The sequence below is a fragment of the Arvicanthis niloticus genome, chromosome 2 (genome assembly GCF_011762505.2).
Source record: "Arvicanthis niloticus isolate mArvNil1 chromosome 2, mArvNil1.pat.X, whole genome shotgun sequence".
Lineage (NCBI taxonomy): Eukaryota > Metazoa > Chordata > Mammalia > Rodentia > Muridae > Arvicanthis > Arvicanthis niloticus.
This window is the reverse complement of record NC_047659.1, coordinates 123,856,134-124,143,368: the sequence shown is the minus strand read 5'-3', so window position 1 is coordinate 124,143,368 and position 287,235 is coordinate 123,856,134. Positions and strand designations below refer to the sequence as shown.

At 45.3% G+C, this 287,235-nt stretch overlaps 8 protein-coding genes and 1 pseudogene across 17 annotated transcripts; 4 read left to right on the top strand and 5 right to left on the bottom strand.

The window, feature by feature from the left end:
* Positions 1-7,612: 7,612 nt before the first annotated feature.
* Positions 7,613-47,910, bottom strand: Chmp4b (charged multivesicular body protein 4B). Its single transcript, XM_034496175.1, has 5 exons — positions 47,575-47,910; positions 12,239-12,416; positions 10,604-10,718; positions 9,434-9,560; positions 7,613-8,457 (listed from the first exon to the last, which is right to left on the bottom strand). Exons 1-5 carry the CDS (start codon positions 47,762-47,764, stop codon positions 8,393-8,395), a joined length of 675 nt encoding a protein of 224 aa, XP_034352066.1. The 5' UTR covers positions 47,765-47,910; the 3' UTR covers positions 7,613-8,392.
* Positions 47,911-57,876: 9,966 nt separating this feature from the next.
* Znf341 (zinc finger protein 341) lies at positions 57,877-93,111 on the bottom strand. The gene is made up of 15 exons (XM_034493757.2): positions 93,011-93,111; positions 83,572-83,682; positions 80,331-80,527; positions 78,340-78,489; positions 77,359-77,604; positions 76,580-76,775; positions 75,297-75,387; positions 71,516-71,706; positions 69,729-69,919; positions 66,421-66,629; positions 63,714-63,810; positions 63,189-63,321; positions 61,542-61,653; positions 61,253-61,323; positions 57,877-59,056 (listed from the first exon to the last, which is right to left on the bottom strand). Exons 1-15 carry the CDS (start codon positions 93,039-93,041, stop codon positions 58,542-58,544), a joined length of 2,541 nt encoding a protein of 846 aa, XP_034349648.1. The 5' UTR covers positions 93,042-93,111; the 3' UTR covers positions 57,877-58,541.
* A 9,466-nt stretch (positions 93,112-102,577) lies between these two features.
* Positions 102,578-119,184, top strand: Pxmp4 (peroxisomal membrane protein 4). The gene is made up of 4 exons (XM_034493753.2): positions 102,578-102,765; positions 108,738-108,800; positions 112,372-112,570; positions 117,991-119,184. The coding sequence occupies exons 1-4, from the start codon at positions 102,653-102,655 to the stop codon at positions 118,252-118,254; spliced, it is 639 nt and encodes a 212-aa protein (XP_034349644.1). The 5' UTR covers positions 102,578-102,652; the 3' UTR covers positions 118,255-119,184.
* Positions 119,185-136,620: 17,436 nt separating this feature from the next.
* Positions 136,621-147,236, top strand: E2f1 (E2F transcription factor 1). Its single transcript, XM_034493762.2, has 7 exons — positions 136,621-137,029; positions 141,965-142,055; positions 142,379-142,598; positions 143,394-143,546; positions 145,250-145,364; positions 145,458-145,677; positions 145,771-147,236. The coding sequence occupies exons 1-7, from the start codon at positions 136,763-136,765 to the stop codon at positions 146,016-146,018; spliced, it is 1,314 nt and encodes a 437-aa protein (XP_034349653.1). The 5' UTR covers positions 136,621-136,762; the 3' UTR covers positions 146,019-147,236.
* A 140-nt stretch (positions 147,237-147,376) lies between these two features.
* On the top strand, positions 147,377-162,607 carry Necab3 (N-terminal EF-hand calcium binding protein 3). The gene is made up of 13 exons (XM_034496771.2): positions 147,377-147,922; positions 149,538-149,562; positions 151,005-151,113; positions 151,860-151,885; positions 152,051-152,148; positions 159,378-159,514; positions 159,781-159,896; positions 160,053-160,132; positions 160,235-160,288; positions 160,619-160,731; positions 160,895-160,972; positions 161,667-161,758; positions 161,844-162,607. Exons 1-13 carry the CDS (start codon positions 147,821-147,823, stop codon positions 161,870-161,872), a joined length of 1,059 nt encoding a protein of 352 aa, XP_034352662.1. The 5' UTR covers positions 147,377-147,820; the 3' UTR covers positions 161,873-162,607.
* Actl10 (actin like 10) lies at positions 152,527-156,534 on the bottom strand. Its single transcript, XM_034496774.2, has one exon. The coding sequence runs from the start codon at positions 154,558-154,560 to the stop codon at positions 153,556-153,558; it is 1,005 nt and encodes a 334-aa protein (XP_034352665.1). The 5' UTR covers positions 154,561-156,534; the 3' UTR covers positions 152,527-153,555.
* C2H20orf144 (chromosome 2 C20orf144 homolog) lies at positions 156,665-158,924 on the bottom strand. Of its 2 annotated transcripts, XM_076930052.1 has the most exons (3): positions 157,606-158,921; positions 157,285-157,383; positions 156,665-157,127 (listed from the first exon to the last, which is right to left on the bottom strand). In XM_076930052.1, exons 1-3 carry the CDS (start codon positions 157,729-157,731, stop codon positions 156,720-156,722), a joined length of 633 nt encoding a protein of 210 aa, XP_076786167.1. In that variant the 5' UTR covers positions 157,732-158,921; the 3' UTR covers positions 156,665-156,719. The 2 variants fall into 2 exon arrangements, with proteins under 2 accessions (XP_076786167.1, XP_076786168.1); XM_076930053.1 differs by lacking the exon at positions 157,285-157,383 and having other exon boundaries at positions 157,606-158,924.
* A 6,038-nt stretch (positions 162,608-168,645) lies between the features above and the next one.
* Cbfa2t2 (CBFA2/RUNX1 partner transcriptional co-repressor 2) lies at positions 168,646-262,752 on the bottom strand. Of its 9 annotated transcripts, none has more exons than XM_076930049.1 (12): positions 262,575-262,746; positions 250,468-250,579; positions 205,824-205,967; positions 201,147-201,388; positions 196,953-197,042; positions 191,715-191,896; positions 189,569-189,822; positions 187,360-187,445; positions 184,206-184,401; positions 179,768-179,836; positions 177,479-177,666; positions 168,646-172,950 (listed from the first exon to the last, which is right to left on the bottom strand). In XM_076930049.1, the coding sequence occupies exons 3-12, from the start codon at positions 205,939-205,941 to the stop codon at positions 172,654-172,656; spliced, it is 1,722 nt and encodes a 573-aa protein (XP_076786164.1). In that variant the 5' UTR covers positions 205,942-205,967; positions 250,468-250,579; positions 262,575-262,746; the 3' UTR covers positions 168,646-172,653. The 9 variants fall into 9 exon arrangements, with proteins under 9 accessions (XP_076786164.1, XP_076786162.1, XP_034350363.1 ...); XM_076930047.1 differs by lacking the exon at positions 250,468-250,579 and adding an exon at positions 215,718-215,836 and having other exon boundaries at positions 177,479-177,669; XM_034494472.2 differs by lacking the exon at positions 250,468-250,579 and adding an exon at positions 212,474-212,576 and having other exon boundaries at positions 177,479-177,669; positions 262,575-262,738.
* On the top strand, positions 197,514-198,742 carry LOC117702760 (zinc finger FYVE domain-containing protein 21 pseudogene; annotated as a pseudogene).
* Positions 262,753-287,235: the final 24,483 nt, after the last annotated feature.

The window sequence follows — 287,235 nt, the reverse complement described above, 5'->3', positions numbered from 1 at the left end:
CTTCAAGCAGCTATGTGTATATTGCTATACAATCCAGCACAGTGGTATATATAGAATTTATAAATACAGACTATGGTATATATTCAAAAATAACCTTTTAATATGGGTTCAGAGATCAGATGAATTAATTTATACCTGGAATATACTGAACACTATGTAAAAAGCTGGGGGTATAGCTCAATGGTAGAGTATTTAGCACTGACAAGACCCAGGGACACACACACACAATCTGTTCTACAACCCAGGGACACACACACACACACACACAATCTGTAAGCTGTCATAGATTGTTTCGGGGTCGGGGTGGGGGAGCCCAGTGACATTTCCTGCCCTCCATGCTCTTGAAGAACTAGCCATGTCCTTGTCAGAGCCGGTCTCTAATTCCTTACCTCCTGAACTTGGGTGAGTTTACAAGCCAGTGTCTGTGTGTCATCCAAGACTGAGTCACAAGTGTGCTGCTCTCTGCTGGCAGGGACAGTCACTCAGAGATCTGTGCTCCTACCAACAGCTCCAGCGAGTCCCAGTAAGGCATGGGTTACTTCACAGCCCAAGACTGAAGGAGATGCAGGATCCTGCAGCCTGGGCACGGTTACTATGTGGATCAGATAGAATCAATCTACTGGGGCCTTCTGAATTTTCACTCTCAGGCTCTGAGTATAATGACTGCTTTTCAAGACTTAAGCTTCCGGCTTGGTAGATAAGTGTTTGCCACACAAGCATATAAACTTGGATTTGAATCCCCAGAACCCAGGTAAAAAGTTAGGCATGGCACCACACCCAATGCTACTACTGGGAGATGGGAGGTTGAGACAGGAGAATCTCCAGAAGCTCATGGGCCAGCTAGCCTGGCATAGGCAACAGCAAACAACATGGAAGGCAAGGGTCGGCATGCAAAGTCGTCCTGCCCTCCACGCACGAATCACAAACCATGGCAAGTAGGCATCTTGTGCACGGGCACACGAACCCTGTGCACACAACTTTCTGGTGGCTTTTTTTTTTTTTTTTTTTTTTTCATCAATAGAGAAGCAGATCAGCTTCTTATAAACCTTGGTGGTTTTATCCACTCTTCCTGTGGCCAGTCAAGCTGAAGAGGGAGAGGAGGAAGCATCAGTGTCCAGGGAGAAAAGAGAAAAGATCTCAGGTTGTGGGAGGGTCCCTGACCTAGGCTCCCCATCTTGTCGGTTGTTATGGAAGGACACTGGGGCCCGATACTGTATGGCTCTGATCCCTCTGCTCCATTTCATGGCTCTCTAGATCTCAACCTTCTTAATGCTTCATCCCTTTAATACAATTTCTTGCATTGTGGCGACCCCCAACCATAAAATTATTTCACTGCTACTTCATAATTGTAATTTTGCTGGTATAAATCATGAAGTAGATATCTGATATGCAGGATATCTAATATGGGACTCCTGTGAGAGGGTTGACCCATAGGTTGATGACCTTTTTGGCTCTTGGCAGCAAGCAGAAATAAGAGGGGAGAACCTTCTCTTTGGACCTGGCACTTGGTCACATTCAGGGTTGGCACCTTTTGAGACACTCTGTATGTGCCTCTGCCTCACCATGGTGACAGGGAAGAGTATGGGGAAAGGGGTTGGTTCTTGTGCCTTCTTGCTAGATGCTCAACCAGAGACCTCTTTAACCCTTCTGTGCCTGGGCTCCTTGCACGGTAAAACAAGCAGCAATAGCTCTGCCCCAGATGGTCTGTGTGGGTTGAGAGAACGATGGCTTTGCACTGTTCTGAGGTCCTTTGGAGCTGCTGTTCCCTCTGAAAACCAAGTGTTCCAGCCTGTGATGTTCAGAGCCAGAGAAGACACTTCTGCTGGAAAGAGAACCAGTGAGGCCAGTATGTAACTCAGAGGTGGGGCTTTCTCTTCCCAATGTGTTTCATCACACCAGAAGGGACTGTGATGACAACCACCTTTCTCAACCTCCTGTCAGACCATGGTTTCATGAGTGACGGCAGAGACACTCAAAATAATACACTTTTAAGGTTGGGCTTATAGTGGACAAGAAAGGTGCTGGGTTCTGATCTCAGCAACACACACACACACACACACACACACACACACACACACACACGTTCTGGGAATTCTGGGTAACAGGCTGTGTGATGAGTGGGACCAGGTCATGGAGTGGCCACATATGCTTTTCTGGGGACATGTCTCCTGGCTTTAAGGGTAGGCCCCTAGAGTTACCAAGAACTTTGTTAAACTGGATCCTCAGATTTCCACTCTGTTTTGGGATTTTTGTGGGTTTTGACAGGGTCTCTCACTCTCTGGCCTGGAACTCTGTAGACATGAGTGGCCTGGCCTCACACTGACAGAGATCCCTCCACCTCTGCCTCCTAAGATTAAATGCCCAGCTATCCTGGGGCTTTCAAAGAAGAGAATGTAGAGATTGACAACTTTACAAGTGTTTAGATTCTATTTATTTTGAGGGGCTTAGGGGCTAAGTGTACAGGTCGCTCTTCCAGAGGATTAAGGTTGGATTCCCAGCACCCACTCACAGTCCACAACCATTTGTAACTCCAGTTCCATGGTCTCGGACACCTCCTTTGCCCTTCTCAGGCACATGGTGTACAGATATACACACAGATCAAACACTCATACCCATAAAATAATCTTTAAAACATTTAAATCCACAGCATTATTAGTGGTGGACCCTGCTGCTGCTGCTGCTGCTGCTGCTGCTACTTGCTCAACAATCAGTCCTTTCTTCCTGGTACCAGACTCCCAGTTCTGTCTATACAGACAGGCAGGCTGGTCTGCCTCTCAGCACTGAGATAAAAACGATGTGTGCCACTTTGCCCTAGCTTGGCTAGGCTTCAAAGTGGGACACTGTCTTAGTTAGGGCTTTACTGCTGTGAACAGACGCCATGACCAAGGCAAATCTTGTTAGGACAACATTTAATTGGGACTGGCTTACAGGTTCAGAGGTTCAGTCCATTATCATGAAGGCAGGAGCACGGCAGCACCCAGGCAGGTATGGCGCTGGAGGTCTACATTTTCATCTGAAGGCCTCTAAGAGAAGACTGGCTTCCAGGCAGCTAGGATGAGGGTATTAAAGTCCATGCCCACAGTGCCACAGTCAATGCCACACCTCCTGATAGTGCTACTCCCTAGCCCAACCATATACAAACCATCGTATTTCACTTCCTGGCTCCCATAGGTTTGTTCAAACATATGAGTCTAGGGGGCCATACCTAAACATAGCATAATGCAAAATACATTTAGTCTAACTTCCAAAATCCCCATCATCCACAGCAGTCTCAACTATGTTAAAAGTCCAGATTTCAAGGTCTCTTCTGAGATTCATCCAATCACTTAACTGTAATCCCCAAAGCAAGAAAGGAAACCAGCTGGGCAAACTCCAAACTCTGCATCTCTACGTCTGATGTCAAAGCACTCTTCAGATCTCCAACTCCTTTTTCATCTTTGTTGACTGGAACAAACTTCTTTCTCCTGGGCTGGTTCCACTCCCTGTTAGCAGCTTTCCTCAGCAGATAGCCCACGGCTCTGGCATCTCCAACATCTTGGGGTATCCAAGGCAACTTCAATGTTACAGCTTCTTGTTTCAATGTCTGGGATCCACACATGATCTTCTGGGCTCCTCCAAAGGACTAGCATCACTTCTCCAGCTCTGCCCTCCGTAGCACTCTAAGCTCAGGTTGATCCACTCCATTGCTGTTCTTGGTGATCACTCCATGGTACTGGCATCTCCAATACGCTGGGGTCTTTCGATGCAACCAGGCTTCACCAATAGCCTCTCACAGGCTCTCTTCATGGTGCCAAGCCTCAACTTCTTTGCATGACCCCTTCAGTCCTGGGCCGTCAACTGCAACTGAGACTGCACCTTCTCCAGTGGCCTTCCATGGCCTTTCACAGTGCCAAGCCTTAGCTGCAGTTCATGGCACCTTTATGCCCTCAAAAACAGTATCACCTGGGTGACTCTTACATATTACCAAGTACAGCTGCAGCACGAGGTACAACCTTGACTATCTCTGGAACACAGCTTCTTTGTGCTCTCAGAAAACACTTTTCAGATTTCACTCACTGATGCTGGTCTCTTCTTAATCACTGCTAATCTCTTAGCTCCAGCTAACCAGCATCAATTGTCCCCTCTATCTTTCACTCTAAAGCCAGAGACACATGGCTGAAGCTGCCAAGTTCTGTTGCTTGCTGGCTGTGGCTGGAACATGGACCCCTTGTTCTACTACATTATAACCAGCTTTCTGTTTTCCAACTCCTTCACTGCCTAAACTTGGCTGTCCTGGATCTTGCTCTGTAGATTGACCTTGAACTCAAGAGATCTGCATGAGTCTGTCTCCTGTAATGGTGGTGTTAAAGGCATGTACCACCATGCCTAGACTTAAATTTTTCCACCTAGAACCTGTTCTGTTTAAGGCTGGCCTTGAACTCAGAGATCTGCTTGCCTTTGCTTCCCGGGATTAAAGGCTTATACTGCCAAACCTGGACCTAAATTTAGTTGGGTGGGATCTTGCCCCAAGGTTACCACTCCCTTAATCAATTTAATATCCTTGAACACAGGATTCAGGTCCATTTCATTTTCTGGTGTCCCTTTAATACTCGAACCATATATTTTGTATTTTTCCTTTCTAAGTGTGCTATGCTTGCACAAAATGCTCTTTATGAGACTTAACCAGAGAACAAAGTCTGTTGGGCTTTTTTGAGACTTCCTTTGTCAATGCAATTAATATACATCTCTTTACCTGAGCTTGAGGTAGACTCTCAGACAAGGTCAAAAAGCAGCCACACTCTTCACCAAAATACCACAAAAACATTCTCTATGCCACAAACTGAAATTCTTCTCCTCTGAAACCTCTTGGGCCAAGTCTGTACAGTTAAAAATTCCTCTCAGTAACAAAGTCTTCCATATTCCTACTAGGACAGCCCATTAAGCCCCACTTAAAGGATTCCAAATCCGAAGTCCCAAAAAACACATTTTGCAAAACAAAAGCATGGTCAGGCCTATCACAGCAATACTCCAGTCCCTGGTATCAACTTCTGTCTTAGGGTTTTACTGCTGTGAACAGACATCATGACCAAGGCAACTCTTACAAGGACAACATTTAATTGGGGCTGGCTTACAGGTTCAAAGGTTCAGTCCATTATCATGAAGGCAGGAGCATGGCAGCATCCAGGCAGGCATGGTGTGGCAGGAGCTAAGAGTTCTGCATCTTTATCTGCAGGCCTCTAAGAAAAGACTCACTTCCAGGAAGCTACGATGAGGGTATTAAAGTCCATGCCCACAGTGACACACCTACTCCAACAAGGCCACACCTCCTAATAGTGCCACTCCCTGGGCCAAGTTTATACAAACCATCTCAGATACTCTGGGACAGTAAAGCCTATCTGCAGCCTTAGCAGGAAATCCTAATAGACTCCTTCGTCTACATCCTGTCTCCCAGACTCCCTTGCAGTAGGAATGAGCCATGTTAAGTCACAACCCATGAGACACAGTAATAATATGTGTGTAATCTTATGGGCTCTGTTAACACAGGCAGAGGTGAAAGCAAGGCCAGATGTCAATCTTCCCACTGTTTCTCTGGAGCAGAGTGTGACCTAGGGTAGCTCATGGACCAGAGGCAGCAGTCTAAGGAAAAGGCCCATGTGCCTAGGAAGAGCAGGAGGCAAAGCATTTTTTTGTTTTGTTTTGAAGCAGGGTCTCTCTATGCAGCCCTGGATGTCCTAGAACTGTCTACATAGGTCAGGCTGGCCTCAAACTCACAGAGATCCTCCTCCCTCTACTTCCTGAGTGCTGGGATTAAAGGCATGTGCCACACCTGGCTGTTCTTGTTGTATTTGAGATAGTCTCACTACTACACACACAACAAGCTAGCCTTGAGCTTGTCTTCCTACTGCTGGAATTAGTTATGTGCCACCACAACGGCAAGAGCTTTGTTCCTAAGAACACAGCTGAGCCAATGAACCCTAACACTTCATCAAGACTTCCTGTTCTGAGATCAACCTGTAAGATCCTTCAAGGGCAGGTGCTCTGTTGCATGTAAACCCAAGTTCCTACACAGAGTAGATGCTCAAAAAAAAAAAAAAATACCTGAACACATTTAAAATAAGTGTCATTGTTCTGTGCTGGCTGTCTTCTGTTGCTTGTACCCAAAGTATCTAGTACAATAACATCTTTTCAGGCCTGAGAACTTCCTAAGCACAAAAAACTTCTAGACACTGGTGAGCACTATGCCCCACAGACCCAGGCACAAGGTATATGTGTCATAGAAATAAACACCTTTTTCTTGGAGGAAGTCCAGACACTGCCCTGGACTAGTCTCTGAGCCTGTCAGAGCTGAGAGGTGTCTAGAAGCTCCATTCACTCAGACCTAGGGAGAGAAGTCCTAGGCAGCTGGAAAGACTCAAGAAAGGCTGTTCTGGTTTCCCCACATCAAAGGATGCTTGGGAGCCCCGGTCCAGTTGGCAGAGAGACCCTGGCAAGCAGAGCTTGTGACATTAGCCAAACCCAATCTCTCCCAAACCAGGAAATTTCAACTCAGCCATCAAGTCTCAATTCTGAGTCTGACAACCAGGAAGGTAAGAAGCAGGGTATGATCTGTTTCATACAAAGGACATGAGACCTAGGGAACTGTGGGGTTTGGACGAGAATGGCTCCCTTCAGTTCTTCCCTAGGTTTGAATGCTTAGTCCCTAGTTGGAAGAAGTGCCTGGGGAAAGATCAGGAGATGCAGCCTTGTTGAAGGAAGTATCCCACTGGGGTCAGGCTCTGAGGTTTCAAAAGCCCATGCTGGGCCCAATCTCTCTGCCTCTAAATTGTAGATTAGATGTGAGCTCTCAGCCACTGCTCTACCACCAGCCTGCCTGCCTGCTGCCACGCCCCCCACCATGACAGTCATGGACTCAAGTTCTGAAACTGTAAGCAAGTCCCCAGTCAAATGTTTAAAAGTTGACATGTGTCTCTTCAAAGCAAATAGAACACCGACTAAGACAGGAGAGTGGGTAGCTTGACCCAGGAACACTGAAAATAATATTCCACGGTGAACTCAAGACTGGTTTTAATCTTAGGACACTGAGAAGCTAGGGGAGTAGGGGTGACATCTCAACCCTGAACTTGACATCCAGGAAGAAGGAACGGGTGATCTACTTGGCTGGAGGAGAACGTCCGAAGCATCTGTCAGTTTCTCATGAGGGACAAGAATAAAGAAAAATGCAGAGTGGAAGGGTTGGGCCAAAGACACACAGTGACTCAGAGACCCAAATGGAGCCTCAGTGCATCAGTCCTTGGTCACCGCCCAACACACTTTCCTGCTCTGGGGACACACCACTGATGGGGCCATGGTTTCCAGCAGACATGGGCTCCCACAGGCATCGTCCTAGGTGCTGCTGGCAGACCAGGAGGGAAGGTTCTGGGGCTGCACAAGAACCAACTCTCCGAGAGTAGACCTAGACAGTCCCAGGCTAAGTGGGGCCACAGCTGTGGCCTCCAGGGTCTTGAGGTTTCTAGAAGAAAGATCTGCCTTTCATAAGCCCTTCAGGTTTCCCCACACGACCCTGGACTAGTGCTGGCCTGGAAATGGTCAGCTCCCAAGGAAGGTGAGAGATTGACTGAACACAACAGCAATATGAAAATTAAATCAAGATATTTAATAGACAGTGCAAACCATAATCTCATCTGAATATAAATGTATGCACATGTTTCCAATGAGTTATGTATCAATTATCACAAACAGCAACGAGGACCTTAGAGCCAGGTTAGAAAACCGGAAGCTGGAGTTTAACTCTAACCATCTTATTTGCACACAAGAGAACACATCCATTTTAGATCCGTGTCACAAACTCCAAAAGACCAGGGGGCCAGGAGTGACAAGGGCCAAGGTGGTAGACAAGGGGCCAGTACACAGGTGACAAACAGAAGCACAGCTCTTGAGGGAGCCGAAACCAGATGTGTCATTACAGCTGAGAACAAGGAAAAGCCTATCTATGGCTTTTAAAAAACAACTTTTCTGCCAGTACCGTACACGTCTTACAGAGAGATGTGACAAGTCAGCTGACTTAAAGGACACGGATCGTTTCAACTGCAAATGGTCGACCCTCTCCACAGAGGACTCAGCAGTGGGGTTAGCGTAGTCCAGAAGCTCAGTGTTGGATTTGCAAATACAGTTTATTTTACAGAAATTCAACATTATAAACAGCAGGCACCTCCCACCCGCCCACCCCTCCCCCACCCACCCCTGGGCACAGACCATGCTATGCGAGAGTGAGCAGTGATGCGGCCTACTGCTTTGGGTGAGAGCTGAGCGATGGAGGTCACCTGCACCGCGTCCTGCCTGCCCTGCGCACGCACATGCCTGCCCGATGCACAGGCCACCAGAGTCCGTCTGGGCCCAGCCTCTGCTGGAACAGTTACATGGATCCGGCCCAGTTCTCCAATTCCTTCATGTCGTCGTCTTCCTCTTCCTTCTTCTTGGCTGTAGATACAGAAAAGATGCTTTCTGAAGCCTGGCTGGGAACTGGAGGCATGCCCCACTATGTACACACACACACACACACACACCCCTACAGCAGCTGGTCAGCAGGGTAACCACAGCAGGTGGGACTGTTTTATACTGAGGGTCCCTCCCAAGAGGTGCCATCCTTGCCAAGCTGACTCCACTTGGAGTTGCTGGAGCCATGCTCTGCTAGACTGCCTCTGACAGCAGAATAGGGGCTAAAGAGCCACTGAAGAGCCAGGGAGCTTTCCTCTTTACCATGGCAGAGGGGAGGAGGAGGGGGAGGGAGAGGGAAATGCCCTGTTCACACTCTGCTGACAGGCCCTTTGTTCCACTCTCGATTGGCAGTTCTGACTTTCTGGGAGCTCTGTGTGGAGCACTTCTGTGTGGAGTGAACACTTGGGGAGGGCAAGAGGGAGGAAATACAGGCAGGGAAATGAGGGTTTTACAGAAGCAGGTCTCCGACCAGCTAGAGCTGCTTCCTTCCCTGAGGCAAACAGCATGGGCTCCTAGCTGGGGCAAGACTTAAGTTCTCACAGCAGTGCACAGTGCCCAGAACGTTCCTGTATTTTGGTGGTAAGAAAAACCATTCTAGAATAGAGGCTCCTTTTTATTCTTTTCCAAACTTTTTAAAATTAAAAAACAATTACATCGGTTCCCTCATTCCTCCTCCCAAGCCCACATGGGACATGTAATGCCTGGAGACACGGTAGCTGATACACCTCTGTGTGGCGGTGACTGCTACTGGCATCTGGTGGGAAGTCAGCCCCACTGCCACCCCAGAATGATCTGGCTATGTCACCATGTTGAGGTCAGGGAATCCTGTTCTAGAGACACCAGCAAAAGACATACGACACCGGCACTGTGGCCATCACAACCCAGACTGAAATCAACTGACCATGAGATCACCCCCTTCACATGCGCCAGGGTGTGTCTTGACTGTGGGCACACTCACCGGGTTTGGATGGTAGGGCTACAGAGGGGACATTTGGTAGAGGGACTGTTTCGGGCCCACTGATCTCCAACAAATTCTTATCCAGCTCTTCTTGTTCAAGTTCCTCCAGTTCTGCCATGAGCTCATCCTGCAAAGGGAAGGAAGGAAGTGTGCTGAGACTCCCTGCAGCCACGCCTCCCCTTGATGCCCAGTGAGCCTTCTGAGGGGATCACTGGTGTGCACACACATCTGGGGTCCCATCTATGAGCTTCTTGGGAAGGACTGTATCTTTTCTTTCATTCCTTTTCAAGAGAAGTATCAGGTGCTGAACCCAGGACCACACATATGCTAGGTAAGTGTTTTACCACTGAGCTATGTACTCAGCCTTGTCTACCTTTTGAAATTTTGGGACAGGTTCTGTAACTGCCCAAGCTCTGTGGTTCAGGCTTGCTGTCCTCCCATCCCAGATTCCTGAGCTGCTAGATCAGAAGGCTGGACCTGATGAACCATTAGCCCAGGGCTGCTCCTCTCCGTTTTGTTTGTTAGTTTTTAAGTGTCTGGGTGCTTTGCTGGCATTTGTGTCTGTATGCTGTGTGCATGCAGTGCCCCCAACAGAAGGCATGGATCCCCTAGGGCTGGAGTCACAGAGAGCTGCTGGCTACAAAGTGGGTACCCACAACCCCTTCTAGCCTCCAGGGCATGCAAATCATGTACAGATATACATGCAGGCAAAACATCCAAAAACATAAAATAAAATATGTTTTCTTTCTTCTTCTTTTTTTAAGACAGGAGCTCACTGTCACTGTGAAAGCCCTGGAACTCTCTATGTAGACCACTTTGGCCTCTGCCTCCTGAGTGCTATGATTAAACGCATGTGCCACTATGCCAAGCATAAAATACATTAAAAAAAATTTTTTTTATTTTAAAGTCCAGAATCCAGCCAGATGGTGGTGGCATATGCCTTTAGTCCCTAGCACTTGGGAGGCAGAAGCAGGCAGGTATCTGTGACTTAGAGGCCAGCCTGGTCTACAGAGTGAGTTCTAGGATAGCCAGGGCTACACAGAGAAACCTTGGATCAAAAACCTAAACAAACAAATCCAGAACCCAAGGATGTACACACTGTGCCCTGTTGGTATCTGAGCCTGAAGTCTGTCACCCAGAGACACAGGTGACTTTCCTGGAGCCACTCACCTCGTCAAACTCTTCTCCAAAGCCCACAGGTTTGGAGATGGCTGTGGAAATCTCCTCTGCGAGTTCTTGCTGGTCAGCAATGTCCTGCATCAACTCGTCCACTTTATCAATGTCCCTTAAAATGAAGTGAACACGTTAGCATATACCTAGGACTGCTCTGAGCCCAGAGCGGACCCTCTACATACCACCTGCTTCTCAGCACACAGTAGCAAGTCTCCTCTAGAAAACGGCCCATTATTACTACCTTCCTCCTTCCCTTTAAAGTTGGGACTCAAGAGCTGGTGAGACAGCTCAGTCAGTTATGTGCCTGCTGGGCAAGCATGGTCATCAGCTCTTACTCCAGAGCCCACATAAAGGTGGAAGGAAAGAGCTGACTCTACAAAGTTGTCCTCTGACCACCCCTCCCCCACACCCACACCGGTGTAGGCACACACACTCAAAATAAATGTAAAATTGAGAATCAAAGAATCAAGCAGATGGAAGTGTCCTTAGCCATCACTTAGTCCAACACCCAAGGAAACGAGGCTTAGCAGACAGGTGGAGTCAAAGTCACCTCCCCCCACAAACACACATCAGAATTTGTACACATATCAGGTAAGATCCACTCAAGCTCCAAATAGGGTGACAACCACAGGACTTTAACTCCTGCACCAAGACCTCTTCTTCAATGCCCAAAGCAACTCTGAACAGGAGGGCAAACCAGAAAACATAGCCGAGTCACCTGAATAGCTCCTCTTCACACACGGTGTCACACACAGTTATCCAGGATGGTCTGTATACACTCTTACTATCCTTGGTTAAAGACATGAGGCCGTGGCCTGAGCAGCACCTCCCCCACCTCACTTATGGAGGCAATGCTCCTGCACCTCCTGTCTCTAGAGCAAAGAGCTTCAAGTTTTTCCAGCCCACTAACAAATATTTTAACGTGGTTCATAGAGACTGTTAATACTCGACTCCGCTTTAGAGCAGAGCAGCTCCAGGAGTGCGTAGAGGGGAATTGCTATGGGCAGGCCAGAAGCTGCACTCTGCAGATCCCTGTGCTAGCACATGGCTGAGCAGTCAAAGCAGCAAGGGCTCCAAGTCCCCCTCTGGGACAGCTCAAGTGTCAAAAGACTAAAAAAGGTGCAGTTTGTTCTTAGAAAGACCCTGCCATTTACAAGCAGAACCAGGCTGGTCTTGAGTCCGCAGGCCAGCTGCATGAGAAGTAACTGCCCTCATGGAAGGAAGGACTGCGTAGTGCAGGGACAGCACAGCCATAGCCTGAGAGAAGGGAGAGGCAAAAACCATCCCAGAGTGGACTCAGAACAGGTTCAAAGCCCTGGGAGGAAGCACAGATGCCAGGGCCCAGTCCTGTTCACACTCAGAATGCAGCAGCACAAGTGCTTTCCCTCGCTGGGACACAGGCTTCTCCAGTCTGATGAACAAAGGTGGCTGAGAAGACCTTCTCAGGACATTCCCAATTTGAAACTTTGCCTGTCACAATAACCTAGAACCAGGTGAAACAAGAAGACAACTCTCCTGTTCTTTCCTAAGCTCTATGTGGAACTAAAGGTGGCACAATCCACTCAAGCTCCAACAAGGGTGACACCATGGCAACCTTCCCCTGCAGACACCGCTCCCCGCAGTGGCACATACATGTTGTCGTGGGCAGCCTTCATGGCCTTGGCGGCGTAGCCCATGTTCTTGAGCACCTCCGTGTTGGTGTTGGCATTCTCTAGAGCCTCCCGCTGGAACTCGATGGTTGACAGGGTGCCATCAATCTGTGCCAGCTGCTTCTCATACCTCTTCTTGCGCTTCAGAGCCTGCAGGGCCGCTAGAGGGAAGAAAGTAAACTTGAGGGCATGGCCTGGTATGATGTAAGAGAGGACACAGAGCCCTTCTTCTCCCAAGAGTCCACGCCTCAGCTGTAGCCTCCTCTGTAAGACGGCTAATAACATCTACCCAGGAGCACATTCAACTTTGTAAGAAAACACGCAAAGTTCAAAGACAAATTCAAAGTTCAAAGACAAATTTAAATTCTCTGGCAACCACATCTGCTGCAAAAATCAAAGTATGGACAGGCCCTCAGAGTAAGAACATGTTTCAGGGTCAAACTACAGCTCACAGGCAGAGGTTAAAAGGCTTAGTTTCCCCGCTACATTCACTGTGAGGAGTGAATAGGGCCTAGCATACAGAGCAGCCTAGCACAGAGTGGCTTAGCATACAGAGTGGCTAGCACACAAAGCTGCCTAGCATATTAGTAAAGCAGGTATCACATCCAAAAAACCCTAGATCTAATTATTATAAAGCACCATTCCATACCAACTAAATGACAAAAATAACAATTGACTGTAGCAAATACTAGATGAGTTTGGGTTAAAATGTTATGCCATACAAAAGCCAACAATCCTGTAAACTGTTCTACTCTGAAAGTAAGACAGCAGCAGAGCAGAGCATACAGCACAGTGCTCTGACCAGTAATTTCTGTCTGGAAGTTAAATGAACAGAACTTGAGAGCCACATGCCTAGAGATGGCCAGTGCTCCATTCTCTAATAAGAAACACACAACACAACTTCAGATGGGCCTCCTGCCATGGACAAATCTGGAAGGAGTTTGACCATTTGGTCAGATCGATGACCTCTGCTTTCTTAGCTCTCAGTCTGTATAGAAATAGATCATTTTGTCTGAGGTCCAGTCAAGACAAGCGATTCAATAAGGCAAATCTATCTATGGCAGAGCTAGGACCAAACTGCATCTCCCCACTGAAACCCAGACTCCTTCCCCTTACAGTCTGGAAAAGCAGCCCAGCAGGCTCTAGCAGAAGGAGCGGCTGGACTGGGCTGCATCAAGGGAAGCTGCACTTTTGTGCACCCTTGTAAGCTTGCACGCTTGTAAGCATGCTCCCTCGTACAGGAGAGGGGCACCAATGCCATCTCACAGGCTGCAGCTCACAATCACTTGCTCTACACAAGTGGTTTCTCTGTATGTCACACAAGGTAACATATTCTTTCCACTTCCAGTGTGTACCTTACAGCCTGCATGACGCATGCTTCATAGGATAGCTATAAACACCAAGACATAACTGTGAAGTTACTTGAAACACTGTAAGATTATTTTATTTATTTATTTATTTATTTATTTATTTATTTATAACTCTGTTGTGCACTTCTCCACTGAGATCTTTGTAGATAACAGCACTGTGTCCAAATGGCTGGAGGCTGAAGACACATGACTGTCAGCCCAGGCATCTGTCCTAAGAACCACTTGCCAAGAACAATGGTTTGGCCTCCTCAAAAAAAAAAAAAAAAAAAAAAAAAATTTTGTTTTTTGAGATGGTTTTTCTCTGTGCAGCCCTGGCTGCCCTTGAACTTACTCTGTAAACTGGGCTGGCCTCGAACCCAAAAATCTAACTGTAACTCTGCCTCCTGAGTGCTGGAATTAAAGGTGTATGCCATCATGCCAGGCATGATTAGAACATTTAAATTGATTAAGACTGAGGGCATAATCCAATGGCAGGGCATGCATGGGCCTGGGCTCAACCCCTAGCACTGCAGTTAATCCAATGGCAGGGCATGCATGGTGCCCCAGGCTCAACCCCTAGCACTGCAGTAAAGCCAACTCCCTCAGAGAGAGGAACAGAATGGTGGTTTTCAACCTGTCATGTAGCAGACATTTACATTACAATTCATAACAGTAGCAAAATATGTTATGAAGCAGCCTCAAAAAATGTTATGGTTGGAGATCACCACAGCATGAGGAACTGCACTAAAGGGCCACAGCATTAGGAAGGCTGAGAACCTGAAACAAACAAGAAGAGCAACGCACTGCCCCTCATTAAAGTTTGAAAAGCTACTGGATCCGCTTAGAATAACTGAAAGGGCCAACCCGGCACTTTGTTGAACATCCTCACATGTGCGCTGTGTCAGTGCCTCAGAACAGCAACCTTACAAAGTTTCAGCAGATGAGGAAACTGAAGTTCAGAGCAGTTCTGCTCCTCAGCCCAGGATCTCCAGTAAGGAACTTACACAGGGTGTGGGATCCAAAGCCAACACTGTGCCACTCTGTTCAGCCTCCCACTTCATCAAAACAGAAGGCTCCTGCCCTGGAGGGAGTCACCCTGCCCAGTAACAAGTGTCCAAGGAGAATAAATCCAATCACTTCTGTTTTAAAACTTTCCATAGCTCTCTCTGTCCACACTACAGCTTCTATCTGCCCTCAGGGTCCTGCCTAGGCAAGGGATGGATTTCCTCCATAAGTGTAGTCCTGGGGACCCTAGTCCCTGGCTGGACCTGCCATCTTCAACAACCATGGCAACAGGAAGTTATCCTGAGAGAGGCCCTTAGGTCAGCTATGCCTAGGGCTACTTCACTTGTGACAGAAACCCCATCCCTCATCCAGTGAGGTCTTGTCTGAGAAGGCCTGACCTCTCACAGCTGCTCCTTTCTCAGATCCTACCTCCTAGCCATCCCAAGGCCTCAGGGATCGAACGAGAATAGAACTCATCTACAAAAGAATCAGGAATGTAGCTCCATGGCTGAGTACCTGTTTAAGCTCTAGTACCAAGGGACAGGGATACACACACACACACACACACACACACACACACACACACACACACACACACACAGAGCTACAGAACATTCTGGCATCTAAGAGGCTGTCTGTGTGGTAGTCATTTCCTTATGTCAATCAATCCTCCAGCACCCTGCCTGTCATGGTATAGAAACTCCAGATCCCAGCCTAACAGGAAGACCTGGGCGCCAAAAAAGGGAAACACTGTCCAGGGACATCTTCTGTTATGTGCACAGGGGACAGCTAAGCCACTCCCAACTCTTGCCTACTGTTTGCCAATACCACAAACTCAAAAGTGACTTCAAGTAATTCCTAAATGGTTCTATCCATCTTTGTAGACCAACAACTAATACTGGACTAGTATGCAGTTAGTTAATATATACCAAGTTGAATCTTTAATTTCATGTATTTTATTGTGTTTGCATATACGAACGGTCCTATCCTAACACCTACATAAGGTAGTTATGTAAGGTGTACTAAATTCACTTTTTATTTAATGATACTGTCCACTTACAATGAGCTTATCAGTGTAACTGGAGGGACATATATGTTTTTATACAGGAGTCTTCCAGTGGGGTATACCTCTCCCTGTCTTCTTGGTTCATACAACAGGATCTCTTGCAAGCCCCTCATTATAAGGTAAGTATGCAAAAACTAAGGAACAGTCCCCAGCAAACACCCTAGCCTCCAGGGTCATCCTCCTTCTGCAGACTCAAAAGGCTTAGCTTAGAAGGCAGTGGCTCCCCCAGGCTGGTGTGTGGCAGGGACTGTGGATTGTTTTTCTCTCCTACCCCATCTAACGTCTGCATTCTTCAACTACTTGACAGCTACCGAAGAAAGGTTACACTCAGAGAAACCCCCCAAATATGTTTCGCAAATAAAGCAACCCATTTGGTCAGCACTGGCCCACAAGAACACCTGCAAACACAGGCATCATCCACTTCATTTCCTACACCTCACAGACGTGGGAGCTTAGTGGAGGGGACCCAGGGAACCTGGTGTTCCATGGCCCAGTGACACACTTCTTTCTGAACACTGTCAAGAAAAACTCCCTTCATTCCACCTGGATAGCTATTTAAGGTAGGGAGTTTGAGACAACTTATACTATAGTTTAGGCTGGCTTGGAATTCACTGAATAGTCCAGTTTGGCCCTGAACTCTCAGCAATCACCCTGTCTCAGCCTCTCACGTGCTGACAGGATTATAGGTATGAGCCACTATACCCAGCTCTAACCAGATTTCCAACCAGACTTGCTTTTCTACATAGCCAAAGTCCATAGAGCCCAAGCCCAGTATTTACATAAATAAATACAAACTGGCTTGTAATGGCTTGCCAGCCTCCCCAAATTCTGGATGGCTGGATTAAAGAAACAAGTTGGAGGCTAAGGAACAGTTGTTCATCAAAGACAAGTCTTCAGAGAGGAAGCGTTTAAGAAGTCCATCTTCTGCTCCAGAGCTGAGGGTCATATGTAAACACACTGGCTCTAATAGCCTAAATTTAACCATACTAACAGAAGTTTAAGAAGCTTTTAGATGAGAAAAAGTCTGTGAAATCTCCATATTTAATTATGCCTTTGCCAGTTCCAACAGAGTAATTACAGCAGCAATTACAGAATCTAATAACCAGCTTTATTGGCTCTGAAAGCTGAAGCAAAAGCAACTGCAACCATGTTGAAATAAACATTGGTCTCCAGACAGTTGCTTCATTAGACCTCCTAACAGCTATTTAAAAGACAGCATGCAAGAGATGCCCTAAGATGCAGAGCGACTGGTAGAGAAGCATTCACTCAGGACTAGAAACCTCTTCTACAAGGCATTCGGCAATGACCACATTGGACTGTGTCAGTTCAGTTCAACTAGAGAGGATTTCCCTTCTTCTAGGCCAAGGTCAACTAGATTCTCCTAGAAGAGAGGTCTGCCTGCTCTGATGACTCTACATTCAGTATAGGTGAGACAGCCCAAAGCTTCTCACTAGATGTGGAGAAAGCATGCCTACACACTCCCTATGGGCTGAGAGCCTCAGCATGGAAAAGGGGGTGTTCAGGAACCAGCTCTCATATAATGAATGGCAGGCAGTGTCTGCAGTCCTTCTAAAAGTTAGGATCTACACCCAGGGAAGTAAGATACGGTGGGGGGAGGGGTGTGTGCACTGCTTTCCCAATCAGCACAAATCACAAAGCAAACAACAGCACACTCCAGAGGGTATTTCCCCAGAAACGCAGCGAGCCACAGGCAGCTCAGGAGGCTTGCTTCATCGACTCTAGCCATCTTTGAAGGGTTCTTGCCTCACTGTGCTGCAAATGAAGACTTTCTGAGAACCCTGAGCTAGGAGACCACAACTAGGTATCAAAGCACTGGCTGTTTTACTGAAAGCAGGGCAGGGGCTCATCTGTCATCTGTCCTATGTATGAAAGCAAGACAAAGCATGAAAGTCAAACATCACAATTATCCAAAGCCCAACACCCTCTTCTATTAGCTATCTAGAAGCGAGTGTTGGATCCCCTGGAGCTAGAGACAAGGTGGTGATCGGCCCAGTGTGAGTCAGTGCTGGGACTTGAGCTCTAGTCCCTGGCAAGAACAGTCCTTACCTGTGGAACCATCCCCAGCTCCCCTCACCTCGGCTCTAAATTCTGCCCTTTGCAAATCTTATTTAAGATTTCTGCTGACCCGTAGAAGAACTGAAAACTAACTTGCTTTCCTAAGTCCTCAGAAGAAGAAGAGGCCAGTCACGGTGGATTACATATGTACTCCCATGCTGGCCTGGGTAACAGAATAAGGCCCTGTTTGAAGAAAACAAATCAGAAAAAACCACAGAGTTATCATTTGACTAAGGTCAGGGGTATTTTGTCTGAGTAGGTGCTACAATCCTGTCAGACTGGGTCACTTCTCATTCTCCTACCCTGCATAGAGGCAGCAGGACCAGCTTGGGCTTTAAGTGAACAAAAAACTCCTCAGAAGCCAGGTCCAGTGACAATGGGATTGGTCAGCAGGCAACAGCCTGGCGATCTGAGTTAGATCGAGAGGATCCACAAGGTGGAAAGACAGAAATCCTTTCCTACAAGTTGACCTCCCTCTCTAACAAATGTAACTTTTTTTTTTTTTTTAAATTTCAGAAGCCAAAATATACCTTTAAAGCCCAGACAGGCTGCTTTGTTTCAGACTCACACCAGCCATGGGATGATATCCTGACATTGCTGTATTTATTCCCACAGCTGGGGAGTTCAGGCCAGAAGCACAGGCATGTGCTTCCAAGCAGCCTCATTCTCGTGATGTACCTCCCTGCTCCCCTAAATGCTCTCTATGGCCTGGAGCTAATGCACACCATTGAGAGATGGTAAAGTAAGTACTTGCATATGACCAGGAAATGGGAGTCCAAAACCCTGCTGACTTCATCAGCAAACACACAGCGAGTACAGTACTCTCTGCAACGGAGATTCTAGAGGGGAAAAAAAAGCCTCTTATCCGTTTAACACAGACAAAGAGGAAAGAAATAAGCCTCACAATTAACAACCTTACAGAATGCTGAACCACCCAGAGGCATTGAAATGGCACACTGTGTGCTCTGTGTAAAACTGGATGAGACACCAGCATGGTCTAGCAAGCAGGATCTGCCGGCTTACAGCATGTTAAAACAATGGTCTAGGGGTCCAGGGGCCAGCTTCCTGGTCCAGCCTCACCATTATCACAATGAGCCAATTGCTTGACCTCACTAATCCTCATGGTGACAACACCAATCTCAAGAGGTTATTGTGCTGGTCAAAATTAGACACGTATGTGACATGCTGAACATAGAGTCTGACATGCAGTAAGTGCTCAGAAAATGTCTGTCATTGGTGTGTGTGACTGCAGAACTTTCTGGTCAGAGCCTGTTTTAACAGGAAAATATAATCATCAGCCCCAAGATAAAAACAAAACAAAACAAAACAAAACAGTGTACATGTGCACACACAGACACAGACACGTCAATACCTGTAAATAGTATACATGTGCACACACAGACATAGACACGTCAGTCAATACCTGTAAACATAGCTTGGACCTGAGGAGTGGTGGCGCACGCCTTTAACCCCAGTACTTGGGAAGCAGAGGCAAGTGAATCTGAGTTCAAGGCCAGCCTGGTCTACACAGTGAGTTCCAGGACAGCCAGAGCTACATAGAGAAACCCTGTTTTGAAAAACAAAACCCAGGGGCTGGAGAGATGGCTCAGTGGTTAAGAGCACTGACTGCTCTTCCAGAGGTCCTGAGTTCAATTCCCAGCAACCACATGGTGGCTCACAACCATCTGCAATTAGATCTGACGTCCTTTTCTGGCTTGCTTGCCTGAAGACAACTGCAGTGTACTCATATATGTAAAATAAATAAGTAAAATCTTTAAAAAGAAAAAAAAAAGAAAAACAAAACCCAGACAAACCTTACAGCTTGGGAATAAACAAGTTCTTTCTGCATAAGCATGAGTAGCTGGGCTCTGACCCCAGCAAGCACATAAAACTCCAGATGCGTGCACCTGTAGCCTGGTGCTGCAGAGATGAAGGGTGGTGGATCCTTGGAGATCATGGCCAGGTAGCCTAGCTAAATCAGTCAACACTAGGTTCAGAGAGGATCCTGCCTCAAAAACTAAGGTGGAACTTAACTAAGGAAGAAACCTGACACCGACCTCTGGCCTCCACATCCTGTGCACACACACCAGCACACACCAGCACACATCCACACCCACGCCCACACACGCAGCACATACAAAAGCATCTTATCACTGGTGCCAATACCAGCATAAGCTCTCCAAACCCTTAGCTAAGTTAATTAGCACTAGGACATAAAGGGATCATGGGGCTTGCTACTACCAAAAGGATTCTGGCCCTGATGCTGAGCAAGAGACAGGCCACGTTACTAATAGACCACTCTGAATGTGAGAGTGGCACTAACACTTTCATGGTCAAAGAGAAAGATAATCTCTAAGAGAATACTGGATACAAGGGGCATTCACTCCATACTGCTTACTTCTTTCTCTTCTCCCTCTTTCCTGGCCTTACCCAACATACTCTCCAGGATGACAGGTGTCATGATTGGCAATTTACATGCTTATTGGTACTTTTGGGGAGGGGGAGAAGCAGTTGTTGGTCATCTACTATCCTCCCAGTGACCCCGTAGGTAGGCATTATTATTGTCTTAATAGATTAGGATACTGAGGCACAAAGAGTCCAAGGCACACACAGAGGCAGGGATACAGCTCACAGCCTAGTGTACACCATGCCCCGGGTTCTATCCCCGGAAGCCCAGAAACCAGGTGTAGTGGTGCAGGCCTATAATCCGAGCCAGAGGCAGGAGGATGGAAGTTCAAGGTCATCCTTGGCTACACAGCTAGTTGAGGTTTCCTGGGATACGGTGACACTTCATCTAAAAAAGGGAGGGAGGGGCTAGTGAGATGACAACACGAAAGATGCTTACTACCAAGCCTGATGACAGGAGTTCAGTCTCTGAGACCCAGATGGTAAAAGGAGAACCAATTCATACAGGTTGTCCGGACCTCTACCAGCACACTGGCATGTGAGTGCCCATGTGCATATACACACAAATCAGTGTAATATTACAAAAAAAAAAGTAGCAGGCAGAGAATCAAAACAGGCTGCCTATCTCCCTCCATGGAGAGAGACAGGCAGCTGGCCTGCTTCTGCTTCTGCTTCAGCCATCGCTTTGCCTTCTGCACCCAGACTCTGAAAGCTAGTTGTCTGGCACCAAGACGTCAGGGGAGGCTCAGTCTGCCCAGAAACAACCATCTGGCAACCCAAGACAGCAAGCAGTAAAATTCTCTGACTAGACAAAAAAATTACTTCCCAGTAGGTTGGTTTAAAAAAAAAAAATCATATGCTAAAGCCCAGTGCATTAACATCTCTCTCTCCGCATAGGTCAGTGCCTGAGCCGGCTAACAAGGGGAAATGAAGGTGTGCTCCTCTAGCCTCCCCACAGGCAGAGCCCACTTTTCTGTGTGACATGGAGGCAGTAGATGCCCAGGTAGGCTGGGTCTCATCCTTGCCTGTCAATCACTACCCTCAGTCCTCTTACCCTTCCCAAGGGTCTAAACTGACCTCTGCTCTGGGAGGCCAGAGCTCTGCTCTGGGGAAGAGCTTTGTTCTCAAACTGCCACATGCCCACACTTCTCTCTCCATGTCACTTCTCACTGGGATTCCTTCAACTCTGAAACCACAAGGTCCAGTGGTAAGGGACAGTGGGCCTGGCCATCCTGTGACTACACCTGGAGGGAGGTGGCAGAGACTGTAGAAGGAGACTGCTCTAGACTGTGATAAGCAATGGCCAAAGACACAAGGAAGGAGAGGCAGAGGGAAATCACCCACCAAAAGAAAGGGTTCAGAGGCCAGTGTGGCCGACAATCTACTACTCATAATAGAATAGGGTGGCTAATGTTTTCACACGGCTCTGCTGCATCAGGGTTCTGTCTGGGCAGGAAGAAGTAGGGCTTTTTGTTGTTGGTTTTGAGTTTAGGGACATGTGTGTGCTAGACAAGTGCTCTCCACTGAGCCACATATACCTGACCCAAAGGAGGTTCACTTCCCAAACATAGCAGGCAACCAGGAAGTAGCCTTGGTGATAACTCAGGACAGAACAGAGAACTAAGATCTTAGAAAGAACGTAGCCTAACCCTGACTACTGAGGATCTACCTAAAGCCAAGGTCCTTTCCTTTACTGCACTGAATTCCACTTAAACAACGCTCAGACGTTTAAACTGAGAACCTGTATAGCCCATGCATAGGTCCTGGATATTCCATGCCTTAATTAAAATGTGTCAAAGCCAGATGCTGTTCTCCCAGCACTCCTAAGTCTGAGGAAGGAAAATTTTGACTTGAAGGCCAGTGTGAATTTCAAAAATGAGACCCAGCCTCAAGGAAGGAAAACAAATTCATAAAAATCAACCGACGAATGCTTGCTATACAACTCACACCTGTAATCTCCACACTTGGGAGGCAGAAACAGTAAGACCAAGTTCAAGGTCATCCTCAGCTACACGGTAGGCTTAGTATCAGCTAGCTTACATGAGACCCTGTCTTAAAAAAAATAAAATAAAAAACAGACAAAAGGTCTTAATAAGTAAATTTACATTTATGTATTTTACCCCAAAATTCACATTTGGCACTTCCTCTGCAAATGCTATATATCTGGCAACATAGAGCCCACTCTGCAGCCTGGCACCAATCTGTTAGAGTGAAGTAGCAGCCAGCACTTACTTTTCCATCTATCTCTTGATTGTTTTGCGACATGGCCTCACTACATATAAGTTTCTGGCCTTGAATTCTTGATCCCCCTTGCCTCACAGTCTTTTAAACACTGGGGTTACAGGTGTGCACTATTCATGCCCAGCTTTAAAAGAGGCATGTACTTTCCCAGTTCACTACAGCCCGTCCACTCCCTGACAATTCTGAACATTTCGCTTACCTCTGGAGGAAGCAGCCTGCCTTCAGGCAGTTAAGGCTACATACAACTGAAAACAAGCTCAAGACCTTGCTAGAAGTCACAGCATTAAAGGTAACAGACAGGAAGAATCTAGGTACAATGTTTTGAATGGAAAACACTCTCTGACCTCTGAGGGACACTTGGCTCCCGAGAGCACCTGCAACACACACCCTGCGGTCCTGTATGTGGCATCTGGCTCTGACTGTGCCTTGGCCTCCCCAGGGAAGGCATGGGAGTGGAGAACAGATATTCTCTCCCGAGTCTTCCTCCAACTTAATCGATATAGGAGCTCACAAAGTTTTGAGATTTCCACTAATGAACTAAAACAAACACAAAGATAAAACTCTCCTGATAGATGTGTACCACCCTGAAATGTAATTAACACCCTCACACTCCACTTCCTGATATATCACATAATCACATGTGAGGTATAAGTCTTGACTGGTTTCACAACCTGTGTCTGGAAAGATCAGAGTCTTCAGCTGGGCAGAGGAAGTCAGCACACAGATTTAGTGCTGGCCACAACTGACACTAGGAGTGAGGTGAGACAGACCCCTCCTGCCGACTCCTCACACTTCCAGCACTGAGGGGTCCTCCAGCCACAGCTTTCTTTGCTCTTTTTCCCTTCTCCATGTACTAGTAACTGAACCTAGTGCCTCATACATGTTCTAGCACCAAGCTATATCCCCTCCCTAGCCATTTCTTTTCAAGTTTAAGGGGTTCTCAAATAGCCCAGAAGTACCTTGAGCTCCCCTTCTGCGTAACCTGAGTGCTGGATTACAGCCACACAAATACCCACTGTGGGGTTTTTAAGATAAGCCCTCAACATGGAGTTCAGGCTGGCCACACTCATAAGCCTTACACCTCAGAATCCTGAATACTGGCATTTGCTCAGCCTTCCTAACATACCTTAAAAGGACAAAGAGTTCCCAAGAAAAAACTTCTACAGGAATACAGAAATATGGTATTGAACAAGGAAAAGTTTACATTTACGATTCAACCAAAAGTTTCTGATTATGTACAAAAGATGGGGTAATAACCATAATGTACAGGAAAACCTTAGCAAATTACAAAGTAATCTAGCATAAGCACAGACACCAGAACTGGAAGAGACTTTTGTTTTGACAGTGGGTATTTTTTTATTTTTCGTTATTTATTTGTTTTATTTTTATGTATTTATGTATGTACTTAAATGTGTGTTTGTCTGTGTATGTGCACCCCATGCATGCAGGAACCTGCAAAGGTCAGAAGAGCATCAGATCCCTTAGAATTAGAGTTACAGACAGGTATGAGCTGCCATATGGGTGCTGAGAATCGAACCTGGGTCCTAGGCCAAAGTGTTTTTTTTTTTTTTTTGGTTTTTCGAGACAGGGTTTCTCTGTGTAGTCCTGGCTATCCTGGAACTCACTCTGTAGACCAGGCTGGCCTCGAACTCAGAAATCCGCCTGCCTCTGCCTCCCAAGTGCTGGGATTAAAGGCGTGCGCCACCACCGCCCGGCGGCCAAACTGTTCTTGATCGCTGCTGAGTCATCTCTCCAGCCTCTGGGTCTTAGATAGCCCGGGCTACCCTCAAACTCACTAGATAGCTAAGGATGACCTTGAACTTCTGCTCTTCCTGCAGCTATGTTCTGTGTACTAAGATTACAGGTGGATTATAGGCAGAACCACTATATCTAGTTTACATAATTCTGAGGTAATAACCCAGTCTTCCTGCATTTGAGGCAATCACCCTAACTACCAAGGATATCCACAGCCTCAGCCAGGACACTAAGATAATTATAACTGTTACAACCCAGCCATACCTATAATCCTAGCACTTGAGAAGCTGAGACAGGAGGATTGCTTCAAGTTTAAGTAGACTGTGCTATATCATAAAGTACCAGTCCAGTAAACAGTTTAGACAACAAGACTCTGTCTCAACAACAACAACAACAACAAAACTAGGTTTACCTATGCTCTATATTCAAATATTACAGTGACAGAAAGTACTTCGTAACCAAACTGAGCAACTAGAGACTTAAATTATTAGACAGTACTACATGAGGATTCATACTGCAGGGAGAGATACACAACAGCAAAAACTGTCTGAAAAGAAACAAACCTGGTACTAGGTGAAAAAAACTTTCAAAAAATAATGCATACACACGTGACCACACACCCCCCATCTCAAAACATATAAAAATACAAGTGCTCACAACAAAGATAAGAAAGAAAAAAAAAAAGAAGAAGAAGAAAAGCCAGAAGAAAAAACATAATTATGACACAAATTCCTCACAGAAAACAAGTTACAGGTAAGAGGATTTAAAGTAATTGTCATCTTTGTTCTGACTGCAGTGATCAAACACCACCACAGCAAGGCAAGGCTAAGAAAATGCTTTTAAAAAGAGTGTGGTGGCTGGGCCAGGTGGCACACAACTTTAATTGCAATACTTGGAAGGCAGAGCCAGGTGGAGCTCTGTGAGTTCGAGGCCAGCCTGGTCTACAGAGTAAATTCCAGGACAGTCAGGGCTACAGAGAAACTAACTAACTAACTAACTCTCTCTTCTCTCTGTCTCTCTGTCTCTCTCTCTCGCTCTCTCTCAAAAAAAAAAAAAAAAAGAAAGAAAGAAAGAAGGAAAGAAAAGAAAAGAAAAGAAAAGAAAAGAGAAAACCATAAAAGACATAAAGGACAGGAAAGAAGGAAGCCAGCAAGCATGTGCTCTTCTTACAAGTAAGCCTCGGTGACTAGCCTGGACTGGGACAGAAACAAACTACCGCCCATGGCTTCCGTTCCCAGGCTGGGATGTACTGTTTCTCTTCCAACTGGCTTCTCTTCCTCTGCTTCCAGCTAAATCCATGCCAACAGAAGCCCCCTTCTGCCTGAGCAAGCATGAGAGCGCCCTGGAAACTGAGATAACAACAGAGCCTTGGGGGCTGGGAACGCTTGTGTGGAAGTAGGGAAAGAGGAATGTCGGCAGAAAACCCTTCCAGTGTGTACAACTGTTAGAAGAGTGGAGCAAGATATCAAACTAGCTCGTTACCCAGTCACAGGGAGAGGACAGACACATTCCCCTGTGCAAACAGCAGCAGGCGAAGCAGGGGGCCGGGGATGGGGTGGGAGTGGGGACTTTTTCCTGGGAAGGCAGCCTGAGCTTGCTTGGTCCATACAAAAATAGGGCAAAACCTCCTGATGCTTGTCTTCCTTTTACTCTGCATGCAGCTTAACTAGAATATATATATAGAATATATAGAATATATAGCCTGCGGGGCAGGCAATGTCCCACTTCCTCAGGGTCCCTGGTACACAGCAAGTGCTCAGAGACATACACTCATGCATAGGAAGTTGAAGCCCTGGGCTCAAAGCGCAGATCGGGACTGGTAACCACTGAAGGAGGGGGCCTAAGAGCAGAACCCGGGTCTCCTGCCTTCCCTACAAGCCCTGCTTGAGCTAGGAGAGAACACCTGAGCAGGGCAATATGCCGGATCTGGAAACAGGAGAAATGAGACGGACAACAGTTTCCTATGAACTTAAAGCCCTTAAAGCCCCAGTCTTTGCAAACAGACCGCTTCCCTATCACAGGGTGGGGTAGGCCTGTTATCCACAGACTTCACAAGCTTACAAGCTTCGGTTTGTAGTGACTGGCTAGTCATGAACACATGAACCCAGCAGCCAATCAGAATCCTCCTTGAGTTTTCTTTTTTCTTTTCTTTTTTTTTTTTTTTTTTGGTTTTTCGAGACAGGGTTTCTCTGTGTAGTCCTGGCTGTCCTGGAACTCACTCTGTAGACCAGGCTGGCCTCGAACTCAGAAATCCACCTGCCTCTGCCTCCCAGGTGCTGGGATTAAAGGCGTGCGCCACCACTGCCCGGCCCTCCTTGAGTTTTCTAACTGCAATGGGAGATTAAGAAGTAGGAGGAATTTCCAGGAACAAAACTATAAAGCATACTGGCCAGCTAGACAATGAGAAGACTTACAAGGGAGTCAAGAGAATGGTGGTAACTGGCAGAAGAGAGCCCAGCCCCACCTGCCCTTTCCTACAGCCATGCGAGTCAGTAAACCCTTTTGCTGAGGAGTAACCAATGCCAGCACCTGTAACAAGAGTAGCGGCGGCTCTGCTTGTAGTCCCCATACTCAGGAGGTGGAAGCAGAAGACTGATTCAAGACCATCCTCGGGAAGTTCCAAGTCTGCCTGGGGTAAAGAGCCCCTATGTCAAGGGAAAACCAAAACAACTGCGCTTAGCCAGTGATGGTGCCAGAACTGCAGCTCAGTTCCTCTGACTCCAGAACCTTCCACTACTGCATCCCATTTTGAAAAGCAACTCATCTTAAAAACAGGAAGGCCTCCAGCAGAAGAGCAGTGTTACTTAAGAATAAACACAGAGGGCTGGAGAGACGGCTCCTCTTCCAGCGTAATGGGTTCAGTTCTCAGCATCTACATGGTCCTGACATCAATCTGTAATTACAATTCCAGAGGACCTAGCGCCCTCTTTTGGTCGGCCTGGTCACCAGGCATACACATGGCACACATGCACGCAAGAAGACAAACTATTCATATACATAAAATAAAGTAAAAATCTTAAAATTAAAAAAAAAAAAAAAAGAGTAAACACAGGAATTGGAGAGATGGCTCAGCAGTTAAAAGCACTGACTGCACTCCCAGAGGACACACATCCAATTCCCAGGACCCATACAGCAGTTCACAATTGTCTGGAACTCCAGTTCTAGAGGACCTGACACCCTCACACAGACATACATGCAGGCAAAATGCCAAACACATAAGTTTTAAAAAATAAAAAGAGTAAACAGAACAGTCTAACAGTGTAAGTGTACTCAATGTCACAGAGCTGTACATTTACTACCTGCTAAAATGATGAGTTTTATCTTCTGTGTTATATACATTTTTACCACAACCATCTCCGGTGGCTGGAGATGTAGCTCAGTCGACAGACGAGCCATGAAAACCTCCAACCATTTAGACTCTTTAGTTTCAGATGGTGTGCCCATGGCTCCCTGGCCTGCCTCTCAGATAACTGACAGGCTTCCTTGCCTGCCCTACCGCCTCAGCACTTGGCTATTCCTGGAAGTAGAGGTGTAGAGGTTTGTATATGTTTGGCCCACAGAGTGGCACTAATTGAAGGTGTAGCCTTGGAGTAGGTGTGTCACTGTGGGGATGAGCTTTAAGACCCTCATTCTTGCGAAAGATGAGTGTACAAGATGTTTCCACATGACTCTGGCTGAATTATAGGTTGGGACTTTTTGGGACTTTTTACTGTTTTTATGTTTCCTTGGTTACCCCTTCACCACCCCCCACCCCCATTCGTGGGTTTCCCTATATAAGACCACCCCAACCAGGCTGTCTTGTCAATTCCTCTGCTCCTACTAGAGTTATGAGTTGACCATCAGCGGGTTGATCCCGAAATATACCTCTTGCTGATTGCATTTAAAAAAAAAAAAAAAAAAAAAGACCCTCTTCCTAGCTTCCTGAAAGCTAGTCTCCCTGTTTGCCATTGGATGAAGATGCAGAACTCTCAGCTCCTGCTGCACCGTGCCTGCCTGAACACTGCTATGCTCCTGCCCTGATGATAACGGACTGAACCTCTAAACCTGTAAGCCAGTCCCAATTAAATGTTGTTTTTATAAAATTTGCCTTGGTCTCAGTGTCTGTTCACAGCACTAAAACCCTAAGACAGGAGGGCTACACCTGCCATGATATCCACCCAACTCCTCGATACCACTCTCTCCCAATTCATGACTTCTGGCTCTGGCCACAAGTCTTAGTTCTCTTGTCTGTAAAATGGAATGATCCCTGGTCTTTTTATTTCTAAGAGTTGGGGACTCATTAGAACTTGAGTAACGTTCAGCCAGATGGAGCCATTACCCCTCTTCTCTATCTACCGCCTACACGTGTGCCTAGATAAGGCTGCAGCTTTTGGACAGCCCAGGCTGCTGCCTCTCGCACTGACTCCACCTCAGGAGCCTTTTATAACATGGGCCACCAGGAACTCTAGTTGCCTTCTTTACTCCCACTGACCACAGAGACACACACCCTGTCAGCAGTTAAAACTTCCACTGTATTTCAAAAAACTGAATCTTCTGACCCAAGTTGCTCTTGGGTCTTTTTTTACTCAAGAAAAAAGAAAACTTTGTTTTCAAGTATGGAAAAAAAGCAGAGACATTCATGCCAAAATTATCTCAGATGTATGGTCTCTCAGCCCTTCTGGATTCCTCCATTGGACTGTAATCACAACCCACAGGCTAGAAGTCTAAGACAACAGCAGTAATCATTTCTGATCTCCCTACAACACCTAGCACCCTGCACTGCAAGAGTTTGAGAAACACCTGTGTGTCTCCTCCCAAGTCCTAAGTGGCTGGCTAGGAGATCAAGACAGCTTAAAGCGGGGAAGGAGTTTACTCTTTGGTTTCATCTGCTTGCGCGCGTGTGTGCACGTGCGCACACACACACACACACACACACACACACACACACACACGGTTGGAAAGATGAGATGGTTCATAGAGGACCTGGGTTCAAATTCACAGCACCCACATGGCAGCTCACAACTGCACAACTGTCTGGTAACTCCAGTTCCAGGAGATCCATGACGCTCATACAAACACACATGCTGGCAAAATCAATGCACATGAAATTTAAAAAAATTGATCATTTTTAAAAATTAAAAAAAAAAAAGAAAACGACTATATACGCTATGCCAACTTTTTTCTTAGGTCTCTAAATCCTCCCAATCAAGAGTTAAAAGAAAGAGTTCTTCTGATCCTCTGCACGGGAGGGCGTGTGCCAGAGGGAAAGCCAGTGCCTCCTCAGCCTTGTCCCAAAGTAGAGATGGAGGACCACACAGCCCCTGGTTGTGCCAGTCCACCAACCCACCCACAGTCACAACTCCAAAGAAAATAAACCCCCAAATAGCAACTGTTCATTGCATCTCTTCTGTCAGCTGGCTTTCTGCAGCAACTTTGTTTTGAAAACTATCCTGGCAGGGTAGGGAACACAGTGCCACAGTGCTAGTCTGTCTGTCAGAAAACATCAAGGCAGGAGAACTCACTGGAACAACAAGAGGCACCATGGGTTCCATTGCTAGTGTGTCTGCAGTGAGCTGTCACTGTTAACAAGTCACTGAGCTTCTTAGGCCTGGGATATTCTAGGGTATGACAAGAAGAGTTGGAGTTCTCTGACTTTCCAAAGCTTCTTAGAAGACAGGAATGTACTGTTCAGGTTGATAAAGAGAAGCTGCTAGAACAGACACTACTTGGGACTTGAGGTTTTAGGGTCCCAATTTAGAAGCAGAGGGTAAACGTTTTCCATATTAAGAGGCTGAGCTGCTCATGGTGGTGGCTAGGACTTACACTGAACACCAAGGCCTTTGGAGAAAAGCTTGCGTCTCTTCCCAGCATCCCCGGTAGAGGTGGTATCTCAATCACCACTCTATATTAGAGTACATTTAATTAAAAACACCCAAGGCAGGCAAATCTTTAACAACTGGTCCCTTTTTCTGTTACCCGTACACAGGAGACAAATCCTCTATACCTGCTGACCCAACAGGAGGGTCAGTGAGAAGTAAAATCCTGTCAAGAGATGCATCCATAGCACTAAACTGATCATTGCTGGCTTTTTGTTCAGTAAGGCCTGAGGCTGCTCAGACCAGATGGAACTCTGTGTTTGATTTACCAAATGGCTAGCCTGTTACAGATTCAAGAAAGTCTGGGAGCCAGGAGAAATGCCCTCCCAAATCTGTGCTGTTGCCTGGATCCAGGCTCAGGGGAGCAGCTCTAGCCTTTAAATCAGAGAATCAAAATGGAAGAGGCTCAGCACCTGCCACAAAACAGGCTGTGGCTGCCCTCGACTTTCCAATGTGCAGGGCTGTACTGACTCAACTGTCAGCCGACAAGATGAAGGCTGAGTTACTTCATCTTTTCACAAGGCCAAGCAGCTTGGAGCAAATCCTGGCTCTCTGGAGGTTACACTAATGTGGCTCTTTGCTGAGTCTGAGAATGGTAGAGCATGAAGGAGCCTCAGCACTCATTTAATCTATCTCCCTTTACTGAGAAAATAAAGGCCCCAAGGTGAGAAGGCACTTACCCAAAGATACCTGGTATTAGAACCAGAACCTGAGTGCACAGTAGCTTGAGGCTCCAAGGCTCTGACCTTAGTGAGTGATACAGGGAGTACTCAGGGGCTGGAAACATAGAAAGCTAGTATCCAGATATTTTTGTGAATGAGATAAAAGTCTGTAGTGAACTGAAAATGTAGAGTTTCAGAAATAGAGGTTATTTCATCTAAGAGAAGCAACTACCTCGTCTTGGATCAAAAATAAATGTACAAGAAAAATTAAGTAATTTTTAAAGGGTTAGAAGGATAGCTTATGGTTAAGTGTACTTGCTGCTCCTGAAGCAGATGCAGACTCAGCACCCACACAGCAGCTCACACCCTCCTGTAACACCAATTCCAGAGGATCCAACACCTGTTGGCTTCAATGACTGGCAGGCACACACACAATCCACACAGTTAAATACACACATGTAGACAACACACATTAAAAATAAGATATATACTTTTGTTTGTTTCTTTGAGACAAGGTTTCTCCATATAACCATGGTTGTCCTGTCGTGATACTCGCTCTATAGACCAGGCTAGCCTCAAGCTCAGAGATCCACTTGCCCTGTTGGAATTAAAGGCGTCATCAGTCACTATCCCAGGTCTATTTTTTTTATTTATTTATTTATTTTATTTATTTATTTATTTATTTATTTATTTATTTATTTTTGGTTTTTTCGAGACAGGGTTTCTCTGTATAGCCTTGGCTGTCCTGGAGCTCACTCTGTAGACCAGGCTGGCCTCGAACTCAGAAATCCGCCTGCCTCTGCCTCCCAAGTGCTGGGATTAAAGGCGTGCACCACCACCGCCCGGCGTCTATTTTTTTAATTTACTTACTTATTTAGTGACAGGATTTCTCCATGTACCCTGGCTGCCCTAAACTTCCTATGTAAATCAGGCTAGCTTCAAAATCACAGATCTGCCTGCCTCTGCTTCTCAAGTGTTGAGATTGTGTGTGTGTGTGTGTGTGTGTGTGTGTGTGTGTGTGTGTACATTGATGCAGGTGACAGAAATATTAGATCCCCTGGAGCTGAAGTTACAGGAGATTGTGAGCTACCAAGTACTGGGAACTAGGTTTGGATTAACTTGAACACCACCAAATGCTCTTAAACACTAAGTGATTTCACTGGTGGTGGTGCACACTTTTAATCCCTGTGCTCAGGAGGCAGAAGCTAGTAGATCTCCAAGTTGAGGCCAGTCTGGTCTACAGAGTTCCAGGATAGCTAGGGCTATACAGAAAAACACTATTTTGGGAAAAAAACAACCACCACCATCACCACTACCACCACCAAACCACTAAGTGATTTCCGAGCCCATAATTAAATAATTCTGAGGATCACAATGAACTGGATGAATGAGCCATGTAGCTGAAAATGAGCCACACAACATAGCAGGAAGCCATGAGCCTGGTAGCTAATGAGGGTGCATCAAGGCAGTTTAAGCAGCAAGGATTAGCCTGCTTACTTTGCCATGTCACCTGAAATAGCTTCAGAGTAGCGGGGGAAGCTACTCTGCCTCTGTTTAACTGCCCAGGATGTGCTGGGCACAAAACCAGGGCAAAGTCAGGAGAGAATGGAAATGGCTGGGACTTCCCTTCAAGAAAGCAAGCAGCTCCCAGCCTAGCTATCCTCACAGGCAATGATGGATAAAAAGCTACCGAGAGATAACTGTGGTCTCCACACACTCTCTGGGTATAGAAAGTCCCTTCAGTATGTAATTGACACAAATCCAATAACAATTCAGGTTCTTTGACTTAGCACCTAGAACTTTGTGAGGCAGACTGTGGCCTGCCTTTCCAGGCTGTAACTCTCATCATCCTACAGACATCTTCCAGGGGAACACATGGCAGGCACCTGTTGATCCCCGCACTCTGCTTCCACATCTATCTCTACCTGGAATGGTCCTACTCTTTCATTCTTCTACAACCCATTCATCTACCAAGACCCAGCTCAGAAACACCCCACAAACGCATACTCCCTGGGATCGTCTGACTCCCAGTTTGAAGTCCTCCTGCCATACTCTGACTGTGACTGAATGCCAATGGCAGTGTGCCTTATTTGAGAGATAGCTGGACGCTTCTAGAGAATAACAACTGTGTCCCAGATGGCCCCGTGCAGACAGTTTCACAGTGTGCTCAAAATGTTTGCAGAGCTGGGTGGAACTTTAAACCGCCAGCCTCTTTTCTTTGCCATAATCGTCCGACAGAAACAAACAGCCCACCCTGGGATGCCATCCAGGAGCCCCTGTCCTAGTAATGGCTGGCTCTTTTTCTGAGATGATTTGTGTGACCTGGCCTCTCTGCTTCTTACCTCTGAACTAAGAATAATGGTTCTTGTCAGAGAAGCTGAGTGTTTTGAGACGAACAGCCCTCGAATCAGAATCTCAAGTTCAAGGCCATTATTTCAACCCCCTTTTAGATTTGTGTACCATTTACCAACTAACGCTAGGAACTTGAAGCCTATTTCCAGCCAAGGGCCTCTTCTTTCATCACAAACACCCTAGTGTACAGCAGTTGAAAGAGCTGCACTGAGGACTCTTGGGTAGCCTGTTGACTTTGTATTCCAGAGTGTAGAGATTTCCATTTCAAGTGTGGAGACAGTTCATGGTTTCAGGACCGCTGTGCTCTCCCAGTCTCTGGGTACAAATTACTTGAGCCCACAGGGTTGGTTCAGTCAGGACTCCAGTGATCTCACTGTGCTCACAATCACTGCCTACACTGATAACTGAGTCACCTCTACACAAGCATCTGCCTGCCCACTCCCCACTGTTAGGTCAGACACATCCCAAGGGGTGCTCGCTGGGTACGGGCTGGGAAATTCTGTGCCTGCATTTACTTAGTATCTGTCGGTACTAAAAGTACAACTATTATCACTTGGCTATTCCTGATCATTTTAATTTTTAATTTAGAAATGGGTCATCCAACTTTTTAAAGGGTCCCAGCTGGGGCTGGAGAGACAGCTCAGTGATTAAGAGTATTACCTGAGACAGTTTCTTCTTCTTCTTCTGCACAATCAGGATAAAAATCACAACCTAGGCTTGGCATAATGGTGTATAGCTTTAATCCCAGTACTCAGGAGGCAGAGGCAAGCAGGTCTCTGTGAGTTCAAGGCTAGCCTGGTCTACACGGCAGTTTTAAGCCACCCCAGTGATATTATACAGTGAGACTCTGTCCCAACAAATATATATAAATAGACAGACAGATAAAATAAAATCACACCCTGATGGCTCAGTAGGATAGCATTTGCCTAACGTGCAAGGCTCTGGGCTCAATACCCTGGGTTTGATCTGTTCTATTTACCTTACATATATGACATACATTTACCTTACATATATTACATATACTTTGGATGCTATAAAACCCAGTATTGCTTGTAGGTGCTCATGCTGTGAAGGGACTATTATAAAAAATTCATTCCCAATTATATGATATGATATGTTCAAGGAGATAAAGTTCTAGTCTTATGAAAATATCAAATATACCAGAGCCTCTGTGATGCAGTCTACTTCAGAATGCCCAAGCCAGGCAGGCCTGAGTCAGTAGCAGTAGTTTATATAATCCAAGTCTCAGCTTTCTCATCTCTAAAATGGGAGACACTGTGCAATGTATGGAGCTGTTGAAAAGGCCAAAACAGTGATCAAATCTGCACAGCACAAGCTGTTTTCCCAGGAGCAACAAACTGAACAGCAGGTGGGCAAATAACTCCTTCCTCAGAGAGGCCTCAGAAGCAGCACTGTAATTTGATGCCTAGACCACTGAACTCCATCCAGACTTGCCACCCAATCGGTGGCAATGTGCTATTTGTATGCAAATTCCAATGGGAGAAATGCTCCAGAGTCAAAGGATCCACCTGAGAAAATAATTAAGAATTAAGCACTCTCGAGGGTCCCTCTGCGTGCTCTCTCTCTCTGACCTGTGAGTTCGAATCCCGCTCGCATGAGTCTTCTCCCGAGTCTCGTGGGAAAAAAAAAAAGAATTAAGCACTTGGCTGAAGAGATGGCTCAGAGGTTAACAGCACTGATTGCTCTTCCAGAGGTCCTGAGTTCAATTCCCAGCAACCACATGGTGGCTCACAACCATCTGTAATGGGATCTGATGCCCTCTTCTGGTGTGTCTGAATACAGCCACAGTCTACACATACATAAAATAAACAAATAAAATACATTATATGTATGACATTATGTAATATATATTATGTACATGTATGATATTATGTACATGTAGGAAAATGTCATGAGAGCCATTGTCTCCTTTAAAAAAAAAAAAAAAAAAGAATCCTAGTACTCCAGAGGCAGAGGCCAGCCTGGTCTAGTTAGTTCTAGGACTTATGTAGAGAGACACTGCATAAAAAAAGGAAAGGAGGGGAGGGGAGGGGAGGGGAGGGGAGGGGAGGGGAGGGGAGGGGAGGGGAGGGGAGGGGAGGGGAGGGAAGGGGGAAAGAGAAAGGAAGAAAGGAAAAAAAATAAATTAGCAATCATTTAGCTTTTAAATGTCAGCCTTGGGGTGGAGAGATGCTCAATGGTTAAGGACATTTTCTGCTCTAACAGAAAAATTTAGTTCCTAGCACCTGTGTCAGGTAGATCACAATTGCCTGAAACTCCTTCTCCAGGGTATCTGACTCCCTCTTCTGGCCTCTAGACATACACACACACAAGCACACTAGCAACCAGGCAGGCAGGCAGGCAGGCAGGCCCGTGCACATACGCACAGAGCAATGTTGTCCGTCTGGGTTTTGTTGTTGTTGTTGTTGTTGTTGTTTTTAATATCAGCTTTGCCCAAGTCATTATCCCCAAGTCCTATGAGTCCTGGGACACCAAGATGATGAAATGCCTCACTTTAGTATGGAAATCTCAAGCAAACATCTGTCAGGTAGCCTTGTCTAAAGAGCCCTCCATCACTGGGTCTGAAAAGGGAAAAGCAGCAGGGCTATATAGAGGCAAGTCCTGTTTTTGTGTTTACAACTATTGGATCTTATTAGAATCACAAAGAATCCACAGTTCTTGCTTATGCAGAGAGTAAAGAATCCATTCCTATGGTTCTTAAATTCTACTTCCTTTTGCAGGATGCAAAAGAACTGTTATTAATTGATCTAACTGAATTAAAAAAGCAAATTCACCATTAGAACAAACAATGCCTTAAAATAGATCCCAATGTTAATTATTTTATTACTAAACAGAGTTAAACATCAATCCATTCTTACAACATCTATCACTGGAGCATCTGATTAAGACACAGCTTTTAAAAAAGCACAGCATACATTACCATGTCTTTTTTATTATTATTATTATTTAAAGAATTACTTATTTATTTTATGTATACAAGTACACTGTTCTCTCTTTGGACACTCCAGAAGAGGGGATCAAACCCCATTACAGATGGTTGTGAGCCTCTATGTGGTTGCTGGGAATTGAACTCAGGACCTCTGGAAGAGCAGTCAGTGCTCTTAACCACTAAGCCATCTCTCCAGCCACCATGTCTGTCTGTCTAAAAAAATTTTTTTTCTACTGGGGCTGGAGAGATGATCCAGTAGTTGCAGAGGACCTAGGTTCAGTTCCCACTACCCACATAACAGCTCATAACCATTTGAAACTCTGGTTCTAAAAGATCTAACAGCCTCTTCCAGCATCCATGGACACTGCACACATGCACAGACATATATGCAATAAAAACCTCCAGACATATGAAATAAAAATAAGTATATATTTAAAAGTATATATAAAAAATTCTATTAACTCAAGGATAATTCAAGAACTTAAATGTTCCTTTCTGATTAAAACCCCATCAGTCTCCGTATCTATTTAATAAGACATAAATTAGACAGTTCTCCCCTCCCTTCTAGCTCCTACCCCTGTATACCAAGTACTTCTGAAGATGCTTCTAGAAGAGTATACTGCGCCCTGGCTATCTGTTTATCACTTCAAGGAGACTTTGAGTTCCTTAGGAGCCATGTGACCTGCTGTTGCCTGCACTCTACCTAGCAACTAAGATAGTATCTAACACACCTCTCCAACTAAAACATGCTTATTCATCAAGTATAGGGATGGAGCCAGTTCTGGGCTGCTTTCTTTTTAATGAACACCTGAACAGAACCTGGTGGTGCAGACCTGTAATCCCAGGGAGTCTGAGGCAGGAGGATCACAACTTTATGCATAGCCTAGACAACGAAGCTAAACCCTATTTTAGATAGCTGATAAGGTTAGAGATGTAGTTCCTCAGAGGGCTCTCACCTCCCATGTGAGACACTGAGTTTAATGCATAGCACTGAAGGAGAAAAGGGAGGGAGGGAGGGAGGGAGGGAGGGAGGGAGGGAGGGAGGGAAGGAGGGAAGGAGGGAGGGAAGGGAGAAGGAAGGGAGAAAGGAAGGAAGACAAGACCTTTTGGGTTAGGCATGTAGCGTGCTTGAGTAATGTACAAGGCCCTTGGTTTGATCCTCATCGCCCATAAACCAGGTGTACGTCATCCCAACACCCCAGAAACAGAGGCAGAAAGACCAAGAGTTCAAAAACAAACAAGGCTAAGGGTGTAGCTCAGGGGTGGGGTGCTTGGCTAACATACATAAGGTATAAGAGTCGGTTGTTAGTACTTAAAATAGACAGAGCTCTTGAAATTAAACACAAATGTCTAGCTATGAAGTATTCATACCAAAAAGATTTGGAGTATCACTGGGCACGGTGGTATATGCCTGTAATCCTGGGGTGTGGGAAGCAGAAGCAAAGACCAGGCGTTCAGGTCAGCTGAGCAGCAAGAGTGCAGTCTCAAAAGGAAACAGCAACATCAAAGTGCCCCAAGATGTATGATAAATTGGTTTTGAAACCCCTCAAACTTTCCAGACTTAATGGCGAAAATCAGTAATCCCAGGACTTGGGAGGCTAAGGCAGAAGAATTTCCAGTTTAAGGTCAGCCTATGCTACTAAATGAGACTGTCTCAAAATCAAACAACAACAAAAACCCCACAAAGCAAGCAAAATAGTTCGTGAGTAAGAAGTGCTCGCCATGCAAGTCCAGCAACTTCAGTTCCAATCCCTAGGACTCACATAAAAAGCCAGATGTGGTAGTAAACATCTGTAATCTCATAGCAGGTAAAGACAACACACAAGCCAGAAGCTCACAAGCCTGCTAGCCTGCAGTATGCAAGTACACAGAGCAGCACAGAAACAGAGATGGAGCCCAATGAGAAGAGTGAGAGATGACTCCCCAAAGCTGTCCTCTAACCTCCACACAAGCACCATAGTGTGTACATGTGCGCACCTCAAACTTCAAGGAGCATATGAACTACATAGGAAGGCAGCCTCCAAGGCTGCATTTCCTAGTCTCCCAGATGTTCCCATAGACTATGTCGAATACCAAGAATGTATAGAAATACTGTATTCTGAATTTTGTAGCTGAAAAAGCCAATGCTCATAAAGATGAGAAAATTACAGCAGGATCCCAGACTACCAAGAGGCAGAGGCAGACTGTGAACTCAAGTCTTCTGACCCAAAACCCAGCACCTTTGCTACTAACTCATATCACCAACCTTTTGATCTAAACATCACAACCAAAGAGATGTACAGCTTTCCTTTTCCCTGTAAGGAAGATGGAGGAGGTAGAGCTGGGAATTCCAGCTACAGAAGAGTCAAACCAGTCAGGTGTTTATGTTAATTTCAATCCTTTAGCTAAGACTCCTTAAAGGGCTGGAAGGCGGCTAGGAATTTAACTCAACATATGCTCAACACACAAGGCTCTGGGTTCTAGTCCCGGGGTGTGTGTGTGTGTGTGTGTGTGTGTGTGTGTAAATTCTTTCTCCCTCCCTCTCTCTCTCAAATGCATACACACAAAAACAAATACAAATAAACAAACATAATTGTTTATTGAGAGAAGGAAGATCTGGCTTGGTGATAAGGGAATTATCTGGACCAAGAGTTTGTACTAAGTTCCTAAACAAATGGTATGACCCTGCAAGCTCTGGACTATGCTGCTCCAACCTCTGCTGGAACACTCAGTGGCATCCACCACTGACTGGGTGATCGTCCACAGAGGGTAACAGGGAAGGAACAGAAACATGTGTCTGTTCTAGAGAAGTGCAGACTTGAAACATAAACACCACTGTTCTCCATCAGCCATGCTAATGAGATCAGATCTGCCCTCTGTGGCCTGATCGAGGATGGCAAACCTGCACCTGTCGTCTGGTATTAGACCCCAAGCTTTGTGACTTCAGCCCAGGCTGCTTCCCTACAGGAATACCATCCAACCTGATCCAACAATGTAGGCCCTTTAGGAAGACAACTCTCAGCCAGGTAATCTCCCAGGCAGAGTTATCCAAGACACACTAGACCATACTACAGGCCAGAGCTCCTAACACAAATCCTGTTAACAGAAGGTTAACCATTTGGCAGGAATTCTGCAAAGGGAATCTGGGCACTGGATGGGTGGATGGGTGAAATGAACCAGCCAAGCCCAGAGAAGACTCATCTCTCCTGCTGTTTTCCTCTAAGATCTCATCTGTATACTTACTATGGTTCGCCTTTCATCATGATTCCTTGTAGCTGAGTGTACTGCTCATGCCCAGTTATGAATACCCACAGGAGGGAGACAGCAGAACCTTTTTACCTTTACACCCTTACTGAAGTCTATGAGTGGAAAGCCATGGAAGGAAACACATCCCTTGCATGTGCTGGCCCTTCTGCTAGGAACAGCATATTGCTGATGACTTCTACAAAGAGCCCCATGAAGGAAGCACAGCATCCCCTTTAAAGGGAAATGAGACTCAGTGAGTAGGCGTCAAGGCACTGCTGGTCAGAGGGAGGCTGCATGCAAACACGGGACTGTCCACCTCCACCACTATGCTAACTCCCTCCTTTATAAGAAGCACAATAAATGCCTGCTGACTTGAGCACACTACATTAGAAGCTGGCCAGTACCATACCCAGCTAAGACTGCTGCTTCCTCTTGCTGTGCTCAGATTTCCCTTCCAAACATAATCACTCGTGCTCGATAACTAACCTATACAATCGCCCATCCTCAATGACTAACCTATACAATCACCTACCCTCAATAACTAACCAATACAATCACCTACCCTCAATAACTAACCAATACAATCACCTACCCTCAATGACTAACCTATACAATCACCTACCCTCAATAACTAACCAATACAATCACCTACCCTCAATGACTAACCAATACAATCACCTACCCTCAATGACTAACCTATACAATCACCCATCCTCAATAACTAACCAATACAATCACCCATCCTCAATGACTAACCTATACAATCACCTACCCTCAATGACTAACCAATACAATCACCTACCCTCAATGACTAACCTATACAATCATCCATCCTCAATGACTAACCTATACAATCGCCCATCCTCAATGACTAACCTATACAATCACCCATCCTCAATGACTAACCTATACAATCACCCATCCTCAATGACTAACCTATACAATCACCCATCCTCAATGACTAAACCTATACAATCACCTACCCTCAATAACTAACCAATACAATCACCTACCCTCAATGACTAACCTATACAATCACCTACCCTCAATAACTAACCAATACAATCACCTACCCTCAATGACTAACCTATACAATCACCCATCCTCAATAACTAACCAATACAATCACCCATCCTCAATGACTAACCAATACAATCACCCATCCTCAATAACTAACCAATACAATCACCCATCCTCAATAACTAACCAATACAATCACCCATCCTCAATAACTAACCAATACAATCACCCATCCTCAATGACTAACCAATAAAATCACCCATCCTCAATAACTAACCTATACAATCACCTATCGTCAATGACTAACCTAAAGCAGCTGTTGGTTTTTGGTTTTGTTTTTTTAAGACAGGACTTTACTATGTAGTCCAGGATGGTCTGGAACTAGCTATGTAGCCCAGGTTGCCTTCAAACTCATGGAAATCCTCCAGTTTCAGCCGCCTGAGTGCTGGGATCAAACACATGCACTAGCATGCACATACATGCATGCATGCACACAAACACACACACAGGGCACTAAAGTTGCTTTTGAATATTCTCTCTGACGTTTTTTGTTTGTTTTTAAAATAGCGTCTCGCTAAAGCCAGCTGGGAACCTCTTCTGCCTTCACCTCCCAAGTGCTGGGATTACAGGTAGAGGCCATTATATTCCACTCTTTCACTCTTTTACAAACAGTACACGGTGGCACACACCTATAATATCAGCACTCAGGAGGCAGAGGTAGACAGCTGTCTTGTGAGTTCAGCCCCCAGCCCCTATGTCAGCCTGGAAAGATCATGCATAAGGACCTGACTTAGATTCCCAGCACCCATCACAACCAAAGCTGGAAGTGGGGAAGCATATTTGTTAAGTTCCATCACTGGAGAGGTGGAAAGAAAAGTATCCTTGAGGCTTACAGGCCTGGCTGGCCCAAGTGAAAGACCCTGTCTCATGAAACCAAATAAACAGCTCCTGAGGAGTGACACTCAAAGTTGACCTCTGGCCTCCACATATCCAAATGTATGCACACATATGCACACAATCTTCTTAACAAAAAGGGATTTTTGTCATTTGAATCAAAGACACCAGTATGTTTGAACAGTTAACACAGGGTCTTCTGACACTCCATCTGTCTTAAGAAATAAATAAAACTACGTCTTCAAACAAGAAGATAAAGTGTCACTAAGGGGAATTCCACTGCTCAGTTGCTTGGGTGGGTTTCAAGTTTTCCACCAAAGGGCCTCTGGGATGGACAGTCCAACAGGTACATTCATTATTAAAATACTGTGGCTTTGAACCTTCTATCTTGATATCGAGGACCAAAAGGACACATTCACTATCCAGTTAATTTAGTGCGGTGCCTTCCCATATGCTAATGACCTAGAGTGACTTTACTAACTATGAGGGTGGCACCTTTGTCCCAGCAATGGGCAGAGCTTAATGAAGACAGATTCACACACGCTCCTGGCCACTGCGCTGCACATTCTCAGCGGAACTTAACAATAAGTGATTTGCCTCCATGAAGCTAAAGAAATAGACACAGGGGGTAACCACCAGTCTCCACTGTATAATTGGGTGTAACTAAAATAAGGCCCTTTCTAAAAACGTTTTTCTTCTTTATTAAAGTAAGAAAAAAGAAAATCTGAATGACCTGAGGTAGATGCTTCCTTAATTAGCTCCCATGCCATAAAAAGAAACTGGGCCAGTAAGATGGCTCCACAGGTAAAAGAGCACTTGCCTGGAAGCCTGATACCCCAAGTTCAATCCCCCAGCCCTACTCACATGGAGGAGAGAACCAACTCTATCAAGCTGTCCTTTGTGTGTATGTGAATGCTCACACACACGCACACAAACATACACACTAAAAACTAAAAATGTCATGATGCCCATCTGTAACTCAGAATCCCTGTACTCAGGAGGCTGAGGCAAATGGCCACAAGTTCAAGGGTAGCCTGGGCTATACAAAGCAAGGCCCACCCTTGCACTGCTCATACTCACTCTTAAAAAAAATAAAACAAGGAGCTGCAAGATGGCTCAGCAGGCAAGGAGCTTGCTATACAAGCCTGACGACCAGAGTTTGAGATCCGGAACCCACAGAAAAGTAGAGGCAGAGAACAACCTCTAAAGGTGGTCTTCTGACTCCTTACACAAATGCTGTGCCATGAGTGTCCTGATGATGATGATGATAATAATAATTATAATACAATTTAATTTTTTTTGGGGGGGGGGTTTTCGAGACAGGGTTTTTCTGTATAGCCCTGGCTGTCCTGGAACTCACTCTGTAGACCAGGCTGGCCTCGAACTCAGAAATCCACCTGCCTCTGCCTCCCAAGTGCTGGGATTAAAGGCGTGCGCCACCACCGCCCGGCTACAATTTAATTTTTAATGAAGAAGCTAGAGAGATAACTCAGTGGTAACGGTGCTTGCTGCTCTTACTGAGGACCTACATATGATTCCTAACACCCACATTAGGCAGCTCACAACTGCCTATAACTCCAGTTCCAAGTGATCTAGTGCCCTCCCAGTGTTCCAGAGCACATGCACACATGTGGTGCACATAAACACACAAAGGTATACATACATACATACATACATACATACATACACATAAACAATTAGTAATAAATCTCTTTCTTTAAAATGGTTGGGAAAATGGGGGAGGAGACAAGAGACCCTTAGACATCTGAACGTCTTTCTTAGGAAACTAACAGAGAGTACTGACTGTATGGGTGCTCAGACAGTCAGCTCTTGTCTGTGGGCTGTAACAAGGAGACAACATAAATGTGATCAGCAGTGACTGTATCAGACACGTGCCCTGTGTCCCGTTCTGTCATGTATGTCTTAGGTAATCCTCACCTCAGCCATCTCAAATGAGGATAAACTTCTGGATGGCAAGGTCCATATCCTGGTCATGTCTGATCTTAGCTCTGAGCAGGGGACTACAACCAGAGAACAGAAGAATGAATACATAGCTTAAAGGTAAAGGAACTTGGAAAAAGCATGTGACCCAAACTTTGCTCTCCTCATCTTACTGGAGCTACTACCTGGGACATACTGCAAATAATCCAATCTGGCTTCCACGTTGTCCTTTCAGGGGGCAGTGTACCACCTTTGTAATGTGTATACCACCAAGATAGCTTCTGGATTCGGATACATATTCTGATGGCTAGAGTATGGTGCTGACTCAATTTTTCCCTTCTCAGCCCCACACCTTGCATTCATGGGGTATGTACTGACTAGAGGGACAATGTCAGCCATGATGATGCCCGTGGCAATCACAGAAGTAAGCAGCACACATGCTGTCTCTGGTCACTTGATCAACCAGTCTCTGAGTTGAGACACATCACTTCCTAAGCCTCGTTTTCCTTCCCCTGCACTGGGATAAACAGATATAACTAACATACTTTTTGTGCATGCCTGTGTACAGTTGTGTGAAATCATATATGCACATGTATATAAATGCTAGGTCAATGCTGAAAGGTCAAAGTTGAATAGCTTCTATAATCACTTTATTTTCAGAGACAGGATCACTCACTGAATCTGGAGCTCTAACATTCAGAAAAGCTGAGTGGCCACTAATCTAAAGGATCTGCCTGTCTCTGCCTTACCCCAGCTGGATCACAGCTGGATACACTGCTACCCCTTCTCATGGGTGCTGGAGATCTGAACTCGGATCCTCATGCTTGTGTACTTTACCAGCTGAGCCATCCCTCCAGCCCCGAGATGGTGTTAGTCATACAATACCCATCCGTAGCTAAACACCTACTGAGCATTAACTGTAATCCAGACACCGCTGGGGACACAGCTATGAGCAGGTCTGTAAAATCCCACCTCATGGAGCCACAGTCACTCTGGATGCTGTAATACTCATGAGAAAGCACTTTACAGACTTCAAAGGATTATCCTAGGATGACATGCAGACTTGATCCGTGCATCACCACACACCCAGCTGCCCCGGCTAAAAGCCGGGTAATGATCTTCCTCCTGTCTCCGTCCAGCTCACTCCAATAATCCCAAGAAATCACCAAGTCTCTTCTAACTCTCCTTTAGGAGTCTGGGGTATGTATTTCTTTTTTTGTTTGTTTGTTTTGTTTTTCGAGACAGGGTTTCTCTGTGTAGCCCTGGCTGTCCTAGAACTTACTCTGTAGACCAGGCTGGCCTCGAACTCAGAAATCCGCCTGCCTCTGCCTCCCAAGTGCTGGGATTAAAGGCATGTGCCACCACTGCCCGACTGGGTATGTATTTCTTTGTCCATTTTTCTTGTGTCTGTGTTGGGTCTTTATTCCCATCTGCTAGTACCTGTGTAATGATAATGTCAAGCAAGTACTGATCCTTTACCATATGGCAAGCTCTGTGCTAAGAACTTTGCATGCACTGCATACCTGACCCTGTACTGCTGATGCTAGGACTTATAGAGAAGCAGAAGGCACAGAATAACCTGCCCAAGCACTCAGCTAGTCAGCAAGGAAGCTACAGCTCAAACCCGGGTCTGTAAGAGTCTGTCTTTATGTTACTGAATTCCGGCCTCCATCCCTCCCTGGTCAGTTTACGAAGCTTAGCTTATACTGCTTCTGGAATGTTCTTTAAAAACCCAAATAGATAAGATCTTCTACTATAAAAGAAGCACCAAAGGCTCTTCAACATGTCCAGGGTAAGATCCGAAGGCTACCAGCCAGTCTCCAAGGTAACTTAGAGCCTGTCCTGTCCCAGACTCCAGCTGGGTGGCATTCGAGCTGCTCCGGAACACACTAAACCCTCTGACCGACACCAATCTCCTCCCACTACAGAGCCTCCCTCCCTTCCTCCCCTCCAAACAAGAACCTCCCCCTGTAACCTCAACTGTCTAAACACACTTCACCACTGACTTCTAAAATTACTCCTGGCCCTTCCCACCCCCACATTCCCAATCCTGACATCTCCCAGGAAGTCAAGCAAAGTTTTCTCATCTCTGACACTCAGAGTCCCAGACAGCAGTAGGTCAGGAAATGAATGGTATGCACGTGGTGGTGGTAATACCTCACAGCACCGTCTGAGGAAGTGGTTAGGTCCTAGGACAAGAATACAACTATCAGCCTTCAAGACAGTAAAAAGAAGGGACGCTTGCAGCAGCTCCTGTCCTCACAGGCAAACTCAAAAAGACAGAGAAGTTTGAACAATTTTTTTTTTTTTACAACTAAAGTCACTTCTCTACAGTGTGTCAGCTGTCTCTCTACAGCATCTGGAAAAGCAGTTCAGTCACCTCCACAACTACAGAAACTAAGCTAGACAGAGACTTGAGTTACTGATATCTTACTATACAGCGGACAATGTGCTTGGAGTCTGTGAGGCGGGAGAGGATGCACAGTGAGCCCCTCCTCTATTCCACGGTGAAAAAACAAGCTTCCAAAATGCAGACTGGCAAAACCCATGGCTCTAATTACCACTGGTGAAAAGAGGGTCCTGATTAAGGCAGAGCTGTCAGAAAAAAGGGCTGATTAGTGAACTGTTCTCCACAGCTCTAACTGGTGTCCAGTTCACAGATGGACGCCTGCAACTTCCCAGACAGCAGCCAGATGCTTAAAACTCTTACCAATAATTAGGACTTGCTTCAGAATACCCTTCAAAAGCTTTCCATCTACTTAGAATCCAAACTCTGTTAGCATTCAAGGTCCACCCCTCCCTCCACTTCCCCCACTCTCCGTCAACCACTAGAAAGATACAGAGATCTTTCAACCTCTTAAATCTTGCCAACTTTCCAGCCATTCCCATGCTATTCTCCTAGCCAAGAAAGAACCCCCCCCCCCCAAAAAAAAAAAACTGGGTCCTTCAAAAGGCCTCAGTTCAAACTTTAACTTTCCAAAGATGTTACCCTAACCATCTGACCAAGCCAGCAGCCTACTGCTCACTGTGAACCAACTATTTACTTCTAATTAGTGCCCATCACTAACATGGCCCAAACGGTTAGTTTCTTCATTCAGTGTCTGCCTGCCTGCACCATCTCTCTTTTTGAGACAATGTCTCTCTGGCTGGCAAGGCTGACCTTGAAATTGCTCTGTAAACAAGGATGACCTTGCCCCTCCTACCTCTACCTCCCAGTCTGGGCTCACAGGCCTTCAGGACATACACAGCTATTACCTTTTCTTTAAAGTGGACACTGTTTGGTATCCCTCTATGAATAAAACTGGATGCCCTGGGTGCTCAGGATTTCCAGAATGTTTCCAGAATATTGGTAAGGGCGCATCCTCAAGACAGGCTATCATATTATGAGACAAAATCAAGCAAATGTTCACCATGTTAGTTAAGCCCCTACTATCTACTGGATATTATAAACACCCTCAGGAGGGTAAATCCATTAGAATTTACAATCCCAGAACAAATGTCGCTGGTAACCTTCTGGGTTAAATACTTGTTTGTGTGATTCCTAACCGGCCCCTCCCCCCCAACTTCTTTCTCACCTTTGGCCCACTCTCAAGGGATGGACTGTCATTCGATGATTCATACTCACATTACTGTGACAAAAACACACAGAGCATTTGACTTTCTTTACAGTCACTCGCATTTTCACATTCATCTCACTTAGGGAAACTACAAGGCACTTCCTAGACAGCCTCGAAACAGGAAGCAAAGAAGCCTGCAAGTACCAATCAACAACTGCACTGGGCCAACGGAGGCAGAGTCCTCATCATTTCTGGTTCAGGAGGAACAGGGAAGTGGTGAGTCACAAGGGGGTTAGGCTTACAACACAACACGGAAGCTCTGGAAATCACAGAGCTATCGACATCTTAGGTCTCCCAGAGGCCAGATCCTAGCTGGTGGATGTGGAACTTAAACTTGTTCAAGTACACTCAACAAGTGAACAGAGCGAGCAGGGACCAGAGGGTCTCCTCACTCCCCAATTCTCTTTTCTCTCCATAAAGGAGGCTTTTCAAGAAGACTGCTAAGTCAGAGGCAGAAGGCAGCTCAGACGTCACCAAGGGCTCAGGAGAGGGCAGAGGTGGACCAAGAAACACATAAATGATAGGGTGGGGCAAAGAAACGAACCAAGGTGGGGGTGGAGGCAGTGGCTGGGAAGATGGCTGAGGCCAAAGAGAAAAGAATACAATGGAATGGAGTGGAACAGGCTGAGCACAGAGTTTAAGTGCTGTGAGATCTGGGTCAGAAGAGGCCTGACAGGGTAGGGAGAGTTTGAAGGGAGTCTGATGATGGAAGTGAACCAGCTCAAGGAGACCCACAAGGAGTCAGATGGAAAGGGATCCCTGGTTCGGATAGGCAACGAAAGAAGTCTGGCCGGAGAGTTCCAGAGTCGAAAGAGACCCTGAAACGAGTTAGACAAAGTGGAGTCCGGGCCTGGGAAGCCTTAGGAGAACCAGTGGAGAGTCTGATGGGGCCCGGGTCGCCTCACCGCGCTTATTTTTGGTGCCGTGTTTCTTGGCAGCCGTCAGCTCCTGTTCGATCTTCTTCTCCAAGAACTCCTGCTTCTTGCTTAGCATCTCCTCCGTGTCCCGAAGCCGCTGTATGGCCTCCTGGGGGGTCGGGCCGCCCTTGCCCGCCTTACCCCCTCCAGCCCCGAACAGCTTCCCGAACACCGACATGGTTGCTGCTCGCCGCGCCGGCCTCCGGCGCCCACTCCGGCTCGGCTCGGCTCAGCTCGGCTCCCGCGCCTACTCCCGGCCTGCCGCTCCCCGCAGCCGCAGGCCTCGCCTCCACCTCCGCCCCGCAGCTGGGCCCGGCCGCGCCACCTCCCACAGGCCCCCACGCCCGGGCCCAGCCGGCGTCAGGGCAACGCGCCGCTGACTACAGCTCCCAGAGCACCACGCGCCCGCAGCCCCTCGAGTCTAAGGGAGGACCGCGCGCTGCATGCCGGGAGTCTGAGTTTTCCGGCTCCTGGCTTACAGTGGCGCACCTTTTTAGTCTCGCAGAGGTCAAAGGGCGATGTGGCATGCTGGAAAATGTAGTCTTTTTGGAATGTGTTCTGTAGCGGCGAAAGGACAGGAGGAGAAATAACTATTACAAAAAGAGGAATTCGTTATGATGTTCGATGATAGAGCCCTGGGCCTAATTCCCAGCACCCGAAGCAATAGTGATAATAACATCGCTCATATTCTAGGCTCTCTAGAACATCGTGCTTTACATGCATAATCACATTTGATTCTCATCAGCAGTTTATGACAGATAATGTTCCTATTTTGTGTGTCTGTTTTGGAGCCAGACTTTCTTGTATGCTAGGCTGGCCTTGAACTTCCTAAGAAGCAGAGGGTGTCCTGTCTCTGCTTCTGAAGAATTGGGTCTATGCTGTTCCTGGTTTATATGTAAGTGAATCAAATCAAGCCCAGGAAGCTGGCTGCCTAACTAGCTTACTTTACCAGCCCCAGACGGTTCTGTCTACTTGGATGAGCTGCCATTCTCTTTATTCACCTAAGAGGCCTTCTGAAACCTAAAATAGACTAACCACCTTGACAGTGGAATTTAACAGCAAAGCTTCAAAATGAGCCTCGAATATTCATTTGGACAGTTACTTCCTCTTAGTTTCCAAAGCTGTAAATTTGAAATTGTCACACAGGTCCTCTTAAAAACATTTGTGAGTGAGAAATATAAAGGGTGAGTGCCCGGCAGGCTGTGGGCACCCAAACGAAGATGTGAATTTTAAACAGGGCTTGGCAATTCTTGCCTGTAATCTCAGATCTTGACAGGCTGTGATAAGAGAACTTCCAGGGGTTTGAGTCCTACCTAGACCACAGAGTGAGTTCCAGGTCAGCTTAGGCTAGACATTAGTCATCAGGAAAAAAAAAATCACTCATAAACACTTTTAGGAGAACCTATGCCAATTTCGATTTTGTTGAAAGACAAGATCTTCTTCCTCTTCCTCCTCTTCCTCTTCAGATTTATTTATTTTATGTATATCAGTACACTTCAGCTGTCTTCAGACACACCAGAAGAGGGCATCAGATCCCATTACAGATGGTTGTGAGCTACCATATGGTTGCTGGGAATTGAACTCAGGACCCCTGGAAGAGCAGACAGTTCTCTTAACCACTGAGCCATCTCTCCAGCCCAAGACAAGGTCTTCTTATATAGCCCTGGCTAGCCTCAAACATATCCTCTGTCTGCCTCAGACTCTGGAGTCTTCTGGAGAGCTGGGATGGGGATAAGACAGACCCGACCCAGCAGAACCTGAGGGGTGAGAGGAAGATATGTGCTGGAGGGGACCTCTTCTTGAAGCAATGGTGGGTTCAACTGAGTCTCTGTAAACCACGTGACAGCACAGTGGATGGGCCCACAGGCTTCATTAGATGGCCTTTGCCTAGAGACACCCATCCGCTCCCCACTACAGAGGATGGGAGGAAAGGCCCATATTCAACCCCTTAGAACCTTCTATGGGCTCAGCCCCTAAAGTAATCCAGATCCATCCCCACCGCTTGTCACACTCTTCACTGCTGTCACTGCACACCGGGTCACTATCACCTCTTGCTTGGCCCTTAAAGTGTGTCCCACAATAACTTTCTAAAGATACCTATCTCCAGAATGTTCTCTAAAGGTTTTGAGAGGAGTGGTATTCCGGATTATCCAGTTAGACACGGTGTGATTACAGGGAGGATCGGAATGCAGGACGCTCCTCCTGACTTTGAAGATGAAGCCAGGTCAAGCCAAGAAATGCTGACTTTAAGAATCCAGAAAAACTCAGGTGGTGGTGACACGTCTTTAATCTCAGCACTCAGGAGGCAGGAGCAGGCAGATTTCTGTGAGTTCAAGGATAGCCTGGTCTACAGAGTGAGTTCCAGGACAGCCATGGCTACACAGAGAAACCCTCCTTTCTTGTAAAAAAAAAAAAAAAAAAAAAAAAAGGAATTAATTGATGTGCTGGCTCAGTAGGTAAAGTCATTTGTGGCGAAGCCAGAGGACCTGAGTCCATACCCACACACATAAATAAAATGCAATTTTTGCTTTAAGACAGAAAAGCAATGGATAGATTTTCCTCCCCTAAAGTCCCTGGTATTAACGCAGCCTTGACTTTAACAAGATGTATTATGAGCTTCTGACCTCCAAAAATGTTACATTGCTGAAGCCACTCTGTTTGTTGTCAATTGTTAAGGTACCACAGGAACTTGATGCCCCTCCCCACAGGCTGTCCTCTCTCCATCCTTACTCCCTGCCATTCTGTACACGGTAACCAAGGAAGGCTCAAAAAGAAATTCGAAACAAAAACTGAGTAGAGTGATGTATATCTCTAATCCCAGCACTCAGGAGGCCAAGGCAGGAAGATCAGGTTTTCAAACCTACTCTTGTCCATATCAAGTTCAAGGCCAGCTTGGGCTGCATGAGACCCCATCTCAAAACCAGACCGCTTTTGAGGTTGGGGTGTGGCTCAGTGGAAGGCTCATTGTCTAACATGCCCAAGGTCCTGGACTGAATCCCCAGTGAAGCAAGAACTCCTAAAAGGGGCTGGAGAGATGGCTCAGAGGTTAGAACATCTGCTGTTCTTGCAAAAGAGTTCAGTTCCCAACACCCATGTTCACCATGTGAACAGAGGGTTACAACCAGTGGTAATTGCAGTTCCTAGGGATATGAGGCCCTCTCCGGTCCTCCACAGGCACATAGACACAAATATATAAACAAACCTTTTTCTATATATGGTATATATCTCTCTAGGCTGCACTAGAGACTCAGGCGCTCTCTCTCTCTCTCTCTCTCTCTCTCTCTCTCTCTCTCTCTCTCTCTCTCTCTCTCAGACAGACACACACACACACACACACACACACACACACACCTTCCCTGGCTGACTGGATGATCTCCCTGCCTTTCCCCCTCCCACTCCAGGCACCTCCCTCCACACACTCCCCTTTTTATTCTGTTCTTCTTTACAACAAACCACACAACTGATGTATTTACCGTGTTCATTTTTTATCTCCACAAAGGATCATACAGATCATTGTGTTTCTGACTTATCTGCAAAAGCTAGGGTTAAAGAAAGGACAGAGGTAACAACAATCTGGGCCCAGTGAGATTTTGGAAGAGACCCCCTTCCTTCTCAGGCACAGCACAGTCTCTGTGACTGGACAAAGGACAAAAGCTTCAGTTGCCTGTAAGACAACTTAAGGGTTTGAGCCTTTAAACGTACCCCAAACACCCCCAGAGAATGTCAGACCCTTAACTCTGAGTGCAGACCCTGCCCTCCTCTATGAACCTCTTAAGGCCCTGAGAACAAGAGCAAGCTTGAAGCTGTGGGGGGTTGGGAGCACCCATATTGGAGGCCTTCACTCCTCCTTCCCTGGGGCAGGCAAAACTGGCCCGACCTGTTCTCCTAGGCCACCCAGACCTGGTCTGTGAACTGGAACTTGTAAGCTATTGCTTCAGTCATTTTCCCAGACAATCTCTGCTCCACTTTTAGGTAATTGAAGTTTCCTTTCTCAGCCGATGTCTAAGCCCACATAGCACAGTCTACCTGGGGAAAGTCTCTTAGCTGTCCTGTGGTAAGAGCAGACGACAGGCAGCTTGGGTCTTGTTCTTTTAAAGTGTGTTGTTCATTCCACAGTTATTGACTGAAGGATTCTTGGGCAGTTCTAGGCACTGTAGATATGTCTATGAGCAAAAGTCTTTGACTGGGATTGATGGAGGATGTTGTTTTATAAAAAGAAGCCAGGCTGGGCAGTGGTGGCGCACGCCTTTAATCCCAACGCTTGGGAGGCAGAGGCAGGTAGATTTCTGAGTTCAAGGCCAGCCTGGTCTACAGAGTGAGTTCCAGGACAGCCAGGGCTATACAGAGAAACCCTGTCTGGGGGTGGGAGGGAGCCAGGATATGTTTTGTAGCGCATGGAGAGGTGGGAGGGGTGCCTTGGCAGGCCCATGCTGAGGCATTACTGAGGTAAAGGGGTATAGAGTAGAATAGAGTTTATTTAGGGACATGGGAAGGGGAGTTGAGAGGAAGTAGAGGCAGAGAAAGTCAGAGAGAGAGAGAGAGAGAGAGAGAGAGAGAGAGAGAGAGAGAGAGAAGAGGAGAAGCAGGCCAGGAACACATGGAGGGGTGGGGGAAGGGGAGAGAGGGAGAAAGGGGTCAGGGAGAGAGAAGGGTCAGAGAGAGCAAGGAGGGACCAAACAACCCCTTTATAGTAAGCCAGGCCAATCTGGCTGTTGCCAGGTGGGCAGAGCCTAGAAGGAATGCTAACAGAGGAGACCTCCTACACATGCTTGTTCTTAGCCAGAACAACTGGCATAGTAGTGTAAGTTTGAGGCCAGCCTGATCTACATAGTGAGATCTAGGAAAACCAGAGCTATGCAGAAAGACCCTGTCTTAAAATAACAAAAGGTTTATATTTAAAAAGATTTTATGTGTATGAGTGTCAGAATGTGCGTATGTGAACCATGTGTGTGTGTGTGTGTGTCTGGTGTTCACAGACACCACAAGAGGGTGTTAGAGCCCCTAGAACTGGAACTAGTTCTGCAAGCTCCTAGAACTGGAATTAGTTGTGATAGATGTAGCTGCTGAGAGCAAACTGAAGTTCTCTGCTAAAGCGGTAGTGCAGGCTGGCTTTGTCCATTGGCCTGGCTTGGTTTCAGGCCCCAGCACAAGGTGCAGAGGTGCATATTTCACATACCAAAGCACACTTGACCTCCAGGTTCTCCCAGCATTCCCCAGACCCTACCTGGCATACCCTTCTCCCAACCATGAACTTTCCATCCCAGGGGCTGGACTGCCCTTGCCCCAGAGGCTCCTTCCTACATAATCCAGACATTTTGGTCTTCTCCAACTCTCTTTTCCTTATCATCTCTCTCTGTGCACACATTCTCTCTCTTACTCCTACCCCCTCCTCTCTCCTTTCCATGACGACTTCGATGGTTCTTGAGCAGGTGAACCCACCCAAGAGCAGCTTCCCAATAAACCTGAACTTATTATAATATAATATAATCTAGCTTGAATTGGCTCATTGCACAGGGGAGAGAAATAGCTTACCAGACTTGACACAAGCTCAAGCCATCAGAGAGGGAGGAGTCTCAGTTGAGGAAATGCCTCCAGAGATACAGCTGTAAGTAGTTTTCTCAGTTAGTTATCAATGGAGAAGGCTACCAAAGGAGACATTGTGGCCAGAGGGGCTCCGACTGCTCTTTCTGGATCCCCTTCACATCCCCCCCCCCTTTTTTTAAAAAATTCTGTCCCTTTTGAGACCTTCTATATAGTACTTCTATATAGTAAATCACAGTAAAATAGTAAAATATAGTAATATAGTAATATAGTAAAAATACTTCTATATAGTAAATCACAGCTAACATTCCATTGGAATGCCAGGGACACAGCAGGGAATAGCAGGGTCAAGGGTCATTTGCATTTACATACCATGTGTTCAGGTACATGCCGCCACTGTCAGATAACCCAATCCCGATACCCTAGAAACCCAGATTTCTAAGTGAAATGCCCACATTTAAAATTTATTTTGTCTTTCTTTTTGTCTTGTTTGTTTGCTTGGTTGTTTTTCTGAGACAGGGCTTCTCTGTGTAGCCAGGCCAGTCTAGATCGGAGCCTGCCTCTACCCCGCCAAGTGCTGGAATTAAAGGTGTCCATCACCACCACCTGTCGAAAACTGCATTTTAAATCTCTACTGAAGAACAGAATGTATGTATCCGTCTCATTGTTTCGGGATTACATTACCCTTTCTAGCCTTGGAGCATTTCTTTCTCGGTTCACATTTACTTACGTGTGTGCGCATGCATGAGGACTGCAAATGTGTGGTTGTCAGGAGGTGGTTCCCTCCTTTTACCACATGGCAGGTGCTGAGTCCCCTCACAGCCCCTTATGCATCTTTTTCCTGCAGCATTGCTCTAGCCTCCGGTATCCTGCTGTGGTCGCGCTAAAATGAACCCTTGCCTCTTTCCTGGCATCGTGTTTGCCCATTGTAGTACATTTTTACCATCATTTTTGTTTTATTTGTAGTTTATTCTAATTTCATAATTTTGACATTTATTATTTGGAGACGGGGTCTCGTGTATCCCAGGCTGGCCTCCATCTCAATGTACTCAAACCTTCACTACCCACATTGGGATTACACGTGTGCGCCACCACTTGGTTTAATGTGGTACTGGGGATTGGATCCGGAGCTTCATTTGTTAAGTAAGCACTCCCAGTCCTTCCTCCTTCCCTTCCTTTCTTTCCCCTCTCTTCCTCCTCTTTTTCTTCCTCCTCCTCTTCCTCCTTTCTTCTTTGAGGCAGATGCTCACAAATATAGCACTGGCTGGACTCACTATGTAGATCGGGCTGGCCTCGAACTCACAAAGATTCACTTGCCTCTGCCTCCCAAGTGCTAAAATTAAAGGTATGAGCTACCACACCAGGATACTAGTAATACTTGTAGGTTTGGTTTTTTGTTGTTGTTGTTTTGTTTTGTTTTAAAAAACTATGTCTGCCTATATAGCCCTGGCTGGCTTTAGGCTGGTTGAATGCTAGGATTAAAGCATATGCCGTTGCAGGACGGTGGTGGCACGTTCTTTTAATCCCAGCACTTGAAAAACAGATGTCTATGAGTTTGACAGCTCTGTCTTTAGCACCAGCTCCAGGACAGCCAGGGCTACACAGAGAAACCCTGTTTCGAAAAACAAACAAACAAAAGCATCCACATCAAGCCTGTCCGGAACACGGTCTTGCTATATAGCTCAGATTGGAGTAGTATTACTCAGTAGCCCAAGGTTAACCTCAAATTTGCGATCTTCCTGCCTCAGGCTCCAGAGTGCTAGTATTATAGCTAGGCACCATCCCTGGGTGAGTATTTACTAATTTATTTACCTTTCTTTGGCAGTGGTAAGGATTGAACCTGGGACCCTATGTGGGGAGCCGACAGAAGGCGGCTATCATCCTTATAGCCATCTTGAGCCATATACCCTGACAAGAGACTTGTTTACAACGGCCTACAACAGCTGAGCACACTCTGATAACAGCTTGTTTTAGATACTCAGAATCTACCCTTGGGTGTGTGAGACTTAAAGGTGTGATTTAGAGATAAGACTTATTTAATCCCAGCACTTGGGAAGCAGAGGCAGGTGGATTTCTGAGTTCGAGGCCAGCCTGGTCTACAGAGTGAGTTCCAGGACAGCCAGGGCTACACAGAGAAACCCTGTCTCGAAAAAAACAAACAAACAAACAAAAGGCGTGACTTAAAGGCGTGACTTAAGAAGTGAGACTTATAAAAGGCAAAACGCAGACAGAAGAAAGTATTTCGAGTAGACTCAAGACAGGCAACTAGGAACTAGATACTTGGACTAGACAACTGGGATTAAGACTTGGTGCCGAAACCCAGGGCTTGAGACTTGGAGGCTCTAGGGACTAGGAACTCCAGACTTGGGAGTTGGACTAGGAACAAGAGACTTGGAGAGAAGAAGAGAGACTGAAGAATAAACAGGATTGAATCACACTCTGTCTGGTCTCCATTCTTCACGTCCTCACTTTCTTTCTCTTGCTGAACCCCGATCTGCAGACTGGAGCAGCTTGGGGCAGTGCGGGCTCTAACAATTTAGCCCCCAAGGCCTTTGGCAGTACGGGTTCCAACACTGACAGAGTGGTCCACGACATTTTGGCCCTCAAACGTGGGGTAGTGCGGTTCTCAACATGTGAGACAAATGGTCTACCACTAGCCATATCTTCTGTCTTTTTTCTCTAACATGGTGAATGTCTGTTTGTTAACTGGATTCATCCCACCACTTGCCAATTTGTGCTCTCCAGCTTACCTATGTTATTCCCCTGATTTATGGCATCAACCCCATCAAGTAGGACACTGTTCTTTCCATTAACTGGGGAAGCTGAGATTCAGAAGCATTCTCCACAGTCCAGAAGGGGCAGAGCCAGGATTCAAACACAGCCCCCAGTCTGATGCCAGTCTGTGGTCTTTCTGGATTAGGGTGGGACCTGGATGCTCAGCCTCTTGACGCTACACTGTCCAGCAACCTGGGACTCTTCCAAGCCGTGTTGGATCCCCTGACATCAATTCTCTGTGATGCTTGAAGAACGACTTTTCTTTCTCCAGAGCTCAGTCTCCTATTGGCTAGCCTAGGAGTATGCGTGCCAGTCAGACTCCAACGCTGTCCAGCCCCACCCCCCCAGTCCTATTGCCTTATTCTGTGACCTGCCTCTGCCACTGTCTGCCACATGGTTTTGGCCTGATAACCCTTGATACCCCCATTGCCCTTATCTCAACCGCAAAACTGGATTAGAAGCAGTTCCTAACTTGAGTGCTTGGAACAACACCAAGCTTATGGCCAAGTATGTGACTTCCCACGATTGCCAGCAAATGTACACTGGAGAGTGCACATCCAGTGGGAACAGAACTCTAGTGGTGTGTGGATACGGAGGTGTTAACATGTCCAAGCTTCAGTCTAAAGCCAGGTTTTCTGCCTCCTATGACTCCTTGGTATGTAGAGAATGAAAGACAAATTCCTTAAGACCCAAGGTCCTCTTTCACTCACCACCAACCCATACTTCAGTAGCACAGCACGGCTCGGAGCGTGTGCAGACAGGCCATGCCGGCTGACTCCGGATGTGCAACTTACTGGCTCTGTGAGCTTGGCCAAAGAGCTCTGCCTTTCTGTGCCTCTGTTTCCTCAGCTGCACACTCAGGAAAGCAACAGCACTCACCTGACAGACTGAGACTACGTGACATGAGCCGCTTAGTCGTGTCATCTCATGAAGGCTTAAAGAACCAGCCATGTCATCTTCCACAATGTTTAGTCACCCTGGGCCAAGCCCCAGACTTCATACCTGCCTCCTCAATCTCACACTTGGGAGGTTTTGACAAGATGACTTTCAGGAGTTTGAAGCCAGGCTGGGCTATATAGTTAGTTCCAGGCTAGCCTGAGATACAGAGTGGAGCCTTGTCTCAGAAAGTCAGCCCTCCATCCATCCATCTATCCAGCCAGCCAGCCAGCCAGCCAAGTAAACCAAAGGCTCAAATGTCCTCTCCTTCAAGAATTCCTGTCCCCACCACTCCTCTGGCTCTTTTGCAAACAGGGACACATTGACTTTGTCCCTCTTACAACCCCCTTACCCCCCACCCCCCAAGCACGTGGGAAGTCAGGCATGGCTTCAAGCTCCAGACTTAGGACTTAACACAGAGGTCTGAGGATCTTGACAGGCTTCTAGGAAACTCAGCCATCAAATAGTCAACTCTACTGTGCCCTGCCCTGGTCCTTCTGGGCCTCAGTTTCTCCTATAACGGAAACAAAGTGGCCCAGAAGATGGCTGTAAAGAGAAACGGGGAAACACGAATTTAGGACCCTTTCTCCTCTTGCCTCTCATGGCCTGGCTTGCCTCTCACCTGGACCAGCTGGGCTGGAGGGGACCACTGGAGGTAGCAGGGCCATGGGAAGAGGGACTTCTATCTAGAGAATCCACAGCATGTGGGGAAGGCCCAGGAGTCTAAAGTTCCACCCTCAAGTATAAACCTCTTCCCCAGGCCATTTGCTATGCTATGTGATAAGCACCTGGGGAGCTCCAGGCCTGCACCCATGGGAAAGAGGGTGTCAGCAGCCTGTTACCCAGGCTGACCTGAAACTCAAAATCCTCCTGCCTCAGCTTCCTGAGTGCTGCAGACTGCTGGAGTTACGACTGATCAGAGCAAGCCTGCTGATTCTCCTTGGTCAGCACGAGGATTACAAGGCATCTTAGCCTGTAGCTTTAGAGGGAGTGGTAGGAACTTCTGAGGCTCAGGCCCGAGCGGTTTGGACACGTGTCATTGGTAAAAACATTTACTGAGATTTTATTGAGTACTTTCCGGGCCATGGGTACTGTGGCCAGGCCAGCCGTTTGCACATTTTAGCATACTATGTCCTCAGGACACTCTAGGAGGTAGTGCTATAGGAAGTCCTGTTGCACAGGTGAGGAACATGGAGCACAGAGAGGTGACGTGCCTTGCTCAGGTCACACTGGTGAATCCAAAGCAAGGGCTGGCAGGTAGCTACAGTCTAAGCCCCAGGCTAAGTGCCCCTTACATACTTACCTCAGACAGTCCTCTGGGGATTCCCTCATCAGGAAGGGTTTAACACACAAAGACTCCAGCCACATCCAGCTAGTTTCCTAATGAGCAGCAAAACCTGAGGCCACCCAGGGAACCTCGATAGGTGGGTGGGATTACCTTCTCTTGGAGGATGCCGAAGTACCAGCCTCCGTCAGCCAGGCCGTGGGCACTTCATGTTCTGGCCATCTTTCTTGCCACTGCTATGCCCTGGAGCTACAGTGCCTGCCTCAGACCTTCTGAGTACTGCAGGCTTCCCCCAGATAATCGCGGGGCATAGGAGGACAGCGGTGGGACAAGGTTGATACAGTAACTTCCAAAAGGGATTGTGCCAATGCACCCTCCCCCACCCCCAACACACACACCTCTAGGAGGTCCAGCCTGGTTACTCTGAGGCCTGGATGTAAACTGGGACAGCGAGCATGGCACACCCTCCCTCGGTCCCAGCCTGGAGCTCGGCAAGTGCCAGGTTGGAGCCCAGACCTTCTGTGTGTCCAGGCACCACCAGCTCCGGGTCCCCACCCACCACAATGGATAACACAGCGTCCTGCTCAAAGGGTGGCTTGCCAGGGGCAGCCTCAGGAGAGGGCCCTGCGGCCTTCAGCTCCTCCAGCCCCAGCGGGTCCGGCATGGGGTTCTCCTCCTTGTGCACGCTGGTGATGCTGACGCCACCACGCGCTGTTGCCCTCCTCCGGGGAGGCCGCCGGGTTTGCAGGTCCTTGTCCTTTGTAGGGCCCAGGCGGCAGCGGTGATCCTTGAGGTATTTGTGTCGAGAGAAACCCTTGGCACAGCCTGCGCAGCGGAACTTGTAGTTGCCCGTGTGCGCGCGTTGGTGCTCTGCCAGGTGGGCTCGGCGGCTGAAGGACTTGCTGCACAGCCCACACTTGTGGAGCTTCAGGCCTGGGAAATGAGGAGCCATCAGGGAGAGGCTTAAGCCATCAGAGAGTGGCGTGACTCCTCCCCCTGCACCTGTTGCACCACACCGGGGAATGACTGCAGGCTCAGGCCCTATAAGCATCTGTGGGTTGGTCCTCAGCTGACCCCATTGCTACTTCTCATCTTTTCCCTGCCACTCACTCCACCACTGTGAGGCTCCCTGCCCCTGGGTCTTTGTACTTGCTGTACCCGTGTCTGAAGTAATCGGCTAAACCCCTAAGCCTTGGGGAACTGTGCAGGTCACACCACCTCTCACCTGGATGACCAGGCACAGCCATCTGCACGCCTCACCTGTGCCCCTCAGAGCATCACCAGTGGGAGAGAGAGAGACATCTTTTGTAAGGCACAAAAGAGTAGAAGGCTTGATGCCTAAACCCTGCTCTGAGGGCTCTGAGCCGGTGCAGTGTGCTGAGCTCCTCCCCAACCCTTTGCCCTGTCGTAGGCCCCTCCCTCCCTCCGATCTTTCCTTATCCAAGGGGACTGTACCGCTGTTCTCTCTTCCAGAAAGATTTCCTAATCTCTCTCTTCAGGCCTAAGCTCTGTGGAGCCCTTCCCAGATCCCCACACTCAACCTGCTGGGCCAGGCTCCTCCTGTAAATACCTTTAGCCTTCAGCCTCCTGGGGCTGGGGTTCAAAAAGGGGCAGCCACTTGCCTGAGACCTACCCAGCAGGGAGCTGGGAGCACCAAGGTTCAAAGTCAAGCTGTCAAAGGCCTTGATCTACTCTCCCCCATGTCCCATTTAAAAAGGAGGGGGAGGTGTCATGTAGCTAAAGATGGCTTTTTTGCTTTGTTTGAGCCAGGGTTCCACTCTCTCATAACCCTGGCTATCCTGGAACTCTGTAGAGCAGGCTGGCCTAAGACTCAGAACTGTGACTGCCTCTGCTTGCCACTTGGCTCCAGGCTGGCTTAGAACCTGCACTCCTGATCTTCTTGCTGCCATCCTCCAAGCGCTGGAACGACAGTTGTTTGCTACCATGCTCAGTCTATGTGTTGCTGGGATCAAACCATGGGCTCTATGGATGCTCGGCAAGTGCTGTACCCACTGAGCCACACTCCCAGTTTACTCTCCCATTTTCAAGCTTTTAACAGGCACAACTTCATCTCCAAGGGAACTTTTGGAGACAATTTTGGTTGTTTCTATGGGGAGGATGCTACACTGACTTACCGTGGATATGGAGGTGGGTGTGGACAGTGGATGTAAGTGGGTGTAGACAGTGGATGTGGGTGTGAACAGTGGACGTGAGTGAGCATGGACAGTGGATGTGAGTGGGTGTAGACAGTGGATGTGAACAGTGGACGTGAGTGAGCATGGACAGTGGGTGTGGGTGTGGACAGTGGATGTGAGTGGGTGTGGACAGTGGATGTGGGCATGGACAGTGGATGTGAGTGGGTGTGGACAGTGGATGTGGGCATGGACAGTGGATGTGAGTGGATGTGGACAGTGGATGTGAGTGGGCATGAACAGTGGATGTGGGTGTGAACAGTGGATGTGAGTGAGCATGGACAGTGGGTGTGGGGGTGGACAGTGGGGTGAGGGTGGACAGTGGATGTGGGCGTGGACAGTGGATATGAGTGGGCATGGCAGTGAATGTGAGTGGGGGTGGACAGTGGATATGAGTGTGGGGATGGACAGTGGATGTGAGTGGACATGGACTGTGGATATGAGTGGGCGTGGACAGTAGATGTGAGAGGGTGTGGACAGTGGGTGTAGGTATGGACAGTGGATGTGAGTGGGAGTGGGCTGAGGATGTGCAGGTGGGGATGGACAATGGATAATGGTGGGCGTGGACAGAGGATATGGCCATGGGAATGGGCAGAGGATGTGGTGCTGATAAATACTTTGTTTCCCCTGGGAAGGTGACTTGGAGATCTCTGTCCTGCCTTCCCGGCTACCCACTGGCCATGTCTTGGATGGCACCAACACAGACCTCTGTGTCACTGCACACAGTCCAGTTCAGCAGCCTATTCTCCAAGTACTTCCTCTGGGACTGGGGTTGCATCTCACTCACCTCTGCTACCCCAAGTCCCCAACACAGATCTGGCTTCTAGCTCTCAGGATCGAATGAGTAGAAACCCACAATATGTCTCACACAGGTGTCCGCTTTTCCTTCTGGTGGTTCTAACTCAGAATCATCTTATCCAGTCCCTAAGCCTCTTACCAGCGTGGGAGAGGATGTGGGCTTTCAGCTTGTCCTGCCGGTTGAACTCCTTACTGCAGCCTGTGTGCATCCTGGAACCCAAAGCCATCCGTTACTCCAGTGAAGAAGCAAGAGTCCTCTCACCGGTCCCTGCACCAGCCTTTGTCAATCAAAAGGCTAAGCAGGGTGGGGAGTGAGGTAGGCAGGGCCCGAACAAGACACGTGAAGAACAGCCCTCAGTCCAGCCCTCCATATTGACTCCTCTAAAGTAATCTAACCCCAGCTCCACAAATAAGGCACCCCTACTTACGAGAAGGGACACTTGTACTTCTTGAAGGGCTCGTGGATCAGCATATGTCTCTTCAGCTTGTCTTTGCGGTTGAATGCAGACTCACACACTGAGCATTTGTAGGGCTTCTCACCTATAGAGACATGGGAACACCACATGGGTCCCATGAGGAGGAAGCTGAATTTAGGACCGAGCTCCACCCCCAACTGGCTTTTCTTATTCTTCCTGACTTGGCACAAACAAATTTGGAGGGGTTTTGTTTGGGTTTTGAGACAAGTTTTCACTGTGTAGCCATGCTGGATTGGAGTGCCCAATCCTCCTGCCTCAGCCTTTCCAAGTGCTAGGATTACAGTAATATGTCACCATGGAACTTAAGGCTTGATGCTCGCCAGGAAAGTTCCACACCACTGTTGGGCAGCTCACAACTGCTTGTAGCGCCCTCTTCTGATCTCATCAGGTACTGCATGCACATGACATACACTCACACAAACACAGATATATAAATAATTTTTTTCCGAATCTGTTCAACTATAGTTACCCAATATAGACAGTAACTGCAGTTACTGGGGAGGGAGTTGGGAGTACTTTATATGACCTGCAGGTCCTAGCTTGCAGGGATTTGTTTTTGTCTGGGTACTGTGTTGAAAGAGAGACTCACTTTATTGCCCAGGCTTATCTCAAACCCCTGGGTCCTCCCATCTCAGCCTCCAGAGTAGCCAGGACTACAGGTGTACACCACACCCAGCCAGTACTTATTTTAAAGATAGAATTTAATTCTAGGATCGGCATGGCTCCATGGATAAATGTTTGCTACACAAGTGTGAGAGCCCACGTCCAACTCTCCAGAACTCCCATAAAGGCGGGAGGGCCACATCTATAATCCTGTACTGCTAAAGGGAGAAGAGAGGTGGAGGCAGGAGAATCGCCAGGCACAGAAGGGTAAAAGCCGGCCTGGTGCACACAGCGAGCCCATGTACACACACACACACACACACACACACACACACACACACACACTAAACAACAACAACTGAATCCTGTGGCACAGACCCATAATCCTAGCACCAGTTAGAGGCAGGAAGATCAGGAATGCAAGGTTAGCTTTGTCTGTGTTTGGTATGTCTCTCCTTCCCCCAAGAAAGTTTAATGATTAAAAAAACATTTTACTATACCTCAAGCTGGAAACCTAGGAGAGGGGGTAGGAATTTGCCAGAGGATGGTCACCGTATACCCATGAGGTAATCCAGCAAGGCTGGCACCCAGAGGGCAGAGCCAAAGTCCCTCACTTGCCTCTGGGGTTCACCAATAATCTCAAGGTGGTGGGAACCCGTGTCCACAGGTGAGGAGGTGGGAACCCGTGCCCACAGGCAAGGTGGTGGGAACCCGTGTCCACAGTCGAGGAGGTGGGAACCCCATGCCCACAGGCAAGGTGGTGGGAACCCGTGTCCACAGGTGAGGAGGTGGGAACCCGGTGTTCACAGGTGAGGAGGTGGGAACCCCGTGTCCACAGGTAAGGTGTTGGGAACCCCGTGTCTGCAGGTGAGGAGGTGGGAACCGGGTGTTCACAGGTGAGAACAGGTGAGTGGCAATCAGTGTGGAGAGCAGGAAGAGGGATTCAGAGAAGAGCCAGTAGGATGGAAAATCGACAGAGGGGTGGGCGGGACCCACCTGAGTGGATGTGGGCGTGCAGCTTGAGGTAGTGCTCCTTACGGAAGAACTTCTTACAGATCTGGCACCTGAACCGGCCCCCACTGCCGTGGGTGGGCAAGTGACGCCGAAGGTAGCGTTCACAAGGGAAGACCTAGAGGAAGACCTTGGTAGATCAGCTCAAGGACCCCTCCCCCAATTTCCACCGACAAGTTTTGGGACCCTGGTTTCTAGCTTCTTGGAAACATTATCCTATCTGTCCATGGCAGCTGGAGGCCAGAGTGTCAGCCCTAACCCTCCAGACACTCGCTCTCTAAGCACTTGTGAGCCCAGTCCAAGTCAAAGCAAACACCCTCCGTGTTACCACCCAGGCTATTCTTCCAAGGGACTTTTTTGGGGGAGTATAAACTCCTATTCATCCTTTAAGACCCAAGTCAGGTGCCAATGCCTCTGTGAAGACTTCTTTACTGCCTGGTGACATGCTAGACTAAGTCAGCTCACTGTCCCTCTTAGGGCCTTCTCTGAGGGAAAGGCTGTGACACCTACCTTCTGGCAGTGTGGGCAGGGGAAGCTATGAGTGGCCGTCTGTACGTGGTGCTCCAAGGCCTCGGGAGTGGAGTATTTGTTGACACACTTGACACACCTAAGTGGGAAAGGAGAGGAGAGCTCTAGCAAGTTCCCCGTGTTCCCCAAAACCAACTTCAGGAGGCAAAATTCCAAGTGCCATTCATTCTCAGTGTGTCTACGCTTCTCTGACACTCTCCACCGGCAGCTGAGCGGATGAGATTGTGCAGGAGCCTCTCTGGCTTCCCTGCCTCATCCTCACTCCTGAAGTCCCTTATCTCCCAGAGAAGCCAGATGACACCTTTAAAAATAAAAACCAGGGCCCAGTGATTAAGAACACTGGCTGCTCTCCCAGAGGACCTGGGTTCAATTCCTAGCACCCACAATCAATGGCAGCTCCCAACTTTTTGTATCTCTAGTTTCAGGGGACTCAATGCCTTCTTCATGTTTCCATGGATAAACAACAACATTTTAAAAAATTTAAAGAAATAAAAATCTCAGGGAAATAGGCCATACCTATTATCCCAGTAGCTCGGGTGAGAGACAGGAAGAGCAGGCATTCAGGTTATCTGTCCTTGACTACATTCTTTTTTGTTTGTTTGTTTGTTTGTTTGTTTGTTTTGAGACAGGGTTTCTCTGTGTAGTCCTGGCTGCCCTGGAACTCTGTAGACCAGGCGGCCTCGAACTCAGAAATCCACCTGCCTCTGCCTCCCAAGTGCTGGGATTAAAGGCGTGCGCCACCACTGCCCGGCCTTGACTACATTCTTAAAAAAAAAAAAAAAAAAAAAAAAAAGCCGGGCGGTGGTGGCGCACGCCTTTAATCCCAGCACTTGGGAGGCAGAGACAGGCGGATTTCTGAGTTCGAGGCCAGCCTGGTCTACCAAGTGAGTTCCAGGACAGCCAAGGCTATATAGAGAAACCCTGTCTCGAAAAAACCAAAAAAAAAAAAAAAAAATCCTTTCTTTGTACTTAACAAGAATGCCTTTTTGTAACAAGGGAGAAAATACTATCAATAATTTTTTTTGAGTTGTTTTCAAACTTCTATGTCAATGAGGCCTTGAATTCCTGCCTCCAGTTCCCAAATGCTGGGGCTATGTGCTGTGACATCAGGCAATAAATCATATTTTCAAAAGGAGAAAAAAAAAAAAAAGAGAGAGAGAGAGAGAGACAAGGGGTGGGGGAGGGCGGCAGGGGGGATCCTAGGTGTAATAAGATCCAGCACTTGGGAAACTTTGAGGGTTGCTGTGAATTAAGGCTAGCCATGCTCCAGCCAGTCAGGGCTACGCAGCAACACCCTGACTCAAACAACAAAAAAAGAAGAAGAAAAACCAAAAAACAAAATACAAAGAACCAAATGCTGTGAGTGGCAGGTGTGAGAGTCACTTCAGTGGCTTGGGGACATTCATTCCATAGGTAGGCCAAGTTGAGTTAACTCTGAGGACACACAGTGACCAACTGCCAAAGCCACCACAAAAGCTTAATCTACAGATCAAAAGAGGCAAATCACCGGGCGTGGTGGCGCACGCCTTGAATCCCAGCACTTGGGAGGCAGAGGCAGGTGGATTTCTGAGTTCGAGGCCAGCCTGGTCTACAGAGTGAGTTCCAGGACAGCCAGGGCTACACAGAGAAACCCTGTCTCGGAAAACAAACAAACAAACAAAAAAGAGGCAAGTCTTTAAGTTGTTGTCACTTTGGGTTCCTGCGCACAGCTGAACAATTCAGCAGAAAGGACTGTAACAATCTCTTACTGAGCACCTACTGTGTTCCAAGTACCATGCTTGATAGAGTCTTCTTTTACTTACTAAGAGTCCAGACAGATACCTGTCCCCACCTTTTCCCACAGACTCAGGACTGTTCGCAAAACACCCGCTTCTAACCAGCAGCCAGCAAATGGGCAGGAAATACCCAAAGGGCAAAATTGTGACGTGTGTGTCTGCAGAATGCATCTTCTATAAAGGAGGCCCAGAAAACGTAGGGAGGAGTGAAGACAAGCCTGACAGTACCAGGAACTAAGAGTTGAAGATCTACATGGCAATCTCATTTCAAGTCAGAACACCAGTTTTCAAGACTGTTGTCTGTGTATGCCGGCCTGAGTTTATAGGCACCTTGTGCCTGCAGGAGCCCACAGAGACCAGAAGAGGGCGCCAGATCCCTCTTCTGTTAAAGGCGGCTCTGAACCACCACGTAGGCACTGGGAACTGAACCCAGGTCTTCTGCAAATACCCTTACTCACTGAACTATCTCTCCGGCCCTAAACATTTTTTCCCTTCTCATTTGTAGTTATTTATTTATTTATTTATTTATTTTGTGTGTGTGTGTGTGTGTGTGTGTGTGTGTGTGTGTACTTGGCAGAGGGGATGAGAGGACAACTTTGTGAAAGTGAGTTCTTTCCCTCATTTGTGTTGGGGATCAAACCTAGGTCGTGAAGCTTGGTAGCAAGCACTTTTACTCACTGAGCCATCTTTCTGGCCCCTAGTTACACTGTTCTTTGGTAAATGACTGGCAAACACAGAATGGTCTAAGAAGAGTCAGTATCATTTTTTCTATTTGTACCAACACTGAAACACTCCAGGCAGGACCCCGGCTTTCAGCCTCTGACTCCCCTCGAGATGTGTCATTTAACCTGAGCAGTCTGGGCCCAGGACTTCCCGCCCTCTAATCCAGCATGGCTGGTGGCATGGGTACATACTTGTACACGGTGCTGTCCTTCTTGGGGCTGTGCTGCGGCAGGAGGCTGTGGGAGTACTGGTGTACGCCCAGGTCATACAGTGAGGGGAAGTCCTTGCTACAGAGATGGCAGCGATAGCTCAGCTCCTCCTGGTGGCTTCTGATGTGCTCCAGAAAGGTGTCCAGCTTGGGGAACATCTGGGCACAGCTTTTGACCACGCACTTGTACACCTTGAGGGGAGACACTGGAAGGTGAGAAAGGTGGAAAGGTGGGGTCGCCTCTACTGCTGCCACTGCCCTGTGACCGAGGATGAGGCTATATACACACAGTGTTGTGGACAACCTACCAACTGCAGATGAAACCAGAGCCTCCCAACTGCTGGGCAAGCAGGCTACCATTGAGTTTATCTCTTAGCCCTCCTTTTAGTTCACTAAATTTGCCCAGGCTGGCTTTGAACTCACTCCTTAGCTCAGTCCCTGGCTTCGCTGTGATTACAGGGCTTTCCTCTTTTGTCCAGTTATTCTCTCTTAGGCTTTGTGAAGCTTGAAAGTATCCATAAAAATTACCCAAGAAATACAGCAAAGGGATGACACTGTGCCTTTTTAATGTCACACGGAATCATGTCGTGACTCTCAGAACAAGTGGACATTGCTAGCTGAGGGCAGTGGTGCCCACCTGTGATCCCAGCACTTGGGAGGAAAAGGCAGGAAGGTCTGGAGCCCAAGATCACGATCAGCAGGGGCTGGAGTGACGGCTCAACCATTGGAGTCATTAGGAGCATCTTTGCTGCTCTTGCAGAAGAGCCAGGTGCAATTACCAGTACCCACTCAGTCCACAAGTGCCCACAACTCTGACTGCAGGGGGTCCAGTGCCTCTTTCTGACCTCCAGAGCACTGGGCATACACATAGTACAGTATGCACACACACACACACAAGCAAATATTCACACACACATATAGAGTAAATAAGTCTTTAAAAAAAAGTTGAGAGAGAGAGAGAGAGAGAGAGAGAGAGATCATCTTTAGCTACATGGTGAGTTTGCAGCTAGCCTGAACTACATGAGGCTCCATAAAAAGAAAAGAAAAAGAAAAGAAAAATTTGAGAGGCACCTCTACCAGGATCTCTGACCTGGCAGATGCTGTGGCCCAAATACATTACTCTCTGTGCCATCTCAGAGAGTACTAGCCCAGGGACCACCTTTAGAGCCACTCCCCAACAAACTTCCCTAGAGTCCTCTCGCTCCCTGGGGACATGGCTGGTCTTGACTATTTATTATTATTGACTTAGGACCCAGACTCTCAAGTTCAATGTTAATTTGTTAAAAAAAAAAAAAATACTCTGATATAACTGATTTTTCTGAGTACGGGTGTGATGCTACAGACGTAACTCATGTACATGTCCCTCTAATGAGAGAGGCTTTGTCAGCTAGAAGAGCTAACTCCAAAGGCTCTAGATGAGACATTAACAGAATTTGCATCTAGCTTAGCAGTCTGACGTGGGACAGTCAAATGGAGAGGCAGGTGTCATAAACTCTTGTGAACTGTATTGCCATCTCCACCTCTCCTTTCATGAACTATGTGACATTCTGACGTGTCTGATGCCAAGTCTATGACAAATATGCTTTCAATATTTTGAAAATTCTAGAAGTCATCCGAATTCCTCAGGTGCCCACACAATTGTCGAGCTCTCTTTATTCTCAATTAGATCGACTCCAATTTGCCCCAGGGTAGCAACAGACTGGGTAAAAACCTTTCACCTTCTTGACAGCCTTGCATCTAGTGCCAGCCAAGTGGCTCCTTCCTTGGCAATGATATCCAAGCAACGATCTCTGGGGACACCATCCCTCCCAAAACAAAATGGCAAAAGCCTGCTGGCGGGAACCCCTATTTTTAATCCTACCTCTATTTTTTTGTACTTATCTTGACTGGCATACAAATGTGACAGATGGAGACATAGCAACTGTTCTGCAGCTCTGAGAGGGAAAACCACAAGCCAAAGACTCTAGAGCAGAGACAGAAGCCTGGCCCACGATGACACACCTAGCCAGCTATCCGAGGCAAACACTACTCACTTCGGGCCTGTTTTGAGAGGAGAGAAATAAAGCCCAAACCATTGGCCAGTCTCCTATTACCATACACATCCTAATAGTCTCCCACTTGATGAGAGAAGCATGTTAATAGTGATAAGAGCAAGGGCTCTGGAGCTGGGGACACCACCACTCACTTGGCTCAGTCGGTAGCAGGTTTACTTACCATGCACGAAGCCCTCTAACACCTCATAGACGGGCACACATACTTATAATCTCAGTGTTTAGAAGGTCAATTCCACGTCAGTCTCAGCACACACATGTGCATGCACAAGCCAGTATAGGTGCCCTCAGAGGCTGGAAAAGGGTGCCATCCCGTGGAGCTGGAGTTACAGGCGGTTGTGAGCCACCTGACGTGGATGCTAGGGACTGAATTCCGCACTTAACCACTGAGCCACGGCCTTGTTTTAAGAGCTCTTGTCTTTCAACAAAAACAAAACAAAACTATCTCTGATCCATAAAAGACACAGGGAATTCAGCTAGGGAAGGTTTCTTCTTCCCATGAGACATACTGTGACTGGATTTTCTATGAAGAGTGACCCTGACAGGGGCAGCGAGGTGGCTCAGCAGGTAAAGCATGTGCCACTGAAGCTGACAACCTGACTTCAACTTCTGAAACCACCATGGTGAAAGGAGAGAACCAACTCCCAGTAGCTGTCTTCTGACCTTCACAGGCTCTACAAGCGCGTGCACACACGCGCGCGCACACACACACACACACACACACACACACACACACACACGTACACGTACACATTAAATAAACAAAGGTCAGAAACAGAGTGCAGGGCACGGTGATGCTTTTTAACCCCAGCACTCAGGAGGCAGAAGCAGGCAGACCTTTGCAAATTTGAGGCTGGCCTGGTCTACATAGCCAGTTCCGGTCAGCCTGGGCTGGGCTACACCACAGTCATAACCTGTCTCCGGGGAAAATAAAAGACAGTAAACATAAGGGAAGCCACAAAGTAGGACAAGGCCACACCTTATTATCGATAGCAGCCACCCTCCCTCGATGCTGAGCTGAGTGCTTGCCTTGGCTCAGCCTCCTGTTATGTCAGATAACAGAGTCCCCAGCCATTTAAACCAGCTAACTCAAAGGTCTCTATGATCTAACCTAACTGGGTATCACTGTTCCCTTCTGCCAGAAATCTACCCTCAGGACAGAGAGCCATGGAAAAGGCTGGGCTAATCCCTGTCCCTTTCCAGGTAGCAGGGGTGACCCCAGTGTCATCAAACTTATCACCTGCTCCTTCTTGTGCTGGATCATGTGGGACTTGAGCTGGAAGTAGGTGCTGAACTTGCTGGGGCAGAACTGACACAGGTAGGAGCTGTCGATGAGAACCACCTGCTTGGCCTCTGGCTTGTCACCTTCGTCCTCACCCGCCGTGGCCAAGGCCTGGGGCTGCGAGGTGCTGGACAGGGACTGACCCAATCCTATGCAGAGAGAGAAAAAAGTCACAGGGAAGGGTTTGAGTGAGGCAGGACAAGAGCCACATCACACGGGAAAGCTCCTGGGACGCCTCCTGCAGACTTGCTGCCAGACGCTATGTTCAAGGCCGCACTCGGGCTCAGCATGTGTGTTCCAGTACAGACAGACAAGAGGCTAAAACACTAACATATTTTTTCCCCAGACAGGGTCCATGTTGTCCAGGTTGGCCTCAAATATGCTATGTAGCTAAAAGTGACCTTGAACGTCTGTTTTTTTTTAATTAATTAATTAATTAACTGATTGATTGATTTTATGTATGTATGTGAGTACACTGTCGCTCTCTTCAGACATACCAGAAGAGGGCGTTGGATCCCACTACAGATGGTCGTGAGCCACCATGTGGTTGCTGGGAATTAAACCTCTGGAAGAGCAGTCAGTGCTCTTAACTGCAGAGACATCTCTTCAGCTCCAACCTTGAACTTCTAATCCTCCTCCACTATCTCCCAACTGCTACCCTGATCAGTTTATATACCACTGGGGGCTGAACCCAGCGCATGCTGCGTGGAGGTAAACACTCTACCCTGAGCTACAGCCACAGTCCTTGAAATACATTCTGACTGAGAGACAGCTAGTGACCTCCGTTCCTCTCCCTCCCTTGGCTTAGATACTGCCCTCTCCATGGTCATTAGACACTGAAGACTCCTACGCATACTCAGACTATGCATATCCCAGGCCTTTCTAACCAGGACACTCATCTTTGCTCCATTATTCTTTGCTAACGAGGCCATCCCACACTCTCCCTGACATCAAGAGCCTTGAACAAACGATGCCCTGGGTTTAGCCTCTGGCACTACATAGAACTGGGTGAAGTATGAAGGTCTGTAACCGTGGCACTCAGGAGGTAAAGGCAGGAAAATCAGGTGTTCAAGGTCATTCTCAGCTATATAGCAAGTTCTAAGCCAGTCCAGGCTACATGAGATCCAGGGGAAGGGGAGGGTACACTGAGAGGGAGGAAAGAAGAAAGGAAAGAAGGAAAGAGGGAAGGAAGGAAGGAAGGAAGGAAGGAAGGAAGGAAGGAAGGAAGGAAAGATGGACATAGACTCTAACATGGGATTCAGACTCAGCCAGAAAGAAAGAGATACAGTAATTAATTAGTGAGTGATGTCTTCGTCTGCCCTGGACACAGTATTAGAGGAAGGGCACATATATTATATACTTGGCATCCTTCCTTTCACCTGGTGCTCCCTCTTTTAGATAGGCTGCCATATACCACAGACTGGACTCATACTCGCTTTGTAGCAGAGACGGGGACTGCCAACTCCTGCTCCTCCCATCTTAGCTTCACCAAGGCTGGGATGATACATGTATACCACACCCAAGTCTCTAGGTCCCATTTCATAGAGAAAGTAGGCTAAAGTCCAGAGAAGTCACAGAGGCCACCCAACTAGCAACAAAACCTATGAGGCTGGACTGGCCATGTATCACCGAGATAGAGCTCTCCACTGGAATACAAGAGACCCTGGGTTTGGTTCCCACATCAGACAGCACTCTGAAGCTTCAGAGGGGATGAGTGTGGAGAGCGGCTCTCCCAGTCCACTCACCTGTATCTTCCTCTTCTTGCCTGTTGGGGTTCAAAGCCATGACTTGCACTGTCACAGAGTTTCGGGAAACTGTGCCACCACTTCGCCCTGGAGGCCACACCTTATGAGTTTGCATGTGCTTCTTGACATTAGACTTCTGGGCAAAGGCACGGCCACAGGCAATGCACTGAAAGGGCTTTTCCCCCGTGTGGCTGTAGGAACAAGGTTAGTCAGCACTCTTGTATACAAACAGGGACATGGCCTCCACCCAAGAGCTCACAGTCACCAGGAGGGCCCAGAGATGCCACTGGCCATCATTCTGATACCATGAAGACCTGTTCTCCCAGTGTGGCAGCTATCTTGAGCTCTTGATGAGCAGACCCTCTCCTGGCTATCTCACCTCTGAGATACCAGATTTCCTAACTGTTAAAGCAAAGTATCAAGGAGGAAACGTGTGTGTATGTGTGTGTGTGTGTGTGTGTGTGTGTGTGTGCATAAATGTGCCACAGCATATTCGTAAAGGTTAAAGAATATCTTGTGGGGTTCTCTTTTTCTATTTTCTACCACATGGATTCCCAGAAACTGAAGCCAGGTTGTTGGCCTTGGCAGCAAATCCCTTTACCTACTGAGCCATCTCCTTGGCCCAAGTACTGCCTCAACTCAGTGGTTGCTGAATTTGTTTATTAGTTATTAATTAACTGGCATTTGTTCTTTTGGGGTAGCCTGCTTGTTTTGCCCTCAGGGGGACTGGACCACAAACCTACATGCTAACGCCCTGCGCTAAGTCCTAACCTCCGGCTTTGGGAGGAAACATTTTTTTCTTTAAGATTTATTTTTATTTTATGTGTATGGATGTTTTGATTGTATACATGTCTGTGTGTCACATGTGTGCCTGGTGCCTACAGAGGTCAGAAGAGAGCACTGGGCCCTGCCGGGAGCCAACCCCCTCGCCCCCGGCTTGGGGGTGAGAGGGGGAGAGAGAAACGCAGCTGGTTCTTCTTTCTTCTCCTCCTCCCACCATCCGGTTCTTCTTGAGGCAGCCCCTATGCTACTGTAGCTGACCTGCAGTCAACATCCTGGCCCTAAGACCAGCAAGGTGTTAAGTAAATAGCCTTGTACTATCCTAAAAACTTCTGAGGGTAAGAGACTGCAGGCTTAGGTGATTAACACCTGTAGCCTAACAGCAGAGGATTAGGCAACATGACCTTTGTTCTATCTCAGCAGGAACCGCTGGGCTCTAACTTGCAGGAAGAAAAGACACTTTAGAAAAGTTACTATAGAGTTTATTAAGTGTAAAAGGTATCCTATGAAAGCTATCTGAGGGAAAACGTGGAAAGGTCCTGAGTGGGGAAGAAGAAAAGATTCTAACAAAGTAAAAAACCTAAGGGAGAAAAATTCTAGGCAGGGGGAAAGGAAAGGGCGATGGGGTCTAACTAACTGACTAGTCTAACTCACCATTCTAAGACACCATTCTAACTGCTCATTCTAACTGAACTCTCATCTCTTTGTCCTCAGAACTTATACATCTTTCAGAGTACATGGTCACATGTTACAAGGTTCATCACAAGTTCACACCAAATTTCAAGTCATAAATTGAAATAGAAGTTTACAACACAGAATGTTTACATGAATATCCATTAGGAGTAATTATCTAACTAGACATTCATCACCTGTCTAGCTCCACAGGTTCGCAGAAAGTTTGCAACTATAACTTAAGAAATTAGTGAAGTTTTGTATAGATAAACCCAGGCAATATTTTCTCTTCTGTCCTGGTACCTATAATAAATTGTGGATTCCCTCTAGTAACCTAGGCTAATTGTTTTATGACCTCTTGGAATGTGCTCTGGGCAGGAGAAGGTCCAGTTACTATCTCTCTTGGGGCAATTAACTGATAACACTCAGGAGACTGGCAGAGTTCTCATTGCAGTTTGACTATGCCTAAGGGACTTAATAGCAGTCCTGATATAAAAGAACTTAATAATCACTGATATAATTTTAGGAATTCTTATAGGATCACCATTAAGACTTAAGAAGTCATCTGTTTGTCTGTATAGTATCACTACAAGACAGTACATCTTCGTGGATCTGCAGAGATCTGCTACAAAGGGGTGTGCTATTGCTTAGTGATAGTTGTATATGTTTAATAATAATACTAATGGGAAAAGCATATTAATAGCAGGAATCTTTCCTAAAATCACGTCGACCACAGCCTTGCTAATGGGGCACACTCGTCGCAGATTATATAATAATCCGAGGCAAGCATTTCAGGATGATCATCTGCTCATTATTAGCTTGTCCCATTATGGCTCCCGACAGGGCCCTCTGGACCTGGAGTCACAGATGGTGCTGGGAACCGAATCTTGGTCCTCTGAAAGAGCAGCCAGTGCCCATAACCTCAGAGCTACCTCTTTAGCCCCCGAAAAAATATTCATGTACTACTTACTATTCTAACACATTCTTCAAATACTTATTATATGAAACGAAGGCTCGCGTAGCCCAGGTCACCCTAGGACTCACTATATAGCTAAGGATAACCTTGAATACAATCAAAGATAGCCTTGAATTTCTGATCTTCTTTTATATTCCAAGTACCAGGATTACAAGAGTGTATTACCACATCCAGCTGGGGACTGAACCCAGGGTCCTGTATACACTGGGCAAGTGCTGGGCCACTAAATCCTCTCAATACACTTTTTCAAAACTTAAAGAAAAAAATTTTTGAGACAGAATCTCACCATATAATCCTGGCTAGCCTGGCGCTCACTAGGTAGACCACACTAGTCTCAGACTCACAGAGATCCACCTACCTGTGTCTCCTGAGTGCTGGGATTAAAGGCGTGCACCCCCACACCCAGCTTTCAAAATAATTTAAAAAAGTGAAGTGTCCCCATTGTTTATCATTGAATATGAAAACCCAGTTCTTATGAGTACCTATGTACTGAAAATGTAGTAATAAAAAATGCAGGGGCCGGGCGGTGGTGGCACATGCCTTTAATCCCAGCACTTAGGAGGCAGACGCAGGTGGATTTTTGAGTTTGAGGACAGCCTGGTCTACAGAGTGAGTTCCAGGACAGCCAGGGCTACACAGAGAAACCCTGTCTTGAAAAAAAAAAAACAAAAAACAAAAAAACCAACAACAACAACAACAACAAAAAAATGCAGGGACTATAATGACAATGTCATTTAAGATTCAAAGGGGCACATGCAATAAGGTAGATGCTAGCTGTTTGGGGCCAGTCACACCTGGCTTCATTAGGGCGAAATTTAAAGTTCTGATGATTCTCAGCTGCACTAGCCAGGCTCTAACAGCCAGGCAAGGTTACCAGTGTCAATTTGGACACTTCCAGTGTTGCTGAATGTTCTGATGAGATCTAGTTTACTTTCAGCAACAGTTGGAAATGCTTGGAAACCTGTGTGTGTGTGTGTGTGTGTGTGTGTGTGTGTGTGTGTGTGTGTGTAAAGATGTTTGCTGTTGAAGAGTGCCTGCTCACACAGACCTGCCAATCTTCCTGACTCAGTGAGTGTGCTCAGGTCCCTGGATCCGAGAATGTAGGAAACCCTCCTCCCCCTCCTCTGTACTGCAGGCCCTCAGATGGGCAGAGGGCCTGAGAAGAGCTCCTCACTTCTGGGCCCTGTGCCGAGACCCTTGCCCCCAGGGCTACCTTCAGAGACCCCTGCCCCCAGGGCTACCTTCTGAGACCCCTGCCCCCAGGGCTACCTTCTGAGACCCCTGCCCTCAGAGCTACCTTCAGAGACCCCTGCCCCCGGGGCTACCTTCTGAGACCCCTGCCCCCGGGGCTACCTTCGGATGTGCTGCTGAAGATCAAAGTTTTTGGTGAAGGACTTGTCACAGTAGGAGCACTTGAGTTTCTGAGCCTTTGGCTTCCCGGCAGCTGAAAGGCAATGAAAGAGAGGACTGGTTAGGCTAAGGGCCCAGCAGAGGGAACCCGGGAAGCCTCCAACTGCTTCTCCTCTGTCCCTGGGGTCAGATAGAGCATGCACCTTGGAGACATCTCTATCTATGTGTAGACAGTGTAAGAGGGAAAGTCCAAGCCTTGCTCTGAAGGGAACAGACAAACTCTCTCAAAGGATTCCTCTGCCACCCCCTCTGCCATGGCCTTCAGTGCTCCACATCCTCTGCCTCTGCCAACATCAGTATTCCCTCCATCTTGCAAAGGACTCCTTGCTACTCTTGATGCCCACACACATGGTCTCACCTCGGGACTTTGTACCTGTTCATTCCCCTGCCTGGAAAGCTTGCCCCCAGGTACCATCATGACTACTTTCTTTCCTCCAGAAAGGTAAGTGTGTCCTTTTCTGCCTGCCCGGCTCTCCATTAAACTGTAAGTGACTGATAACAGAGGAGACCTGGACCTAAACCCCCAGAAGGTAATGCGCATGTGTGGAAAGACGGGATGGGGAAGGCTGACAGGACGATCTTAAGAAATTCCCGGCTCCTTCCCTACCACATCCGCTCCCTGGTTCTGCCTCCACTGCTCTGATGCCACACTTAGCATCTCTGGGAGGGGGAAGATCACACACGTGTAACTGATAGCCAGTTCTGCCTCCTCCTACTATCTTCAAATATCCCCTATGTCAAAGGATAGTCAGGGTTCCCGGCTAAGTCAAATATTTCCTAAGTTTCTTCGCAGCTATGCATGGCTACATGACTACATAAGCAGAAAGTGCCATCTAGAACTTCTGGGAGCTGGGAGACAGCTCTTCTCTTCCTCCTCTCTCTTACTATCTGGAATATGAAACTGATAACTGGCATTTCGGCAACCTTCCTAGGTAACAAGGCACCCTGATAAACCATGTCCCTAGAAGCCATGCTCCAGGGATAGCGAGACAGAATAATGAAAGTAAAGTGGGTACTCAGTGATGGTGCTTGGTGACTTCCCAGACTTCCTGCTTCTGGTCTAAGGAAAGAAAACCCTCACCGTTCTGAAGTCACTGCTATTTTGTCTTTTCCAGTACATGCCACCAAATTCAACCTTAACCATTTTAACAGCAAAGACCAGAACCAAACAACCCGTGGGGAGGCCAATGCCAGAAAAAGATGCCCCAATCAGATGGGTGGCCAACCTTCTGGGAGTCCACTGGCACCTTTAGCACGTCTGGTCTTCAACGTTGATGTGGAGTCAAAGGTAGCCACTGTGCTCCCGGTTGCACTGGTTATGGGGGCAGTGGAACTGGGTCCTTTGGGTTTGAATTCCTGCTTGCCAGGGCTGTACACCGGGGGTGTGGGGTACACTGGAGCCTCCACACACTGGTTTGGCACCTAGAAGGACAGCACTGTGACAGGGGAGAGCCTTTGAAGGGACAGGATAGCTTCCCAGCCATGGACCCTCACTATGGCCCTAGCCGCTTTCACCCACTGCCCTTCCATCACTGCTAAAGCTTGCCCCTGGCTCACTCAGGCCTAGTACTCCCAAGGCCCCTTAGAACTTCATGAAGTGGGCCAGTAAGATGACTCAGTGGGTAAAGGCCTTTTGCTGCCAAGACTCATGCCCTGAGTTTGATCCCTAGAACCTACAGGGTAGGAGAGGATAAACTCTCACAAGCTGTCTTCTGACTTCCACACACATGCCTCCATCCACTAAGTAAAAGAAAGAAAGGGGGTGGGGACTTCATGAAGTAGCGTTGGAGCTGGGTTGTCTGGGTTTACACCCAGATTCTGCTCCTTGGCCCTAAGCAGCCTCACACGGCTTGCATGCTCCATCCGTAGATGGCATGCTTTGACTACAGCCCTCCTGTCCCCAACACAGGCACTCGTGAGAAGAGGGTTGGGTCTGCTTCTATTCCCTGTGGTGACCCTGCCCAGTTTCCCTGATGGCCCCCACCACACCACTGCCTCTGCTCACCTCCAGGGGTGGGTACGGCTGCATCCCCAGGGCCTGAATCTCCACTGTTCCGTTCCCCGCCATGGGAGCTGCAGCGTTGTATACCTCCACCACACTGTTCCCAACAGGGTTGGAACGCCCAGAAGGGCCCAGGGTCTGGGGTGGGGGAGGGGGAGGCTGAGGGGGTGGGGGCAGGGGTGGAGGAGGTGGAGGAGGGGGTGGAGGCTGGGTGAGGTAATTGGGCACAGGATGCATGTTCAAGCTGTTCTGCAATCAGAAGAGAAAATGGCAGCATTGAAGTGTCCCGTTGACCAGCTTGAGAGGCTTTAGCCGGCATGTGGAAAGGACACCAAGCCACTGGGCAGCTCAGAGGACAGCACTGAGACAGGGAAGGAAACAAAGACCTGGGAGGATTTCAAGGGACATCAGCTGAGGGCTGTGACCCCTCTTCTCTATGAAGGTTGGCTCGGCTGGCCTGCCTTGGGTATACACAGGTCAATAGAGGAGGCCTAACAAGGGTATTGCAAACAAACAAAATACAACAAAACCAACGTTCACAAAGCAGGACTGGCTCTTGACTGATGACTCAAGACTGACTTTGGGACATTTCCCAGGACCCTGACCACTAAGCAGCTGCTTACTAGAACATACCAGAAACAGACCTTCTGAGAGCCTGGTCACCTACATACACTGGAAAATCTCAGGGATCCACTATATTTCCCCCTTTTTTTTAATGAACCAAGAGTAAAAACAGGACTTAAAATAGCTGGAGGGTAGTTGCCAAGGCTCCATTGCTCTGCGGGGCTGGCCAGAGAAGGCAGATAGTCCTTTCATGTGGGGAGCTGGGACTAAGGCCATTTTCTTCTACAATATTATGATTTCACAGGAGTTAGTTTTCAGGCCTGGAATTAAGCTCGTGAGAAATGTACAAGGCCCTGGGGTCACTCCTCAGCATTGCAAGAAGAAAAAATAGAACCCCATGAGAAATCCCCACTTCCTTACCTGCACAGGTGGCGGCCCTTGAGGCATTGGCTGGTCCAGCGATGTGAAGGCAGACATGGCAGACATGAGCACGTCATCGCTTACCAAGATGTTCCCTTGCACCAGGGTCTGGATCAGTGGGGATGGGGGCACTGTGATGTATGTGGAGATCTGAGGAAGAGAGGAGGGAGCATGTCTGAGGCTCTATAAGGAAGCTGGGGGTTAATATAAAAGGCCTAAATTTGACAAGCAGTGGTGGTGCATACCTTTAATCCCAGCTCTCAGAGGCAAAGACAGAGGAGTCTCTGGGTTCAAGGCCAACCTGGTCTACAGAGTGAGTTCTAGAATATTCAGGGCTACACAGAGAAACACTGCCTCGACAACAACAACAACAACAAACAAAAGAAAAAAAACAAAACAAAAAAATCCAAAGTTCAAACCACACATAGGGGTCTATATCTAAAATCCTACCTGGGAGGCCAGAGGGTATCTGGGAGTTTGAAGCTAACTTATTATACAATAAGTTTTAGACCAAACTGTGCTGTATAGAAAGACTGTCTCAAAAACTAAAGCAAGGGACTGAAGAGATGGCTCAGCAGTTAAGAGCACTGGCTGCTCTTTTAGAGGACCCAGGTTCAATTCTCAGCACCCACATGGTAGTTCCCAACCATCTGTAACTCTAGCTCCAGGGGACCTGATGTCCTCTTCTGTTCTCCAGGGGTATCAAGCATATATACAGGCAGACAAAGCACTCACATACAAAATACAATGAGTAAAGTTAAAACACAAACAAACAAACAAACAAACAAAAGCAAAACAACAACAACAACAAACCCATTAACAAGAGACACTGAGAGAAAGACCCAGGTTCTGGAGTCTTCCTGACTCTGTTGCTCCTCGTCACTGGACACTTGGCAACCACTGTACATCTGGGAGCCTCCAATTAGTCACTATCAATGAGGAGGGGTTATGTCACATTTCTTGGAAAGGCAGACTTTTGGTCCAGCAACAACAGTCCTGGCTTCTGTTCTGGGGAAGCACAATGTCCACAGAGCAGTCCACATGGGTAAAGTGTGGGTCTGTCTATGACCCTCTTCTTAAGCCTCTCCAGTGGCTCCTCCATCTAAGTAAACACCCACAGTGCCCAGATTCTGACCCTCGTCACTTACTCAGCCCAGCCTCGCTGCCATCCTTGTGGCTCCACTTCTACCTCAGAGCCACTGCACCTGCCGGCAATGGGACACCTTTATATGTGTAAGCCTGTTCTCTAGCCTGTTAAATGTCACTTCTTCAAAGTTCTTCTCCAAATATCATCTATAATATAATACGGCAAAATCCCCCACCCCGTCTCAGCATCCAAGAGACTGAGAAAAGTATAACTTATTTATTTATTTAGAAATCTTATTTTGGAAGCTCAAGGACAATTTAATAGTATTTAAAAGAAAAACCCTCAGGGCAGACACACAGTAACTTTCAGCCATTGGCTAAAGGAAGAAAATGGAGGGAAGAAAGGCAAAACAACACAACACACTACACACCACTTAAAACAACACGACACACTACACACCACTTAAAACAACACAACACACTACACAGCACTCACGCCATGTCAGCATAGAGATCAGACACACTGCAGGTGAGCAGCCACACAGTGGGGAACTAAGCTTCAGGCCAAGAGTAAGGAACTCCAAAGAAGGAAGAAGAGAAGTTATGCTGGTCCAAATAATCTAGAACAGTGGGCGGACTTAGGGACATACGTTGCTGCCACCTGGCAAGAGGCAGCCCAGTGTGGCCTTGAACTCTTGATTTTCCTGCCCCAGATTCCTGGGTGTCAGAATTACAGATATACACCACTCTGCCCAGCAAAACACTTGTGCCCTATCCATCCATCCAACTCCACAGCAGTCGATTCTTCATCTGTCCTGTTCAGCATCACTCCTCCAGGACTCAGCACAGTGTGTGTGGAAACAGACCTGCTGTAGGAATCACCAGGCAAAGGAAGGAATGACTACCTGGCGGTTGGCAGGAGGCGGGGCCTGCTGGACAGCAGCAGGTGCTGCCGAAGGTGTGTAGATGCTGTTGGTAGCCAGCGAGACTGTGGCCAGGGCCGGGGCATTCCCCTGGCACTGTTCACGCTTGTGTGTCATGAAGGCTGGCAGAGAGTTGAACTGCTTCTTACACTTCCCGCAGAGAAAGACATCCTCGTCATCTGGGTCAGGGCAGAAGTTGAAGAGGCCACACATGAAGTGGAGTAACGAAAAAAGCAAGAATGAGTCAGGGGGATCACAGTGAAGACCAGAAAGTCACAACTCTCAGAGCAGCAAGTCTGAAAACATTGTGTGACTTGCTATGCAAGTCTCAAGTGTCAAGCATGTGCTTCCTAGAAACGTTCAGAGCCCAACAGTGGCCTTCAGGAAAAGCCAGCCATGTGCAGCCAGGTATCAAATAATTTAAAATATGGAAACAGTACACTGACTTCACTTTCAAGTTGACAATACACTCTATTCTGACTGAATTGACTCTCCAATGTGCCATGTAGCCACTTCCTCATGTCTCTGCATCCACTAATCCACTATTCCCCTACCTTAGTAGATCTCAGATCAACTCACTCTACAAGGCTCCTCAGCTTTCAGAAGTCTTCTTTATAAAGATTTATTTATATTTTTGAAATTATGTTTATCTGTGGATTTGTGTGTCTGTGCATACAAGTGCAGTGTCCTCAGAGGCCAGAAGAGGGCACTAGATATCCTGGAGGTGAAGTTATAAGCAGTGGTGAGTCATCTTAAATATGTGCTGGGAATGGAACTCAGGTCCTCGGCAAAAATTAACTGCCAAGTCATGTCCTGCACTTATAGCCAGGGTCACAATTCCTGATTCTGAGCTGGCCTCACAAAAAACAATTTTCTCACTACCACCACCTTGCCTGTTTCTCTAAGGAAAAGAAGCATGCTTTATTTATCAGCATGCCTATGATATGTCCTGGGTACCTAAAAGGTCCTCAAAGGATATGTGCTGAATAAAAGAAAAACCACTCAAAGGATGGAAATAGCTAACTACAGAAACATACTGTGTCTTAAAGCACATTGCAACTCTAATGTCTAATTCATTACTCAATTTTTATGTCTAGTATTGGTTATAAAACCCAAGGCCATTGAGATATAACCCAAAACCTGGCATAAATTTTCATTGTATTCTTCTTACAGACTAGAACAGTGGGAAATATGACTTCCTACTTTTTTTTTTTGTTTGTTTGTTTTTTAGAGACGTTATTTCTCTGTGTATCCCTGGCTGTCCTGGAACTTACTCTGTTCCAGGACAGGCTGGCTTTGAATTCAGAAATCTGTCTGCCTCTGCCTTCTAAGTGCTGGAATTAAAGACACATGTCATCACTACCTAGTATGACTACCTACTTAAAGTATATGTTTCCCAGTTTGCTTTGGGAATATCACATAACTATTTTCTGACCAATGAGATAAGGGCAGAAGTGAAATATTTATGCAAATTTCTCTTAAAAAGAAAAGTATAGCTGGATGTGGTGGCATACACCGACAATCACATCCCCCAGGAGGTTAAAGGCAGGAGGGTCTGGAGTTCTAGACCAGCCTGGGCTACATATGAAGCTCTAACCTCAAAACCCAACACAAACAAAATAGAAAAGGAATGGGTATGACTTCCACTTCCTTTTTTCTTCCCCTTCACATTGGCCAGAAGATGGAAATCATAGCAGGAGCTGGGGAGCCAATCTGGATAACTGCATAAACACAGTCAGAACATATCTACCGATGGTCAGTCAGGGCTTCAGGGAAGAGAAAAGGTAGCTTCATCCATTCCTTTCTTCTTTTAGATTAGGTGTTTGTTTTTCTTTTTTGAGACAAAGTCTCAACATGCAGCCCTGGCTGGTCTGGAACTCACCATGTAGACCAGACTGGCCTCGAACTTGACTTCACTGAGATCCTACTTGTCTCTGCTTCTGGGATTAAAGGTGGTAGTGACTGCTTCCTCTTTCTCTTTCTTCTCCTCCTCCTCTTCTTCCTCGTTCTCCTCTTCTTCAACATTTATTTTAGTGGGTAAGTGTATAATTGTATATTTAAAAGTGTATTTAGTGGGTAAGTGCATATGGAGGTTAGAGGACAGCACGCAGGTGTGAGCTCTCTCCTTCTACCATGTGAGTTCCAGGGATCAAACTCAGATCATCAGACTTGGCAGCTAGCGCCTTTACACACTGAACCCTCTTGCTGACCTCAGAAACTTCCATTTCTTTTTTTGTTTTGTTTTGTTTTGTTTTTTGTTTGTTTGTTTGTTTTGTTCTGTTTTTTTGAGACAGGGTTTCTCTGTATATCCCTGGCTGTCCTGGAACTCACTCTGTAGACCAGGCTGGCCTCAAACTCAGAAATCCACCTCTGCCTCCCAAGTGCTGGGATTAAAGGTGTGTGCCACCACTGGCCATAAGTTTCTTATGAGGTAGGACAATTACTCCTGGTCTACCAATGCTGAAACTGAGTTAGCCTGCCTACTTCAGACAAGCCAGAAACTATGGGACTAAGAACCTAAACCTTACCAAGACAGGCAGGCAGATCCCGGTGAGTTCAAGGTCAGCCTCATCTACATACCAAGGCCAGACAGAGCTACCTAGGGAGACCCTGTCTCCAAAAAAAAATACTATTATTATAATTTAAATCCATGTGCTCTGTGTACCTAGAGTGATTCTCAAGTCCTCAGAACTGTTTGTGGCTGCATGGTAGAGCAAACCCAGCCTCGGGAAGCAGAAGTATGAGAATCAGGAGTTTAAGGCCATCATCTTTAAATAGAAAGTTTGAGGTCAGCCTAGGCTTTATGAGACTTGGTCTCAAAAGTATTAGAAAAAAAAGTTACAAAAAAATTAATAAAGACTCATCTGGGACTTCCAGAGAAGTCCTTTACTCTCTCTAGGTGCCAGGGGCTTAACTCATAAACTGGAAAAATCTATGTTCTCTCTTTACAAGAAGGGAAGCTGAGCCATGACTTTCAAGGCAAAGGTCTCAAAGCATCAGGGCTCCTGGACATTCCCAAATGATGATGCCCACTACCCACGTTCTCTAAGCAGTAGACAGAGAAAGCCATGAGCTGGAAGGAAGGTTCAGGCAGGAGGGAAAGAATTCAGACACCAGAGGTCAGTCTGAGGCCACAAAGGCAGTTCCCTCCCATGCTCTGTGAACCTCACATTCTGCATGAGGAGCCACCTGCCCTCTGCTGATGAACAGGGCAGATACTCACCCAGTGGCTGGATGGCAGCCGGAGCACTGACGCTTTGTCCTGTGGGATCAGGGACTGCTCCTGGGCCATCTAACAAGGACTGGACGGCCAGAACAGTTTGATTGTCCATTCCTGAAACAGAAAATGCAACCTGTGAGGAAGGGGGCCCCGCTTCTACCCAACTTCACCCTCCCAAGCCAGAGCTACCAAAACAATCCAAGATATGTTCTATTACACTGTAAGGGATTTCAGGACGTGAGTCTGGAAACATGGTCTCGGAGTAGATGACATTCCTAGCCTCTCTCATAGCTAGGAAGGAGTACGTGCTGTCAAGGAAGCAGAAGCTTTGTATAAAAAGTTCCCCAAACCGAGTATAGAAGTGCACGCCTTTAATTCCAGCACTCAGGAGGCAGAGGCAGGTGGATCTCTGTGAGTCAGTGTGGTCTACAGTGCACCAGTTAGGGCTAAATCAGTGCTTCTCTACATAGTGCTCACGGTTCTTTAATACAGTTCTTCATGCTGTGATGACCCCAACCATAAAAAGTATTTTTGCTGCTACTTCATGATTATATTTTTGCTACTGTTATGAATTATAATGTAAATATCAATGTTTTCTGATGGTCTTAGGCAACCCTTTGAAAGGTCATTTGACCCCTAAAGGAGTCATGACCAACAGGTTGAGAACTGTTGGGCCAAATAGAAAGAGTTTGTCTCAAAAAGAAAGAAAGAGAGAAAGAAAAAAAGAAAGAAAGAGAGAGAGAGAAAGAAAGAAAGAAAGAAAGAAAGAAAGAAAGAAAGAAAGCCTTTAAAATGAAATCGTCTTGCTGGGCAGTGGTGTCTTGTCTTTAATCCCAGCACTCGGGAGGCAGATGCAGAGGTAGGCATGAGTTCACAGAGGTGTAAATCTCTGAATTCAAGGCTAGCCTGGTCTATAAATCGAGTTCCAGGACAACCTGGGCTACACAGAGAAACCCTGTCTCAAAAAAGAAACAAACAAACAAACAAACAAACAGGAAAATAAAGCTTCTTGAAAGATCACCTACCTATTTTTTTTTTTTTTTTTGAGATGGGATGTCACTCTAATAGCCCAAGCTGGCCTTGAACTTATTATGAAGCATTAAGTTGGCCTTGAGTCTTGAGTTCAAGGTGATCTTCCTGCCTCATCCTCCAAGTGTGCATTTCCACAACCAGTTTTAAGTGGTTCTGTGTGGTGTTGGTGACTGAACCCAGGGCTTTGTGCATGCCTGGCAGGGACTCTACCACCTGAACTGCATCCTCAAACCAAGAGACTTCTGTGCACCACAGTACATGTGGAGCTTAGAGACAATTCTATCAAGTTAGTTCTCTTTTTGTCTTTATGTGGCTTTCAGAGATCCAACTTAGACCCTAAGGGTGGCATGGGCCTTTACCTGCTGAGCCATCTTGCTAGCCCCCAAGATGACTTATGAGCTGCCTATTACATAGTGCCTGTTTGTTTGTTTGTTGAGACAGGGTTTCTATGTATAGATTTTGGCTGAGGGGAGGGGAAAAAAGATTTTGGCTGTCCTGGAACTCAATCAGGCTGGCCTCGAACTCACAGAGATCCGTCAGCCTCTGCCACCACCCCATCCCATCGGAGTCCCTTCTTTATATATCATCCTCAACTCTGCTTCCTGGAATAAGGACGTGGAAGTCCACACACCACTCCTGATCATGAGGGTAAGCTCTAGGGATTGGAACATGAAAAAACCAGAAAGAAGAGCTGAGAGCATAGCCCACAGATGAGCAAATGCTTCACACGTACAGAGGTCTAGGCAGGTACAAACGGCTGGTGACTACCCCAACCCTGGGGAAAAAGTGAGAATGTGTGAGAAGCTTGGACACAGCCAACTCACCCCCCAGACCACCTTTCTTTGTACTTTTTATAAACCAACCATTTTGTAATGTTCTCAGAGCACAGCTGCATCCTAAGTCACAGAGCCCTTTGGAAATCCCAGTGCCTGATCTACCTCACCCACACGTCTCCCAAGTCTCCTCGCGTTCCCTGTTCTCGTTTCTGTCCACTTAGAATCAGAGCCCATGTAGCAGAAATGGGGTCTGTTCTTATGCCTTTTGAGGATGGAAGGAGAACACTTACAGCAAGAGCCTGAGCCAGGTAGGAGTCAGGGAAGAGGGTGAAGAATAGGTTGTGCCTAGTGCCAAACCCTTAACATCAATACCCTTTGATGTTACCTCAGGTCTCAAGTGAGAAAGCCTGTTTGCAATGTCCCAGTACAGAGCCTATCAGTACCTGGGGGAACAGGGGAGGGGAAGGGTGGGGGACTGCTGTGAAGCACTGACTACATTCTTTTTTTTTTTTTTTTTTTGTAACTTTTAGTGTTCGTGTGTGTGTGTGTGTGTGTGTGTGTGTGTCTGTACTTGAGGAGGTCAGAGGGGTGCCAGTTCCTCCTGGAAGCTGGACTTACAGATAGGTGTACTCTCCCCCCATGAGCAGGACTGAGACCTTGGTTGCCACAGCAAGGTCAAGTGACGGGATCTAGGTGGAGTTACCCACCTTGGCTGCCCAGAACACAACAGAACTGCCCCTGGGCTTGCCCTGAGACATCTCCGGCCGTGACCTGGAATGGACTATGGATTATCCCACCCATCTGAAACCAGGAGGGGTTGTGGGTTGGGTCCTCCCCTTTAAATTGAGAGCTGAACATTAAAGCTTTGGGCCTTGATCAGAGAACTTTGTCTTGGCCTCATCTCTTCTCTCCCTCCTTCCCCCTTCATTCCCAGCCCCCCTTTCAGGTGAATCCAGTTGACTTGTGGCCGCGGGCGGCTACAGATAGGCATAAGCAAGTATCCCCAAACCACTAAACTAGACCATTCCATAGGTAGAAACAGTTTATTGGGGGAACAAACTGCTGGACTGCATGAGGGAGTGGAGGGCTGCAGCCTGGAGGGGAGGCAGGTGGATTTTATGGTACTCAGCAGGGTGGAGGTCCTTGAGCTGATGCAGGCTGTTTGGGTTAGGTGGGAATTAGATGCACTTTGCCCCCGTCAGGTGACCATCAGAGGCGGAGAAGGTAAGTATTGGCTTTCCTGACAAACAGAAACAAACATAAAGAATACTGTGTTTAGATTTGTTTACCCAATAATAATCCTTCTATTTGGGCTGGTGAGATGGCTCAGCAGTTAAGAGCACTGACTGCTCTTCCAGAGGTCATGAGTTCAATTCCCAACAACCACATGATGGCTGACAACCATCTGTAATGAGATCTGATGTCCTCTTATGGCCTGTCTGAGGACGGCTACAGTGTACTTACATATAATAAATAAATAAAAACCTTTGGGCCAGAGTAAGCTGGGCCAGGTTGGAGCAAGAGGGAGAAGGGAAGGGGGGCCTTCCTTCTATTCTAAGAATCCTTCTATTTAGCTCAAAGCCAGCCTGGGTTGGGCCTGGGCTATCATCTTAGGACATAGTCAGCAGCACTGCCATTTTGGGGGCCTGCTTTGTGACCTAATAACAGGCAGTTGCTGCCTGATACAGGTGCTGAGAATCAAACTCAGGTCCTTTGCAAAAACAAAAAGCACTCTTAACTATACTTGCTAAGTTCTACCATTACATTCTTTTTTTTAAAAAAAGATGTATTTATTCATTTAATGTATAGGAGTACATTATTGCTGTCTTTAGACATACCAGAAGGATCAGATCACTGAATCCATTGCAGATGGTTGTGAGCCACCATGTGGTTGCTGGGAATTGAACTCAGGACCTCTGGAAGAGCAGTCAGTGCTCTTAACTGCTGAGCCATCTCTCCAGCCCCTACCATTACATTCTCATAGTCATCTTATATAACTCATGTTCTTGTGTCTTGATGCAAGTCTGGTGCAAATAGATTTTGAACTCATAGAGTTCTTTTTAAAAGATTTATTTCTTTTATTCTATGTATATGAGTGTTTTGTTTGCACGGATATATGTGTACTGAGTGTGTGCCTAATATTTTGGGAAGCCAGAAGAGGGTTCAGGATCTCCTGGAACTGGAGATAAAAAGTCAGTCAGCCACTGTGTGGGTGTTGTGAACCCAGGCCCTCCACAAGTGCTCTCTAGCCCCAGTGTTTTTATTTATTTATTTAGTTTTTTTTGAGACAGGGTTTCTCTTTGTAGTCCTGGCTGTTCTGGAACTCACTCTGTAGACCAGGCTGGCCTCGAACTCAGAAATCCGCCTGCCTCTGCCTCCCAAGTGCTGGGATTAAAGGCATGCGCCACCACTGCCCGGCTAGCCCCAATGTTTTTATCCATAACTGTAAAACTAGAAACAGTTCAGTAAAGCTGGGGATAGGACTCAGTTGTTAGTGAGCTTTCGAGCATAAATAAAGCCCTGGGTGTGGTCCACAGTGCCGCATACACCAATATAGAAGTGCATACCTTTCATCTCAAAGCTCAGAAAGTGGAGGCTGGAGGATCGGAAGTTATGGTTACTCTTCCCTACACAGTGAATTTGAGGCTAGCCTGGCATGCATAAGACACTGTTTCAAATAAAAGGAGGGGGAGAAGAAGAAAAAAGAAAAGAAAAAAAGAACGGCTTAGAAAGCCTTCAGTGCAACTGGAGCATCCACACTGTCAAATCCTCAGTAATAAAAAGAGCAAATACTTGGAAAAGAAATGATAATTTGCCCTAAGTCAATTTCATATTTCTATCTGAAACTCATACATTAAAAAAAAAAAAAAAAGACAAAAAAAAAAAAACCCAAGGGGCTGGAGAGATGGCCCAGTGTTTAAAAGCACTGACTGCTCTTCCAGAGGTCCTGAGTTCAATTCCCAATGACCACATGGTGGCTCACAACCATCCGTAATAGGATCTGATGCCCTCTTCTGGTGTGTCTGAAGACAGTAACAGTGTATTCACACACATAAAATAAAAAAAACTTAAAAAAAAAAAAAAAAAAAAAAAACAGATATTCAACTCTACAAAGGGACATTTTAGAAATAATATCAGGCATTGTTTATGGTTGCAACAATGTTTGAAAGTTGTTCCTTTTTCACATTATTTTAAAAGTTTCCATACAATGTATTTTGATCATCTTTCTCCCAATATAATATTTTTTATTAAGTTATTTACTTTACATCCTGATAGTAGCTTCCCCTTCCCTCTTCTCCTCCTCCCCCCCCCCCCCATCCTCCACTTTCCCCCCTCTACTTAGAAAATGGGATATTCCAGGGCTGGAGAGATGGCTCAGTGGTTAAGAGCACTGACTGCTCTTCCAGAGGTCCTGAGTTCAATTCCCAGCAACTACATGGTGGCTCACAACCATCTGTAATGGGATCCGGCACACTCTTCTGGTATGTCTGAAGACAGCTACAGTATACTCATATACATAAAAATAAATAAATATTAAAAATAAAAAAAAAAGAAAATGGGTCTCCCATGGATATCAAACAGCCTTTACATATCAAGTTGTAGTAAGATTAGGCCCATCTTCTACTGAGGCTAAGACAAGACAGCCAGCCCAGTTCGGGGAGAGGGATGCAAAGGCAGTCAATGCAGTCAGAGACAGCCCCTGCTCCCGCTTTAGTTGTCCCACATGTGGGCCCAGCTGCACACCTCTTACACATGTGCAGAGAGCCTAGGTCTAGCCCATGCATGCTCTCTGGCTGGCAGTTTAGTCTCTATGAGCCCTCATGTGCCAGTTAGTTGATTCTGGAGGTTTTCTTGTGGTGTCCTTGACCCCTCTGGCTTATTCCTCCCCCTCTTCCACAGGATTCCCCAAGCTCTGCCTAATGATTGGCTGTGGGTCTCTGCATCAGTCTCCATCAGTTGCTGGGTGATGATGATGGTTATGCTAGGCTCCTGTCTGTAAGTATAGCAGAATACCATTAACAGTGTCTGGGGTTGGCTACCTCTCATGGCATGGGTCTCAAGTTGGGCCAGTCATTGGTTAACCCTTCCTTCAAATTCTGCTCCATTTTTACCCCTGCACATCTTGTAGGCATAGAGGAATTGTGGGTCTCAGGTTCTGTGGCTGGGTTGGTGTTCAGTTCCCTCCACTGGAAGTCTGACTGGTTACAGGTGATGGCTGTTTCCAACTCCATCCCCCATTGCTACTCATCTTAACTAGGGACACCATTATCATTTGTACTGCCTAGGTTTCTAGTTCATTCCAGAGATCCTCCACCCCACCCCCCCATCCAGTTGTCTCTCCCACTATTCTCTCCCTCCATCCCCCATTTCTTTTCCAGGAAAAATGAATAAATTTAGTGAGGCAATAAATCATTAAATATGACTAACATACCAGGTCAGGTCTTGAATGTACTACACTGAACTGACATAATTCAAACCTAAAGAGGATTCGAATTTATCAAAATTCTGACGTCTAAAATCCTTAGAATTGTGCAACTATTTAATCCACTGGATTGTCTTTAGGTGGAGTCCGTATTACGACGTTTCTGCACAAGAATTCCACTATTCTGCACCTCATCACCCAATCATGCAGTCCTCAGTATTCTATAAAACCTAATGACTTCATCATCATTTCATATATTTTCAAATTACACAGGCTACAAGATTGACACTGCTTGCTACATATTTGTCCATGACATCAAAATCGCAAATGAAAAGTTGGACCCATCTTTCTTGGCCAGTTCCATTCACTTTTCCTGTGTAGTTCAGATCTGTAACTCAGTACTTTCCTCACATTTCTTCCCTTGCTCTGTTGAGTGCAGATGTCTTTATGATTCAATAAATAAATTTCTTCTACTAGTGAGAGAAACACAGAGAGAGAGAGAGAGAGAGAGAGAGAGAGAGAGAGAGAGCACAAATACCAGCACATACAACCTAGAGGCATCTTGAGGAAACTGACATGTCTCAAGGACAAGATGCTCTAGCAATCCACTTACATAACAGTCTTGCGATGACGACATTTCATAGGTGAGGAATAGATAAGTCAGGAGTCAGGGAGGATGGGAGAAGGGAGGGGTGTGGCTTGAAAAACCCACAGCTGGTAGTGATATAATTCTTCTGAACTGTTGGGTAGTGAGAGTCAATAACATAAAGGAGACAAGCTGTTATCATCGGGAGAAATCGGGGTCTTGGGATCATTCTGTCTCTTAAAACTTCAGGAGAAAAACACAAATTTTTTTTTTTTCAAGATAAAATTTTGGGCCTGTGAGACGGGTTTACACAGTGGGTAAAGGCATTTGGCAAGTTGAGTTTGGGTTCTAGGACCCACTGACTCCTGCAAGTTGTTCTCTGACCTCCACATACATGTTGTGACCTAAGTATGCACTCATACATACCATACATATAAATAAAAGGGAAAAACAAAGCCCCAAATTAAAAGTTCAACCCTCTGCTCCTTTGCCTTCTGATAATGCCCATCAATACAAGTAGGGTGTCCAGTCACACTGCTCTTCCTTCCAACCAAGGCCCCTGGTGCGCCCAGAAAATCTTCCCTCACTCCACTGCTTCCTTCCCAACATTTCTACACTTTTGGCAAATATAACCTATTTTGCTTCCCAAATATATCTGAAATCCACTCTCTCCATCTCCTCGGCTGCCTGGCCTAGCTCCTCACCCACCCCCTGCTGCCCTTCAGCCCCCTCCAGTCCATTCCCCAGAAGCCAGGGTGAACTTTATAAAACATACATCAGATGATGTGGCTCCCCTGATGAAAACCTTTCTTTAGCACCACACTGATGCCAAGATAAAGTTCAGACGCTTCATCACATCAGTGGAGGGCTTCTCTCCAGCTGCTCCTCCACGCTCAACTGGGAGTTATGAGAAATCTTGTTCTCCCCAGGGTTTTTCAAACCCGGCTTCCACCACCTGGTCCTTCAGATGCCCTTATATTTGGATCACCACACACCTGCTGTTCTCTCACTCAGAAATTTTATTTATGCTTTTGGTCCTGGGCACCTTCCAAGGCCAGTGAAGCTACACTTCTCGAATTCTTTTTAATTTTTTTTTTCTTTAGCTAATACACAAATGTCTAAACAACACCATGACCCCACTGACTTCCGAAAGGGAACGAACACCAACGACCCTGACTGCCCAGATTCACACCATCCCGGTATTTTCTTCACAGAACCCATCACCTTTCTAGTCTTCTTTTCGGAGGGTTCTTGTTGTTTTGTTTTCTCTACAATGATATTTTTTTTTAATATTTTTTTATTATTTTTGAGATTATAGTTTGACTTCAACATTCCTCCTTCTAACCCCCCCTCCCATATAAACCTCTCTACTCTCAAAGTCATGACCTTAAAAAAGTTGTTATTGTATGTACACATATATACCTAATTGTTTTCTGAAAGCCTAATGGAGCCGGGCAGCAGTGGTGCACGCCTTTAATCCCAGCACTTGGGAGGCAGAGGCGGGCGGATTTGAGTTCGAGGCCAACCTGGTCTACAAAATGAGTTCCAGGACAGCCAGGGCTATACAGAGAAACCCTGTCTCAGAAAAACAAAACAAACAAACAAACAAAAAGAAAGTCTAATGGTGCCAAAGCTGGCCTCAAAATCCTTATGTAGCCGAGGCTAACGATTTTCCTGCCTGTCTTCCAACCGCTGGAATTATGAGCATGCATGCACTGCCACACCTGAGATTTCCTTCTTTTACTATTCTTTCCCACAATTCTGACGGCAGGGGTGGGGTAGTAATGAGGGATGATGGGAACAACTGAATCTGGCTTAGTAAGAATTACTGAAACTAGTACATAAGAAAAGGCATTCCATCGTGCCATGTGAGAGCTCATCCTCCAAGAAGCTAGACAACTACAACTCGGCTTCCTTCTGCCGGTCCGGCCCACAAATTTCCACTCCGGCTGTTCACTCCACCCTCCACTCACAAGGCGACTACTGTGCTCTACTAGCCATCCTTTGTCGCTAAACTCCAGCAGGTGCACATGGTGGCGCTCAGAGCTCCTTTCCTCCAGAGCCTGAGGCCCATCCACCACTGTGATCTTGGAGATCACAGGATCGGAGACCGAATCAGCGTAGCCCAGGCAGGCACACGCGAGCAGGGCTCAGATCGTAGCACCGTAGGAGGCCTATGTTTACTGGTTTGTGCCTGTGGTCCTTCCCAGACTCCACTGTGCACACAGGCGGCGCCTCCTTCCCTGCTCTGGACTTAGTAGGACTACACCCTAGACCGAAGGGCACAGTGGATCTCGGGAAGTTAGGGCGCCCGATTAGGCTGCCGGGCCGCTCACTCTCCCGCCCCGCGGTCTCTCCAGGCCCCAGCCCCCGGCTGTTTCCTCCGCGTGCACCCTCCCGCGCGGGCGGCCTCGACTGCCGCGCTGTTCCGGTCCCGAGGCCCCCTCCCCGCAGAGCCGGCGCTCCCCGGCTGTTCCCGCCCCCTCCCGCCCCGCGGCTGTTCCGGCCCGGACGCCCTCCGCCCTCCGCCCCGCGGCCTCCACGCGCCCTGTACCCGGCGCTGCGAGGGCGCGGCGGGAGGGGGCGCCACGCGGAACAGCCGCTGCCCCGGCCCGGCGCGCTCACCCTCCAGGGCCTCGAAGATCGCCTGCGCCATCTTGGAGCTGCCGCCGCCCGGGGTGTCGGAGCGGGGCTACGCAAGCATTGTGAGAATCGTGGCGGGGTCGGAGCCGCCAGGGGGCGCCCGGGAGCCGACGCCGAACCCCCTGCCCCGGAAACAGCTTTCCCCGCCGTCCGGCCGGAGACCCAGTCCCCTCGTAGTTCCAATTCTACACAGACACACGTCCGGCGCTTGCACATCATCTCCCAACGCTGACACCGACCCCAGTTCTGCAACACACACCCCATTATCGCTGCACACAGGATTCCCCAACGTTGCAACAAACATCAACCCACCTCACCGGGATTGCCTGTTACTAGGACATCCAATACCTTGCAACTGTGCCACGCAGGTTAGAAGGCACCCTTCTCGAACGACTCCCATCCCTGCTTGGTCTTAATTCATTCCTCAGTATATGTTAAATTCCCTCAGAGCTCTTCTAAACCCCAATTTCCAGCTTTGGAGGGACTTCCATTCCCACTCACACACCTCTCGACCGTGATTCTCTGAGACCCCATTTCTTTCACGATCATTTTCCCGTCTCAGCCATTCCTAGCCCAAGCTCGTAGGTATCCACCCCTCAAATTCATGTCCTCTTTTTTTTTTTTACACTTATTATTAATTTTGTTTTATGTATATATGGACACATGGCATGTATTTACACACAGGCACACAACAAAACACGTGTGAAGATCAGAGGACAGCGTTCAGGAATCGATTCTCTCCATCATGTGAGACCCTGGGTCTGAACTCTGTCCCTGTAGCAAGTACTTTTACTAGCTGAGCCATCTCTAAGGGCTCTCATTTTGTTTACAATTCACGAAGTCCAATTTGAACTGCCGGTATATTATATTGATTGGTGTGGGGACATCCACTGGAACATGGTCTATCAGGGACTACATATACCCTTAGAGGAAACTGACTTTCCCTCCCAAGACAGCCCTCAGTGGGGATTTGTGAGCTCCCCGCCCATGCATTCTGGGGTGATGGCTGGATTTTTGTTCCTGTGCAGGTGGACAAAGCTACAGCTGGTCTGAGTTTGTACACGCCGTGCCGTAGTCCTGTAATTTCCGAGACACTATTTCATCCCAGGCCTCCCCAACGTCTGGCTCTTCTATTATCTTTCCACCCCATCATTCATAACGATGCCTGAGTCTTGGAAAGAGGAAAGGATGAGACAGAGGTCCTACTGAGGCTAGGCACTCTACTGACACTAAGTGAGTTAAACTTAACTGACTTAAGTTTCTGACTTAACTGCTGTCCATTGCACAAAGAAAGCGCTGTAATGCTGGCTGAGAGCCCCACTAATGTGTGGGTAGAGAGATAGGAAATTAGAGGGCAGTTTGGAATTATGGACATTCAGTCTTTAAAAATATTTAACTACAGTGTGGAACAGTGAGTTCAGTCTGTTGCCCTTGGGCAATCAGAAAGAGTTGGAAGCCCACACAGAGAACAGGGAATCAGAGAGATGTCATCCACAGTGGATGGCTTCCAGGATCATAACCACGCCGTCCTAAGACTGCACTACCAGGAATTTGACTCCAAATGTCCTCCTTGTTTCACTGAAAATACCCATTTAGGCCTCAGCCAGAGGAATAATCAATACAAACCACGACTTTCCCGTCCCTCACTAAACTCTTAAAATTAGAAAATAGATGTGCAAGAGCTCCCCTCTGTTGGAACGCTGCCACTGTGTCCTACTGATGCCTCCTCGGCCACCTGTATGTCCATACTCTCAAAGCCTTTTTCTACCCATGGACTTCTCAGCCTGCCCTAAATATCAAACATTTCCCATCCTCAAAGCACTAAGCAAATCTCCCCTACAAAACCCCACTCCTTTGCTGGCTGTGTTGGCAACTTTTTGTTTTTGTTTTTCTGAAGCAGGGGTTTCTCCACGTAGCCCTGGCTGTCTGGAACTAACTCGGTGGCAGGTTGACCTTGAACTTTAGAGGTCCACCTGCCTGAGACCTCTGGATGTTAGGATTAAAGGCCTGTGCCACCACTATCCTGTTCTTGTTGGCAAACTTTAATCCTACCACTCCCAAGGAGTAGGGAGATCTCTGTGAATTTGAGGCTAACCTGGTCTACATAGCAAGTTCCAAGCCAGCCTGGACTACATACTGAGACCCTGTCTCAAAAACAAAACTAAAACTACCACCACCACCACAACAACAAAAACACTCCTCACAGACTTCACGAACCAGTCAGTCCTTTTCCCGGGACTTCTGCAGACCCAGAACCCACTCTAAATCCTACAGCCTCTTTCCCATCTCCTTTCCAGGAGTGAGACCAGAATTTCTTCTTTTCTATCTTTAACATCGACATTGACCCATTACATCAGATTTTGATTTCTTCCCTAAAATTTTGCTTGGCATAGCTTTTATCTTTATTATTACCATTCTAATATATGTGATTATTTAACTATTAATCATTGGGGCTGGAGAATGGTCTAGTCGTTTAGAGCATTTGTTCATGCAGAAGACCCAGGTTCCATTCCAAGCACCCATTTGGTGGCTCACAACCTTCCATCACTCCAGTTCCAGGGGATCCAACATCTTCTGGTCTCCAGGGCACTGCATGCATGTGGCACACAGCTATACATGCACAAAGAACACCCGCACACAAAATAATAAAAGTGAAGATATAAATTTTTTTTTAATGTATTTGTTAGCCACAGGTATTGTTCTAGAGTCTAGAAACATAGCGAAGACCAAAGGAAAAAAATGTCTTCGGTCATAATCCATCAGGAAAGATGGGCCATAGACAGGAGGTAAATGAGGGATCGAGGAGACAGAGGAGCCATGGCTTCAAATAATTTTTGTTCTGGTACAAAGAGATGTTAATCGGGGCGGTTGGCCAGGAAGAACCTCTCTGGGGAGATAGATGCTCTAAGAAACAGTGGTGTCGGCTGTTGGAAAGGGTAATGGAAGCTGGGGAGAATAGCAAGTTCAAAAACTCCGAGGTCAAAATTAAAGGCCAAAGGTGGAGATGGAGCTCAAAGTAGATGACCAGCTTAGCTTTCATTCGCCAGGCTCTGTATGCAGCCCCGCCCACCAGCTTAGCTTTCATTCGCCAGGCTCCCCACACACTCAAGGCCAAGAATTGTAAAAAGGCAGCTGAGACTATTAAGTGAGATTTTAGGCTTTGTTCTGAGAGTGACAGACAGAGAAAGGCTCCATGGACACTAGGCAACACTGCCACGGCAGCTCTCCAATACTTCTCTTCACGCACGGGTGCGTGTACATCTGTTCTGCATGCTGTTCTGTGAACTGCCCCTAAAAGGGCAGTTTTTCTATCCTCCCTGGAACAGCAGGAGCCTGTCTTCTTGCCTCCCCTGAGAAATGTTCCGTGACCTCCCAGGACGGAACAGAACAGAACCTGGCCTCGCCATTCTAAATGCTCACAGTACCTGGCACCACCCCCATCGTGTGACCATGTCCTGCTCTTAGCAGTCATCTCTCTTTTTCTCACCCATCAAGCGGGGCAGGTATTGCATCCATTCTGGCTGGACCTCAACGCTTGACCCAGAGGCCACCAGGGAGATGCTCGCCTGATGGACTGTTGGATGGGACAGATCGATAAGGCTTCCGGGATGCCAAGCTCTAACACGGATGGATCCCCCAGGCAGCATGCCCTGTACAAGCCTTCCACTCTCTGTCCCTTCCTCTATCACAATCCCTATCAGTCCCTTGTCCTAGTCCCTCTGGGCTACCTGGTTGGCACTGAACTTCTTAAACAACTGACGTAATAACTGCAGGCACAGGGCCAACTAGGGAAAAGGAAATGATTGAGAAGCTTCCAACGACGAACTTGACGGTGAGCACTCCAGTTACCAGCAGAATGTTAACAACGCTGACAGAACTTAATACTGGATCCCAGGTTAAGGGCAGAAAAGCAAGGCTACATCTTTACATTTTGGTGTCTGTAGGAGGTAGCAAGGCATGGCCATTGTTACAGACAGAATTGAGAATTCACCTTCACCCCCGACCCTCCAGCCCATGATACCCAGAGGGCCTCGACCTAGTAGTCAGAATGTTTCTGTATGTGGGGGCTGAGGATGTAGTCGAATTGGTGCTTGCTTGGCAGACAGGAAGCTCCAGGTGGATCCTCAGCACTGTATAAACAAATGGTCATGGTGGTGTGCCTGTAGTTTCAGCAGTCGGCAGGTGGATGCAGAAAAATCATAGCTTCAAGTCATTCTCAGCCACAGAGTCGGTTTGAGGGTAGCCTGAGATAGAGACCTCTGCTGGAGAGGACAGGGGTGAGGCTGACAGGATGGCTCAGCAAGTGAAGAAGAGACTTGCCACATGGTGGGAAGAAGAGAGCTGGTTCTTGCCAGCTGTCCTCTCACTTCATGGGCACTGTGGTGCGTGTGTACATACACACACTAAAAAAATAGATGTGATTTAAAAACACATTAAAAACAAAATTGGAGCAAGTGAAATGGCTCAGTGGTTAAGAGCACTGGATACTCTCCAGAAGACTTGGTTTTGATTCCCAGCACCCACATGACCACTCACAATGGGTCAGGAACTTCAGTTCTGCTGAATCTGATGCTCTCTTCTGGACTCTGTGGGCACCAGGCACAGAAATGGTTTACAGACATATTTGCTGGCAAAACACCCATACACATAACACACAGACACACAGACACACAGACATGCAGACACAGACACCACAGACACACACAGACACACACACACAGACACGCAGACACACAGACACACAGACACACAACATATATATATATATGGCTTAGTGATTAAAGGGGTCTGCCTCTAAGCCTAAGGACTGGAGTTTGATGCCCTGGACCCATGTGTTGGAAGATAGAACTAACTCCTAGTTGTCCTATGATCTCCAGAGGCATTTGGTGGCGCACATACATGTCTCTTGCAGGTGAATCAATAAATATATTTTTTAAAAGAATTTTTTGGAGGCAGGGTCTTATTATGTAGTTCTGGCTGGCCTGGAACTGAAACCCAGAGATCCTCCTGCCTCTCTGTCTCTCCAGTGCTCAGATTAAAGGTATATACCACAACTGGATAAGAATCTCTCTTTTTTAAATGGGGTGACCATGTGAGAACTCACCTTAAAGGCACTTTCTTTTAAAACAAGGGAGAAGGGTCTCCAGAGAATTGAAATTGACCAAGAACACTTTGTTCTTTAACCTCCATTTTCCAGAATTCTGATACAGTAGACTTCTGTTGGCGAGGCTTTGTGATACTCTGTCAGGGCAATTCTAACAAACTATATGGGAAAGTGCACTGGCTGCTCTTCCAGAGGTCCTGAGTTCAATTCTCAGCAACCACATGGTGGCTCACAACCATCTGTAATGGGATCCGATGCCTTCTTCTGGTGTGTCTGAAGACAGCTACAGTGTACTTATATACATAAAATAAATAAATAAATCTTTAAAACAAAACAAAAAAATCACAGACTTTAGAGACAAGCCAGGAGACCTGAATTAAAATCCCTCCTCTAGCCTTTATCAGGGCAAGTTATTAAATTATCTCAGGCAAGTTAATTTGCCTCTGTATACCTCTGCTTCCCATAAGTTAGCTGATGTTCTTTATAGTACTTAACTCACAGTTTTTCTATAAAAATGGGACAGGTAACAAATTCTTTAAGGTCTGTGGGTGTAGTTCCATGGCAGGACACTCAGTCTGCATGAGGCCCAGAGGTTGACAGGCAGCACCGTACACACGAAGGTGTTTAGGAAGCCAGTATACAGTTAGTACTCTATAGATGCACACTTAGCACATTTTATTTTTCTGGGCAAAAATAAATAAACAGATCTTCCCTGAGGAGCTTAGAGTTGTGCAAAATGAAACTAGGTCACTAGATAATACTTGTTCGTACTGTGGCAACATTTTTTCCCTTTAGCACCATGGGAGGCTTAGAAAGAGAAACCTATTCATCCACCTGAGAAGGAGCTTACCAGGAGATAGCATACAGGAAGACTTGCCAAATCAAAGTGTTTCCAAACACCTGTTCCCAGTGCTGGGCCACATGTAACACTCTCTCTCTCTCTCTCTCTCTCTCTCTCTCTCTCTCTCTCTCTCTCTCACACACACACACACACACACACACACACACACACACACATACACACACATACACAGTTGGGAGATTGTGACAGGGTCCCCTGTAGCCTTGACAGCTTCAAACTTACTAGGAAGCCGAGTATAACCTTGAACTCCTGGCCCTCCAGCGTCCACCTCCCAAGCGCTAGGATGACCTAATTTGATATGTTAAAAATTACTCCTGGGGTAGGCGGTGGTAGCATGCACCTTTAATACCAGTAATCTGGAGGCAGAGGCAAGAGAATCTCTGAGTTTGAGGCGAGTCTTCTTGACAGATGGAGTTCTGGGTCAGCCAGGGTTACACAGAGAAAATCCTGGGGCTGGGTAGATAGATGGCTGTTGCAGAGGACCCAAGTTCAGTTCCCAGCACCCACCCACATCAGAAGCCTCACAAAGACTTGTTACTCCTGCTCCAAGGGAATGGGATTCTCTGGCCTCCCAGAGTACCTGCACTCACATGCACATACCACACGCAGGTACATGCAATTAATTACACATAATTAAGTGATAGCTTTCAATTTTGTGTTCAACATTATTATTATTATTATTATTATTATTATTATTATTATTATTATTATTATTTTGGTTTTTCGAGACAGGGTTTCTCTGTGTAGCCCTGGCTGTCTTGGAACTTACTCTGTAGACCAGGCTGGCCTCAAACTCAGAAATTCACCTGCCTCTGCCTCCCAAGTGCTGGGATTAAAGGTGTGCTCCACCACTGCCTGGCTTCAACATTATTTTTAAGAAGCCTGTGTCTCAGGGCTGGAGAGAAGACTCAGAGGTTAAGAATACTGGCTCCTCTTTCAGAGCTCCTGAGTTCAATTCCCAGCAAATACATGGTGACTCACAACTACCTATAATGTAATCTGATGCCCTTTTCTGGCATACAGATATACATGCAGACAGGGTGTGTGTGTGTGTGTGGTAAATAAATTAATTTTTAAAAATGTCTGTGCCTGAATTACAATCTTTATAATCTGTGTTGATCTACTGATTTTTTAGGATCTCATAGGAACCCGATTATCTTTGATGACAGGCTGGTCATCTACCTGTGAATTTTATTTTAGTGTCCCTGGATCCCAAAGCAGATGTGCTGTTCTTCACTTTGTTTTGAGACAAGGTGTCATTATGTAGTCTTGGCTAGCCTGGAGTTCCTCCTCCTGACTGCTTCCATTGACGGTGAGCATTGGGCTGCCACACCCCCCAGATGAGAACTTTTATGGGGTTCTAGGGAACCCCAACTCAGGCCCTCAAGCTGGCAAGGTAAACACTATCACCTTAGATAAATCCTCACCCCTAAGTCTGAACTCTACAAGGGTGTCTCCCATTCATGGCTTAAGGGGTCTTCCTTGTTTTTATATTGAGGAAAAGATTTTCAGGGATGGAGAAGATCAATGGCTCAGCAGTAAATATCATGTACTGCTCTTGCTCAGGACCTAAGTCTGGTTCTCAGTATCCATGTTGGGTGGCTCACAAATTCCTCCATCATCCCAGATCACCAACACTCAAACATACACACTTAACAACAGTGAAAATAAAATTTTAAAAAAGAATAAGGTAGGCGTAGTGAAAAATGCCCTGCCTGGGTAGGGTCTTACAGGATAGCCCAGGCTGGACTAAAAAGTCCATGATCTGCCTCTGCCTTACCAGGACTGAGATTACAGATGTGCACCACCACAGCTGGCACAGCAGCTGGCATAGCTTGAGTTGTTTTTTTTGTTGTTGTTTGTTTTTTTTTTGTTTGTTTGTTTTTTTGTTTTTTTTTTTGTTTTTTGTTTTGGTTTTTTGAGACAGGGTTTCTCTGTAACCCTGGCTGTCTTGGAACTCACTCTGTAGACCAGGCTGGCCTCGAACTCAGAAATCCGCCTGCCTCTGCCTCCCAAGTGCTGGGATTAAAGGCGGGCACCACCACTGCCCGGCAGCTTGAGATTTCTTTATGTACTGATCCCCACTCCCTGGGGTGTAGAAAGACTCATCAGTCATGTGGTCCAAAAAAAAAAGTTTTAAAACAAGAATCCTCCTTTCCTTTTTTTTTTTTTTTTTTCAACTGTTGTGTCTGGCTCTGAAGCAGCCTTTTCTGGGGTTGCTTGGGACTAATGTTACACAATGATTTCTGTCGCATCAGCCTCAGAGGTGAAGTCCTTTTGGTTGTTGTTTCCCTACGAGGCCATCTCAGATTGACTCAGTAGGGTCTCTAAGCCTGACTTTGAGCAGGCCCTGAACTTTCACTTTGTATCTCATGCTTTGTATGGTTGACAAATTGAAATTCACAGGGTCAACATTTGTCAAGGCTCTCATGTCATGAGTGGCTTTGGTATCCAGTATCTGAGTCCTCTTGTTAATTATCTAGTTACCAGTATCTGAGTCCTCCTGTTAACTATCTAGTTACCAATTTTCACTCAGTAATTGGCCTGGACATTCCTTATACTGTGAAGCATCTCTGTGTTTATAAGAGGATTATATAAACAAACAGATGGGCTTATTAGCTATCTACTAACAGAAATCCCTAAAAATTTACCCATGCTATGACCATAATGGACAGTGCTCTTGATGTGTGGGCCTTGGATATACAAACGCCAGAACAGACGCACTACTGTATGGGCCTCAGTCTTCAGGTGTCCCAGGTCTCCACAGAACTTGATGTGCAGACACTTGGCCAAGCCTGGCTCGATTCTTTCTGCCCATCTTCCTTGTGTTCAAATCAGGGACTCATTCTAGTATAGATTCTGCATGGTTGTGATCATATGTACAAAGACTATGTACTTCAAAAAGGGAAATATCGGGTGCAACTCCTTTGAAGCAGAAGGGTTCTTGGCCTACTCAAGGAATGAAAACTGAGCCAGTAGGCTGGAGAGAAGAGAGGATGTGAAATGAGAGGCAAAGGCTGGCAATCACGTAAATAAGTCTGCTCCTGGGAGCCCTGGGAAAGAGTTTGTATTTTCAAAATAAGTAGAAATATGTACGACAGCACAGGCCTGCAACCCCAGCATATGGTTGGTAGAGGCAGGGGGATCATAGTTTAAGGCCAGTCTGGGCTACAAGAGATCCTGTCTCAAAGAACCAAGCAACAAGAATGACATGTAATTTATGTCCTGAGCAGTTAGCTGTGATACTCGCTAGGCAATCGAAAGTGTCAACTGTGATGACAAGCCCAACGTCACCTTCCAAGCACCACCCATTCCAACTCGCGACAAACCCCTCGTAAACCCACAATGAAACAAACTTCTCTTTAAGAAAACTGACTTCCCATTGGGCAAATCCCTGCGTGAGACCTTCCGAGTCACGGTGATTGGTTACCAACTCTCCTTTCTCTTCCAATCAGGCAGGTATTCCGAAGAGTACGCTTGTCTCAGCCCCTTGCAGACAAATGCGCTCTATGACTGGCTCTCTTGTATGATTGACAGCAGACTCAGCCTATGGATACAACGGCCGGGAGGTGCTCTCCAATGCAGTGAGCTGGGCAGCCAGCGCCTAGGGCTGTCAGTACTTGGCCAGTCGGGTCCTTTGACCGTGCTCTCCGGTGCTATGGCCGCCCCACCGCAGCTACGGGCTCTTCTACAGGCTGTCAACAAGCTGCTGCGCCAGCGCCGCTACCACGCTGCGCTGGCCGTGATAAAGGGCTTCCGGAACGGGGCTGTGTGAGTAGGGCCGCGGAGGTTGGTCAGGGCTGAGGGACAGGCTTACCTGGGGTCGCGAGTTCGAGGCCCGGGGCCACTGTGCTGTACGTTCCCTAGGAGGCCTCTGTATATTTCGGTGCCCTGTTGGTGCAGCAGGCGTAGGTTTTTGGGTTCCAGTCACCTTACCAGTCCTGAGCTGGGGCTTCCTCTGTCCTGCATCTAGGTCCTCTGTCCTTTTCAACCTGGCACTCTTGGTTTAGTTGCCTTCTGTGCCAGCACTTGTATCCTCTCGTTGGGCCTAATTCATCTCATCTTGCCTTGTGCCTTTTGGCCTACTTGGCTTCTATGGCTCTGTATGCACAAAAGAAACTGGACTCTGTCCATTAGCAAACAGGCGGTCACCTACTGCCTTATAGGTTCCCCCAGTTAAGTTGCCAATGGGTTCACATCTATATGCGACTTCACCTCATCCTTCATTTTCACTGGGGACTCGTGAGAAGTGATAGTGAATGTGTGTAAGAGAAAGTAGCTGATATTTGCTGAGTAAATTGATCTCTCTCCCTCATAGGTAGGAGAGGAGATCTTGGGTTCGTTTTGCTTGACTGGTGCCTGGAGGGGAGCTCCTGCTTCTTTAAACCTCATGCCTCAGAGAAGAAGCCAAAGTCTCCTAAAGTTGGCATCTTGGTAGCTGTGTGTGGCATGACGGCAAGTGTGTCAATTGCCAGGATTTAAAACCTGGTGTCAGCTTCCATGACCAGATCATTTAGGTTTTCTGGGTCTCACTTTCTAGAAAATAGGTACCCCCAGAGTACCTCTGTACTGTTTGAGGACTGAGTCGGTGTGTGAAATGCTCTCACTGTCCCTGGTTTGTGCCTGTACTGACAGATGCTGGTAGAGGTATGCTGTCTACCTGGCTCCTGAACCCTTTTAAGATCCCTGCTTCCTGTCCCTTACCCTCTTTCTCTACAGTACATGTCATCAGACACTGAATAATCTTTTTCCTAATCCATGTCTCTCAATAGAAACTGCTTCATCAGCCTGGGGTGGTGTACGTACCCATCATCCCAACACTTGGGAGGCTGGAACCATCATATTTGTGCAAAATAATGAGCCCCAGGTCATCCTGGGCTACAGTGTGAGACCCTGTCTCAACAACAGGAACAAAAGAGCTTCACAAGGTGACTTATAGACATTCAAACTTTCCTTTATGGGTATTTGAAAACTAGGAATTACTCTTGTCTCTGCCTCGCAGATGGGTAGACTGTGATTAAGGGAGGTCTGTCGATCATTCCCCGATCACAGCATGTCGGTGTTACTGTTGGGATTCAAACTCAGAATGGATACAGAGTCAGGTAGAAATTAGGTCCAACTGAATCTGGCCAGATCATATCGGACACTCTTTGACCAGGATGGGATGAACCCTGAGGTAACCAGGTATGCACTCTACAAAGCAGGAGCTGGCCCCTGTGCCAGCCACCATTGCCCAATATGGTCTTTGTACAGCTGACACGACACCACCTCTCTCCGTGTCCTCCTCAGTGCACTTTCCCAGACAGCACAGACACTTTCTAGGGTTTTCAGGTACTTGGGCTCTAATCTCAACACTTTGTTCTAAAAACTGAACAATTTGTTGTCTTTTCTGATCTTAGTGTCCTCCTCTGTAAAATTAAAGCTATAAACTCAGCCAGTCCTGAGTCCTCAAGGCAAGTGCTGTGTTTGTAAAGAGATGTGGTCAGTTTCGAGGGGTCAGCATGGATGACTGAGATGTTTGAACTTTGCGAACACTTCACTTACCCCTGACTAGTTCACAAGTGTGACTTGCCCTTGTGCACAGCATGCCTGCACAGGTGGAGGTGCAAGGACTACCTCGATGTCATTTCTATCACTTCTTGTTTGAGAAATGGTTTCACTGGCCTGGAATGTCACCAGATGACTAGTTGGCCATCAACATCTAAGAATCTCCATCTCTTTCCTTACCGTTTCTTTGGATACAGTTGCTCATCACTAAGCCTTGCTTTGGACGTGGGTTTTAGGGTTTCCAAATTCAGGTCCTTGCACTTATAAGGCAAACACTTTACAAACCAAGACATCATTCTAGCCTCTACCTTAATTAAAAACTAAAACCAAAACCAACCTACCTAACAAACAAAACCCAGGGTATCACTGTGTAGCTTAGGTTAACCTCAAAGTCAAGGTCCTCCTGTCTCAGCCAAACAATGTCTGATACTACACATCTCATCTGAATTTGAGGATTCTGAAAAGGGACTTGAGGACAGGCTGCATGTCTCTGGCATAAAAGGAAGGCTCTGGCTGCCTGGAGGAGGCCGAAGGCCTCTGTGTAGGAGAAAGAGATAAGGTTTTGAAGGTGCTGGGGGCAGAACGGCCACAGGGACTGAGATGGGAACTTCCTGGCCACTGCCAGGCAGAGGGGAAGATAAAAAAGCGTCCTGCTGGCTTCTGCAACAAAAACACCATATAAAGTTGTTAACTTTAAATTTTTCCTGTAATTTCATCCTTTAAAAGTTAGGTAACTCATTCACAAAAGTCAGGGGCACTCACTTAACATGCAAGAGGCCCTGAATTCCATCCCCAACTCTAAATAAAGTTGTTAGGCAAATGTCCTCTGACATCAGCCCCTCTCTGTGGAGACGGTCCCTGTGTGAGTCTCTTATGTCTTCATTCAGAGTGTTGTGTGTACACACAACCACATTTAACCCCAACCTCGAATGCTTTTCTTTTGAAATGATAATATATAGAGTACCTTCCTCACCTTACTCCTTTGCTACACTGCCCACACTTTTCCACACTGCTCTTGTAAATCCCAAAGAGCCCCAGAGCCAGCAGGCATTTCCCAACGAGGGCTTTGTACCTCTCCCGTTTCTGTGCTCCCTGCATCCTCTTTGGTGAACCTTCTCGGCCCTGACACTTTGTATGGTCATGTCCTCTAGCTCAAATCCTAATGCTTTTAGTCTGAATATTGAATGATTCTTCATCTCTTCTGACCTCTATTTTCTCTTTTTAAAAAAGTTAAATTAATTACTTTTTAAGGTATATTTTTTGTGTGTATGAATGCTTTGCCCACATGTATGCTTATGTGCCACGTACATGCTTCAAGCTTCCAGAAGAGGGTGAGCGCTCCCCTGCAGCTGGAAACATGGATGGTCGTGAGCCACCTACCATGTGGTGTGGAGAACTGAACTCTGCAAGGGCAACGCTTGTTCTTACCCACTGAACCATGGGGTTGCCAGGCAGAGGGGAAGCTGATCCCTTCATTCTCCTCATAATATAATAAATTCTCAGTCCCAACCTAGAGTTTTTTGAGTCAGAGGCTCTTCATGTAGCCCTGGCTGACCGTGTAGACCAGGCTGGCTTTGAACTCACACAGATCTGTGTGCCTCTCTGCCTCTAAGTGCTGGCATCAATGACCTGAAGGCATGTACCACCACACTCAGCTTGATAGAGAGAAACCATTCTCCCTACCCCCACCTCTCTCATGTACATGCCTATGTGGGTTTACGGGTGGGTAAGTATGAAGGTCAGAGGTTGACATTAGTTCTCTTCCTCCATCACATTCTGCATTGGCTTTTGTGGCAGTGTCTGTCACTAAGCCAGGAGCTCACCCATTGGCTAGGCTGACTGAGCAGTGAGCTCCAAGCCTCTGTGTGGCCATCTCTGTCCTCATGGTCTGGGATTGCTGATGAGGTGCACTGCTATTGGGTCCTCAGGGTCACTGTGCAAGCACTTTACTTTCCGAGCCATTTACCCTGTGCTGATTCCAGGCATTTGCTGCTTCATGTAAGTACTAGGTTAATAGCGTGTGTCTGTGGAGTCCCTCCCTCCAATACACCTGGCTTTTTTTTTTTTTTTTTTTTTTTTTTTTGAGACAGGGTTTCTCTGTGTAGCCCTGGCTGTCTTGAAACTTGCTCTGTAGACCAGGCTGGCCTGGAACTCAGAGATCCACCTGCTTCTGCCTCCCCAGTGCTGGAGCTCCTCTTTTTTGAAGCCTACAGTGAATATTCCCGTATATTCAGGTAACAACAGTATGCAGCTCACAACCATTGTCCCAGGCCCTCACTGTCCTAGGCCTTCAAGGGATTTTAGGACCCATAGGGCTAGACCCAGATGTAGAAATAAGGGTGAAGGTGTATCTTAGGGTTGCTATTGCTGTGATGAAATGCCATGACCAAAAGCAACTTAGAAAGGGTTTATTTGGCTTACACAGCCTGAGTCACAGTCCACTGAAGGAAGCCAAGGCAGGAACTCAAACAAGGCAGAAACCTGGAGGCAGGAGCTGATGCAGAAGCCTGGAGAGGTGCTGCTCACTGACTTGCTTCTCATGGCTTGCTTAGTCAGCTTTTTTTTTTTTTTTTTTTTTTTTTTTTTTAGTTTTTTGGTTGGTTGGTTTTTGTTTTTGTTTTTGGTTTTTTTTTTTTTGAGACAGGGTTTCTCTGTGTAGCTCTGGCTGTCCTGGAACTCACTCTGTAGACCAGGCTGGCCTCGAACTCAGAAATCCACCTGCCTCTGCCTCCCAAGTGCTGGGATTAAAGGTGTGAGCCACCACTGCCCGGCCTTAGTCAGCTTTCTTATAGAAACCAGGACCATTAGCCCACAGTTGACATCACCCATGGCCTGGGCCCATCACTCACTGATTAAGAAAATGCCTCATAGGCTTGCCAGCCACAGCTTGATCTAATGGAGGGATTTTCTCATTGAGGTTCCCTCTCTCAAATTACTATCACTGTATCAAGTTAATATAAAACCACCTGTGGGCTGGAGAGATGCTCAGCGGTTAGGGACACTGACTGCTCTTCCAGAGGTCCTGAGTTCAATTCCCATCAACCACGTGGTGGCTCACAACCATCTGTAAAGTGATCAGATGCCCTCTTCCGGTGTGTCTGAACAGCTACAATGTACTTATATACATAAAATAAATAAATAATTCTTAAAAAAAAAAAAAGCTAGCATAAATGTCCACACACATACACAAATAAATAATTTTTAAATATACCAAACACAATAATAATAATAATAAATTCTTGGTATGGTGACATTCACCTTTAATTTTAGCACTCAGAAGGTATAAGCAGGCAGGTCTCTGAGGGTTTTTTTTGTCTTGTTTTGTTTTTGTTTTTCAAGACAGGGTTTCTCTGTATAACAGTCTTGGCTGCTCTGTATCTTCCTTTGTAGACCAGGCTGGCCTTGAACTCAAAGAGATCTGAACCTGCAGGAGTCTGTCTGATTGCCTTTGCTTCCCAAGTACTGGGACTAAAGGTGTGTACCACCTCTCCAGGCCTTTATGAGGCGGGGTTGTTGTTGTTGTTGTTTCGGTGGTGGTGGTGGTGATGATGGTGGTGATGTTTTGTTTTTGAGGCAGGGTCTCACTTTGTAGCCCTGACTTCTCTGGAACTCACTATGCAGACCAGGCTGGTCTTAAACTCAGAGAGACCCTGTTGGGATCAAAGGTGTGCACCACCATGCTCGGCCTCTCTGAGCTTGAAGCTGGCTTGGTGTACATGTTGAGTTCTAGCCCAGCTAGTGCTACATAGTAAGATTCTGTGTCAGCGAATGAATGTAATAAAATCAGTATTAGTAATAACAATAATCAGTCAAATTTAAAATGAATGAGACGAGCCTAGCTGTAGTATGAAGCACACAGAGGAGCCGAGGGCGTGTCTGCACAAGGCAGGGGGGCGGGGATGGTGGCTTTTGCGTACTTCACTCTCTCCCCGTAGAATTATACTCAGTCATCCCTCTAAAGGTTAGCATTCCTTTTTAGTTGGGAAAACTGAGGCTCAAGGAAGGTAAAGATAAGCCAAAGGCCCCTCTATCAGGAAGGGCTAGAACTTGAACCCAGATATAAATGGAGAGCCAACATTATTTCCTCTCCCATGGGGCATCAGAATTGGGGGTGGAAGAGAGGACCAGGGGTCCAAGGGAGAGGCTGAAAACTTGTACAGCAATGGGTTAGTGACTGTTTTCTTTTGTTTCTACAGCTATGGAGTAAAAATCCGGGCACCTCATGCACTGGTGATGACCTTTCTCTTCAGGAGTGGCAGGTACCTACCCTCTCTGCACACCACTGGGAGAGAATGTGCTCAGCCCTCTGGCCAGGACGGCTGTAGTCGTTTCCTAGCTGGGACTAACTCCCTGTGCCCCTGTTCTTCCTAAAGGCCAACTCTGATTGTATGTCCCCATACAACTTGAAAATGCCTGTGGCTCCTCACTGTCCTCTGAAGAGACCCAGCTGGCAGGTCTGGCCTTCAGGCCTTCTGCAGCCTGGCCACAGCCGTGTACCAGAATGTCCCATGTAGGCTTCCTTAGCACATGCTTGGGTCTTCCACTCCCACACATTTGCCCATGCATGCCCACTTCCAGGAATGCCCTGGCTTCTTCTAGCAAGCCTTTGTTTGCTTCCTGGAAACCTGTCCAGTCTTCTGGGAATCAGTCTCTGTTCTTCCTCACTGGCTTCAGTGGCCCGGCCTTCTTCTGAGTTCCTGTATCCCTTCCTTCATGGTCTTTTTTTTTTTTTTTTTTTTTTTTTTTTTTTTTTTTTTTTTTTTTTTTTTTTTTTGGTTTTTCGAGACAGGGTTTCTCTGTGTAGCCCTGGCTGTCCTGGAACTCACTCTGTAGACCAGGCTAGCCTCTCCTTCATGGTCTTACTCAAAAGATTCATAGCAGTCCAGTTTTTGTGGCTAGAGACACACCTGCAGCTTACAAGAATCCTACCCAGGATTCTTGTTATGAGCACTTGTTGGTTTTTCATGGGACATGAATTTAGTTCTTAGCACTCACATGGTGGCTAAAACACTCCTACACATAAAACAGAAAATAAATACATCCAAAAAAAATCATACTCAGAGGGCAGGTTAAGTCTAAGTTGCAAGAGTTCTGTTTTGACATTTTTATTTTACTTATCTTTGTTGGGGGGGGGGTTGCCCTCCCAAGCTCATCTTTCCCTTTCCCCTCCCTCCCCTTCTCTTTCCCCCTCTCCTTCTCTCTCCAGAGCCAGGAACATAGTAGGCATGCACACTGGCACTGATGCTATATCCCCAGGCCCTCCAGGTCTTTTTGTTTTGTTCAGTTTTGTTTTTGAGACAAGGTCCCACATCATTTTGTTTGTTTGTTTGGTTGGTTGGTTGGTTTTTGTTTTTCAAGACAGGGTTTCTCTGTGTAGCCCTGGCTATCCTAGAATTCGCTGTATAGACCAGACTGGCCTCGAACTCACAGAGGTCCACTTACCTGGTGTGTGCCACCATGCCTGGCTCAAATCATTTTTTAAAACCTGAACTTCTTCACTCGGTCACTGAGTATTTAGTGAGTATCTATTATGAACTGGACACCGTTTGGGCGACTAAGGAGAGAGCTGTGAACAAAGCAGACATGGATCTCTGCTCTTCCAGCTGGAGGTATCAGAGCAGGAGGCCAGGGACAGTGGTTGTGTGCCTGGTAAAGTGGAAATCAGCCACCAAAGGGTTGAAAGGGAGAGGCTAAAGAGGGTCACATCGGAACCGGACCAGGCCTATTCAGCTCTAAGCCTGAGATAAGAGCGTGTTTTCCTTTTAAGTGAGAACAGAAAACTAGCACTGGAGAAGGGACATGCCACTGTTTGATTTCCTGCAGGGTTGGTTTTTTTTTTTTTAAGATTTATTTTTATTTTTAGTTATATATCTTTGAATATGCACACATGAGTGCCCTTGGAGGTCAGAAGAAGGTGTGGAGCCTTTGGGGCTGAACCCTGACAGGGGTGCTGGGAACTGGACTCGGGTCCTCTGTGAGAGCAGTATACACTCTTAACCTCTGAGCCATCTCTCCAGCCTTTGTCAGAAGCACCCCATGTTTTGTTTCCTTTTTGCTCCTTGAAATGAAGTCTTGCTTTGTTATCAGCCTGTCCTCCCAGTTCAAGGCTTGAGTCCCTCCTCAGCCTCCCAAATACTGGGCGGATGGGTTTCGTGGCTTCTGTATGTGTGAGAGCATGAAGACATTTGCTGCCTGGTTGAAAACAGCTTGGAGAGAGAAGAAGGAACCACACAGAAGCAGAAGCCATGGAGCATCCTTGGTAGTGGCCCAGAGCTGGGCGGCGGCTGGGAAGACAGTTTCTAGGGAAGATCACTGCCAGCTACTTACCTTTTCAGGGTTTGTTTGTCTTTGTTATTGTTATTTCGAGGCACAGTCTCACTGTACAGACCAGGGTGGCCTCACACAGAGGTCCACGTAGCTCTGCCCTCTTAAGTGCTGGGATTAAAGGCAAGCAACATAATGTCTGGCCTTACTTTTTTATTTTATTTTATTTTATTTTATTTTATTTGAGACAGGGATTTTGCTCCATAGCTCAGGCTGACCTCCAATTCTCAATCTTCTTGTTTACCCAGGATTACAGGAATGTGTCACTCTGCCCAACTGTAATCCAACTTTCTTCCTTTAAAAAATGGTATTCATAGCTGGACATGGTGGCACACTCCTTTAAATCCCAGCACTTGGGAGGCAGAGGCAGGTGGATCTCTGAGTTCCAAACAGTCTGGACTATGTAGTGAGTTTTTGGACAGCCAGGGCTACATAAAAAGACCTTGTCTCAAAAAATCAACCAGCTAACCCATAAACAAACAAAGGTATTCATGGGGCCCATGTCCTCAAGAGCCAAGAACCAGCTGTTGCTGGCTTTTCCCAGTCACCTGACAGACGTCCACCATGCCCTTGTCTAGAATTGAGCTGTATGCTCTGCTTTCTCAGTATACTCTGCTCTCTCCCTGGGTTGTCTTTGCTGCCCCCTAGTGGGACTGTAGAGATGGCTCAGCCATGGTGAATGTTTGTTGGTCTTATAGAAAACTGAAATTTGGTTCCTGCCCCAGCCACCAGCAGCTCACAACTCCCTGTAGCTCCAGGTCCAGGGAGTCTGGTGCCCTCTTCTGGATTCTGTAGGTACCCACATGCAAGCAAGACACCACCACCACCACCCTCAAGTTCTTCTTTATCTCAAAAGGACGAGCAGTTGCAGTTGGCTGACCTCACTCTCCTTCTCCACACACAGCCCCTGTTCATAGCCCACACTGGCCTCTCTCCATTGCTTCACCCCTTCCTCTGTGTCTATCCTTGGGGCCTTTGTGTCCAGTGAGTCTTCTACCCAGAAAGCAGCATGCTCTTCTCACGGATTTCTTCCTGCCCTTCAGATTCCAGGACAACCTGCTGTCAACGTCAGAGTCTAGTTCTTGTCTTGCTCCCGGCTCATAAGCCCCACAAAGGCAGAAAGCAGATCGGTCTTTTCTCAGAATTCAATCTGCAGATCCAACTTGTAATTTTTTTTTTTTACTCATCTCTTCTATTTGTTGAGTACCTACTATGTGCCCGACACCATTCTGTTCTCTGCCCTTAAGACAAATACATCTAGACCCTGCTTTGCAGGAGCTTATACTGAGGACCAGGGAACTTAATAAAGCAGCTTACAAATGCTAAGTGGTGATAAGAGCCATGAAGGACAGGTGAGGAGGGTGTCAGGAAGTGGCTCCAGTCTGGTGAGAGGGCTGTGCCACTCTGGACATGGAGCACCCTTGCCTAATTCAGATCTGCATGTACACCTGGGAAACCTGCCTGGACCAGCTGGGCCTGTACTCACAGGGCTTTCTGTTTGTGCAGTCTCCGAGAGAAGCTGCAGGCCATTCTGAAAGCCACGTACACTCACTCTCGGAACCTAGCCTGCTTTGTGTTCGCCTATAAGAGTCTCCAGGCCCTGCAGTCCCACGCGCAAGGCGAGACCCACCAGATACACTCTTTCCTGGCTGCCTTCATCGGGGGGCTCCTAGTGTTTGGAGAGAACAATAACATCAATAGCCAGGTAAAGGCTTTCCTGAGATGGGATGGGGCCAGTGGGGTGCCCTGTAGTTGAAGATGAACTCTTGGCTGGCATATGTGTCTGAGGTCTAAGAACTGCCAGTCCCCGTGTGACCTTGTGTCTGTGTCATTTCTCCCTGGATTTTCCCATTTTGGGGAGGGGGATGTTTTTAGCATAGGGTTTCACTGTGTAGCTTTGTACAACTCACTCTGTAGACCAGCTGGCCTTGAAATCACAGATATCTGCTTGCCTTTGCCTCCGGAGTCCTGGGATTAAAGGCATGCATCAGCACTACCAAGTGCAGTTTTCCCCTTTTGTAAACCAAACCACCGCTGGAATCCAAAGGTTGCCCACATCAGTGTGTCTGCTGCTCTTTGGGACAAAGATCTCGGTAGTGGTGGTGGTTGGGACAGGTTTCATCTTGTTTAGGCAGGCCTTGAGCTGTCTATGTAGCTGAGGCTTGGCTTGAACTCCTGATGTTCTTGCCTTGTTCCAGGTGCTGAGAGTACAGATTTGCATCACCTAGATGGTACAATGGGTTTTTAAATTGTTTATTTATGTGTGTGTGCCTCTGTGTGGATTGTGTGCCTGTGTGTGGGTATCCATGGAGGCCAAAAGAGGGCGTCTGGAGCTGAAGTTGTGTGCCACCGCCCTATGTGGTGCTAGGAATTGAACTCTGTCCTCTGCAAGGACAGCAAGTGCCCGTAACTGCTGACTCATCTCTCCAACCTAAGATTTTTTTTCTTCTTAAATATACTTTGACCTGGATGTGGTGGTACACTAAGGCCCCATCTGAAGCCAGCCTGGGCTGCATCTTAAAACAAACAAGCAGAACTCAGTGAAATTGAAAATAGGAAATCAAAAGAGAAAAGCAGGTTCTCCGCAAAGATGAATAAAAGCAATAAGCCTCCATCCAGGGCCGCCCACAGAAACGGCACCGATGACGTTTAATGTCTTGTGTACATTAAAAGACCTCGAGGGTCTCGGCACTCAGAAGGCAAAGGCAGAAGGACCTGTGTGAGTTGGAGGCCTGCCTGGTTCCAGGACAGGAAGAGCTACATAGAGAGACCCTGCCCCAAAAACAAAGAAACAAGCAAACAGACCCTGAGGGCCTGTGAGTGCTTCAGCAGGTAAAGCTGTTGTCTGCCATTAAGTCTGACAACTTAATTTGATCCCTGGGACTCACAGGGTGGGAAGAACCACCTCCAAAGGTTTTCCTCTGACCTCTTTACGTGTGCTATGGAATACTCATCCTGCAGCCCCTAAAATAAAATAATAAAAAACGAAATATAAAAGTTTTAAAGATCTTGAATACCATGGATCGCTATTCTATTTTTGCAGACTCTTATTTTTGCAACTTGGTAGCTGATATGAAATAGATGGATTCTTTAGGAAGAAAAAGGTGCCCGGGTCACACAGGAAAGACAGTGAGGAAGGATGGCCAACATCTGTTAAGAGGGCAGACTCTGTCTGACTTGCTCCCAAGTGCTCAGAGACATTATGATAAAATCAGAAAATAGATGCAAAAGAAAGTCCTCACCCTCTGTAACTCAAGCTGCTGACGCAGCCAGTCCCTGTTGTCTGCACTTGCGCCAGGGCATGGATAGGGCTTTGATTTCCCTCATGCCTGGTACATGGAGTTGGGGAAGGGGGCTGGCCTTTGGCCATCATACACTGTGGCAGTTTGTACATGTGTCAGACTGTGGGAGCATTTTCATTTTGTAAGGAAGTTTTCTTTCTTTCTTTCTTTTTTTTTTTTTTGGTTTTTCGAGACAGGGTTTCTCTGTGTAGCCCTGGCTGTCCTGGAACTCACTCTGTAGACCAGGCTGGCCTCGAACTCAGAAATTCACCTGCCTCTGCCTCCCAAGTGCTGGGATTAAAGGCCTGCGCCACCACTGCCCAGCTGTAAGAAAGTTTTCTGAGGTCCTTTTTATGTATGAATGTTTTGCCTACTTGTGTGTCTGTGCACCATATGTGTGCCTGGTGTCCATGGAGGCCGGAAGAGGGCATTGGATCCCCTAGAACTGGAGTAGTTACAGATGGTTGTGAGCCACTGTGTGGATGCTGGGTATTGAACACAGGTCTTCTGGAAGAACAGCCAGTGTTCTTAACTGCTGAGCCATCTCTCCAGCTCCAGATTTTTTTTAAGGCTTTAAAAATAAGGTTTCTCTTTAGACCTGGCTGTCCTGGAACTCTGAAGACCAGGCTGGCCTTGAACTGAGAGATCAGCCTGCCTCTGCCTCCTGAGTGCTGGGACTAAAGGCGTGCTCCACCACCACCTGGCTCCTTCTTTCTTTTCAAACATTATTTTTCTTTTATGTTTCGGGGTGTTTGCCTGCATGTGTGTGTATGCACCATATACATGCCTGGTACCTGGGAAGCCAAAAAACGGTGTTGGATGCCCTGGAAATAGGAGTTACAGAAAGTAGTGAGCCACCATGTGGGTGCTGGGAACTGAACCTGGGCTCTCTGTAAGAGCAGCAAATGCTCTCAACTGCTGAGCCACCTCTCCAGCCCCTTTTATTTTATTTTATTTTATTTTATTTTATTTTATTTTATTTTTTGAGACAAGGTCTCATGTTACCCAGGCTGTTCTCAAACTCAACATATAGCTGAGACTGGGCTTGAATTCCTGCTGCCTCTACTTCCCCAGCATTTAGATTGTAGGCATGTGTCACCAGCTGTTTTATTTTTTTTTCTTTTATTTATTTATTTATTTATTTATTTTTTTGGTTTTTCGAGACAGGGTTTCTCTGTGTAGCCTTGGCTGTCCTGGAACTCACTCAGTAGACCAGGCTGGCCTCTATGTTTTATTTTTCTTACAGTGTCTTGCTCTGTAGCCCAAGATGGCCTTAAGTCTTGGCAGTTCTCCCTGAGCCTCCAGAGCTCTGGAGTTATAGCCATGGATGGCCGGCCTTGCTTAACTTATTCCTCTTTGTTCCTAAGTAGTATAGGAGTACCACAGGGTTGTTGTTGTTGTTGTTGTTGTTGTTGTTGTTGTTGTTGTTTCGGTCTTCCGTTGAAGAACATTCAGGCAGTTCCTAGGTTTGGAATATTACAAGCAGAGTTGAGAAGAACACTCTTGTATATAGATTCTTCTGTGAACATAAGTTTTAGTTTTTCTGGGATAAAAGCCCAAGAGTGTAATTGTGGGTTGTGTGGTATATGCATGCTTGGTTTTAAAACAACCTGCCAAGAAAGAGAAAGAAAAAACCCCAACAACCCTCTGCCAAGCTGTTCTCCAGAGTGACTATCATTTTTACTTTCTCACCAGGGAGATAGGAATGGCTTGTCTACTTTCTCCACATCCTAGCTAACATTTGCTTTGTTGCATCATTTATTTTATCCATGTTTTAAATTTTTTATTTGTCTGCATGCGTGCGTGTGTGTGTGTGTGTGTGTGTGTGTGATATGAAAGTGCAGACATATACCTCCCACGTGTATGTGTGGAGATCAAAGGACAACTCTTGGAAGTTGGTTTTCTCCTTCTCTGGGATCTAACCTATCTTGCCAGGGTTTTGCTGCAAGTGCCCTCAACCCCTAAACCATCTCACTGGCCCTGTCTTAGCCACTGTGACAGTGCATCTCACTGTGCCTTGACTCTGCCTTTCCCTGATGGCATCTCCTCATTATGATTTATTTGCCACCAGTACAAACTCTTTGATTTTCCAGTTAGAATACTTCATATTCTACTTTTGAGCTCTGAGGACTTTTTTGAAACCATCTACATGCTGCCACTTTGCAGCTATGCATTGTGAATGTCTCTCATCTGTGACTTTGCTTTCTCTGAGATAAGGTCTTGACATGTAGCCCCTGTTGGCCTGAAATTTATTCCATACATTCAGCTGGCTTCACAAAGGAAAATGCATATAATTCATTTTAAAAACTTCTAATAAAAACTTCTAAAATGGAGCCAGGTGTTGTGGTGCATGTCTTTAATCCCAGTACTTGGGAGGCAGAGGCAGGAGGATCCCTGTGAATTCAAGGCCAGCCTGGTCTACATAATGAGTTTCAGGATAGCCAGGGCTATACAGTGATACCCTGTCTTGAAAACTAAGAAGACAAAAAAAAAAAAAAAAAAAAAAACCAGTAATAAAAATAACAATAATAATACACAAAGGCTGATGAGATGGCTCAGCCGGTTAAATGCTTGCTGCCAAAGCCAAAGCTGATGACCTAAGTTAGACCCCTGGAACCATGTAATAGGAGAAGAGGGCCAACTTCAAGTATCCTTGAAGAATCTAGGCATAGTGTTCTCTGACTTACACACACACACACACACACACACACACACACACACATAAGTAAATATAGTATTGTTTTTTTTTTTTTAAGCCAGGCACAGAAGCTTTTTTTTTTTTTTTTTTGGTTTTTCGAGACAGGGTTTCTCTGTGTAGTCCTGGCTGTCCTGGAATTCACTCTGTAGTCCAGGCTGGCCTCGAACTCAGAAATCCACCTGGCTCTGCCTCCCAAATGCTGGGATTAAAGGCGTGTGCCACCACCGCCCGGAGCACAGAAGCTTTCTAATTCCAGTTTTGGGAGATGGAAAGAGGTGATCCCTGAACTCCCTGGTCAGTCAGCCTAGGCAAACTGGCACATTCCAGGTTCACTAAGAAAATCTTGTCTCACAAATAGGTTAGAAGACAGGATGGATTGATAGCTCAGAGTCTAAGAATGCTTTTAAATCTTTAGAAAGAGAAAACATTTGTATGTTAAAAGATTTGGGGGGCGTGTCAAGAGCTGTTGAAACAGGGTTCTTTTACACAGGCCCTGCTGTCTCAGAACCCACTATGTTACCAGGCTGGTGGCAAACTCACAGGGGACTAAAGGCTTAAGGGTGCCATTCCATCTGGTTATAAATGGAAAGATTTATTAAGACATTGTTAACTTAAAAAAATATGATATTTGTCAACTTTACACAGGAAAAAAAAAATAGAAAGAAATTAGGCTGGAGCCAGGCTTGGTGATGCACACCTTTAATCTCTGCACTCAGGTGGGGCAGAGGCAGACCGAGATCTCTGTGAGTTCCAGGCCAGCCTGCTCTATATATTATATAGCTCCAGGAGAACTATATAATAGGAAGTCCCTGTCTCCAAAAAAAAAAAAAAAAAAAAAAAAAAAAAAAAAATTCCGCTAGGGAGGAGAGTGAAGAACACTCTCAGTGTTGGTCTCTGGTCTCTGCACACACATGCGCACAAGCACCCAACACACATGGGGACTCACATGCACAGACTCGTGTGCCACACAGATAGAAACGGAAACATTAAGATGCCTGTGGCATGCCACTCGATCATCTTGCATGTTAACTTTGAAAGTCACGGAGCCAGTGCGCAGCAGATGTCCAGCGCCTATGGTTGGGTGGGCAGGTGATGGTTCCCGAAGGTTGTGCTGACTGATAACCCCCAACATTTCCCTCCCTGCAGATCAACATGTACCTGACATCACGTGTCCTCTTCGCCTTGTGCCGCCTGGGTGTGGAGAAGGGCTACATCCCTGCGCTCAAGTGGGACCCGTTCCCCCTGCACACTGCAGTGATTTGGGGGCTCGTGCTGTGGCTCTTTGAGTACCACCGGCCCACCCTGCAGCCCTCACTGCAGTCCTCCATGACCTACCTCTACGAGGACAGCAACGTGTGGCATGACCTCTCAGACTTCCTCATCTTCAACAAGAGCCGCCCCTCCAAGTAACACGGTCTAAGGTGCTTCAGGAACTCCTCCACCCAGACAGCTTCCAGGCAGGGTCCCGCTGCTGCTCAGGGTATGGTTCTATTGGCATACCCTCATGGAGGATCCTGCCTTCTCAAAGTCATGGACCTCACACTCCAACTTGTATTATCCCAGGCTCCCATTTGCTGAAGTAAAGGTACTGAGTTTTACACCTACCAGGTACTCTTTGAATACTGTAGCAAGTGGCTGGATCCCGTTAAGAAGTCTGTGGCTTGATTCCAGATGCTCTTCCGACTTCGGTAAGGCCAGGGCAAGTCCACCCCTCTCTGGGCCTCAGGTCATTCAGTTCAGGGGAGGACCCTTAGAGGAGAGTGTCTTCTTGGTGGATGTGATGACCTGCCCCTCTACTGTGTATCAGAGGGCTCCTTGCTAGTGGGCAATAGGTTACAAATACTTTGAAAGGAAAAAAAAAAAAAAAACCTAAATTCTTTGTCTAACTTATTCTATTGAGAAGTTCTGGAGCCCTACTGTCCAACAGGGACACAACATGAGCCATGTGTACAATTAAGGTTTTTCAAGAGCTCAGAGGCACAGCACGGGCCAAGCGTGTGCGAGACCCTGGATCCTATCACCAGCACTGAGAAGGCTGTGGCAGTAGGGTTGTGAGCACCAGGCCAGGCTGGGTTACATTAAAAAAAAAAAAAAAAAAAAAAAAGAAGGGCCAGGGAGATGGCTCAGTGAATAAAGATGGCTGTGGCCAAGCCTGGTGACCTGAGTTTGATCCCTGTGTTCTACATAGTGACATGGTGGAAGAAGAGAACCAGATCCTGCAAGTTGTCATGCGACCTCCACATGTGTGCCTTGGCATGTATGTGTGCATGCGCACACACACTCATGCACATATAATAGATAAAATATAATAAAAAAAATTAAAGATTAGTCTTAATCATATATTTTGCCTGCATGTACATGTGTGTACTGTGTGTGTGGTACCAGCAGAAGTCATCAGAGGGTGCTGAATCCGTGGAACTGGGGGTACTGATGTTGTGAACCACCATATGGGAACTGGGGCTTGGTCCTCTCAAGAGCACTTAGGGTTTTTTGTTGTCGTTGTATGTTTGTTTGGGTTTTTTTCTTTTTTTAGTTTTTCAAGACAGGGTTTCTCTGTGTAGCCCTGGCTGTCCTGGAACTCACCATGTAGACTAGGCTGGCCTTGAACTCAGACTTCCTCTGTCTCCCAGTGCTGGGATTAAAGACACGCACCGCCCCTATCTGATGAACTAAGTGCTCTTCACCACTGAGCCATTTGTCCAACCTCAGACTTTAATCATATATATTTTAACTCAATATTTCCAAACCTTGTCATTGCAACATATGTTAATATAAAGGATTAATAACGGTTTTTCTTGAAGTACATCCTCAATACTGGCAGTGTGTTCTACATACATCAGGTAACACAGCTGTCGTCACAGAAGATTCCAGAGGACACTGAACATCTGGAACTAAAGACACACAGTCTGAGCCTTGCGCCCCCTCTGTGATGCATCCCTGGGGGAAGGCTTTTCAACTCTCAGTACCTCCAGCCTCATAAATAAGGATAATCACAGCAACCTGATACCCACACTGGATTTGCCACAATACCTGAACCGCATAGCGAGTTTCTACCTTCTCATGACTGCTTTGCACATGATTGCCTTTAATCCATAGTTACCTTGCAAGGATGCATATTGATTCATGCTTTTCAGGTATGGAAACTGCAAGTCAGATAAGAGGTAACTTGCCTAAGGTAACCTGGCTACTATGATGTAGTCTTGTGATGATCTGAACACTCTGCTTGATTTCAAAGCCTGAGTTTCCTTCAGCTGCCCACTTTAAACCTAGGAAAGCTCAGCCATGCTTTGCAGTCTTTGATTATAGTATCCGACATTTGACGACAACCCAGATGCTCACAGGAGCTCTTGGGGGTATAAGTAGAAGTGCTTGGTGTGCTATGGCACAGGGGGAATGGGTCACAATGTGTGCCAGCAGAATTTTTAAAAACCATTAGTCTGAAGGAACAAAACAGCTCTCAGAAAAGCCTGGTCCAGAGGCTACCGATTTGGATTAGTGCAGCACATTACTTACTACACGTGCGTCTCCTCCTGTCTTTTATGTGATGGAAATGACCAGTGGAAGTCTATATGAGTCACTGGACTGCTCATCACTGTGCGATTCTGGCCAGGCATGGAGACATATGCCTATATTCACAGTACCTGGGAGGTGGAGGCAAGCGGGTGGGAGTTCATGGTCACTTTCTGCTACAAAGCAAGTTGGAAACCAGCCTGAACCACTGAGACCCTATCTCAGACAAACAAACTAACTAACTAACAAATGAATACAATACAAATTCCAACCCAAGGGGTCAGGACCGGTCTGATTGTCTTACAAGTTCCCCGTGCCGTGGGTGCTTGCTGAGGGAGTGCTGAATGGCAGGGCCAAGAGTTGTCCCAGGTAGCTGACCATCACAGAGCTCCAGGGTAGTGGAGGTTGTGTCTGACTGACTCCTCAGTGCTGTAGGCTACAGCAGTTCATTGCAAGTCCAGAGCAGACAGTCTGGAAGAGCTTCTTACTCTGCTTGAACTGGAAGACGAACAAACTCTTGAGACTGTTGGGAGCTGGCCATTGCCAGGCAAGTTTATTCTAGCAGATGATGGGGAGAGCCCTGCCATTCTCTCTACTCTTCACACCTGGCTTCTCCAGTTGCCACCCGTTTTCCCGGCCAGAGGGATCCCACCCCTGGTGCCTAAATTACCACTCTGCAGCCGTGAAGTTTTAGAGATTACTGAGCAGCATTGACCCAGCACTAAGAAATACCATCAGGAGCAGCTCCCAGCCCTCAGAGGCAATAATCCTTCATACACTCTGTATGCTGCTTGCTAGAGCTCCAAGCACGGTTGGACTCCAGGTGCCCACGGTGGAAACGATCCCCTTCGTGCCCCAGCCACTGCATCCTGGGCCCCATCAAATCACTTGCACACAAACCCTTATCTTGGGCTTTACTATTGGAGAAAAACCCAAACAGAAATTGGCCACTGGTTAGTAGACTAACAGGCAGTATACATGGTTGCAAGGGACAAGGACTTTGGAACCAACATGCCCAGGTTCAAGGCCTGACCGGTTAAGTGACTTAGCCATCTGTGCCTCATCTGTAAAAGAGGTGTTGTGATGACATGCCCCTTGTGGTGTCTGGAATGATGAAGCGATACATGTAAAGTGTGCATTCAATAAACATTGCTCTTATTTCCAATAGAACAAATACAGGAGGAAGCTGGTTGTAAGAAATGAGTGTGCCCTGTGTTTAGCCAGCCCTTCTCCCCAGCCAGCCTTGGACTCCTGCCCTGACATCCCTCCTCCACTGCTGGGGGCGGCCGGCTCCACCACTGACTGGCTCTGCTCTCTAAGAATAGGTTTCCCTCGCAGATGGCATCTCTCTGGATCTTGCCAGAGCATCTGGTGCCTCCAACTGCACACTCCAGGGAGGAAGGCGGGGTGGTCCCCAAAAGAGGAACAGAGTCTGTCTTCAGCAGCTTTGGGAGGAGCCCAGCTTCACTCCTTCCTAGCTGTACCTCCATTTTCTATGATCTGTGTGTAGGGATTGCTGACAGGCCATTGGCACGTGGGAAGGAGCTACTGCCATTCGGCTTCCTTAAACAGCAGAGTGGATTAATCTATAATTACTGTCTACTACATTGTATAAGAGTCTTTTGCTTGAAAAAAATTTTGAAATTATTTAATTAACTTTCTTCCCGTGAGGGGTGGTGTCTTGATTTTGTTTTAAGACAGGGCATGCCCAGCAGTGGTAGCTTGTACCTTTAATCCCAGCTCTGGGGAGGCAGAGGCAGATGGATCTCTGTGAATTCAAGGCAGGAGGGGGGTGAAATCCAGTTTGGCTCCATAAGTATGGAGGGGCTAGAAGAGAGAAGGCCTGCGCCCTGAGATTTAGGTGTGGCTCTTTAGGATAAAGTCCTCCCGCCTCATCCATCCTTGAAGAAGGAGAGGGTCCTTGCTTGTCCAAACGACTTTATTCAATGGTGGATATGAATGCATACATCTTACTCAGGGTGAACCAGAGATTAAATAACTTTTGTGGGAAGGATGCCCAGGAAGGGAAGCTCACTGGCTAGAGACCTGAGGCCTATCTAGACACCTCATTAGCCTGGAGAACTGCAAGGTTTTAGCTTCATGATGATTGTCACAATCCTCTCAGTAGGGTGTCATGATTACCTGTCCCAGATTCTGTAGTTTGGCAGGGAGCCGGCCTCATGCCTCCCAATTCTGAGATTTCTCCGAGTTTAGGCTGGCTCAACCTTACCAGTTCTTGTGTCTGGTGGCACAGTCCACTGCCCCACAATGCTTGGGCTTCCTCCCCGTGTGTGTGTGTGTGTGTGTGTGTGTGTGTGTGACAGTCAGCCTAGGATAACCTACAGTTCACTGTATAGCCTAAGTTAGCCTTGATGGTGGATTCTATACATTCCTCTAACTCTCTTTCTATGGCAAAAGCTTTGTCTCTGTCTTTCTCTCTCTATCTGTCTCTCCTTCCCTCCCTCCCTCCCTCTCTTTCTCCCTGTCCCTCCCCCCCCCCCCCCGACACACACACTATAAAAACTCAAAGCTGTTCCGTTCCCTTCATTCTGGCACTTGGGAGTCAGAGGCTGGCTTGTGAGTTGGAAGACCAGCCTGATCTGCATAGTAAGTTCCAGGGCTACATAATGAGACCCTGTTTCAAACAAAACAAACCATCAAGCTGTTTAACAGTCCTGGAACAGGGGAAAAAGTAAGACTCTGTCTTAAGATCAGTCCTAAGTAACTCCTTGCCAGGGATGCCCACTATAAGAATATCCCCCACGCTGCATGTATATGCATGCACATGTACAAACATGCACGTGTGTGTGTGTGTGTGTGTGTGTGTGTGTGTGTGTGTGTGTGTAGAAGTCAGAGGCCTACATTAGGTGTCTACCTAGTTGCTCTCCACTTTATTTTTGAGATCTCTCAATCTCACTAAATTTGGAGTTCAAGAATTCAGCTGGGTTAGCTGGCCAGTGAGCCCCAGGGACTCCCTGTCTCTGTGTCCTTCATGCAGGGATTACAGACGCACACTCCTGTACCTGGCGTTTTACATGGATACCAAGGATCCCGACTCTAGACCTCATGCTTCTAAGACAAAGCTCGCCACCCCTGGATTCTAGGACTTTCAGAGCTGTTACAGTCATTTGATGTTTCCTGTGAACTTCTTCCGTCTATGAATAAACCTTTATATTGCATTATCTTGACTCCGACATTGCTCAGCTATGTGCTTGGGTCACTTTCTACATAAAGTAAGCCTTTGAAGGGCTGGAGAGATGGCTTGGTGGTTGAAAGCACTAGCTGCTCTTCCAGAGGATCCAGGTTGATTCTCAGCACCCAGATGATAGCTCACAGCTGTTACTTCAGTTCCAGGGCATGCAACACCCTCTTCTGGCTCTCAGGCACTGCATGTACATGGTGGACAGATGTAAAAGCAAGCATAATATCCTCACATACCCATATACATAACATAAAAAGTTCTCATTTATTCTGTACACACACACACACACACACATGCACACACTGGCCAAAAAGAAATCTTTTCTTAAGTAATTAGACTTCCCAGTGAAGGGGAAGGAAGATGTTAATTTGGGACCCTTCTGCTTCTCCACACCCAGATTAGAGATCATCAAGCAAGCCCATGTGAGACAATGATTTGCAGACTGAGATGCTGAGAAACTGCCCATGATGCTCTCCGCTCAAGTCTTCCACATCCATGCTCCAGAAAGGATCCTGGCAACAGCCTCTCTCTCCACACTGTTCCCTTTTACTGCCCTGTGAGTGCATTTGGTTTATAAGACGCAGGCTTTGAACCCTTCGTTCTCCTAAACTAGAACATCGTGTTCCATGCCCCAGAATGAAGCCATGTCACGACAAGATGTGACTTAAGTTCATCCTTTTCTTTGACAAATTAGAACGTATTTATAAAAGGAAAAGTGTCAACTCCTCCCCTCCCCCCCCCCCCCCCCACATCTTGGTTCAGATTCCCAGGGAGGGAATATGTCCTACTCAGCCTTGAAGGGCATTTTGGAGCGAGGGTTTTGATGTTAAGAACAGGCAGACAAGACCAGTCACACCCTGGCAGAGGACAAAGGAGAGCTGCGCTCTCATGTTGGTTTGAGAAATCTGAATACCGGGAGTCTGTGTTTTGCACCAGCTCTGCTCACGAACGCTCTCGGAAGCTGTGACCTAGAGAGTAGGCTGCACTGTACACTGGCCCTGGCGTGAAGGCCAGGATCCTAGTTCTTTACTCTTCTGGGCTTCTCCCTGTGGGTTGGGTGTCAGCTGAGAACCAGGACCAGGGCCAGGCCACATCAGCTCTTTAGACACTTCTTTTGGAGTGCCTTTGTTATGTCATGAATTCCTCTGGCATCTGTGGGAGCCCATGGTCCCCTCTCAGAGTGTTGTTTCCAAAACCCACGCAATAAAATATATAGAGCCAGGACCAACAGAGCAGGCCTGTCTCAAAAACAGAAACAAACAAACAAACAAACAAAACCAAACATCCCCTTTAAAAAGCCCCAAACAACAAAACCTAAGATTTAATGAAATATCCCAAAACTATGACTCCGAAGGGATAATGTACACAAACAATGTCTCAACTAAAGCAGTGAGCCCAGCACAGTAGCAGGCAGAGCTGTAAGCTCCTCTGTGTGTTGAGCACATGCAATGCTGGGGTTTGAGCCCTACTTTTGAAACAAGCAGTCTACCAACTGAGCTACATCCCCAGCCTGGAAAAGCTGTAATTTCTGTTTCCCATGTAATTTCAGCCTTCAAGAGGTGGAGGAAGGTGAGTCATGAGTTCGAGGTCATCATCTGCTACACACAGTGAGTTTGAGCCAGTGTCTTAGATTTCCAGTTTCAGTGATAAAACATCCTGACCAAAAGCAGCTTGGGGAGGAAAGTGTTTATTCCATCTTCTAACTACTCAGGTCACACCCAGTCACTGAGGAAGTCGGGTAGGAATGAGCTGCTGAAACTGAAGGAGAAGCCATGGAGGAATTCTGCCCTGGCTTGCTGCCCCAGGCTTGCTCCCTCTGGCTTGTTCACTGTTTTCTTACACCACCCAGCCTTTATACTGCCTGCCTAAGGATAGCACTGGCCCCTCCCATGTTGTCAATCATTAAGACAAAGTGACTCTAGTTTGTGTCAAGTTGACAAAAAAACAAACCTGGACAGCCAGTCTGAACTACATGAGACTGTCACAAAAAACAAAACAAAACGCCGGGCGGTGGTGGCGCATGCCACTTGGGAGGCAGAGGCAGGCGGATTTCTGAGTTCGAGGCCAGCCTGGTCTACAGAGTGAGTTCCAGGACAGCCAGGACTACACAGAGAAATCCTGTCTCGAAAAAACCAAAACCAAACCAAACCAAACCAACAACCAAAAGACAAAAATGAAAACCAAGCTGGTTAGTGATCAAGAGCCTGTCCTGCTCTTGCAGATGACTTGAGTTCGGCTCCCAGCACCCACACCAGATGCTTTGAGCACATCTCCCCCACCAGACAAGCAAAATTAAAAAGAAAATAGTTTAGGGGCTCAGTGCAATGACACACACCTTTAATCTCAGCACTCCAGAGTTTAATGTCAGCCTGGTCTACGTAGTGAGTTCCAGGACTCTGTAGGGAGGCCTTGTCTCAAAACTAAAAAAATTTTAAAAAATTATTTTTGGGCCAGGGATGTAGCTCAGTGGTACAGAAATTGTTACCTGCCTATTGGTGACTTAGGAATATATGTTCCTTCTATTGTTTTAGTTTAGTATCATTGTGGTTGGTATTTTGAGATGAGCTCTCACTATGTAGACCTGATTGATCTAAAACTTACTAAGTTAGGCCAGGCTGGCCTTGGATTCAGACATCGTCCTGCTTCAGCTACCCAACTGCTAGGTTATAGTTGAATACAATATACCCTCCCCTTTTTTCTCCTCCTCCTCCTCTTCCTCCTCCTCATGCTCCTTTGCATTAAATAACAAAATATAGCTGGTTTCAGTCACACACGTCTATAGTCCCAGGACTCAGGAGTGAAGAGGTAGCTCAGCTGTTAGGAGCATGTGTTACTTTTACAGAGGACCCAAGTTCAATCCCTCTGCAGTCACATCTGGTGGTTCACAGACACCTGTCACTCCAGCTCCAGGGGATCTGATGCTTCTCACTTCTACGGGCACCTGGACTCCAATGCACATATCACTGCCAGCCAACAGGCATGGTGGCAGTGGCCCACACCTTTAGTTAGGTAGGTTTCTTCCAAGTTCAAAACCAGCCAGGTTTAATCCCAAATTCTAGTCCAGCCAAAGTTAGTTACATAACTAGATTCCATCTCAAAAGCAAAACCACAAAACAAAATGAAATAAATACAAAAAATCATATATATATATGTGTATATATATATATATATATATATATATATATATATATATATACACACACACACACACACACACATATATATATATATTCCTCTAGACATGGTGGTTTACACATGCAACCCCAGCATTCATGAGACAGAGGCTAACAAGTTATATATCAGCCTGGGCTACATAATGAGACTATATTTTTTTTAAAGATTTATTTATTTATTTTATGCATATGAGTACACAGTAGTCTTCAGACACACCAGAAAACGGAATCAGATCCCATTACAGATGGTTGTGAGCCACCATGTGGTTGAGTGCTCTTAACCTCTGAGCCATCTCTCCAGCCCATGAGACTTTATCTTAACAACAACAAAAATCCAAACCAAACCAAAAACAAACAAACCAACCTTTTATGACTTCAGAGGTGTGGTAAGCCTGACTATCTTCTGGACCCCTCCAAGCCTGACATCCTTAGGAACTCGGTGAATTCTAACCCCAGTGAAGGCTCAGGTGCTCTCTGCAATCCTCTGGTTTGTCACAAACATGCCTTTGGCAGGCCTAAGCAAGGGAACACCAGGGTGATGTGAGTTCCCTTTGGGGAAGACTTTTCTACCTTTATGTGAGGAGCACAGCACAGGCTCAGAGTGCCACAAGAAGCCCTGTGGTGCAGGGTGTGCTGGGTCAAGGTTAGGTAGCCAGAGGTAGTGAAGGAAGAGCAGGCAAATCTGGAGTGTCCTCGGAGAACAGCACAGTGACCCAGGCCTTAGGAGGGGTGAGAGAGGAGCTTGTAGTGAGTAACCCCCATGTTTTTCTACTTTAGGGTTTGCCTCCAGCCAAGAGATAGGCCTGGACCTTGTGCCCCTCCCTGTTCCTCTCCAATCCTCTCCTGCCCTTCATGGCCCTTCTGAGGCCAGCCGCCTGCCAGGCCCCTGGCATGCCAGGCTTCGCAGCTGGCCCTGATTGTCATTGCTCCCCAGGGAGTCATGGGAACACACTCCTCTTGCCCTCTTCACCCCCCTCTTCCCAGACGAGGCCAGGGCCTAACAATGCCCCCTCAGCCATCCAGTGGCCTGGACACAATGCCCCTGTTTCGGTTCATTGCCAGCTCCAGGAGGCCTGCTGGGTTTCCTGGCCTGTCTTGCATATATATAACTCTGGCTTCCAGAAGAGATTTTTTTTTTTTTTAATTTAAAAATAGTGTATAGGTGGGGGTGGGGGGCTGGAGGGCTCTGACTCTTTTTCTGAATATCTTAATATATGTACAAAGTCTTTCTCTCCCAGTGTTCTGCACCCCGCCACCCCCAACCCTTAGCTGTATTTGCCATTCATCTGTCAACCTGGGGCCCTGAACGCAGGTGTCAGCTACAACAAGTCTCTGGTGCTGCTGGAGATCATGGTGGTAACCTGAGGGCTTATGATATCAGCAGGTGCTCTGCACGTATGTGTGTCAGGGATGGAAACCAGAGTCTGACATGGGTTATCTTACTGTTGTTACACCCAGCCCCACTTGCTGTACACTTAGCTTACGACCCCTAAAGCGCCATTCAAGATCTAAGATGCATTATTTTGATTCCCTAAAGAGGAAGAGAGGAGCTGGCAACACAGCTGAGTAGGGAAGCATGGCTAGCAGGTGGCTTCTTGCCCTCAGCACCAAAAAGAGAGGATGGAGAGGGGTGGGAGAGAGGAAGGAGGAGGAGAGAGAAAAAACAATTTTAGAGATGTTAAAATTCGAACCTTTCAGGACCCGGGTATGGTTTGCACACCTACAATCTTACCACTTAGGAGGGGAAGACCAGAGACTCAGGAGTTCAAGGTTATCCTTCCATACATGAAACCTTTGATACCTTTGTCTCCCTCCCTCCTACCCCATCCCCACCCCAGGGTCAGTGGAATAAGGGTTGTCTCATTCAGTTGTTCTCTCCTTGTCTCTGGGCCTGTTTGTGCCTCACAGAGTTTGAGAGGTAGGACAGGGCTATTTCAGACAACTCTCCTACTCTCAGGGTGAGCAAGAAAAATTCAAGATATGAGGGTGGGGGAACATACATGAGTGTGCATTTGATTTAGGGTCTCATGTAGCCTATGCTGGTATTGACTTCACCAGGTAGCTAATACTAGCCTTGAACTCCTGGTCTTTCTGCCTCTGCCTCTGCCTCCCAAGAACTGAGAGTATAGGTGTGCACCATCTTGCATACCTCTATTGTTTGGGTTGATTCATCTTCATTTTATAATATCTGTCTGTCTGTCTATCTATGATGTAGTAATTATTTAAAAAATGGCCACTGGTCAAGCAGACTATCTAATCTGCAGAGTCTCTCACGAGCCCACATGTGCACCACAACTAGAAACGACCAGCTAGAAACACCAGCCCTGCCACCCACGGGACACCAGCATGGGAGATGGCTCTGCCAATCTTCCATGCTGTCTCTGCAAGGCTGAGCAGTGCCTGGACCATCCTGCCAACCACACAGGCTTGGTACAGATGAGACTCTAATGCTTAGATTATCCAAAGGCTTATATATTTAGTAATGATCAATAACAACATACTCTTACAATCAGAGGTGTAAACCAATACCCAACCTAGATATACCAACTACCTTTGACTGCTACAGACAAGCGAACATCAGCCTCCATGTCCTCTTCTCTCCTTCTCCATCTCCCCCAGCTCCTCCTCCTCCTCTTCCTCTCCTTTACTCCTCCCACCTTAGCTCCTCCTACATATCTATCTATCTATCTATCTATCTATCTATCTATCTATCTATCTATTTTTAGAAAGAGTGTCATTATGTAGCCTTGGGTTCTTGGCACTTGTTACATAGACAAAACTGGCCTTGAATTCATAGAGACCCCTCTGCCTCTACCGCCTGAATGTTGTCACTACCCCCATTTAGATCACATTTTTAAAAAGATTTTATTTATTTATTTTATATATATGTTGAGTATGCTGTAGCTGTCTTCAGACACACTGGAAGAGAGCATCAGATCCCTTTACAGATGGTTGTGAGCCACTATGTGGTTGCTGGGAATTGAAGTCAGGACCTCTGGCAGAGCAGAGCCACCTCTCCAGCCCGAGAACACATTTTTAACAATTATTTATTTGTTTGTTTGTGTGGTGGGGTTGTATATGGGGCTAACACTGTGGAGTCTTTTATCTCTTTCCTTGATATGGGTCCTGTGGATCCTTCTGCTAATGAACTCCAGTCCTCAGGCTTGTGGGCGGCCATCTATCTCACTGGCCTTGTCTCTCTTCTTTTATTATTTTTAAAGTTTTTTTTTTAAGACTTATTTTATGTATATGAATATTTTAGTTCTCTATTTCAAATTTTGTATTTTATTTTTAGGAGTGTGTGTGTGTATGTGTATGGTGTGTGTGTAGTGTGTGTGTGTGTGTGTGTGTGTGTGTGTGTGTGTGTGTGTGTGTGTGTGAGACACCCAGGCTCCACAGAGAGGAGAAAAGGGGGCTGGATCCCATAGAGCTGGAGTTTCAGAGGATTGTGAGCTGACCTAATGACCTAAGTGGGTGCTGAGAGTCAAGCTCGGATCTTCCGGAAGAGCGGTACATTATTCATTCATTCATTCATTCATTCAGACAAGCTCTCACTTTGTAGCAGGGGCTGGCCTGGAACTCACAAGGCTGGCCTTGAACTCACAGAGTGCACCACCCAGCTTTCATCTTCCTCATTCTTGTTCGTTTTGTTTTGTTTTTGAGACAGGGTTTCTCGGTGTAGCCCTGGCTGTCCTGGAACTCACTCTGTAGACCAGGCTGGTCTTGAACTCACAGAGATCTGCCTCTGCCTCCCAAGTGCTGGGATTAAAGGCATGCGCCACCACTGCCCGGCTCATCCTCATTCTTAATAGCAGTTGACATTGCATTGAGCACTCTTGGCACTTCAGATACTGTTCCAAGCATCTAGCAGCTCATTTGCCATGGCAACAGCCCTATCAGACAAGCATTATCACCATCACCACTACCACCACCACCACCATCATCACCATCATCACCATCATCGTCCTCATCTTATTCCATTTACAGATGAAGAATCAGAGCCGTTCATTGCCTCTAAGAATGTACCTCATCAGTGTGGGCCTAGTCAGGGCAGGCATGAAGCCACTCTATGGTTTTCCCTCTCTCTTGGGAGAAGCAAGAAGAAACTGAGAAGTTTCTCCCACTGAACATATGGGTTGACGGATGGCTGGGACCCACTGATACCAGGAATGTCTACTTTCTCTGTCCTCCCACGTCCATGTCTTATTCTTCCTGACCTGCAGACGAGAGAAGCTGTGTTGGAACCAGCTGGTGCCCAAGAAGTATCAATAGTACTGTGACATTTCCTGGAGATTCCTCTGTGCCTCACAGGACATATGTGTGAGGACTTGTAGACTCACCTGGACCAGCAGGGGAAGGCGGACATCATCATGGTGCAAAGCAAGCTGGGAAGTGAGTCCACTTGTGACTAGGGGAGGAAACAGGAGCTGCTTAGCACCCTGATAGCCTGTTTGGTATTGCCAATGATTACAGGTTTTGTTTTTGTTTCATTTTCTTTGATACAGGGTCAAACCCCGAACTTGCTAAATACCTAAGGATGACTTCACACTTCTGATCCTTCGGCTTCTACCTCTCTAGTGCTGGAATTACAGGTCTGCACCACCACAACTGGTTTTATGCAGAGCTGGGGATGAGCCCCAGGGCTTTGTGAAGGCTAGGCAAGCATTCTCACCAACTGAGCTACATCCCCACACACTATTTTCTCTTTGTTGTTTTGGTTTGTTGTTGTTGTTTGTTTTTCAAGTCAGGGTTTCTCTGTGTAGCCCTGGCTGTCCTGGAACTTGCACTGTAGACTAGGCTAACCTTGAAGTCAGAAATCTATCTGCCTCTGCCTCCTAAGTGCTGGGACTAAAGGTCTATTGCCAGTTTTATCAGAAAGCCAGGTGCTTGACTTTTGAAATTAAACTATTCTGTGGGCCAGTCTGAAAACTCTTACTTCCTGTTTCTTCATCTGAGCCTGACACCTGTCTTAGTACTGTTTCCCACATTCCATGCCAGGGGCAAGCACAGCCCCTTCCCAAACTAAGGCACTGTCAGCCAGTCAGGGTGAGCTTGGGTCTGCCTGGCTCTGAACACTTGCCTTTGTATGAGACCCTCCTCTCCAGTGGGTAGGGGGCCTACTCAACCAGAGCTGGCATGGTGACAGAACATCTCTAGGGACAGCAAACTGCCAGTCAGTGTAGCATCATGGGATCACTCAAGAGGAACGAGAATTTGCAGATGCCGAACTCCCTACTGCCTTCTGCCAGGATCCAACAATGGATGCCTCTGTGCCCCTTAATAACATGAAGTCACCATAGAGACATTTCTTCCAATTATGTATCCCTTGCAATGATGGGATACTCATGTTTAGAGTTCTTTTTTTTTTTTTTAAGCTAAGAATGTATATTTATGGGAGGTTTGTGTGGAATAAATAGCTTTAAATTATCTCTGTCACTTGTCAAACGTTTTAATGAGCATATTGTGCAGGTCCCATGGAAGTAATTCTTCACCTTGGGTGTCTCAGATGCAACTGCTTTGATCGTGGATGGAGAGCCCCAGCTCCTACAATGTCACACACACACACACACACACACACACACACACACACACACACACTGGGTGTTCAGCAGATGGTCATGGCATGAATGAATGCAGTTCAAGGGAAATGACTGTGAGCCTTGGTCACACCGCCCGGGATTCCTGTTTATATCTTTTTGAATATATGCAGTGAGAGGTCTAGCCACTTACTGCTGCACTGGTCTGCTTGCTTGCTTATTTATTTATTTATTTATTTATTTATTTATTTATTTATTTATAGACAGGGTTTCTCTTTGTAGACCTGGCTGTCCTAGAACTCACTCTGTAGACCAGATTGGCCTCAAACTCAGAAATCCACCTGCCTCTGCCTCCCAAGTGCTGGGATTAAAGGCATGAGCCACCACATCTATTCTGCATCTCAGAAAGAACCAAAGGCACGATGTCTCCAGGGAGAGGACACAGGACCAGGAGCCACTACCTGCAGATACTCCTTTAGAGATGGGGTTGGTGTAGATGGTGGTAGGTGTGGGTACGTACTGTACTAACCAAGCCAGAATCCACCCTAAGACCCTTTGCAAGCCACGAATTATATCCTAATTCTGGCTCCTGGGACATTGGCAGAGCATGGCAAATATCAAGGGCAGCCCTGGGTTTTGCAGAGGAGCAAGGCTAAGTTCCCACCTCACTTTGCTGTGTGACCTTGAGCTGTGAGGGACCCTCTCTGAGCTGATTCCCTTCTGAATCCTGCAGATAAATAAGCTTTACTTCTGGGATTATAAGGTTGAAAGAAGAGCATCAATTGAAGTGGCTGCCCAGTGATGGTGGATTAGTGTTTGGACACCAGTCAGCCTCAGGAGAACTGCTGACGCTGGGTGAGAACAGCCTTATCAGCATCTTCCAGGCTCTGGGCCAGGGGGTCCAACTCTGTGGCCCCTTTCAGCTGTCTGCTACTTATTAACAGATCCAAAAGCTCATTTTCCTGCAGGGAATTCTAGTCTTCACCCCAACTCCTTTCTGCTGCTCAGAACCTTGGGGGGGGGGGGGGGGGGGGGGGGTGGCTGGTGGGAAAGGACACTTGGATATATAGTTGTTTTGTTTTGCTTTGGGTTTTTTTTTTTCTTCTTCTTTTCTTTTGGTTTTTCCGAGACAGGGTTTCTCTGTATAGCCCTGGCTGTCCTGTAACTCACTCTGTAGACCAGGCTGGCCTCGAACTCTAAAGAAAGGGTCTTATTGTGTAACTCTGACTGGCCTGGAATTCTCTGTGTAGTGCAGGCTGGTCTTGAATTCACAGAGATCCACCTGCCTCTGCCTCCTGAGTGCTGAAATTAAAGGCGTGCACCACCTCGCCTGCCTAAGTTCTGCTCCCTCTTTATGATGGATATTACTACTTCTCCCTCTGTGGCTCAGATGCCCTCGAATTTCTAGATTGAAACAGGTCTTCCCACTCTGACCCCCAGAGTGCCTGTGACTGTAGGCACTTATAGGATGTGAAGTTGAATATTTAGGAAAGGTACAGCTTTGCAAAGCCCCTGGCCTTGGCCTCTCGAACTCTGGGTAGTATAGCCTTTTAACTTACTAGGAAAACTCAGTTTAATCATTGTAAATTGAGACAGTATTGTTTCCCCCTCCAGCAACCATCTTGATCCTCAATATATAACAGATGCTCAGTAAGTGTTTGTTGAATGACTATTGAGTAGCAGAAGGCTTTACAAAAGCGAGCATCATTGTTAATGGGTCCCTTAGGAAAGCCAGGAGACAGCAAACTCTACATCTGGTATGAAAGTGTGCCAACCTCTCTCATCCCCCGTCAGTGCCAGTGTCAGGCTTGGTTATGCGGAAGGTTAGCCTTCGGCTTCTCCGCTGTGCTGTGGAGGGTGGGCAGTACACACATGGGCACTGGCAGACCCAGGTCAGGGGATCTAGTGTGGGCCACATTCTGTCACAGAATTTACAGGCACCAGCCCTGAATGGGCCTCATTTCCCATCTGTACAGCGAGAGGCTCGTGTGCTCTCTGTGGTCCTTCCCTGTTCTGACACATTCCAGGATTTGCAATGAGTAATTCCACAAACTGTTCGTGAGTGGGGGAAGGAAAGACACTCTTGCTGCTTTCCAAACCACCAGAGTCTGCAGAATACTTTCTAGTCCCTGGGCTTTTATCCTCATGAAAACTTGAGATGGCTGAGGCAAGATCTAGGTGCCCATTTTTCTTTTCTTTTCTTTCTTTCTTTCTTTCTTTCTTTCTTTCTTTCTTTCTTTCTTTCTTTTTTTTACAAAACTGAACTGAAAAGCATCCTTGGGAGCTGCAATTTGCTTGTTCTGTAACAGGATCTCATGTAGCCCTGACTGCCTAGATAGCCAAGGATGACCTAGAATGCTCCTATATCTCCCTGCTGGGGTTACGGGTGTGCGCAACTATACCCAGCTGTAGGAATTGTAATTTTCCATCCCACTCCACATTATATTATTATAAAGCTATACCAATTTGTTTTCAAAGATCAACACATTATCCGGGGTGGGCATGAGTGTTCCTTGTGTTTCTTTTTTACATTTTTATTTATTTTTTATCCTTGTTGTATCACGGTCCAGGCCATCCTAAGACTTAAGCTCTTCCAATCTTGACCAACAGATTCTAAGCTGGATCTGGGTGTAGTGTCCCAAACACGTAATTCTAGCACTCAGGAGGCTGATGTAGGAAGGTGTTATAGTGATTCAGTTTGAGCTACTCATAGCAAGATTCTATCTCTTAAAAAAAAAAAAACAAAACAAACAAAAAAAAAAAAACAAGAAGTAAAACAGGCATAGTAGCTCACCCAAAACAGGCATAGTAGCTCACCCAAAACAGGCATAGTAGCTCACCCATTCAATCCCAGCACTTGGGAGGCAGAAGCAGGCAGATTTAAGCATGTTCCAGGATAGCCAGACTCAGATAATGAAACCCCGTCTCAAAAAACAAAAACAAAGAAACAAACTAAAAATCCACTCCCCCAAAACAAAACAAAAAACAAGGGGGGGTGGTGGTGCATCTGGGGAATTGATTATAAATTGGCCAAGCTGGGGTGATTCAAAGTTAGCCAGTGCCTTGGTATTTCTGGGTCCTGGAAAATCACAGCCTCCTTATTGCGTCCTTGCTCATCTCTGACCTGAGCCTCCCTTTCTCTCATACCCAGAAAGGGTATGAGAAACAGCCTCTGCTAAGCCAGCGCAGGGTACTGTGGTCAGAGTTGAGACAGAGATAAAGTAGCATGAGGCAATGGAGAAAGTAATCCTGGCTTGGGAGTTCCTTGTAGCTCACACTGGCCTTGGGGACTTAATATTGTCAGCTACTCTCTTCTTGTGGTCACCCCCACCCCCAAGGGCAGGAAGTTTGTAGGTCTTGTTAAACCTTTCACGTTTCTATTCCCAGTATTGGCAGGATGCCTGGTACAGAGGACAATACTGATCAGCCAGCTGACCTGGAGGACCTCAGGGTTAAAGGCACATCCCCACCCCTGCACCGCCCTAAGTGAGGCCTAACTTGGAGATTCTTTAATGAACCGATCTCTTCCCATTGCAAGCATCAGCTCCCTCTGTGTTCTCTTTTTTCCTTTTCACTAAGAGTCAAGGTCTGGCCTGAGGATGGGACAATGAACAGGTTCTGAGGCACTTGTGATTTTTTGAGACAGGGTCTCACTGTGTAGTCCTGGATGGCCTGAACTCGGAAGATCCGCCTGCCTCTGCCTCCCAAATGCTGGGATTAAAGACAGGCGCCACTGTGGAGTGACCAAATGAATGATCGCAAATTGGGCGCTGGCTACGAAAGAAATTTCAGTAAAATGAGACTGAGATCAAAACCACACATTCCTACGCACTTCCTGGAACCCCTCTTGGGCTGGCTTCTGGGTGACAGGATAGAGAACTCATGATGTGAACTTAAGACAGGAGATGTGGCTGAGGCGAGCTTTGGAGGTGAGCCTGAGCGTGCCGAAGAGGCAGTTTCTGGACTGTAAACTGAAGGGGTGGAGACCATAGGTTGAGAGTTTAGGGGGTCATGTGGCATGTGGAGACTGCGGGACGTGCAGAACCAAGTACGAAGTTTGTTCCCTTCATCAGACCCCGCCACCCATCGAGTAGGCGGTGAAGGGGGCGGGGTCCATTGTCCACGCCTCCTGCCGGGCACAGCGAGAGGTAGAAGGGAGAAGGCGCCCGGCACCGCCCGGACAAAGCCTGCGCGCGCCACGCCCCGGGATTGGCCACCCCGCCTCTGGTCCCACCCTCCGTCTCCTGCCCCGCAGGCCGCAACCAATGTCCGCCACCGGAGCCGCCCTCGTCACAGCCGCGCCGGCCAATGGAGGAGGCGCTCGGCGGCGCGTGGCTCTTTCGCGGCAAAAAGGATTTGGCGCGTAAAAGTGGCCCGGACTTTGCAGGCAGCGGCGGCCCGGGGCGGAGCGGGATCGAGCCCTCGCCGCGGCCTGCCGTCATGGGCCCGCGCCGCCGCCGCCGCCTGCCTCCCGGGCCACGCGGGCCGTGAGCGCCATGGCCGTAGCCCCCGCGGGCGGTCAGCACGCGCCGGCGCTGGAGGCCCTGCTCGGGGCGGGCGCGCTGCGGCTGCTCGACTCCTCGCAGATCGTCATCATCTCCACCGCGCCCGATGTCGGCGCCCCACAGCTCCCCGCCGGCCCCGCCGCGCCACCCGCTGGCCCTCGCGATCCTGACGTGCTGCTCTTCGCCACGCCGCAGGCGCCCCGACCCGCGCCCCGACCCGCGCCTAGTGCACCGCGCCCGGCTCTCGGCCGCCCGCCGGTACGGACCCTAGGCGCGGGCGGGGGAGGGGCGGGCTGCAGCGCTGGGCGGTGCGGAGCCTGGGCTGGGCCTCGGGGCTCCGCCCCGGGGCGCTCGTTGACTGACTGCCTTGCGTGGCTGTTTGCTGCGCCTTGCTCTGGGCCTCAGCGTCTTCAGAGCGTCGGATTCATTAATGATAATGGCTCACGTGTATTCAGCTGGTGCTTGCTTAGTGCACGCCCAGGTTTTGGCACAAAATTCTCAACTCTTGTGAACTGGGTGTTGTCACGTGCCCATCTGCCAGAGGGAGGAACTGAGGCCCAGAGATAGGGAAGTGCTTCACGCAGCTGCAGATGGTGGGGCTGGTATTTGAACTGATGTCTGTCGACTTACTGCAGAACCTATGGCTAGGTCTTGCGCACGGTTGCTTGTTGGAGGTGAAAGAGGGTGACTGTTGGAGACATCTTCGGGAGACCCTCCTCACTGGCTCTGCCAGGTGCAGGCCTGGCCTTCCAGGCCTCTGGGGATAGGCCTCTTGATTGGGAGGCCTTCTCTGCAGGGGCGGGGTGCTGGGCCAGCTGCTGCAACCCTTCCTGTGCCTGTCCTTCCATCTGCCACCCTTCCAGCCCCTGGTTGCCATGGAATTTTATTAATCAGGCGGACAGACCCTTGAGCCTCTGGAAAAACTGGGTGGGCTGGGCCCCTGAGAAGGGGCCTCCAGTTCCTGGAGAGAGGAGACGTGGGAGGGAGATCCCTGGATAAAGTCTTTTCCTGACCCTAAACAGCAAGTAGCTCAAGACCACTTTAGGCTGGGGGCCTAGAAAAGGCAGCCGAGTACGGGGAGAGTGGAACTTGGATCAAAGCTGGGGCCAGCTCAGCAAGTGGGCCACCAACTTTATTGTAGGGGTGGAGTGAACAAGAGGGGTTCTCAGCAGGGGGCTTGGAGCAAGCGGGAGGGGCAAGGCCCAGTACCAGAGTAGAAGCTGTTCAACTCCTGATGGGGGTTTGGGTGGCAGCTGGTCCCTTAGGCATTTTAGTGAAGGCCCATAGCCCCCTTGGCACAGTGCCCAGTGCTGCCTTCCTTCCGGAATCACCAAGATGCTAATAATAATGACAATAGCAACCACCATTGTTTTGAGGATGTTTGTGTGCCAGGCTCTGTGCTAAGCACTTTATCCATTTAACCGGGTGAGCAACCATACTTTTTCGCCTTCATAGATGAGGAGGCTGAGGCCCACAAATGATAGAACTTCTTGATCTTTCAGCTAGGGAGTGGTATTTCCTGATTGTTAAAGGCCTTTCCTCCCAGTGAGGTGGCCAGCCAGTATTTAGTGTGTCAGCTGGCTTGCCTTGGGCCTGTACCTGTAGGTAGGAGCTTGGGCCCTGGGCAGGTATTCTACATTTGAGCAAACATTCCATTCACTCAAGTTGTTGAGTTAGTGAGTCCCCAACATGTGCTGGGTGCAGAGATAGTTAAGGATCCCCTGCCCCCATGGTACTTATGGGCCAGCAAATATTCTGTGGGAGAGGTTGACACCATCCCAGAGCCAAAGGCCAGGAATGCAAATCTGGATTTTGGCCTCTACTGACTTTGCTCTGGAATTTTGGGGGTGGGGGGCAGTCCTTGAAATAAACTACAGGCTGGTTTTGGCCCAGTGAGCACCTGCTGGGTGGTTCCTGTGCACCTCTGTATACCTCTTTGCAATTCACACATTCCTCCTTGCCTGTTGCCTACCTACCTACCTCTACCTTGTCATCATGGCTGTGTGTGTGTGTGTGTGTGTGTGTGTGTGTGTGTGTGTGTGTGTATCCTGACAGATCAGCCACTGAGAGCACTTTCTGCTCTATTATGACAGCTTGTTTGGATCACAGCCCCAACACTGAGGTCACAGATGACTAACTCTAGTTTCAAGGGATTTGGTATTGTCTTCTCCTGTCCTCCCGTCGTTTGGTACCCATGTTCACATACATTCATACAGACACAAATTTCTTTTTAAAAAGAAAATAATTTAAAGAGTAAATTAGTTAAATAAAAACAAATTAAAATACCAACAGCCTATTTTGGTTAATTGACATATCTTATAACCCAAGCAGGCAAGAATGAGGACACTGAGTCTTGAGTTCAAAGCCAGCCTGCACTACAAAGACCCTGTTTCAAAACAGTAACAGCAGGAGGCTGAGGTTCCCCATTATAACTGAGGACTTGTTTACTGTAGAAAGTATGTGGCACCATGTAGTAAGTCTGTAAAAGACAGGCTTAGAGTAAAGAGCCAGCTCTTCAGGGCTCTTGTTTTAGGGGTAGTACTGTTATTTTATTATATGAATCCCTGACTGGTCATTGTGAGCACTTAACGCTGTTGGGGATTGAACCAGAATTGAATGCATACTGAATAAGGACTCTGCCAGTCCCCAGTCTTCACAACTTTTGCTTTGAATAGTTCTAAAAGTTGCTGTGAGCCATGTGTGATGGCTCCTTTCTAACTCCAGTACTTGAGAAATAGAGGTATAAGGATCAGGAGTTCAAGGTTTTCCTGTGCCTGATCCATGTTCAAACAGTACGTCATTCACATTGCCCAGAGGAGGGAACAGTCTGCCCTGGCTCTTCCACAGAAGTGTTCCTGTTTCTGAAACACGCTCTGTTAGAAACTGAACTGGAGAACAGCTCCTGAGATTTTTAGTCCAAGAAGGGACCATATATGTATTAGCCTGTCACAGTGGTTTCCTTGTATGTCTGTGAGAGCATTCTGTGCTAGCCTTGGCCTGCCTTGGTTTTTTTTTTTTTTACTGAGACTACATGCTGTTCCAGGGGCTACATAAAGCTTTGTGCCCTTTCTGTGGATGGGTGTTTAAATCATTCAGCTATCAGTATCTTTACCTGTGGTTTTAAGGATCTCAGTGCTAGGGATGTCTAAAGATAAGTGACAGAAACAAGCATCACTTTGAGCTCTTACTTTAAAGCATGTCTTTGGAGATGGGGATTCCTGGATGGGGCTGTGTCAGCCCATTGGGGTGAATATACTTGGATTTCTCCCTGACTACAGGTCTTCCAAGATGAAGACTGCCATAGGTCCTGGAATCAGACAAGAGTTTGCTGAGAAAATGTATGGGCTTTAGTTACAGCCCTGCTGTGGCACAGACAGCAGAGGCAGTGTCTGCCTGCATGTGATCAGCTTACTCTCATGTTGTCCTCTTCCTTGGCTTCTAGGAGGTGGTGGCAGTGGGAGGGTGTTGACTGACACTGAGGCTTGTGGGGGACAGTGATGCAGAGGTTTATTGATCCAGTGTCCAATGGCACTTTCTAGGTGGAGGTGATAGGCAGGAAGAACAGACACATCTGCAGGTTTTTGTTTTTTTGTTTTTTGTTTTTTCTTTGGTTTTTCGAGACAGGGTTTCTCTTTGTAGCCTTGGCTGTCCTGGAACTCTGTAGACCAGGCTGGCCTCGAACTCAGAAATCCGCCTGCCTCTGCCTCCCAAGTGCTGGGACTAAAGGCGTGCACCACCACCGCCCGGCTGCAGTAGTTTTTAATAGAGGAGGAAAAGGCCAGTTTCGAGGCAGTACAGAGAGAGGTGAGGGTTCTCTAGACTGATTGCTAAGGGTCCTGCAGGAGGCAGCTACAGGTGTGAGGAGGGGCCATAGGCTAGCAGGGTTGGGAGCTTATCTCCACAGGTTGTATGAGGAGTGCACTGAAAGGCTTTACTGAGGCAGTGATGTGGGAGACCAGCATGGGGACAGCTGTCCTGTCCAGTGGAAGGGTGATAATGGCTGTGGGTAGAATTCTTGGCAAATGAATATGACAGATGGTGGGCCAGGTTGAGAGGGTTTATTTGAGAGAGGCCTGTGGCTAGTATGAGGACAGTAGGTCTGGTCCAGTTCCTGTGTTTTGAGCTATCTGGGGCTTGAGGGTCCTTCCTGTCACCGTACTAGAACTTACATTAGAGGGCATGGAGATTAGCAGCTCAGGGTCTGTCTCAGACAGACCTGGTAAGGGACTGTGGCTGTACCACTTCTGTGGTCTTGTACGTAGGTTGTAAAGTGGAGCTGTTGTGGTGTTGCCAGTCCAAAGAGCAGAGGGTATTGAGGAGCAGAGCAGTTGGTGAGCTCTGGCTGCTGCCATGGTTATAGATATGGAAATGTGTTAAAAACTGGAGGTGTGAATTGCCTGGGGGACCTGGCCCCTCCCTTGGTGGCTTAAAGCACTTGTTGCTAGTGTCTATGGGTTGGGACTTGAGAGAGATTTAGCTGGTGCTTCTAGCCTGAGATGAGCCCTGTTGCAGCCAGAAAGCTGGCTGTAGTCGGAAGTGGGACTAAGGTTGCAGGATTTGCTTCCAAGCTCACCTGGAGGAGTTCTCAGTTCTTTGCCATAGGGGCTTATCTTTAGGGCTACTTGAGAGTATGACACAAAGTTTTCTCCTGCCCCCTGCCACCTCAGAAGAAGCAGCACCATTGTCACTCAGAAGTGACACCATCACTCCCAGCTTGCATTTAAGGGGAGAAAGTTAGCACTTACCTTTGAAAGCCTCAAGTCCTGGTGCCCATAAGCCCGGTACTTATAATCTACTGGAGGAAGGTAAGAAATTCAAGGCCATCCTTGGCTACATAGTAAGTTTGAGGCCAACCTAGACTAAATAGACTTGTATTTGCAGGAACTGAGGAGACTACTTGGTAGATTGTGTGGTAGTGTTCACAGGCCCTTATTTAACCTCTGGCATTACAGTGATGCTTTGTTCTTTGCTGATGTATTTAAAAACCACCACTAGCCCTAGGGAGGTAATGTTGGACCTAAAATTTGAACCCGTGTCGTCAGCCTTGTACTTGACTGATTTGTGTGGTAGGATAGATAATACCTCATGCTGTGTTCCTCAGATGTAAGATGGGGTTGGGGTACCAAGCCCTTAGCTAAGTCTTCTGTGGTTTCAATCCTGGCTAATGGGCATCTTCCTATGTTTCTGCTACAGGTGAAACGGAGGCTGGATCTGGAAACTGACCATCAGTACCTGGCTGGTAGCAGCGGGCCGTTCCGGGGCAGAGGCCGCCATCCAGGGAAAGGTGCCCATTGACTCCAGCTTCTCAGGCCCATACTGGGGGAGGGGCATGGACATAGTTGTACACTCTGGGGCCCCAGCAGGCGTCTGGAATGGCTGCCTAACAGGACTTCCTCAGGCCTTGGAGGTGGGGAGTTGCCCAGCTCCAAGAGGAATGCTTTGGTTGGCAGACAACAGCCACAGAGCCTTTCTGCTTGGCCTGACTAAGGGGAAGGAGCCATTTGCCTCCTGCCTCATCTTGCCACTCTACATTGCTAGGGATACAGGCCTGTTGGGGGCAGGCTGAGTGTTTGAGGAAACCTGCCTAGCCTAACCCCTGCCCCTCAGGTGTGAAATCTCCAGGGGAGAAGTCACGCTATGAAACCTCACTAAATCTGACCACCAAACGCTTCTTGGAGCTGCTGAGCCGCTCAGCTGATGGTGTTGTTGACCTGAACTGGGCAGCTGAGGTGCTGAAGGTGCAGAAACGGCGCATCTATGACATCACCAATGTCCTGGAGGGCATCCAGCTCATTTCCAAGAAGTCCAAGAATCATATCCAGTGGCTGTAAGTACTTGTCAGGCAGGTGGGCAGGTAACAGCCAGACCAAGCCAGATTGCTTTCAGTGGCTTCCTGCATTCCCAACAGCTGGGAAACCAAGGTCCAAAGAGAGTTACCTTCCCTGGGGTGGTAGAAGGGGAGGAACGTATAGGTCTTGCAGATCAAGTTTTCTATAGATGTACATGGTTTCCCATGCGTGTACACACACACACACACACACACACACACACACACACACACACACACTCACACACTCACACACTCTCATGTCTTGCTTAAGGTTTCCTGTTCCCTCTCCCATTGTTGCCCCTTCTTAGACCACTGGGCTACCACTGTTCAGCTTTTGCTGTCACCATTGAGATCAGCCTTACATATTTTTTGGTTTTGTTTCTACTTCTCCTGCTTCCTTCTGCCTCCCCAGGCATCCTGCTGCCTTCTCTGACATACCTGCCTTGGTTTTTCATAGATGATTCTTCATTCTGTATTTTCTTTTCACTTGACAGTGTGTCTCAGAAATGTTTGTATGTCCATCTAATTCAGCTGTGTCATTCCGTGGCATATATGTACCATTGGTTCCTTACCTGGCTATGTAGGTGTTTGTTGACTGATCAGGCATTTTACTGAGCCTGTGCCAGTTTAACCCAAAGCCTAGCTGGTGGGGAGCAGAGCCACAGAGGAAAAAGCACTTGCCAATTTCTCACAGAATAGTGGCAGCAACAGATTGTCTTGAGGGCTAAGGCTGATGGATGGTGGGTTGAGGGCTCAAGGACTACTAATTCTTCACTGGCTTCCACACCACAGCGGCAGCCACACCATGGTGGGGATCGGTAAGCGTCTTGAAGGCCTGACCCAGGACCTGCAGCAACTGCAGGAGAGTGAGCAGCAGCTGGATCACCTGATGCACATCTGTACCACACAGCTGCAACTGCTTTCTGAGGACTTAGACAGCCAGCGATATCCTTGGATTGGTCAGGGTGCATTGAAGGCAGGCTTGGCCAGTGGTGGCGCCACACTACTGAGACTATAGAGGTTACCTAGGGCTCAGATTATAAAAGATTCTGGCTTTGGAAACAAGACCTGGCTCTGCATTTACTCACCATCTGACACTGAACAAGTTTGTTGGATTTTATGGGCCTCCCTCAGTTTCACCTGTAAAAGAGGATAGTAATATCCATTTCCAAAATTGTACATATTAAAAAAAAAAAAAGGCAGTGGTGGGCGCAACCTTTAATCCCAGCACTTGGAAGGCAGAGGCAAGCAGATCTCTGAGTTTGAGGGTGGTCTGGTCTACAGAACTAGTTCCAGGGCTACTTAGAAATGCTGTCTCAAAAAAAAAAAAAAAAAAGAAAGAAAGAAAGAAAGAAGAAAAAGGGTAGGTGAGTGATTTGATAAGTAGAAGTGCTTTTGGCCAGTTGTGACCACCTGAGGCTAAGTTCCCAGTGAGAGGAGGAAACTAGTGCCTGTAAGCTGCCCTCTGACCTGCACATGTACACATGCACATTCACAGACACACCCCTTGTCGTATGTGCACATACAGACACACAAGTTTGGTGGGTTTTTGTTTTTAAGATTTATTTTTCATTTATATGAGTATACTGCAGCTGTCTTGAGACACACACCAGAGAGGGCATTGTATCCCATTACAGACAGTTGTGAGCCACCATGTGGTTGTTGGGAATTGAACTCAGGACCTTTGGCAGAGCTGTCAGATTAACTATTGAGCAATCTCTCCAGTCCCCAAAGGTAAATGTTAAAATAAGTAATACATTTTAAAAGAAGCTGAGGACTGGAGAGATGGCTCAGCAGTACTTAAAAGCATTTGTTACTCTTAGGATCTGAGTTCGATTCCTTGCATTTACATGGTGGCTCACAGCCATCTGTAATTCTACTTCTAGTGCATCTGATACCCTCTTCTGACCTCCAGAAGCACTAGGTACTCCTGTGGTGCACATACATGTAGGGAAAACACTCATATATAGAAAAAAACAGGCTGAGTACATGGCTACAAGCCTTTAAAATTCAAACTCTTGGGGAAGTAGAGGCATGTGGATGTCTGAACTCAAGGCTGGCCAGGGATACACAATGAGACCCTGTCTCAACAAAACAAAGAAGAAAATCCCAGTATAGTGGCATATACTTCTAATCCCAGGGCCAGGTATGAGGCAGAAACTGTAACATGGAAGGCCAATTGAGGTTATATAGTGAGACTCTAAAAATAATAATCATAGGCCACTGGATTTCACAGTGGGACCCAGTCACCAAAGAGAAAACCTAGTACCAGTAATGACAAACTTAGGCATTGATTTAGTTCCCGATTGTAGCTTCCAAGTTAAGACTTTAATTCACAAAAAGAAACTTCATTAGAAAATGTGCCTTTTAATGAATATCATTAACAGTAAGATTGTCAAAATCAATTTCCATTTCCCAGCCTGGAGACCTATTGAGCATTTGATGTGGAATTATTACAGGCACCCATTAGTTTGGAATTGGATAGGTAGGTAGTTTCATTGTTGAGGAAGTTGAAGTTTGGTAATGAAATTCTGGGCACCTACTATGTGCCAGGCCCTGGGATGAGGGTGTCAAAACAGGAGTGAGTAGGAAGGTGTGTGCTGAGTCAGTGGCACCTCAAAGGTCACGTGGTCCTTGACTCCCCCAACCCTGGCCTATGTGACCTGCCAGGACCTTCGCAGCATTGCGGACCCTGCAGAACAGATGGTCATAGTGATCAAGGCCCCTCCTGAGACCCAACTACAAGCTGTGGATTCTTCAGAGGTGAGACTTCAGACCCCAAGCCTTACCAAGACAGGGTGGGCTGGGCTGCTGCTCACCTAGGCCTCACCTATCTTGCTTGCTGCCTATACCCAGACATTTCAGATCTCCCTTAAGAGCAAACAAGGCCCCATCGATGTTTTCCTGTGCCCTGAGGAAAGTACAGAGGGGATTAGCCCTGGGAGGACCTCATGCCAGGAGACATCCTCTGGGGAGGACAGGACCGCTGACTCTGCCACTGCAGGGCCTCCACCATCACCTCCCTCTACATCCCCAACCTTGGATCCCAGCCAATCCCTGTTAGTCCTGGAGCAAGGTAGGTAGGGGCAGGGTTGGTTTTATTTGGCAGGCAGCCATGGTAGCCCCTCCTGCTGGGCCATTCCTGACCTGTAATGTTTCCTCTCTCCAGAAGCAGTATTGCCTCGAACAGGCACCCTGAGGGCCCCCTTGGAAGAAGACCGATTGTCACCACTGGTAGCTGCTGACTCACTCCTGGAGCATGTTAAAGAAGACTTCTCTGGGCTCCTCCCTGGGGAGTTCATCAGCCTTTCCCCACCCCACGAGGCCCTTGACTATCACTTTGGTCTCGAGGAGGGTGAGGGCATTAGAGATCTCTTTGACTGTGACTTTGGGGACCTGACCCCTTTGGATTTCTGACAGAAACCTAGGGACTCAGGGTGTCTGGAGATGCCCACCTTGTCTGCAGCTTTGGAGCCTCCTGCCCTGGGCCATCCTTCCTGCCTCATTGGAATAGCACCATTTATACCCTTTTCTCTGTCCGGTAGCTTCCAGCTCTGGGGTTTGGTTGCTGCCACATTGAGCAGACCAAAAGGGGAAGGATGTTGTACAGTGTGTGTGCATGCACCCCATACTGCGCACTGTGTACCTGGGGTGTGTGTGTCTTGAGTGTGTATGTGTGTGTATGTGCCGGGGAATGAAGGTGAACACATCTGTATGTGTGCTGCAGACACATCCTGGTGTGTCCACATGTGTGCTTGAATCCATGTGTGCGCATTGGGGTGGGGGGTGGGGCTCTTAACTGCACTTTCGGTGTCCTTGCTGCAGGGGCCCTGTGAGGCCCAGGGTGGCTGCCTGCTTCCAGAATCCTGTGTGTCAGCCAGGCTGGGTGGTGCAGCTTGGCTGGCCGGGTTTGCAGGTCAGCAAGAGCACTGCTTAAAAGTTTTCCGATCGAAGCTTTAATGGAGCGTTTATTTATTTATCGAGGCCTCTGGCAAACCTGGGGGATAAGCAAAGGGTGGGAGGATATGGGGCTGATACCTCAACTCCCTGTTCTCTGAAGCAAGGGCAGGGTCCCCTACCCAAAAGGAGCTGAGGCCCAAGTAGTTATTTATTGGGAAAGGGAGAAGGACAAGATTGACAGCCATGGATGGGCTGGAAAAACAGTCCCTTTTTTAGAAGGTTGTACCAGCACCCTGGCCGCATGCATCTGCGTGGATATGATATGGGGAGGGTGTGGGAGGGCCTTGGCTGATGGTGGCCAGGAGGGGTGGGTATGGGTCCCTCCTGTGGCTGGAGTGTCCTCCACTGTCCTCCCCATCCCCAGTCTGCACTTTGATTTGTTTCCTAACAGTTCTGTTCCCTCCTGCTTTGATTTTAATAAATATTTTGATGGTGTTAGGGCTGGGTTTGGGACTCTCCGCCAGTGAGAGGCTAGTGCTGGAGGGAGTGTTCATTCCCTGTTCCTGTCTGACTTAACTTCCCTTCAGTTTGTAACCCCTGGAGAAGAGGAAAACTGACCCAGTGATGGGTAGGAAGTTATGCATGTTACCCAGGTACAGAAAGGCGAGTGTCAGTCAGCTTGCTGTGTGCCTTCTGGTCATTCTGAGCATTAGTAAAGATGCAACACACAGTGAACTGTATTTGTGTCGTATGCTTTCCTGTGTGTATGTGCGGGGGGCCCTACTCTTGTAGCTTGTGTTCCCTCCCTCTAGGCCCTGTGAGAAGACCAGGAAGATTTCTGAAAGAGGTGCTGGGGCAGATATCTGGGAGAAGGACAGGGTGACTGGGAATCCGCTGCTTGCGTTAAACCTTAGGTTTAAGTCCTCTGAACTGAGCATTTATAATGTTAAGCTCTATATTTACTTCTTTACAGTCTAGGGGGTAGAGGGGAGAGGCGCCTATTGTTATCCTCATTTGGCAGAAGATGTCCAGATGTAAAAAGCTTGTGGGTCTCATCTGTTAGGGCTCCTGCACTTAGAGCTTTGCCTGCCCACACCCGACTGGGTGGAGCGCCCATTCCTGTCGGATTCCTGGCAAGATGTTGCCAGCGACTTCTGGGGTGACTCCTTACCCAACTCCTTTTGGAAGCCTCTTCCAGGCGGGGAAACCGAGGCCAGGTGGGGGCGGGGCCGTGCCTGGGCCAATGGGCGCACGCCCCGCCCCCAGCCAGTCTGGGCGGCCTGGTAACCGCAACCCGCAGCCTTGCAAGCCTCCAAGCCATGGCGTGCGCCGGGCTGCTCACTGTGTGCCTGCTCGGGCCACCTGCACCCCAGCCGCCGCGACACTCTGCGCCTGCCGCGGGACAAGCGCTTTTCCAGGACGTGAGTTGGGCATCGGTGGGCGGGCATCGGGCTTCCTAGGTCTTAGTCCTCCGTGTCCCTGTCTCTCCACATCTCTTGGTCCTGCTTCGGTCCCTCTCCTAGACTATCTGTGATCCTGCTGTTTCTGATATTCCTGCCTTTGTGTTCCTTGTCTGTGCTACTCCGTGTCTCTCCTTGTCCGTCAGCAGTACTGCCCCTCACCCCAAATGTGCCCAGTGGGGCTAGGGGCTGTCAACATTCAGTCACAGCAGTCTGCTCCATGGCAGCCCCTGCTGGGCTGATAGGACAGGAGAGCCTAGACCCAGAAGGAGCTCTGTCCTGCCCCAGAAGCCTCAGGCCTGATCAAAGGTAGCAGAGTCTTACAGCTGGTAAGGGACTCCTCATGGGCAGCAGGTGGCCTTGAGCCCCCTTTTGTAGCTGTAGAGCATCCTATCCTATCTCAGATACCTGTGCAATCTTCCTGTGCTACCACGCTGGAGGCAAAGCTCTAAGTGCAGGAGTCGTAGCTCTGAGCATCCCTCTTCCGCCTTTTACTATGTGCTCAGCAGGTCCTGGCTCTTTCCTACCCCTACTCTAGAAGTCCCTGCCAGTGAAAGAGGCTGTGGTGCCCCCTGCCCAATGCCCTAGTGACTCAGCACCTTGACCTTGGTCCTTCAGGCCTGAGGAGGCATGTCCTAGGTCAGGAGGCATACTGGTATGTGGATGGAGTGTCTTCATTCCAAGCTTAGCTCTCCTGCCCTACTCCCATCCTAATTACCCCAGTCAGGCCACATTGAGCTGCTGTGCTATCCCAATCTAGTAGCAGACCTTCTCTGAGTCAGCCTAAGGGTTATATTGGTTGGTTAGCTCAGTGACCCTGAGGGAGTTGTGTGGAAGAGTTTAGTATTCAGGACCCTGGGCTATATGGGTTCTGTCCAGGCTTTGAACTTGTCTATTTCATCATTGCTTCTACAAATAAAATCTGCTGACCCTTGCCATCCTCCTTGCTCTGTACAGAAATGTGTATACACAGATGCCCACAGTCTTTATGAGTTGGCCTTATCAGAGGTCCTGGCCCTGAAAGGGTTAAACTCTAAGCTGCTCCCTCACATACCAGTGAGAAAACCAAAGCACCCACAACAGGCCAGCCACTGCCTGCCAGTCTTAAGCAGGCACAAGGGAAAGAGCCTGTTAGTGAGGGTAGATGGAGACTAGTGTGGACTTGGGAGAACACCCAGAAAAGTCAGGGTGGGGGGCTCAGGTCATGGTTTCCAAGGCTTCTCAGGATGAATCTTGGCCCATCTGTCCAAGCTTCCTCAAGCTGGGAACATGCCAATGGCTGCTACATCAGAGCGAACTTGGGCTCGACTCCAGCTGTGGGAGGAAGGTACAGAGAGCTGGCCAGGAGCACCCACCCACCGTGAAGCCAGCCCTACAGCAGGAGGGAGTCAGCATTAGGGCCTGCTGCGTGATCTTTCTGTGCTACCTTGCTGGAGACTTCTGTAGGACTGCCCTGGGGTTGGGGGGGCGATGCAGGGAGGCTGGCTGGCAAGCTGGAGTCCCACTGACTTGATAGGGGGACTCCTACCTCCCTGGCTCCCCTCACAGCGCCCACTTATTTCCCTTTGTCCCCTAGGTTTTCCGTAGAGCAGACAAGAATGGTGAGTGGTTTCTTTTCCCTTGGGTCCCACAGTGTGTGTGTGTGTGTGTGTGTGTGTGTCAGTACGAGTACAAGAGCCAGGAACTTGCAGATGCAGTGTGGGGGACAGGGTAGGAGAGCTAGGGACTTGGAGGTGCAGGTTGGAGTGAAGTCTTGAGAGCCCAAAATGGGAGCTCAAACAAGGAACCCTTACTGGAGAGTGCACAGAATAGGGGTCAGGGAAGTGCAGTTTGATCTGAGGGTAGAGGTGGGTGCTTATATTAAGACAGTACTCTTAATACAGCTCGGTGATGGGTGTGCAAGACCTTGTGATGTCCTTACGATAGCTTGCTAGGTGGGAATTCTTCATTCCATTTCATGGGCAGAGTAGTAGAGGCTCAGAGAAGTGAGTCAGTTGTGGGCCTGGGATCCAGACTTGTGTGGTACATCACTTCAGGCTCCCTGAATGAGGGGTGGGCACTCACTTGGCCTTCACTTTTCCTCTCCCTGGGCCTGCAGACTCTTGTTTCAGCCTTTGTGTTCCCAGTGCTTGCTCTTTCATGGGTCTCTTCAAATTGATGGGGACCATTAATTTAGCATACATACTCTCAAGCTGGGTGATAGTGGCACACACCTTTAATTCCAGCATTTAGGAGGCAGAGGCAGAGAGGCAGAGAGGCAGAGAGGCAGAGAGGCAGAGAGGCAGAGAGGCAGAGAGGCAGAGAGGCAGAGAGGCAGAGAGGCAGAGGCAGGCAGATCTCTGAGTTAGAGGACAGCCTGGTCTACAGAGAGAGATCCAGGACAACCAGGGGTACACAGAGAAACTCTTCTCTTGAGAAAAAAAGAAGCCCAACACCCTCCCCGCAAAGATACCTGCTCTCAATACCTTCTGCCACAGAGGCTCAGTCCCTCCCCATCTTACGGATCATTCAGACAGCAAATCCCATTGATTTTAATCATCTTGCCCTTCTGCTCTCTGCCTCTGCTAACATGCTCTATGAGGGAAGCTCAGTCTCATGCCAGCCAGTCTGCTGCTTTGTAGAGTCTGGCTGGTGGGTAGGCTTTGAATGCTTCTCTGTGACTTCCTAGGAAGGGCCTGGGGCCAGAACATGGAGGTCTCTTCTACCCCGAGGCAAGGCTAGTTTATGGGATCAGGTACTGTTCCCTTAAGTCCTAAGCTGTGCTCTGATGTGTCCCAGGCTGTTCTGTCATATTTCCATTTAGCAGACATTGAGTCCCTACCAAATGTACCCTGCACAAGGAGGGACCTGTTTCTTTCAGCGTATACTTTTGGGGGAACTCTTGTCCCTTTGTTCAAAACAGTCAGGGCCCCCACTGGGTTCAGAACCCTAGGCTATCTGCCTGAGTGATTGTGAATGCTTTTGGCCTCTGAGCAGCATGGGTCTGGGGACAGGATGCAGCTAGGACTCAAGGCTAGCAACGCCATGCCCTGTCTCTCCCCAGATGATGGTAAGCTTTCATTTGAAGAATTTCAGAATTCCTTTGCTGATGGGGTTCTCAGCTCTGCGGAGCTTCGGGAACTGTTCAGCGGCATCGATGAACATCTCACTGAGTGAGTACAATAGAAGGGCTGGCTTGCTATGGCAGAGCCAGGCCAGCCCATGCCAACCCACTGTGTCCCCTGCTATCAGGTTCTTTCTGGAGGACAGGGGGTGGGGAAAGATGACAGGGCCCAGTGCCAACTTTGTCAACCCACCTACACCTTCTCTAGCTCGTGTCTTATTGCTACACTGATTCCAGCTGGGACCCAGAATAACCAGACTTGAGTCACCAACCATGCTCAGCCCTTCCATTCCCAAGCAAAGGATGTTTGAGGACAGCTGGGTTCTGCCTGCCTCTGCCTGTGGATGCAGATGCAGGAATCCACACTTTCCCGCCTCCCACATGTCCACACCTGGTTCAAGTGTACACTCCTTCCCAGCTTCTTCACTTGGGGACACACAAGCTGCGAACATGCACAGCTGCCCTCTCCCCTTCCCTTTCCCTTTTTTCCCTTTTCCCCTTTTTCTCCTCCCTCCCTTTCCCCCCTCCTTTCTCCCCTTTTCCCTTTTCCCTTTTTCCCCCCTTTTTCCCTTTTCCCTTTCCCTTCCCTTCCCATCTCCTTAGTGTAAATCCCAGACTAAGTCAGCATTCAAGGCTTCAAGGACTTGGACTGACCCTCTGAAGGGCCTGTGACCCCTCCCCCACCAGACATGCCAAGTGAGGCTGAGTAGAAGCGGTGAGAACACCGGCATCTGTGTCTGGTCTCCCAGGCCCAGGTGCTAAGTGTCTGAAAGATGTTTTCTCTTCCTTCCACAGCAATTTAGAAACAGAGAAGCTGTGTGGTGAGTAGGCCTGTGTGGGCTCCTGTGTCCCAGCCCCTGGGCAGGTGGGTGTGGTGAGGGATGCTTTATGGGGCTGGCCTCTTGGGCTCTGAAGGCTGGGGCAGCTGAAGAATTCCAGGCTGGAGAGATGGATTAGGCTGGAGCCCTTGGACCTTTTGCCTACAGACTACTTCTCCACACACTTGGGTGTCTATCAGCCTGTGCTGGCTGCGCTGGAGTCTCTGAATTGTGCGGTGCTCACTGCCATGGACACAACAAAGCTGGTAAGTGCAGGGAAGGGCTGATGGGGACATAGCTCAGAGAGGCAGCGGAGGTTTGTCCTGCTGTGTCTCAGGGATGTGGGAATGGAGGCCCGGGTCAAGTCCTGGCAATCCCGCTTAATGACTGCGCCCTTTTTTCCCCGCCAGCCATAGTTTTCTCATCTGTAATGAACAATTAGTGGGTCATGGTGGCTCACACCTGTACTCTCAGCATTCAGGATGCAGAGGCAGTAAGATTTGCTGTCGGTTTCAGGCCAGTTTGCCTAGAGTGAGACCCTGTTGGGGGAGGGGGAGGCAGACATCTTATGTTTTGTTCCTCTCTCTGTTCCCTCTGCCCAAAACACTGCAAGCAACATAGCAGGTTTTTGTTGGCCTGTTATAATTGCTGGGGGCTGTCACTGGGACACAGTAGGCACAGGCTGGGACCTAGATGAGTTCTTACATGTCATACATGAGGCATGTATGAACTATGAGACAGGGCCTAACCTCAGGACATGTGAGATGGTAGGTGTGTATATGCCTAGTTTGTTGGCCTGTGCTATAACCTGTGTAGACAAATGTTAACAGCCAGTGCTCTAGACTCTGAAAGTGATCAAAACCAAAACAAAACCAAAAGCAACCCTCCTTTTCCGTGTTAAGAACCATCTTGGCCAGGAACAGGTGTGGTAGCTTATACTTTTTTTTCTTCTGTGCATTTCTGGATGTTCTGGAACTTGCTCTGTAGATCAGGCTGGCCTCAGACACAGAGATCCACAGGCCTTTGCCTCCCGGGTGCTGAGATTAATTTTCACGCTACCACTGCCTGGAGGTAGCTTACACTTTTAACCTCAGCACCTGGAAGAGGCAGCAGAGTTTGAGACTGAAACCAGTGTTCAGCCTGGGCCATACAGTGAGATCCTGTCTCAAAAAACAGAAAGATCTCCCTTCCCATGTATTTAGCTCTTCTGGGGGTTGGGATAACAGGCCTAGGGGTTTACCTGACCATACTTTTTTGTGGTACTGAGGAAAGAACCCAACCTTGCACCTGCTAGGCACTGCACTGTACTCTTGCCCTCTGACCCTACTTTATACAGAAAAAGTTAAAATGAGCCCTTCAGGGGTCACCTGAGCACAAAGCTAGATACAGGACTTCTAGTTCCCTCACATAAGAGTTTTTTCAAGTATTGTTCTTTAAGCTTGGCCCTGCTGAACTGGCATTCTCTAAACTGGCTTGAATATTCAAATTGAAAACAAAATGAAGGCCAGGGTTAGCTCAGAAAGGGAAAAGGGCAGCCCATTCCCATATGATAACCCTGCCAGTTGTGAACACTTGAATCTGTTTATCTGGTTCTCCATGCTAGGACAGAGTTGCAACCTCTGTTCCTGAAGTACCCCCCTGGTGGTACCATCTATTCTCGTTCAATATAAAACTCAATTGAACACTTCTCGCACCAGAAAAGGGCCGTATTCCTGGTACATGGCCCGAGTCATCCAGCGGCACTGAAAGGAGTGCAAGGAGGCCATCATGGAACCTCCAGTCCACACAGCTGTGCCCCGCCCAGGATGAGCCACCAGACAGGGCTGCAGGGCCGGGTACCCATGCCTCCTGCACAGTGCCTCCAGCTCCAGATTCATGCGCTCCACAAAGCCAGGGAAAAGGGTGGAACCACCAGCTAGCACCACCGTATTGGCCAGCCGTGTCCGCAGTGTTGTGGGTATCTTCTGCAGTGCCTGGAAGGCTAACGTGGGCAGTCCTGGCTCAGGGTGGCCTAGGATACTTGGCTGGAAGATGGGTTCAGGGCAGCGGAAGCGCTCGCTGCCGAGGCGCACGTAGCAACCATTGCCCAGGCAAAAACAGGCCCTCTGGTGGCGAGCAGGGTCACAGATATCACCCTGAAAATCTAGGGACACATAGCAGCAGCGCTTCTTGAGCTGTGTAACGGTCTTACGGGGCAGGGCCTGCAGCTGAAGATCTGGGCACGCTGCCACCAGCAGATCTCGAAAGTAGCGCGACAGGGTGCTGCCTGCCACATTGAGACGGAAGGTGGCCTTGTGCCATGAGTGACCCGCGTAGACGGGTGTGGCGTGGCACACGCCCGCGCCAGCCTCCACAGCCAACCCACTGAAAGCTCCGATGGAGCAGAGTGCCAGCAGCGCCGTGTTGGCTATGTGGCACGCAGGTACTGTCAGTGCCTCGAACAGCAGCTCAGCCACCTTCTCTCGGCCCTCAGGTGGTGCTGATGGTGAGTCGCTCACCAGCACAGGCCACTGCTCGGGGTGGACCTGCAAGCCTCCCACCATTAGGCGCTCCCACAGTCCCTCCAGTGCATCCCAGTCCACTACTACTCCATGCTTGATAGGATGCGCACGGGCCACGCCGCCCGCCAGTTCACAACCCGGTGCTCCTGGCAGCACAGGCCGGTCCCAACTGGGCATCAGACTCGAGCTCTTCAGCACGACGCGGGGCTTGATTTCCCCAGCGAAGCCTGCCTTGGTGAAGCCTGAACCTTGGTCCACTACCACAGCAACGTGGTCCAACAAAGGCAGCCTGCGGGCTCGGCGAGTCCGGTGCACTGACGCCACCTTCAGGACTCAGTGGGCCCCGAAGCCCTACGGGCCTTCTGGGCGGGTAACCAGCCCTCTCAGTTCTCAGATCCGCCTCTGGCTATGAGGCTCCGCTTATTAAGAGTAGCGGTTCTTTTTTGTGGCACTATCTCAAAGTGTCACTGTTAGTCAAGACTTGATTCTTCCTTAGGGTCCCAGAGTCCCAGCCTTCCTAGGCAGCTCTCTTGGCACGTCATCTAGCTTGGCTGTAGAGGTTGGAAGGAGTCGTTGAAGGAACTTAGATTGGGCTCATTATGACCTCAGTCTTGCAGGCACCCCGAGCCCCACCCCTTGCGTGGGCTGATGGCAGCAGCCATTTGGGAGCCCACGTTAAGGGCCTGTCTGGCCAACACAGTGGTTAAATTCTTTCTCCCAACTGTTTAGAGTATTTGTATATTCTGGCTAGATGTGCAGCACTCTAACTTGGTTCTAAAAAGAAACTACACATGTACAGGTACTTTCTTTGTCACCAGCCCTGACAGCTGCACGAGGTCTGGCCTGACCCCTTCAGTTCTGAAGCTCACAAAGCTATCCTCAGCAAGTCCAAATCTCTTTCCTGGTGTTTCTAACTTCGAAAGTAGCAATGAGCCCTGCCTCCTGGATAGACCATTTTGGTTGCAAATAGAAGACTCAGATGCACTTGAGCTAAAATAAGGATTTTATTACAAGGATCCTGAATATTTTCTGGATCACAGGGGTCTTAGGAACAGGAGCTGACCATATGGTTGTAACTGGAAAGGTCTCTTAAAAGTTCCCAATTACAGTTGTGGGGGAGGTGATCGAGACAGCTTGAGACAAGCATGCATATACTGATAACTCACAGGTCAGTTACCCCTCAAGTAGGGAGACATATGCTATGTATGGGTCACTCATTTTCCAGCACAATTCCAGCCTGTGGATAGTAACAGAAGTGCATCCTTAATTCTATAGCTTATGGTTCCAGTGAGCTGAAACATTCTGCTACCTCTGGCCCCAGGTGAAGCGTTCTCAGTGTGTAGCAGGAAAGGAGACCCAAGAATTTTTGTTTTCTGAAGCAGTCTGTGGCACTGAATTCAAGATACTCCTACCCCATCCTGTTGAGTGCTGAAATTGTCACAGTCGGAAGTGGTGGCTTTAGGGTCTGGTCTGGAGCTGGGTGTGCGATCTAAGAAAGCCAGTCGTTGGCTTCTGCCCAGAGCATTCTGCTGCTTTCAGGAGTGATGTAAGGAGTAAGAGTCACATTGGAGGCCATTGGTGCCATGTCAGTATGGAGGGGCAGAGAGAGGGTAAGCACTGAAGGCGGACAGGATGGGGAGCTGGGTGTGCATACACTAATTTGAGCCTTGGCCTTTGGAGGGGTAGCAGAGAAACAGTGGGAATTATGAGCAGGGGAAACTAATTTGCCATAGACTGATTAGTGGTTTGGAAGAAGCTTTGGGCTACAAATGGGGTAGAGGATGGAACTGGTACCTCCGGAGGAAGTGCTTTGACTAAGGGACCCTAAAATTTGAGGGAGCTGAGTGCTTGGGAACTGCCAGGCAGTAGCGTGAGAGACTAGAGGTTCAAGCCCCTTGGGTATGTGCCATCAGCAGAATCTGAGGTTCCAGCCCCACCATGGCTGACCAACCTACCTGTTCTTCCTGGGATGATGTCTGTTAGCAGCCTGAAACCCTCCCTCTGCCTAAGAGAGATTTTTGAATGTTGAGGACTCTCGGAGACCTCAAGGTGTTGCCTGAAACAAATTCTTCCTAGCGTTGCCAAGTAGTTTGCTCAAGTCCACCTTGAATCTATGGATTTGGCATGAGGTGACCTTTGTGCCACAAAAAAATAAGTTAAAGGCAGCCCTAGCTCCAGGTTGTGGTGGTGGCTGTGCTAAGTACTGTTTACTCCTACTCACCCGGGGCCTCAATTTTGACCCTGGGACCGATGGCAGGGACAGAAGTAGCAGACGCCAGGCTTGCTATGTGCTCTTTATTGAGCAGAGTCCTGGCGCTAGGGGTCGTGCCAGACACTCAGGGCCACGGGCGAGGACAGCGGCGCCGCTTGCGCGGCTGCTCCTCGCGGGGATCGCCTTCGCCGCAGGCCTCGCGTTGGGTCAGCAGGTGCGCATACAGCGGCTGCCAGCAGTGGGGGGCCTTGGCCCCGCCCCCTGGCCTGCCTGGCACTCGACGCCCCTCCTCCTGCAGCCGCGCGTCCAGCTGCAGCAGCAGCACCAGGATCCTTTTCATCTCCCGCGCGCGCGCGCCTTCGCGCCTGTCCACGCCGTCGCCTGCCCCACGCAGCATAGGTGCCACCGCTGGGAAGCACGTCGGGGCACCGAGCGGGTCCTCAGCTGGCCGCACGGGCCGCACAAATGGGCCCGCTGCTCCTTCGGCCAGCTGCTGCCGCTTGTCCAGCGGGAAAAGCAACACGATCTTGGTCTAGGGGTGGGCCGGTGTGAAGGGAAGAACACGCCCTTGCGCGGCCTGAGGCTTCTTCCCTACTGTCCCAACCTCCCGAGCCCCACTGTGCCCCGCACCCGGGACCCTGCCTCCCCATAGGAACCCATTGTCCACCCTAGGTCAAATCACTGCATACTTTCCCGGCCTTGATGCGGGGGTTCTCACCCCCCCTGGCAGGGTCAGGAGCCTCTCGCCATTGAAAGAAAGGGAAAGTGGCGTGTTGCGAGGCTGTGGGCTGGAGAGAGGAAGACTACTTCAGGACTGTGGTCCCAGAGACACTACGCTTAATCCCTGGTTGAGAGATCCCTACCCCAAGCTGGTGCTTCTAGAACCCCTATACTACTTATATGGGCTCCAGGGATCCTGCTCCTCTAGACAGATTCTCTAACCCCTTGTGCCCCTGGCTAAAGGCATAGACTTCAGCACCCAGCATCCCTTCCAGCTTCTCCATACTCACACTTGGCTTCTTTCGCTTGAGGTGGCTGAAGAACTGCTTGTGACGGGTTTTGTCCATGTCAGGTGGCCTGTCCTTGCTGGCCTGGTTAGGTGCTTTGGTCCTCTTGTGGGAACTGCTGTTTCCCATGATAGGACTGGTCACTAGAAGCCACTGCCCATGCTGCCTCGGCCCTGCCCTCTAGTCAGGGGCCCCAGATTGACCCCGCCCCATCAGAGTAACTGTATTGTGAGCTCACAAGTGACCTCACTATGCCAAAACTCTGCTCCTCCCCTGGAACTCCCAGGAGAATCTGTCTATGACCTCTTCTGGTCTTAGCTTCCTGGGTGCAAAACAGGGCAATGCTTATAAGGTGCTTAAGGGTGAGTAGAGAGGAATTTCTATGGCTTTGATTTGAATCCTGGCCTGCCACTAATAAGCTGCTTAACCTTGGCTAAGATTCAACCTCTCAAGGCCCCAGATATAAAGTGAAGTCTATACTATACAAAGTGAAGTGTATACTAAAAATAGTTATGATGATAAAACAAAATTCTTGGGGTGAGTCTGGTATAAGGAGGTTGGTTCTACCAACCAGGTTTGGTTGCAAAAGCAGAAAATTGATCTTATACCTCCAAAGGGAAATTACTAAAAATATGTCATGGAAACAGAACCCACACACTTAGGGCAGGACGCAAGCACTACCCTATCCTGTCTGTTATATGCCTGGTCTGGAAGCTACCATCTTAGATGAGCCAAGGCAGGTCATACACCAAAAATGAAACCCACTGTAGGTGTTGTCATGGAGCCTGGATCTTTGTGGCTCCTCAGGACTCCCATTTTAGGTTTGGGGGTGTGGTAGTGGTGGTAGGGTGAGGGCTTCTAAGGGCATCCTTGACTGTCCATGCATGTACCTGGGCAGATTATGTTCCACAATAGTGGTGGCATTTTCAGATTGAAACCTCAAGACTGCAAGTACTAGGCTTAGTTCTATGTAGGAAGTAACTAAGGGGAACCCCAATGCAGTATTGTGGGAGAAACTGAGGCACAAGGTGAAAGCAGCTGAGGAGTGTGAGTGTCCCAAGATGGTTGGCACAAGGTCTGATGTATGGTCAGGATGCCTGTCTCTGCTCACCTCCAAGGAGCTGAGGGAAGGTTGGTAATGTAAGCTCAGCTCAGGGTAGTTAAGTGTGTTTGTGTCTGTTCAGTGACCTAGATGTCTTGTGTATGTAGCTTCCCACAAAATGCATGCAGTAAATGTTAAATGTATGGTTGGATGGAATAATGAAAGAACAAACAAATCAGGCCAGTAAGGGATTGTATCACATGTCATATTGTACATGTGTAAAACTGGCCTTCACGCCCCTGTACCTTCACCCTGCCTGGGTGTGCACAGAGGCCTCACTAGCTGTTGCAAAAGTGAGCATGAGCCTTAACTTCAAAGAGGACTTGAGATCTGGGAAAACCCAGTGTGCCAGCAGGGTATGATCCCTGTGAACCAACCAGCCTCATATCTGTGAGGATGAACAAAACCCATCTGGATTGGAAAAAGGGACCTTAGAAGCTGGGCAGAATGGTACCCACCTTTAATTTTGGCACTGGGGAGGTATACAAGGAGGATGACAATTAAAAGCAAGCCTGGGCTAGAAAGTAAGACCCTGTCTGTCTGGAAACAAAGACAGAAAGTGGGTGGTAACTAACCTGTGCTGGGCCTGCATCCCTTCCATCTACTTTCACTGTTTCTCTCATAAGCGAGAGAAGCTCCCTCTTACGAAGACGACACTCTGCCCCGTCCACAGGAGTATGAACAGGCCTCTAAGGTGGACCAGTTTGTCACACGGTTCCTGCTGCGGGAGACTGTGAATCAGCTACAAGCCCTGCAGACCTCCCTGGAGGGGGCAGCAGACACCCTGGAGGCCCAGGCCCGTGGCCAGCGGTATGTGAAGGTGCTGCTGGGCTGTGGGTGTGTGGGTCCCTTTTGTTTCTGCATTCCATACTCCTCAGTATCCTGTTCCATCCAGCCTTCTAGAGGCCACATTCTTGGGAGGCAGGCATGAACTTCGGAGAGAGGATCAGTGGTTTGGGCTGGGCTTCAAAGACCTAGGAAACCTGTTTTGCCTCACCTAAGTTTGGTCCTGTGCTGAAATCTCAGTCCTTGACCCTATGGGTCTGGGGACATTGGGCTAACCTTCTATTTTGTAGGTTGGATGAAGAAAATACCAAAGTGCAGAGCAGGTCCTGTGGCAGCCGGAGGGCAGGACGCAGAGCCTTGAGGAGCATCAGTTGGTCACCAACCTGGTCTGGATCCTCTGATACAGGTGTGTCTGTGGCACGGTAGGATCTGGCTACACAGGGCCAGCAAAGATGTGCTATCTCCTATTCTCTCAGGGCTTTGCTTTGCCAATGTTCCCAGTTCACCCTGAGCGGCCTCCCTTCAGGGGCCCCTGGCTGATGTCCTCCTGGTCCCTCGCCAGGGCGGAGTTCAGAGGCTGAGCTGCAGTGGCGGCTGCAGGTCAACCGCCTCCAGGAGCTCATAGACCAGCTTGAGTGCAAGGTAAGAGGCTGAGTGGCCAGTGACCCTCAGAGAGGGCTTCTGTCGTACCTGCCCAAGCCAATACATACTAGAGGCTCAGTCTATATTCTGTGTCTCTTGCAGGCACCCCGGCTGGAACCCACACGTGAAGAGGACCTCGCCAAGGGTCTTGACTCGGTGAGCTTGGGAAGGAGTACTTGACCTGTCTACCCAGGTCTGGTAGGCAGGTGCTAGGCTTTGGTTCTTGCCCTGTGACTACCTTGGGTTTTCTGTTCTCTCATCTGTATCTGTGAAAGTCAGGCCTGAGGTAGTTATGGAAGCTGGAAGTCACAGTGCGAGGTGGTATGGCCAAGGGTCAGTCAATAGCTTGGAGGATGGAGTGAGATGCTGGGAGGTCTTCTTGTCTGTGGGGACTTGATCCCATAGGGGGCAGATCTGGATCACATCAGGAAGGTTGGATTATACCCTGAGCTTGGCTTCTCCCCTGACTAGCTGCTTTCTCGCCAGCACATCCTTGTGGCGCAGAGGCAAGTGCAGGTGTCAGAGGATGCCCTGCAGGATTTTCATCGTGCTCTGTGCTGCTACATGAACTTCACAGGGTCCCAAAGCCATTGTCTGCAGTGAGTCTTTGGAGAGCCAATGGGATGGGTGAGTGGGTGGGAGCAGAGAGGGATGGTGGGCTGGATGGATACTCTGGGCAGGGTTCCCATGAGATCCTTGGCAGGTAGGCAGTGGTGGTCATAGCTGTGGCCCAGTCTGGCTACTACCTCTTTGGTTCTGCAGTGTGTCTGCCCAGAAGATGCTAGACAATGCTGCTTTCACCCTATATGAGTTCTGGCAGGATGAAGCCTCTTGGAGAAGGTGAGTGGTGGGCTAACATCTGACACTGATGGGGTTCTGGAGGGCATCAGACCAGGTTCAAGTCCTGCTCTCCTATTCACTGGCTGTGTGACTTCAGATAACTAGCCTAACACATCTGGTCTCAGATAAGATGATGTGTAAGGAATAAATGAAAGTTAGGTATTAAGTGCGTGCCTGTTATATCAACTCTGAAGGCAGAGGCAAGAGAGCTCAGACTGCAAGGCCAATCTGGACCTCACAGCAAAGCCCTGTCTCCAAAAACAAAAACAAAACCAATACTCCAAAAAGCTAAACAAATAAAAACCAAAATAACAAACAAAACAATAATACACGTTGGTCATGGTTGCACCAGCCGATGCTCCCAGCACTTGAGCAGAGGATCAATGATTCCAGGCTCGCCTGAGCTGTATATAACAAGCTGTATCTAACACAACCCCTTCAAACGCAGTACAATACAGATGCACAGCAGGCACTCGAGTGTACACTGCTGTCAGTATGCCCTCTGTGCTAGGGCCCTTCATTTAGTAGCCTAGTGATAGAGGTACCTTGTTCCCAGTTTTCCGAAGGGGAGGACTGAGGCTAGAAGCAGTAATGGAAGGGTTAGTGCCTTGAGTCCAGGAGCCAGACTAGTGTGTGTGACCTAGAGCACTCGTCTTAGAGCAGATGACAGCCTGTCTGTTCTATGGCCTCCCAGGCACCAGCAGTCACCCTGCAGCAAGGCCTTCCAGCGCACCCTCATCGATCACCTGCAGGCGCCGGACACTCTCACCACTGTGTTCTTCCCAGGTGTGCTGCACCCCTGTACTCCAAAGGGCTCTGGGACCCAGGAGGGGGGCCCCATATCTCCTGACACCCAACCTTTCACCCACAGCCTCCTGGTGGATTATGAATAATAACTGAGTCGGCTCTGCTTAAGCTGGTGACTGCAGCCCTGCCTACCATTCTAGAACCCTCTGCACTGGCCGACACTACACTAAGATCAAGGAACCTGCCTGTTCCCAGGCTAAAGGCCTGGTCAGCTGGTAGAGGGTCTCTCAGCCCAGGGATCAGGAGCTAGGCCATTTGCTTGCTTTATTTATTTTACTGTTGGTAGCTTCTAAGCACCTGGGCTTTTGTCTGATTCAGGAAACTCAGATACTGGTCCCCTTATCCTCTACCTTGCTGTGTGACCCAGGCAGATCCCTTACCTCTCTGGCTGCCTAGGGGAGTCCTGCTTTCTGCTTGCTGCTTTGGGGTTAAGTTTCTGTTCTTCCTCAACCAGTGGCAGAGCCAGGGCTGATGCTCAGGGACCCCCTCAAACCTGGAACCTTAACCTTAGAGGCTAGGCCAACTCAGTCTATAGTGTAGAGAGAGACCCAGGTGTTTATCACCCTGGGGTCAGCCCTAATATTTCTAGCATCTAGCATTGGTGGTTGTACCAGACACCTCTGGAAGATCCTGGGTTGGTTTGCATGTCATTTGCATATCATTTGCATGCTCTTACCCCACCCATTCTCAGGGCACTATGGGAAGCCCCAAGATGACCTTGCAGAGTAGCAATAATTTGGGCCTAGAGTTGCCTGCTGCCCCCCAGAGATCTCTGAACCCCAGCCTGGGACTTGAGCACAGAGGCAATAAAGTTGGTAGTCACCTGTGGTTGTCTCTCGGTCTCTGTCTCTTCCCCCCATTCCCCCCCCAGGGAAGAAAGCCTATCTTTAGAGCTGCAATTGGCTCCCATACTGGAGGAGCTTCATCATCATTCACTCAGCTAAAGGCCATACCTACCACAGACCCTCCTGCCTTCCAGAGCCCTGTCTGGAAAAGAGGAATGACATGGCCTAAAGCTCAGCTTCTCCCTACAGAGCCTTCTCTGTTCCAAAGGGCTTGCCTGGCTGGATTACTTGAGGGGACCGATCTCATGCAGAGCCTGCCAGGCTAGCCTGTCTCCACTGTCTAATAGCATATTCAAGAGTCCCACCAGCCACAGTTAGTCAGGGGTGCTTCTCCAGGACAAGACTGAGGCATGGCCAAAGGTGACACCCGAAGTGGGACTCTAGAGGGAAGTGCATGGTATCACAAAAGCATGGAATGGATGTCACCCGTCTCGAATGTAGGGATTCTAAGCTCAGAGTGGCAGGGATACTTAACTCCAGTCAACCAATGGAAGCCAAACAAGATGGATACTGAGACCAGGGGGAAGAAAGAAGACTGGGGTACAGCCAGGAAGGCAGTGCCCTTAAAGGAGCTTCACTTTGGAAGCTACTAGGTTTTAAGCCAACTTAAAGGCTGGTGGCCAGGGTCTGAGTGCTGCCTCATTCATGCCCCTGTGTCTGATTACCAGATCCTTGCTGGGTGCTGGGGTGTGGCCAGGAAGGTGGCTCTGTTGGCAGGAGTGCAGACTGGCCTTTTCTGTGCTTCTCTCCAGTGGTCTCTATTTCACCAGACCCTTGCTTTGTTCTTGAGACAAGATCTTACTATGTAGCCCAGGTTGGCCTGTAAGTTATTTTCCTGTCTCCACATCTGGTCCCACTGATATCTTAAAGATGCTTAAAACCTCACCCAGCTCCCCTCAAGGGGTATATCTTTAATCTGATGTCCCAGGATGTTTTCTGTTCAGCAAGAGAGTTTTAACATTAAAAGCATTTTTTTTTTTTTTTGAGACGAGGTCCTCAGACATGCCTTGAATTTGCTGAGATCTACCTGTCTCAGCTTTTTAAGTACTGGGACATAGGCCTATAACTAGAGCTGGCCTTCGTTTGTTTTTAGACAGGGTCTCACTATGTAGCTTGAACTCACAAATATCTACCTGCCTCTGCCTCCCAAGTGCCAGAATTATTATTTTTATTTTATTGTTTTGAAGTACTGGGGATTGAGTCCAGGGCTCACATGCTACACAAGTGCTGTGCTACTGAGCTATAGCCTCAGACTTTCCATTTTTTATCTTAGATTTGAGACAGTGTGAAACTTGGGTGATCCCCCTGTCTCATTAATACACTGCCATGTCAGTCTCCTTAGGTGCTACCAGGTCCAACTAACTCAAGCCACCTGTATCCTTGCTCCCTTGCTGATGGCTCAGAGCTGCTAGGTAGAAGCCGTCCACACTGCTGGGAGTCCTCTAGGAGAGTGACTTGGTTTGAGATTTCCACACTTAGGCAGGGTCTTTAGTGGATGAAGAGGTGGTGGGCAGGAGAACTTCAGATAGGTGCAAAAGGAACAGAACGAAAAGGGAGTAATTGGAAGCCAGGCCCCAGGCAGCTGCAATGCTGCCCGGGAGTAACAAGGCCCAAGAGGTACAGGTGTGTCTAGAGTGTCAGCCATTCTCACCTGTGCTGAGGGTGCTGGGGACACATTGTGGCTTTAATGATGTGTACTCTCACAGCCTACCTCATCTCTGTCTATATCTGCACCATAACACACAGCTCGGTACAGTGGCAACAGCAGCAGCTTCATCAGGTTGCACTGTTCCAGAAGGGACCCTCACAGTGTTCACTGCTATGGTCACCACCTCCCTTTAGTTAAGACCCTTCAACGGTTCCCTATCTTCAATGAGATCATTTGTTGTCTGATATTCGAGGCCTTTCCCACTCCCAGTTCATTCAGTCCCCTTTCCCTAAATGACATGTAGGCTGATGGGCCATCCGCAGTCACATTCACCCCCCTCCTCAATCTCTCACTGATGTCTACTTTAGAGAAACACTGCCTCAGCCTTTCAGCAGCAAGGCAAAGCCACAAACCTGGGATCACTTCCCTTGCCCTCAGAGCCTGCTATGACTGGCTCTGGCAGTCCTCCCAACAATTACTGGGAGCATGTTTTGTGGTAGACACTAGGGATAATAAAACATTAGGCAGCAGGCCATGACAGGCTGAGTGAGTCCTGAAGCCTACACCTGTGACTGGGGCATAGCTTGGCTAGGAAGTGCAGCAACCAGACAGTGCCCACCGCTTACAGCCCTAGCTCCTTGCACACCAGTTCCTGTTGATGTAGCCTCGTAGGTAAAAGAAGGGGACTGTACAGTGGGGCCACCAAGAAGTCATTCTTTTGTTTGTTTTGTTTTTCAAGACAAGTTTTCTCTGTGTAGCCCTGGCTGTCCTTAAATTCACTCTATAGACAAGCTGGCCTCAAGTTTAGAAATCCACCTGACTCTGCTTCCTGAGTGCTGGGATTAAAGGCCTCTGCCACCAATGCCTTGCAACTATGATGCCTGGCTAGCCTGATACTCTTAGAGATACACCTGCCTTTGCCTTCCAAGAGCCAGAAAAGTCTTTCTTGAAATAGATGTTACAGAGTAAGTCCTCCATGTTCCACACAGAGGGCTGAGGATTAGTGGACCTTCAAGGAACCAGACTGACTGTGAGAACTTTTGAAAACAGCCATGCTAACAGCAGCCTCCTGGACAGAGCTAGAGTGGGTGGATACCATTACACTTTTTCATGGTAGTAAGAGGTTGAGACAGACTCACTATGGAGCCCTTGCTGGCCTGTGAACCTGCTATGCAGAGTAGCCTGACCTCAAACTTTTGGCAACCCTGCCTAGGCCTCATGACCTCCATAGCTGGCTTAAAATGGTATAAAGAATTTTTTATTAATGTGTAATGAGTGTATATGGCATGTGTGTCAGGTGCTGGATGAGGTCATCAGATCTCCTGGAAGAGCAAGTGTTCTTAACCATTGAGTCAGCTCTCTAGTCTCCAAGATTTTATATATTCTTTTTTTTTTTTTTTTTTTTTTTGGTTTTTCCGAGCCATAGTTTCTCTGTGTAGCCCTGGCTGTCCCGGAACTCACTCTGTAGACCAGGCTAGCCTCGAACTCAGAAATCCACCTGCCTCTGCCTCCCAAGTGCTGGGATTAAAGGCGTGCGCCACCACTGCCCGGTGATTTTATATATTCTTAAGAAAAAAAGTGTGTGTGTGTATGACACATGCACAAATGTGCTGCTGCCCCTGGAAGCCAGAAGCTTTGGTTCTCATGGAGCTGGAGTGCTGTAAATCAAACTTAGGTCCTCTCTAAGAGCAGTACTCTCAACCAGTGAGCTATCTCCACCCCCTAAAACATGTTAAAAGTTGTCTTGTTTCAGTTGTTGTTCTGGATATATGTCTGTGTACATCTGGTACCGTAGAGTCCAGAAGAGGGCACTGGATTCTCTGGAATTATGGTTATAGACAGTTATGAACCACCATGTGGGTGCTAGGAATTGAACCCAGGTCCTCTGAAAGAGTATCTCTCCAGTCCCTGATTTGAGGTAGGATCTCATGTACCTCAGGCTGGCCTCAAACTCACCATAAACTCTCAAATCTTCTGGTTGCTGCTTCCAAGTGCTGGGATTAGAGCATGTGCCACCACACCTGTTTGGCTACCTCCATTCCCAGCATTTTCCCCTTTTAATTAAAAGTAGTCTTTCCCCCTCTCACATAATCTACCCTGATTACTTCCCCACCCTCTACTCTTCCCAGTTCCTTCCCACCTTCCCTCCCATGCAGATCTACTCCCTTTTGGCCTCTTGTTAGAAAACCAAAAAGTCTTTAAGGGACAATAAGACAGAACACATCAGAATTGGACAAAACAAACCAACAGAAGGAAAAGAGCCCAGGGGAAGGTATAGGAACCAGAGATCCGCTCATTCACACACTCAGGAATCCCATAAACCTCTCAGCTGGAAGCTACAATAACCGGCAGAGGACCTGGTGCAGACCTGCACTTGCTGTCTCCATCTCTGAGTTCATGAGCTTTGTGCATGTTATCTACAGGGCCTGGTGTCCTCCATACCTTCTGGCCTTTGAGCTCTTTCAGCCTCTTTTTCCACAGGGTTCCTTGGTCCCTGACAGGAGGGATTTGAGGGAGACATCCTGCTTAGGGCTGAGTATTCTAGTGTTTCACTCTGGCTGAGGGTCTCTGTATTTGTCTGTATCTGGTGTAGGAGGAAGCTTCTCTGATGATGGCTGACCAAGGCACTGATCTAGGATTAGTCTTTTTGTTATATTCTTTGAGATAGAGTTTCTCTGTGTAGTGCTGCCTGTCCTGAAACTCTCTGTAAGGCACGCTGGCCTGGACTCAAGATTGGCCTGCTACTGAGAGCAGGGGCGAGGGCTCCATGCAAGCACCGGCTCAGCTTCTCCCTGTTCAACTGAGGTATATAGGTGTCTTCAGCAATGGGGCCTTCCCATCACTTTGTGGAGAGCAACCTGTAGTCTTGGCAACAGCCTTAGTTGTTTGGGAATTCCCATGGGACCCCTTTAGCCAGCAGCTCAATTAGATGTAACACAATACAGTACTCGAAGTCTCATTTGGTGAAGGGAGTCAGTTGGGGGTCCCCCATTATTTGCTGATTTCATTTAGATTCTCTCTCTCTCTCTCTCTCTCTCTCTCTCACACACACACACACACACACACACACACACACACACACACACACAGAGCTCCTACTGTATTAGGTTTCCATATAACTCTTCAAATGACTCTTAAGTTTAGCTCCTCTCCCCTGTCCACTTGATGCTTCTATTCCAGCCCTCACCAAATCCATTCATAACTATGCCCCTTCCCAATGATATCTGTCCCCAACTCCTTTCCTTACTGTATAACTTCTGTGGTTCTTTGGATTGCAGCTTGGGTATCACTGACTTGACAGCTAATCCCCACATATACCACGTAGCTCTTCTGATCACATTTCACCCTGACAACCCAGGGGCAGGCACTGCTAGCACCCCCACATTACAGGAGACAGATATGCACAGTTGCATGTTTGCTCTGGTGCTGTCAAGTATGGAAGGCATTGAAGTGGGCATCCTTGGGTGGCAGCATCTTAGCTAAAGTAGGGACAGTGATGAAAGATTCTACTTAGTCCCACAATGTGCCAGGGTCAAGCCTTGGGGTACAGGGGATGTCAAAACAAGGTAGAAAGTACCAGAAAAACTCTGAATCCTGAGCTGTTCTGGAACTTCCTAAATGTACCCAGAAAACATCATCTGAACTCAAGGGATAGAGGCGTTCTCAGGAAAGGTTGAAATCCAGAAAACAAAGGCAGCCCAAGGATCACCCTGGATAAGAATTAGCTCTCAGACAGAAGCAGAAGCAGCAGGCCCCGTTTTGTCCTCCAGAGGGCACTTGATACTAGAAAATGAAGCTGAATGAAGCCTGGAAGAAAAGTACTGTCTCAAATTATACAGCCTTAAGCATCAGTGAAATTAAGGTTTAATGCCAGTGCATAAAGGACATAAAAATCTCACAAGCCCAAATATGTTAATTGAAATTTTGTAAAGAAATAAGTTACTTGGAAAAAATACTCATGTCCATTCTGTGGCTGAATGTTATTACTAAAAGATTTCTCGGTGGAGAAGAGTGCAAGGAACCAAGGGTACCTCTGTTATTGCTGTCACTCAACTGCTACCAGCATGTCACCTTGACAGAGAATGTGGCTGCAACTAGCATCACGGAGGGATCCAAGGGTAAGCACTCCAGGACTTCTGTGTTAAAACCTTTCTCCTTAGCAGTCCACCTCCTTCCTGGCCCTACTCCTCATCCCATGATCTTCTGGCCATAGCAGGAATGCTTAGAGCCCCGTTGCCCCTTCAACCAAAGACCTGGGGTGGGGGAGGCAAGAGTGAGTGTCTAAATATGGTGCCTGACAATACTGAAGCCTGCAGCAGGCCATTCGGCATTTGCACTTTACCACTGTACAATCTTCCCCAGGCCTAGTCCAGTTTGAGTCAGAAAAGGAATATAGCATTTTTATTAACTACTTTAAGTAGAACAAACTAAATACATATTTAACAGTTTTGGTTCATTTATACAGTACATTAAATAAGTTATGCACAGAGTTAAGTAACAAAAGTTCCTATTGAGTCAAATGACAAAGCACAGAAAAACCAGACTCAAATGCATCCCGCGGGTGGCTTCACATTCATCACCCGCCTCTGCAAACCATGCTTGCAGGAGTGGCTTTTATTTACATTATTGGTTTTCTGTATGGATGGAGCCTTTGTAGTCTCATCAGGAACTTGGAAAGCCACAGGAGTGGAATGAAGGCCTTCTATCAAACAGCCCTTTAACCATTCACTGAATTAGTGCTTCTTCCTGGGAACTACAAGGCAGGGACTGGGCTGTCCCTGACAGACACCAGCTGCACATGCCCTTTTTGGTATAAGCATTGACAGTTTACACTGGGCAGCTGGAGGCCTGACAAGATGGGGTCTGAGTGGGAAGTCCCACCTCTTGGGCTGTGGAAGGAAAGATAGTAGAGTGAATTGTCACCCACCATCCCCGCCGCCTCCTGGCTCACACTTGCTCCATCATCTTTGGAAGGAAATGGGTGTCAACATGAGGCAGCAGCAGGTAGTCAGCATTTTGGCTTTAAAAGAATATACTTGAGTGGCCAGGATCTGCTAAGCAGCTGCTGGATCAAGGGTTTTCCACAGCTGGCCATCTGGCCCACAATGGCCAGCTCAGTTCCTTCTGGCTTTTCTCACATTTGGTTCAAACATGCCACCACCCAGTTCTCTGCAAATAGCTAACATTCATCAAAGCACACTGGCTTAATCTCCTGAGCCAGGAGCCTGGAAACCTTGGTTCCAGTCCAGTTCTGAAGTAAGCCTCCAAGATGTGTCCTATTTGTAAAGGTTTATTCAACCCACAATCCTGTCTGCAGTTTCCAGAACGAAGGCCATCTGCTCATTCCTTATGCTCCAGGGAGAACCACTAACACAGAACCACTCAGAAAAAATGTCTTCACTCTCTATGAGGTGACGAGAATATGAGTAAAATGTACACTTCTGCTTTGGGAGCTAAAGATGGTAAAGTTGACATCAAGATTTGAAGCACTTCCTGGGGATCAAATGGGTAAAGGAATCCACATTACAGAAGACTGGCAGCCAATGCCTGGATAGACCTCACGGGGGCAGACAGGTTGTTCCACTCAGATCTGTGGCAGCACGTAACTTAGTACCTCAGGAAAAAGCCATTCACCCTGTGCCCTCACCACCACCTCCCTGCATGAGCCAATCTGAAGGAGCTGCAGGGTCTTTCAATGCGTTTCTGTGGGATAGGTCTCATGTAACTCAGGTTGGCCTCAAACTTACTAAGCAGCTGTGGATAATCTTAAACTTCTGGTCCCCCTGAGTCCACCTCCTAAGTATTAGGATTACAGGTATGCACCACCATGGCTGGTTTATGTCACACTGGGAATTAAATCCAGGCTACCAAATAAGCCATGTCCCAACCTAGCTTCAACAAGTCTTTACCATTTGCTGGATGGAGTGAGAAATGATACATGACTCCCATTCTGGCTACTTTTGTTGTCTACTTCTTGCACTTTTATCCTTAACTTGGTACAGGGTGACCAAGCCTTGACCACGTTTGTTCCCCAAATAGTTACTGCAGAGGTCAGACTTCTGAGCACCTGAAACTTTATGCTCACTCCCAGCCTCGTAGTGGGTCATATAAGCAGACTAGAAATCAAGTGGGGAGCCAGGACTCACTTGTAACTCCAGCTCTTACCCCAGATGCTGCTGCTGCTCCTGCCTAGGGAGGAATTGGAGAACTGCAGAAAGGAACTCCTTCAATCTGAAAAGCAAGTCCTAAGCAGATGTCATTTAAGAGTGATGCTGACTAGAGGCAAGACAGTGGCAAGTCTGAGAATTGAACTATATAGTGTAAAGTACTGTCCGGGTCTGTAGACAAACCCAGACAGGACACAGAAGCCACTTGGACTACTTAGTCCCCAACAGCACTATAGAAACTCAGAATCTGTCAGGCCAACCATGTGGCCCACAGAGGTAGGCTAGATGTTGTATCCCAAACCTTTGCTGTACAGACTGATCTCCAACTGGTAAGTGGCGGTGTACTGGTTGTAGATCTTTATTCCAACTATGTGGAGTAGTCCTGTGGCAAACAGTTTAACACTTAAAAGGTGTTCATCCAATTTACTAATGAATTAACTGATCCAGGGTACACCAGGAGACATTCTCAGATTCACAGAAGCCCCGTGATCTTCTCTTGACAGTTTTGTGTCTGAGTATGGACAAGTGCTGTCTGGTACTCTATCTAGTAAAACAAAGTTGTCCCCAGTGGCTGGGATACTAGACTGATGGATGGGACCAGGGAGGCCAGGCTGCACTAGGCTGTCTGGGAAGCAGTGGGTCTTAGGTATTCTATGCTAAAATAACATGATTTTAAAGGTCTAAGTTTCTAAGTCTGAATACCCTTGTTCCAGCAAGATGGGGACTCAGTATCTTTAAATCAGCCTTAACTGTGTGCAAGGACAATACATCCATACTTTTATGGGGCAAGGGCTAGTATTCAGACTTGGTCATTGTACAAAAAGTGACCACAGCTTCCAAAAGTCAATAGGATCAAAGGCAATGACTTATCCCAATTGACTGCACAGGGCAAAAAGATGCTGGAGTGTACTGAGTGGCCGAGGCAAGGTGCTGGCAACTAACAAGCTTCAGATGGCAGAGGAAAAATGTGAATAGTACTTAGCCTGATCTGCGGGTTCCAGTAATGACTAATAGATCAATGTCTCCAAATTCTATTTGGAGAATCAGGTAATTGGAAAAGTTCCTGAAGATGGGAAGAAAAACAGGTCGGACTCTTCAAAAAATGGTTCCCATTCTTCACAAACTCTGAGCTGTGAGGGACACTATCAGACACAGCACGGAAAAAGGATGCCAAAAATGTCCACCTGATAATGAACCTATGAGGTGGTGTCAAAACCAGGTGTGAATAATCCCATCAGGGTCAGGAGCACTGCTTAGGTGCCAAACAGAACCTACTCACAAGAGACACCCCCAAGGATCCAGACATGCACAGTCCCAGAGAGCAAAGGACACATAGAACAAGGTGACTGTTTTAAACAGTCAAGTAGTGGCAGAGGGTTTTGCATTTCCAAGGTGATCCACTGAATATTTTAGTTTGGCCAGCATGCTCAGAGAAAAGACTAGCACAATGGTTTCATCCTCTCTCAGACCAATCCATGCGATGGAGATTATTTTTTGCACAAGCAAAATCAAGAGAAACACTGAAGTTGGAGGGTGGGTTCCAAACTAACGAAGACAGCCAGGTTGGAAAATCTTGTCCAAAATGATCCATGATGCTTGGGAAGACTAATTTAATTTTTTATCATTACTAGAGATTTTACTGAAATAGTGACTTCTTTCTTGAATTTCTGAGCATCTTAACAGCTCTGAGTGGTTCAGAAAGGAGTTCTGAGTACTGCTTTTGTGCTACCCAAGTCTCTTTTAGGCCAATCAGTATCACCTGAAGGTGGAAATGGGGCTCAAGGAATTGTTTGAAGGCAGGGGAAGGAAGGGCCTCCTCCTAAGCCTGCTACCAGTCTCCAGGCCTCTACTATGGACAGTGTGGGACACTGGTGCCTGCTGGGACACTACTGACAATCTGCTGATGCAAGGAGTAGGAGGGAGCTGGTGTATACACTGAGAAGGGGCTGGTTATGCCAGCTTTAGCTGGAAAAGAAACCTCAGGAAAGCCATGGAGGAGGCAGCTCAAGCTACTTCCTGTGTGCAGAGAATGATACATTAGTTCTTCCAAGGACACGTGGCAAATTCCCAGAGGAGCTGTGGAGTGCCTCCTGGATGCTTCATGCCACTTCATTTCTTGCTGATAACCCAACAGCTATTTGTTCTAATAGCCAGCTCGCTGGTGCAAGCATTCTGCCATGTGGCGGGGTCATCAGGGCAGGTGGGGTCTGTAGCTCAGAGCCCATTGGCATCAATGGCTGTCACAGAGGCAGGTGTTGAGGACCGTGAGGTGGTAGCTGAGGTCTTGTCCAGGGCTGGGCTGGGCACACTGCAGTCAGCAGACCTGGCTGAGCCCCGCCCTCCAGGGAGCAGTGGCCGGCTCTGGCTGTGGGGACTGTGGCCATGTAGACTCTGGCCACAGAGGCGGTGGTGCCGCTCCCAGTCCTTATGCTGGCAGAAGGAACCACAGTAGCGAGCAATATTGCAGCCACTGCACGTCTCACTAGCTTTTCGGCCACAGTTCCAGCAGTTCTGCAAGACACAGGCATCGGTTAGTGGCTGCTGACATCTTGGGGGCAGGCTTGCAACTGTCACTTGTCATCCGCATGGTACAGCAAGGGCTGTGGAGCTACAGACCCACAAGTCTCTGAGGATGACTTTAACTCTTAATCCTCCTGCTTCTCCCTCCCAAATGCCAGGATCTCGGGCATGTGGCACCTGGGCCCAGGACTCACAACTACCTTCTCACGACCACATAGCCACACAGGAGCTTGAGTAAACATTCTCTACAGCTCCCAATGGAGGAGCCATTTTCAGCATTTTTGTTGACAATACTTCATCTTTTAACTAAGGAATATAGGATTTTTCTCCAAAAAGTTACCTTCCAGGGAACCAGGATGGATGAAGAGGGAGGTGGCTATGCTGCTGCCTCCTCTGTTGCAACTCTGTGCTTATTTCCTCACTGTTACATCATACAGCAGATGGGCTGAGGAGAAACTGTAGTCTGTTCTCAAGGCCACTCAACCCTGGAGTCCCTGAAGTGGACTCTGGGTATTTTCTTTTTACTTGTTACATTCATTAAGAGTGAGGTAAACGATCCTAAGCCTTAGCAGAAATGGCACCTATGAATAGTAATTCTATCACAGAATGTAAGAGCCAAGAAAGGTTTCCTGTGGGCTCAAGGAGAAGCCATGAAAGCATCAGACAGTCATTAAATATACAACTTGCCTTGCCCAGGTGGCTGGAGCAAAGACAACATAAAAAAATGCTAGCCCTGTGCAGCCTCAGTACTGAGAGCAGTGATACGTGAATGATCTATATACCTGAAGACTCCCGAGACCGAAAAGTTTTTTTTTTTTTTTTTTTTTTTAAAAATGTTCTAGTATGGTGAAAGCATCTAGCCCCTTATCTACAAGGACACCACAACGCAGATGCAGAGGCCCATTTCAAAGCCTGGTTACAGTACTACCTAGAGAAGAAACCAGCTCACCTTGAACTCAGGATGCTTCATTAGTGTATATCACAGGCCTACTGGACATTCCCAGCACTGTAAGATGGGAACACTGAGGCCCAGATGTGCTGGGGCTAGAACTCATCAAAGGATTGGCTACTCAAAGCTTGGAACTGCATTTCCTGAGGCCCAGATAGTCCATATATGGATTTACTTCACAGTACATCAGAAAAGCCTACAGATCTCTTTTAACCCACGTGTCTTGAGAACTATAACTGTAGGGACAGTAAAACCTGGCCAGTACTACCAGGGTCAGAGGACAGAATTAGATTATAGATATAATTATTATGCTACATTTACACATCTTCAGGCAAAATGTATTCCAGAGAATGGAACACCATAAGTCTGATGGGCCACTGAGGAGGAACACCTCAGCAAAACGATGGCACTTGTGAGGAAGAAGCCAGGAGCTGCCTATATAGGCTGCCTCTCCCTCCAAGTGTCTGCAAGGGTATCTGAGAATTAGGTCACAGCACCAAGCCACCAACATTTCCATCCTGGCTGCCATTTTTTAACAGTATCTTCATAGCATATGAAATACAGCAGAATAAAGTAAGGAGCCTCCCGAGACAGGCTCCTCATTGCAGGTCTAACACAGCTAGTGTCAAGAGCACTTGGGTGAAGAAATGGCGCTGCCCTGTAGTTCCAGCTACTTGGGAGGCTAAAATTTAATTTGAGACCCGTCTGGGCAGTGTGGTGAGACATCTTAAACAAAAACAAGGGCTTAGGCCAGGCTTACTGGTGTGTACCTATAGTCCCTGCATTTGGGAGATGGAAGCAGGTGAGCTGAGAGCTCAAGGTAATCCTTGGCTATATAGTGAATTCAAGACAGCCTACGAGACTGTCTCAAGAACAACCCCTTGCTCCAAATAAAAAGGCAAAATGTTTATTGTTTAGTCATGCTTCAAATTAGCATTCCTCAAAACTTGAGCTATAGACTTAGGTCAGTATTGTTCTGTGGTTAGTGTGCAAAGGTTATAAACCTTCTGAGGCCAGAACCGTGATTCTAAAATTTCCTTTGTTAAGCAGAGGCTCCAGGTTATGACCTGTACCAGAATTACCTTCGGCTTGTCAACAGCCTCGGGTCCCAACTAGACCTCTGGGCAGGTCTGGACCACAGGAAGAAGACTTTCCTCTTCATTGTTAATTGCTACTTTATTGTGTTTACCAGAAAAATTAAAAATGGAGACAGAACATGCCTTGTGAGAGAGACAAGGTCATATGATACTCTTCTGTCCCTCCATCCCAGGCAAGGAAGCAGCCCGGCTCTAAGGTTATGTTTCAGGCATAGAAGCTGCTGTAGGTTACACATCATAGCAAAGTCCTTATCAACTGAAGAGTACCGTACTGTCAATTCAGTTTATCTTCCTAAAAGCTATCAGGCCAATAGGACAAGGCAGCTGAATCTTCTGTAAAGAAAACTGATTCTTTAAGGATGAAAAGCCAGTGTGCAGACAAGATGGGAGTAGCATGCTTCTTCCATGCCACATAGCTTATCATGAGATGAGAAACTGCAAGTCATCCGGGAGGATTTTCTGATAAAATGCAGGAGAAAATGCATTTCTGGTCCAATGCAAACTCAACAAAAACTTAGGCTATCTGTTCTTCCTTTTGAAATGCAAATTTTCAAGAATCCATGCTGGCATGTATCTCTCCAGCAGGCTACTTAGTTTGCTGCTTAAAATGATAGCTCCTACAGTCTCATCCCTTATGTTCTCAGCCTAAAAAGAAAGACTAAAATAAGAAGGTTAGGCTGGGCAGTGGTGGCACACGCCTTTAATCCCAGCACTTGAGAGGCAGAGGCAGGCGGATTTCTGAGTTCGAGGCCAGCCTGGTCTACAGAGTGAGTTCCAGGACAGTCAAGTTTCTATACAGAGAAACCCTGTCTCGAAAAACCAAACCAAACCAAACCAAACCAAACCAAACCAAACCAAACCAACCAACCAAACAACCAACCAAACAACCAACCAACCAAACAGAAGGCTAGCCCAGTGGCACACATGTACAATCTCTGCACTCAGGAGACTGAAGCAGGATTACCTTTAGTTTCCAGACCAACCTGGATTCACCGTACCAGGCCAGACTAGGCAATATACAGAAACACCTTGTCTCGAAAAAGTTACAAGCTGAAAGTTGTGATGTACATCTTTGATCGATCCCAGCACTTGGGAGGCAGAAAGCTCTCTGAGTTTGAGGCCAGCCTAATCTACAAGTTCTGGAAGAGTCAGGGATACACAAAGAGACCCTGTGTTGTGGATAGCCCCAGCCTCTTGTTTTGATGGTAGTTCCACTCCTGGGAGGGGTGCAGAGGAGGAGGAGTGAATCTTGTAAACCTTCTGTCCAATTGAATTTGTAAAATAAAGGCTGGAACCAGTGATTGGGCAGTAGAAGGGGAGGTGGAGAAAAAGGCTTAGGGGAGGAGTCAGAAGAGGAAGTTGACAGGAGAGAGGCTACAGGGGCTGCAACAAAGGAGAAGAATGTGGCCTACAAAACCAGCAAGTTGTAAGGGATCTCATAGCTGGGGAACAGAGTAGTGCAATGGTAAATCTGCTCAATCTAGGCTTGCAATTTACAATCGTAAATATTGAGTTGTGTTTTTCTTGACCGGACTTGTTTGGGTCGGAGATTTACCACAACAACCCTGTTTCAAACAAATAAGACCCACACCCCCAACAACAACAGCAAACTGGAAATTTTTCGTTGAATTAAAATATATTAGTGCTTAAAGCACACCCCTGCAGCTCCAGCTCCTCTAGAGGCAGCTTTATCAACTTAGTGAGACCATGTGTCAAAAACAACAAAAGACTGGGATACAACTGAGAGACAACACACTTGCCAAATATACCCATGGCCCTAATTGTAATACCCAGCACTGGGAGTGTGTATGGGTAGGCAGAGGTATGACTGGTAATGTCACATTGTTTCTGCCTTTACATCCTTTTTTTTCTTCTCTATGACCTACCTGCCTTCTCCTATGTATACCAGGCTCCCATGAACTCTAAATTCTGTCTCAGTCTCCCAAATGCTGTAATTACAAGTGTGTAACACCATGTCTAGTTCCAATTTTGGTTGTATTGAAGCATCCTGGGCCCTGGAGTACTGGGAGGTCTACCTTATCTGCCCTGTCAGTCTATAGATTCAGACCCACTGTCTACCTAGTGAGATTCCTGTGAGGACTAGAGAGGAAGTAGGCACACCAAGCCAGGTACCCACATGCACACAGTGAGCCTACATCCATAGCTGGGTATTTTCATCTGCACATACTGAGCCTACTCTACTCACTGCTGGTCATTATCACACAATGGGACAAATTCTACTTCATAAGATAAAAAAAAAGTGTCTGTGTGTGTGTGTGATAGACTGTTATGAATACAAAAGAATTGTTTATTGCTTTAGTATTATCTTCAAGAAAAAAGTCTCTTGGTAATGGCTAAAAAATCTTATCATCTAATTCAGCAGTGGACTCTTTCTACCCAGTCCGTAAGTGGCAAGCAGCAGGCCCGCTCCTTTCAGCCCCCAGCCCAGCCTCTAGCCCACTTTAGCTCTGACCTCTGTGGACTCCTCTTGTTCATTGATGACCAGGAAAGCGTCTTCCGCAGCCTGCCGTTTGACATCTGCTATAGTCTGCTCCATTCGTGCTCTCTCAGTGGCGATCACTTCAAAGGCTTTTTGCTCTGCTTCAGCTACAGCCTTCTGTACCTCTGACATGGCCTGAATTTTCACCTTATTCACAGCTTCTTCTGGAAGAAAGCAACAGTAAAATCAACTGGCAGAGAAAGCTTTTCCTTCCAACCCACAGCATTAGGCATGGGAGTGGAAAGTGGGGGTAGGGTTTGTTAGGTTCTCACTGTATAGCCTAGGCTAGTCTCAAATTTTTCACAATCCTACTTCGGCTGCCAAACAGTGAGACTGTTTATAGGCATGCGTCAACACACTCAGCTAGCTAAGGAAAAAGTGCAACAAGATGTGCAGGAGTGACTGTGAAAGACACACTTATACTATTCCTACCACAGCTCACCAATCATGCAACTGTTAGGTATAAACATGGAGGGAGATGCTATGTTAAAGTGGGGAAGACAGGTCAATAGACACCATCCATCCTTTGTATGGGATCAAGTACCCTAATGGCTTAGATGCCTTATGTCAAAATAAGACTAGAGTTTCAAGGTCAAAGGTGGTCAGTCAGGCGGTGGTGGTGCACGCCTTTAATCCCAGCACTTGGGAGGCAGAGGCAGGCGGATTTCTGAGTTCGAGGCCAGCCTGGTCTACAGAATGAGTTCCAGGACAGCCAGGGCTATACAGAGAAACCCTGTCTCGAAAAAGCAAAAAAAAAAAAAAAAAAAAAAAAAAAAAAAAGGTGGTCAACTCCACAAGAGCAAGAGGATCAAAGATGTTTCCAATATTTTACATTCTAACGGAAATGTGAACTTTAAGAATTGTATACAATCAGAAAAAGCAATTGGAAAAGTGGGTGTGACTCAGTTGAGACAAGAGGCTCTGAGGAGTCAGGGTAGCCTGGGTGTGGTGGTACAGGACAACAGTGCTTTGTGTAATGAATGGGCGCATAGAGAACAGGGAGGGAAAGCACTGAAATGTTGGGAGGCAACATTTCATGATTGAGGTCCGATCAGCCACGAAATGTGGAGAAGCGTGGACTGCTTGGTCTGGATCCCTCCCCTCCCTACCTCCCTGACCAATCTTGCTTGGTTGAAGACACTCCAAATGACAGGGGCTTTAGCCAAAAAAGAATGTGAATATAAAACATCTCCTGTAAATCCACAAGGAAACACAACCTAGACCCTAAGGGGATCCCTAACAGCTTAGCACAGGCTCAAAGCAGCATTAAATTGTCCTAGACTGTGTTACAACTTCTTATAGTACAGATCCCACCCAGAGGTCAACGACTCCTTCCTGACTTTTATCTACACAACCCTTTGAGTGTCCCATCCTTCTCCCTTCCCCAGGTACATTTTGGATCCATAGCTTAAGGATAAATTAGTTAAAAACAAAATAAAAGCAGGGCGGTGGTGGCGCAGGCGGATTTCTGAGTTCCAGGCCAGACTGGTCTACAGCGTGAGTTCCAGGACAGCCAGGGCTACACAGAGAAACCCTGCCTGGGGAGGTGCGTGGGGAGGGGGGGCAGGAATATAAAAATACGTTTTAATTTTATTTCCAGGTGCGGGAACATGGGGTTGCTTTGGACTGTCTGAAGCAGCTGACTGTGATCTGCCTCACTGTTTAGGAGATGTGCAGCTGGATGTAGAAGTACGCCTCTAACCATTCCAGCACTCCACAGGGAGTCGGATGGTACAAACAGAATTGATTATAAGCATCCTGGCCAGCTAGCCTGCAAGCAATAGGTGTGTTTAAGAAGGTAGAAATCAACAGCTGACACTGCAGATCCCCTCTGTTCTCTACACTGTGGTACACAAACACAAGAAAACCTTAAAACAACAACAACAACAAAAAACAGAATTAAGCAAATATGGTGGCAGGGTGAACACATTATGATACTAGACAGGAAACCAGGCACAAATAAATTCAACTTCTGTCAAAATGAAGAAAGAGTTAGGTAGTGCATGTTTCAACGGAGCCAGCAAAAGAGTGTGAAAAGACCTAGAGGGAACCATTCCAAACTCCTGATCTGCCAAGGATCAGACATGCAGTTTGGCCCAGGAGATGTACAATCAGCCAGAGGGTGAGCAGAAAGCCAACAATTCCATAAGGAGGACATTATGGACAATTGAAAGGCTGGTTACAAACTTTTCCCTAGTATATAGGTTCTCAGTTTGCATTAAGTAGCAAGTGCAGACAGTCTACCAGCAGACAGATACACACCTGTTTTCTTCCAAAACTCCACAGGCACATATCCAGTTGCTGGCCTACTGGTGAATTCCCGCTGAGAATCTACACAAGAGAGACAAAAGAGCAAGGCATCAGAAGCTGCTTTAGTCGGTATTAAAAACCCAAGTTCTCATATATGCTAGGCAATACTCTAACAATAATTCCTAGCTCCAACACAAGATTTTCAGTGAAGACACAAGAAGTTTTAATCAAACTTCTTTTACTGCCTAGATCCAAATAAGTATGCTTGCTTGATGTAAAACATATTCAGAATAAGAGCTGGCTTCAAATTAGCAAACAGTATACAGAGCTTTATATCTAAGTATATGTAAGTATGGTGAATTTAACATTATTTATGGTGTTAGGGATCAAACCCAGGCCCTTGTTCATGATAAGTAAGTTCTCTACCAGTGGGCCACATAAAACATGGGCTATCACAGACATGAATTCAGTGTATCTTGGCTAGGGATCAATGCCTGCCCCCCGCCCCACCCCCCCCAACCCAGGTCATTCTTATTACTTTTAGACAGAGTGTGCCTATGTTATTCAAGCTGTCCTTGAATTTTGTAGTTCAGGTAAGCCTTGAACTCATCCTCTGGATGTTACTTCTTGAGTAGCTGGGATTATAGAGCTGTGCCAACAAGCTCAGACTGAAAATGTCAAAACAAAAAACTGGGGGAACTTTTTGTAAATATGAACTTAGAAAACTCTGTGAGAGAACACTAATTGGTTCGTGAGCCTACAAGAACAGTCCAAGAAAACTGGGAAGGAGGAAGCATTTCTACAATATTATCTTTCTGAATTCTAGGATCTGGCTTTTCTTAGGGGCTGGGGATAAAGTTTCAGTATGTCACAATTCAGGTGGGCTTCAAACTAAAAATCCTTCTGCCTCAGTTTCTATTGTTCTTTTTTTTTTTCCTTTTATTTTTGTTTTTTTTCTTTTATTTTTATTTTATTTTTTATTTCTTCTTCTGCCTCAGTTTCTAAAGTGCTTTTGCATGACATTTACATAGTACAATTACTTATAAAATAGCATTTAATTGGGCATGGTGGTACCTGCTTATAATTCCTCATGAAGGAGGCAGAGACTGGCAGATCAATTTGAGTTTGAAGGCAGCTGGACACTGCAGATACCCTTACTATATAACTATTTCCAGACTAGCCAGGCTACACAGTGAGACCTGTCTAAGAAACAAAACAAACAAAAACAACACATAAAGAACAGTGTCTGGTCTACACATAGCAGTTCTAGGCCAGCCAAGGCTATACAGTGAGACTCTGTCATATACATAAAAAGGTGATAGATGGCGCAATGGGTAAATGCTTGCCATGCAGGCTTGATGAACTAAGTTAGAGAAATGGAACCCAAATAAAGGAGAAGCAAAGAATCAGCTCCCAAAGGTCTCCTCTGACCACCATGAGTACGTTACGGCACATGCACCCACACACACCAGGCAGGCATATAAGCATGCACATATGTTATTTTAAGTAACAAAACCTGATAAATTTTTTTTTTAAAATTTGAGACAAGGTCTAAGTAGCCCCAAATTTCCTAGAACTCTCCACGTAGACTAGGTGCTGTACTCTGCCTCCAGAGTACAGGGATTAAAGTTATGTGCACCAACATGTCAGCAAAATCTTTTTTTTTCCTTAAAGCAACTTATATTTGATTTTCATCATGTGAGTGTGAGTCTACAAGAGTACAGATGCCTGCCTAGGTGAGATTTCCTGAGGCTGAAGTTACAAGCGGTTGTGAGCCACTCAAGAGTCCTGCCCAGGATCCCTGCCTTCTGCAAGAGCAGTTAGTGTTCTCAATTGCTGAGCCATTTCTTCTTTCTTTTCTTTTTTTCTCTGTGTATAACAGCCCTCGCTGTCTTGGAAGTTAACTATGTAGACCAGGCTGTCCTCCAACTCAGAGATCGGCCTGTCTTTGCCTCCTGGGTGCTGGGATTAAAGCCGTGCACCTCCATGCCTGGCACTGAGTCATCTCTTTAGCTCCTACCCTACCAAGTTTTCCCTTCTGTCTCTCCCCTTCCTTTCAGATAGGGTCTCATGAAGCCCAGGCTAACACCGAACTTCTGAAACTCTTGTATCTACCTACCAAATGCTGGAATCCCAGGTGTGCACTAAGACCATATCCAGTTTATTTGGTGCTAGAGATTAAACCCAGGGCTCAGTGCATCTTAAGTAAACACTGTGTCAAGTAAGCTATATCCCAGACAAATGATAAAATTTAAATCAGACACGGTAATTTCCTCAAAATTTTAATACAAGCCACTGGGATCCATGAAACACTAAATCTATGAGAAGTAAAATTTATCATACAAATTTCCTTCATTTTGAAAGGGGGGTGCTAATAACTATTACAACAGGTCATAGAAACAAATAAGAACTGCCTCAGACACATTAGACAAAATGGTCATCCCAGTTAGACCCTTAAGCTAGGGGTGGTTTGTGTGGAGCAGTGATAGTACGTAGCAGTGTTTAGTGAGTGCTGTCAGCCCGCACTCTACCACCTCAGCTGGACACAGGCACACTCATGGATGAGTATCTGTGACTGTAGATGCTGAACTTCAGCCAAGGATCTCTACATTGCTGCAGGGAATATTTGCAAGGGTTCAGATTTATAAGGGTTACCTGATAATTAGCCCCAACTGGTTTTAAAGTTTTTAATCAAAGTTTTGTTTCTGTAAGTTGTTTGTTTCTTCACATACTAGATTATCTCACATAAAATAGTACAATTGATGGCTGGCTCAAGAGCCATGCCTGTCAGTGAGGAAGGAGAGAGAGTGGCAGCCTTTAGCTATTTAGGACAGGACACACATTATTAATGCTGGCATTTCGTCTAAATTTTCTTCCAGTCCTTTTAAGCCTAACAGCTGTCTTTCATGGAAAATGCTAGCACTGAAATAAGAAATTCATTCTCCTTGATGAACATTTGGGAATTTTAAGTAGGTGGGTGGAGAAAGAGTGTGATCACAGATGGCCTGTCATTCAGCTGTGCCTTTTGGATAGGGTACTTTTTCAGCTTCTGGGGAAAGTAATGGAACATTTTGGGGGGATATCTCTGGCTTCCTGGATGTATCATACTCATCTCTGCTGCTTCAACATGAATAACCTAACTTTGTCTAAACTAATCTTTTGAAGACAGTCTCTAGGCAGTAGAGGGTAACTGGGGAAAGAAAGTAAAGTGGGGTAAATACCTTCAAGAAGGAATACGGTGAACATTACCATCTAAGTACCTAGTTGTGATGTGATACACATAGTCAGTGCTCTTTCCTTCTTTCTTACTGATCTTTTGTACTGCTGGGCTGAAGCCAGGCCACTGCTCAGCCGGGCAAGTGCTCACCATCTGGCTATACCCAGTCACCAAAGTTCAGATGTCACGTATTGTTTCTGGCTACTAACAATCTTCTCCATTGGAACCTAAATTTCTCCTTCTCAAGGCAGGCTACAAAAGCTCTAGCCTGTGCCCAACCCCTACCAAAGCTTTCTATGTTGGGACTGGATAACAAAATCACAGAATTTGCTGTGGATGTCGGTTAATGCTGAAATCTCAGCAGAGGAAGGGCTGAAGCACGTTTGTGTCAGCCTGGGCTGTGGAGTGAGAAACATCTTGAAAACCAAACACAACAATATCAAAACTGTTTGCATGTATGTTTGTGTGATAATATACATGGGGGGTCCTGCCTCATCACCTAGAGAAGAAATTCTGCAGAATAGCAAAACCACCAATGTGCACAGGCCATCCTTGGTTTCCCCATCCAGTCTATTATAATTCAACTGCAATGATATAGCCATAAGGCATATCATTGGATATAAGGATCCAAATAGCTGGATAGCAAAAATGTACAATTCTTGAGTGTGGCAGGTCCAGAGAAGTCCTGTGTCCCTTTTCTCAGACCTTGTATTTTGCATCTCTTCATGTGTATCCTTTTTTAACAGATAAGCTTGCTTCCCTGAGTCTATGAGCACCCTGAGCAAAGCTTATGGAAGGAATTATGGGAAGCATAGTTGATAGCCAGCAGGTAAGAACATGAACACACACACAATGTGTGAAGAATACTGAATCTTGTAAGTTGTCCTCTGACTCACACACACACATACATACATACATCCCAACGTTTAAAAAAAAGTAAGGAAAAATAAAGGAGCTGGTGGGAGGAAATAGTCTCTCCACAAATATCTATCACACACCCACTAAATAAATGTAGTTGGGCAAGGTGGTACATCTTTTATCCCAGCACTTGGGAGACTGAGGCAGGAGAATCAAGTCCAGCTTAAATTACATAGTAGGAGTCTAAAAAACCAAACCAAACCAAACCAAACCAAACCAAACCAAACCAAACCAATGCCACAGAACAAACAAAAACATAAAACTCAGTTTTGGTGGAGTGAAGGTGTTTTTTCTATGTTCCCTCTCTATATTTACCGTTGCTGAGAGAATCTGTACTCCCGGGGCTGTGCTGCCTAGAGACCAACTCAGTCCCAGTTTTCCTCAACTCTGTATTTTCATTAAATCTCCTTTTCCAATAGTTGAGTTCTTCACGATCAGACTCCTGACAGCGCCTCAGAACTGCCATGGAGCGCCTCGTTTTCTCTACCATTTCCATAATGCAATTCAGGGCCTGAAAAAGAGAGATGGGGAAGCAGAGATGAGGTGAGAAATTTAAAAAAGGAAAGGATGGATAAACAATTAGAAGAAGGGAAAAAAGGGCTCGCAGATCTTACAACCATAGGAATAAAGTTTACATTTGAAAGTCATTATTATACCTTGTTTATTTAAATTAGATTTATTTATGAATGTTTTGTCTACACAAATATATATGCCTATATGTGTGCTTGGTGACCTTAGAGATAGAATTCCCTGGAACTAAAGTTACTGATGGTTGTGAGCTACCATGTGGCAACTGAGAAGCAAACCCTAACCACTGAATTCCCTCTTAGACCTTGTTGTTTTATATATACAGCTCTCTTTTCCTGTGCATACAAGTATTGGTTCCAGAAAACTTCAGGGACTAAAAGTCACAGGGTTTCAATTCCTTTACATAAAATGTATGGTATGTGCATATAACCTATGCCCAATTTAACCACAAACCCTGTTTTTTTGGAAACAGGGTTTCTCTGTGAAGTATCAGCTGTCATGGAACTCATTCTGTAGACCAGGCTGGCCCCAAACTCACAGAGATCCACCTGCCTCTGCAGTGCTGGGATTAACGGCATGCACCACTATTCCCAGCCAAGACTTTTTTTTTAAAAAAAGGATTATTTATTTTATGTATATGAATGTTCTATCTGCATGTACACCTACTATACCTGCATGCCAGAAGAGGGCATCAGATAACATTGTTGCGGACTGAACTCAGGACAGATGGAAGAGCAGCCAGCGATCTGAGCCATCCGAACCCCTGAGCCATTTCTCCAATCCAAGACTTTTTAAAAACCATTAGGTACTATAATCTAGAAGTGACTTAAGCTTGTGGGTAGCTGGGTGGTGTGGTAGTACACACCTTATACAAAGCATTTGGGAGGCAGAGGCAGGCGATTTCTGTGAATTTGAGGCCAGCCTGGTCTACAAAGCAGGTTCTAGAACAGTCAGGGTTGTTACACAGAGAAACCTTGTCTCAAAACAACAACAAGCCAAACAAACAAACAAACAAACCCAAAAACAGAAAACAAACAAACAAACAAAAAAAAAAACCCAGCACAAAACACACACAAACAAACAAAAGTCCAGCAAGATGGCTCAGTAGGTAGTGGGTACTTGCTATCTGCCCTCTAGAACTCACAGGGTTGAGGGAGTGAAGACTCCTGAAGGCAATCCTCTGACCTTCACGCTCACAACATACTACCACATATGCATACATGAAGTAAGTAATTGTGGGTCTGTAAGTTAAGACTTCTCACCAAGCCTGAGGTACCTGATTGTGCCCTTCCCCCAGGCCTGCAAAGTCTTTTACCACAATAGACCAAACAACAATAGGACCTAGGAGAGGCATTGCATTACTATCCTTGGAGCCTCAGAGCCTGCTACCTGAGCTAAGAAGAATGGACTGCCTGCTGAGCTAGCCTTGACACCTTCTGGACTGCTATCTCCTTGCCCAGCCCCTGGGTTGAACCGAGAAGAGACTCTGGGGGGTGGGGCTTCACCTTTATATGTGAAAGCAAATTATTAAACTTTGAGCCTTGATCAGAGAACTTTGTCTTGGCTTCATCTCTTCCTGCCCGTTTCCCTATTCTCAGCCTCTCTTACAGGTGAACCCGGTTCAGTACTGTTGCTACTGGCGGCAACACCTGATAATGTTAGGTAAAGCTAAATGTTTTTATAATAATGCAACTGGAGCAGGAAAGATTGCTCAGGGATTAAGGAAATTTGCTGGTCTTGCAGAAGCCTGGCTCTGTTCCCATCAAATTTATTGAGTGGTTTGCAAATGCTTATAACTTTAATTCTAAGGGAGCTGACTCCCTTTTCTAGTTTGTATATGCTCTGCACCTCCACAGAAACTACCACCAAATGATGATGATGATGATGACGATGACATCATCTAAGGCAAGGACTAGGGTCAGTTATCACTCAGGCCAGAGGAGGGCATTGGATCCTGTTACAGATGGTTCTGAGCCACCATGTGGTTGCTGAGAACTGAACTCGGGACCTCTGGAAGAGCAGCCAGTGCTCTTAACCTCTGACCATCTCTCTAACCCCAGCCTTTTATTTTTTAAGAGACAGATTATATGATTTTAGTGTGTATGTGGTTTTTGTGTGTCTGCTTACACACAATCCATGGACCATGAGTGGAACAACTCTGGACAACTTGTGAGAATTGTTCTTTCCCTCCACCATGTGGCTCTCAGGGATCAAACTCTGGTTCTCTAGCTTTACTACAAATGCCTTTGTCCACTGAACCTATTTTTTTGGGGGGGTGGGTGGGGGTGGAAATCAAGGCTAAATGAAGTAAAGTAACTTACCCAGCTCTCAAAGGCAGTAAGTAGGAAAGCCGAAACTTTTAACCACCCATTACATGACTACTTGGTGTAGGAACTTTCAAGATCAGCCTACCACTAAGATGAGGGAGCTACTCTACAGTCCTTCACCAAACCAACTTCTGTTAAAAAGTCATGTTCACTTCAAGCACCCAAGAACTTGTATTTAAGAATTACAAACTTCCAAACCTACACAGAAAAAGCCTGTCTTTAAAAGTCAAAAAGAAAAAAAAAGAGAAAAATAAAAAGAAGAATGAGGAGCTGGATGCAGTGGTACGGGCCTGAAAGGGGGCGGGGGTGGAGCTGGATGCAGTGGTGCATGCCTGAAAGGTGGTGGGGAGGGGATGGTTCAGTGAGTAAAGGGTGCTTCCCGCCAAGTCACATGACCAAGTATCTGTCTTCTTAAGTCTCCACATTCATGTCGAGGTATGTGCAGCAATAAGCATGGATGCCAGCACACAAGCACACACAGATACACACCAAACACACAAACCACACACCACATCCACACACCACCAAAACAAACAAATTAACAGAAAATGTGAAACAAACCGTAAAGATTTAAAAGTAAAAAGGACTTGGATAAATTAAACTGGGATTCTTACATGGTCAAGATGTTTCCATTCATCAGCCCACTCCCTTTCTGTCAAACGATGGTCTACCAACTCATCTTGATAGCCTCCATTGAGACCTATTAGAAATGAGATCACATTTAAAGAATACAGAGCAACTGAATGCTATCAATTCATATCACTGTATCAATTTAGAGCACACTGCTAGTAAAGTAAGTTACCATAACTGGTGTGAGACTCACAAAAGAACAAAACCAATGAATACTAACCAATAAAAAGTTAGTACTCAGATCAAGTAACTCCAGGGACTGGAAGTATATATAGCTCAGCGTACATTAACTAGCATACACTAGGCTCTGGGTTCTATTCCGAGTACTTGCGGGATGTCTTGCAAACTCTTTAACAATTCACTTATAATGACGAATATCACAAAAAAAAGCAATCACAAGATGCAACAGGTTATATAAGGAAAAACAGAGCATCTAGTTCATAAGTATGAAGACAGCAAAGCTTCTAAGTGTCCAGCAGTTACATCCTTTTCTGTTGTTCACACAGCATTTCCTATCCAACATTCTACACGATAAAATAGCAGAAGTAGTCTGTTGAGTTGGATGTTGTCATGGCTTGAATAGGAATGGGCCCCATAGGGCCACATATTGATTCTTAGTCATCAGAGAGCAACACTATCTGAAAGGATTAGGAGGTGTGGCCTATTGGAAGTATGTCACTGTAGGTGGGCTTTGAGGTGTCAAAAGCCTGAGCTGAGCCAGGGTCAGTGGCTCTCTTCCCATTGTCTTTGGATCTCTCCCCTGCACCATGTTTGCCTGCTTGCTGCCCTGTTGATAATGGACTAAGGGTCTGAAACTGTAAGCAAGTCCCAATTAGATGCTTTCTTTTATAAGAGTTGCTGTGATCATGGTATCTCTCCATAGCAACAGAACACTGACTAAGACTACATTATAGCACACATAACTCTACTTTGAGTTTGCTCTACCACTGAGGTACTTGAAACTCTTGTATTTTTCATTGCTATCTTCTAAAATTGCTATGCCTGAGTACTAGTACTTTTTATTATAAATTCTTTTATGTGTTACATAGACTACTGACCCTAAAATATGCTATAATATCCATATATTTCTCATTTTAGGACAATAACTGGGAGTGGACTTACTGATTCAACTGGGGGGAAAGGCAAGTGATGCTTTAATGAAGGAAACCAGTATAATAGGGCAGACATTTCTAAATAGGTCTATGGAAAACAAATCTTTGACGAGTCTGGTGGAGTCATCATGGAAGGTAACTAACAGTCTTTTTCAAGGTATACTTCCAGATGTAAATATAGTTTTTCCTAAATTAATTATAAATACAAGAAAAATCTAACAACAGTTATACCTAGCTTTCACCATTCTTCTCTCTAATGGATAAAAATTGTATATGAAGAAGTTAATGAAAATACTTGCCCTCCTGAGGTTTATGCCTTGGGAAGATGCTAGTTAGTCTAAGTCAGAATGAGAAAGAATCACTGTGTTCTTCACAAGGTACCACTAAACATGGAATGCAAGGGAAACCCTACAAAATGGCAGCCTTTTTGTGTTGTTTTTTTGGCCAGGTAGATGCTGAGCAGTTAAACTCCAGAAGAGAATGTGACAAAAAGCTCTTTTCAAAACTGATCTCAAATTAGGACTCTGAAGGTTTGTTTCTTTTTTTAAAATGGAAGTGTTTATTCCTAAATTTAATACTTTCACAGTCCCATGCTTCAGGCATTTCAAATCTAATAAAAGAGCAGAGATGGTAATATTATCTTCATTCATTTCAGAAGTTATTACTCTCAGGCTCGAGAGCCTAAGAAATTTCCATTAGATCACACATGTAGAGCCAAGTCAGCTGGGACAGTCCTGGGACTCATGTAGAACAAACTAGCCTCAAACGTGGGGTAATCCTCCTGACTGCTAAGATTAACAAATGTGTGCCACCATGCTCAGCCCATTCATTACTTTTTATTTATAGCATAGGCTACGCACAAACTCCTTAGGTAGCTGAAGATGACTGTAAGCTGATCATTCTGCCTCAGCCTCTACAGTATTGGAATCAGATATATGTGCCACTACATCTAGCTACATAACATCACCTTATCAACAGAAAAAAGGCAATGATGATAATATTTGGCTTTATCACAGAATAGGAAAGCAATCCGTGAATGTCCTTCAGATTAAAGCATTATCATGCTGTTGAGATCACTTACTAAGATTGTGATGCCTCTCACGAACTTCTCGGTGTTCTAGCATCTTGTTCGGTTCCCGATACAGGTGAGAAGTTGCAATGTCTTCTAGTGTATAGTGCTGAAGAGGTGGTGGAGTAGGGTGGAACTGGGCCCCAGGATTCATAAGGGGAACAGTGAGGGCAGGACTGTGCCGAGGAGCAGGGCTGATAGTGCACACTCTCTTGGCAGGCGGTTCAGAAGGAACTATATCTCTTTCAAAATTATTCTCGTCCCTCCTGTAGAAGAAACTGAAGTGCTTATAGGAGCCTGTCAAGAAGTGTTCATGTTAACATTCCTACAAGTCTCAGAATAGCTGCTTCTTCCCAGCATCTGACCTCCCTTTAGATACTATGGACCTGGAACACTCTTGAGCACTATGTTTTGTTCTATTCACTTTCCAAAGGAGGAAGACCGTTGTTTTTCCGAAATTTCCAAAGCTAGAATGGTTATTTTTGGTGCTGCAGCCCACACACTAAGCACATGCTTCATACTGTTATACTCCCAGCCCCTCAGCCCTTGTCCTAGCTGTCAGCCAAACTAGAGATCTGACTTTAGTGCCTCTTCTGGTATGTGTTCCCATACCTAGAGGCATGAACCAAACTGTCTTCGAGCCAGACAAAATTCATAAATGCTTCTTTATTCCAGCATGAAGAGAGGCCAAATTCACCCATATGTAGCAGAACCATATAACCTGACACAAGAGAGGGGAAACTGAGAAAGTTTAGGAATGTTGAAGGTCAAATTTCTGACTGTGGAGATGAGTTGCTGGGAAGAAAACTGCCTTTATGAGCCGGGCAGTGGTGGCGCACTCCTTTAATCCCGGCACTTGGGAGGCAGAGGCAGGTGGATTTCTGAGTTCTAGGCCAGCCTGGTCTACAGAATGAGTTCCAGGACAGCCAGGGCTACTCAGAGAAACCCTGTCTCGAAAAAGAAAACTGCCTCTATGACTCAATACAGGGTTTAGTCACTCAGCTTCAACTGTAATAAGCCTTCTATTGCTGTTCAATACTGCTTCTTCAACAACTCATACACTATTGTGGCAGCTACTTTATCCTACTTTCTGACATGCTAGTCATAAAGTCCTTAGAGTCTAAGAAGCTGAATGTAGTCTGGTAACTACTAGGTAACTTCAGGATTGGGGCAGGTTATGAGGAGGTCCAAGGCAGAATTACACTATCTCCCCTCCTTGGGAGGGGAGGTGATTTGAAGGTTAAGTCTATCATGAGTTAGCCATCATCAATGATACCTATGGAATGAAGCAGGCAAGACAGACAGACAAGAATTTCTGAAGAAGTATGTGTGGCGTCTCCATGGAGATGGTGGTCCAACTACCAGGAGAGGATAGACCCATTCCACATACCCAGTGCCACTATGCTCCTTGCCTTTACCTACTGTTCATCAGTATCCTATGAACACATCCTTAATTATAAGCCAGCTAATGCTCCTGAGTTTTGTGAAACAATTAAACAATACTGAAGATGTTTTAAGAAGTTCAATTTGGCCCAGCAGTGGTGCTGCACATTTTTAATCCCAGCACTCAGGAGGCAAAGACAAGCGGATCTCTGTGAATTTGAAGCCAGCCTGGTCTACAGAGTAAGTTCCAGGATAGCCAGGGTTATAGAGAGAAGCCCTGTCTTGAACCCCAATTCCACCAAAAGAAGCCCAGTTTGGAGATCATCATTCAGAAACAGCCAATGAGAATAAAGCAAAGGGAGCACAGTTGTTTGACAAGACAATCCTGGGAGCTGAGTCTTCAATCTGTGGCATCAGCTATATCTCAAGGTAGAGAACAACGTAAAGGACAACTGACTAATGACTGCTGTAGTACTGGTTACTTACCAGATGTGAGGGTCCTACGCACCTGATAAATACATCTTTATTGCAGGTGGCAGAGTAAAAAGGACCAAGGGACTGGGTGTTCTTCCACTTCTGGGACAGTGAACCTGTCTAAACTCTAGGGCAGAGGTCCTCAAGAGGAATGTGCAGTCACCTATAGAGTTGTTGGGACAAAGGAACACTAATCTTGGAAAGTCTAAGACATTTTATGTCTACAACCCAACAACCAAACCCTCTTTCCTTTAAAGCTGAGTGGCTCCAGAAAAACAAAACAGACCTCTTCTCTGCTCACCTTTCCGGACTGGGCCTCTTTCCATTTCCATGAACCTCCATAAGCAGTTCAGAAGAGTCAGCAGGAGATGCGATACTGGTGTTGAGCAGAAGGTGCTCATGCTGGGCCAGGTACTGGGATGGGGTCTGCTTTGCAGCCCGGGCACAGTGCAGCAGTTCTCGCTGCAGCAGGGGCAGGTTGGCCTAGAAAAAAAACAGGCAGTTTTCTGCTGAGTCTGACTTACAGAGATTGACATCTCAATGTGCTCTCACAGACGAAAAACCCTCTGCTTTCTCTCTAACACTCACTAGTATAAGTGATACCCAAGTAGTAAAGGGGCAATTTTTTGAGTTGCTGATTGGTCTGTTTCTCTCCCCCCTCCCACCCCAGGAAGATATCAATCTTCTTTTATCAATCTTCTTTTTTTGTTTTTTAAGACAGGTTTTTTTTTTTTTTAATGTAACCCTGGGTGTCCTGGAACTCAGGCTGCCCTCAACTCAGGCTGCCTCTGCTTCCCAAGTGCAATTAAAATGCATGTGACACCACCACCTGGCTGACATCAATCTTCTTAAAGGGACTGTACCTCAGTTACTTTTGTGGCCTGATAAAGAGCACAATAAAAGTTTATTGAATATAATTTTTTAAAACATACATTTTTTTCCCCCAGAGACAGGGTTTCTCTGTGTAGCCCTAGCTGTCCTGGAACTCACTCTGTAGACCAGGCTAGCCTCGAACTCAGAAATCCGCCTGCCTCTGCCTCCCAAGTGCTGGGATTAAAGGCATGTGCCACAACTGCCCAGCATTCATTTTTCTTTTTTAAAAAGATGTCTTTTAGTTTTAATTGTGTGTTTGTGGTGGGGATATAAGTGCAGATGCCCTGCAGCTGGAATTACAGGGGTTGTGAAGTGCAGCACTATGGGGGCTATGCCTCAAAAACGTAAGTCCTCTGCAAGAGCAGCAAGCACTCTTATTACTAGGCTCTATCTCCAGCCCTAAAATACATTTTCAGCAAGAAAGTTTTAAGTTTGGGAAATAGGACTAGGGCCCAATGCAGACGGGGCAAATGCTCTATTACTAAACTATCTCCAGCATCCAAAATACACATTTTCCTGAAGACTAGCCAGTTAGAGGATTACTAATGCCGAAAAAGGAGAATTACAAGTCCTAGTTTCTCTCTTCTAATCACAGCCTTCTCTGATAGTGGCATTCAACTTTCTCTTACGTTTCTCTAGAGTAATTTTGGAATCTCAGAAACTAGGATTATTTTAAAAATGGGGTTTTGAAGAGGAGCACTGGGAATAATGTAATCTGGAAAAGAAACATTGGAAACATTGTATTCATGTATCTTTTCCTTCTCATATTAAGAAAAATTTTGGTAGATTAAAACACACACACACACTCCCTATACTTTTAAACTTCAGAATTCTAATTCTTTCCCAGATTTATTTATTTTTCTCCTCCCTCCCTCCCTCCCTCCCTCCCTCCCTTTTGGTTTTTCGAGACAGGGTTTCTCTGTGTAGTCCTGGCTGTCCTGGAACTCACTCTGTTGACCAGGCTGGCCTCGAACTCAGAAATCCACCTGCCTCTGCCTCCCAAGTGCAGGGATTTAAGGCGTGTGCCACCATCACCAGGCACCAGATTTCTTCTTATATACATCAAAATTTTTTTATTTCCTCCTAAATTTAAAGATGATTTAGGGAGAACCTATAATAAACATCTTTACTTCAAAGGGCAAATAAGTAACAAGTTTTAATACATGCATGTAGTCACTCCCTCACTGAGGGTTAATTTAGCAGGCACCATAATTAGTAGATTTTTTAAAAAGCAGAAATAAATTGACAAAATCTGAAATGGTAGCAAAAAAACTGCTATAACAACCTACCTCATGTTGTTTTCCAAATAACATGGTTAAGAGTAGAGAATCAGACAATATTGAAACAGTCTGGTCTAGAATCTTAATCTTACAGCTGTAAAAATGTAATTTTTTTTTTCCTATTTTGGCTTTTTGAGACAAGGTTTCTCTGTGTAGTCCTGGCTGTCCTGGAACTCACAGAGATCTACCTGTCTCTGCCTCCTAAGTGCTGGGATCAAAGGCATGAGCTACCACTGCCTAGCTTAATGATTTTATTATGATTAATAATGATTTCTTGACTGTACATACTCCGTGAATAATTGTCTATAGATTCAGACATAAAGGAAAAACAGGGTCCAAATAGCATAGGTGCTCCAGATCTGATAAAGGTCATATAGTGCTTTCAGCTACCACGGTTTCCAAGCTATAAGGACCATAGCCAAGTATAGGCCTGTAAACCTCATATGAAAATATTTTCCTGATTTGACTGGCCTGCTATGCTACAGTCCTAAAATGGTTCTAAGAACTAGTAACAGATCAGGCAAGATGCCCTACCCCTTGCATTCTAGCACTTGGAAAGCTGATGCTCTTGCCTCAGCATCCCAGATACTGGAATTACAGTTTTGTGCTAACATGTTATGTGGGAAAATAATCATTTACTCGGAGAAAATATTAACTTTATAGGAAAAAAAAAAAAGGCATTGTCAATGATGGAGCCAATCATTACTATGTACTATGCCGGCATGTATGTAGTGATCTCACTTACTGTAATTCCTTATATGGGGGGGGATGGGGGCAAAGAAGACGATAATTACTTATACATTGTCTTTGGCTTTTTAGATGATCTTGCTATGTAGCCATCAGCTAGCCAGGAATTTGCTACATAGACCAGGGCAGTTCTACTGCCTCTGCCTCTTTGGTGCTGGGATTACAGGCATACATATTAACCTATCTGCAATTCTTCACTAAAATGTATCAAATAACTTTAAACTTCAAGAAGAGGAAGTTCCTGAAGAAAGCAAGCTAAGCTTCTTTACAATGATCACTGCCCTCTAAGGCCAGCACTCACATCAGATGGCTCAAAACTAGCAGTAAAGCCAGTTCCAGGGAATCCAACACCCTTTTCTAAATCCCACAAGCACAAACACTCATATACATGATTAAAAATAAAATGATTCAAAGCTGAAGCACTAATTAAAAGTGGAGAAATCATTCCAGATTAATACTGCATGCAGTGAGGAGCCATGTAAATATAAACCCAGACCATGATCTCCACATTCAACAAAAACTTGGTTTCTCAGTGGGAAGACAGAGGCATGGTGGCACACACCTTTAATACCAGCACAGTAGGTAACAGGCTGGAGGATCTCTCAGCTCAAGACAGCCTGGTTTACAGAGAGTTCCAGGCCAATCAGGGCTACACAGTAAAAAGAATCTTTAAGAATTGCATCTCTTTCCATTTCTGAGATGGCAGAAGTTTTAATGGTGCCAAGTACTTCATTCAAAAGCTCTAGTGTTTAAAGGCCATCAAGAATAGGAATTGCCTACTGGTATACTGGGCAGACAAGAATCCTGTACTTGTCTTTTTTAATGTCATGACTCAGGGCCATGCTTTTATTTTCCCTTCTTATCATTGTCCCTCAAGAGCTTTCCAGATTTTTTTTATACACACACATGCAGAATAAAATAAGCAAGAGCACAGGCACAGGATAAACCATGGGATGCACCAAGAATACAATTCCACAGTGGGCTTCCCCATACCTCTCAGTTGTGTGAGAAAAGGCCAGTGGCTGAGAGAAAAAGATAACATCTGTAGTGGAAACTGATGAGCCATGTAACCAGCCCTTTTACCTACTTTTCTGTCTAGATTTTCTATCCTCTGTTGTAATTAGGTGATACTATATGGCAGAGTCCTGGCCAATAGGGAGATAAAAGATAGAGAAACAGACAGACAGGCAGGCAAAGTTGCTAGGATCCTTCAAAGCTCCTTTATGCACCCATTTTCTCTCCCTAATCCATCCCTCTTAGCCATCAGCCAACTGAATTTGTGCTCTATTATCTAGAAAGTCACAGGTTGAAGATTTTGGAATTTTCCTCATTCTGTGATTTTGAATGACTATGGGAAGAAAGGTTTTCATTCCCAACTCCCTTTAGCATGTTTTGTATTGAGGAATCCATCAATTTATTAAACCACACACACATACAGAGGCTTAATTTTGTTGTAAAGAGCATTAGTGAGACACTAGTAAAGATAAATAAAGTCTGTACATCAGATACCAAGTGTTGTCTCAATGTTAACATCTTGATTTCAGGGCTCTGGACTCGGCTCCTTGAGATAGCTTGTGTTTGTCATACTTGAAGCCCGAGATTAGATCCCTACTATCATGAGAAATGAAAATTTTCACTTGGTAATTTAAATGTATAACATCTGCAACTTTAAAAAAAAATATCTGAAGAAAAATAGAAAATGGTTGTGAAATGCTCCCTTTTGGGAAATTGGTTTTGAGGCCATAAAGGAAGCTTATTGTACCATTTTACAGCTTATCTGTGAGCATGGACTTTCTTAAAAATAAAAACACTTTTAACAGACTGTGGTACTTTGAATAGAAATGGCCCCCATAGACTCATGTGTTTGAATGGCTGGCCCATAGAAGAGTGGCACTGTTAGGAGGTATGGCCTTGGATTAGGTGTGGCCTTACTGGAGGAAGTGTGTCATTATGGAGGAAGGCTTTGAGGTCTCATATATACTCAAGTCACATGGAGTGGCAGTCATCTGCTGCATAGGGATCAAGATGTAGAACTCTCAGCTCCTTCAATACCCGGTTTGCCAGCAGGCCATGACATTTAATAGACTAAACCTTTGAAATTCTAAACCAGCCCTAATGAAATATTTTCCTTTATGAGAGCTGCCATGATCATGGTGTCTCTTCACAGCAATAACAAGCTAAGACAGTAAACATGATAATTTAGAACGATGTGCACAAAAAGTATGTTCCAGGGAACAATAATTCAAAATGACACCAACAGACGGTATCATCCGGGGTTTGAGGAAACACAACCACTGCCTTTGTAAAGGGTCTCCTCTCAGGTAACACTTACTCTTCATCTTCAGACAACACTTACAGATAACAGTGGCATTCCCTCCATATCCACAAACTCGCAAGCTTTGTCCCCTTTCCCCCTCTTTCTTCCTGTATTTGCTCCTGGACACTAACGAGAGTGTCTGGAAACAGAAATCATTCTCATTATGTATGAGGCCAATTTACATACTGTTCACCTATCAGCCCCAATTAAAACAAAGTTATGAAAATGCAACAAGCTGTGCTTGCTGAGATCACAGAGCAAGGATCAGTAGACCTTGAGGAAATGCTGATGATAAATTACAATAAATGCCTCTCAGAATTACCTTGAGAAACGGAATCACAAATGGGCGAAGAGGAAAGTTTGTAGCCTCCTGGAGCTTGCAATGGAATTCTTCTATTGTCACTGTTGAGTTCTGAAAAGATAAATAATATTTAACATCGAAAACAGGGCACACAAAGCAAAAAAAATTAAGTATATTAAATGTATGGAAAGGCTAAAGACGTGATCTGAACTGTCCTTATGGATAAAGTGATAATACTAATTTCTAGCAGAGACTAGGTGACTCATGCCAGAGGAAGAGACACAAGACTGCCTGTGTGGCCAAAACAGGGCAGACTGCATCTCAGAGGAATGAGCTGTCATACCAGCCATCATTGAGAGTTGCTGTTGATGTCATTTTGAATTAGTGTTCCCTGGAACATACCTTTTTTATTTTTGATACAGCATTTAATACAAGAAAAGGGAAAAGAAAATGCAGGCCTGCATAAAAAGTAGACTGACAGCTGGTCTGAGACTGTCTACAATGATATAAAACTTTTCCCTAACTGAAGGCAAAAGCAACAATCTAGTACATAAACGAATAAACAAAACGCTGCACATACAGATGACAGAAGACGCCTTGTCCTTTAAAAGGTACTTGCACACTCATCACATCATTGTCGAACTATAAAAGGGTTGAGGGGTGGCTCCATTGTACAGTGCTTGTCTGGCATACATGAAGGCACGAATATCATCCCCAGTACAACAGAAGCTGAACATGGTGGTACATGATTATAATCCTAACCCTGGGGAGGTACAGGGTGAAAAATGAGTAGCTTGAGCTACATGAGACATATCTTGAAAAACCAAGCAGATGAAAGTAGTTCTGAAGATAAATGGCGGTGGTGATAGTTGTGACAGCGGAGGCACACATGGGAATGCAGTTCACTATAAACTTATAAAGTGGGCTGCCCTGTGTGGCTCAGCACGGGTGGTGGTGTAAGGGCTCAAGCTGTGGCTGTAGCAAGTAGTGATGCCAAGAAGTTTGTGTGCTTGCCCAGTGGACTACGCATGAGCACCAGAGCACTGTGCCTTCGAAAGCCCATTCAGCTTGGAGGAACAGCAGTGAGTTCTTGACAAGGAATGTCCAAGATGTATGCTAAGTTTGACTTTATCACCAGAAAAGTATCACTGCAGCCGCTGTGGAAAATGCTTCTATGACAGATGCTGCAGCCATCAGCACACGTGCTACATGACCCAGTACTCCAGTGTGCTGAGTGTCCCAATGCAAGGCTGAGTTTTACAACAAGCATCTCAAGGTACTCCTAAGTGGAGCTACCTTCCTTGTTACTTTTGGGTATTCAGAGAAGCCTAGGACCATGGTTTGTAGTCTTTGCATAACCAGAGATGCTTGATTCTGGATGGAGACAGCCATCATGAGATTAGGATTGCACATGTCTATACTTTGCAGATTCTCACAGAAGGGTTCACTCCTGGAGCAGGCAAGCATGCCACAGGCATGATCCTGAGGTACCCACTGCCAGGGGCAGAGGCTGAAACACAGCTGAGGCCGATGGCTATAGAGGATGCAAGAGGCAGGCAGCAGCATGGCTGGCAGCCACGCACAAAGCTACCAAGCTCCTCCATGAAATCATGAAACCAGTAACTGGAAGGGAACTGAGTTCAAAGCACGTCCAAGCAGCTTGTCCTTGCCTGTGCACTTGGGGTTCTGCCTCTTATGTGCTGGGAAATGCAATTCAAATATCTGGAAGCAGAATGTTCACTTACCTAATACAATATGTACGTTGTCGATGCTTTAAAGAGCTTATGTTGCAGTGCACTGTTGCTACTTAACTAGGGTCAGGAGAACCTGAACTACAGTACTGCTAAACCAGGTCTAAAATAACCTACGTTTCTATAAATCCCCAGGTTCATTAGAGAGTTTTGGCCCTGTTCCCAAGGAAACAAATTAGGTGGTGTTCACTCAGGACCCTGGTTTAGCACTGGACCCTGCTCTTCATCAACAGCCAGTTTACAAAGCTTGTAGACTCTGGTCACTTTGTCGCTAATTGGAGCAATGAGTAATTCTTTTGATATGTCACTAAGGGGAAGGCATTACCTTGTGTTTTCTACTTTTCACTTACTGTTGCAATTTATTAAAATGGCTGTAATTTGTGTATACAGTGTATGATTAAAACTTCAAAGTACAAAAACAGTGATAAAATGTGTTCTCATACCCACTAAGTTCCACAGAGACAGCACCAGAGCAAGTGAGAATTGGAGTAGTTCTGGGCTAAAAAAAAACCCAACTAAACATGAACAAAGGAGATCCTAAGGATATAATACCCTCTTCTGGCTCTTTGCGAACTACACACTTATGAGGCATAGACATACATGCAAGTGAAACACACACACACACACACACACACACGTATATGTATATGTATGTATATATGTGTACACACACACACACACAAAATAAATCTTGGGGAGATAGCTCAATGTTTCAGGGGACCATGTGGCACCTGTAATTCCAGTCACAGGGGACCCAATGCATGCCTTCTGGCCTCTTCTGACACTTCACACATGATATGCATACATGTATACAAGCAAAACACTCGTGCACATTTAACAAGAATAAACTAAACAAAAAAGGTTAAGCCAGTCTCAATCCAAAACTGCTAGTTTATATTTTGACTAATAAGTAGGTTTTCTCTAAATAAACAGAGGAAATAATACACACACACACACACACACACACACACACACACACACACACAAAACCTCATACTTTCTCTAAGTGATACAAGTGGCTCACTGTTTCTGATTATGCCAAAACATTGGATTCCATATAAGAGGAGCCAGGTATAGAGAGATGGTCAACAAGACCCAGTCATAGTACAAGTCTTGAGCACGCTCCAGGCCTCTCTAAGCAGAAGCACTACTATGTAGTTTCTTTGCTCAGAGGAGAGTATGTTCTGTGTAATCATGGAATGAGGAGAACTTAAGTTAAATAAGCCAGCACATGGATTCCCCCAAGCTCTGCCCATGCACATCTCCTTTATGATCTTCCTTGTCCTTTTTTATTTTATCTCTAGAATAAATGTTGGCTACAAGCACCATTATATGTCATATATAGAGAAGACAGCCAGTCTATAAACACAGGGCAGTATTAGGGACTCCTGACACATTATCCCCAAATGCAAACGATTCAAAGGTTTGTCAGAGGTCCAAGTGTATAAATGATGATATAATAAACTAGTACAACAAAATAATGGTAGCTCATGCCTGAAACTCTTGAGCTAAAGAGGTAGAGACAGGAGAATCGAGAGTTCGAGGTCCGAGACTACATCTGGTTCAAGGCAAGTTGCCCTACATGAGACCCTGTCTGATTTTTGGCTGGAGATACAATCTGATACACAGCCTTGCTTCACTTGATGTGAAACTATGTAAGTCAGGATGACCTTACTGCCTAAAGATCCAGGGTACTGGAACTGTACACAGTACTAGACAAGGACTCTATGTTCCAACTATGTTCCATCCTCTTCCCTCCAGTATACTTACTGGGAAACCCAGATGTTTTCCTAAATTGTATTTTGAGAAGAAATGTAACTTTAAGGACTAGTTCATCTTTCATTATAAGTAGAAGCCAACATGCATGAAAAAAACATGGAATGCTTTTTATCAAGAGTGAATTTTACAGTACTTCATTTGAAAATTCTGAGAACTAGTAGCACTTCCCTTATAAACTGAGAATATTCAATCTCACCCAGATGACAATATAGAAAAGTTAATCCTTTAGAAGTAGGCTCAGTATGATCAGTAGAGAATGAAAACTAAAGAAACTATGCATAAGGAGCTGAACACCATAACTCTTAGATACTATTTGTTTAGATAATGAAACTTCTAATTTTACAAAATAATGTTTTGAAAATTAAAACTGGTTTCCAAATAATGTACCAGCTACTAACTATGCTGACATATAAATAACCTTCTATTAACTTGGTTGGACCTCAGCAGGCCTGCTGAAAGCTATTTAAGACAAATCCAAAGCTGTCTCCTGGAATTAAATCAGTACCTTAGATAATAAGACACATTAAAGGCTTTTCCAACAAATAAATGCTGCTACAAAATCTGTAATTCAACAGTTTCACACAATCTGTAAAACAACTAATCTAGTACACATTATCTACATGGTTTGGGAATGAGCAGGAAACCCGACTTCTTAGGCAGCTGGTGGAGGTGAAGTTGCACTTACCACCAAGGCGAGAACAAGAGTCCGAACCTTCTCGCCGATCTCAGGTGAGATGTCATTGCCAAACTGTTGCAGAGTAGTAAGAAAGCGTTTCAACTTGCTGAGTTGCCGAGCACCACAAGTAGCTGGCAACTGTTGATTTGTTAGTGCTGATGATGTGGAGGAGGCAGGCCCATTGCTGAATCTCTGTGGTGGCGATGGGGCACCATTCAGGGTAGGGGGGGAATGGTTGATGCCATTGCTTACTAAAAGAAAGCCAGAATGAGAAGACTCAGTTGAAGTACAGAACTTAAGAGTCTTTGCTCATCTCTTCACCTTTATGCTCTCTTTCATTTTCACTTCTGTAAAGCATTTCAATGTAAAAAACTTATCTCCACCTTCAATGAGTTTGCTGTATGCCAAAACAAACTGTCAGAAAAAAAATGGTGAAAGAGTATTGTACAAATGTTAAAACATAAGTGTTATGTGCTTCTGTTGTAGTTATGGCCATTCAGAGGGCCAGAATGGAAAAATGTATTTGCCCAGGAATACAAGGATAGATTTAGTAACATTTCACTTAAAGCAAGCAAGCAAACAAACAAACAAATGAGGTGGGGAAGGCAGGATAGAGGAAGGAACATGAGAGGGATAACTAACATTCAAGGACTTTTAAAAATGTCATATTGAAGTTACTATTGTAGACGTTTCCTGAAATATATACATATAAAAAGGAGTTGAAATGGTGATACTCTATAATCGGGGAAACAATACCCCAACTATGCAGCTGACACTACCAAAGAAAACTCTTTTTAAGCTGTTGGACGATGGGGTCTCAACCCCAAACTTTAAAAGCCAGTGCCAATGCAATTGGTTACCCCCAGAACTTTCTGTAAGACCTACTACTGTTGGAGATACCAATACAGGAGTCATCAAACATAGAGGAATCTAGTTTGTTCTTAACGAGAAGCTTCATGTCTACTGGCTACTGTTCAAAATACTAAAAGGATGTTATATATGCTACTAGAGAAGACAAGAAATCATCAGTCTTGAATCTACCTATGAACTCTGTGAGCTGCGATAAAGACCCAGTTGGTAAGACATGCTCACTGGCATAAGTGCTATAGGAGCAATCAATCGTTTCTTTGTAGACTCAAGGCCTTGCTCCACGAGACAGAACCTGTATTTGATACTGTGTCAATGAGGCTAAGCACCTCTGGCTAGATAGGTCCTGAGCAAGGGATAACCTACTATGTTATTTGCTGACACCTTGCATCTCTAAGTGATGCATAAATAAAAGCATCACTCAACTGTCATCAGAGAAGCTTCTTCAAGTGGATGGCAACTAACACAGAGACTCACAACTGGTTAGCATGCTCAGAGGAAGAGGTTTCCGAATGCTCAGCCCTAAAGAGGATATATCTATTACTCTCCTCCCTTCATGGCTTAAGCAATCTATGAGAACAACTATAAGGTCTAGAGATGGCAGATGTCTTCAAGGAAACAGTGCTTTTCTTTATAATAAGGTAAACGCACATATTAACTTATAGAGATTGATTGTGGATGTATGAACAAGTTCAAGCCAGATAAAATTTCAGCATAGAAGAGGCTAGAAAAGGTGGGCATGAGGTCTGTCCGTCCTATCTAGTCCAGTCCCATCCCATGCCATGCCCTATCCTCCTCCATGAATACCTGTCGACATTTGACTCTTGCTGGGATAAGTAGTCTGTTTTCCTCAATGTAGTTATAACACACTCTGGGGCAGGTCCCACACCCAGAGGTAGTCAGGCAACACAAACTAGAGGGAGGGGGTAAAAAGAGGAAACAGTGAAAACAAAACAGACAGGCAGACAGACAGACACAGCAAACAAGAGAGACAATAAAGTTGAATAGCTAGGGGAAGATCTGAAGGAGTTGGGGAGAGGGGTTGAATACGATCAAAATATATTGTAGAAAATTCTCAAAGAACAAATGAAAACATTGTTTACAAAACAAGAAAACAGACACAACATCCACACACAATCACTGTAAGGTACAAAAAGAATAGGAAAAGGCCAGCTATAGTAATATCAAATGTAATCCCGGCACTTTGGGTGAAGGAGGACATTGGGTTCAAGGACACCTGGCTATTGCAAAAAAAAAAAAAAAAAAAGAAAGAAAGGAAGGAAGGAAGGAAGGAAGGAAAGAAAGAAAGAAAGAAAGAAAGAAAGAAAGAAAGAGAAAGAGAGAAAGATGAAAAATCATAGGCATAGAAGGAATATTTAACTACAGACACTATAGGTAGTATTGGATTTTTTTTTTTTTTTAAACCAGCATTCAGGAGACAGAGTTACAAGGATTCCAACTTGGAAGCCAAACTGAGCTACAGAGTGAGACCTATCTTAGAAAAACAACATAACAAAAACAGGGAGGGACTGGGGGAACCTGTGATCCCACCAGTACTTGGAAGGTGGGGACAGAAACATCAAGAGGTCAAGGTCATGCTGGGCTTTACAGAGTTCAAGATCAGTGAGATACACAATACTGCAAATGAAAAACAAACAAAAAACAAGCAAGCAACAAAGCATAGAAAATAATTGAAGACTTCAGCTGTGTTTTAGCAGGGTAATCCTTTAACCATTACTTAGCTAATAAACCTGCCATTTACAAGTATGAAGACCAGCATGAGCTCAGCCATACTTCCTCTCTCCTAAAACAGTTAGTTACTTCTCCATCTCTGCCCCTGCCCGGACAGACCAGTATTCAGCAAACTCTTATCTTATATACCTGGGTTATCTCTTGAAGTAAGAGATAACTCAATAATGATGCTTTACTTAAAGGTATATCCTAATAGATTTAATAAATCTGAGCCAGGTGTAATGGTGCATACCTTTATTCCCAGCACTTGGGAGGCAGAGGCAGGTAGATCTCTATGAGTTCAAGGCCAGCCTGGCCTACAGAAATTCCAGAAAGCTCCATGTACAAAACTACCATTTTACCTCCCCAGATATACTTCTTTTTGTATATTAGCAAGGCCTTCTGTAACAGTCTTCCTTTTGCTTGGTTTCTGCTTTCTGATACAGGCCTTGAACTAGAGTCCTTTCCTCCACCTTCTACTTCCCTTTTCCCTTGAACATTCATTTACAAGCATATATCAACACATCGGGCCGGACTGCTTGGTAACTATTACTTTACCATATACATATGCATCTACACTACAAAGTTTTTATTAACTATCAATACATGTATATTCAGTGTAAGGGTGCATTTCAGTGTGTGTATATGCAACAGTGACTGTGGAGTCCTCTGAGCTCTAGGAGTTGATTATCTCCTACAACATGGGTCCTGGGGATCGAACTCAGGTTGTCAATCTTGGCAGCAGGCACCTTACCTGATGAGCTATCGGCCCCGAATTCTTTCGCTTTTTTTTTTTTTTAAATAATTTTTTCTATTTTTTTAAAGGTTTATTTATTTATGAATACTCTGTAGCTGTCATCAGATACACCAAAAGAGGCCACCAGATTCCATTACAGATGGTTGTGAGCCACCATGTGGTTGCTGGGATTTTAACTCAGGACCTCTGGAAGAGCAGTCAGTGCTCTTAACCACTGAGCCATTTCTCCAGCCCCTCTTTTGCTTTGTTTATTCCCTAGCAAAGGGTAGGTTTTCAGGATAATGGTGCTAAATTGATATAAAACTAATGGGCTGAGGAAAAAGAGGGAGAACAATTCTCTTCTTCCACTCAAAGAGATTGCTAAAAACCTCACCAATTTAGAAAGTTAGATGCAATCTTTTTCTTTCTTTCTTTTTTTTTTTTTTTTTGAGACAGGGTTTCTCTGTAGCCCTGGCTGTCCTGGAATTCACTCTGTAGCCCTGGCTGTCCTGGAACTCAGAAATCCACCTGCCTCTGCCTCCCAAGTGCTGGGATTAAAGGCGTGCGCCACCACTGCCCGGCTTGCAATCATCTTTCATTTCTTTGTTTCGACTGAAACATCTATCCTGATCAGAGCTACCTCTTTGAAGTGTCTCACAAGAACAGCACAGTACTGGGCTTGGAGTCACTCTGACATTATAAATAAGCTTTTCACAGCCATTTAAATAAAACTAGATTATCACATTTTCATGTTTTTTGTTGTTGTTTTGAGACAGGGTTTCTTTGTGTAGCTTTGGCTGTCCTAGAACTAGTTCTGTAGACCAGGCTGGTCACAAACTCACAGCCATCAAACTCACAGCCATCCACTTACCTCTACCTTCTGAGTCATGGTAAAGGTGTGTGTTACCACTGCTTAGCTACATTTTCATAGTTTTCCAACTGCTATATAGTGACACTGTCTCAAATGTTAAAAATCATGTCAATCAATGTTTTTGGAGGTCAGACAAAAACATCTCCCTTTCCACCCCATTTTGGGGACAGGGTATTACTAAGTAGCTCAACTGGCCTGGAACTCACTATATAGACCAGCCTGGTCTCAAACTCACTGAGAGCCACTGGTCTCTGCCTCCCATACTCAAGGAATAAAGGCATAAGCCACTCAAAAAGGCTGCCCTAGAATTCTTGATCCTCTGAGAGCTGCATTACAGGCTGAGATTATAGGAATGCATTGCTATACGTGTGTGTGTGTAGTCATGTTGAATGGTGTATATATTGAAGGTTTAATGTAAACCTGTCATTCAGATCTAAATTATGAATTGAATTATAGATGTAACTTAATTAAGAGGTCTCACATGCTGTAGGAGTAAAGGACACTGGCCTTGGTCCTCCAGGATTTATTGGTGGGAGGGGTGGCATGACAGGAGGTGAGGATCTTGACTGTATCTTCACTTCCACAGGCGATCCAGGCATTGCTGGCACCCTTTTCTCACAACCAACTGCAAAGAATAAAAGAAAGGGAGGTCAAAGCTCTCTATAAAATAATAATAAATATCAAGGACAATTGAAAATGAACTTATTTCCCCAGAGGACTTAGAAGTTAAGACAAAGCTTCCAAGGGCCCATGTCCTAACATCTAGCTATGTGAATGCAACCTTATTTGGGGAACAGGGAAGGATCTATTTTTTTTAAAAAAATCTAATTGCATTTTTACATTTTTGGGGGGTGGGGCGAGGGGCTGCCATGATATGTGTTTGAAGGTCAGAAGACAACTTTCCAGAGTCAGTTCTCTCCTACCATGTAGGTCCAGGGGATCAAATTCAGGCTATCAGGCTTGGCAGTAAACACCTTACTAGCTGAGCCGCCTTGCAGATCTGGAAAAAGACCTTTTAAGAAGGGAGCTGGGGGGGAAGACTAGAAAGATGACTCAGCAGTTAAGAGCACTAGCAGCTCTTCCAGAGGGCCTGTTTCAATGCCCAGCACCATATAGCACCTTATAATTAATTGTCTATAAAATAACTCCAGTTCCAGGGGATCTAATACTCCCACAGACATAAATGCAAGCAAAACACCAATGCACATGAAAAAAAAAAAAAAATATTAAATGGGGGCTGGAGAGATGGCTCAGTCCAGAGGACAGAGGGTCAGTTACTAGCTCACAACCATCTCTAACTCTTATTTCAAGCAATCTCACAGCCTCTTCTGGCTTCTCATATGTGGAGGCAAAAACATATACACGTAAGAAAAATTCCAAAAGTTATGAAAACAAAACAGAATCTTGAATGATGTTACACTGCCTGCAATCCCAGCACTGGGGAGGTAGAAACAGAAGGATCAGGAGCTCAAAGCCAGATTCTAGCTATAAAACATTTTGGATTAAATGAGGCAAAACCATGACTTTAAAAAAAGAAAGAAAGAAAGAAAGAAAGAAAGAAAGAAAGAAAGAAAGAAAGAAAGAAAGAAAATTAAATAAATAATTTCTCACCCAAGAGAACCTATTACTATTTGATTAATAGGTTCACCTTTAAAGTTAACTATATCCCTTTCACTAATTTCCTAGGTTTTGTTTGTTTTTTAAACTTAAGTACTGTAGTAGTCTTCAATTTCAAGTGCAAAAAAAAAAAAAAAAAAAAAAAAAACAAACACAGAAAAGGTTTAAATGAGAAGGTAAAATTAAAGTTTTCTTATAGGATCAATTATTAAGATAGTATATCCCAGCATGCTCATATAAACCTCAAGGTACATCTTAACATATTTACCACATTTTCTGATGAGAAAGATGTCCCCAAATACTGTTTTGTGTTCTAGTTTCCAGTGGCTATATTTTGGAAAGGGATATATAAACAGAAAGTGCCTGCTATGTTATAACCCCTAACAAAACCTACAGTATTCTGAAAACCATGAGGCTAAAATTTCCCACTCTTGGTGTTCCTAGCCTGGATGCTTTCTTCATGAAATCGATGGTCGTCCTATCTGATTAGTGGACTAATGAGCTGTTATGCTTGCCTATTTCTTCCTGCCAGTGTTTTCTCAATGCCCTTCAGAGAAGAGTTGACATGTTTCCAGGTCTTCCATCTGGGACCCAGCTTTCTGGAGGGGGTGGGAGGAAGGAACCGACAGTTGTCTCGCACTGTTATGTTATGTGCAGTGTGCATCAACCTGGAGGGCATCTTTCTCAGACCACCTGTCTTTACAACATGGGTGCCAAAGGCAGGAGCAGGCTCAGCAGTCAGATAGATGTGTTTTAACATTCAGCACTTGGCAGGGCAACAATGGGTCAGCCCAACGCCAACTGCATGCTTCATCTTCTGCGAGCTTAACTAGGGGATAAAATCCTGCCTCAAGAACACAGTTTACAGGCCATGTGTGTTACTGTTACCCACTTCTTGTTTACTTCACTACCCACAAAGCAGCATTGTTACTGTTATTCCTACTTTCAAACAGCAATGATCATCTACAGAGTGTAAGGCTAGATTTGGCCTCTCCTGTTACTCACAGTCTACGCAAAGTTTAGCTAATAATTTCACCTTTCTACATCTTGTTTTTCAATACAAGTCAATGAGTGACAATAAAAGCAAGAAACATATAAAAGAAAAAAGAGATCAGCAATGCCTGAAAAAGCATTTACAAAAGGAATGAAATGGAGAAAGGGGTGTACAAAGATACTTCAAATGAGAACACTGGAGATGTACTTGTCATGATGAGGCGATAGGCAGGAAATGCACACCAAGGAAGCGCTGACCTAGACAAAGAACACTAGCAAGAGAGTAGATTTGGGGAAAGAAATGATGTATTTAGTGTGGGTTTTTGTTTGGTTTTGGTTGGTTGGTTGTTTTTTTCCAGATAGGGTCTTACTATGTATCCCTGCCTGTCCTGGAACTCACTCTATAGACCAGGCTGGCCTTGAACTCAGAGATCCTCCTGAATGCTTGGATTAAAGGTATTTATCACTCCACCTGGCAGGACACTAAGTTTTTATGCTGACTCTAAACTAGATATATGTTCTTAATAGGTAGTTCAATAAGAAGTTTGGAAATAAAAGAATACTTCAGCATCGAACTAGAAGTTACCAACATACGAATAAGAAGACTGACACTACGAAAGAATGGAAAAAAATAACTAATTTCTAAAGAAAATTTATTTTGTATTTTTACATTTATGTGTACCATATAGGCCATATGTATCAGAGGTCCCAGAACTGTGAGCTGCCTGATGTGGGTGCTTGGAACTGAATTGTGATCCTTTCCAAGAGCAGTATGTACTCTTAACCATTGAGCCATGTCTCCAGACCCAATTAAATTTTATTTTTTGAGAGAGCATCCTGTGAGTCCCAGGCTAGCCTGGAATATACTATGTAACAGAGGAAGTCTTCAACTTCTGATCCTCCTGCTGAGTTACAGCCTCAGGTCTGACTGTTTTCTGTTTTGTTGTTGTTGTTTTTATGAACCAGGCCGAGTGTTGGTATGGCAAAGTATGTACCATTATATACAGTTTCTTCTGTTTGTTTTTTCCTGCTGACTTTTACTTTAATGCTCAGTATTAAAGAAAGAAAGAAAGAAAGAAAGAAAGAAAGAAAGAAAGAAAGAAAGAAAAGAAAAAAGAAAAGGCTGGTAGCTGGGTGGTAGTAGCACATGTCTTTAATCCCAGTACTCAGGAGGCAAAGGCAGGTGTATCTCTTGAGTTCAAGGCCAGCCTGGTTTACAGAACTAGTTCCAGGACACTAAGAAATCCAGTCTTTTTTTTTTTTAAAAAAAAAAAAAAAAAAAAAAAAAAAAAAAAAGCTAGTATTACACATTAAGTACCCTTTCTCTGCAGTAAGCCTAACTACTCAGATCATCTTTTTCAAGCTACTAGTAGTCTTTTGGATAAGTCACAAAGCCAAATGTTCACAAACATCTAGATGTTAAAGCCTACGTAATTGTTGTCTGTCTAGACAGCCATTTTGTGCTGTTATCAATGTTATAAGGACACTTTCTCATGTACTATTATTAGGAAACTTTCTTATGCCCAAGATGATTGCATATTCTGTTGTGTTCTGTGCTTGGGTTTCTTGGAAACCAATCACAACAGAGGTCCGTTGGAACTGCTTCGTATAGTTAGCCACAATGACCCTAACCAACCTCCCAGCAGCACTTTTCCTAGAGCTGTGTATGAGCATTTATGGTTTTTGCACTTATAAGCTGTCCCTGGGATAGACCCCAACATAAGATGACACCTGCACCAATATAAGAAGCCATTTAGATCAAAACTTCCATTCTGAGTAGGAGTTAAGTAAAGTTTAAGTTTCTAAGACCTCCCTGGGAATTGACATCTTACTTGGCAGAAAGAGACATGTATGTAGTAACTGTCATTCTGGTTGGCAAGTCCTCTGCCACAGCTGAATACCCGAAAGAAACAATGAAGATAGGATAAATGTACAGCAAAGACATGTTCCTAAGAAGTCCCCTATCCTTAAATCCTGACTGTGGAATATCTGGGTTTCAGCCTTAAAAGCATGTAGGTTCTTGACTCAAGGTGGCAGGCAGTCCAGCCTGGACTACTTCCCTGATTGATCAGTCTTGGGGTGTACATTCAATAAACCCCGTCTGACTGAGCTCTGTGTCTGAATAGTTTGTGCAGTGATTACTGAACCTGAACAACAGATCCCATTATTCTGTACATTCTACAATCTGTCCATAACTGTCCCATGAAAAATCTGGCTTCATATTTCTTTGCTGCCATTTCCAATACTTAATTCTGAAAAGTCATTTTTAAGACCCCCAGCCATGTCTCCAATTTAAACCAAGAATTCTCAACCCTTTTTAGGGTTGTTTAGCAAAAACATCCTGCACATCGGATATTTATGTTATGACTCATAATAGCAAAATTAGTAACAAATAGCAATGAAATAATTGTATGGTTGGGGGTCATCACATCATGAGGAACTGAAAGGATAGCAACATTAGGAAGGTTGAAAAAAAACCGATCTAAACCAAAGCTCCTTTAAGATAATCAATTTACAAGGAGAGAAGAAAAAACAAATGTGGAAGCTAGGGGGATGGCACAGCAGTTTAAGAATTCTTGCTGTTCTTTTAGAGGTCCTAAGTTTGATCCCTAGGGCCCACCTAGTGGCTCACAATTCTTTATAACTCTAGTTCCAGAGGATTTGATATCATGCCCTCTCTTTTATCTTCTCCACGCACCAGGCACATTAAAGTATACACATAAACATGCTGGCAAAACACGCATACACAGAAAATAAAAATAAATCTTTAAAAAAAAGTAAAAGGCCAGGTGTGATGGTACAGGCCTTTAATCGCAGCATTTGGGAGGCAGACAGCCTTAGTTCAAAGCCAGGTGGTCTGCAGTTAAATTTCAGAGCATATAGAGTATAGAGAGAGCTATATAGAGTAACCTTGTTTCAAAAAGAAGAAAAGAACAGAAACTTTAAAAAAATAATAATATAAGATGTCACTTTCCTAGACTGGAAAAAGTAACTAGTTTTATGGGATTGCTTTCTCTGCTAATTGATGTCTTTAAACTACAAACTTTTTCTTAAAACTCTGTGGCTGCTGGAAGTTTGAGGTCAGGTGGAGGCAGGGTTAGTGTCTTCCAGGATCTTCTCCTTAGATACTGATAGCCATTGTTTCCCCATGCCTTTACATGGTATTCTGATATACCTAAATATATGAATTTCCACTTGTAGTATAGCCTGACTGACCTGAGATAGAAGTATAGGCTTTGGATTAATGGATGTAAACTGATGGTACAGAGATAATTGTAAAGGCTGAGAGGATGTAACTTGGATGAAGTTAATAAAGAACAGGTCTGAGAACTGCATTCCAGAATTTCATATTTAACACAACAAAGAAACTAAAAGAAATGCATGAAAAAAAAGCAGTCAGGGAAATGGGAGTGGTGGGGAACACACATGGAACCAAGTTAACAGTATCATCTGCTAGCCTACAAGCCCTGCAAATGTGAAGTAAATATAATATATTGAAAGCACCACTACAACTGACATTATCCTAAGAATCAGACATATTAGTAATAAAATACCTTCTTAAATCTTCTCATTTTAGGGCGCATGAGAGATGGCTCAGCCATTAATAGTAACTCTGAGTTCAATTCCATGCATTCACGTGATAGCTCACTGTTCATAATGAGATCCAATACCCTCTTCTGGTGTGCAGCTGTACATGCAGATAACACACCCATATCCACTGTGATGGTTGCTATACGCTTGGCTGGGGAGTAGCACTATATGGAGGTGTGGCCTTGTTGGAATAGGTGTGTCACTGTAGGTGTGGGCTTTAAGATCCTCATCCTAGCTGCCTGGAAATCACTATTCTGCTAGGTGCTTTCAGATGAAGACACAGAACTCTCAGCTCCTCCTGCACCATGCCTGCCTGGATGCTGCCATGTTCCTGCCCTGATGATAATGGACTGAACCTCTGAACCTGTTAGCCAGCCCCAATTAAATCTTGTCCTTACAAGACCTGCCTTGGTCATGGTGTCTGTCACAGCAGTAAAACCCTAACTAAGACATTCATAAACAAACAAACAAACAAAGCCAGGGCAATGGTGGTGCACACCTTTAATCCCAGCACTTAGGAGGCAGAGATCTGATCCACCCTGGTCTATAGAGTAAGTTCCAGGACAGCCAGGGCTGTAGAGAGAAACCCAGTCTCCAAAAACAGACAAAAATTTTATTTTAGAAGCAAGTAGGTTACTATGAGTACCAGGCCGGCCAAGGATACACAAGTGACATTGTCTCAAAACCTCTAATTTTGTGTGAAGGTCAGAGGACAACTTGGGAGAATCCATTCTCTTTCTACCAGGTGGGTTCCAAGGATTGAACTCAGGCTACAAGGCCTGGATGTAGTTCCCTGTAGGCCATGTTCATTGACACCTGAAATCTAAGTCAACCAGCCACTGACATCACAGCCATACTGGAGTGCCTCACCATAGAGGTACTCCAGTTGGTAGAAAATGCATCAAAAGACTTAAAGGTAAAGTATATTACCCCTCATTACTTGCAACTTGCTATTTGTGGAGATGAAGAACTGGACTCTCTGATCAAGGCTATGATTGCTGCAGGTGGTGTCAGCCCACACATCCACAAATCTCTGGGAAGAAAGGATAACAGAAGACCATCTAAGGATGTCTGAATTCCTTAATTACTTCAAACCTAAATGTTCTTAACAGCTGCCCAGTGCTGGTGATTCCACTGGACTGTATCTCTATGAAAAACACAATTTTGCCTTTTTGTAATTCTATTTGAGCAAGTTGGAGGCTTAAGTAGCCTTCCAACCAACTAACTTTGTACAATCGAGTCTTAACCATATTTTAATGTTACTGTGGCTTTAAAAAAAAGTTATTGAGGGGCTGGAGACATGGCTCAGTGCTTAAGAACACTGACTGCTCCTCCAGAGGTCCTGAGTTCAATTCCCAGCAACCACATGGTGGCGCATAACCATCTATAATGGGATCTGATGCCCTCTTCTGGTGTGTCTGAAGATAGCTACAGAGTAAGTATACATAAAGTAAACAAATCTTTAAAAAAAAAAAAAAAAAAAAGCTATTAATTCTGAAGTAGTCGGTTTTGACTGAGTTGACTGTTTTTTTTTTTTTTAAACTGTTTGAATTTAAATTGTAATGCAGAAGTTACAGTAACAAACATTTAGTTTTGTACAGATATTATTTCCACTCTGGCGGATAAGCTTAATAAAGGTCATATCCCCAAAATAAGACAAAAACAAACTTTTAAAACTTGTTGTTTATTTTGTAGATGTTCACATGGGGTAGCCAGGGAGGCATCCAAAATCCTTTATTTCTTTGGGACAAGGTATCTCTGAACCTGGAACCAGGCTTGTAGTAAGCAACCACAATGATTCTCCTGTCTCTATTCACCCACACCCCTAGCTGTTACACATTCACCTGTTGCTCTTCCAGAGGTCCTGAGTTCAATTTCCATCAACCACATGGTGGCTCACAAGTATAATAGGATCTGATGTCCTCTACTAACTTTCAGCTGTACATGCAGACACAGCATTCATATAAATAAATAAATCTTTAAAACGGGAGGGGGGGGCCGCCACAGGAATAGAAAGAATAAATATACCCTTTCACCAAACATTAAAATATATATATAAAAGACTGCAAATAGGGGCTGGAAAGATGGCTCAGTGGTTAAGAGTACTGACTCTGCTCTTCCAGAGGTCCTGAGTTCAATTCCCAGCAACCACATGGTGGCTCACAACCATCTGTAATGGGATCTAGCACCCTCTTCTGGTGTGCATGAAGAGACTATGGTGTAATCATACATAAAATAATAAATTCTTTAAAAAAAAAAAAAGACTGCAAATAAATCTTACCCTATAAGCACAATAGCAATAAAATTTTTAGGCCAGATAAGAATTCATTTAGGACTTGGGATATATCTCAGTTGGTAGACACTGCATCTAACATGCATGAAGAAGGTACTCACATATACCCTTTCCCAGGTCTCAGAAGTATGAGGCAAGAGAATCAGAAGTTCAAAGTTCTCAACTACAGTGAGTATGAGCTAATAATCTGGACTACATGAGACCAAACCCATAAAATTTTCATTTCTTCCTCAACTTAAAGGTATCTCTTAGGCTTGGAAATGGTTGTCTATACTTTGATCCAGAAGCAGGCAGATCTCTTTGAGTTTAAGGCCAGCCTAGGCAGTGCACAGCAAGACCCTGTCTTAAGGAAGGAGGGCTTATGTCCTGAGTTCCAGGAGAGCCAGGGATATACAGAGAAACCCTGTCAGGGGATTGTGGGGAGGTATGGTGGCACACACTTTTATTCCCAATGCTTGAGAGACATAGAAATGCAAATCTTTGTGAATTAGAAGCCAGCCTGACATCCAGGGCTATCACAAAGAAAAATCCTGTCTCAAAACAAAGGAAGGAAGGGAGGAAGGAAGGAAGGAAGGAAGGAAGGAAGGGAGGGAGGGAGGGAGGGAAGAAGGAAGAAAGGACAAAAGAGTAAGTAAGGTCTGTTTGCAGCTGAGAGGGACAGCGTTGCCTGGGCATGATAGGGCATACCTACACTACTATTAGGAGGGCCAAGGACTCCAGGTTTGAAGGCACTCTTCTGCAACAAGCAAGGCTCCTGTGGAAGACAGCACTGATCTTGAATCTGTTCCTGAAACCTGATTCTAATACTAACTGGTCAGCTATACTAGCACCTGAGACAAGCCATTCCAGTAAGGAGATATTAAAACCAAGCAAGAGATGAGAAAGTGCTGTTAGATTATCCACACACAAGTACTGTTAGATAGCTGTCCCGTTAGAATACATTAACAATCAATAGGCCACTGAGTATGGAGGGTAGATAACTACAGGGTTTCTTCCAGTGCTAATCATTTTAATATTTAAAGATACGTTGTAATCAGCTACCAACATCAAAGCCTGTTGGTAACCTGAATGCAAGTAAAAGCAGCACAGCTGACCTGATAATGTAAATATGGAAGAGTGAAATATGGATTTCTGTAACCCAGTTCCAGCAAATGTTTATTTGGAGTAACAGAGTCTACTCCAACTGCACACCATCTGTTTCGAGTCTCCACTAAGGTATTATTTTTCATATCACGAAAAGTGACAAATACCCTGAACTTTTTCAAGGAGCCTACCTCTACCACAGTCTAAATTTAGTAATCTCAGCCATTTAACGGTATCTAGCATTAATGTCCTGGCCAAACATTTATAACCACAGTCAGAATCCAGAAGCTAGAGACTGTCAGGAAATAAGTTAACTCTAGTCTTTTTATTCAAATACAATCCTTCTCACTTCATCTGCTTATTTGTTTATGTGTCTGAAACAGAGCACTGTCAACTTTTCATATCACTAATTAATGGCTCTCCTATGATGGTAACTCAGGTCTCTCTAGCTCCACTTACACAACTGTCAGACACAAATATCAGAGTAAATGCTGATAGTCTAACTGTAGGATATTTTACATGGTATCACATATCCTTCATTCACTGGTGGTGCCACAACCATGGGCAATTACAACTAGGCCCTAACCCTGCTTCAGACTTGACAATTCCAATTTAGCTGATTTAAACCCTAAAATGAGTCTTTTCAGAAATGAATTTAAACTCTTGTAATGACTTCTTCCTGTTCCATGGTCTTAACAACAAAACATAAACTCTTTGCTTGGCTTATTGACAGGAGATTGGACAATGTTTCACTGTTTCCTAAGCTAAACTTGAACTTACTATGTCGCCCAGGCTGACCTGGAATTTGTAGCAATCTTCCATCTTCAGTCTCCAGAATGCTGGGATTAGAGTACTCTCCAAGGTCTTTTAAATAGTTTTCATAGTTTGGTCTGGAATTGCTGAGCATTCTAGAGCCCCTTTGTGGAAGAGAATGAGCAAGTGGGGAAGAGAGAGAAAACAGATTTTCAAAATTGCAATAGGGGCTCAATTGCCTTATTTGTTTATTTGAAAACAAGGGGGTAAACACATACACACCCCTCAAGATGACCCCCGAATTATTGGGTCCCTTTGTCTCCACCTCCTGAACCCTGGTATTTCAGGTATGCTACTGGGTCCAGCTATAGACTGCTTTTCTATTACTAGCCAGCTATATAACATCTGGGACAAATGACTATTTTCCCACTTTTAAAATTATCGCTCAGCCGGGCGGTGGTGGCGCACGCCTTTAATCCCAGCACTTGGGAGGCAGAGGCAGGCAGATTTCTGAGTTCGAGGCCAGCCTGGTCTACAGAGTGAGTTCCAGGACAGCCAGGACTACACAGAGAAACCCTGTCTCGAAAAACAAAACAAAAACAAACAAAAATTATCGCTCACCTGACTGAAAGACAGGCTCATGAAAAGATATTTATATTACTCTAGTCATTTCCATTAACAGCATTATTCACAATACTTGAGAATACTAAAAAGTGCTCTGCCACCCAACACAGATCCAAAGCCTAGAAACTCAACTTTGGGGCCCTTGAAATGGCTTAGTGGATACAGGTGCTTGCAACACAAGCCTGACATTCTTAGTTTGATCCCTGAAAACCAATAATAAAGGAGAAAAGACCCCTGAAAGTCTTCTGACTTAGCAAGACCCAGTCTCAAAATAAACTTTTAAAAAATAAGAGTGAGACTACTAGTGTAGCTTATTGCTAGAATGTTTGATCAGATGACAAGTCCAGGATATTTTGTGAGATTGTGAGGAAAATCTCAAGGGATGGGTAGGAAGAGAACAGATCAGATACTGTTGAGTAATTATCAACAAGAACCTCAGTTTTCCCCATTTCAACAACAGAGACAAATCGTTAATCACACTGTTGACAAGACTGCAGATACACACTAGTAGTTCTTTTGTACCTTGACAACTCCCTTATTCATTAATTAGCTGGCCTCTTAGAGACACAGAAAAAGGACAAAAGGATTGACCTTGGTTTGGTGAGCTGGCTCAGCAGGTTAAGGTGATTGCCACCAAGCCTGACAACCTGAAATTGATTCCTGGGACCCACATGGTGAAAGAAGAGAACTGACTCCCTCAAGCTGTCCTTTGACCTACAAACACACATACAATGCAAAAAAAACAAATATTTTAAAAAGAAAATATTAGGTAAAGTGTGGTGGCACATGCCTTTAATCCCAGCACTGGATGCAGAAGTAGGTGGATCTATTGAGTTAAGAGGCCAGGGTTACAAAGAGAAACTTTGTCTCAAAATAACAAAACAACAACAACAACAAAACAACAAAAAATAAGACATATCAGTCAGATCATAAACAATAATTATGCTTTTCTTCTACAGCTAATCTTTTATTCTAAAATAAGCTTTCTATTTATCTTAGCTAAAACTTTAATCCCAATCCCCCTCACATTTCCTCTGCTAGTCCCCACAGCTCTGCCAAAACACAATAAACTGGGACAGTAACTTTTGGAAGAATATAGTCACCCATTTCCAGTTTTGGCTGTTAAGAGTTTTTATAGATTACCTATACTGTATTTGATGATACCATTAATTGTCAGAAGAGCAAAAATAAACATATTTCAAAGTACCAACATTAAATTAGTAAGTTAAAAAAATACTTTTTTTGCCAGCAAAATATTCATTCTCTTTGATTGTGTGACCACACTCCTTAGGAATTTGTCCTTAAGAAAATAACTCAAGAGAAAATGCAATTTATTCCACAGGGGTCATATAAATGGTAGGACAGCATATCAATGCAAACTGTGAAGGCACTGAAAAATATAATTACAAAGAATAGCAACAATTGGGGAATGCATACAATACAGAGCCAGGTAGAGGGGTATTCTCTACAAGAAATAGTGTGTGCAGTATAATTACAATTACTTATACACTGACTTCCATTTTTAAGTCCAAAAAAACTTGAGTCTTCTAATAATTTCGTATGTGTATATAATATAGTCTGTCTGGTCTCTCTTGTGTCCTCCTTCCAGACCCCCAACTCCCACCTTCTCCAACTAAATCCCTATCCCATTTTATTTTTTTAATTAAATTTTTTTCTTTTTAGATTTACTTTGTATGTATGAGTGCTTCTTTCATGTTTATGTCTGTACCATTTGAGTGCCTGGTACACTGGGAGGTCAGAAACTGGGTATCAGATCCCTCTAGAACTGGAGTTATAGACAGTGTGAGCTGCTATGAGGTGTGCTAGAAATTGAACTCAGCTCCTCTTCAAAAACAAGTATTCTTAACTGCCAAGTCATTTTTCTATTTTCCTGTTTCCACTTTCATATCTTTCTATTTTGTTTTGGACTAAAGCAGGACTCCTGAGTAGACAAATGTAAAGTTTTAACAGGTAGTTAGGATTGAGGGAACACTGGGACAGAGTATTTGAAACAGTTAAGAAAACAGGGAAGGCAAATCAAAGGCTCAAGTGATAAGCACGGGGGAGACCTCAGTCTTGACCGGTAGTCTCTTTAACAAAATGATTAAATTTGACTGGTTTAGCTCTTTACTGTTGCTGTGATGAAACTTCCTGACAAAGCCAACTTTAACAGAGAAAGGATTTACTTGACCTCCTAACTCCAGGTGACAGGATCCTATATGGAGCTGCTGGTGATATAGCCACAGCGAAGAACAAAGAGAATTACTGCAGCCATGCTTAGTGCTTAGCTCACTTTCTCCACTCTACTTAATAAAGTCCATGACCCCCCAAATCTAGGAAATGGTACTCCTCACACTGGACTGGGTCTTCTCACATCAATGTAATCAAGATACCCCCCCACACACACACACACACAGACATGCCCACAGGCCAGTCTAATTTAGATACTCTTTGAGAATCTATTTCCAGATAAGTCTAGATTATTCCATGTTAACAATTACAACAAACCAAAACAGGTCCTATTCTAAGCAGCGAAGTGTATACTCTATGCTCACGTCAGAAGGGGTACTTTAGCCTGAAACTTACATTTAACATACCCAAAATCTCATTTTGAATTTAGAAGGTGTAAATTTTTGGCCAAATGCAAAACAAACACACACACACACACACAAAACCTCACCCTCTCTCCATAAAAAGCTTAATTAAATCACACTTCAATCTAATCTTTTTTGTTATCAGAAATTAAAGTCAATACTGTTCTAAACTGCAAGCCACTTTTACAAACCATTATCATCAATCACTGCATCCATCATATTACTGTTACTATCTCTGGTATCACTACTAGAGGAGTTTCCCAGACAGGGCAGGAGAAAAAAAAAATTTTTTTTCTAGTCTTAAAATGTTACTTAAAGGGCTAGAGGTGTATGGCCCAGTTGTGCAGGCACTGTGAAACATGTCTATAATCTGAGCACTAGCAAGGCAGGAACGAGATTCAGAAATTCTCAGCTGAATAATGAGTTTGAGACCAACCTGGAATGTGAGTTCTTAGTTTTAAAACAAACAAAAAGCAAAACAAAACAAGAAATGGGAAGTCCCTAGTGATCTGAATAGGAATGGCCCACACAGACATGTGTTTTAAAGCTTGGCCCATAAGGAGTAGCAGCATTATTTGGAGGTGTGGCCTTGTTGGAGGAAGTGTCATCATGGAGGAAGGTCTCATATGCTCTAGCTATGCCTAGTGTGGCAGTCTCCTACTGCCTAGAGATGGAAAACTCTCAGCTCCTTCTCCAGCACAATGTCTGACTGCAAGCTCCCATATTTCCCACCACGACTATAATAGGCTAAGCCTCTGAACTGTAAGCCAGCCCCAATCAAATGTTTTCCCTTTCTAAGAGTTGCAGTGATCATGGTGTCTCCTCATAGCAATCAAACCCCAAGTCAGAAGGAAAGAGGGGTTACTTAAACCAAACAACAAAAATGAGGGCATTCATAATCCTAGCACTTGGGAGGCAGAGGCAGGAGGATTTCTGAGTTCGAGGCCAGTCTAGTCTACAGAATGAGTTCCAGGACAGCCAGGGCTACACAAAGAAACAAACAAACGAAGCGGTCATTCAAGAGGATGGAAAACTACAAAGCAAATAATACACAATGACAAGCACTGCAATTCATATAGGAGGGAGTGCAGAAAAGTGCTTCCAGAACTTTGAGAGTTATTCTTTCAAAGATCAGTGAAAGTGCTAAAAATGAATGTATAATCCAACAAAATACCTTGCAAAAGGATAAACTTAACAAAATGGTTGTTTATAATATTGCTAGTAGAAACAGATTATCACCTAAATATAAACTAAACTGACTTAGAAATTCATGTTGTAAATTTCCAAATAGGATTATTTAAGTTCAACAAATAATTTCATTCCCAAATATATATAATTATCTTTTTGGAAAAAATATTTTAAAATATTTACTACATATGATTCATTTTAAAGGAAAAAACTTAGCCAGGTGTGGTGGCACAGACCTTTAATCCTAGCACTCAGGAAGCAGAGGCTAGAGGATCTCTGAGTTCGAGGTCAGCCTGGACTGCACAAAGAAACCGTGTATCTCAGACAAAGCAAAAATCTCATCACATACTGTGTTCACATTATTGGCTGATAAGTTAACTTTGTCTCCATAAATAGAATTAAAACTTAGTTGAAAAGGGCCAGATGTGTGGTGGCTCATGCTTCTCAGCACTCAGGAAGCAGAAGCAGGTGGATCTCTGAATTTAATGCTTACCTGGTCTATATACTGAGTTTCATGTCAGCCAGGCTATTAAGAAATCCTGTCTCTTAAAGAATAAATATTTTAATAAAAGAATTGAAGAGAAAGTCATGCACACAACAAAAAAGAAAGCTAAGTAAGGTTATAAATTGGGACATAGGCTACAGTCCTGAAGAACCAACTACCATATAGGTAAAACAACTTCGTACTGACAACTAAATAAAAAATAACAGATTTCTCAAACTAGTAGAATAAGTATGTTCTAGAATAAAGATACCTAGATAGTAACATAACTTAATGAAAACAACAGTATATTATGTTGATGAAAATGCACATTCTGAACATGCTTCTTCATAGAAATGATAGATAAGTATTCCTTAACCCAGAAGATGCTTTGATAGACTAAGGAATGGGAGAAATTATAAGACAGTTTTAATAAAAGTACTATTGTCACTCCTAATACAAAGGTCACTGAAAGGCTAGCATGACCTAAGCAATATACTAAGTACTAAGAATATAATCACCAAGATACAATCCCAACCTCAAGGAGTTTACGATGAGCTGGGCCCCAACGCTCAAGATGCTGGCACAAAATAGCTGCCAGGAGTTCAAAGCTAGCCTAGGACACCTAATGAAATCCTGTCCCAACCTCCAATTCTCATGCCATGAGTTATACTAAAGCATGAGTTGTATACTAAAGCATGAACTAAAGTTGTATAGGTATAACAAAAGGGGAAGACTTATCTCAGCTGAATCTAAGTGCAATCAAAGTTCAGATTTCTGGCCTGTTTGCTTTCTCGTTTTTGTGACATGACTTTAATCCATGACTGAGGCCAGCTTCAAACTCCCCAGGTCTGGCCACAAATGGGTGTCTTATCATTCCAATACTGTTTTAGGTTATGACTACCCTTGAAAACTAAGATTCCTTTCCATTACATGAAGAGAATGTCTACATATCTTATATTTCCACATAGTGCCTTCATACAGAGTCAGAGTTACTTCTTCAGACTTCACTTACAGTAAAGCCCACTTTCCTATACACATCTTAATTAATGGACTTCAAAATGCTATAGCTAACTTTTCCTTTTGGATTTGGGAATAAGGAGCAGATGGCCTACCCAACATAAACTCTTACAAGAACTAATTTTTCCCTGACTTAAACCTACAGATTAATGAGCAACAGCAACTCTCATAATGATGTGACAATTATGCAGTGTGACAGCTGTTTGTACCACTACCAAATGTGAGTTTTAAAACATAGGTTAACACCTCTGGTTCCTTCAGATTAAAGCAAAACAAAACATAAAGAATCTATCTAATGTGTTTTGAAATGCCAATCACAAGTATAAAACATCAATGCAAAAAAATTATTTTAAATTTCTTTTGTGATGCTAAGGATTGAATGCAGGACCTTCCTCCTGTGATGCAAGCATTATCACAAAGCTAACGTCCTCCAAACATTTTAACTTATTTTGAAGCCATGTACTGCTAGACTGTCTAAACTGGCTTAGAAATTACAATCCTCCCGCTTCAGTTTCCTAAGTACCTAGACTACTGACTATCACCTGGGGAAAAAAAAATTATGGGTGGAGGCTGTCCTCACTGTATAGTCCTGAATGGCCTTAAATTCATAAAGGGCTATCTGCCTCTGCTCCCTGAGTGCTGGGAAATGTCTAGCACAACCACCTGGCCCTGCAAACAAAAAATTAGGCTGGCATAATGGTATATAACCTTAGCTTACAGGCGGCAGTGTTAGGCACATCTCTCAAGTTCAATCCCAGTCTGGACTACAAAAATTGAATTCTGGGATATCCAAGACTACACAGTGAGACCTTGTCTCAAAAAATAAAATAAAATTAAAAAAAAAAAAAAAGATTAAGTAGCCAATGAAGAAAGCCATGAACATGTACAGGTATACAATCATTCCAATATTCATGGCTGTAGCAAATATTTTCATAAAATAACAATAATACCAATAATCAAAAAAGCCCTATAAATAAATCCTTATGAAACAGAGCTCTACAAAATTTTGAGCATTCCCATCAGTCAACTACATAATGAAGAATACTAAAGACTTTACATCACAGGTCCCTAAATCCACCACTATGTGTAGGGAGCCACAGAAGGCGGCTATTATCCTTGCAGCCATCTTGAGACATATACCCTGACAAGAGACTTGTTTACAACAGCCTACAACAGCTGAGCACTCTGATAACATCTTGTTTTAGATACCCAGGATCTTCCCTTGGGTGTGTGAGACTTAAAGGTGTGATTTAGAGACAAGACTTAAAGGCATGATTTAAGGATGTGACTTAGAAGTGAGACATATAAAAGGTAAGAGGCAGACAGAAGACAGACACTTGTACTTGAGACTTGGAAAGTAACTTGGAACTGGGAAAGAGACTAGCAACTTAGAACAGGATAAGGACTTGAGACTTATTACAGCTGAAACTAGGGTAAGAACTTGAGACTTGAGACTTAGAACTTGGAAGGGAACTTGGAACTGGGAAAGAGACTAACAACTTAGAACTAGAATTAGGACTTGAGACTTGGTGCTAGGAACTAGGGACTTGGAACTAGGGACTTGGAGAGAAGAGAGACTGAAGAATAAGCGGGATTGAATCACACTCTGTCTGGTCTCCATTCTTCGAGTAGTCTTCACTCTCTCTTGCTGAACCCGGAGCAGTGGGCTGAAGCAGCTTGGGGCAGTGTGGGTTCCAACATTGATAGAGCAGTCTGCGACATTTTTGGCGCCCAACATGGAACAGAGCGGTCCGCAACAACTATGCATTCTTGTTTCTGAAGGGCTAGCCTATGTTCCTCAAGTTATAAATGCTTGACAGCTAAGGCCAGAACTAGAATTGCCCTCTCCACTATGGTATTCCCAGTGTCAAATCCAGTTACAAGAACATTAAACATACTTACATACAAAGCCAACCCACTGGTTTTTTTCCTCATTCTTTCCTTTTTAGGGAGTAAAGAGTTGTGGGTGTCCAAGAAAGGGTTTCTCTGTCCTGGAATTCAGCTGTAGACCAGGCTGGCCTCAAACTCAAGAGATCCCCCTGCCTCTGCCTTCAGAGTGCCAGGACTAAAGGCGTGCGTCAGCATCACCTTGCTTCTTCCCTACCCCCCTTCTTTTTAAAGTGAATCTAAGGATTACTAGATAACTGCTATAACTGTGAGCTTGGGCAATTTAGTAGATCTTTCTCCTAAGTTGTCTTCTTATTTTATTTTATTGTTTTTGGAGACAGGGTTCAATGAAGCCTGTGCTGGCCTCAAGCTCACAACAGTCCTGCCTCAGACACCAGAATGCTAAGTTACATGGTTATACCACCAAAACTGACCTTTTTAACATGATTGGTTTAAAACAAACAAGAAAATTTAATGATTTGCAACTTTTTCACTATAATCTAAAATATATTACTCTCAGTTTTCTAAAAAGAAAATATTTAAATTGAAGAATATCTCTGTTTTAGGGAGGAGGTGATATAGACCAAGATATTTATATTGCTGTGGATAATACTCACTCCATAAATACAAATAAAATGACTCATGATGGATCCCTGGCTAACATCCAGAACAACAAAAGCTTTTTGAAAATACAGCAAGAAAGCTAGGCATGGTAGTCCATACCTATAATTCTTGTATTAGGGAGGCTAAGACAGGAAAACGCCAGGTTCAAGGCTAGCCTAGGGCTACAGAATAAAAGTCTGTCTTTAACAACAAACAACTACAACAACCACACATGTGTACATACAAAAAGCCCAAGAGAGCATTTTCATATTGAACTCATAATATGCAAAGTATTCAGGTCACATAGCATCCAAACCAGGACCACTTAGATGACACAACAGGTAAAAGCAGGTCATTCCCAGACAGTTTTCTTCTCACATCCACACATGTACCACACTCACACGTGCAAACCACACAGTTATAATATTTATAGTGATTTTTAAGAGCTAGAGAAATGGCTCAACAGACTAGAGCACTTATATCTCTTACAGGAGACTGGGATTTGATTCCCAGCACCCACATGGTAGCTCACAATCATTGGTAACTTCAGTTCCAGGAGATCCAATACCTTCTTCTGATCTCTGTGGGTATCAGACATGTAAGTTGTGTACATATATACACACATGCAGGCAAACACTCATACATGAAAATGTTATCTTTAAAAAAGTAATTTTAAAACCCACAATCAAAAATTTTAAGTGGAAAAATAAAAAAAATATTTATTTAAGTAGACAAATAAAACTATGAAAATAAAACTTTACTAAAAAAAAAAAAAAAACAAAACCCTTTACTTTCTTTGGGGGTGTAGGGTGAATTGAAACAAGCCTGCACTCAACGCAAACAAAAGCTGGCCCCTAAGCTCAGCCCTCATGTCTCCACTAGAGATACAAGTATATGCTTCCATGCCTATCTAAAAGTAGTTTTATTTTCAAAAGATGAAATTAAGAAGGGGCTGGAGAAATGGTTCAGCTGTTAAGAGCACTGGCTGCTCTTTCAGAAGACTGGGGTTCAATTCTCAACACCCATACAGCAGTTCATAACTGTCTGTAATGCCTGTTCTGAGGGATTATACATGCAGGCAAAACACCAATATACATAAAAAATAAAAAATAACAAAGGAAGGAAGGAAGGAAGGAAGGAAGGAAGGAAGGAAGGAAGGAAGAAAGAAAGAAAGAAAGAAAGAAAGAAAGAAAGAAAGAAGCCAGTTTTTAATCCTAGCACTTGGGAAGCAGAGAAGCAGGTGGATCTCTGTGAGTTTAGGATTGGCCTGATTCACATGAGTTCCAGGACAGCCAGAACTAGGTAGTAAGACCCTGTCTCTCCCCCATTCCCACAAAAAGTTCTTACTTTAGTTGGGTGGTTACAGCATGTGCCTTTAATCCCAGCCAAGGCTACATAGAGAAACCCTGTCTCAAAGGGGGGTGGGGAGGGTGGGGTGGGGAAAAGGTAGCCAGAGGAATGGCTCATCCAGGGTTGGTTCCCAGCACCCACATGGCAGCTCCAATAGTCCCTAACTGCAGTTCTGGGGCAGTCATGCCCTCTGCTGGCATCCATGGGCATTACATACTTCGTGCAGTAACATACATGCAGGCCAAATACATAAACTAAATCTTTAAAATATAACAACAATAAAGAACCAGTAATCAGTATTTGGATATATGATATCTGTATTTTATTGATATATTTCTAAAAAGCAGTACAAAAGGTTTCTACCACTCATCACACTGCCTTCCTTCTAAGAGCATTTTCTATATGTAGACACTTTTTGATTAATACATAAAGCACTCAGGCTCTCTGTACCACAGCTGTGAAAAGGTCTTCTTTCAGATTTTCAAAGAGCTAGTTAGGACACCCTTTAATTTTCCTACCCTATTTCATCTTGGAGGCTGGGTCTGATAATCAGAAGTCCTGATTGACTAGCATTCACTTCTAATCAAGAGCTGATGTAAAATGCTGCCAGGGTGGGCCTTATGCCAAAGGAACAGTTTTCTTCTGCTATTCAAGACCAAACACCCTTCTTAAGCTCTAAGTCATCCAAACAGAGGGAATGACATCTGGAAAAGCACTATAGTGCCATGTGTTTGGCCTCTTTGGATGATAGCTCTAGGCATTACAAGCAGGGAGTTAGTTGTCATACCAGTCTATGGGACACTGCACACTATAACAAGCCTAAAAGCTTGCAATATGAAGACTTAACAAGCTGAGTATGGGAGACAACAGCAACGAGTATACAAGTTCTTTAAGAAACTCACACTAGTGGCAACGGTTTCTTTCGACAAATACCTGGAAACAGTTTATCTCGAGATCCAAAAGAAAACACAAAAGTCAATAAAAAGATGATTCAATGATATTTACATTGTCCTAGAAAATACATTTTCTTTAATCCCAGCTCCAAGGAGGCAGAGGCAGGTAGGTCTCTCTGAGTTAGAGGACAGCCAGAGCTACATAGAGAAATCCTGTCTCAGAAAACAAACAAATAAACAAACAAACACCAACCAACCAAAAACCAAGGCATAGGGATGTTAAATTATACTTAGGATACACCCACCCATCCACAGACACACAGGTAAGTAATAGTTTTGTTGTACTTAAGTATAGAACTTTAACAAAAGAAATCTAAATTGAGGAGTACATGCCTTTAACCCCAGCATTTGCCGGGCGGTGGTGGCACACGCCTTTAATCCCAGCACTTGGGAGGCAGAGGCAGGTGGATTTCTGAGTTCGAGGCTAGTCTGGTCTACAGAGTGAGTTCCAGGAGAGCCAGGACTACACAGAGAAACCCTGTCTCAAAAAAACCAAAACAAAACCCCCCAACCCCCCCCCAAAAACAAACAAACAAACAAACAAAAAAAAAAAACCAGCATTTATTTGGGAGGCTGACAAAGGCAGATCTCTCTTAGTTCTAGGCCAGCCTTATCTACACAGTGAGAACCTGTCTCAAAAACAAAACAAAAAAAGAGAAAATTATAAGACTCAATGAAATTTGTACGTTCTGACTAAGAATTTAAGAGAAAAGATACTAATCACAGCTTAAAGTGACAACCATGAGAGTAAGTGCAGTCTATAGCTAATCCAGACCATAAAAAGCAAGAAGTGGAAGCTATAGTAAAAAAGAGACCAGTTTCGTCCTCACCGATAAAAAAAAAGTTCCTCACCTTAGCAAATTAATGGGTTTGCTTAAGAATTAGCAACAGATGTGCCTTTAAGTATAGTAACAAACTTTCCAAACAGAGGAAATACACACCTTTAATCCCTGTACTCTGGAGGCTGAGGCAGGCTGATCTCTGTGAGTTTGAGGCCCATCTGGTCTACGGAGCAAATTCTAGGACAGCCAAGGCTACACAGGAAAAAAAAAAAGGCACACAAGCTAGACAGGAGTCATGGAATGTGGCTCAGCTGGTACAGTACTTGCTTAATTCACAAGGTCCTGGGTTCAATATCCAAGGCTGCATAAACCCAACATAGTGGTACATGCCTGTAATCCCAGCAATCAGGAAGAAACAGGAGGCTGCCTGGAGTTGGGTATGAATACACAGTGGTTATTAAGCCACCGGAGGTACACAAGGCACAGTCTTGTCCCTAAAGCATAAATAAACAAACCACACAGCCTGAAATGATGGTTCACACCTTTAATCATGGCACTTGGGAGAATGTGGCAAGAAAAATGTCTCCATGAGTAGGAGGCCAGGACACAGAATGGATTAACTGTTGAGAGCCTGTCTCAAGTGGGAAAGAGAGGAGTTCAAAAAACAGCCCTGCTCAGTGATACCCTGAAATGTAACCAGATTATTATGTTTGCCAAAACGGGCTAAAGAATAGAAGAATAAGCCGGGCAGTGGTGGCGCACACCTTTAATCCCAGCATTTGGGAGGCAGAGGCAGGTGGATTTCTAAATTTGAGGCCAGCCTAGTCTACAGAGTGAGTTCCAGGACAGCCAGGGCTACACAGAGAAACCGTCTCTAAAAAACAAACAAAACAAAACAAAAAAGAATAGAAGAACAAAATCAGAGAAAATTGTCTTTGACAGACACTTCAGTGACACACTTAGCACCCACTCAATCTATCTATCATGATAGCTCAATCTTATTTTGGCATTAAACTACAACTGGCACAGGAATCCTGAACTGAAGATGGCAATACACGAACTGAGAGAACAGTACCAACTGAGATTTCAGGATCCGCTCTCAGTACAGAATACTCCCCCACACAGAACAAACTTCCAAGTTTGGAATGGTTAACTTACATTCTTCCAGATTCTGTGATTCTTCACAAATGCAGGCAGAAATATAGACTGGAGCAAAAGGGTACAGCTGCAGCTTGCAGATGTCAGGCTGTTAACTCCATGACGAGCAACCATACTGCCTGCCTTGTCAGGTACTTGGGTAAGGTGGCCTCGGGCAGCATTCAGGGATATACAATACCTGAAGGAGATTCTTCCTATTGGAGAGCATTTTGCAGTCAAGCTATGGTAAATGACCTTATCTAAGAGCTGAAGTGAAATGGTGCCCCAGGTTTCTCTTCGATAAAAATATGACACCTGGCTTTTACTTCCTTTTTACTTCCCGAGGGGCCTTTATGAAGATAAAAAGCTTTTCAAGATTAAAAGCACAATGTAAATGTTAGGCTATAATATAGCAGGGACTGAATCCAAACAACATAAATGGAAAGTAGATGGGCACTTTGGCAGAGCAAACAGCCACCTATGCCATCAGAGTAAACATGTAAGTACCAACCCCTACTATGATATTAAAAGGAGATCTTTGGGAGCTTAGGAGATGCTCACTGATTAAGAATACTTGCTGCTCTTGTGGGGAATCTTCTAAGTTTGGTTCCCAGTACCACATGGTGCCTCTACTATCTGTAACTTCAATCCTAGAGGACCCAACACCCTCTTCTGACCTCTGTGGGTACTAGGCATGCACACACTGTACAGACATAAGAAATGGGCAAAATACCCATACACATAAAATTTTAAAAAAGAAAAAAAATATTACAAAACAAACCTTTGCCATATAAAAAAAGTGGTACTCCCTATGCCTTGCCTTCCTTGTCCTGGAAACTCTTTCATGTTACAGTTGCACCTTGAGTTAAATCCATCAACACCTACACTCTTTCAGCACATCTTAAGAACCAATGAAATGTCTCGAGTTGAATTTTCCCATAAGTGAATTCTTTGTCTGCCTGGTTCTCTGAATTGTTTGAGCTTTATATTTTAATAACTATGGCTCCTAGTGGAGTATCTAGTATTAGTACACAGTATTAATCCTGAAACACTTTCCTAATTCTAACTAATCAAGTACAATATAGAAGTTTCTGTACTGTTTCTACTGAGGCAGAACTCTGCAAGCAGATGACAAGTCACAATGGAAAATAGACCAATAGTTGAATTTACTCAGATGTTACTTATTCAGACTGAGACAGTAAACCAGAACTTATTTCTTTCTGATATCTGCTATGAGGATGATGTAAGTGAAAATTTTCCATATTTTTTTTCTGCCTGGTGTATATACATGACCTTTTTTTGAGTGTGTGTACTGATGTAAGTAAGTGTGTGGAGAAAAGACAGAAAACAACCAGTATCATCCCTATATGCTCTCTATCTTAATGTTTTGAGATTGGGTCTCTTATTGAACCTGAAGCTCATATATATCTAGCTGGATGACTGGCTGAGCTCCAGGGATGCACCTATCTCCCCAGAACATCCCAAATGCAGGAGTTACAGCTATGTGCCACCAAACCAATTTTTTGACATTGGTGCTGGGGATGTGAACTTCACCCTTGTACATACTCAACTGTCACCTGACTATCTCCTCAGTCCTGAAATGTATCCTTTAAATACAATACATATATGAATGATGTCCTATGCTTATAATTCAGCACTCAAGAAGTTTAGGAAGTTGGGCAGTAGTAGTGCACACCTTTAATCCCAACACTGAGAAGGCAAAGGCAGGTGGATCTCTGTGAGTTCAAAGCCAGCCAGGTCTACAGAGCAGGTTCCAGGACATTCAAGGCTATACAGAGAAACCCTGTCTCAAAACAAAACAAAACCACCAGCAGCTTAAGTAGTATGACTGTCTCAAATTTGGTTCACTGGGGATAGAGATCTCATCTTGAGGAAGGTGAATCTCTTGAGTTCAAGGCCAGCCTGGTACACATATAATAAGGTCCAAGTCATCTGGGGACACATAGTGAGACTGTCTCAAAAACAGGTAAGAGCTTTGGTAATGGCTTATCTGGTAGAGTGCTAGCCCTAAAATGCATGAAGCCCTGGGTTAGACCGTAAGTAACTCATAAAATCATGTGTAGTGGTACATAACCACAAACCTAGTGCTGAAAAGGTACAAAGAGGAAGATCAGAAGTTCAAGATTGCCCTAAGCTTGAGAAAGTTTTAGGCTAGCCTAAAGTATATATGATACCCTAAGGAGGTGTGGTGGAAGCAAAGAAAAAAATAGAATGATTAGAATAATTGCTGCACATACTAACTACAAAATAAATGTTTCAGAACACTGGCATCAGGTAAAGCATTTTATCCTGAAAGAAAAATAACACAGCTACCTCACATAAGCAGTCTGTGCAAACACCATATGGTCTGCTGGGGGAAAGAAGTTTACTTTTTTGTCCTAAGGATAAAAATGAAATGAGGTTGCCAGAAATATTCCTGCCATTCCAATTATCTAATAAAATATGTACAGCACCCAAGTTTATTTGTCTAACTTCATTCTGAAAGCTCAAAATGATTTACCCACCACATTTTAAATCATGGGCAAGGGGTGGTAGTGGCTTTAACCCCAGATCTCAGGAAGCAGAGGCAACAGATCTCTAAATTCCAGGCCAGCCAAGACTATATATAGTGAGACCCTGAAAAAACAAAATAAAAAAAAAAGTAAAATAAAAATTAAAAAATTGATCAGGGGGCTGGAGAGATGGCTCAGTGATTAAGGGCACTGGCTTCCAAGAGGTTACTGAGTTCAATTCTCCACAACCACATGGTGGCTCACAACTGTCTCCAAATGCAGTTCCATGGGACCTTTTCTGGTGTGCACACATAAAATGCATAAATTCATCTTAAAATGAACATAAAATAAAAATAAATTATATATTTAAAACAATTAACCAGACTGGAGAGGCTGGGTTAAGGTTCTTGCCACAACACCTGACAACCTAGGTTCAACCTCTAGAAGCTACCTGGTGGAAGAGAACTCCTGAAAGCTATTCTCTGACCTTCACATATGAATCACAGCACAAGTCTCCCTTCCCCCAAATTACATATTATATGTAATTGTAAAAATTTTAGATTCTGGGTAGTGGTGGCAGGGACAATCTCATTTCTTCACCACAACATTATAAATTATACTAGGCCTTTTCCTTTGAGCATACTAAACTTATCCCCCTTGTTTAAACTCTGCCCTGGAAATAGTCTTTCTTCTGATATCTATTAGATTTCTATAATGTAATTTAGAATAGTCTACTTCCTCAGGTAACTGTAAACTGACCACTTAGTATCACACCCTGGTTTTGCTATTATTGTTGATAGTCATCTACTGATCTTTACTTTTGTTTTTAAAGGGAGGGCACCTTGTATTTCAGGCAGGTTTCCAACTTCCTGTTCAGCTAGCCAAGGAAAATCTTGAATTGATCCTCCTCCTACCTTCACTTCCCAAGTGCTAAAATTACACACATGCTCCTATAATAAGCTGACAGGAAACTGAACCTTGGGTTTTGTGCATGCTATCAACTGTAATACATCTCTAGCCCTGTATTTATTTCTTGCATGCTTGCTTGCTTATTTATTTACTTATTTGTTTATTGGGAGTAGGAGGGTGGGGCACAGACAAGTCTCTGTACATAACTGGCCCTAAACTATTATGCTGGCCTCAAACTCAAATCTGTCTACCACTACCTCCCCAGTCCTGCTGGGATTAAAGGTGTGTGCCACCATATCTGGCATGTGTGGAGGCCAGAAAAGAATAACAGATCCCCTAGAACTGGAATTACAGAAAGTCATGAGCCACCATGTGGTTGCTTGGATTTGAACCCAGGTCCTCTGCAAGAGTAGCATAATATATTTGTGACTGTAACATAATATATATGTCACTCATCAGTAAGTAGCCCCTCCTACCCCCTCTTCTCTGGAGATAGGATCTCAACCATCTAGCTCTCAATAATCTTAAAACTCATTGTAAAGCAGACCTGCCTTTGTTTTCAGGTACTAGAGCTACTGGTACGACTCTTTCATATTCTCTGTCGATCTGCCTGACTCTTATCAAATGTAGTATGCCATTTTTAGTAGGGTGACTAGTCACACAAAACAGGATTGATTTGTCCCAATCCTAGAAGAATTCCCAGCTTTGTTTTTTCTGTGTAAATTTGAGAATAAGAGCTTTTGTTTTAATGATGCAGTATCAACCTTTTGATAACTGTGGTAATATAAGCAAAGTCTGCAGCTCTTTAACAACTACACACTGAAATATTTACAGGCATGATTACACTCAGTTGCTTTAGACAGAAAAGTTGAAGAAAGCGAGGGGCTGGAGAGATAGCTCAAGGACTAAGAGCACTAGATGACCTTCCAAAGAGCCTGGGTTTGTCCCAGCACACACGATAGCTAGCAACCATCTGTAACTCAAGTTCCAGGGAATCTAACACCCCCTTTCTGGCCTCTGAGGGCACCAGGCACACAAGCGGTACACAGGCATACGTGCAAGCAAAACACTTATATGCGATTTTAAGAACAAAACCTCTTACCTATTTTTCAGGGTTTAAAAAAAAATTATTAAAATATACATACAAACCTGAAAGCAGTAACAGCTACACCAGTACTGTACGTACAACTGTTCCAACTTTTTCTAGTTCCAAACTGCAAATGAATGTGCCCCAATTCTGAGCAGAAGACTCAGTTCCAAATGCCACTTTCTTTTCCCTGATGCTGTGGTAAGAATGAGTAAGATGGCCTCCACGGGCTCATATATTTGAATGATTAGTCATCAGGGAATGACACTACTTGAAAAAGATTAGGAGGTGTGGCCTTGTTGGGTAGATGTGGCCTTGTTAGAGGAAGTGTGCCACTGGAGGTGGGCTTTAGGGCTTCAAAAGTCCACACCAAACCCAGCATCTCTCTACCTTTAGATCATATAGTTTCTGCACCATGCTACCAACATGGTGACAATGGAATAACCATATGAAACTGTAAGTGAGCTCCAATTAAATGTTTTCTTTTGTAAGAATTGCCTTGGTCAAGTGTCTCTTCACAGCAACAAACACTAATCAAACACCTTATCTCTTTCCACCTTCCTATCTTTCTGCTTACAATAATGTTGTACGTCCATGGTGATGCATACCTTTAACCCCAGTATTCCAGGCAGAGGCAGAACAATCTGTGAGTTAAAGGCAAGCCTGATCAACATAGTGAGTTATAGGACAGCCAGAGTTACATAGTAAGACCCTGTCTCAAAAACAAAACAAACAAAACCTAAAAAAAGCAGATTTCAAAGCTCTCTGAACACTCTAATTCAAACACTAACCTATGCAATCATGCCACTTTACCTGGAGGCTGGGCTTGCCTTCAGAGAAGCTGCCAGATAAAGTTCTGGTCATCAAGAGTTGTTCAAATCCTAAACCTCTTTAAACTCAGAAATAGAACAGAAAGGTAAAAAGATATATTCTCAACAGAAATGGCCCTATATTCCATATATTTCCATATACTAACTTGGAAGAAATAAAACTGTCACTTTACATGTTAGACACATTAAATAATCTGATTTATGACTAAAGATTTTATGATAAAACCCGAGCTGCAAAATTAAACACTCACCAGTCAATTCAACAAACTGGCTGACTCCCAAGGCTGTGACACTGTACAATCTATTAGGATAGTCTTCACTGGTGTGGTTTTAACTTTGACAAAGTCAATGTGTGGTTCTGGATCCTGGGACAAGGGACTGAGGTGCGTGTGTATTTCATATACCAAAGCAACATAGCCTCCAGGCCCTTCCAGTATCCCTCAGTCCCTACCAGTCATACTCTGCCGCAGCCTTGAACTTTCAAGCCCAAAGGCTCCTACCTATATAATCCAGACATTCTGGTCTCCTCTCTCCATGTGCAAGCACCCTTTCTCTTTTTCTCTCCCTGTCCCATGGCAACTTTCTTGGCCTCAGTCCTTGGGGCTTCCCAATAATCCTGCCTTTAATATAATCTAATCTGGTTTGAACTGGCGCATTTCACTAGTGGCAAAGAAATAACGTATCAGTCAACATAATTGTTGGAAGCCAAAGCAACTTCAAACTGTCCTTAAAACTGGATTTGGGATTTAGATCCAATTCACCTTTTTGTGTTTTGACTGGTAAGCTAGCTTTGAGGTTACTGTGAGGGTGGCCTCAAAGTTGAGATCTTCCTGCCTTCTAAAAACTGGGATCTCAGGCATGTATCACCACACTACTACAATCAATTCATAACAAGACCCAAAATGAAACACACACATTTAACGATAGAGAGATAAAGAAAAAAGTCTAAGCCATGAACCATCTTATGTGGTGTTTGAGGCAAACTACAACCAGAGTACATTAACTAACACTGACTGCATATAGGTTTCCTCATCAACCTTTTAAAATAGGCTCCTTTTTTTTCAACATACTGAATACTCCAAATAATTTAATAAAGCAGGTAATATAAATTTGTGTCCCTTCCCATCTCTATCCTAAGGACTTATCAGACCATGGTTTGCTTGAACACTATGGGTGTGGTATGAAATATTTAAATGGTGACTGAAACATTTTCTGGACGAGTACATCCAAACTCTTAAAGCTCCACTACTCAGAAGCATCTAGCTCCAGACATTCAAATTACTACTCCACTATGATAACTCAGGTTTTTCTCCATCTGATATTTAGGAAAGAGGCTAAGAAGGAAGAAAAAAAGGCATTATTTTTGCTTGTAAAATGTTCATCACGGTGTAATGCCAATTGAGCTCCAGCCTATTGGAGGCCTAATAGATTTCAGGTTATTGTGTTTGAGGTGGGGGCTTGTGGTGGAAATCAATAAATGACTACTACTTCTTTGCACAGCCCCATATGGAAGTAATCAAGCGCAAGGGTGGCAGCTGGGGCCAGTAACAGTCACCTGCAGTTGAGGGACATAGGGGTTTCAGATGGATTTAATGCTAATTTCCTACAGAAACAATGGGCTACAAAGAGCAGAGTAACAGACAGGAGGGATGAAGAGACCAGCCAGAACAATAGCTGCACCTGGTACTGGGAGCAGAGGACACATCTGTCACCCTCAAACTGGCCCATCCCCCAGCTCTTCCAGCAAAGTAAGGCAAGGTCTCTAAACAGCTTGCCATTCAGCAACAGGTCTGAGGTTCTAAGGCTAATGCATTCTCTTCTTGAAACCCTCTCTCTTGTAACTAAGAATTAGTTAAGGAAGCAGAGCTGGTTCCATCAGCCTAAAAAGAGACATATTTAAAAACATGCATAGTGTAAATAGCTTTTTCATTACTGTGACTTATCAATGTTGGGAAGGCAAAGAAAAATTACACAGGAAGATAAAGTTTATTAAGTATTCATGTAGCAAGCATTAATGCTTAAAACTCATTTTACTACAATTTTACAGTTGAAGAAACAGAAGCTTAGAGGAAAAAACCAATGTTCATGATTATACAACCTAATTTAATGTTAAAGCCTACACACAATATTTTCATTTTCTTTCTTCCATCTTTCTTAACATAATCAAATTAAAATACATGTTCTAAGGCTAGGCACTGTGCTACATGCTTGCAAGCCCAGTGTTTGGGAGGTAGAAGCACAAGGCTCAGAAGATCAAAGTTATCCTTAGCTACACAGAGTCTGAGGCCAGCCTGGGCTACATGAGAACCTGTTTCCAATAAATAAAGAAAAAACAAGAACAAAACACATATTCCACTTACGTTTTAGCTCCAGCTATGAGACGTTACAGCATGTAGCATGAGTTCATTTTCTACACAGACTGTACCCCACTCTGCTAGGTCTAACAAGCTGCTCAAGATGGAAAGATAACAGCATTTCCACCAGTGGTTGCTTAGAAAAGTAAGCCCATATGCATTTTCAATTTCCCAGCATAAATCTGTCAATACATAATTTGAGGGTGTGTGCTTTACGGCTGCTGCACACTGAACACATGGTTGTTTTCTTGGTGGTGCTATGGCTTGAAACTGGAACCAAAAGCAATCATCTTTACTATACAGTCCAAAGACCCCTTTTTACTTATTTTTTTTTTTTTGGGGGGGGGGGGGGGAAGAAACCTCACAAAATTGGTCAGAAGTATTATAGACCTATTTTAGGCACTACCAGGCTAGCTAACCACATAATTCTGAAAAGTTAACCATATAGGAAGTTCATCACAGCCAGTCAGACTGTTACCTAACAAGCCATTTATCAGGGTCAGTTTTTTGATTTGTTTATTTTTCCTGGAAGCCAGTCCTGATCCTTTATTTACTGATCTGAACTTAGAGGGAATCAAAGCACATACTCTCCACATATCAGGACCTTCTAAACTGGAACTTGCTAGAATATAACCCACAAGCAAACAACTGTGCTCAGATCCAAACAGTTGCAGGAGATCCAAAGCCTCTAGCATCCTTGGGCACATGCATTCTTGGGCTGATACTCTCACACAGATACGCACACATAATTAAAAAAATAAAATTAAAAAAACCCGAAATTCCACAGCATACCAGTGAGCATAGTGGCACATGCTTGTAATCCCAGCACCTGGAAGCAGAGGCAGGAAGATCAGGAGTTAAAGGCCAGCCTAGAGAGTTCAACAACAGTCTAGGTTATATGAGACCCCCCCAACTCCATCAAAAATTTTGGCAGAACTTAACTCAGTGTAAGAATGCACTTGACAAAATGTAACTTAAGGAACTGCGGTCTGAGCCAGGGAGGACCAGTACAAACACCTTGCTGGGGATTTCTATCTGCCCTCCCCAACAAAACACAAGGCTTCCTAATCAAATGTTACCTTCTCTCCAAAAGATCTGGTTCCCTGTTAGTAATTACTTCTAGAACTTATCTTTCTCTATTTCACCCTTTAAAAAGTCCAGGCTGGAGAGATGGCTCAACTGGTTAAAATCTGGCTTACAATTGTGTGTGTGTGTGTGTGTGTGTGTGTGTGTGTGTGTGTATGTGTGTGTGTATTATAATAAGTATATATAATATAAAATCTAAGCTGGGTATGATGGTTCACACCTATAATCATAGCATTTGGGAAGTGGAGACATGTTCAAAGTCATCAGCAACTACCTGGAAAGTAATTCAAATATTGGCAGGGAGTTCCTGTCTCAATATCTTCCCCTGTACCTCCAAATCCCAAAACTAGGTGTGGCACACATCTGAAATCCCAGTACTGAGAGATCATGGCCAGCTTGGACACCTCAGTTAAACCCTATCACAAAATACTAAGAAAACAAAACAAAACAAAACAACAACAACAAAAAAAAACCAAAACAACCTCAAGATGTTATTATAAACACATACAATCAAAAGAACTTATTAAAAAGCTAGGTGTTGGGTACACAATGTAAATTCCAGCCAACCCAAGATTATATATAGCAAGACCCTGTCAGAAAAATTATATACATACATACATACATACATACATACATGAGGTGAATATTCTGAAAATTTAGCATACCATTCCAAGTTTAGCTACTGGATATTAAAACTCTGTGCCCAGAGAGGACTCTCCCCCACTTAACACACAAGCACCTTGTTGGGGACTGACACTAGTACACAATTGGGCAATGTTCCACTGCTGACCCACTCCCTCAACTTATGATGCAATAATGCAATTAATGAAATTATACAAAGATCATTCCCTGGCACCAGAAACATGACTCAGCTAGTAAAGAACCTAGCAATCTGAACTCAATACCTGGAATTCACATGAGAGGAGAAATTAACATCTGTAAAGCTATCTCCAACTTCCACATTAGTGGCTTCCTCAGCCCTCAGAAAGTACTATGACTTTCTCAGTATTTTTTTAAGATTTATTTATTTCATGTATTCATATAAGTACACTCTGGCTGTCTTCAGACACACCAAGAGAGGGTATTGGATTCCATTACAGATGGTTGTGAGCCACCATGAGGTTGCTGGGAATTGAACTCAGGACCTCTGGAAGAGAAGTCAGTGCTTTTAACAAAGCCATGTCTCCAGCCCTCTCAGTATTATTTAACTCATAAGATTTGTTTTGGTTTTGGGTTGAAGTGATAGCTTAGTAGTTAAAGAGTGCTTACTGGTTTATCAAAGAGCTCTGTATCCCATTAGACAGTTCACAAGTACTTCTAACTCCTGTTCCAAAGAACACACACCCCCATACCTCTATGGGACCTGTTCAAGTGCACATTTGATACACAAACACCCATACCCATACATAAACTATATATAACACGTCTTTAAAAATAAAATTTTGCCAGGCAGTGGTGGCACATGCCTTTAATCCCAGCACTTGGGAGGCAGAAGCAGGCAGATTTCTGAGTTCAAAGCCAGCCTGGTCTACAGAGTGAGTTCTAGGACAAAGCTAGGGCTATACAGAGAAACCCTGTTATGAAAAACAAACAAACAACATTTAAAACTTAATAAAACTTCTTGGTGATAAAATTTGTTGTTGTTTTTTTGTTGGTGTTTATTTGTTTTGAATAAGGGCCTATTTTTGTAGTCCTGAAGTGCCCTGAAACTGATATGTAGGCCAAGCTAGGCTTGAACTTGAGAGTTAATTCATGTCTTTGCTTCCTGGAGTGTTGGGATTAATGGCAAGTGCCACCCTCCACCCCTGGTTTTGTCTTTAACTGCTGGGCCCTAACTGGGTCCCCTCACCCACAACTGAAGATTGAACTCCATCTCACCCCAAGACTGTTAAACAATTTTATTTACAGCCAATGAATTATCACATAAGCTAGGTGTGGTACCATATACCTGTTATCCCAGTATTTGGGAGGCTAAGACTGGACAATTACTGTTAGTTCAAGTCCAGCCTGGGCTATAAACAGAGTTAGCTTTATGCCAAATCTGGGCCACAGTACTTCTGAAGGTTAGGGACTTATGGCCTCTTAAATATTCAGAAAGGTGCTAGGTGCTGTCCACTCTTAGGACCTATCAAAACTCCTCAACTTTGTTCTATAACATTCAGTCAATTTAATGTAAGAGAAACTTCTAAAAAGATCCATTTTAAAAGTTCCCACTACCTGATGGAAAGGGAAGTAAAACTGGAAGAATCTAAACAGTGTACTGCACTGCAGCCAGGTACATGCCTCTTATCCCAGGAGGCAAGACAGAGTATTACCGCAAGTGTGAGGTCAAGACAGCAAATTCTAGCCAGCTGAAGATACTAAGTAAAACCCAGTCTGAAACACACACACACTGCACTGTTTTCTTACAACACCAGGTGATATAAGGTTGAAGAATTTTACAAAATGAAAAGCTTGGGCGGACAAGAGGGATGGGAGCACTAGACACTCTCCCAGAGGACCCAGCACCCACAGAATAGAACAGTCATTCATAATTCTAATGCCCTCTTTTTTAACACCCATGGACTCCAAGCTTTCATGTAGTGCACATACATGCAACTGAAAGACACACCTAAAATAACAGAAATTATTTGTAAAGATATTAAAGTTATTTTTTGAAGCTCCCATTTGTCATTTCATAGATTTCTTGGGGAGTCAGATACAATTTAAACAATGACGACCAGTGAGATGGCTCAGTAAAGGCCCTTGTAGCCAAGCCTAATATGACTTGAATTTGAATCCTGGAACCCACACAGTAGAAAAAAACCCACAGAAACAGACAAACATAAAATACTGTTTAAATAATCGGTGCACTTAAAAGTAATAACATCAATGCTTCCCTCCTGTAAGTTGACTTTTCAAAGCTCTGTTCTAGTACAGTCAAAGGGAATATATTTTCACTTTATATTCAGAATGCTTTCCAAACTTTAGTAGTGGAGAGGTTTAGCAAAAATGACATACAGCACAATAGATACAAAGGATCAGGGATCTGGAGAATTGGCTCAGCAGTTAGGAACACTGGCTTCTCTTCCAGAGGACCTGGGTTCAATTCCCAGCACCCACATTACAGCTGACAACCATCTGTAATTCCAGTTCCAAGGGATCTTTTCTAGCCTCTGCAGGCATTAGGCAGACGTGGTATAAACAGCCATACAGGCAAAACCACACATACGCAAAACAAAAGTTTAAATATAAAGTATAAATATAAAGTGGGTGCAGCAAGAATACAAATACCATGAAAATGTGAGTTAGATCAGATAATTTGTGGCTCAAGGTAGAAGGGAAAAGTGAAAGGGTTTAGACACTTACCACAACAGAAAAATAAATATCTAAAATCTTCTGAAACTGATCAGTAAGCCTTTTATGTGCTGGAAAGGCGCTAGACAAATTTTCCCAATACCAACACAAATCAGAAGTCAGCTGGCTGTGGTGGCACATGCCTTTAGGGAGGAGACAGAGGAGGGTGGATCTCTGTGAGTTGGAAGGCAGCCTGGTGTATATAGATACATAGTAAGATTCAGACAAGAAAGAGAAACAGGAGTGGGAAAGGAAAAACAAAAATAGATTCAGAAGAGCAGATTGCCCAAGATGAGAGAACTAGGAAATAATGTCTATACAATTATATACTATTATAAACTCGGGTTCTACCTATAGGTGGCTGACTTGGAAGCTTTTCAAAAATAATCAACACTATAGAAATAGCCAACAGGCACCACAAATTGACAAAGACTCCAGGTAGGGGTAGAGGTATATGTCCAACTCACAAATTCAAGTTGGATTTCATGCTATTTCAGGCACAGAAAATAGCATAGGAGCAAAACATAACAAGATAAAATGCTGAGACGACACCAGCTTTGCTATAATCTCTTTTAATTGTAATTTGATTAGTTGAAGTAAAATCTAACAATGAAAATGAGCACTACACCAGTCCTCTCTTTAACACTGGTATTATACATACTTAAGAAAAAATATCCTCAGATTATTCAAGAAGTATTTAATATGGAGTAGTTTTACAGAAGTATTTGCGGGACTACTTTTCTAACTATAGAATTTATGAACTACATCTGATTTTAACTAAGCTTTCCATTAAAAAATACAAAGGTGGCAAGTGAAAAATGAAACAGAAACAGAAAATCAAATGAAGCATCAAAATGAAACCAAGACTAAACTCTGATAAAATATCAATAAACAGAATTTGAGATAAGCAAAAAGCTTTGGGAAGGCAGAACTATACACTTTATTATCCCCAAAACTATATTAAAATGTACACTTACCCTGAATGTCCAAATTATAAAATCCAGACTCGTAATATAACAAATCTACTTGAAATAGATATAAAAAAGCTCTCTTTTCTTCCCCTAATCTTCAAAGCCCAATCGCAGCCCAGCCTTCCTCCTCCTTTCATTAGCTGGACATGTGTCAGCTCTCTCACATCTGCGATTTCTCACTGACTAGAGCTGCCTGTCCCATTCCAGGGAAACACAGATGGATCCCAGATGGGAAGGTCCTGCCAAACAGACCAGCTCTTCACCTTGCCAGAATCCCCAGATACAGTCTCTCTCTCCCTCCCCTCCTGCTTCCTCTCTCTCCACTACCCTTCCACCCTCCCTGTTACCAGGGCTCTTTGCCAGCTGATGTCACTAAGTACACACCTCCTAGTGGCTCCTGGCCAATCTGACATTAACTTGTTAAATGCATGTAATTTGTTTATGGCTGACAATAACAGCAAAAATATTGTGTAAAACCCACCTATTCGAGTCACTAGTGGAATAAATGTACACACAGACTCACATTTTGAGGGACATTCAAATGTTTAACAATCACCATTTAAAGCCCTATATACTGTGTAGTTTCTGCTATTATTTAATAACTTCTGCTCTTTTGGCTAGTTTTAAACCCTACATGAGACAAAAGCCTTCATAAAATAAATTGTAAACATATTTTGAATGTATAATTGGATCAAAAATAAAAAGCTGTAAATTAGTTTTGGAAACATAAGCAGAAATATATGTAAATGATTCACACAAGCTGCCTCCCAGATCCAGACTCCTACTAATCTGGCACGTGATTAAGTTAGGACAATGCAGGCAACAACAGTTCTGGTGCTATAAAGACTGTAAATCAAAGATGAGAACACAATGCAAAAATTGCTTTAAAAAAAAAAAAAAAATCAAGCAAATATGAATGTAAGGTTCCCATGATTAAATTCAGAACTGTTAGTCTAATTTTCAACAATGAAGAATACAGTAAAATTTGAGATAATTATTTTGAGAATCCAGAGAAAAGATAAAACTACACAACGTCAAAAGTTTAATCCTTGACACTTCCCAGCAGCTTATACAAGAAACTGTTTATTCTGTTTCTGGGACATGAAAACAGTCGTCTGAAAGCTGAAACTGTGCCAGTTATCTTGAGCTTCTCTATACACTCTCTCAATTTCCTGTGAATGTTTTACAATAAAAATATAAAATAAAGGAGGGGCTTGCCTTCTTCCCAGGTCATACTACATGAAAACATATCCTACATTAACATTTACATGAACAAACATTAAGAATGAAGAGCTCCACATACATAATCAAACAGATATGCCTTCCTTTAGCCTCTACCATACTTTGGATAGATAAAAGATACAAACATGGCACTTTTCTGCCTGGCAATGTTTTACAAAAAAGGAAGACTCATCCCCCAGAGGCAGCTAGCAACAATATTAATTGATGCAGTAGTAATTTTTATTGTAAGTACTGAGTATCAAGGACTACCTTTATTTCCTTATTTGTCACAGTCTATAGGACAGCCTATTGGTAGGCACTATTATCTCAGTGTTACAACTAAGGAAAGAAACAAAAACATAACATCATGTGACTAGTGTCATATCTAGATTCATACCCAGAGTCAGTATGAATCTAGTATTGTACCTATACAATACTATGGAGGAAGAAAAGTAATCAAGACAATACTGAAGTGTGACACAGAGCACAAACCTGTAGTCCCAGCTACTTGAGAGACTGAAGGAGGATCAGTGTGTAAACTTAGTTCAAACTCAGACTGGGCAACATAGTGATGCCCACAACACTTACTGATGCTAGCAAAGCCTTCAGGAGGGAGAGAAGGAAGAGAGGAAGGAAGGAGGAAGCAAGGAGTAACCCTAAATTACTCATTCTGAAGAATGCTAACTACCAAGTCATGAATACATTCAAGCACTTCTACTAGGAGGACCACCTGATAAGGAATCAAGATTTCTTGCCAACAGGCAGTATCAACTTGTAGACCAGGCTGGCCTCCAACTCAGAAATTCACCTGTCTCTGCCTCCCAAGTGCTGGGATTAAAGGCGTGCACCACCACTGCCCGGCAGCAATCTTTTTTTTTAATGTTTATGAGTGCTTTGCCTGCATGTGTGTGTGTGAACCACATTCATGTGTGGTGCCTGTAGAGATCAGAAGATGGTTGTGTTTTGTGAACTGGAGTTTACAAACAGTTCTGAGCCACCACATGGAGGCTGAGAATTGAACCTGAGTCCTCTGAAAGAGCAACAAATACTCTTAGCCACTGAGCCGTCTTTCCAGCCCCCAGTAAGCAATTTTAATAGCAGGCACCAAGCTATTACCACCAGCAAAGACAACGTGGGATTATGACCTACGGGATGTACATAATATAATAAATGTTTAATTTTTACAAAGGAAAAAGATGGTTTTCTCAAACTGTGCCTGTAATCCCAGCCACAGCCAAGAGGCTGAAGTAGAAAGACCGCTGTAAGTTTAAGGCCAGCCTGGTCTACACAGTTTTATCACAAAGATTGTAGATTCTAAATACTATTCCCCAATAAAAGCAAGCAAGATATTTATTTACAAGAACAGTGCCCTCTCTGAAAGGGAGAGGAAATAGTCAAACTCCTCACATCAGAAAGCAAATAAATACAAAATCTTCTGAAAGTTGTGTCCAAAAGACTTAAGAGACCTGGGTTAAAGCTACTTGGAAAACTGAGTCAAAAGGATCCCAAACTCAAGGCCAATGTGAGTAGCTTAGTAAAACACAAAAACCAAGGTTGGAGTAAGACCCTGGGAGGGCTGCATGACAAATATGTCTATGTAAATTCCAGAACTTAAGAGGTGGAGGCAGAGTAAGTCAGTCAAGGTCATCCCACTAAACAGTGAGTTAAAAGTCACCCTTGAGAAGTAGAAAACACAGAACTGAGACTTAGCTTAGAGATTAAGAGTTCCCAGTACTCACTCAAGCAGCCCAAAACTGCTTGTAACTCTAGCCTCAGGGGAGCCAACATTCTCTTATGACCTCTATGGACACTGCACATCCACACATAAACCCACACTTAAAGACATATATACATAATTATAAATAAAAATTTGAGGGACTGAAGAGATACCTCAACAGTTAAAGACTGGCTGTTCTTCCAAAAAACCCAGTTTCAGTCCCCAGCACTCACACGGTGACTAACAATACCTCCAGTCTCAAGGGACTGGACACCCTCTCCTGGCTTCCTTGGACACCAGGCACACACATGGTACACAGACATACAGGCAAAATAACTGTAGACACAAAACAATAAAATTATTTATTTGGTTATTTTTGAGACATGGTTTTTTTCTACATAGCCCTGGCTGCCCTGGAATTCACTATGTAGACCAAGCTAGCCTCAAACTCACAAAGATCGTTCTGGCTCTGACTCCTAAGTACTAGGATTAAATGGGTCCATTCCAACATCTGGCCTAAATAATTTTTCAATATTAAAACAAACAAATATAAATTTAAAACAAGGCATGGTAATGCATACCTTTAATAACAGCACTTGGGAGGCAGAGGCATGTAGATCTATGTGAGTTTAATGCCAGCCTGACCTACTTATCAAGTTCTGGTCCAGACACAGTTTCATGGTAAGACCTTGCCTCAAAATACAAGCACTCCTAAAATGATTTAAAAATATAGACCAGGCGTGGTCCCTTTAATCCCAGCACTTGGGAGGCATAGGCAGGCGGATCTCCATGAGTTCCCAGTCAGCCTGGTCTACAGAGTCCCAGGACAGCCAGGACACAGAGAAACCTTGTCTCAAAAAACAAACAAAAAGCCGGGGCAGTGATGGCGTGGGCCTTTAATTCCAGCACTTGGGAGGCAGAGGCAGGCGGATTTCTGAGTTCGAGGCCAGCCTGGTCTACAGAGTGAGTTCCGGGACAACCAGCACCCAAAACACAAAACAAAGCAGGAGGGGGATAGATGAGGTGCCGTGGTAGCATCTGTGATTGTTGGCTGCTCTTCCAAAAGATCTGGGTTCAAGTCCCATCATCTACGTGGAAGATCATAGCTATCTGTAACACCCTGTCCTGGTACTGCATGAAAGTAGTGCACAGACAGACACGCATACAGGCAAGATACCCACACACATAAAGCAATACAAATATTGTGGGGGGGGGGGGCAGCTAACTCCAAGCCAGCTACAGATAACACAGTGAAACATTGGGGCACCTCTCCAGACCTATTATGCACCTTTAAATATATTATTTATTATAAACTGACTACAAGTTTTTTAGAGACATGGTCTCTAGAATGCCCACAAATCCTACTGCAGGTACTCAATACCTCACTCAGTTTACCTCATGTTGGAGATCACATTCTGAGCTTTGTGCATGGTGAGCAGACATCCTACAAGCTACCTACATTCCTGGCCATACCAAACGTCTTGTGCTTTTCTTTAAGGCAAAGAATATACAAAAGTGTGTGCAAAGGAAAAAAGGCTTCAGAAGATAACACCAATAAGAAGCACTTTTTGCTCAGGAAGAGTGTCCATCCCTGAAGATTCCATATAATTTGAAACAGCTGGATCTGAAAAGACAGGGAATCCAGCCAAATGGACATTTGTGGGCAGTGAAAACAGTGGGTCTGAAAACTGAAAAGAACCACTCCTTGAAAATGAAAATACAAACCAGAGGGTAGTAGCAGCTAGCTCAGTCACTGTCTCATTAACCTATGCCACACTACTCACAGTACCCACCCACCCTCTCCACCTCCTGCCAGCTTTTATAAAAGCTAAAGTGAAGTATGTTCTCCTGGATCATTTCACTGAAAAACAGATGATGTAGACACAGCTTCATGAGGCCTCTTGCTGAAAATCAAACTTGGTTCAAACATGCTTTGAAATGGTGGTTTTTATTGGGTTTTGTTTTTGTTTTTTGGTAGCCAAGGCTACACAGAGATACCCTCTCTCAGGCCCACTTTCCACCTCTGGCCAAAGAAAAGTTTAAGTAACATATCACTTATTACAAAGCCTAAACATGGTGCTCTACTGCAGGGTGTCTGATGACAAATAACAGGATCTGATATGAAGACCAAACCCAAGGCTGAGTTCTGGTTTCTCTTCACTGTACACAGCTCTAGCAAGTTCTGGAACTCACTATGTAGACAGGCCAAACCAGCCTAGAACTCACAGGGATCCACCTGCCTCTGCCTCCCAAGTGCTAGAATTAAAGAGTGCACCACCAAGCCCAGCTCTCAGGAAAGAAATTTCTGTGTAAAACAAATAAATAAGCAAATAAGCAAATAAATAAGTGGGAAGAAGGGGAAAAACATGGAATGGTAACTCACACCTTTGAACCCAGGGAGGCAGAAGCAAACTGGACATCTATGAGTTCCAGGCCTGGGACTACAATAGCCAGCCAGGGCTACAGCTACTGAGACAGACAGACAGACAGACAGACAGACAGACAGACAGACACACACACACACACACACACACAGAGAGAGAGAGAGAGAGAGAGAGAGAGAGAGAACCAGAGAGACAGAGAGACAGAGGAGAGGTGATGAAGACATGACTAACACTTCTCTTATTCCCTACCTTTGAACTTTTTCCCTTTAACTTGATCTTTGCAGTCTCCCCCTCTTGTCAACAGGTCCACTGACATTTAACAAATGGTGGTTTGGAGGATAAAAGACAGACCCTTAGCACAGGCAGTGGAATTCCAAAGGCTAGACTCTTGGCTCCACAATGTCTGATTCAGAACTGCTGGGAGCTATTAGTGTAGCTCGCCCACCCAGGCATGTGAGGCTGGGCAAGCTTTCACACCACCCGCACAAGCCTCTCATTTATGCTACAGGCTTCAGTGATCGTGTGCTTTTGTTCCCCATAGGAACACAAGAAGTCCAATGTAACTCCAGACATTATTTAGGAAGGCCCAGAAGGAATATTGAAGCAGTTTCTAATGTGTAGATCTGCAACAGAATCTTTTTAATAATGGGCAATAGTCAAAAACAAAAAAACAAACAAACAAAAAAAAAAAAAACACCTTTTCAAAATGCTCAATTACAAAGTGAAAAGGATCTACTACTGTTAATGGTCTCAGATGCTGCATTCTGGTTTAAATGACAACACTTGCCATTGTTTTTTTGTTTTTGTTTTTTTTAAAAAACAAAACAAAAAGCTTACCTCTAACCTACAACTGCGGTCCTCATCAGCCTGCACACATTTGCCATCATCCCTCATCTTTGACTGCTGAATCATACATACCCTTCCTTCTAAACAAGTGTTTATAAAACATTGCAACCTAACAGTCCTTAAACCTCTGTTCTTGTGTCATCTTTTTTGAAGCAGTTCTAGGACTGAACCAAGGGTGTCAGCATCCAGGATAGTCAAGTACTCTATGACTGAGTTATACCCCAAAACTTATACCCAAAACTGCTGGGCGGTGGTGGCACACGCCTTTAATCCCAGCACTTGGGAGGCAGAGGCAGGTGGATTTCTGAGTTCGAGGCCAGCCTGGTCTACAGAGTGAGTTCCAGGACAGCCCGGGGTTCACAGAGAAACCCTGTCTCGAAAAACCAAAAAACAAAAACCCAAACCAACCAACCATACAACAAAAACAACAATTTTCAACCAGGCATGGTGTCTCATGCAGGCAGATCTCTGAATTCTGGGACTATATAATGAAACCCTGTCAAAAACAAAACAAAACAAACAAACAAACAAAAAAACAACTTTACTTTCCTGGAAGGCCCATAGCAATTTTTATGATGTTTCTAACAACTGGGTCAAGCATAGGCATGATAAACTTCGAATTGGCGGAGCATGACTCTAATCCTAGAGCTAGGGAGGCAGAGGTAGGTGGGATCTTTGTGAGTTCAAACTCAGCCTTGTCTAGAGTGAGTTCCAAGGCTGGCAGGGCTACACAGAGAGGCCCTGTCTGGAAAGACCAATAAGCAAGCAAACAAACAAGTGGCATGATAAGCAGAGTGACTGTCTTTTACCTTGTCCTTGACTATTAATTTACTACTACATTTATGTACACAACCCATTTCCAATGGGGAAAAACAGGCATTAAGTCATCCACCGCTATAATCCCAGTACTTGGAAAACTGAGACAGAAAAACTGCCATAACTATGAGGCAAAAAGAAGAAAGAGTATTGTCAGGGAGGAGGAAAAACATAATGAATAATAAAGCCAGATATCCTATTGCCCACCTGTCACCTGCACTAGGGAGACTCGGCAAAGAGGACAGGGAATTCAAGATCCTCCCTAAAACAAACAAAAGAGATTACAGAAGCTGGATAGCTTTCAGCAGTTAAGAACACTTCCTAGGACCCACACCTGCTTGCATCTCCAGTTCCAAGGGATCCAATGCCCTCTTCTGTCCACTATGGGCATTGCACTCACATGGTGCACAAACACACATGCAAGCAAAACAACCATACATGTAAAAATACTTTTTAAAAGGCAAAAGGCATGGTGGCTCAGATCTAAGAGCATGACACAGAAGAGACTGCTTGGTCCCAGCAGCCTGCCTGGGCAACATAATGAAACACTACCTAAAAAGTTTAAAAATATAAAGGGCTGGGGAAAGGCTTATTTAAGAACCCACAGGTAAGGAAAGGACAGGGGAAGGGTCTGGAGAAACATCTCAGCAGTTAAAGCATGGCAGAGGACCAGGTTCCCTTCCTAGCACCCACATATTGGCTCACAACTACCTGCAACCCCAGTTCAAGGGATCTGACAAAACATCCATGCACATAAAATATATAAATCTATTTAAAAAAAAAAAAAAAAAAAAAAAGACAGCCTAATCGACATGGCTTCTATCAGGCCAGCTAGAGCTTACACAATGAGACCAGACCCAATCTCAACAAACCAAGGTAGAATAGCCACAGACAAAGCCTTAGATTTGATCCTCAGAACTGAAAAGAAATATCCCAAAAGTTTACTCAGCTGTTACTTTACATGTTACTACACTGTGACCAAGTTAATGATACAACCAAGACTATTTTAAGACCCTATGAGATATTTGCTAGGTTACTGTGAAGAATACAAAAAAAAATAAAAGATGTAGTCCCCTGGAGCCCATGGTCGTATATGGCATGATGATATATGCCTTTGATCCTAAAGTGTTTGTTTGTTTGTTTGTTTTTTGAGACAGGGTTTCTCTGTGTAGTCCTGGACGTAACAGGCTGACCTGACTGCTGGGACTCAAGGTATGTGCCAACAGCACACACCTTTAACCCTAGCTCTTGTGAGGCAGAAGCAGGTAGACCTCTGGAAGCTGGAGGTCAGCCTGGTCTGCATGTCAGCTCGGTGAGACCCTGACTCAAAAACAGACAAAACAAAACAGGGTGTGACTGTGCTGTTGAGGACAAAAACAGGAGGACCATAGGGACCTGCCAGTCACCAGTCACCTGCCTAGCTCTGATTCAGTGAGAGACCATGTCTCAAGGGACTAAAACAAAGTATACGATAAGCAAAATACCTGATAGTCTCCAACTTCTGAACCCCCAAACACAGAGGCACACCTCCACCCCACCCCTCTTTTTAAAAAAATAAGTAAGGTTCTGAAGAGATGGCTTAGTTGATAAAGCATTTGCAACATAAAAATAAAAACAAGTTTGACTTTTAACACCACCATAAAAGGCTAATGTTCGTTCAGAAGACAGGACATGCAGATCTCTGGGATTTGATGACCAGCCAGCCTAGTCTAGGAGTGAGAAAATTCTCAAAAACCAAAGTGAATGGCTCTGCCTCTGGTCTCCGAAGACATAAACACATATATGAACATACACATACAAAGTTAAATTCAAATAAATACATGAACCCTTAAGTTATCTTAGTATCAATCTAAAAATTACTAAGCAGGGTATGATAACATACCTCTGCAATCCAAGATTTTCAGAGAATGAGACAGGACAATACTAGTTCCAAGCCAACAGACATATCAGACAATGTCTCAACACATAATACTCACACCTTTTTATTTTTGTTCGTTTTTGCTGTTAATGTCCTAACCATATCCTAACCAATCCATTTGTGGAGGTAAAACTGCATTCAGGTAGAAAGAGTTGGGAAAGCGACCAATTAGTTCTTCTAAGTCTCACCAGCTGTGCTTTCCTGATGACAGAGACCTGCCCACCTGCTCCCACAGATGGTACAGCTGAAGTAAAACACCTGGTTCCGTACATCCAGTCCATGCAGCCAGAACAATGCTAGCTGTGAAGACACCAAGTCCAAATCAGTATTTTAATTTTATTGTCTACACAAAGACCAAAATCATCACTAAAATAAAGCTTTGTAATTCTCAAATACAAATACTATAATCTCAAGGTATAACAATAATATCCAAGGGGGGAGATGCTAGGAACACAAATCACAGAGTTTTATTTATTTACCTATATTAACTTTGGGTGGTCAACCTGATCTGTTTATTTATTTATTTAAATAAATAAACGATTGACTAAATAATTAAGTAAGTAAAGCAAGCCAGGTGGTAGTGGCCAGACCTTGTTGTTTAAAAACGAATGAATGAATGAATGAATGAACGAATGAATGAAACCAGTCATTGATGGTGCACAAATTTAGTCTCAACACTCTTGGAGACAGATCTGAGTTCAAGGCTAGCATGGTCTACCAAGCAAGTTCCAGGACTAAACAGAGAAACCCTGCCTTGAAAAAAACAAATAAAATAAATAAGTAAATATGAATGAATGAATGAATGAATGAATGAATATAAAAGGCAGAATCGTCTTTAAAAGTGAAGCATAGGCTGGGTAGTGGTGGTGAACACCTGTAATCCCAAGTTTCAGGAAACAGATGAGTTCAAGGCCAGCCTGGTCAAAAGAGTGAGTTCCAGGACAGCCATGGCTCCTCGTCAAAACCCTGTCTCAAAAAGCACAAAACAAAGGACAGGCATAGAACCAAAAGATGACTCAGCAAGTAAAGGTGCTTGTCATCAAACCCGGTAACCTAAATTTAATCCCCTGGACTCACAGGGTAGTAGAGAACTCACAAGAGCTGTTCTCTAACTTCCACATGTGGCATACACACCCATTTAAAAAGACTTAAAAGATTCATCAATATTGGCAAATTTAGAGGCTGGAGAGATGACTCAATTACTACTGCTCTTCCAGAGGACAAGTTCAGTTCCTAGCACCCACGTGGGGGCAGCTCACTCACATGCACACGCCAACAAAACAAATCTTTTTTTTTGTTTTGTTTTGTTTTTTTTGTTTTTCCGAGATAGGGTTTCTCTGTGTAGCCCTGGCTGTACCTGGAACTTACTCTGTAGACCAGGCTGGCCTTGAACTCAGAAATCCACAGGCCTCTGCCTCCCAAGTGCTGGGATTAAAAGCGTGCGCCACAAATCATCTTCTTCTTCTTCTTTTTTTTTTTTTTTAAATTATGTACATTACTATTAAAATTAAATCAGTGATTTTGATTATTTTTCAGACAGTCTCAGCATGTAGCCTTTGCTTCCTGTGATTTCATTACTTAGACTGGGTTGCCCTTAAATTCAAAGAAACCCACCGGCCTTTGCCTCCCAAGTTCTCCAATTGTGTGTGTGTGGGATTAGAGTTCTGAGATTAAATCTATGTACCACCATACCCAGCCAGTGACTTATTTCTTGTGCAAATTAAAAACTCATGAAATGACAGATGGTTTTATGCCACAGTCACCAGTGTACTTAAACTGTCACAAACCCATATAAAGTCACCAAACTTAATGTGAGGTGGCAATCTAGACTTCTGAACATGCAACACCCAAAACTTCAAAATCAAATTGGGAGGGCAAGTCTCAAAAGCTCAGCAGTTTATTGTGGGTGCTGCTATCTGTGGAGCAGGTAGCCATGGGAGCTTCTGAGCCTGTACCTCTCTTTTTTTTTTTCCTCCTGGGAAGACTTTCCTTCCTGACACTTTTCTTCCTGTGTCAAATGGCAGAAAGGAACTTATTTACATTTCCAGAACAGTTGTATCTACTTATAGAACTTTACAGGTTCCTTATTTACTTTTCCTACTGCTGATGAAAACCACAGGTAACAGACAATTCAACAAGATGCAAATAACTCCAAATCGGACAATCTTACTTACAACCTCTAAGAAAGAAGGATGGAAATATTGTTTGGCAAATTCATGACGCAGTCAACCACATAACTATCTTTGTTCATTACAGAGCATTTGCAGCTTTCTCTGAAATGAATGCTTTAAAGGTGTCTCACATTAAGGAAATCATTAGTGAAATGTAATCCTACCCATGCCTACTCAAGTATTCTCTAAGTATTAAATTAGTAACCTTAATCAATAATCTTAACATTGCACTGACTTCCCCCGTCCCTATCCCAACCAGTTCACAATCAAATATTGGCAACTCTAAATTGGGTGTGGCAGTATCTGGCACACTCTTATAAAGCTTGCACTAAAGCAGAAGGTTGAGAAGTTCAAGACCATCTTCAGATAACAGGGAGTTCAAAGCCAACCTGGGTTATAAGAACCTATCTTTAAATAAAAGCAGTTGGGCTGAGTATGATGGCTCACACTTTTAATCCCAGCTATCAAGAGACAGAAGCAGACTGATCTCTATGAGTTCAAGTCCAATCTGGTCTGCACAGTGAATTCCAAGCCAGTAAGAGTTACATAGTTGGCTGGAGAGGTGGCTTGGTGGTTAGGAGCACTGATTGCTCTTCCAGAGGTCCTGAGTTCAATTCCCAGCAACCACATGGTGGCTCACAACCATCTGTAATGGGGTCTGATGCCCTCTTCTGGTGTGTCTGAAGAGAGCAATGGTGAATACATAAAATAAATAAATCTTAAAAAAAAAAAAAAATTAAAAAAAAAAAGTTACATAGTGAGACCATGGCTCAAAAAACAAACAAACAAATAAGGGGGCTAGAGAAATAGCTCAGTGAATAAGAACACTTGTTGCTCTTGCAAAGAAGCCAGGCTCAACTCCTGGCATCTGTAACTTCAGTTCCAGAGGATCTGATACCTTCTTCTAAGCTCTACGATCAACAAGCATGCACATGTGCACATACATACATACAGGCAAAATACATGCAACAAAAAATTTTAATTTTTAAAATTAAAAAAAAAAGTTTTCAACACCTCCGTTATTTAAAATAAAAAAGCAGAATAGCAATCCAACAAGACAGTTTAGCCTGTAAAGGCACTTACTGACTTACTGCCAAACCTGAGGTCCTGAGTGGGTCTCCTGGACTCAAATCATATGACAGAACCAACTTTCCCCGTTGTTCTCTGACCTCCACAAGCACACATCTTAGGATCCTCTATACACACATCATAACATTCACAATAATAAAATGGGGAGGGGGGGCATGACACCTACTAACTCTACCTTCAAAATATTCTGAATCTCAAAAAAAGACAGATGTAAATGCAACTATTTCTACATCTACTGTTAATAAATATTCTGGTATAATAGTGGTGGCAATACTAGGAGGTATGGCCTTGCTGGAGTAGCTATAGTCCTGTTGGAGTAAATGTGTGACTGTGGGAGTGGCTTTAAGACCCTCCTCCTAGGTGCCTGAAAGAAAGTCTTCTGGAAGATTGTCTTCGAACAAGATGTAGAACTCTCATCTCCTCCAATGCCATGCTTGCTAGGATGTTGCCATGCTTCCGGCAACGATGTTAAAGGACTGAAGCAGTAAGCTAGCTCCAATTAAATGTCCTTTATATGAGATGCCTTGGTTATTATGCCGCTTTACAGCAATGGAAACACTAAGACATGGTCCAAACTAGAAATCTCCTTCTCTAACTAAATCAGCAACTTCTTACTTTGTATCCCAGGTCCCACCTTTGATTAACAAATCCAGAAGTAAAAGTGATTTCTTTAAGAGTAAAACATATCAAAACATGTCACCCAATCAGTATGGACAATTTTTATACTTTTTTTCCCTAATTAGTTAAGAGAAAAAGAAAGAAAGAAAGAAAGAAAGAAAGAAAGAAAGGAAGGAAGGAAGGAAGAAAGAAGAAAGAGAGAGAGAGAAAGAGAGAGAACGAACAAACAACTTGGGTATGCTGGAGAGATGGTCCAGTAGTTTATAAGTACTTGATGCTCTTCTAAAGGACCTTGGTTCAACTCCCAGCACCCAGGCATCTCACCACTATCTGTAATTCTCAGCTCCAGGAAACCCAACACATCTGGCCTCTTAAGGTACCTGCACTTATGAGTACATACCCCTATAAATGCACACATATACCTACACATAATTTAAAACCAATAAAAATAGCTGGGCACAGTGGTGCACACATTTAATCCCAGCACTCAGGAGGCAGAGGCAGTCTGATCTCTGAGTTCAAAGCCAGCTTTTACAAAGCAAGTTCTAGGACAGCCAGAGCTACATGGAAAAACCCTGTCTTGTGGGATGGGGGGGGGGGGGTGGAGGGGGGCTCACAAGTAAAGAAATACAAACAGTAATAATACAAATACAATAGGAGCTATGCACATTAGTGTATACCCACAATACCAGAATTTGGGAATCTGAGAACTGTTTGAGTCTACAAACAGACCAACCCAGATCACAGAGTGAGAGTTTGTCTCAAAAACTAAAATAAAGCCTGAGATGGTTGTACACAGTTGTAACCCTAATACCTAGAAGGCAGAAGTTGGGAAGATCATTATACTTAGAAGCCAGTTCCAGGTTAGCCTGGGATATATAGGAAGGTCCTGTCTCAGAAAAATAAGGTTCTGGGGCTATAGTTCAGTGATAGAGTACTCACCTAACAAACTAAGACCTCCCAGCACTGTAGAAAGAAACAAGAACAAATGAATGAAGAGATGGCTCAGCTATCAAGAATACTGGCTGTTCTTTCAGAAGACCTAGGTTAGTTCCCAGCATCCAAATGGTGGGTCACAGCTCAACTATCTGTAATTCCAGGTCGTAAAGGATCAGACATCATCTTCTGGGCCTCAAACACACATGTAGACATACACACACCATACACATAAAACAAATTAAAAAACAAACCTAAGATAAGCAGGACCCAGTCGCTGTCTCCTATACCCAGTACTTGAAAGACTAAAGCAGAAAAGCAGCTGAGTTCATCAGCCAGTATACTCCAGAATAGAACTCTGGCTCAAACAAACCAACCACCTAAAATAAGAAAGTGAATAATAAGAAAGTGAAGATTTGGCTCTAAAACCCTAAGGTTGACCCCTAGCACCACAATGAGTAAATATGTGTATGTATATTTATATGTACAGCTAAGGTTAGAGCTTGGTAAGTTAAGCACATCTTAGCCTTGTGGATGAACAGACTGACAAGCTGATATTGCTCAAGATCCCTGCCTGCAATGGCTTTCCATCTCACTCAGAAAAGTTAATATTCTTGCTAACACCATTATTATTAGGACCATATCCAATGCCCAAGTTCTACCACTAACCTGTACTTCAAACTAACTGTATGCCTTCTCTGTAAAACTATAAGGCAAGTTCCTACCTTATGGCCCTGATATTTGGTATTTTCTTTGTTACACTGCTCATCTCCAAGATGTACAAATGGCCAGCTTAGCTAATGATACCAAAAATAAAAAACTTTAGCATATTCTATCAAATAACATCCCCATCTCCTCCTTTTCTCTTTCAACATCTTTGTGTGCATGTGTGTATGGTACATATGTGCTCAACTACCTGTACATGAAAGTGAGGAAACCAGAGGTCAATATTTTGTTTCTTCTTCCAGTCACCTCCTTTTTGGACCTAGAGCTTAAGTTTTGGCCAGACTGGTCAACAAGACCCCAAAATCTGCCTGCCACCCACCCCCACCCCCACCCCCACCTGTGCTGGTGTTACAGATGTCTGCCACCATGCTTGGCCTTTTACCATTTGCATGAGCACTGGGGTAATCCAAACTCAGTCAGGTCCTCAAGCTTAAGCTGCAAGCACTCTATCCACTGAGTCATCTCCCTAGATTCCCAATAGTACTTGGAGTGGGAGCTTAATTATGTGTATGGGTATTTTGTTTGCCATGTAGATTTGTGCATTACATGTGCAGTGTCTACTAAAACCAGAAAAGGGCAGTCAAGACACCCTGAAATTGGAGTTAAGAACAGTTTAACTGCCAAGCTGGCTGCTGAGAACCAAACCCAGGTTCTCTGCAAGAGCAACGACTCACTTAACTGCTAAGATATCCAGCCCCACAACAAACTTCTTAAAAAAGGACACAAGACGCAGCTCAGTGATAAAGTGATTGCCCAGCCTGTACAAGGCTTAATTCTAGGCTTAATCTCCAATGCGTTACCAAAAAAAATAAAATAAAATAGAAGCAGGGCAGTGATGGCACACTCCTTTAATTCAAGCTCTCAGGAAGAAGAGCCAGGCTGGTGTCTGTATTTTAAACCAGCTTGGTCTACAGATAGGTAGATAGGAAGATAGGTAGGTAATATGTGTTCACACCTGCAATCCCTAAGGTTAAGGCAGGAAAACGTCTGATTTTCAGGCCAGCCTGGATAAGAGTAAAAAGGAAAGGAGAGAGAAGATGACTTGTTTTCTGCTTGTCACCTCCCCTCAAGGCTGACATTAGTTCTCTAGAAAGAAACAAAAAGTACTGAAGACGAGAAATAACTAGTCACGTTTCTATAGTATAGAAAAATAGCACAGGCATATTAGCTTCTATGGGATAGGGGGTGGCAGCGGTCAGGAGTGTTGTGAATTCCAGGAAAATGGTGGTGTGTTTATTGTTACTCTAGGGATATGAGACCTAAATGAATAAATCTGTGCTATGTGAATGTTTGCTCTCATGTGGTTTTGAAAAATTAAAAGCAGGCAGAACCTCTACATGATGATCAAAATTAACAAAGGAATGAAGCAAACATTTGTAAAAGAGAAGAGGTCAAAGTTTTGTGTGTGTCAAGGAATGTGTGTGATGCCAGAGAGTAACATTTCACTTGAGCTGCTGGAGAGGTTAGATTACAGATTTGTTTCCATCAGCTAATTTAATTTAAAAGTCTGCCAACTCCAGAGCTATAAATTCAGAATTTTACATTGATTTCTGCATTTAATTATAACAATGCAAAACAAAAGGGAGAATCAAAGTCCTTGTTTGTTTGTTTGCTTTCTCCCATCTTAACACAGTCTCACTATACAGCCCAGACAGCTTCATAATTACCTACTTGAGCCTCCCAAAAGTAAGATTACAGGCATGTATCACAAGTCTTGTTTTGTTTTGTGTTCTTCAGACAAGGTTTCTCTGTGTAGCCCTGGCTGTCCTGGAAGATCCTGGCCTCAAACTCAAGAGATCCATCTGCCTCTGCCTCAAGACCTGGGACTAAAGGCATGTGCCACCAGATCCAGCTAAGAGTCACTATTTAATACCCACCTTTGTTTGTTTTTTGAGACTGCCCAGGCTGTCTTGATACTTGTAATAATCCTCCTGACTCAACCTCCCAAATGCTAGATTACAGGTGTGTACTATTAAACCAATACTGCCTTTCCCCAGTTCATCTCTAAGGTAATTTATGGTAATCCTGTACAGGCATGGTGGCTCATGCTCTTAATCTCAGCACTAGAGAGGTAGGAAGGCAGGAGGATCTGGAGTTGAAAATCAGCATGGGGCCGGGCGGTGGTGGCGCACGCCTTTAATCCCAGCACTTGGGAGGCAGAGGCAGGCGGATTTCTGAGTTCGAGGCCAGCCTGGTCTACCGAGTGAGCTCCAGGACAGCCAAGGCTATACAGAGAAACCCTGTCTCGAAAAAAAAAAAAAAAAAAGAAAAAAAAAAAAAAGAAAATCAGCATGGGTTACATTGAGAGGAGGAGCTTAGAATAACCCAGTCAGCTAGGAGCAATCCCTAATAAAAAGGAGCAGGGAAATAATTTGATCATTTCAGAGGGGAAGGAAGTCCACAGATACAGTTCAAGTGACTAAGTCAACCAGAGAACAGGATGAGAAACAGGAATGGAGCAAGAGAAGCAAACAGAAGGCACTTAGGTGTTTGTCCTCAGTAAGATCTCGCTGGTACATTTTCATCTCTTTTTATCATCCTAATAGCTATGTGCCACATAAGGAAAAGTGCCTTAAGAGAACAATTCTTACAGCTATTTATAGTAACAAATGCACAGGACCTGCCTACTAATAATCTGTAAAAATATCTGTAACTACCTAACATATTTAGATAGTGTTCCAGTTACGTTTAGGCTTCTTTCAAGGGTTACTGATTTATAACCCTTTTGCCACTTTCTGAAGGCCATACTTTGCTCAAGGAACTTAGTCTGCAAGCTTTCATTCTTATGTTAAGTGGGCAAAATGAAGGAATACCTAAGAGTGATAGTGAGCCTGTTGAACTCTAGAACAGACTTTCTTGCCATGCAGCACTTCCCAGGTACAACCCAGCTGAACTTTACTGCCACTCTATTAACATCATATATCCCACTTCTGCCATAAAAGTAAGATACATCCCCCCAAAATCAAGCACTTTAACTACCATCACCCATTTACCTATGCAGCACCCCCATGAAATGTGAGCTCTGCAGCTACCTTTCTATCTTCCGAACTAACATCACCTGAACAGTGGCCAAGCATTGCTAAAGCATTTTACTGGCCACTCTCACATATTAATCAGAATGAAACTGCAAATGAGCCAGGGCACTGTCACAGGTCTTTAATCCTAGCACTTCGGAGGCAGAGACAGGCAGATCTGAGTTCCAGAACTGCCAGAGCTACACAGAGAAACATGCTACACAGACTACATGCTTGTAATCCCAGAACCCAGGAGGCAGAAGCTAGAGGATCAAGACAAGTTCAAGGCCAGACTAGTTTACATATCAAGTTCCAGGACAGCCAAAGCTATTACAGAGAAACCTTGTCTCAAAAAAAGGGGTCACCCTAAACCACAGCATTCTCCTTCTACTGAATAGGGCACACTTTTTGACAGTAGCACAGAGAGGGGTAGGACCCACTATAAGATGATGGTCTCCATCCCAAGGGTAGTGACTGTCATAAGCAGAGTATGGAGAGGCAATATGACAGTATGACTTCTACTTACATTTTAACTCATCATTCCGTAAAATAGCAAACTTTACACATTATGAAATGTTAGAACATCAACTATAATATGACTATAATTGTTACTTTTTTATTTGCAAGGGATCGAACCCAGGGCCTTGCCCATAGTGGATGAGTAGTCTACCACTATCCTAAAACTGGAATTTAAAACAAATATTCAGCCAGGCTCACATCTATAATCACCTCAATTTAAAAGGCTGGGATAGAAAGCACGCCATGAGTTCGAGGGCAGCCTGATCTACTCAGTCACTTGGGGCAAGTCTTTGCTACAGAGTAAGACCTTACTTCACTGAAACAAAATATTCAGGTCTGGGATGAAGCTCAGCGGTAAAACACTTAACCAGGGAACAGGAGGTCCTAGTTGTGGTGGTGCTTGGGTGTTTTGTTTTGTTTTGGCTTTGTTTTTTGATCAGCACTGCCAGAAAAAAATAAAATGTAAAACAAATATTCATGCACTGTGTGCAAACTTAACCATCTATCCCAGTGGAGTGAACACCAGAGGACTAGTGTTACCGTATTTCCCTGGGGACTTCACTTTGGTAAAGCAAATCTAGAACTGAGCTCTTTCCCAGGGACTACAGTTAAAACACAAGCCAGTTAGAGCACTTGCCCAGCATACACTAAAGCCTGTGTTCTTCAACACTGAAAAAAAGGAAGAAAAGATTGTAGGTAAGCTTCTGAAATCACTTAAAATGACACACGCTGTTTCTGAGGTGCCCAGCAAGGAGGTGTGACTGGCCTGCCTAGGATGAGGACATACTAAGAGACTATCTTTTCTGTGGTTTGGTTTTGTGGGTTTTTTGTTTGAGACAGGTTTCTTTGTATAGCCCAGGCAATCCTGGAACTAGTTCTAACTAGGCAGAGGTAGGCAGATCTCTGTGAGTTCTAGGTCAGCCTGGTCTACATAGTGAGTTCCAGGACAGCCAGGGCTATACCGAGAAACCCTGTCTCGAAAAACCAAAAAAAAAAAAAAAAAAAAAGTTGAAGGTCCAGAGAAACTTTTTTTTTTTTAAGGAGATTTTTGTAGTTTTGAGTTATAAGTACCTGCCTCACTAGGTGGTGGCGGCACACACCTTTAATACTAACACTGGGAGGCAGAGGCAGGTGAATCTCTGATTAAGGCTAGCCTAGTCTACAGAGTGACCAGGACAGTTAAGGCTACACAGAGGAAAAAAAAAAAATACCTGCCAAGCACACAGGCCTTCCATTCAATCCTCAACCACATAATTAGTTAACATATTAACCAGTAAGCAAGCATATTAAACCACTATAGACTAACTTTTGCAAAGAAACTTAATTACATAAGAAGTCCTACTTCTTGGCTTTTGTTTTCCCAGACAGTCTCACTACACAGCTTGGACTGGCCTCAAACTCATATTCTCCTGCCTCAGCCTCCTGAGTGCTGGAATTACACAGGCTTTCACCATACTCAACCTTTGGGGAATATATTTAACTGAAGACATAAAAGATGTGGAAATAAAAATGTGTTAGTTCATCTGGACCTAGTGACACAGGCCTGTATTTTTAGCTACTAGGAAGCTGAGACAGAATTACAAGTTGCCTGGGCAACTTTGTCTGAAAATAAAGAGGGCTGGGGATACAGTTCAGTGTAGTGCATAAAGCACAAGGCCCTAAGTGCAATCCCCAATACTGCTATAAGTAAATGAATTTAAATTTAGATAAAAGTTTCTTCCACCTTCCTTACATAATGACATCGTCAAACCTAAGGTCCTCCTTCAGAAGACCATTAAGAGCAGCAACAGCACACTATACAGAAAGCATTAGTGGGTAAATCTATTTTATATTTTTTCAATCCAATGTGGAATGAGTTCCCAAGAAAAAGGCTATATGAATCCTCCACTGTAACTGCTGAAAAGCAAGGAGGGGAGGGGGTTAAGCATTCTCAATATGCTTCATTTTATCCTTGCACAGCAGACATCCCCAAACACCTAACTTTAGTTTTTATTTATTTTTGTGTTAATTTTTAGGGTTTTCTTTTGTTGTTGTTTTGTTTGAGGCAGAGTCCCACAATGTACCCTGGCTAGCCTAGAACTGACTGTATATAGATCAGGCTGGCCTCAAACTCAGAGACCCACCTGCCTCCAAAGTGCCTCAAATACCTGTTTTTAGACTGTCACCTGACACAGACAAAGAAATATCCACAAAACATGATTCCCTCTCTCAAACTCAAATCCAGAATCTAGTCTGTCAAGCTTGTTGCCATAGTCTCTAGGCCTAAAGTGATACTTTGTACTTAAGAGATGATTTAATAAATATTAAATGAATCGAATGCAAAATGCCTGGTACTCAAGTAACGTTAGCTATTACTGCTATTTTAATGACAATTAAATTTTTATTGTTCTTATTAAACGATGCTATCCCTCCTCCAAGGATCTTACAATTCTAGGAAGAACATCGGATAAATGGAATAGAGAAATGGTGGTAAGAATAAAAACACAACTGGGACACACAGTAGGACTAGGCAAAGACAAGATATCTTAAACAAATAAAATATAACCAGATCCCAATTCCGGACTTTTCCGAGGAACTCACATAATAAACTGAGATTACGATGGTGAGTTTTCACACTTGTGTATGATGGGCAACTGTCTGTTCAGGATATTCCACAGGATTCACTAAACCCTACTACAGAGCAATTCAGGGAACGTTCCTCACAACCCATTTTTCAGACAGAGCAACTGAGACTTGAGGAGCGCCAAGGTCACAGCCTATACGCGGGTGAGCCGGGACGTGAACCCAAGCAGTTCAACCCTAGAGCCTGCATTCAACAGGGCCCTCCGGAATAGCAGCCCCGCATCCTCCAATACCCACAACACGTCGCTCCAAATCCAGCGTGTTTCCCGGGACCGGACTTTTCAGCCCCGATGCCGCGAAAACAAAACAATACTTCTCTCGCGGCCAGTCCACAGGGCGCCCGCCAGGCCTGATCTCCAAGGCCGCTCCACACAGTCCCGCTTAACACCCGGAGCCGCGAGCCCCACAGGAAGCGCCTGGAGAGCCCCGAGGGCCCCGGAAGGCCGGGGAGCCGCGTGACCTTGGATCCAGTGCCCCAATCCCGGCCTCAGTTTCCCTGCCCAGGCCTCCCGCCGGGGGCCTCTGCGGAGCCTCCCGCCTATGGAGCAGCAGGCCCCTCAACACACACCCCTCAGCAGTCCGCCTTCCCGCCCCACTTACGCTGGAAGGCGGCCGCTCCAGGGACGCCCACCATCGCGGAGCGCAGCCTGTCGCGAGCGCCGCCCGCTTCGACCCTCCGCAGGCGCAGGCCGGGACCTGCACCCGCCGAACTCGCCCGCACCAGCGCCGCCGCCGCCGCTGCCGCCGCCGCCGTTAGGCCGCGCGCAGCCCCGCCCCCAGACGGCCCCGGCACGCCCCCGCCGCGCGCTCCCGCGCGCAGACCAACGCACGCGGAAGCCCGGCTCGAGGGCGCTCACGCGAAGCACCGCCCCCTGACCGGGTCCGCCCCTTCCGCGCCAGGCTGCGACCTATCCTGGAGCTGCCTGCACTTCGACCCGCCTCCCGCGCGCTATGCGCGGCCGCAAGGAACCGCCCTTCTCGGAGCTCCAGACTTCCGGATGTGGCTGGGCGGTGACCTAGGAGCGGGGGCGGAGTCCTGGGGCGGGGCTTCGGGGAGGGACGCTTCAGGTACGGGCCTCAATTCCTTGACAGCTGTGTTGAGTGTTAAATTGTTCTTTCTTACTTTTACTTACTTATTTGTTTTTACATTGATTGATTGCATATGTATGCGTGTATATGTTTGAGAGAGTGCATTCCAACGCGTGCATGTGAATGTCCGAGAACAAGTTGCGGGCATGCTCTCCTTTCCACCGTGTGAATCCAGCAGATCAAATTTCGAGCATCAAACTTGACAGCAAGCATCTTTGCCAAATCACCTATCTCGCAGATTTCTACATCTTTTGGGGCAATAGAAATCTAAATGTTAGGCGGGCAGTGGTGGCACACGCCTTTAATCCCAGCACTTGGGAGGCAGGCGGATTTCTGAGTTCAAGGCTAGCCTGATCAGTTTCAGTACAGCCAGGGCTACACAGAGAAACCCTGTCTCGAAAAACAAAAACAAAAAAAAACAAAACAAAACAAAAAAAAATACCTAAATGTTTAAAATAACTAGTAGCTGTCATTATTGATCTCTGTATTAGATCAAGGGCTTTGTGGGGTTTGTGTTTGGGGGAGAGGCACATGTATATGCAGGGGGGTTTTTTGTTTGTTTTGTTTTGTTTTGTTTTTTTGACAGTGTCTCACTTGTAGCTCTGGCTGCCCTGGAACTAGCTCTGTAGCACAGGCTGGCCTTAAACTCACAGATATCTATCTACCTAACTCTATCTCCCAAGTGCTGGGTATAAAGGCCTGTGCTACAAGGCCTGGTTAACTGCAAGTTTGTTTTGGTTTGTTGAAACAATGTCTTAATGTACATTTGGCTAGTCTGAACTCACTGACCTAGACCAGGTTAGCCTTGAACCTTAAGCCATACTTCTAAGTCTGCCTCCCAAATGCTGTGTTTATAACACCAGCAGGCCTCACAAACAGTTGTTTCTGAAAAAGGGTCTATTTTGTATCTCTAGCTGGCCTGGAACACACAGTGTAGCCAAAATGGTCTGGAATTTAACTATCCTCCCTTGGCCTCCCAAGTACTGGGATTCTAGGCCAATGTCACTAGCCTGTCTTCAACGACTGCCTAGTGTATACACTATGCAATTAATCTTCACAGTACCAAATAGTTTTTTCCTCTTTTCTACACATTAGGAAGAGTCTTTCCCACTGGTTTGTCCACCTATTGCTGTTAGCAAACTCAAAACATAAATCTCATAGCAACCCAAGAAAGTACTCTTACTATAGTGTGAGTTCTCTGCTGTTCTGTCTCCCAAAGATTCACAAACAAGAATTATAACAAAAATGAAGCCAGCCTGGCATGATGGCACAAACCTGTAATCCAAACCCTTGGGAAACTGAAGCAAAATAACTGCCAATTCAAAACCAGCCTGGGCCACATAATGAGGCTATCTCAATAAAACGGGGTCAGGCATGGCGGGTCACACCTGTATTTCCAGCACCTGATTGGTAAACGCAGGAGATCAGTTCAAGGTTATCCTCAGCTATATGATGAGTTAGAGGCCAACCTGGGCGGGCTGCAATGACATTGCCAGATGAAATGGCACACACCCGTAATCTCGTAAATGGCGCTTGGAAAGAGGATCAAGAAATCAGCTACAGGGGCTGGAGAGATGGCTCAGTGGTTAAGAGAACTGACTACACTTCCAGAGGTCCTTAGTTCAATTCCCAGCAACCACATGGTGGCTCACAACCATCTGCAATGGGGTCTGATGCCCTCTTCTGGTGTGTCTGAGGAGAGTGACAGTGTACTCACATACATAAAATAAATCTTAAAAAAAGAAGAAGCCGGGCAGTGGTGAAGAAGAAGAAGAAGAAGAAGAAGAAGAAGAAGAAGAAGAAGAAGAAGAAGAAGAAGAAGAAGAAGAAGAAGAAGAAGAAGAAAGAAAGAAAGAAAAAGAGATCAGCACAGCCTTATGGTGTTGGCTGGCACACATCTTTAATCCCAGCACACAGAAGGCAGAGGCAGGTGGGTTTCAGTGAGTTTGAGACTAATCTGGTCTGCAGAGCATATTCCAAGGCAGCCAGGACTACACAGAGAAACCATGTTTTGGGGGGTGAGGAGGAGCATTCAGCTACAGGGGCTGGAGAGATGATAGCTCAGAGGTCACAGGCACTGGCTGCTCTTCTGGGGTACTTGGATTCAATTCTCAGCACCCAGATGGCATCTCACATCTGCCTGTAGCTCCAGTTCCAGGGGATCTGACTCTCTCACACAGACATACATGCAGGCAAAACATTAATGCATATAAAATAAAAAATAAATAATTAAAAAAAAGAGAAAAGAAAAAGAATTCTACACATCAAGTGTATCATGAAACAGAAAGATGACTACTATGGGGCCAGTCTGAGCTACTGTCAGATTTTGTCTCCAAAAGAAAAAAAGTAACTCCCTAACACGGACTGATACCATAGGTTTGATCTCCGGCTCTGTAAACAAACAAACTAAAAGTTACAGGTTCAGCTAGACCTACGGACCATTTGTTTCTTTATTTTATTTGTATTACTATTTTTTCCCTTAAGATTCTCAGTCTATATCTCAGACTGGCCTGGAACTCCTAACAAGTCCCATGCCTTAGCATCCCAAATTCTGAGATTCCAGACGATTATACCAAGCTGAATTTTTTTTCTTCTTCCTTTTTTTGCCCCAATGTTTGTCTTTAGTGACAAGAAGAGTAAAGATGGGCGGGTGGAGAGATGTGTGTGCCGCCTGCCGTCTGTCTAGGCCATACCACTTCCTTTGCTAGTGAATGATAAACTCAAGGCCACACCAGACGGCAGTGGACAGTGAGAGAAGCCACTTACAGACTTGTGGGGTAACTCCTGGAAGCCTTGTTCTTTGTTGAAACACCACTGACACTTTATTTACTTATGTATTTATTTATGATAGTGGTGTGGTGGTTGGTGGCTTGTTGATTGGCTCCCCCTCCTACCCCCACCCTGAAAAGTGGCTTTATTATCACAATAGAACGTTTTATTATTTATATTCATTTGTTTGTTTGTTTATGTGAGCACACTATAGCTGTCTTTAGACAAACCAGAAGAGGGCTTCAGACCCCATTGTAGGTGGTTTTGAGCCACCATGTGGTTGCTGGGAATTGAACTCAGGACCTCTGGAAGAGCAGTCAGTGCTCTTAACCACTGAGTCATCTCTCCAGCCCCATCACAATAGAACTTAGGAATTAGCGCTAGGGTCCTTCTTCTTGTCAAGGTAGGCCCAACATTGACAAAGTGATGGTTGTACTACATTGGCCTTTTGACCTGGCCTTCTTCTTCTCCTTCTCCTTCTCTTTCTTCCTCTTTCTCCTCCTCCTCCTCCTTTTCCTCTTCCTCCTCCCTTTCTTCCTCCTCCTTCTTCCTCCCCTTCTTCCTCTTCTTCCTCTCTTCTCTTCCTCCTCTTCCTCTTTTTTTGGCCTCTTTGGGAGTTTGACCTCTCACTTTTCCAGCATGAGTCAGGGAACCATGAACTTTATCTCCCAGCTCGCAGCCAACTTCTTCCAGAGCGGTCAGGCCTTTACATCACCCTGGCCTGGGATTCAAGCACAGCATCAGGCCCAGATTTTGTCATCCTTATCATGTTTGAATCAGGGTTTCCCTATATGACTCTGGCTAGCTTACTACTTGCCACAGGGTAATTCCACAGTCTGGAATTCACAGCAATCCTCCTGTTTCAGTTTTCTGAAGTATTACAGGTATGTTCTACAGCATTCAGTTCCTTCACACTTGACCTAGCCTGTCTACGGAACAGAGAGAGATTAGCTGTGAGTCTGATTTTCTCAAGAAAAAAAAAAATTCCTCCAAAAGAGAAGGCACCTAAAAAAGTCTCAGTGGAAGGAAGACATGAACAGTTGAGGTTCTTGGACACTAGCTGTATTATTAGAATTCATACTGTTTATGAGTTCGATCTGAATGAGCATGGTTATGATGAAAATTAACATATAATACAAAAGCATTGTGTTGGATACGGTGGTAAATACCTATAAACCCAGTACCTAGGAGATAGAAACCAGGAGGATCAGGAATTCTGAGCCACTTTGAAGAACAAGGAAGGAGTCTCAAAATAAATAAGTAAAGAAAATCCAAATTAAATATTCAAATAAATTATGAAGAAAAGAAAACACCTTACTTTTTTTTTTTTAATTTTTGTTATTGAGACAGTTTCATTGTCTAACTGGGTCTGGCTTCAGACTTGTTTCCTTCAGTCTAGGCTTAAACTATTAATTCTCCATCTTGGCCTCTTGAGTGCTGGTCTTGCAAAGCTGCAATACCACAAGTGGACTAGAAAATGGGATGTCCCTGCTCCAGCCACCACTTAATTTTAAGATAGACATTATCAGAGAAAGCAGGCCCACAAACTTATCAAACACACCAGACCAAAAAATGCTACAACTCCTGGATCACACAGTAAAAGGGGCTCCTAACATTGGCTTAGGCACCTTTGAACTTTGTAGCCTCTTTAACAGGTTCTTAGCCATTCTGTAATGTATCCTTGTGATAGTATATGATCTGAAAATTAACGTTAACAATTAAGATTGGACTGGGTGAGTTGTCCTTTTTTTTTAATCCCATCACTTGTTTTGTTTGTTTTTTGCTTGTTTGTTTGTTTGTTTTAGACAGGGTTTCTCTGTGTAGCCCTGGCTGTCCTGGAACTCACTCTGTAGACCAGGCTGGCCTTGACCTCGAACTCAGAAATCCTCCTGCCTCTGGCTCCCAAGTGCTGGGATTAAAGGCGTTCGTTCCTGTACCACCACTGCCCAGCTAATCCCATCACTTGTTAGGCAGAGGTGGATCCCTGTGAATTTAAGGCCAGCCTAGTCTACATTGTGAGTTTCAGGACTGCTAGGGCTAGGTAGAGAGACCCTGTCTCAAAATTAATTAATTAATTAATTAATAAAATTAATTAATTAAAAATAAAGATTGGAAAAATCTGTGTTTGCCAATGGTCAGTAAAATTAAAGGAAGCCCAGACTATTAGGCAAATTAGAGGCTGCAGAGATAGTCCAGTGGTAGAGACCTGAGTTCAGTCTTTGGAACCATGCAAAGAGAAAGCCTTTGCCATATGTGATTGTGCAGGAGGATCAGGAGTTCAAAGTTATCCTCTGGTACTACTGGGTTTGATTCCAGTGTATGCTACTTGGGACTCTGTCTCAAAGCAAGCAAGAACAGCTTTTCATTAAGTTGATCTGGATCTGCTCTATAGATCAGGCTGGCCTCTGATGCAGAGAAACACCTGCCTCTACACCAAAATTAAAGGTGTGAACCACCACCACCTGGCTAAGAAGGTGACATTTATATCACTGAAACCTGAGGAACATAAAAGAGCTGCCAAATGGGAATGAAGGAGAGGGTAGTAGGAAATGAAGGCCTTGAAACAGGAACATTTGGTGAAGAACAAGAGACATAGAGGAGAACTGGAGCTTGTGTAGACCTTAGTAAAGACTATGGCTTTGTTCTAAGTCAACTTTGCAGCCAACCAAACAGTTCTGAGATCTCGATCTAGATAGGAAAGAGAGCATACAGGAGAAAGGCAAAGGTGGAATGCTGCTAGGGGAATTACTCAAAACAGATGGAGGCAGTGGAGACTTCAAAAGGGAGTGCATTCCAGATATATTTTGAAGCTGGAGGCAGCAGAGTTTCCCAAGGATTTCTATGTGAGGCACCAGAAAGGTAGCTGGGCATGATGGCTCATGCCTATAACTCCAGCAGTCAGGAGACTGAGGCAGGAGGATTCCAGTATGTTTGAAGCCAGCTAAAACTATACAGCAAGACCCTGCCTCAAACAAAACAAAATAAAAGATTCGAAGGCTTACTATTTGGAAGGATGAAGTAGGCACATCGGCTGAGACCATACAAGCTGTAGGATTAGCAGAAGCACCAGTTTTGGTGTGGGTGTTCACTTTGGGATGACAAGACAACCACATGGCTATAAAAATATTACTGTTGTGTGTGTTACTAAACTGCTGATTCTCTCCAGAGGTGAGGTAGGACCTCAGTGGGTGTGGGATACATATAACCTGAAGTAGGCTAGACTAGACCCACACAAGCCTTCTACAGCCGGTGCTGCAGCTGGGCCTCAACCCCTGGCAGATTGCCAGTCCTTCCCCTCCCCCCCCCTCCTTAAAGCGCATTCCGTCTGGCACACCTTCTCCAGGTGTCAGCTGTGCTACAAACCACTCATCCTTAAGCACCCCGGGAGTGGCGGAGACAGGGTTCACAGTTTCCCCAAGCCTTTCATCCCTCAGTTCACCTCCAGGCAATGGAGGCTCCAGCTGAAGCCAAAGACCAGAGTTGGGTGCAGTTGTTTGCTTTAGAACAACAATTGAGCCCACCTCTTTGGTGCTCCAGGGCACAGCTGCACACCTGCTCTCCACCCTCTGCCCAGGTGCAGGCTTTCTGAGAACAAAAGGACACCTACTCACCAAGGTCATTACCTTGATGGGGGTAGGGAGAAGGGCTGGAAAAGGAAGACCTCTATTCAAAAAAAAAAAAAAAAGAATCAGCCTCATCCTGTAGAAGTTTCTATGTTGGTGATTTATACCAATACTGGCTGCTTAGTGTGAGAGTCCTTAAATATAACTTTGTTTTGTTTGTTTGCTTATTTATTTTTAGACAGGTCTCACTATAAAGTCCTGACTAGTCTGGTACGAACTATGTAAACCGCTATGGCCTCTCGCCACTGCCTCTCAGATGCTGAGATTACAGGTGTGTACCCGCATGACCAGCAACCTAGCTTTGTGTGTGTGGTGATGGTAATGAAATTCAGGGTCTGTGTACATACTAAGCAAGTGCTTTACTGCCTAGCTACCCTCCGGAGCATTTCGTCTGTGGCTGCTAGCCAGGAGGACAGGAGATGGGGCTCAGCTGGTCTGATAGTGCGAGCCTGTAATCCCTTCACTCCAAACAGTAGAGAAGCATCTGGAGTTCAAAGTCAGCCTTGACTACAGAACAAAACTCAAGCCCAGGCAGGATTACATTAAGACCTAAAAACAAAATTAAAAAAAAAAAAAAAAACTATAGGTGTGTTTGATGCCTATAACTGAAGCACCAAAGTACTAAGATTATTTAATTTTAATTTAAATAGCCTTCCGTGCCTAATGGCTCCATTATTGGATAGTGCTCCTTGTTATCGAAGATAGCTGGAGGCAGAGGCAGGAGTTGCAGAGTGAGTTCCAAGTCCGGCAGGGTTACAAAACAGAGTTACCGGAATAAAACAAACCCAAAGGACCAGGCGGGCTCTACAGAATCCTAGCTCGCTACAAAAGAATGGGCTATGCAAATTGTCAAAGAATGCAAATCAGCCACTGATTTGAAGGACAAAAGCCCAGGCCCTGTGTTCGCACTAGGATTCTCTCTGAGTTGCAGGGCGGTTGTAGGGCAAGCTGAGAGACTGGGAGGGTCCAGGGAGGAGGACATTTAGAGGTGGTGTGGGGCCTAACCAGCTGGTGTCGGCGACCCAAGACATCAGCTGGCTGGCGGGCCCGCAGGCTGGCGGGCTGGCGAACAGAGACAATGGGTGGGGGTCTGCCCGGAATCTGCCTCCCTTGGCGCCGGGTCCTCTCCCGGACCCTGGCCAGCTGCCGCGGGCACTTTCTGTGGTCTCTGCTGAGGCTTGTGGGGCGAGAAGATCACGCAGTGGGTTGGGGGTGCAAGGGGAAAAGGCATGAAGGATGCTGGGAAAACCTATGTGAAATGGCCTGGGATGTGGATGGGGGTTGGGGGGGACGGAATGAGGGTGTAAAACGGGGCGGTTAGGAGCCTTTATGAAGGACTCCAGTGTGACAGACATTGCGCCGGAGGATTTGCATATATCCTTCCGTTTGCTATTCCCAAAGTCCCCCTGGTCATAGTAATAATAATCATTATCAACAATAGCAATACGGCGTGTAACGCAGACACCCGCCCCCATGGAGTTGAAGGCTTGTCTCAGCTAATCCTCATGATCGCTTTGGGAGCCAAGGTCTTTTATTACAGCCCTTTTGCAAAGGAGAAGCCCCAGGCCCCGAATAGTTCAGGGACTTCATCACCGACATTGGAAGGAAAAAAGTGTTCCTACTCCAATTGAGTCTCCCACTTCCTGAAACTTTATCTGCAGAGTCCCAAGACCCTTCTGTGCCTGGGAGAGTTTAAGGAAAAGTCAAACTTTTGTTACTGTAAGAACTTTATTTCTACAAGCTCCATTTACTGACTGTGGCTCATGTTGTGTACATCTGACAGCTGTGATACAGAGGAACCACAAACCACATGGCTGGCATGGCTTATTTTTTTAGTGTAATACTCTAAGAAAAAAATTATTCTGGACATGAGGGCCCTTTATGACGACAGGTTTTGTTATATTACAGTTAAGAAGCTAGGTCAGTGGCAAAAAAATGGACCTCTGACGGTTCCGTGCCAGCCCGGTTTACAAAGTGAGTTCCTGCCAGAGCTTACTTTGTCTCAAAACAACAGCAACAACTATATAATAACAAAAGATGTTTGTGGAGTGAGAGCCGTTGCTGCTCTGGGTTCAATTTCTAGCACCCACATGGAAGCTCAGCACCCTCTGTAATTTCAGTTTCACGGGATCTGGTGCCCTCTTCTGGCCCCTATAGGTACTAGGCTCATGCAGCAAACATTCATTTAAAGAAAAAAAATTTTTTAAAGATGAAAAATAGTTTGTTCATTTTTATGTAGCTGCCTTCTTCAGAAGGAGGCTGTGAGCTCCACAGTCTTGGCTCCTTAAGGTCCTCCTTCTCCTCGCATCCTCTGATTCTTGGTGGCCCTTAGCCCTAGGAAATCTTTCCATTCTGCTTGCAAGAGTGTAATATGGTATTGTGCTACTGGGTGCCAAGCACTGGTTTAGGCAGGCAGTATAAAATAAATGGACACTCTGCAAATACCAAAAAAAAAAAAAAAAAAAAAAAAATCGGCCAGCTGCTGATTGGTATTGGTGGCATATGACTTTAGTCCCAACACTCAAGTGGCAAAGACAGAAGGATAAGTTCCAGGTTAGCCTGGGTTACATAGTGAGGTCCTGTCACAAAGAGACATAGGGAGGGGGAGAGAGACAGAATATTAGCTAGCATCTATCTTAAATAGAAGTAGTACAGAGTCTTATGAACAACATTTGACAATGGGGGCAGATAAATCTGGCTACCAGGGGGAGCTTTCTGGAGAAGGTAATGGTAACACTGGAGCTCTAGGAAGATGAGACGCTTCCAGTTAGCCCTGGGTTCTAGTCCTACCACCAAATAAACTGGACATAGAGGAACACAGGTAGAGAAAGGCAGAGTAACCAATTGGTGGTGATACAAGCCTTTAATCCCAGCACTGGGATGCAGAGGCAGGCGGATCTCTGAGTTCTAGGCCAGCCTGGTCTGCGGAGAGAGTTTTAAGACAACCAAGACTACACAGAGAAACCGTGTCTCAAAAACAAACAAACAAACAAAAGCTGAGAGAGGCAGAGTAGTCAGTGAAAGGCCATCTTACCTAGTTATATGACACGTAGTCCCCAAGAAACAAATTCCCAAATAAGTTTCTAGCCCAGTGGCTTCCTGCATTGTAGTAAGAGAGCCAGGAAGGAATACATGTGTTATATTTTTAAGTGTTTATCAACAGGATGGAGAAAATTAAAGAAATGGCAGGTAGACAGAAGAAATAGCTTTGGAAAGGCCGTTCAGGGATGGAAACAGAGCGAGAGATCCAAGTCATCTTGGTGGAGAAGCCTGCATGGCTGAAACACTGAGATGCATGAAATTCATATAGAAATCTATAGATTTCTATAGAAATCTATAGAGCTCTCAAGTCATGAGAACTTCAGTAATAAAAAAAGTCTGTGGTGGTGGAATGTTAATCAGTATTTCTCCAGTACCATCATCAAGAACATTCTCTAGTTGTGAAATTTTAACTGATAAAACTTCGAAGTCTTGGAATTCTAGTCAACCAGAAAACTTACCTAGACAACAGGAAGCTTAGGAGTTCAAGGCCACTTTTGCTGTACATGGCAAGTTCAAGGCCAGCCTAAGCTACTTAAGAGCCTGTCTCAACTTACAATACCAGGTAGCCTCCAGGCTACAGAAAGATGGCTCAGCTGTTACTCTTCTTCCAGTTTGGTTCTCAGCACTTATACTGGGCAGTTCACAACTGCCTGCAACTCCATCACCAGACAGACAATCTGGTACCTCTTCTGGCCTTTGTGGGCACCTGCTCACACACTCATACAAATTTTTAAAAAATCAAAACAAAATAATCCTTGAGCATGGTGGTACATGCGTGTAACTCTGAGTACTTAGAAATTGTGGGAAGGAAGATCAGAAGTTCGAGGTCATCCTTGACTATACACTGAGGTCAAAGCCTATGCTACATTCAACCGTGTCTCAAAGATAAGTTGATTTAAAATAGAATGAGGGGTGATGTAGCTCAGTGATACACTGAATTGGGTCAGTAGTATTAGCCCCTATAGGTTCCTGAGTCTCAGAAGTGCCTCCAAAGGCTACAAAGAAGAATACTTATAAAGTAAGAGGATCCGATGAGTTTTGATGTTGTTTTTAACAAGATCTTGTGTGTAACCCTCCCTAGCTAGCATCTCAGCAATGCTCCTGTTTCAGTTTCTTCCCCAGTGCTAGGATTATAGATGTAAGCCACTATACCTGGTTTATTTTTTGTTTTATGAAATGAGTCCTATGCAATCCGGGTTGTCCTTGAATTCACTATATAGTTGAGGTTGGCCAACTCTGGAGCCTCTGCCTCTCAAATGCTAGGATTACAGGTGTGTACACCATTCCTTCCCTCCTTATATTTTTGTGTATGAGTGTTTGCCTGAATGCATTGCATGTGTGCCACTTGTGTCTGATGCCCATGGAATCCAGGAAAAGATATCTGATCCCCTGGAACTAGAGTTACAGATAGTTTTGATCTAACATGTGGGTGCTGATACTAGAACCTGGGTCCTTTCCATGACAAGCACATCTTCTTAATTGTTGAGTCCATCTCCTTGGCCAGACTTCTTTAGGCAGAAAACTGAGAGGTATTGAGCAAAGTTTATGATATAATAGTTTAGGACTGTTACATCTGAAAAGTGACTTCTTAAAAAAAAATCATAAATGTTGCCATGTGTAGTGTTCCATGCTTTTAATCCCAGCATTTGGGAAGCAGAGGTAGGTGGAACCTCAATGAGTTCAAGGACAGCTTAGTCAACATAGTGGGTTCCAGGGCAGCCAGGGTTATATAGAGACACCCTGTCTCAAAAAAAAAAAAAACAACCAAAAAAACAAAACCAGATAGATAGATAGATAATAGATATATAAATAAAAATACATCTTGTTTCCAATGGGGGAACAGATTTCTTTCATTTCCCAAATAACTAAGGAATAGTCTAGGAAATCTGCATAGTTTCCAGGGAAGAAACGAGAAAGGCAGGTGCAGTTGTTTGTCCTCCTGACACACTGCAATTGTACGGAGTATCTCCCGAGTCCCAGATGAAGTTGTTTTTCATGATAACATGAGGCACTGTGACTCACATGTGAATTAATTTGATATTGAGCTACTGATCCATAGAATGGAGGATTCCACTCATGCTCAGGTCCAGAAGGAACTTAAAACAGAGAACAGCTTTATGCTGGAGTTCAGTCTACATGCTGAGCTGCGGAGGAGAGAGCTGGGTGTCACAACCCTGAGTCCAGGTGGAATCCTGACAGCAAGCCCATGCATAGACAGGTCAGGATTCTGAGAAGATGCTCTAAATATATTGAAATTAAACTGTTGTCTGATAAAAGTGGTATTGGCCAAGTTAAACAAATTGTTTGCCCAAAGAAATTGGTTTGCAAGAACTTCCTGAACAAACAGTAGGTGATCTATCTGTTGGTTTACAGTTTTGTCTTTCCAGACAAGAGACTCCCAAAGAGTCAGTTGACAGAGAGACCTCAGCTCTCAGCCCAGAAGTTGGGTAACATTGAAGATGGTCTCAGTCTTTAGATTAACCCAGTTCCTGTTGACAAGAACTTACATTTCCTCCAGTATTGTCTCAAATTGTTGCAGTGATGCCCTGAACATATTTAGAGAGTTTCCAGGGTTCCCATCTGGAACTAGAACAGCTAGGTAGATGTGAGAATGAGCAATTTCCCTGGAGTCCAATAACCTCTTCCCTGCCTCCCAGAAGGGGAAACCCTCCCTCTGTGATCACTAGAGAAGACAGCAGGAACTCCCAGAGCCTTGCCCACACTGCCTGCCTGCCCACCTGCCTGTCCTCTCTTGTTCTGGCAGATTAACGGTGACCTGTGACCCTGACAGGCTGGCCACACTCCCGGCCAATTTCAGTCTGTCTAAAGGAGTCCCAGGGGTGGCCAGGGCCTGGGGATGTGTTGACCAGATGGGCCTGGGAGGTCTTGGATCAGCTTATCCCAGGAGGCAGAGCAGGTGGGTAGCCCCTAGCACCCCCCCCCCCATATTCCCCATCATGCATCACTGGGCTGGAGCAGGAGCCAGATGGTGGGGATGGGGCAGCTTTGTAGCTTCTAGCCTAACAAAGGATTCTCTATACTGCCCCCCTCCCACCTCCTAGCTCAGCCAGTCAAGTCTCTGGCTGTCCAATCACTCTCAGCCCTAGCTTTCTGTTGAGACTATCACTCTTCCCAAATCGTTTATGGAGAGAGCTTCCCAGGAAGTGTTCCTGGAGAGCCTTGGACTTGGAAACGTATCTGTCAATCTGAGAGTGGCTAAGTGTGGCCAACAGAGTGTGGCCAGCCATATGGTCACAACCGGGTGCTGATTCAAAGGCAGTGATAGGGTGCAATGCAGCAGAGGGTCAGGTAGGAGTTGGGGCAAACCGGTCTATAAACTGACATTTAGTGGGCCTTCTTCAGTGCTCTCAGAAATTTTTCTGGACGGCCTTGAGAGGGAGAGGCTTGCAGAAGAGTCTTAAGGTGAAGAGAGGAAGCCTGGGAGTCTAGTCAATCCACATTGGCTGCTAAGTGCACACTTTTGGATCACCTGAGGTCTCATTGCATAGTCTACAGAATGTGGTGACATAATGTATAGTAGCATGCAGAAGCACTCAATACAGGCAGGTTAAATCTACCATTTTTCTATATCTAAGAACTTGCAGGTCTAGAGGTAAGAAAGCCTCCAGGTGGAGAGAAAGAAATCCTAGGGCTAGTAATCTAAAGAAATCTGTAGCTGGTAGGTTCAGACCCAGAATCCCGAGGACTCCTCAGCTACAAGCTTGTGTTCTTGCCTTGACTCAATCTCCTCATCTGTAAAGTGGGTTAAATGACAGCAATTGCCTCATTTTATTCAAGAAGCATTTTGCAATTCAAGGCCTATATATTATTAAAAAATAATAATGTAAGAATGTAGTGAGGAGTAGATAAATTATTGACCAGGTGATATATAGACCACACTGAATAACAGAGCTGTAAGGAAACCAAGAAAGGCCCTGGGGAGTTGCCCTTCAGGCTGAGCTCCAAAAAGATTTGAATTCAGACCTGCCTTGGGGTATAGATGAGGGAAGAGAGTGGGGAAGGTTGCCTAGGGTAGTCGGAAGCCCTGGGCTCCCTTCCAGGATCTGCCTCTCCTTTGCTGGGAGACTCTAGGCCTCTTGAGAGTACACGGCTTCGACTCCACTATTTCTTTTTCTTTTTTCCTTTTCCTGTTCGGGCATCTGCCATTTTTTAGGAGCCTGTAGTTCCAGTATTCTCTTAATTTCAATCAGAACATGTGGGAGCAAAGGTGAAGGATAACTCAGGAGGCAAGCAAGGGCTGTCCGGAGGCCAGCATGCATGAAGGCTTGCTCTTCAGATCCTCTCCACCCCTCACCCAGGGCCCGAGCGCTTTCAATTGGCTCCCTGGTGCCAAGTGAAGTCTATTAATATCTAAGTAATGAGGTAATTACTGTGATTTTGGGAAAATTACCAGTGAACGCTTTTGAGGGAATTTCTGAGGGAAAAAGAGGCCATGTGAACATCTGTGAGGAAAAGAAAAAGAGTTGCTCTGGCTGAAGCTTGAGTGTGAGTGGTAAGGAAGCCCGGAGAACTGCAGAAAGGGGAGCAGTGTGTGACCAGCGGCGGGCTTTCAGGAAATCCCTGACTTTGGGTGGTTAAAAACAGTAGATTCCTGTGTGAAAGAAAAATTCTGGAGCCAAAGGATTGGCCCTTTATTCCCTCATCCCTCTCTTCCCTCCTTTCTGAGACACGGTCTCCCCATGGAGCTTTGGCTGGCCTAGAACTGGTGACATAGACTAAGCCGGCCTCAAATTCATGGAGAGCCACCTGCCTCTGGCTCCTGCATGCTGGCACAAAGCAGAGCTGGAGAGATGGCTCAGTGTTTATGAGCACTTGCTGTTCTTCCTAGAGGATCTGGGTTCAATTCCCAGCACTCGCAGGGCAGCTCACAACCACCTGGAACTCCAGTTCCAGAGAATTTGACACCCCTTCATATAGATGAACATGCAGGCAAAATACTAATGCATACAAAATAAAAATAAGTAAGTTATTTTAAAAATGATAATTATTTTAAAAATAAGTAAGTTATTTTAAATTTTCTTGCTGAATTAAATGGCAAGTTCATAAAAAATAGTAATAGTAATATCATCAGTTCCTGGGGCTGGAGAGATGGCTCAGTGGTTAAGAGCACTGACTGCTCTTCCAGAGGTCCTGAGTTCAATTCCCAGCAACCACATGGTGGCTCACAACCATCTGTCGTGGGATCTGATGTCCTCTTCTGGTGTGTCTGAAGAAAGCAATGGTATACTCATATACATAAAATAAATAAATAATCTTTAAAAGTAAATAATATCAGTCCCAATAAAACAGTCCTCAAGCCAGCAACAGAAATTTAAATTAAATATTACCATTGTTATATACTTTTTTGAGATAGGGTCTCTTGTATCTAGGGCTAGCCTCCTATTTACTATGTAGCTAAGGATGACCTTGAACTTCTGATCCTGCTGCACTGCTGGGACTACCAGCCTGTGATTCTTCACCTAGTTTACACGGTCTGGGGGCATTAAACCCAGGGCTTCCTACATGCTGAGCAAGAACTCCATTAACTGAGCTCCGTTACAGCCCCTTGTTTGTTTGTTTGTTTGTTTGTTTGTTTGTTAGTTTGTTTTAAGGCAGAGTTTCATGTAGCCTGTGTTCACCTTTAACAGGCTTTGTAGCTGAGGTTGGCTCTGATCCTCTGTCTCTTATGTGCTAGGATTACGGGCGTGTACCACCACACTTAGTTTACTATTTATTTTTGTATGTTCTGGGGGTTGTCCTCAGGGCTCCATGAATGCTAAAGCCTACTGACCTGCTGTGAAACCTCACCAGGAGCCATTGCTAGGTCTCCAAACTTTACAAGGATACATTTCTGTTTCCTAAGCCTAAAGTGTCCAGCAAATGTTGAACTTGAAACCTTGTTTCCCTAAACTCCTAAACACCTGTGATGACCCCACTTCCACAGGATACATTTTTGCTCTTATCTACCCCACAGGAAGCCTTGGGCCCCAAGTCCCTCACTCTTCTGTGCAGGTGCTAACAGCCACTGATCTCAACAGCTGTTTTCTGTCACCCCTAACCCTGCCCTATAAAAGGGATCTCAAGGGCTGGAGTGATGGCTCATTGGTTAAGAGTACTGACTGCTCTTCCAGGAGATCCTGAGTTTAGTTCTAAGCAACCACACGGTGGCTCACAACCATCTGTAATGGGATCTGATATTCTCTTCTGGTAAGTCTGAAGAGAGCTATAGTGTACTCATACACATAAAATAAATAAATATTTTTTTAAAAAGGGGATCTCTAAAGCCAGTGAGAGGCTGACACAGGGGGAGGAAGCCATCTAGCCAGTCCCACGTGCACTTCTAAATACAGCTTGCTTTAATCAGACAGTTGTGGAATTTTTTTCTCAGTTCTAACACTACACCTCTGGCTATTAGTATTTATTTATTGTTTCTGCATGGGTGTGAGTGTAGAGGACAAGCTAGCTTGCTTCTCTCCTTCCATGGTGGTTCTGATGAGAGTGTGCATGTTGGTGCTAGGGTTTTCAGCCACTGAGTGGTTGACCTCCCTGGCCCAATTTTATTTAACTTTTTTTTTTTTTTTTTTTTTTTTTTGGAAGTAAGTTCTCATTTTGTAGCCCAAACTGCCCTGGAACTTACTATATAGACCAGGGTAGCCTAGACCTCATGCTAATTCTCCCGCCTCAGCCTCTCAAGTGCTGGTATTACAGTATTACAGATGTGCCCCAGCACACTTGGCAAGAATTAAAATGTATGGAAGCTTTCTCTTCACAGACCCAACTCAATCTTCCATAGAGTCCTTCAGACTGATCTTCCTCCCTCCCTTCCTTCCTTCCTTCCTTGTTTTATTAATCATTATGGGGTAGGTATTCATGATGCTTATGGATGAGTAGAGAGGCAGATGTTTCACAGTGAGCAGGCAGAGGTCAGAGGACAGCCCCTGGGACCTTCTGTCTTCCCACAATTCTGGGGATTGAACTCTGGCTTTGGGGGCAAGTGCTTTTAGTTGTGGCCCACTTTTCCTTCCTTCTGAGGCTTATATTTATTTATTTAATTGAATTAATTTATTTTTTTTGTTTTTTTAAGACAGTTTTTTTTTTTTTAAAGATTTATTTATTTGTTTTAAGTATGAATGTAGAAGAGGACATCTGATCTCATTATAGATGTTTGTGAGCCACCATGTGGTTGCTGGGAATTGAACTCAGTAACAGCCAGTGCTCTTAACCACTGAGCCATCTCTCCAGCCCCAAGGCAGTGTTTCTTTATGTAGCTATGGCTGTCCTGAAACTTGCTCTCTAGACCAGGCTGTCCTCGAACTCAGAGATGCAGTGGCCTCTGCCCCCCTAGTGCCACTGCCCAGCAACTTTCATTTTCCTAATCCTGTTTCACAGATGTGGAAAGTGGAACTAAGGAGACAAATGTTCTGTTTGAGGTCACACACACTGTCAGTGGAAAACCAGGGCTGTAATCCTAGTCAGCCTCCGTATTGTTTTTTCTTTCTTTTTTTTTTTTTTTTTTTTTTTTTTTTTTTGGTTTTTCGAGACAGGGTTTCTCCATGTAGCCCTGGCTGTCCTGGAACTCACTCTGTAGACCAGGCTGCCTCGAACTCAGAAATCCACCTGCCTCTGCCTCCCAAGTGCTGGGATTAAAGGCGTGCGCCACCACTGCCTGGCTGTATTGTTTTTTCTACTGTCCCAGTTCATGTCCTTGATGGGGAATAGAGGTAGGATGGACAGATAGGACGATGATGACGATGATAGATTAGATGGGTGTATAATCCTCATGGAGAAGAGAAGAAAGCTCTTCAAAACCAACAAGCTCAGCAGACCCCCAACTGCAACTCCTATGCCCAAGAGTTAAGGCATGGAGACTACATGAGTTTCAGACTAGGCTGGGCTACATAGCTGAGTTCAGGGTCCAGTTGGGGGCTACAGAATGAGACCCTGTCTCAAAAACAAACAATCAAAAAGTACTAACCATCCCTATAGCCCTTGGCTAGAATATACAAGGCTCTGGATTCAGTCTTCAGCACCACTAAATGGTGAATTAACAAAGGAGTAGGTAGATAAGTAGTGACAGTCTCAGAAGGATGGCTCTCTCAAAAGATGTGTTTGGTTCCCAGTACCTATTCAAGTGGCTCTCAACCACCTGTAAGTTTAGCTCCAGATCTGACACCCTCTTCTGGCCTCTGAGGACACCAACACAGACATAACACCACCCCCGAATCCACACACTCACCCTCCATAATATTAAAGCCAGGCCTAGTGGCACTCGGCTTTAATATTGGTACCTAGGAGGTGAAGGCAGGTGGATTTCTGTGAGTTCCAAACTAGCCTGGCTACAAGTGAGTTCCAGGATAGTCAGAGCTACATAGTCAGACTATGTCTCAGGAAAGAAACCAAAACAAGTGAGATAGCCAGGCAGTGGGCACGTGCCTTTTTAGTCCAGCATTCTGGAAGCAGAGGCAGGTGGATCTCTGAGTTTGAAACCAGCCTGGTCTACAGAGTGAGTTCTAGGACAGCCAGGGTTATACAAAAAAAACTATCTCAACAAATAAACACCCCCCCAAACAATAACAAAACAAAACAAAAACAAAACAACCAAAAAACCCCAAAACAAAAACAAAAAACAAAAATCAATCAATCAAACAAACAAAAAACCAAGGGAGATGTCATTGTCCTGTGATTCCTGAACTTGGTAGGCTAAGGAAGGAAGAGTTTCCAGTTTGAGGCTATGCTGGTAGATCCTTTGTGAAAGAAACAAAAAATAAAGGGGGCGAAAAGGATGAGGGAAACAAGGAAGAGATGAAGGAGAAAAAAGGAAGGAAGGAGAATACTTATTCCCTTGTTTTCAAAGGGAGTTGTTCTAGACCTGGCCAGGACTCTGCGCCAGGCAGTCCTGGTTGTCTGCTGCCCCCTGCTGGTATTCCTTCCACCCCAAGACAAGAGATTTATTTATTTATTTATTTATTTATTTATTTATTTATTTATTTATTTGAGACAGGGTTTCTCTGTGTAGTCCTGGCTGTCCTAGAACTCACTTTGTAGACCAGGCTGGCCTCGAACTCAGAAATCCGCCTGCCTCTGCCTCCCAAGTGCTGGGATTAAAGGACTGCACCACCACTGCCTGGCAAGACAAGAGTTTTAATTTGAAAGAAAGAGGGTGTAGGAAAAGGATGCTGGTCCCCAGGAACTCAGGCTGTGCTGCCCAGCTGATGTTTTAAGATGTGAACCTTGGAGGCAGAGACTGTGTGTCCTGAATTCAGTGTTAGTCTGTCTGGAGCCCTAAACAGGGCCTTTTCCCAGTGACTGTTCCTGGGCTGAGGGGACAAGGATGGTTGAAGTATTGCTCTAACTGAAATCGCTTAGACCAGGAACCTGAATGATGAACACCTTCCTGGATTCTATTGACTTCATCATAAAAAGTGGATTCTTTGCCCTGGCAGGTCTCGTCTCCTTCATTCTCTAAAAGTGTATGTTCATTGATACCCGAGCATTGTGAAAATCCAGGTTAAATATCGCCACAACTTCCCAGGACTAGGAATATTGGCCTGTGCCATTGGCATCAGACAGTTGCCCTTGACATAACCTTTAAACACAGGTAAAAGCAGTACATAGTCCATTATGCTAAAACAGATCACCTGTTGCAAATTCATTCTGGTATGTTTTCCATAAAGATGCTGAGGTGACTTTGAGCTACCTTTGATTAATTAAACTTATATAATTATATCCTATATAAGCTTACATAATTAATTGATTGGTTTATCTGCTTTTCTTCTTCTCTTGAGACAGGATCTCAATGAGAAATCTTTATTAGTATGGGACACAGGATGTACACCTTGCTAACTTTAAACCTGTGGTCATCTTCCTGCCTCTGCCATCCAAGTGCTGGGATTATAGGCAGGTATTACCATTCCCAGTTCATTCATTCATTTGTTTGTTTCTTTGTAGACAGGGCTTCTCTACATTGCCCTGGCTATCCTGGAACTCACTATGTAGCCCAGGCTGGCCTTGTTGCTGATGCTGGACTTGAATTCCTGATTCTCTTACTTTCTCCTCCCAAGTACTAAGATTACAGAAATGTGTTATTAGCCAGGCATGGTGACTGCCTACATATATGTGCACAAAGTAATGGCCTGGTATCCATGGAGGTCCAAAGAGGGCATTTGTCTCCTGGAATTGTAGTCACAGACAGTTATGAGCTGCGATGTAGGTGCTAGGAACCCAACCTTGATCCTCTGCAAGAGCAGCACGCAGTCTTGACTGCTGAGCCATCCCTCCAGACCTCTTTCACCTATTTCTGAGACTGGGTCTCACTACTTAGCCCTAGTGGCCTGGAACTTGCTATATAGACCAGCCTGGCCCTCCTCTGCCTCCTGAGTATTGAGATTAAAGACTTGTGCCATCACAGTTGTCTTAAATGGTTTTTTAAAGTAGCATATATTAATTGTACATGATAGTACATGATACTGGATTTTTAAAAAAGATTTATTTATTTTATGTATATGAGTACACTATAGCTGTCTTTAGACACACCAGAAGAGGGCATTGAATCCTATTACAGATGGTTGTGAGCCATCATGTGTTTGCTGGGAATTGAACTCAGAACCTCTGAAAGAGCAGCCAGTGCTCTTAACTGCCAAGCCATCTCTCTAGCCCGATACTGGATTTCACCATGACATTTTCATATATGCATATAGTGGATTTTGATCATATCTTTTCTCCACCCCTCTCTCTTGTTCCACTTCTATTCCCACCGATCCCCTTCCTTTCCCTAATGCCCCCTTTACAACTTGATTTGTTTGTTTTATTCTATTTGAGACAGGGTTTCTCTGTAACAGCCATGGCTGTCCTAAAACTCACTAGGCTATAGACCAGGCTGGCCTTGAACTCACAGAGATCTGTCTGCTCTGCCTCATGCCCAGCTAACAAGTTCTTAACGAGTTGTGAAGCATGGTGCATGTGCTGTATGTGACCCCTCACTGTCACAGAGGGGTGGACAGGGAGCTACAGTGCCCAGTCAGATTCTTGGGAGTCATGGAGTATTTACCTCTCCGGGTCACTCTAAACATCTGCAGTAGAAGGCAAGAGTGCCAAAGTACTCACTGGTGATACTTAACAAGTGTTTTGTTCTTGGGAAGCTTATTGGCTAATGCCCAACAACAAATTTTTTCATGTATTATGGATATCATGAAGGATGCCTGCTTTTTCTTGTGCTACCAAAAGTTTTAGGACTTCTCCCTCATTCATTCTTCTTGTCTCTTTTTTTACATGGACACTGACTGTTAGCCTGACACACAGTTTTAAATTATGTTTTTATTTATGTATGCACGTGCATGCATGCACACACCCACGGACACTCACGTGATGTGGTGATGTGCTGGTTTCTGTATGGAAACAACCTGTGAGGGCAGGTTCTCTCCTGCCACGTGGGTCTTCAGGATCAACCTCAGGTCATCAAGTTTGGTGGCAGGTGCCTTTACCCATTAAGCCATCCTACCTTTTTCATAGAATCCTATAACTTCTCGGATTGCCTCACCAATATCCCATAAATATTAAGAGTATTTTTTTCCTCACTAAATGTAGCTCTGACTGAACTGGAACTCAATATATGGACAGGCTGGTCTTGAATTCAGAGAGATTTGCTTGCCTCTATCTCTGGTTGCTAGGAATAAAGGTGTCTGTTACCACATTAGGCAGGTGCATCTTAATTTTTTGAGATTTTAATTTTGATGTGTATGAGTGTTTGCTTGAATGTCTGTGCACCGTGAGCATGCAGTGCCTGTGGAGGCCAAAAGTCAAGGGCTGGGGATGGTGCCATACACCTGCAGTCTTAGATGGGGAGGTAGAATTAGGAAGCTCAGGAGTTCAAAACCACTGTCAGCTCCTTAGTGAGTTCAGCCTGGCTTTATGAGACACTACCTCAAATGAACAAACAGAACAAAAAACAAAAATAGAAAAAGCCCATTTCAGGGCTTTTGGCTCACTTCCAGTGGGCATGTAATGGGCAACACAACTATTCAGAGAACTCTCAGGGGCTAGAGAGATGGCTTGGCGGTTAAGAGGCGGCTGCTAAGATCTGGGTTCAATCCCCTGCACTCACGTGGGAGCTCACAACTGTCTCTAACTGAGGTTTTCGGAGATCAGACATGGATGCAGGCAAAATGTCAGTGCACATAAAATAATTAAAAAACAAACAAACAAACAAACAAACAAATGAGTGGACACTTAGGAGAAAATGCCATGTCTGCATTTAGTCCATTCTCTCTTATTGGCTTGTGTGAACAGTCTTCCGGCTGTACTGAGACTCCGTCTTTGCCACTTTAGGCTTTAAATTATCCCAAAGATCTCATTGGCTTGATCTTTCATTTTCCTGCCTTCAGTTGTTTTTCAAGCAGCTGCCCACTTAACCTTATCCATATCTGAGGGAGATCTGTCAGAAACTTTAGATTCTTTTCTTTTTCTCCCACTCCCCAACCTCTTGTCTCCCTCTGCCCCAACTTTGTTTGTTTGGATTTTCCAGACAAGATTCTTCTGTATAACAGTCCTGGTTGTCCTAAGACCCAATTTGTAGACAGGGTAACCTTAGACTCACAGAGATCCTCCTGCCTCCTCGAGTGCTGGGATCAAAGGCTTGCACTACCACACCCAGCCTTTTTGTTTGTTTTGGTTGTTGTTGTTTGAGACAGCATTTCACTGTGAGTCTCTGGCTAGCCTGGAATTCACTATGGAGATTAGACTGACTTCCAACTCACAGAGTTCTAGGAATAAAAGCAGGAGTCACAGCGCCTGGTTTTTATATTTGGAGAAAGGGTCTCCAGTACTCTATACTGATTGTCAACTCATTATGTAGACCATGGCCTTGAACTCCTGATCTTCCTTCTTCCATCTCCAGTGTTGGTAGGATAGGAATTCTTCACCATGTACCATCTTTTCTCCTTTTCTTGCCCTCCTTCCCTTTCCTTCTACTCCTTTTTTTTTTTTTTTTTCCTGAGGCAGTCTTATTATATACCTTTTTTCTGGCTTGGAACTCAAGCTGCACTTAAACTCATAAAGCTCTATCCTGCCTCCCTTCACTTCCCAAGTGTTGGTACCCTTTTTACCTTACTTTTATTTTATTTTTTTGAGATTTACTCATTTATTTGTATTGTTTATTTATTTATTTATTTAGTATTCTTGCCTGCAGATATATTTGTGCACCGCAGCACCACTTGCATTCCTGGTGCTTACAGAAGCCAGAACAGGGTGTTGGATTTCCTGGAACTGGATAGTTGTTAGCCATCATGTGAGTTCTGGGAACCTAGGCCTTCTGGAAGAATGACCAGTGTTCAGGGACATCTCTCTAGTCCCTTAAAGAAAACTACATTACTCTGTGTGTGTGTATATGTGTGCACTTGAACGCAGGAATGCACGCATGATATACGTGATATGAGTGTATGGAAGTATGCACCATGGCACATCTGGAGGTCAGAGGACAACTCTGGACTTAGTTCCCTTTCCACCTTCACATGGGTTCTCAGGAATAGAACTCAGGACACAAAGATTGTATAGCAAATTCCTTTATCCTCTGAGCCATCTTGCCAGCTCTCTTTTCTTTTTTGAAAACTTAATAAAAAAATTCATTGTGTGAGGCCTATCTGTGTGAGAACTAGACAATTTTCAGAAGTTGGCTCTCTTCTGCCACCTCGTGGGATTTGGTGGCCTGAACTGAGTGATTAGGTTTGAACACAGCCCCTCCAGCCAGTGAGCAATCTTACCTGCCCACTTTCTGTTTGCTTGTTTTTTTTTTTTTTTTTTTTTTTTTTTAAATATTTATTTATTTGTTTTATGTACATGAGTACACTATTGCTGTCTTCAGACAAACCAGAAGAGGGCTTCAGATCCCATGACAGATGGTTGTGAGCCACCATGTGGTTGCTGGAAATTGAACTTGGAAACTCTGGAAGAGCAGTCAGCGCTCTTAACCCCTGAGCCTTAACCTCTCAAGCACCCCCCCCTTTTTTTTTTTTTTTTGAGACAGGGTTTCTCTGTGTAGCCCTGGCTGTCCTGGAGCTCACTCTGTAGACCAGGCTGGCCTCGAACTCAGAAATCCGCCTGCCTCTGCCTCCCAAGTGCTGGGATTGAAGGTGTGCGCTACCACCGCCCGGCTGTTTGTTTTTAAGACAGGCTTTTACATGTCTGGAGTTGTGGCACATGCCTTTAATCCTTGTGTTTGGGAGGCAGAGGCAGGTAAATCTCATTGAGTTTGAGGCCTTAAACTTGGAACTTCCACCTCAGCCTCCTCAGTATAGACCATAGAAAGCACTTACTGGGTGATGTACTCAGTCATGGTAGTTCTCATCATGACTGCTGGGAGCACAGGAACCCCTGCTCCTTGCCCTGGAGCCTGTGCAGAGGAAACATACTGTCTGACTGGGACTTCAGACTTGCTTTCATAGCCTGAGCCAGTAGAGCCTTCAGTGGCTGGCAGTTCCCTTGTGGTTTTTCTTTTCCCAGCTCCTCCTCCTATCTCTTTGGAGTGAACCAGTTTTCTCTGGGAGCTTTGCCAAGGGTTTGGTAGGTAGCCAGGTGTGTGTGTGTGTGTGTTCCTGTGTATGGTCAATTTCTGGCTACAGCTGACTAAGTGGGGGAGTAGAGCATTCCTCTGGCTACACATTGATGAGGTAGCTGGCAGGGCAGGGAAGCAGATGATTGGCATCGCTGATGCTGTGTGATCATGGACACACACACACACACACACA

Excerpts from the sequence above, each read along its gene's own strand:
- Pxmp4 (XM_034493753.2), top strand. The coding sequence starts at position 102,653 with ATGGCCGCCCCACCGCAGCTACGGGCTCTTCTACAGGCTGTCAACAAG. Across the intron at positions 102,766-108,737 it reads GGCTTCCGGAACGGGGCTGT|CTATGGAGTAAAAATCCGGG; the intron begins GTGAGTAGGGCC and ends TTGTTTCTACAG. Across the intron at positions 112,571-117,990 it reads ACAATAACATCAATAGCCAG|ATCAACATGTACCTGACATC; the intron begins GTAAAGGCTTTC and ends CCCTCCCTGCAG.
- Znf341 (XM_034493757.2), bottom strand. The coding sequence starts at position 93,041 with ATGGCGCAGGCGATCTTCGAGGCCCTGGAGG. Across the intron at positions 71,707-75,296 it reads CTTCAGCAGCACATCCGAAG|CCACACGGGGGAAAAGCCCT; the intron begins GTAGCCCCGGGG and ends TTGTTCCTACAG. Across the intron at positions 63,322-63,713 it reads CCTGCCCACACTGCCAGAAG|GTCTTCCCTTGTGAACGCTA; the intron begins GTAGGTGTCACA and ends GTCTTCCTCTAG.
- Chmp4b (XM_034496175.1), bottom strand. The coding sequence starts at position 47,764 with ATGTCGGTGTTCGGGAAGCTGTTCGGGGCTGGAGGGGGTAAGGCGGGC. Across the intron at positions 12,417-47,574 it reads CGGCACCAAAAATAAGCGCG|CGGCCCTGCAGGCTCTGAAG; the intron begins GTGAGGCGACCC and ends TCTTCCCTCTAG. Across the intron at positions 9,561-10,603 it reads TTGGAGAAGAGTTTGACGAG|GATGAGCTCATGGCAGAACT; the intron begins GTGAGTGGCTCC and ends TTCCCTTTGCAG.
- Necab3 (XM_034496771.2), top strand. The coding sequence starts at position 147,821 with ATGGCGTGCGCCGGGCTGCTCACTGTGTGCCTGCTCGGGCCACCTGCA. Across the intron at positions 147,923-149,537 it reads GACAAGCGCTTTTCCAGGAC|GTTTTCCGTAGAGCAGACAA; the intron begins GTGAGTTGGGCA and ends TTTGTCCCCTAG. Across the intron at positions 151,886-152,050 it reads AGAAACAGAGAAGCTGTGTG|ACTACTTCTCCACACACTTG; the intron begins GTGAGTAGGCCT and ends TTTTGCCTACAG.
- Actl10 (XM_034496774.2), bottom strand. The coding sequence starts at position 154,560 with ATGCCCAGTTGGGACCGGCCTGTGCTGCCAGGAGCACCGGGTTGTGAA.
- E2f1 (XM_034493762.2), top strand. The coding sequence starts at position 136,763 with ATGGCCGTAGCCCCCGCGGGCGGTCAGCACGCGCCGGCGCTGGAGGCC. Across the intron at positions 142,056-142,378 it reads AGGCCGCCATCCAGGGAAAG|GTGTGAAATCTCCAGGGGAG; the intron begins GTGCCCATTGAC and ends CCTGCCCCTCAG. Across the intron at positions 145,678-145,770 it reads CCTGTTAGTCCTGGAGCAAG|AAGCAGTATTGCCTCGAACA; the intron begins GTAGGTAGGGGC and ends TCCTCTCTCCAG.
- Cbfa2t2 (XM_076930047.1), bottom strand. The coding sequence starts at position 215,826 with ATGCTCAGCAATTCCAGACCAAACTATGAAAACTATTTAAAAGACCTT. Across the intron at positions 201,389-205,823 it reads GTCCTTTACTCCTACAGCAT|TAAGCAATGGCATCAACCAT; the intron begins GTGAGACCTCTT and ends GCTTTCTTTTAG. Across the intron at positions 197,043-201,146 it reads CTCTTGTTCTCGCCTTGGTG|AACTCAACAGTGACAATAGA; the intron begins GTAAGTGCAACT and ends TTATCTTTTCAG.
- C2H20orf144 (XM_076930052.1), bottom strand. The coding sequence starts at position 157,731 with ATGGGAAACAGCAGTTCCCACAAGAGGACCAAAGCACCTAACCAGGCC. Across the intron at positions 157,384-157,605 it reads TCAAGCGAAAGAAGCCAAGT|CCCACAGCCTCGCAACACGC; the intron begins GTGAGTATGGAG and ends TCCTCTCTCCAG. Across the intron at positions 157,128-157,284 it reads CCCGCATCAAGGCCGGGAAA|ACCAAGATCGTGTTGCTTTT; the intron begins GTATGCAGTGAT and ends GCCCACCCCTAG.